The sequence below is a fragment of the Sebastes fasciatus genome, chromosome 4, assembly GCF_043250625.1.
Source record: "Sebastes fasciatus isolate fSebFas1 chromosome 4, fSebFas1.pri, whole genome shotgun sequence".
Classification (NCBI taxonomy): Eukaryota; Metazoa; Chordata; class Actinopteri; order Perciformes; family Sebastidae; genus Sebastes; species Sebastes fasciatus.
The window spans coordinates 12,407,987-12,668,526 of NC_133798.1; the positions used below are offsets into that span (position 1 = coordinate 12,407,987).

Below are 260,540 nucleotides of genomic sequence, written 5' to 3' on the forward strand. Positions count from 1 at the left end.
CATATATATAACCTTTAAACAATAGCCAACGCATGTACACTGAAAGAGCTACTGGTCGCTGTAATCGTTTCTCCTGGCTGTGAAGAGATCCCTACTTAAAGTGATTTCAATGTAGCCTAAGTGATAAGGTCCCTATCAGTCCCTGCTCTGCGCCTAAATTAATTCTAAAGTTTATCTGAAGCTCATGAGGCGTCAGCAGTCTGAGTTAGAAAAAATCAAGGGGACATCTTATTGTTTTTAGTACAAAATTCCATCTTTGTATTGCCCTTTGTCAACCACAGCCAAGATAAGAAACACTATCTGGGTAAATACAGAAAGGGAATATTGCATTTAACAGACTAACTTTGGAAGAACTCCACTTGATTTGACTAAATCAGACTGTGGAAGTCTGAAGACAGACTTTAAAAAAATGTGAGCCTATCCTTTAAATGTAAACGCTTGTTAAAACTGCAGTGTGTAGGATCTGGCAGCATCTAGCAACAACCAAATGAAACCTCTTCTGTGTGTCAAGCGTGTAGGAGAACTACGGTGGCCGACGCAACAACGTAAAAATGCGAATGGCCCTCTCTAGAGCCATTGTTTGGTTTGTCCATTCTGGGCTACTGTAGAACATGGCGTCCGGCTCCGTGAAGAGGACACCATGGACGTATAAAGAGAACTGGATACAGAGTCGGAGGCAGGGCCCCGTTCATTCCTATGAAAGTTGCTAAGTGGTGCATGAAGCAAAAAAAGCTTGACTTCCGAGTATAGGATTACCCAGTGCGAAATTCTGCATCCATTGTGCCCATAGATCAGGCACACTTCTTTTAACCCCGCCTCCCAGCTCTCGGTCCAGCTTTGGTCTCAGCTCATTCACATGAACAGAGGAAGGGAAATAACTCTGGATTCAGCTATTAGTTAATTTTACAACTTTTAGGACCTAATGATTTAAATAAGGGCTATTTAAGTGTTCATACTGGGAAAAATTCTTTTTGGGCCCAATGGCATCATGTGACCACTATGAAAATTTGCTTCAAAGCCCAGTGCTTTTCCTGGAGGACCCGCTCCGTATATAAATGGCTCATTCTCAGGTAACAAAAACAAAATAAATCTTATTTTCAGGTGATTATACACAAAAGAAAACATTCTTATTAATATCATATTCAATTTCTGTCAATAGATCTCTAAACACTATTCTTTTAAATCTAAGTATCCAAAAAAGTATTGTATAATAATAAGAATATGAAGAAGGGAATCATCTTTACTTGTATAATCTAGCACATTCCTTTAAATGTAGTCAGGCCTATAAAATGGTTGACAGTGTTGTAAGTGTTGCTTAGTTTTTGACTGATTTAAAGCCGTAGAGCTCACTGTCCTGGGGCAAACTATTCTGGAGAGCTGTTAGAAACAGGCAATTAAACATCTCACTACTTGTATTTTCCCACAAGGCTTGATTGCGTTTATTCATTTAGTTATTTCTTTAGAAGTAAAAAAAAAAAAAAAAGACTAAACACATTAGCCTAATTAACTTGCTCATCAGTTTGAAATCTACCTCTAATTTAAGATAAGATAAGATAATATATTCCTTTATTAGTCCCGCAGTGGGGAAATTTGCAGTGTACAGCAGCAAAGAGGATAGTGCAAAAAACAAGATGCATCAGCTAACACAGTAAAAAAAAGAGCTAAACAAAGTGTAACAAAATATGAACCATTTAAATAGAAAGAAGTATAACACAAAGGAGCAGTATATACAGTATTGACAATAAACAGACTATTAACAAAATTGTACAAGTGGAAAATGATATTGCACAGTGTGAATTACACCTGAGTAGTACTAATAGACAGTTGGTGTACAGTAAAGTGCAGTTCTTGTCAGTTTTTGGTGTAATTTGGTGTAATTTGGTAACTAACATGATATAATGCACATCTTTTCCAAATATTCACAAACACATTTGTGAAGGATTTTAGGATTACTGTAGGATTTATTTGATCAGTGAAACACAAACTATCCTCTTCACGCCCCCCCCCCCCCCCCCCCCTTTTTTTTATACTTTATTTTTTCAAGGCTGTTTTCATATATGCAATCCACTGTTCCACGGTCTATAAACCAACTTTTAAGTATATGAATTTACAGACAAACCCATCAAGTACACTAGAGAAAACTCCCTCAACATTCAAAACCGAAACAAAACCAAGAAAAGAAATAACAATAATAATAACGACAAAAAGAAAGAATTGAGTTAAAAAAAACAAACCCAGAAAAAACACACATAACAAAAAAACAAAAAACCCAATAACAATACAAAAATACGAGTTATAATACATCCTTTCTCCCCCCTTTTTTCACTTCTCACATAAGGATCCTATAAAGTTCCTGCGGTCCGGACCAGACGCATGCGCAGTGGCCGCCCCGAGTAGCGTGTGTAGTAGTAGTATTATTGTGAATGGGTGGAGGGAGGAGGCGGTATTTCGGGTGTACAGTCACAAGAGCGACTCCACGGAGCCAGGAAGTAGACTGTTGATGCTTTCAAGTACTTTCGGAATTGCCGTTATTTTGAAAGTTGGCAGCTGCAGCCAAAGAGTTACGAAGAAACAAGAAAACGTATTAAAGAGCTTTGTGGCTATATTATCAACACCAGCTGGACACATGCACTACTACAGACAGGCTATTTGTGATGTTACATTGTATTATTGATACATGTTTACAATTATAGTTTGTGCCATTTTTTTTTTATTTCTAGGCTATTTGTTAAAGTTTTAGTGTATAGGCTACAAAACTGTATGTATGTGTTTTTTCTGAATCATGCTGTTACAGCTGAAACTTTTGACTAATAGGTGGATAAAAATGTAAATTACACTACATGCCAGATATTTCCTCCTCTGCCACCAGAGCACAAAACAGCTCATATGATTCATGACTTTAATTAACACTGTCCTATTATATACTTACATAGGTCTTGTGTTTTTTATGCATTTATTGTGTGTTGAATAGTGTGAATAGTCTGCAGGCCTATACCGGAGGAGGAGCACTTGAAAGTTGCAGGTAGACCAGAGCGCGCTCCACTTGATCACACGCTCGTCAAGAGAGAGAGAGAGAGAGAGAGAGAGAGAGAGAGAGAGAGAGAGACAGTGAGGAAAAGAGAAAGAGGGAGGGAGAGAGGGAGCCACACGGTCAAATTGAGCTTTATCGCGGTGGGTCACTCAATAAGAGCCATTTGGAGCCAGAGGCGACCCGGAGCGCGCAGGAGCCGCCAGACCATCAGACCATCAGTCCAGATCAGAAAGCAGCAGAGAGCACATTGCTCCACACAGAGAGGAACAACAACACACACTAAAGAAACACTCAGACACGGAAGAGAAGTGAGTGAAAGAGAGGCAGACAGAGTGAGGGACGGACGGCAAGACGAGCAGTTGAAGTTTTACTGTGCGGGGATAAAATAAAAAAAGAAAAGGTTCAAAAAAGTGAAACCTGAAGAGGCCGGAAAGTGTTGGAGAAGATGCCGCGGGTAGTCCCGGACCAGAGGAGCAAGTTTGAGAATGAGGAGTTTTTCCGCAAGTTGAGCAGGGAGTGTGAGGTGAGTCTGTCTGCTGTGTTTCTCTACTCACACTGGGTCCATTCTGTTAGACGGCGGAAATAAGGATAGAGAAGAAGAAGAAGAGGCTCGTTATAGGGGAGAAAAGCATGCTGGCTGGCGGCTCGAAATATTTTAAGCTTCATATACTTGATTTCATTTAATTACTTCAGTGGTAGCCCAGTAGAATAAAATCCCCCAAAATCAAAAGAATGATTGTCTACAAAAGTGCAATAAGTTGATTCACTTATTATCTCCTGAAATTGTGATTTTTGACAATTTTCTTTCTTATTTGCTCTTTCATTTTTTGTTTATCTAATGCTTAAATGAATATAAAAAAATATATTTTTTTTTACTTAATCATTTCCTGTTTGAATTGATTTTTTGTTAGTATTTTTTTTATGAACAGTACAGAGACAACGTGATGCATTTCTGTCATAAATCTAAATTGAATAATATAATGAATATAAAAAAAAAATATATAATATATATTTAAATTTATATATTTATATTATATATATATATATATATATAACTTATTAATTTCCTGTTTGAATTGATTTCTTTTTTGTATTTTTTATGAACAGTACAGAGACAAAGTGATGCATTTTTGCCATAAATCTAAATTGAATAATATAATGAATATAAAATATATATATATAAAAATATATATATATTTTTTAATTATTATTAATTTCCTGTTTGAATTGATTTTTTGGTATTTTTTTATGAACAGCACAGAGACAAAGTGATTCCTTAAATCTAAATTCCTGTGGCTTATCTGCAAATTACAGCCTACTGCTGGCAACGAGCATCACCATTCAATGTCAAACAGCCCTATTTGGAGTGTTTTCTATATCCAAAATCAACACAGAGTATATCACTATATACAGTACATGATGTGATTATATGTGTGTGGTGTTTATAATAAGGTTTGTGCTTCTTTTCATTGCAGATTAAATATACTGGCTTCAGGGACCGGCCCCATGAGGAGAGACAAGCTCGCTTCCAGAACGCTTGCAGGGACGGACGGTCAGAAATAGTGAGTACCAAACTAAATCTATAAAAACAAGTGGGGAATGTAGTGCTAATTGCTGATAAATCTATCTATCTATCTATCTATCTATCTATCTATCTATCTATCTATCTATCTATCTATCTATCTATCTATCTATCTATCTATCTCAACAACAAACTGGCCTTTAAACTCAGTTTTGGCTCATGAATGAAACTTAAAAGCCATCTTCAGTAGCGAGCATTAATCTCAAGGCTGTCTCCATTTTAAGAGATAAATGAACTGTTATTATGAGAACACTGAGATCAGTTCACTTTGTGGAGCAGTACAGTGTAGATACACTACATACACCGTGTGTGTGTGTGTGCTGATGTTTTGATGAGTCCCTGCACAAGGAAGTAGACGTGTTTTCAGACATGCAGACCCAGCAGGCTTAACTTCACTTACAGGCTTCTTCCCTCTATGTTCTGCAGCTGCAGACATCACCGTCTCAGCTTTGTTTTGGTGGAAGCACACATTAGCGCATGTTATCAAGCAGGGACTTTATGGTTACAACACTCTCAGGACTGTAATTTGGGGCCTAGAATTGCTCACCTAAAGTAAACATCACCTGTCATGTCTAATTTTGGTATATACGGTAAACATGTAGTGAATGAAGTCAACATACAGCGATTGAACAGGAAGATAGAACACCTGTGTGATGTCCAATAATGCAATTCAGCACTGCTGTAAATACCGCTCCAAATGTTGAGTAATTGTTGTTCAGAGCTGAAACAGTTAATCAATAGTCGGGCAACAGAAAATGAATCAGCAACTATTTTGATAATCGATTGATCACTTTGTCACTTTTTTTCCTGGCAAAAATGTCAAACATTCTCTGAATATCTTGTACTGTTATTCTAATGAAACAAACACCTTGAATGTGTCACTTTTCACTATTGGACCAAACAATCGAGAAATGAATCAGCAGATGAATCTAGAACTGCAACAATTAATCAATTAGTTGTCAACTATTAAATTAATCGCCAACTATTTTGATAATCGATTAATCAGTTTGATCCATTTTTTAAGAAAAAAAAGAAGTAAAAATTCTCTGATTCCAGCCTCTTAAATGTGAATATTTTCTGGTTTCTTTACTCCTCTATGACAGTAAACTGAACATCTCTGAGTTGTGGACAAAATCAGACATTTGAGAACGTCATCTTGGGCTTTGGGAAACACTGATAGACATTTTTTAACCATATTCTGACATTTTTTAGACCAAACAACTACTCGATTAATCGAGAAAATAATCGTCAGTGAAAATAATCATTAGTTGCAGCCTTATATGAATCAATATTGAAAATAATAACTAGTCGTAGCCCTATTTATGTTTAGACTCAAGCTGCTTTTGTGTTGATTTATATCTACGGTCTGTCGCTAGTTGTTTCTCCTCATTTTCATTTATGGAGGAGCAGCCAGCGGATCGTTGTTGCAGGGAGAGATAGTTTGTGGCAACAGCGTGTCTCCCTCCATTTTTTCCAAACCACACTGCTCTTTAGCCGCGTCTTCAAATGCATCTGATCACATGTCCAATTTTTAGACGAATGCATCTCAAAAGCAGATGGGCTGATGGGAGCTCTTTTGTGTAATCAAAAGACAACCGTGTTCCAACTGTGTAAAATATTGTCCATTACAAGTAAAAGTGCTGTATTCAAAATTGACTTAAAATATAAAAGTAAATACCCACTATGCAGGCACAATGGTCTCTGTCAGAATTATTATTATTATTTAACTGGATTATTAATACTCTTGCACATGTTAGCAGCATTAGATGATTTACTTAAAAATGCATAATTTTTTATTTGCTCAAAGTTATAATCTGCAAAGAAACTAGTTAGTACAGCCAGGAGATAATATCCTTTACAAGAAAAACATATCTGCATGTGTTACTGCCTTCACTTCTCTGCAGTGGTGAACCACTGAACCCATGTGACCCGAAAATACTGCGTTTAGCATTTGTTTATAACTTTAAAGCGAGTCAGGACGCGTTCATATTCTCATTATGTAATTACTGCATGCTTACAGTGTGAAGTCTGTTTAAAACGTCCTATTTAATCGTGTCCTCAACAAAAGGTGAAGTTAAGTGGAGAGCCCTTAGGCTGCCGACACAAAGACACACAGATGCAGCAGGGCAACTTCTGCTGTCTTAGTCATCCTTGAGGTATTTTTCACAAACATAATGTCATCATTGCAGGAGGAGGGGAGGGGCGGGGGGACATCTAGTTTTACCATCTTTTAGTGGGACATGATGCGTCCGTCTGTCTGTCTGTCTGTCTGTCCTCACTGTATTTATAAGCCTCTTCTGTGAGAATTGATGGCCACGGTTTTAATGGTTTGACGGCAGCTGTGACATCATGTCGCTGATTTATCCGTCGGCCAGACGCCGCTAAAGACCTCCTGCTATTTTCATGGTCAGCGTGAGCGACTATCCGACACAATGAGACTCAAACGTGCTGTCAAGGACCACTTTATATAGATGAGACAGAGCAGAAAACAAGCAAACTGTGCAATTTATTAGGATAATACTGAATTAATATAATGTTTAAAGTCCACCTCCAGTCAATAAAGTGTTCTTTTTATACTTGAATATTTGACCTTCACTGTGCAGAATGATGTATGTGCAGAGTTTGACACTAGAAAGAAAGAAAGAAGAAAGAAAGTTTCTCTGTGCTCAACTTGGTTCAATATGTTTTTTCTTCAATGAAGGAGAAGGAGGGAGTAGATATAATTTAATTTATTTGCGGAAAAAACATATCGGACACAAATTATCATTCCAAGCAGAGTCATTTTATCATGTCTTTAAGAATCTTTATCCCCTTAAACGGTACTTTCTCTCAGCCTAGTTCCAGACGGACTCTTATAAAATGTAAAAAATTTAACTTTCACATCAAAAAGTTCTCATTTCACTTACCAGTTAGTGGTTTTCATTTTACATTTCTGTTGAAAACAAATAGTTATTTACAGAGGAAGCTAGATAAGTAAATAAATAAAAGGCCTGTTAAAAGTAGACAGAAAATAATAGACAAACACTTCATACTACACACTGCAGTATTAAGTTACTGTTTTCCAACTGATATTGTACTTTCATGATTCTGTGTTCAGAGTGTTCTTCTTTTTTCTAAGGGTAGTAGATTTATTAACAAAAATGAAAGATAGGGCCAGGGGAACAGTTAGGACAGGGCCTTTTTAGCAAGTTAGGAAGCAACAATGCCATTCACCATGCTCATACTCATCCACACCCTCTTCACTTTCAACCTCAAAGTTGAGACCTTCTGACTATTCCTCACATTTTATTCAGTTTTGAAATATACAGCATCTAAGTACATTTTTGGCTCTTTTGTTGTTTTTCTTCTACCATACTGTTTTTAGTTATGCCACACACACAAGCTTAACGCTTATTTGCTGGCCTATCAGTTGATGCTAGTGTTAGCTGTCTGAATATTTGTTGGTAGTTAGCACGGGAGTCCAAAGCGTGCTGCTCTCCCTTGGACAGTTGGGATAGTTACCCGGGGGTTGTTGGGACATTATTGTTTATAGTTCCTACCTTGTTACAAATCGACAAAAACAAGACAAACTCTTTTCCTTATTGAATAAAATGCACTGTGAAGTCACTGAGAGAATGTTTACTCAAGTGGCAGCCAGTCAGAAACTCTTTTCTACCAAATTCCGTATCTTAATAATTTATGAAAATATAATAATTTTACAAATGTGTGAACAGTTGACATTGTAAATATAAGGTGTTCAAATTTAGACGACATTCTTTCATATTAAATTATATTTTTTTAGCCCAGAACAAGGTGTCCCAACCGACCCTACCCACTGTCCCAACCGTCTCGGGAAGGCCGAATTTCGGGAAAATGCACTCTTCGTACATTTAACAAAGCCTTTCACGTTTGGGTTGGGCTCTAAAAAATGTAATAAATTGTTAGCAGACACCTGTAGCTGTCCATGGATCAAATTATTTTCATTACTGTTCAAGTAGTCTGTGAGTAATGGAAGGTAATTTGGTGTCGATATAAAAGAGTCCCAACCGACCCCGCTCTCCCCTATTCTGGATGTTATAACAGATACGGTAATGGTATAATGTCCAATATTTAAACAATGAGAAAAAACGACGTGACACATGCCAAGATACAATGCATGCCAACCTTTTACATTATATTAAAGATGAAAGGCTTATTTTCTACATTATCCTTACAATATACATGTCTTGTAAAAATGCACACTCAGATGTGTAGCTGGAATCACAGGGCGCCTCTAAACTGTTCAGGATTGATCTGATAAATGGGACAATAATTCAAAGTAAATTATCTTCAGCTCAGCTCATTAGACATGAGTCACTTTCTCAACTACTATTGATTTTCATGCTGCTCCGCTCTCTCCTCCCCTCTCCTCTCCTCTCCCATCTCTCTCTTTCTCTCTGTCGCACCACTTCCTTTTATTTCATTTCCCTTGATCTGTTCTTCTTTGTCTTTATTGTATATCTCACTTCCATCTTCCCTCTCTCTCTCTCTCTCTCTCTGACTTTCTCATCACACTGCCTTTACCACCGTTGCCCTGTTTCCCTTCATTTCTCTTCCTTCTTCTCATTTCCTCCAGTCTCTTCTGTCTCCCTCTCTTTTTCCCTTTCCTCCTTTGTCTCTCAGTTTTCCCTCCATCTCTCTCCTCTCTGTGCCTCTCCTTCCCTCTTTTTTTCTTTCTTCCCACAGTAGTAGGCAGCAAATGAGTATCAGATGGTTGTAATCCAATACTTCAAATACGGCAGAAATGATGACTCGGGTGTTCTTTGAGCTCTCGTTTCTGTGAGTGAGTGTGTGTGTGTGTGTGTGTGTGTGTATCCATGTGTGTATGAGAGACTTTTTTCTCTGTGTGTGTCCATGTACACACTTTAAGCTTTCTCCTCCCTCTATTTCCCCCTCTCCCACTCTCTGATGTTCTCTCCTTCTTCTCTTTCATTCAGTTTTCTCTCAGATTTGACAGGGTGCATAATTCATATGCTGCCAGCTCAGTCGCAGCCCTAATGCCATTAGTATTGATCTGTCTCAGCAAACACAACACACACACACACACACACACACACACACACACACACACACACACACACACACACACACACACACACACACACACACACACACACACACACACACACACATGCACGCACGGATACGCATAAAAAAACAGACATTTTCTAACTTGATTTTCTGCCTCGCCGTAATTCATTGCTTTCTGACTGCAACAGAGAAATGCATTCTATTGATTTTATTTGTGTTTTTCTTTGCGTGTGTGCATGAGTGTGTGTGTGTTTTATCTTGATAGGAATGTCTCCCATTAGAGCAAGAAGCCATTTTACAGAAATCAAAAAATGAGGAAAGCTACGGTATGATGTGATTATGTGTGTTGGGAGAGCAGGCCAGTGGTTCACTTTGTGCTTTTGTTCTGAGGGGAGAGCGGCCGTTAGACTAAGAAGGGACAGAGAGGGACAGAGAGGGACAGAGAGGGACAGAGAGGGACAGAGAGGGACAGAGAGGGACAGAGAGGGACGGAGGACAGACGGGTTAAAGAAAGATGCAGTCTATCAAACTTCAACTCTTCCAGGCTTAGTCCTCAATAAGACATTTAAGCTTACTCAAACATTGAAATGTCTACAAGAACCCACGATGACTGTACTTAAAATCTAAAATTCAAAATCAGAATCTTGGATAGAAATGTGTTTGAATCTGCATCACTGTAAGTTATATTTTTTATATTAAATGGGCACAAAAATGGGCAAAAATATGAGGATTTACTGCTTCTATCTGTTTTATATCACTATTAACTGAAAGGTTTTGCATTTTAGACTGTTGGTCCATTGTAAAGTGTCACCCCTGGCACTGGGAAACTGTGATGGATATTTTCACTATTTTTCATTATTTTCTGAAGTTTTAGCAAACAAATACAAAAAAAATAAAGATTAATAAAATAATTGGTAGATTCCTCGATATTGAAAACGAGCCCTCCAAGGAAAGCTCAAATTAAAGCTCATTGATACACATTGCAGTAATGCAACTCAAAAGCATCCTTGTTTAGATCCTCCCAGCCTGGTCAGCACCCAGGTCTGTACTCTCTGTTATACATTTGAAGTCCCCGATAAATGTGTAGCCTACTCCCTTGCCATAAGTGGAATGAAGTGGGTGATTTCTCTCGAGGGATTCTCTAAGTTTTCAAAGCTCCTCCAGAACCACCGAAGACATTATACATTACATTACATTACATTACATTATACAGCTGTTTCTGCAGAATGTTTAATATTCCTTGTGATATAAACTGCGTGTGTCATTTTACCATTCAGAAAATGTAATGCAATAAGTGTCATTCATAGTGCTGAACCCAATAAATCACACCACACTCTGCAGCTTTAGACGGTGCTTTTAGCCTCTTCCAGCTCATTGTTTTGGTTCTCCAACCGTACATCGACTATTTGAATCTCACAGTTCTCATCAACAACCATACTACCATATGAAATTATGACCAGCTGGTTTCCACGCTCAGACAATGAAACGGCAAGAGACAAAATAAACAAGTGGCAGGTGAAGCAGCTCAAGAGACTGAACGTATATTTTTCTCAGGAGTTGGTGGAGACCAAAACAGAACAAAAATTCTAGTGACCTGTGTGCTCTGTGTCTGCTGCATGTGCAGTTGTTTGCAAACACATTCACCATAACACTTTCTATAACCGATGGTATATCAGGGCTGTGTTTGGGAATTTATTTTGGAATCTTTCTGTCAAAAATCACTTCATGGAGCTTTCTTCAAGCTTGACCTTACTGATGTTATGCTCTCTCCCTCTCCCTCTCTCTCTCTCCAGGCCTTTGTAGCTACAGGTACCAACCTCTCTCTCCAGTTCTTTCCAGCCAACCTGCACGGAGATCAGAGGCAGGTTCCTGCAAGGGAGTATGTCGACTTTGAGAGAGAGACAGGAAAGGTAGGACAAGTGCAAGATATCCACATGCACACGCACATTTCTCTCTGTTGCTCTTCACCTGATGCAAAGGTCATGTATTTTTGGTGTCCAACGTGCATCTTATAGCCTACCCACCAAACATCAATCTCACATAGCCTCTGATTTCAACACCAGTTGGATTTGAAAACATCTTTGCAATCTATCTCATGCTTTAGTCATGTGCGCTTGATTCATCCGACTTTGTTCACACGCATGACAATGTGAAACTTTTACAGAAAAAATAGCTTTTGGAGAAACACATACATCTCTTGTCTGCTCTTTGACTTTCAGTTCCTCTTTTATTTTATGAAATGAAAATGACAGTCCAGACACCCACACAAGGACAAAAAACCTAATGTAAATTTTGATTTATAAATGCCAAAAGCAGCATTTCCATTCACGTATTTTTATGTGCATATTGAAGTATTGCATTAGAGAAGCTGTATGGAAACGTCAAAATTCGTTAAAACTTCCTCCTCCTGTGAAAAAAAGCTTTTACGCTTGCTTGAGGTGGTTTTTGCCTTTGACGAACCTTTGCCGAATGAATTCTGACATAGTGAACATTTAACTCACATGATCAGCTGTTTCTGCTGGATATTCGCATAATGTGCGAAGTGTTTGTCTTTATCTCTGGACAGCATGGAAGAACAATTAATTTTTAGCAATTAAAACCCAATTGAAACAATTCGTGAACACCTCTCTCCATTTTTCTATTGTTGGTTAGGTGCGGGTTAGACCAGAACCTCTTTTTCTTCTACTGTTTACTGGCGGATGAAAGCCATACAAGCCTATAGCGCCAACTTGTGATGAAATTACGCTGTAGCCGCTACAAACCAGTTGATGGACCAGTTTTTTTTGTGCAATAATTCACACGTCAATATATTTTTTTCAAACTGTTGTTTTTGTCAGTACTTTTTGTGAGTACTTTCACACACATTTTCTGAGCTTTCGCATCGTGAAGAAAGGCATCAACCAATCATGGTGTGCGGAACGACTTCAGTCACCTATAATTATGAAACAACAACACGGAGGCTCCGTAGTCCGAACCGGTCCACAAAGACAAATTAAAGGGATCAGTTTGTCATCAGCTCCCTGTTGATCAAAGTTTAGCCTCCAAACCAGTGAGTGCTGAGTATTTACTGGTCTGTAGCTCCCGCTGTCTCGTAGCATTCACCAAACATATTGTGAAATGTGGCGAGTGATCTCGGTCACATGGCGAAATCACTGCTGAGCTTCTTGTAACTTAACAGTAAGTTGCTCAGTAGTGCTTGAGCAGGATCAAAGTTAAACAACTTAAAGAGCAAAGAAGATGTTAGCCTGCTGCTGTTGTCAAGGTGATATCCACTGTACAGTGCAGTGGTGCTGCTGCTGTTGTGTTTATGTGTATGTTAATTGTCTCCCCTGGCGCTAAGCCTGGATTGTGTGTGTGTGTGTATGTGTGTGTCAGAAGGCCCTCCACGGACACTGGCCAGCTGAAATGAATGCCGTCTGGCGGCTCATTAAAAATGCATTCTGGGGAATCGATGGACCTCCATGCCCCATGGCTGACGGACTAATCTCACACTGTTAATTATTTAACACAAGTGCCCTGATGCTTGAGAACAGTGTGTGTGTGTGGGTATGTGTGTGTATATGTGTGTGTGTGTGTGTGTGTGTGTGTGTGTGTGCATGCGCGCTTGTGTTGATGGGCGTTTTGCAGAAGAGTTTTCTGATGTGGTGTGTGTGGCAGACGAAGGTAGAAACAGACTGTATGCATGTGTGTGGAGAGTGTGTGTGGTGGCGTGTGTGTGTGTAAGACGATACCTTCTTCTTTGTCACCTCAACGGTGCTCACAGATCTATGAAGTTTTAATGAGGCTAGGAGTCGTCAATGTAAAGCAGTTTCACAGTGGTTCTGTACAGCTCTTTCTCTCACACGTACACACACACACACACGCACACACACACACACACACACACACACACACACACACGCACACACACACACACACACACACACACACACACACACACACACACACACACACACATCTGAGGATCCAGATAAACGTGCTGACAATCTGCTCTTTTCACTCACAAGTAACTCCAGATCTGAAATGCTCTTTTCATGCAGCTCCAACAACAGACACATAAGTATAAGGTTTCAACCTTTCCTTTTATGTACTACTCATTCATATTCCACTTGTATGAAAACGGACAGGCGAGTGCTAATTCTGTACTGAGTGTACATTTTCTGTTTCTCTACCAGGATTCCAGCTTTCATTTCGCACACACAAACATAAAGACACACACATACACACCCCACCTCCGCCGATCCTGCTGGACCTCCCTGTAGAATACAACTGTCAGGCCATGGCAGAGATCTTGTGTACGTTGCAACTTCTTCTCTTAATTACTGTCACAGCTGAGCTACACACACTCCCACGTCTCATGCTTGCTGATGGTTATGTCTCTTGCGATTGTTTTTTTATTGCTTGAAACAGTTGGGAAAATAGATCTTTTTTTATTTTAATCTTCTACTTTTTCAATTATTTATTTCATATCAGACATATAGAACATCAACACAGTCTCACGGCAGTTCGTGAAACAGTCATGAAATTTAATCTATTTGATTCATGTACATAGACATGAATTTCCTTTTTTTTTGTGACACTCAGCACGACTTTCAACAACGTATTTTTCATGCGTTTTTCTACGAATGTCCAGCAACATGTGACACATTTCTGTTCCAGTATTTTCATTATAAAACTACTTAGTTTAGGAAAAGATAGACTTGATTTGGTTTAGGGAAAGACCCTGGTTTGGGTTAAAATAACTCCGGAAGTGCCGTAAATAACAAATAAATCCACTTTGACTTGTGGTTTCACAGGGAACACGAACACCGGTGTCCTTATACTTCCCGGTTCACAATTACATGGATTACATATGAATTGATTTTGTGCTAACCATCACGAAAAAAAAGTGAAATTCATGTCTATGTACAGGAATCAATACATTCAATTTTGTGACTATTTCACAGACTGCTGTGCGACTGGGCAGAGAACACACAAAGAAAGAGATTAATGGCCAATAACAATACAGAGTAACATTGAGCATACATGTGAATAACGGGGTAAAATAATAATCAAGATTTCTGTTTTCTGTTATGGTGAAGGGGATGAAAGGAGTTGAAAAAGATGAGGCAGTAACTCATGAATTCAGACTGAGGTACCAGGGTACTGTTTTTGCCCCTCTTGCTTTATTTTTATTACTTTTCCGTACATATTTTCTTTCATTCAGCTTCCCTTCTTTTTCCTGTGTTTGTTATTCTTGTGGCATTTTATAAGAACGTCCACGCTACTGTCTCCTCCCTCCCTCTCCTTTTTCTGTTCCTTATGTTTTTTTGCTTACATCCTCGTTCTCACCGTACATTCCCCACACCCTCCGCCTTCATTTCCAAACAAAGGCGGTGCCAAACCAAAAGGATAGCACAGCCAGGTTAAACTTGGCGACCAAATATCGTGTGTGTGTGTGTGAGTTTGAAAGACAGAGAGAGAAAGAGTAGAAGTACAGGCTCTCAGTGTCGTTGCAGGCTAATGGGAGCCAGCTGTGGACGAGGTTAATTTTAGCCTTAGCTGCTAACTTGCTAGCAAGCATTAACCCAGTCCTAGACATGAACTGTATCTGCAGCTGAATTTAAACACTGGATATAACTGTTCAAATTTACAGATATATGAATTATGATAAGTTTAAAGGATAGAAGATTTCACAAATTTGTCTTAGAAAATGGGGTTATTTATTTTCTAGGAATATTGATGAACTTTGATGTCTTTTTTTCCCCCTGAAATTCCTACCGTAGCTCTACATACTGTACCATACTGTGATGCTAATTTCTTAAGCACATCACTTTCATCATCACTGAGATACTTTTTCCTTTAAAATATATAGCTCTTTTGTAGAGCTGCAACAATTAACAATGAATCGATTAGTTGTCAACTATTAAATTAATTGCCAACTATTTGGATAATCAATTAGTTGTTTTTTTAAGAAAAAAAAGTCACAATTCTCTGATTCCAGCTTCTTAAATGTGAATATTTTCTGGTTTCTTTACTCCTCTATGACAGTAAACTGAATATCTTTGAGTTGTGGACAAAACAAGACATTTGAGGACGTCATCTTGGGCTTTGCAAACAACTAATCGATTAATCGAGAAAATAATCGACGGATTATTCGACAATGAAAATAAACGTTAGTTGCAGCCCTCGCCTTTTGTGACTTTAACTCTATTCCGTGCCCCTCCCGTGGTTCTTCACATACATGTTCCCCTTGTAGGTTAAAGGTTTTGAATTTGCTTGTTCATTAATTCTTTGATCACTGACCAATTTGAATGTTTCCACATTGTCAAACATGCCTTCCCTTAATTCATTCATCTGTTTTGTGTGAAGAAACTGCTTCTTGTGTCCTTTAGGTAAATCAGATCTTTCTTGTCTTTCTGTCCACTCCTGCAGTCCGTCCAGTTTGCCTAACCACCTCCACTGTGTGTTTGTGTGTATGAAAATGTAATGCATTGACCTGGGACGCTGCACCGAATGTGTCATCCTTTTTTAAAAATATAGGCAGCAGCAGTCGTCTCTGGTTGGCTGTCGGAAAGCTTAAGTTTTCCAGCCAACTATGAACAAGTTAAGGTTGGAGTGTGGAGCGCTGCTGGTGAAACATGTTACATTGATGAACATGACAGCAGCTCATTAGGAGTTTTTGCTCATTTTCATTACACTCCCATTATATTTTCACTAAAGTGTCAGGGTGAAGAGGCCTCAACAGAGCCGTTCTTCTGGCCCCGAACTATTTTTCGGTCATGAACACTTGGAACAGGTTAAGATTTGGTTCGGAAACTGGAAACTGGTGACCGTTTGCTAGTGGAAAAGTCATATCTGAGGATGTGCCTTTAGACGAGGTTGAAACCACAAGAATTACTCAAGTTTCCCTGTTGAAGGTTGTTTCTCTATGTGTGAGTGTGTGTGTGTGTGTGTTTGTGTGTTTGTGTGTGTTCAGTGAGTGCACTACCCCTGCATGCTGATGAGATGGTGGCGCCAGACTGATTGCTAAGCCTTACACACATATCAACACACAACATAACACACAAACATATCAACAGTAAACAAAACCTAAAACAGGGAGAAAAGAGTGAAAAGAGGCAGAAAGAGAGGGGGGGGGGGACTAAATGAGAAGCAGACGAGTGTCTGTCAGCTACATGATAGAGGAGGGTGGAGTGTCAGGGAGGAGCTCAGACACAAAACCCAGGACAGAAACACACATGCATTCTCAAACCATTCCCTGCATATGCATGAACACAGCATCTTTTTTTTACTTTTACAATCAAGAAATTTTATACACACACACACGTTCATCTCTGCATGAATTGTAATATATTTGATGATTCGTCCAACTATTATCAAATGTTAGCATGCTAACACGCTAAACTAATGTGGTGAACATTATGAACTTTATACCTGCTAAACATCACTATAGACCCTTTCACAGCCGTTGTCATGATTACGTCACGGTGTTAGCTGAAGGCAAAACAAAGGAAAGACTGGAGGCAAACACAAGCAGAGTTATTCATTACTTATTCCCATGCTCTATTATGTCTCATGAATTGTTGCAGCAATTTTTGGGTTGACACCATTTGTTACATAGTGCTAAATGTAACCATTTTTTACAACTCGAGAATTGATAAAAATGGTCAATAATCCCTCCAAAATACCACATTAAGACACCAAGAACACCATAGAAAAATCTATGCTGTGATTTGGTATCAAAAACTTTTGACTTTTGGAGATTTCTGCAAGAATTTAAATTTTTTGCCAATTGGATGGGATTGTTGCCATCCATCCTCTGAATGCTCCAGGTCTCCAGTTTGTGGCTGAAATGTTTCATGAGGCTGTGATTATCTTATAGGTCACAACAGGTCATTTTATACAGTGAGGTCAAGTTTAAAAAATGGTCTCACTACAATAAAATGGCTACTATGGGGACTAACATCATCAAACCTGTGGATCCACAGGAGTCTCAGCCTTACAGTGATACCCAATTTATGTAATTCCAAGACTGTTTAGGGACCTCAGTATGCAGAAATATTCAAATACACCATTTTAGTATAGGCGAAAATAACACATTTATACTGCATTCAAAAAACAGCATGGTTTGTAAAGGGGAGACTCGTGGGTACCCATAGAACCCATTTACATTTACATAAATGTACATGCGCAACTGCTTAGCGTTATTTAGCATCTTCCCTACAAGCTAGCATCACATGTTTGGTACCAATGGATTCCTTAGGTTTTTGTAGTTCTAGTTTCAACTAGTAATGTGATTCCAGTATCTTCACTCTAGCTTGAAAACTCAGCCCTCAATAACCTCTGACAGACAGAATAGTTTAGTCGGGCCGTCGAGCAGTCTTTGTTTTAAGGGTTTAATGCTACAAGAGGTCACTCACCAACTTCTATTTCCTACTTCCTCGCTGATCTTGAAACCTCCGTCCCACATTAGATACCATTATTGTCCTAGTGGATAAAAGTTGTTCCAGATTAATAGGGGTCTATATAAAATCTGGCAAATATGTACACAGGTGTTGGTGAACTGTGTAAATATTTTATTGTACCTGTGCAGTGCTTCAGCTCCACACCTGAACAAATCTACAACTTTAGTTGTTCTATGTGCAGGACAGTGAACGCTGGACAGTCAGTAACAAAACAAAATTATTATACTTGAAAAGTTGAAATTCATAAAAGTTTAATAAAAAAAAAAAGATATGGCACATCCATTTGGCCATCTGAAGAAGTCCCATAATAAAAATCTTTTAACCCTTATCTGATAAATAAAACAGTTTGTACAGTATGAGTGTTTGTAGAAGGCAATCAATGCTAGAGCCACATTGTAGTATAATAGGTGCAAGATGTTCTGGTTTACAGACTATAGCAGATTATGAAGTGGTGACTGTTCACATCCTCCCAAAGCCGTAGCACCAGTCTAGTCTTTGGAAAGCACCGCGCTCGATCAGTGTTTAAAGACAAGCCAACTATCTACATAACTGTTACCTCCTTCAAATAGTTCAGTGTGATCGAGTCTGTGTATTTGTCCTTTTCTGATTGAGGTTCTCAGATTTTGGGGTAAATAAAAAGAGAAATTTAGAGATTTCCCTATTCTTAGTCCAGTCGCATCATGATGCTGATATTTTGCAACTTCAGATTTTGTCCCCCAGGCATGTTTTCCATTTATTCTGTCGACAGATCTGGTTACATGTACTCACAGCCTGAAGCCCCCCAAAAGTTAAAAAGTTCTTGCAGATGACAGTGACTCTCTCTCTCTCTCTCTCTCTCTCTTTCTCTCTCTCTCTCTTTCTCTCTCTCTCTCTCTCTCACACTCACACACACACACACACTCACACACACGCACACACACACACACACAAACCCTCTAAGTTAATTTATTTTCTGACACCTCTGTTGCCCTCTAATTTAGTCATCAGCTTTAAGCCTCCAGGATTCTCCTTTGTTACATGCATATCAACATCAAGTGTGTGTGGTGTATGTGTGTGTGTGTGTGTGTGTGTGTGTGTGTGTGTGTGTGTGTGTGTGTGTGGTGTATGTGCGCAGTGTGTGGTGTTATGTTTCCCTCTGAACGGAAGCTGTGCCACCGGTGCGTGACTTGTCAGTGACATCATCAAAGCCAGACCACTAATTGGTTCCCTCTGCTACTGCTGCTCTTCATCCGAGAGTCTGTATGTTCTGTGTGTGTGTGTGTGTGTGTGTGTGTGTGTGTTTGCGCACGCAGCTGTGTTTTACATCTTGTACATCCTGAGTGATTGTTCGATATACTTTAATGAAGCTTGTTTATTTTAAATTGGTATAAGTGAACTTTCTACGGAGCCTCACAGACAGTCGGAGTCTCCCTGTTAAGAGACATTAATGCACCACAAAACCTCTTTCATGTACACACACACACACGCACACACACACACACACACACACACACACACACACACACACACACACGCACACAGTACCGTCGCTGTCTCCTCCCACAAGGTTTCATATTTCCTGCTCCAGGCCTTAGATCAATGACCACACCCACTCCCATGATGCACCGCAGCACAGGCACAGACAGGGTCCTCTGTTTATATGCTCTTTGTGTGTCCCAGTGTTTTATGTTGGCATCATGTCTTTGTGCTTGAGTGAATCTCTGTCTGAGTGCAGTTACGCATACAAGGCGGAGGCAGAGAGAACATGTGTGTGAGTGTTTGTGTTTATGTGAAGTAAAAAAAAACTCGTAGAGACACAAGGTTCGGATAGAAAACCGTGTAGAGAGAGAAGTCAGACTGGTGTGAAATCCAGCATGTGTGTGTCAGCTCCATGTCTCTATTCTTAGTCCTTCTCTTCCAGTAAACGTCTCCTGAGCTATGCAACACTACACACCTGGACTATTACGTGTGTGTGAACTTGTTTCTGCACGTAGTGTCCGAATGTCCTCTCAAGCATTAAAACATGAGTGGACAGCCTTCTCTTCTTCTCTTTAAAGGTGCTCTATACGATATCCAGAGCATTAATATAGAATCAAACAACTATTTGCTATGTAAAGATATAGAGGAGTAATGTCTACCTGAGCAGAGAATGAAGTCGCTCTCACTGTGTGTGTGTTGTAATCCGAGCTTCTCCTTGCTTTGTTGACATAGCCGGACTGTCTGCGCGTGCCTTTTAGTGCATTTTCGTGCATGTGAGGTGTCCTCACTGGCTAGCTCACGGCCGCCGCTCTGCACTGCGCTCGTATGGGGGTTACAGCTGATAACACCTTCTCAACCCACCCTCAGGTTCCCCCTCAGGTTCACACTATGAGCTCTGTCAGCACTATTGCCATAGTTTATCTGCAGAACCTTCACTGTCAAAAATGTCTTATTACTTTTCCATACAGTATCCGCTCCAGGCAACTAAAGTATGATTATCATGATGGTAGTTTTGGTTAAATACTGAAAAAGTCAATGTTGACTTGGAGCACAAGACGGGACGCACGAGTGATTAAATAATACATCTGATTAATTCTGCCTTAATCAAAAGGAACAGAAGACATAATTGTTATTTTTTTGTAATATGAATTTTATTTAATTTATGCCTATTTAAAGTTACATTATATGATCTTTGCACAATACTCTCTCTCTTGCTCTCTCTCTCTCTCTCTCTCTCTCTCTCTCTCTCTCTCTCTCTCTCTCTCTGGTTTTGTAACTCTATCTGCAGCCTGTGTGTGGATTTGCATGATATTTCCATGCCTATGAAAGCCATAGGAACAAACGGTGGTTTTTGGCCCTCCGGTGCACACAGAGAGGACTTTGCATAGCAATGATGTGCATTATGTGTCTACAGGCAGTTAGAGACTCAGAGGGGACGGGGGGCCATGGAAATACAAACTGCCAGTGAACTAGTGAACAATTACTTTGCAATGGAAAACATATGACATGACAAAGGTCTTTAGTATTTTAATTCTGAACATGAAACAACTGATGGAAGTCAAAAATGAAATGCCTTGTTGCAACTAGTTTGCTTTTAGCTCAGTTGAATGAATACTGAATGAAAACAACACAGGCTTCTTGATTTTTAGAGGATGACACACTATGTAAAGTTCTTCTCACATCTGGCTTCTACTCTTTGGAAGTAAACAACATATTTGACATCAGCCTTGACAAGTGTCATGTGATGTGTTATGCTGGCCCCACATTACAGGATCGGGCAGATTTGGGGTCCGATTTGCCCCCTAACTCAACTCAACTCAACTCCAGCTCAACTCCAGCTCACGTTGCAAAATGTGTAAGCCATCTTCTCAGCCACAATTTCATCCATTTTTTCTGTTTTTTGGTGCAAAACATAACACACAAGTGTAACCATGTGTCAACAACAGTCACATGGTTACAGTCTGAAGTCATGTTTGATCACGCAAGTTTCTGGGAGATCCAAAGTCCCTAGAATAACCACTCTGAAATTGATTAATATAAACACCCAGTGTGTCCAGAGTCTTGAATTGTCTGGTGTGTGCGTTATTATGAATAAAATATTTTAAAATGGTTAAAGCTGTCGTTATGTCTGTGGACTCACACATTTTTAAAATCAGTTAAGATTTGAAAACGCTCAAGTGCACCAAGCATTAGAGCTACTCAAGATATTGTTTTTTTTATCGTCATCACCATGTCAACATGTGATCGCAAAAGATTGCGGTATTGCACTTTGAATATATCATAACAAGTTCAACGTGTTAAATTACATTCTGTCTGTAGGCGCTATTTTGTCCAATATACGTGCCATACTATTAACTCTACGGCCAATCAGACAACGTTTATGGTGAACACCCAGATGCTCAGGGATTCTTTGAGTTAGTTGAAAGAGAGTAAAAAACTGCAATTTAAAATGTGACTATCATTATTTTTTTGTTTAGTTCAATGTTTAATTTGTTCAACAAAAGAATGTTGTAAATAATTTCCTTTCATTTCTTTTCAAATTCAACAAGCAATTTGTTGTATTTTACCAGTATACTGAAAGCAGCAGAACTGAGTACACTTTAATATCTGTTTTATTTGTCTCAAGTAATATCGTTATCACATACTTTCCTCATATCGTGCAACCCTAGGGTGTGCTCCGTGTTGTTTTGCAGCCTTTATAATAACGGTGGGAGAACAGAAGAAGAGAGAGTGATCGTGCAGTGGAGAGTACCATACTATTATACTTCTCTTCCTTTAGCAGGTGCTGTTTGACAATAGGTCAGTAGACGTTAGGCTGTATTCAGTGTGGGATTAGGAACAGAAGGCCAGTAACGTGCTTTATCTCCACCGGCTGCTGTCACACCTGACAAACACACACACACACACACGCACACACACACACACGATTAGCTAGCCAGTGGGACACACACAGCTTCCATTCACATGATAGGTATCGAATGAAATACTCCATTGGTATCGATATCACTTTAAGGGCATGCTGGCATCGTCATTTTTTAAACGATACCCAGCCCTAATGTATTCATTTCATATGAGGCTCTATATGAGAGATAACACTACTCCCAGTACAAGCATTGTAAAAAACATTTATCTCATTTTATTTGCTTGAAAAATGTTCTCTGTGTGATGTTTTGCAATGTATATTATAATATTATATTGATTATTTGTGTACATTGTGTAATATTGTGCAGCCCTACCAGAAAGAGTTGATTATATTATACATGAGCTATATTTTGAGTAATACAATAGCCTACATAAGACATGTTTTGTTTGCAATAAATGGTAAATAGTAAATCTACAAACATAATTTTCATTAACTTCTTCGGCTGTTGAAATAGTCGTATTTTAGAACGCCGATAGCACAAAAAGCTCTCTAGAAATGCAGCTATCTTGACTCTCTCTTCCGTCTCCTTCATGATATCTACTTTTGTTTTAACTTATCTTGTATTCCAACTGCCAGAAATGACAGCATGGCGTCCTTGCTGGAGTCATGTTCAGTAGTTATTATGTCTTTGTTGTTGGCTGTGAAAGAGGCGCTGTGTGTCAGTGTGTGTGTCAATGTGCTGTGGAGCAGGAGCATGAATCAGGAATGATTCAGCTGATATGAACTTGAGTGCCATGTTGTCCTGGCAGCAATCCTAATGCTGTTTTTTTTTCTCTTTTTTATTTATTAAGTTATAACTTTTCTTTTAAAATGCTCTGTTTTCTTATCTGGGACAAAAAAAGAGAAATACATGAGGTGATGGTATTTGATCTGATTAGATAAAGAAAGAAAGAAAGAAAGAAAGAAAGAAAGAAAGAAAGAAAGACAGAGAGTAAGAGAGTATGAGTTGTCTGTGACTGGCTGCTGACTCAGACACACACACAAGTTTATTGTGTGAATAACACACATACACAGATTTCCAGACAGTCATAGAGCTCATCTTTAATCTATATGATCCACATACACACACTGATGTTGACTGTTTGAATGTAACACGCAGCCTCCCAGACGCTCTGACAGTCATTGATGTAAAATTCTTCTGGATAATAACTAGATAATTACTGCACTAAATCAGCCGTACACACACACACACACACACACACACACACACACACACACACACACACACACACACACACACAGACACACACACAGAGGCGAAGTGAAGTACAAAGGTGTATGATGTACTCTCAGTTTCTGTATGTTTAAGAAAAAAGAAAGAGAGGCAGCAATAGTGGTGGGGACAGAGGATTTAAAAGAGGCATGATTAAATCTTTGTGTTGTTTATTTGAATGTGTTTATATGAGTGCACACGTGTGTGTGTGTGGGAGACACAGTCTGCCACAACTCACGAGGCTGAAAACACAGATGCCCATTGTGTTCACACACCTCGTGGGCACTGGTCTATGTGTGTGTGTGTGTGTGTGTGTGTGTGTGTGCAGCAGTGGGCAGTTGTGCTGACTAGATGGTTGGCACCATGCTGAATGAGAGGCACTATGCCAACACATCCCTCTACATCTGCGTCACACACTGTCTGCCAACACACACTCTCTCTTGCTCACACATACACACAGTGTAGGAAGCACTTACAGTAGCTTGTAGAGGTCTAGATCAAAAGAGAGGGATTTGACTCGCCCACTGAAGACTGGCTGTCTCAGCGTGTGTTCAGGTCTTTTCTCAGCAGTGGTGTTGGGTTAGGGAAATAAGAAATGCAGACATGCAACTAAAGGAATGACTTCAAACATGATGCACAGTGAATCACAAGGCTGCAGCTGGTTCCCGTTGTCCAGTAAAATCTTTGTAACTGCCAAAACTTTTCAGACACAAGAAATACTTTTCTGCATTTGGAACTTCATCCACAAGCTTTGAAAAGGACTTTGATCCCAAAGGGTGAATTATCTTAAACAATGAAATCCTTCAGATGAGGTTAAAACACTAAAATCAGCTAAATGGAAGTTCTATTTTGCAATATGCTCATCACGTCTCAGAAACATGTGATGCAGAGGACTGTCCACAAAAAATGTGATATAAATGTTCAGGGTCAGAATCACAGGACTGGACTGCTGCATACATGACCAGTGCGTGAAGTGGAAAGAATAAGTGCCAGTACTCTCTGATTCACACGTTGGCATGTGTGTATCTGCCGTTATCAGCAATCTCTTAGGACTTATTCCTGTTTATTCATTATTTCTTTACGCATGTTATATTGTGTCGGTCATAATCAATTGGGATTTTATATCTTAATTATTATACTTGGGATATGCATCTTCTATATAGGCCTATAATACACCAATAATATTCCAACTGGAACATTATGGGGTTAAGGTGGCGTGTTTGTATATTTACCCACAGCATCAATAAAGTGCCTTGCTGTGTTATTTGTAGCCTATAGTAGGGTATCAATCAGGTTTTAGGAGCAGTGTCCCAGTCAGGAGGCTTGTACGTTAAACAGGTATAAAACTGAAGTATGATTGTTATCGTGTATGAAAGCTTGGAAGCTCTGTTATTTGTATTGTTTCTGTTTTTGTATTGTCTTGTTTTTGTATAGCCTAAACTAAGTAGTGAATGAGTTGCCTAATTATAAAGGGTATGTATAATAAGCGTAAGCTTCAGCCTCCACCTTTTCGGTCAAAACTTTTTTTGTTTTGTTTTTTCTCGTATTTTATTTAATGCCATATTGTGACCTATTTTTTTATTATGTTCATTCCTTACGGATAATTGTTAATAAGGACTGAAATAAATGACTACTACTACTACATACAGTATTGTACAGCAAGGTAAAGAGATACATTCTGAATTTATACAGTCAATAAAAGATACTAGGAGATATTGGGTTTGGGGGTCCTCCCTCAAGAAAATTTTAAGGTTTTTGACTTAAAATTATGCAATTTTATGTCGTTTTGGACCCTTATTATTATGATTATTTTATTATTTACACATAATTATCACAGCCTTCTGAACATTAAATTTGTCTTGAAATGTTTGCCCTGTAAAATCATATCCTATAAATCAAAACTTTCAGTAACCCCTTGTTTACCTCGTGCACAAGGATGCACATGCACACACACAGGTAACGCCTCACTCCTTCCTGCCAATGGTTTCACACTATTCCACTGATCAACAGGTGGTGGTATAGAGCGCTGCGCCAGCAAAGGCAGGGAAGAAGAAGATTGCAAGCACGTAAATATGGATGTAGACAATGCTGTATTTGAAATACTCAAAAATCTGTTTTGCAAATGTTTATTGAGGAAGGAAATGCATTCAGCCCATTTGTCAAAGCTCAAGGAAACACAACACTGAATCTAAACATGACTTTTGATCGTGAGCTGCTGAGTGGTAAACGTAGTTCGCCTAGCTCAGAGGCCATCCTTACCATAATAACAATACTTTAGGAGCAGCGGAAGTCAGACGGCGGCTGGCAGTACCACAGTTTTGCACTCTGCGGCTCACATTACCGCAGCTTCACAAGCTCTCTCTAAAGCGAGTGTTTGGTTTGTCCGTTCTGGGCTACTGTAGAAACATGGCGGAGAAACATAGCGGACTCCGTGAAGAGGACCCGCTCCCTATGTAGATATGAAGGGCTCATTCTAAGCTAACAAAAACACAATGATTCTTAGTTTCAGGTGATTATACACTAATGACAACATAGTTAGGAATATTATATTCATTTATATTATTATATTTCTAATAGAGCCCCCAAAATGCTACACACTGGCCCTTTGTCACGTGAAAATATGAATTTCACATGTGTTATTTCCATAGGGTAGTTTGACAATGCAGCATAAGATTACCATTCGTTTTCATGTACACCTACAGTACAGTATGTCTGCAAAATATTTAAAATCTTAGTCTGCAAAGTAACCTTTAGCTCTAGCTGTCATAATAAATGGAGTAGTTTATATTTGTGTCCAGATGTTTAACTACTTTAGAAATCATCTCATCATTTGTGTAGTGAAGGTAGGTAAATGCAGATCAGTACGACAACACAAGTTTTCCCACGCGGCCCCTGTGACCTAAAGTAAAGCAGCGTTTTACTAAACTTGCACTCGGTTTTAGAGTGAGTCTGAATTTCCACTGCATTTCATGCTGCTTCCTTTCCTTATTCACAGTGTGCTGTAGTGTGTGAGAGTTCTCCTGTGTTCATGTGTGTGTTAGAAAATGGATGTGGGGGTTGACATGGTTCTCTCTCAGAGGAAGTCTGTGGTTGGGCCGTTTCTACATATTTTCCCCTCACACACACACACACACACCCACACGCACACACACACACACACACACACACACACACACACACACACACACACACACACACACATACACACACGTTTTCCCTGTCAAGCCAAATGAAGCTTTCTTTTAAAAGCACCATGCAGCCCCACAGATGTGGAAGCCATCTCTCTCTCTGACTCTTTCTCTAACAGACACACACACACACGCACACGCACACACAGAAAAACATTCACTCGAATAAACACAAAAACCCACAGTCTCTTGGAGAGTGGTCTCCCCTGCTACCCCAGTGCAGTGTGGGTAGATGTGGTAAAAGAGGTCCCTGTGAGAGGCTGTCCAAAAATAGCCTGAGTAAAAATGCAGGAACGTGGAGCTCGCCCAGTATCATACAGAAAAACCCAGTCATCTGTGCGTATGTGTGCGTTTTGGGGGGAGTGTTTGATTTTGTTAATTTATTCCTCAAATACTTGTTTACTCGGATAAAAATACCACCTAAAAGCGTTATCCTGGGAAAAAAACAGCCTGACTGTCTGCGTTCCACTGCCTCTCACTGTCTGTTGTCTCTTCCTCATCGACATTAGTATCGTGGGAAAGAGGAAGACGATGAGACAAAGAGAAGAAATTGAAAGAAAGCAAATTCCATATTAATGTATCATGCTTTATCACATTTTTTATCACTTTTTTTGGCTAAAAGACAAGTTCATACAGCTCTGTTTGAAAGCCTATCCAAAGCGTTGTTTAGATAAGACTGCGTGTGTGTGTGCGCATATTTTCTCAGTCAGCAGTTACAGAACAACATTAGCATTAATTTGTAATAAGGTTGCTGTCCACCTGACAAATGTAAGTCCAATATCCACTCTTCTTTTAGCTCTGTTTTGGTCTCCACCAACTCTTGAGGGGAATATCTGGCTCTTTAGCTGCTGAATGCTTAAAATCCTTGTAGGGTATTTTGGGTACAAAATAAAAGTGATATGCTGCCACAAGCTCTTTTGAGGTCATTTGATGGATATTTTGTTTATTTTTAAACTTTAAAATGTTACTTAAAGGGGAACACCACGTAAATTAAGAATTCCAATATGTTATTCCCAAGGCCTACGAAAGTTCAATCAATGTTTGGGAACATGAGCTACTCTCTCTCTCAAAGCCAGAAACCAGAGAAGTAAGTCTCAATCTTGTGATGTCATAGGGTATGAAGTTTGGAGCTGCTCCGTAGACGATGAATGTGAGACTGATTTGTGGACCCACAGAATGTGTTTTCTTTTTTACACCCAAATGAGTTTTATTCTATTGTAGCGTTCTAAGTTGTGAAACAGAAAACGTTCCCATATACTCAGAACATTTCTCTGGGTGCTCTCAGTGTCATCTAGAACATCTCTCCCAATTCATTGTCTATGGAGCAGTTCCACACTTTATACCCTATGGCATCACAAGTTTGAGTTTTAACACTCTGTCTTAGACCATAGGAATAACATATATGAGTTTGAGATGAAAATTAGGGAAGCACCGATCGGACTTTTTCAGTCCAGATACCGATAGCGATACCTTGGCTTTGGGTATCAGCCGATACCGAGTACTGATCTGATACCAGTGTTTAATTAATAAGCTGTATGCCTCACTATGTGGACGTGACTGGGATCATTCTTTTATGTGTAAGGCAACATCAGGCTTAACTTAAACATTGTTTTCCTAACTTTGTAAAACAGAATGCGACCAATAAATACATAGATATTCATTTATTTAATTGTTCTTTATTATTAAAATAAAAAATCGTACACCGGCAACTTGGTAAAAATAGTCTTCAAAATGAACAGGTATTACTATTGATGTGTAAACCTTTTTAATGCAGCAACAAATTGGCCAAAACTTAAACAGCAATTAAAATTCTAGTACATAATGTTTATAGAATATAAACATAGAATTGCATTGAATAGATCGGCTCCATTGTCACCCGATATCCGATCCAACTATTTGAGTCAGTATCGGCCCAATATCCGATCCAGTATCGGTATCGGTGCATCTCCAATGAAGATGTTGAGAAACAGTTGAGTTTAATCCACACTGCGGCAGCTTGGATTTACAGAGAGAAATGGTTCTGTGATCCTACACATGTACACATTCCCTCAGTGGTGGTTACATTTCTGCCCTCCTGACATAGCGCCATAGCCATGTAATATAACCAGGAGTTGAGACAGATACAAAGTCTGATCCTCCTCTGTCAATCTGTCTGTCTGACAGTCTGACGCTGTAGACTGGGCCTACTGTGCTGCTTAGTGTGCACAAGGAAGTGAAAGGGGTTAATAGTATTAGTAGTAACACTTGTAGTACCCTTAATATCACTGCTCATCCCCCACTATGCTGCTCTCCCTCGCACCGATAGACGAAATACACACCACAAGGTCAAACAAAACAGACGTGATGATTTCTGTCTACTGATATGTTGTTTTGTTAGGGTTCACTGAAGACACATGGGAACTGAATCAACATGGCATTTACTTCCAATAAACAGTGCCTGAAATAGGCCAGTACTCACCATTACTGAGTATCAGCACTTCCGCGAGTACCCCAAGTTCTTATTGCATACCGCCACCTCCTGGTGAGTCAAGGTGCACACCCCTAAGCACCCGCGTAATGCTGAGAAAACAGCGCTGAAAAAGCCTTTGGTATTTTTTCTCATTATCCAATTGAATCTGTAGGCCAACAGATATCATATTTTAAGTTGGTTTTATTGTCGCATATAATGCAATATTATATGTGTGTACAATTTGTTTTGTATCAATAGTTACATAAAAGGTTTTAAATTACCAAATATATGTTTATGTACAAACTGGAAATGTATGTCGTATATATATATGCCTGATATATGTAATGAAATGCATACAAAAATACTTTTTGAAGTGTGTTGAATTACCAAGATAAATATAAATATATCCAAGACACATTATCATGAGAATATATATATATATATATTTATATAGTATGTAAGTATGTAATAATAATGTATAAATCCCCAAATAGCCCATGAAATAAGGAATAATCCCACATTATTCATTATTCATATTCAACATCCATTATTATTATTTATTCACAGACAGATATTGCTGTCTGTTATGTGTAGACTAGAGGTATGTGTGTGTACAGTAGTGCGGCAGCGGCACTGTGCTGAAGATTCGAATACCTTTGAATACTCCTCACCGAAGCTTCGAAGCCCAAAATCTGGTATTGGGGACAGCCCTATCATTATCCCAGAATAAAATGCCACAAAGTCCTATTTTAGCTGCTAGTGTGTGAATAGATCCATTGAAAAAGTTACAGACCCTGGGCAGTGGCCATACAAATAAACACACACACGCAAAAGACAAAAAGCAGAAAATGTTTTTAGGCATATGATATTTATTTTGGATCACTTTTGTCCACTTCAGTCCCATACAAACACTTACTTTTCCACTAAATCAGGACTGCCATCTTGCAGCAGCAAACACACACACACATAAACATACACAGATTGGTACGCGTGTACGATTACACACACTCATGGAAACACACTGACCTCAACTGATTGCGCACATGCACACATAATGTAAATGCACGTCAGTGTGTGTGTGTGTGTGTTTGTGTGTGTGATTTACTAGTCCAACACCCAATTGTACTGCAGAGGTTTTGACGTAGTTGGTGGTTTTTCCTCTTTTCACAGCAGTAATAGCGAGGGAAGGAGAGGCCTCCATCTCCCGAACACAGAGCTTTTTATTATTCTGGGGAAAAACAGCTGACGGTTTCTGATTTAAGAATTGCAATTTTGTATGTAACTCCAGGTCATATTAAGCTGTTATGTTTTTGGAAAAAAATATTTTTTTTTCCAAAGTCATGAGTAACAGAGAATCAATCTTGTATAGTTCTGGAAAAGCATCGAATCTCAGTCTTCCTGTCCTTTTGTTGATCATTCTTATTTACCATGTAGCTTTTTGCCATATTATAGCAACACCTTAGATTTACTAAAGAAGCAGAGCTTTTTCCAACATGAGAGGGTTTTAAACATTACCAGCAGGGGAACTTAACAGGACAATTTCAAAACTGTTGCAGTACTGAAAATACAGTGTCTTTCTCTCTTTCTCTCTTCCCTCCAGGTCTATTTAAAGGCACCCATGATCTTGAACGGGGTGTGTGTGATGTGGAGAGGCTGGATCGACCTACAGAGGCTGGATGGGATGGGATACCTGGAGTATGATGAAGAGAGGGCGCAGGTAACATAACGCATGTGTACAGACAGAGTGATGTATTCTTATGTGTACACACACAGAAAAACACTCCTTCTTGTCTTATCATCAACTTTTCCTCTTGAAGTCATACATCCCTGTCTCTGTCTTGCTTAAACTAAACTAACTCACTCTCACTCTCTATCTGTCTCTGTGTGTGTGCGTGCGTGTGTGTGTGTGTGTGTGTGTGTGTGTGTGTGTGTGTGTGTGTGTGTGTGTGTGTGTGTGTGTGTGTGTGTGCAGCAGGAGGACGCTTTGGCCCAGGCAGCGTTTGAAGAGGCTCGACGCAGAACCAGAGACTTTGAAGACAGAGACCGATCACACAGAGAGGATCTAGAGGTGAGAGGGTGTTTATAGAGGACTGATGCTGGTCTGCCATCTCAAAGAAAAGTGGGCTGGTACTGGACAGTGTAGTTCCATCTGTAACAGGCCAAATCTGCTTCCACTTTAGACCTATCATAGCAATGCAAAGTCAGCCTAAATGTCAGGTACCTATCCATAATCAGTGTATTACCTACAGTAGATGACGGTCGGCACGCCCCGGAACCAAAGCACTATACTGCTGTGGACGGGGCCGGCATCAAAATGTAATTTAGGCACCTAAAAAAATCAATATCAGTGTGTATATTACAGTGTACGCTATATTTAGAATATTTTCACTGGTTTCTCTTGCCATGAGACAGCTATACAGTCTATGTTTACGATGGGGAACTGAAGCTGATATCTATGCTCTTGACAAAGCAACCAGAATCCATTGAGAAGAACAGTAATTTTTCATTGCAGAACACGGGGGGTTTCTTGTCTACCACTGCCTCGATCAGTAAGTTTGTTTTTGTTATTGTGAGACTTTGGTTAGTTCGGATTCACCAAAGTCACACAATAGCACAAACAAACTAACCGAGTGAGGCAGCGGTAGACCAGCAACCCCGTCTTCCGCAGGGTAAAATTACAGTTTTTTTCAATGGAGTCTGGTGGCTTGATGGATACAATGGCTTCAGTTCCCCGTCGTAAAAAAGCTGTCTGATGGCAAGGTAAACCGGTGAAAATATTCTAAATATAGCGCACATTTAAACAGATTGTTTTAGTTGAGCCTTTCGTTTAGGTGTCTAAAATATGCTTTGCTGCTGGCCCCGTCCACAGTAGTACATCGCTTTGGTTCCGTGCGGTAACTCCTGTCTGCTCCTCCAACCAGGGGCGTGCCAACCGTCATCTACTTGACGTAATACACCCACTATGTACCTCATACAACCCCACTTCAAAACACCCTAACTATCCCTTTAACACCAAACTGAAATGCATTTTTTGACTTCAAGTCCGTTACACCTCTGACCACAACCATCATCACTGTTGGGTGTGCTCCATTGCAACTGTAAGCACACCCAACAGTGATGATTGACTGGCCACACCCTGAGTGCACTTCTGCTTCACCGGAGCTCATCAAATACACAAATTAAAGCATTATTCAGAAACTGCATGACTTCTTTGGATCTCAAATTTATTCAGAAAGTGATTTCATAATCAAATAATTTGTGAGACGTTTCCACAGCAGACGCCTTGATTTTTTTTTCAGTTTGAGAATGGGAAACAAAGACATCAGACATTCAAGCCTACAGCTCATTCATCCGGCCACATGTAGAAAGGGAACATGTTGACGTCTGAGTGAAGCAGTTAGTTATCTAATTGTTTAGCTGATTAGAAACAAGTCCTCTCTTGGCAGACCACAGCGAGCAAAGTGAAATTTCAAGTTTGCGGGCTGGCTTTGCTATGCGAGACTTACCCAACTGGAAATTTGCAAACAGTATTTTCAGATTTACAAATTCATGGATCTAAAGCAAGCATCATCACAACAGCTTACTAGTAATACAAATTTGTAGAGCAACAGCAAAATTGTAGATACTTTGTTTCAGATATGAATGATTAATCTTTTAGCAAAAGTGCCGTAAATTTGTTCTACAAATAAGTCTATATTGATTTGTGTGTGAAGACTAAACACCATTGTGTCAAAGCCACAGAGTCAAATTTCCAGTCGGGTTTTCTTTGCTTAGCGCTTGGGTTGGCTTAGGGTTGTGTGACGTGTGGTTGTGTGCTTTTACATTATTTGTATTTAAATAGTATTGTAACAGTTTGAATCATAGGTTTAGTGCATGATCAGTTTGACGATAAATCTAATCTGAATTGATTTGATATTATTGAACTATTGAATGACTGACTCAGTTTTGTCAGGTGTCCCAAAAGCCTCCGAAGGGAAAGTAGTTGATCTACTTTGTGCTACAGATCACAGAAAAATAACTTAAATTTGATTAACCATAATAACGTCAGCGATTATAAAATACAAATTTAAAACATTTAAATTGATCTTAAATTTAGTTTTGCTCATTGAATTATCATCATGTACAAGTTTGTGCTGTTTGCAGTGTCTTACGTGTGCACAAATTCAGATTCACAAATTGATACGCCGTCAGTTTGAATGTTGCAACCGTCCCAAACTTGAGACAAACTCACTTTCCCAGCAAGGCTTTGGGGAGATCAATGGCATCCTTCTTAAGTTGACGAAGTTACGAATGAACTCCAAATTGTTTATTTTTTAGGACCCTGTGGTTTCTAAAATCTGGGACTGATGACACACAGACAGACAGCCAGCAGAAAAGAACAGGGTCTGTGTCCTTCATTTCTCACCATCTATCACACTGTCATGCACTAAACCACCCTGTGTGTGTGTGTGTGTATGTGTGCATATGTGTGTGGTTGTGTGTGTGTGCATGTGTGTGTCCATATGTTTAATTTATGTATGTGCATTCTTGTGTTTGTCCAGTATTTTCTGTGTGCAACCACAGGCAGCTGTCTGTGTTTTTACGTCCACGTATGTGTGTTTGTTAGTGTCTGTTGTTCATATGCATGCACTTCTCATGAATTTGATGATTATAATATTTGCTCCTGCTTGTTTAATGCTTATGTGGCGTGGGAGATAGAAACAGCAAGATTTAACCATGTCATAACTAGTTTGCACAATGACACACACACACACACACACACACACACACACACACACACACACACCAATATCATCATCATCATCGAGACCTACCACAGCTTTGCAGCACAAGATCCTGCACAAATAGGAGAGAGAGGAAAGGCAGGAACTCAGCACATGAAGAGAAGAGAGGGTTGAGAATCACAGATGAGGGGAACAGAGAGACAGGAAAGAAAGAAAGAAAAGAAAGAGAGGCATTTATTGAAGGTCAACTTTCATCTGACTGATCTCATGTTTCCTCCCCGAGGCTCTCGGAGTAAAAGAAAACCTTGTGTCTCCTGCTGAATCAATATAAGTACCATCACTATCCCCTAAAAAAAAAACACACTCTGTAAAAAGGCATTCAATTTGGCACTGAGAATGATTAAATAGAAAAATAGAGACTTTGTCCCACTTAAGGTTATATTCTGGTTCCATACATTGCAGCTGTTTCATTACAAAATCATACCTCACAATCTTTCACTGGTGGAGGCTTCATCAGTTTTTAAATGTCCGTAAAATGAGTGAACAGTAAAGTAATTGTGCTGTAAAGGAGTTTACATGAAGGTCAAGTTACTGGAATAGTTCAACATTTCAAGATGCACATATTTGTTTTCTTGACAGGAATTAGTTGATACCATTCTGTATGTGTGTTTAAAGTATGAAACTAGAGCGTCTATGCTATCTTATCTTAGCATAAAGAATGGATACATTGTGAAACAGATATAGCTCCAAAGTAAAAAGAAAAATCTGCCTATCAGCTCCTCTAAAGCACACTAATTAGTACGTTATATCTCAATTGATTAATCTGTGCACAAGTAGAAATTTAAAATCCCACAAGTTGTAGTTTTCTAACTGTAACTATTGGCAACCAGCGGCCAGGTGCAGGGATTTCTCTGCTTTGATGCCTGGCAATCTTCATGGAAATGACTTTAGGAAGCCCAGAGATACAACATTTTAACAAGCGGCAACTCCAGTGCTGAGCAGTGAAGCCAATGCCGAAGTGCTAAAAACTGCAGTTCAGCAAATGGCCACTTGAGGCTGGCTCCAAAAGGGAGTCAATACCCATAGACCCCCATGTTAAAATGCCCAACTTTACAGCAGAAATAAACTTGTTTACAGTCTGGTAGCTAATTTCCCCGTTCATGGCCACTGTACGGGGGGGGTGCATTTTTACATTACTCTCTCATTTAAGTTATATTAAGACTTAAAGCCAAATAATATGCCTTGCTGTGTGGTTAATTATACGACCAGTTTCCAACGGGATATTGGGTACTTTATTGTCCGTGAAATTTGACTTAATCCTGGAATGCCTGACAGCGCCATTCAACCGTGACTCTTTTTCTATATACCGATCTGACAGAGCAGGGGACTGTATGAAAATAGTAGGAGGTGAGTGCTATATGGTGAATAATGTTAACGTTAATGCACAAATTGAAGGAGCTGACGGGATTGCATTTCACTGAAGGTGTGATGTTACCTTGAACGATTTCATGTGACAAATAAAACTACACTGATTGATTGATTTGAAGAAGTCTGTGCTCCAGGTTTTTCGGTGAGTGAAATTCTAACGTTAGTGTTATTTTATATATATGTTAGCACCAGTACCAACCGGCAACCGGAAGCAACAGTTACGGCACCTGGTCTTCTTCCGCATGGAGCTCCCCTGCTAACCACTCAGAACATACCGGCAATGTCCGCGAACCTTTGCTGGTGTGTTGGCCTCAACATAAGCTTAGCTCTGACTTTGCTGGTGTGTTCTCAGTGGGAGACGAGGGCGAGCTCCATGCGCTGCAGCATGGAGTGAGACCCGGGTTCCATTCCTCTTCATGTAGGCTACTGTAGGTGCTGAAGTGCAGGGTTAATATATGACCGCTACACAGAGTAGCATGTATTTGTTGTGCTTGTTAGCCTTAGCTAACTAGCTTGGTTGCTTCATGCTAGGTGGCCGTGTTTAAGGAATCAGGTTTCAGGCCGCCTCAGGTCCATACACGCCCCACCTCTTTCCCATGTTTGGATTAGCTGGAGACGTTACTGCCAAGATGGCGATGGCTGGAGTTGCCGGGAGCCGCCCACTTTCAGCTTAATTTTTGTGTGTGACTACATCCATATCTTATACAGTCTATGCATTTTAATTAGTGAACTTTAGAGGGGCTCTCTTGGCGTCTTCAACCTGGACAGAGCCAGACGAGCTGTTTCCCCCCGCTTCCATTTTTTTATGCTAAACTAAGCTAACAGACAAATATGAGAGTGGTATCGATCCAACTTTAGGCAAGAAAGCGAATGAGTACATTTCTGAAAACGTCTAACTAATCCTTTAAAGGAACAAATCTATGTTGTGGCCAAGAGGTAATAGGAACAAGCAAAAAAACAGACCCTGTTTTAGTGTGTAGCCTAATGTTTTTCTTGCTAATACAAATGCCTCTTTATGTTGCTGGAGCTGCCAGTTAAAACAATTTCTAAGTGGCTCTATGTGGTTTTTCTCTCTGCCACCATGTGCTCTTTTTATCAAACACATTCCTTTGCATCCAGTTCACCCCCTGACCTTTCTGATGAATGCACGGAATCAAACCACCAAAGAAACCACAGGTCTTTTTCTACAGAGTGAACACATTAATGAATAGAGCAATTATACACCAAACAAAATAAGTTTTAGTCCAAGCAATAGCTCTGAAGAAGCTCTTCTTATGTCACATCAGATTGTATAGAGTGCTGCAGGGATGATGTATTTTTGTAGGCCAACCAGGAAGTTAGCATCGCCTGGTTCCCTCGACAAAGAGCCAATGGGATTTTCCTTTGGGTTTTGGATTATGACTTTTTAAGCGTAAATGCAATCACCAGAAGTAAAAAGCTAACGTTAGGCTGTAAACAAACTACACCACAGTCGCATGACTTCACGTCGCTGAAGCTAAAGGCGGAGTAGTGTTCGGCGTGATGATGATTAATGCCCCCGACAACCTCTGTAGTCTCATTTAGCCATTTCTTAGCTTTTTTTAATACACATAAAAGCTTTAAAATTGGGATATTTATTGACATTTTATATCGTAGAACAAACTGTTAAAATCTCTTAAGCTTGTGTTAACCACATTCCTTATTTCAGGCATCTAACTAAAAACCCATTCAAAATACTCATTGACTTCAAGACGAGGGAACCAGAAGTGCTAAAATGCGAACTCATTTCTGTGTTTTAGGACTCATTCCTGCACCACTCTATTTGCCCATTTCTACCAGAATATGTGTGCTGCTCTGCAGCTCTCCCAAGACATAGAAAGTTATTAAACATTAGGACCGAACATGGGTCACTTTATGAATGTGGATGACTTGGTTTTCTCCCTGAAAAGAAAATTGAAAAATATTCCCCAGTTATAATTCCTCTCTGAAGACATCATAAGTTAAAACAGTTTAAAATCTGGCTATACAAATGCCATGCATCCTAAAATATAATAATCAATGGATTGGATGGACACAATCTTTAACCATTCTTGTCCTCTTTAGGCTGTTTATTTGGCTGATATTCATAAACCAACATACTGTGTATTTAAAGGAACAGTGTGTCACATTTCAGGGGATCGATTAGCAGATATGGAATATACTATTCATAACTATGTTTTCATTAGTGTATAATCACCTGAAATTAAGAATTTTGTTTTCATTAGCTAAGAATGAGCCCTTCATATCTATATAGGGAGTGGGTGCTCTTCACGCAATCCGCCATGTTGCACCGCCATGTTTCTACAGTAGCCCAGAACGGACAAACCAAACACTGGCTCTAACGAGAGCCGTTTACATTTTTCTGTTACCTAAAGGCCACCGTAGTTCTCCAACACGCTTGTGAAACTGCGGTAACTTGAAACGCAGGGTGCAAAACTTTGGTACCGCCAGCCGCCATTTGACTTCCGTTGCTCGTAAAGTAGTGTTATTATGGTAAGGATGGCCTCTGAGCGAGGTGGACAGCGTTACCACGGTTTTACACTCGGCAGCTCCCGTTATCACAGTTTTGGAAAGAGAGGAGTGAGCTGATGGGTACTCAATTGGTTGCAATCTGCAACCATACCACTAGATGTGGCCAAATCCTACACACTGTCCCTTTAAGAGTGTAGAGAACATGGATATAAACGCTTTACTGTGACTTTGCACATATTTTTCTATAGAGATGCTTTGAAGACTTGAGTTTGCTTTAGTCCTTGTTTGTTATTTTGTTACCTATAGTGCTGTAATGACTTCTATGGAGTGTGTGTAGGGAACAGAGAGAGAATATAGCCTAATGTTGGAGTGTGGGAGAATTTAGATGGAGTTAATATTTTAAATTTAAAAATGCCTTATTATAATTATCAACAAAAATACTCCTATTGTCTTGCAGAGGATTAGACGCGTTGTTTCATAACACACTGTGCATATGAATCAAATTTTAGAGTTAAGATTTTGCGAAACAGCCATCTCAGTGGGATCTTGCAGATGTGCTCCAAGCTGTTTCTCTGGGTGTGACTGACGAGCGTTGCCGAGAAGCTGCACAGATTCAGCCTCTGCATTTCTGTGGTCAGAACACCATCTCTCCTCTGTCTCTCTTTGTCTCTAGTTAGCTGCTGATCTAGTTCTGTCTGTACTGTTAACGTCTTCTGTCGGTCTGTCTGTCAGATAGAAAAAGAAAGACAAAAGTCACTAAACGTGTGTTATTTTTGTATTTGATTCATAGTATAAAGTTAAATGAAATGAAATGATCCTTTGTGAAAAAAACATTTTGATTTCTTCTGTTGTAAATCAATAATTTATGATCAGGCAGAGAAACTGAAATGCAGAAGCGCAGCACAACGAACAGTGTGAGAGAGAGGAGAGAGAGAGAGAGAGAGGAGAGAGAGAGAGAGAGAGAGAGGAGGAGAGAGAGAGAGAGAGAGAGAGAGGAGAGAGAGAGAGAGAGAGAGAGAGAGAGAGAGAGAGAGAGAGAGAAAGAGAGAGAGAGAGAGAGGAGGAGAAATATGTGAAATATGAAGGAGTTAAGTAAGGCAAGGCATATAGTTATGCTGTGGTGTAGGCATGCATATTTCATGCTTGCATTGTGCATAAATGATGCCATTTAAAAAAAATACAATTTGAACAACATTTCAGTATAATTTACATATCTGGAGTTTACACAAGGCCTTGACTGACATACAGTGTATGATATTTAGAGTTGTGGTATTCACCATCTTAAAATCGAACATTTTCGAGCCAAAATCTCAATCTGAGAAAACATGTATAAAACATTATTTAAAGTTACTGTGAGGGAACTTTTAACTGGATATGAAACCGTCTCAATTTAATACTGATGCCTCTATTTGACCTATATAAGTAAACAAGACCATCAGTGAGAAGATTGGCTATTTCTATATAGTTATTCTTAATGTTTGTCATCTGTGTCACCGGGTCGGATTCTGCGCAAAATCAGATGAAATCATGCAGGTTCACCAGAAACTCCTTTAGCTCAGACTGGGACAGACCCAGATCTGGCCTAGCTGCCTCCGTCGACCTGCGGTTGGAGCTCCGGCGGGAGGCAAAGCGCGGGAGCCTCCTGCCTCACTGCTCCGCCTGTCCCTGCCGGGAGCCAACACTGACATCACGCTGCTGGAGGCCCAGGCTGTATTTCTGGGCTTGCTAGAGGGGAGGGAGGCACGGGAGAACCAGAATCAGGACTGAGTGGGGAAGATTGTCCGACCCTGCTGCATTAAAATGAGAGGTTTTCTATAGGGAATTTGGTGCTCGGAAACACTTCCGCTTTTGTCCACAGGGACCGCCAAATTCGACACAAAATGAAAATTCCTTAGTAACTTTAAACCATCAACATCTCACTGAAACCCAGAATAACAAAGATTTTAAAGTTTATCAGTAGCTGTAGATGAAACCATTACATTTACTTATGTAATGTAATGCTGTTCAGATTCTCTCATTGGCTTGAGTAGGTTTCATTGCAGTAAAGCTCAGCAGTGACTGGGTGTTCACAGATTATAAAGCTGTTTCCCCTTCAATTCCTGAAGCCTTGTCATTTTGGCAGATACAACATTTTTCATGCAAAAGAAGTGAAATTCCAGTCATTCAAGGTCAGAAGGTACCTGTCATGATGATGGATGAAGAAGCGATAGATCGAAAAGAAATCTGCCTTTTAACCACACACACACACTCCAAGTGCTCAGCAGAAAGAGATTTGGTGGTGAATGATGAGCTGGCACTGAAAGCATTAATATATCATTAGTATTGATCGCCATCAGACCCCCTGCTTTGACTTACATACACACACACACACATACATTCAGATACGGTTCAGGCACATGTGCACAATCTCGCAGATACAGCAAATCTGCTCTAAGTTCGTCGCCACACACACACTTCTCTAGTATTGAGTTGTGGTTAAGCAGCCTATAGTGGCCCAGCAGGCTTCCATCTGTGTATAGATCAATACAGAAAGCTCTCCTGCCCCTATGATTAACAAAGACCACTCCCTTCTGCAAAGCCAGACACTACACAACCGCCATGATGCAGCAGCAACAGTGCTAAGTGAAAACAGTGGATATTTAGTTTGTTTTTTACCTCATAAACTCAAAGCCCTCTGCGTTCACATGGCTGGCTTTTATAGCATTTGTTTTAGATTCCATTTAAATCTTGTCCATGCCCATCATCTGAATATATTTTAAATATATCCAACTTCAAAATAGCATGTAACTGATATTGTAATTTCTAAACAGATAAAGTGTTTACTAAAAGGAAAAAGTAGGTGGTCGGTTGCCATGGCAGCTCACATGATGAACAAAGGACAGCTAGTGTTTAAGATGGGTAACAGCAGTCCAAATTCAAAACATTGGAACCGTCACCTGTCCGCTCCACTGGTGAAATTGCTAGCAGTTTGTGCACATTTTTCACAATTCGAGGGTTACCTTTTAGGCATGAGAGCGTTAGCCTCTGGCCAGCAGTAGTCAGAATCACTTCACCGGCTGTGTGTCTCAAATACTCTCTGCCTTGATAACCCAGCTGCACACGGACCACTGAGAGATGTGCCGAGGCTTTACAGGTTGAGTAGAATCTAATGTTACGTTATCTCTGTTGATCCAGTTTGTTTGCTGGCTTCCATGGCTGTAGAAGGCCGTATTTGCCTGCCAATTTATTTCATATGTGGCAACGGGGTGTTGAAATGGGCAGTGGACGGGATCACACCGGCCAAAACAAAAACAGACGTTCCGGACCGGAATGAAAATTTCAAAGGGGAACATACTGGCTGTAGCGTTGTTGTTGGAGAATGTTTCCTTAATCTCTGATGACATATCATGTTCACTTTATGATTTATTACAGTAAATATATATATATATTGGTCCTTTTAAATGTTCTCTATTCGACATTCAGAGCATTAATAATGCAGTGAAGTAATGTCTACCTGAGCAGAGAATGAAGTCCCTCTCCCTCTGTGTGTGTTGTAATTCAAGCTTCTCCTTGCTTTGTTGACATAGCCGAGCCGGCCGCGCACGGTTTAGTGCTCCTTAGTGCTTGTTAGTGCATGTGAGTATGGTCATCTGGCTAGGTCACGGCCGCCGCTCTGCACTGCTCTCATACGGGGTCGTGTCTAGTAGGTAACCCACATTGCGAAATCTCATCAGAGATCTGCAAAAACTCTCACAAGACTCGCTGCCCGACGACCTATCCTACCTTTATCGTACCTTAACTCTTTGAGATCAATGCTTTAACCTTAACCATCTCACGAGAGTTTCCCCAACTTGCGGGATCCCTTCTAAACACTACCCTCATACGGCTGTTACCGCTGATAACGCTGACCCATGTCGTCGTCGCGCATGCGTTACGCCCACCGTTCAGTTCCCCCTCAGATAAACACTGTTAGCTCTGTCAGCACTGTCACCGTTGTTTGCATTGTTAGCGCTGTTAACACCGTTAGCCGCGAGCCGCCGGCTCACCCGTCGGCATGTTGAGAGCCGCGTGGAGGCAATAGAATTGCTCTCAATTTCGCGTCCAGCACCTTTAAGTTGAACGGGCCTCTCTCATTGACATTTTGACTTGTCAAACACAGGCATAACTAATTACATGACTAACTGTTGCATGCCATTGCAATAATTGCTGGAACAAACTGTTAATGTTATTAGTTCCACCTGTACCTTTCCTGCTATGACAAGTCAAAATATCTGTCGTTTGTGAATCAGATTCATTTGGGAACAATAAAGGAAAAAAGAGTGCTCCGCTGCTAGCAACAACATGTAGCCTAAAGGACAAAACGGACAGATTTGTTGACAGGAAGAAAAAGACAAACTGGAGATGCTCATTAGGCAAACCTGTTAGTCACATCCAAAATATAACTACCATTTATTTTTCAACTTCCACATTGGGGCAAGGCAGAACAGGTTTGGGAACAACTGCATCATACCAGAAGTAAATCATTTTGTAAAAAAAAGAAACAAAAACTCAGATAGCCACACATAGAGCTCACATTGCTATGAATTCAATGGCAATTGAACAATTAAGAGTGAAGTTTGTTGTGACACCACATCAGGTCCCAATTTAGCTGCACATACTGTATCTGACAGCAGCAATTTTGATAAAGCAACAGCACGCTTCCCAGAGGAGACAGACAGAAACTGGAGTCAGTCTGGCTGCTTGGAGTCAAAATGGTAGTATGACATACTGCATGTGCGTGTGCATGTGACTGTGTATGTTGCTATTATGGTGAGTCATTGAGATGACACAAACTACATTCCAGTTGAACTAAGCAACCCCTTTACTATCTCTGTCTGCATTTCTGTCTGCCCTGCTCTCTGCTTCACCTCTCCCCACACTTTATCACCTTCCTCCCCCTCTTCCTCCCCCCCCCTCCCAATCCCCCTCAGCTATCACTGAAGTGTAAACATATAACCACAAGTATTTTTATTTTTTTTTAACAGCAGGAGCAGGTCATGCCACGGGCTCACAAACACACCCAGTCATGAAATATATTTAAAAGTCTTGTCATACTGATGGCTTCTAATGATGACCTAATGATCCACTTGGTTTGTGTGTGTGTGTGTTTATCTGTGTCAGACAGCCTGCATGTCTGCCTGTCTGTCTGTCTGCCTGTCTGTCTGTCTGTCTGCCAGCTACCTTGACTAAAATATCAATATCAGTAAAGTGTATAAACAGCAGCACCGAGCCTTGTCGTCAGAGAGTTCTCTGGCCTCCTCTAGTGCCAGTTTGTGGAACTGCAACTTCTCTTTTGTTGGCCCCTCATCAGCCTGTAGTTGCAGAATAACTGAGAACAGTTGTTCTCACATTTGTTGGTTACCTTCAATATCCTAAGGAGGTAGCATTTTTACTCACCTATAGCATTCATGAGCAGTTAATTAATAACATGTAGATGGTTTATAACACACTAGAGTTGTGGTAAGCAGATATAAGGCCGTTTTAAGGTTTTTAAGGTCCGAAATTCCATACTAATTATTTAGTACTCTAAAACAGAAGGCTATGTCAGATAAGTGAAAACATAAATAACTGCTCAGTGCGTCCGAAAAGATACATACTACTGTTTATTAACACAAAAGTATGTTGAACGATAGTACACATATTGGGTATGTAGTGCATAGTATGTGATTTCAGACTAGGCCTAAATGTTTAACAATTTGAACTTCTCCTTTAAAGGATCCATACCTGGTTTAAAAACAATAAATACTTCATAACGCAGTATAATGTAGTTGTAATCATATATAATTATGTGTCTATAGTAGGGCTGTCAATGTTACCGCGATAATAACGCGTTAACGCAAATTCGTTTCTTTAACGCAAATTCATTTCTTTAACGCAACTTGCAATTTTTAGGTTGTAGCGGGTTCAGTTTTAAAGCTACTGTGAAGATACTGGCATCATATGAAACTAGAAAAATCTAAGGTAACCATATGTATGCAACTGTTAACTGTACTTAATTTGTGTCTCTTTCTCTTTGATCCCTTTCTTGCTATCTTTCACACATCCTTCTTCCTGTCTTCTCTTCTCTCCATCACTCTTTTCTCCCCCTCTTTCATCCTTCCATCCCTCTCTCTCCCCAGTCCAGACGACAACAGGACCCCAGCCCTGGCTCAAACATGGCCAACGCTGACATGGAACACAAGATGCGCTGAGGAGGAAGAGGATGAGGAAGTAGTGGAAGGAGGAAGAGAAGAAAACCAGGGGCTGGCTGTCCATTCACTTTCAATACAATCAACTGAAGAAAACAAAAGTCAACTGAAACTGCAGTTGTTGACCAATTGTTCACTATTATTTCATGACAGGTTTGATATCATCGTTTCCACATGCCAAACATTTGTTACATATTTTAACGTAGAAGAAAATAAACTTCCTTAATTGATTTAATTGAAAGTGAACCAAGCCCTAAAATAGAAGGATTTACAGAAATAAGGACACAACAGACCTGGGCAAAAAGTAGTTGAACATATTTAAATACAGAGTAAGGAACATGAGCAGTGGAATTAGCATTATATTGCAAATGTGACACATCCAGAGTTGAAGTTGTCAAAGACTTCTATATTTTTTGTCCAGGTCTTAAATTATTTGATGGATAGGGGTATAGATTCAAGTACCGAAAGTATATTTTCTAATAATACAAGATGTTGAAAATAGAGGAAGAGGATTGTAAGGGGGTGTAGATGCCATTGATGAGAGGAGGAGGAGGAAAGACAGAAGCTAGAAGGAGAAGCGAGAAGAGAGATTTGTCTGGCTCAGGGTCACAGTCGGGGCTTATTGGTGTCAGGATTACCAGAAGAGCATGCATCAAAGGTGAGGTGTTGACAGTTCGGTGGGGGAAAAACGAAAACCATCGTGTCTGCATTGTTCAGTGTTGTTCAACACTTCCCATTTGTGAACATGCCCCTGTTAACCCCAACTATACCTAGCTCACTTCCTGAAACCTGCTGTTTTCTTAGACCAAAGTTCACTTTGCTGGAAAGGGAGGGAGGGGGGTGGAGGGAGGGAATGGGAGACGGGGAAACTAGACTCATTCAAAAAGTGGGTAGATGGGAGGAGAGAATTATGCCAGGTTGTAGGGTTAAGAAGTGTTTACTGTACTATAATATTCATGATCTCTGCCCATGACTATTGAATCACAGGTTATGTAGCAACAACATCAAGGCAGGACGGTTAACAAAGAAAACTGCTACAAACTCTGCTATTTTTGGCTCTGGAAGCAATCAGAAAATGATAGGGTTTTTTTGTGGGTGGGAGGGGGTGCGTTGGGTGGGGGTAGGGGGAGTGGGGATTCAAATGTCCTTTGTCTTCTGAGGGGTTTTGCACTATGTGATACAATCAGACTTGTTCTCCACATGGATTTTCTTTATATGCATGAAACCAAACAGGCTTACCTATGTTCTCTTTTGTTTTCCTATATGCCGCCTATTTAACGTGAGAGCACTCTCTTTACAGTGCTATGATGAGGAATAACTGGGTGATTCAAGGCTATGTTATTGCAAAGCCAAATTGAGGTGTGCTCTTGCTGCGGACCCAGACAGTAGCATGCTCGACAAAGCACAAAAACATCTTTTTAACCAGGATGTGTCACCCAAGTATGACTGTCAGGCAAAACTGAACCTCAACCTCGTGCATGAAGGTGGTGACCCTCATTTTGGCCCCTTTTCTTTTTGGTACATGTCCACAGTCTCCGTCCTTTCCACAGCTGTGCAATGCATTCTGGTAGCGTGGCGGCCCTTTGGCCGCTCCTCATTTGCATATAGTTAAGATATAGGCTACTTTATGCAAATCAGGGGCGTCCGACGCGACTCGCTGCATCTGAAAATTCCCTGGAAACTTTTAAATTAAACGTTGATCCAAAATAAAGCCAAATTTAGCAACTGCATGGCTTATTTCTAAAATGTTTTCAGAAACACATTTCTCAAACACATTTTCCGTGATATACGAGAAGAAAATTTCCAAACGAGCCGGCATGTTGGTTCGATACGATAAAATACGCCCCTGTGGACTTATACCATTAGAATTAAGTGCATTGCTGTTTCAGTGAAAACTATGTTTTGTGATTTTGGATTTTCTAAAATTCAAATGGATGTTCTCAGAAAAGCTCACAACCTCTTCAAACACACCATACACATCAGTTGCATGTGTCTATTCTACTACAGAAATATTGACTCAGATCATAGACTGTACAGTCTACGGTACCAAACTAATGTAGTTGGAATGCATCTATTGATCGATCAATCGCCCAGATATCCCTCATCATTGAAGGACTGTAAAAGCTTAAATGCAGTCTAAATACTATTCCCTGTCCTTTTACAGCACTTGTGTAATGAAATGGTATGTTTTGTTATCTTATCGTTTTGTTTGTGTGAAAGTCATGATGTTTACTTTTTATATTACTTCTCACCTCCGTATATGTATTAATTTTTGTTCATCTTTCAACATTGTTATGAACTAGTAGTAGCAGCGGTAGGCTATTTTATGTAGTTGAAAACTACAAAAAACGAAAAATTACAAAAGATCTCCAGACATTTTGGGAGTTTTGAGGACTTTTGTTGCTTTACATTTTCATTGTTTCACGTGTTCCTTTTATGAATGTTATTTTTATTGTTTTGTTTTTTTAAGGAAATCCACTTCCTGGGTTAAATACATTGAATGTGGATTGACTCAAGCCCTTTTATTTTTATACTGTACAACTAGAAGCTCATTTCATTTTCCAGTGTAGTGCACTCAACGGTTTTATTATAATTATTATAACCAAGACAAATCTTTTTGTTTATTCGTGCTTTTCTTTTTCCTCAGTCTGACTTATTAAGAATTTTGGTGAGCTTTACATGAGCTAAAAAAAAATAGGTGATTTTTCTATCCATCGAAAAGTGTGTTTATAACATTTTACAAGAAGTTTTACAGTGAAGAAACATTGTTGCTCAAAACAATAGTTGAAATTAAAATAAAAAGCTAATTGAAAGCTCAAACAGCATGATAAACTTGATGATACGACCCCAGCCAGACCAGCTACAGAGAGGTTTTATCATTTTAAAAGACCTCAAGATACAAAAGAACTAAAAGGAACGGTTAAAGCTGAAATGGTAACAAATGTGTCAAGTTTCTAAAAAACACACCAGGCCAAATCATCAAGCTCAGGATACAACAAAAAACAATGCAGGATTTTCATCCTGACATTTGAATACTGCATGGGAGGACTTCATTCAGATAACCTGAGGTCGGGGAATTAACTTTCTCCTTGGCAGCCTTAGTTAATGTTTTTCCCACTGAGTTTTGTGAGACTGGGGAGAAAAGCCTAAATGTTCTAACTTTTATTAGAACGCACCGATCCTGCAAAGTCAGCTAGCCTTGTGACTCGGTGCTAAATTAGTTGAAGAATGTGGAAAACGTACTTTCTGTCTGAGGGCACGTTCAGTGTGATAAGTGGTGGATTTGTGTGTCTCGGCTGAGTTTGATATCATTATGTTGAAGAGTTATGGTGAAGTGGCATTAAAGACTTTGAATGAGGAGGTGAGGCGGTTGGAGGGACAGAGGAAAGCATTAGAACATGTGGAACATGTGGTGAAAGCTGTCCTAGATTTACATGAACAGTGGCTGTTATGTTTCCATCAAGCAGGGTCTCAGCAATTCTTCACTTGAAGTGTAAAAGAAGTCAGCAGTACATACCAGGAAGTCACATGATTCCGACAATGTAGACGGTGGTGCAATCAGTGGGAACTGACAGAGCGTATGAACCAGTACAATGAGAGGTGAGATGTATAGGTGGACAGTCAGAGACACCCAGGCTCACTGTATGTTTTTGGAAATCTGTAAGTTATGAATTAATCGGTTATTTCTGTACAGCTAGATCAATCTATGGCCAATCAACCTGATACATCTTAGACATAACGCCTCTCCTGCCATCTCTGTAGTTCAACTATATCTTTTTGGATTTAAACAGTGTGCTCAGGTTAAGAAACATTAGCGAGGGATTGATTGTAAAAGACAGAATTGCTAGGTTGTAGTTAAGAAGTGACCACAGTTTACCACCCTGTCCCCACTACACCCACCCAATGTATCATTATACCATTATTTAGGTGGTTACCCACGTAAACACCTTAGTTGATACTTCATCCCGCAATTTTCTTAATGCAGGCATTAAGGCAAAAACATCAACAACAAACATTTTCTTTCTCTTTTTTTAATCTAAACTGTTTATCTCTTTATTTGTTTAAGTTATTTATACTTTGATTTAATTTCAAGATCCAAAGAAGAACTCTGTGATATTTAGTGGCTTGTACACACTCCCCAAGTTTCTCCTTCCTGTTTGTGTGGTCTGTCTTTCCCTCTGTTTAGGGTTGAGCTTGTCCTCTCGGAGGAGTCTGAAATATGACATATTCAATTCAAAATGTTGGATGTTTTTCATAATAAACATGTATGAATTCTTGCATTTGGTTCTGTTCTTTGCACTGAAACAGGTACATCACTGTCATTAAAGACCCTACACAGCTCCGACTACACGGGTGGTCAGGACTGTGTGGTGTGGTGACTGCAGTGCTTGATTGACATCTATGTCTCTTTCCAATTTGTTTTGTTTCTCCTGTTAGAGTGGAACAACTTACACTCTTATAATTCTTGTTGAGTTTAGTGATATCACAATATTCCCAGCACAGTGGTGGAAAGTAAGGTACTTGTACTTTACTTGAGTATTTTTATTTTCTGCTACTTTATACTTCTACATCTCAGATGCAAATAGTGTATTCACTGCACTATATTTAGTTACTCTGCAGATTCAGATGAACAATACAAGATATAATCAATTCATAATGGTATTATTACATCAACAACACATTATTGGTCCCCAGGGGAAATTCAACTTTTCATATACTATATATATAATGGAAGCCAACACAAAGCCCTCCTCAGTGAGAAGGGGGAAGGTAGCTTCTGACGAGACAAGCTAAAAGCTAAAAAGTTACTTTACAAAGGAGAGAGGTCATTTGTGGTCAAAAGTTGCTTAGCTCTAGGGATCTCCAAATTTGCTAATTCAGAAATACACAATATAGAAGTACTGTAAAATAGTCAGTTTTAATTGACTTATCTCCTTTAATGTGGCTATAGTCTTACTGACAAAATAATAGACTTAGCAATACTTAAGGTTGAAGATGCTATTAAATATAATTTTAAACACAGAACACTAACATAGTGTACATTAATGTATTTGAAAAAACAACAACAACAAAAACAGTAGCTGATAAGCCTTGACCTCAAAGAAGCTAGATAGATACCTGTCAAAGGATCTGTTTGTTTATATGTTTGTTTGTTTGTTTGTTTGTTTGTTTTTTGTTTGTGATGTTGATTTTTGTTTTTGGTTGGTTTCCCACCTAAACTTTATTTAAATTTCATATAGAAAACAATGACAGCATTTCAGAAAAGGATAAAATCATTAATCATCTATTCAAATATATTGTATAGGAGCATTGTAAAATACAAAACATAGTTGAATAGATATAATTTAGGCTTAATATAGCCTATATGACAATTTTACATAAAAATAAAAATTAAATTAAATTAAATTAAATTAAATTAAATTAAATTAAATTAAATTAAATAATTGGGGGTTCTTTTAATACAAGCCTTATTACAACAATAAAGTTGAAAGAGTTTTGTTCTTTCTTGCTTTACATTAATTTCAGATTATCTCATTGACAACATGAGCACGTTTAAAAATGCCGAATTTCTCGGTCGACTGTGTCAGCTGACCACAGACGTCATCACGTCAACAGGAGAACGTTGCGTCGAACGCAGGAAGTAGAATTATCAGCTGATCCTGCTGGCTGTTGTTGATGCCTGAAGTTGCTGTTGTTTGGACACTGTGTTGCTCTCATCTGCTGCTGACATTGAAGACACGTTAAATCTGAACAAGGGGACACGGTGGGCACTTACCGGCTGACAGAGTTTATGAGTTACCAGGGAGAGGACTTTAAATGATCGCCCTAGCAACAGAAGAGAAGAGAAGAAGAGCTAGTTAGCAGCCTGAGAGGAACCAGAGAGGCAGCGACGGGCTTTCTTTGTTTATGTCGTGACACTCTGAACCACGATATTCATTTCCTTTGTCTTCAATTTAGATTTTTTTGTTCGTTATTTATATTTGTACTTTATTAGCATCACGCAGAGGGCAGCTAGCTGGTGAGCTAACGTTAGCCTCAGCGCATAGAAACAGTGTTGTTGTCAAGCTTTGATGCTTTCATAACCAGAGGCAGACACACAGATAACAGTGGGGACAGTCGGGTTTGGAGACATTGTTTTTCGTGCCTCTATTTGTTAGGTGTTTGTCACTGAATCAAGTCGGTTGGAGACACTTGGACAGCCCTGTATTACAGAACAAGCTGATGTTACATTGAAGCCTGTTGGAGACGTGTTGTGGCTGTTATCTGTTTGTCTGCTCCTGACGTCCAGTCCAGTGAATTCAGTCTTTTCTTTATCTGTATCGATTTTAAACCACACAAACACAAAGTGATATGTTAACGAACAGCTGGCCTTGTACGTTTTTAGGTTGGCTGGCAGGTTGCGTAATTTGTTTGTGCCAGCTGTCGGGCTTTGCTGGATAATTTGTTAAACTGTTATTTAAAACTTATGTATCTCTGTGAGCCTTAGCTCGTGGCTCTGTGGATGTCATTTTGAATATTTGATTATTTTCTCATCACATATGACGTGAGAAAGTGGCCAGCTTTTACTGTGACCCATACATAGATTGAGTAGGTGTTTGATGCTCACACTCAGAAACAATAAGCAGATAGAGTTATGAATTAAAGTAGTCAGCTGAAACTATTGTGAGACTGTGCTGTGATCGGGGAAAAGAAAGGGTCCCTCGGAGGGTCCCATTGTGTGTTGAGGTGAGGTGAGCTGACCCCCACTACTTGCCAATGCTGGATCTGGAGGTGGTGCCTGAGAGATCACTAGGAAATGAGCAATGGGAATTCGCCTTAGGTGAGTTTTACAACTTTTTCAAGTTATAAGAACAAAACACAGACACGCTATCCATTCATATTTGAAGCCAAGTTTAAAATTATTTTTCTTGCATGTTCATGTTATTGTTAACTATTGATGGCTCCATAAGAAAAACTGTTGCTTCTCTTTATTTGTGTGTGTGTGTGTTTGCATGTCTGTGTTTTCAGGGATGCCATTGGCCCAGGCCATCTCTATTCTGCAGAAACACTGCCGCATCATCAAAAATGTCCAGGTGCTATACAGTGAACAGGTGAGATGGCCAAACGTCTGTCGTTATTGCTCTTTCTCTCACTCCCACACTCAAAAATATTAATCAGCTTGTTTAAGAATCCTCTTTTAGGCAACAGTACACTTTCTTTCAGACTTGTTGCAGCAGTAATTTCAGTAGTTTTACAACCCCACATAGTTGTATTTTTACAACATTGTTTACAACCAAATTTCTGAATTTGGTCAAATATCTGTAGATATATTGGTATTGCCGTGCATCTAGGCTGATAAGTTACAAGAAATGCCAAACATCTGTTTGAGGTAATTCAGAAATATAGTGTTGCTATTACATAGTGTGTCCACCAGAGAGAACTGAAAGGTTTTTGTTACATGTTAATGGAAAAAATTAATATAGGCAGATATATCATTTTCATTTAAAAACAAAAACAAAAAACCATCAGCCTCAAAGATCCAATACCAGTCAGGCTATATTTCAATATTTTCCCCAGGTTCAATAGCTATATCTAAAGCCAGCGAGGGAGGTTGTTTTTACAACACCATGAATCTTAGATTCAAGATTCATTCAAGAGGAAATGGAGGCAGTTCATGTTAACATGAATGACCCCAAATATGAAACCCATACATTCATTCATATGAAACAGTACATTTTTTGTCTCGTTTAAAATCTTAGTGCGTGCCTTGTTTCCCTTAAATTAAGTTGAAAAACAGCTGAATTGTTTGCCTGTCATATCTGTTCATGAGGGCCTCTCTGTTAATTAGTTTGTTTATCTCTCCTCCAGACGCCACTCAGCCATGACCTCATACTGAACTTGACTCAGGATGGGATTAAACTGCTGTTTGATGCCACAAATCAGAGACTCAAGGTAAACATTTTGATTTTAGGGGATTTAAAGGTGCTAAACTCCAAATTCAGAGCATATCTATGAGTGAGGGATTGCCTCGATACAGCTCTCAGCGGCTGAGCCGACGGCTAGCAGCTAACAATCAAATCAAATCAAATCAAATCAAATCAATTTATTTTTGTATAGCGTCAAATCACAACAGAAGTTATCTCAAGACGCTTTATATATAGAGCAGGTCTATGACCGTACACCATAGTTTAGAGACCCAACAGGATCCACCAAGCGCACTGTGGCCAGGAAAAACTCCCCGATTACTGGGAAGAAACCTGGAGCAGAACCGGGCGCAGGGCGGGCGGCCATCTGCCGAGACCGGCTGGGGGGATAGATAGATAGAGAGAGATAGAGAAGCAGCCACAATAGCAGTCTAGCAGCTGTAATAGCTAATACAAGTAGGACTGATAACACAAAACCAATAGTGGTGGATGGAAAGAGTGATAATACAACTATCGGAAAGCCAGCACTGTCCAGCATCTCTCCTCAGTACGTCCATGTGTATTGGTGTGGGACGTCCCTGCGATCGATGCCCGTGCGTTGGTTCCTGCAGCATCAGCATGCTTGCTGGGAGCTCTTGATGTCTTTGGCAGTGATTGAGAAGTGTTATTCTCCAGGCTGCCACATTGTCATTAGGTGTTGGAAATCCCTCGTTAGCATTGGTAGTCCCTCGTACAGACGTAGTTAATTAGGGATGGTAGCAGTTGGTGTCAAGCAGGCACCGACGCGGCAGCAGATGCAGCCACAATACCGGAGACCACCAAGATCCAGGTGAAACCCTGCTCCAAGTGTACCCATGCTCCAGGTATAACCTCGCTCCAGGTGTGACCCCGCTCCACGGTTAGCTGCGAGACAAGGAGGCACAAGGACTCCCGGGAAGGAATGAAGTTAGTAACAACATGGACATGGGACATGAGTATGTACAGAAGGAGAGGGGAGCTCAGTGTGTCATAGGAAGTTCCTTATGACAGTGTGTCATAGGAAGTCCCCCGGCAGTCTATGCCTATAGCAGCTTAAGTATAAGCGTTATCAAAGAGGAAAGTCTTTAGCCTACTCTTAAATGTAGAGACGGTGTCTGCCTCCCGGACTGAAACTGGGAGCTGGTTCCAGAGAAGAGGAGCTTGATAGCTGAAGGCTCTGGCTCCCATTCTACTTTTGGAGACTCTAGGAACCTCAAGTAACCCTGCATTCTGTGAGCGCAGCGCTCTAGTGGGGTAGTAGGGTACTATGAGCTCTTTAAGATATGATGCAATACAATGCACACAATGTGCTGACAGCGCTAACAGTGATAACCTCGGGGGAACCGGAGGGTCGGCGCTATGCTGTGGGTCAGGGCAGCGTTATCAGCGGTAACTGCCATATGAGAGCAGTGGGGCACACACACTGGGAATTACATGCATACGTGGCCGGCCCGGCTATGTAAATAAAGCACTGAGAAGCTCCGATTACAGCACACACAGAGGGAGAGCAACTTCTTTCTCTGCTCAGGTAGACATTACTCCACTATATCTTTACATAGCAAATAATTGTTTGCTGCTATATGAATGCTCTGAATTTCGAATATAGCACCTTTAAAGAGACTGCCTCTCAATAAGCTCAGGATGTGGATACAACATGTATTTATTAGTTAATATTAGACAAGAATTTTAACAGTAATTGAATTAAACTTAAAGTTGTGCTCCAGATATTAAGGATAGAGGGCTGTGGTATTTCTCCACAGTTATTTAGCAGCAGCAGTTGCAAACTTTCCCCCATTTCTAGATAGCTGGCAAATATATTAGACTCCTCTGACCTTGTCATTGACATTAAACTAACCATTTTGTTTTGTAGCCAATGAACCCTAATCTTTATCTTCTTTTTGGGTGACAGGTGATTGAAGTGTATGACCTGAGCAAAGTCAAGTTGAAATACTGGTGAGTAAATAAGCATTTAGAAACTTGTTGAATAACAACAGCAAGAATAAAAACATCTTAGACTCTCAGCTGTTATTGTTATATGGCCTTTATCTACCGGCATGGATCTATATAATGGTCATTGCCTGTATACACTGTCCATTTTATGTTGCCACAGAGATCGTTTTCAACTACAAGTCATAGCTCCTCTTAGATGTACAGCTACGTAGTGAAAAACGCCACAGTAATGGAGCCTGCCTGCATTAATGTGTGTTTTGATTGTCTTTCAGTGGACTCTGTTTCACTGTTCTGGCAATAGCTCCTCCTCAACTAATGCAGCACATCCTATATGAATGTTAATAGATGCCGGCTGTGTGTGTGTTTGTGTTTCAGTGGAGTCCATTTCAACTCTCAGGCCATTGCCCCCACAATAGAGCAAATAGACCAGTCATTTGGAGCTACGCACCCTGGAGGTACTTTACAAAGCATAAACACATTAAGGATGTCTCACGAATGAACCTACATTGTGATCTCATGTATCTCTTTTATGAAATCGTTTCATCTTCATTCCTCTTTGTCCAGTTTACAATGCTGCAGAGCAGTTGTTCCATCTCAACTTTCGTGGCCTGTCCTTCTCCTTCCAACTGGATTCATGGAATGAAGCTCCAAAATACGAGGTGAGAATCAATTTGCGTGTCAGCCAGTTAAAGAGGTTGTTTCTTCACAGCCGTGTGATTGAAGTGATTGATTTTCATATGGAAAAGTCTGAGTTCTCGCCCTATGTTTGCCTTGAGCATGTCCCCGAATCCCTGCCAGCTTGATGTTGTTATAATAAATGATGTGGGACTGAATGAAGACACAAAATGCATGTTAAGAATGTGATTGTCTTGCTTCTTGTTTAAGCTTTTTTTCTTGGATGCCAGTGATCTAAAATGCTTAGAGATGTGATCCTCATCACACCCAAGGATGCAAAACCTTGCTATGACAGATCTTGAAATGTACGAATTCCAGTGTTACACTGTTGAGATGTGAAAGAGTCATTGCAGTGTTATGTAAGCAGTACAAATTTGACTGCAGTAGGGAGTTTAGGGACTTGGGTTAGCTCAGGCAACATGAGTTCATAATTAAATTCTCCAAGACAATGCTGACACCCAGCAGTTTACAATTCAGATTATCTAGACAATATGACATAGTCCAGTTTTTACACACAATCTGCAAACCCGCATGCTTATACATGCACAAAGTGTTAGGTTTTGGCCTTTGTGTTATTGTTTTTGGATTAAAGTTTGAATTAGTCAGATTACTGTCTGTACTGTACAGCTGTGGAAGTCTGGGATGACGCATGTCATGAACCAGCTGTTCTGCCGTCTGCTCCATTCTGCAGCTTGCTACTGTGAAAGCACACATCGCATATTGATGTTTTTACTGCTTCCTCAGCTGACCTCTCATTCCATCTACAAGTTTTTTTGCAGTTTATCGCATCTTTTTTGGTTTAGCCATTCTGCTGCTCCAACGTATCTTGTGATATCATAGTAACTGCATTGATTATTTCTTAAACCGTCCAATCCGCCCAAAGCTGCATGCTGAGTTGGTTTAATGGTTTTGTTTGATTTCAACACCTTGTGCTTGCTTGTCAACTGTAGTTGTGTGCAGGTACAAACATCGTAGACTCAGCTTCTAGTTTGAGTTAGAATATTTGCATTTCTTTGTCTAAAGCTCAACACTCAGCTGTAGTTTGTTTCCAGTTTGTGTTATGAAGGTCTAAGATGTCAGTTGAATGCATCTGAGATCCCATGTGATTGTCTTTTAGATAAAACTGATACAGTGTACTGAGAATATAATAAAAACACAGAAGGCTTTATATTGCATTATGCTCGAAACATATCCCAACCTCTTTGTCTTTCCCACATTTGTTTGGACGATACCCCATAACGACAATGGGAAAATTCACGCAAGCTTCTTAAATTGTTCATTTAATTCAATTAATTTAATCTCTTGAATAGTGGTTACTGTATGCTGCTTTTTTTAAAGAATACTTTTAACTTTCCATTGACCTCAGGGCAAATAAGCATCGTAATACTAAAGATAACTTTTTTTTTTTTTTAAATCTTTAAAACCTGCAAGCGTTTGCTTTAATTCAATATCAGAATGACTCATCTGCAGCCATTTTGCATCTCTGTTGCTTGTAGGTGATGAATGTAACTTGGAAATACACAAAGAAGCATAGAAATGAAGTAACCTTCTGCTGAGTCACATTGCATTTTGCTAGGATACAGGACCTCGCTCAGATTAAAAGTTGCTACCTGACAGAGATCCAAATTGAATTAAAATGTAGTGTCACCAATCATGGAAACATTGTGTTTGAGTTTTTACCTCTGAGTATTTAGGTCAGTCAGTGTGTTATGAGACATCATCATAAAAATGATTATATTCTTTTGTACTTGGCTACTACAACTTTGTAAAATGTATTTCTGTAAAACATCTATTTGTTGTTAATATGCACACACAAACACAGTATATACCAGTCCCGTACTACTCCCAGTTGTTTTGCTTTGGCAGCCTAACTTTGCCATGGGTTTGGCCTCCCTGCAGATTCCACATGGGGCCATGGTCAAGAGGATGCACATCTACACTGGCAACAACCTGCAAGAAACGAGGTAACGTACAAACAGATGCAAATACACAAACTAGACCTCACTTGGAGAGGATATATCTTTACCAAAGGGTGCACAATGCTCAAAGTTTATTACTCTAATGATAGACACTCTTTGGAGGAGTGTACATTTGATTGGATTGTTAGCCACACAACCAAGGCCAGTGGAATTTGTTTTCGATACAGTAGCCTACATAAATCCAAGTGCATAAATGGACAGCAGCAGTTAATCATGTAATAATGCTTGTCAGTGGTGAGTGAGGAGGGATGAGTTCAGTTTCCCGATGGCTAATGGAAAAAAAGCTGTTTGTGAAGTGTGTAGTTCTAGTCTAGTTTAACTTCCATCTGAATCTGCATCAAACTACTCAGTGAAAATAAAGCAAACATTTCCAAAACTAACCAAAAACTAACTGAGATCTGTTAGCCAAAAACTGAACTTAGTTGGCCGCATTGGAGCAAACTAGGCCTACAAAACAGGTATTTTGTGAAAGAAGCAGATGATCATTGATTAATGACTATTAGTGTGATAGGCCTGGAACAATGTGAAAGTCTAAGCTTTCATGATTATTGTGAATATTGGTCAGTAAGCAGAATTTGAATCATAATTCTCCCATGTGGCAAAAGGAAACCACACCACATGAGATTCTTGTTTCACATATTAACATGACGTGGAGTTTCCACAGTTTAACATGTGACAAACTGAACAAATGTGTGGAGAACAACAACAACAAAAAACACATAAGAATACACGCACACTGTACTCTCTGTCCTCAGAGCTCCAGCGATGCCGTTGGCTTGTTTCCTTGGTAACATCTTTGCAGAGTGCGTGGATGTCCTGAGAGATCTGGCAGGGCCTCTGGGGCTCAAACTACGCCTTCTTACTGCAGGTAACATATGTCTCTGTGTACTGCTCGAGGACTGCGAACTAAGATTTATGATTATAATCAACGTGTGTCCAAAGTGTTTCCTTCGCATATCCTCATATCTACATTTTTGATTCACAAGATGTTTTCTTTTTCTCTTGCCTCCAGACTTTACTTGATAATCTGTCACACTGCTACAAAGTTGGAGCTAAATAAAAAATCCATCCCAAATGTTTTTTTGAACATTTTGTTTGTTAAAATATTGTCCGTATTGATCACGCTAAATATGTCTGTCTCCACTGCAGCAGAAGCTCAAGCTATTTAACTGTTTTTAAAATGAAGTAACCCTAACATGGACAAACAGATTTAGCTGCAGGTACCTGGCTGGATAAATCTAGCTGTGCAGTAAACATAAAACATGTTTTTGTCCAACAGTCCACACCAAGGGAGACAATCATTGTCACTGAAATGCTTCTATCCATTTATCTAGCGATTTAATTGAATTCCTTTCCTGTTCTATCGCAATGTGTGAGTGCAGGCTGTGGTCCAGGTGTGATGGCTGATTCTAAAGTGAGGTCCCTAGAACGGTGCATCTACTTTGGAGATTCATGTCAGGATGTACTGGGTGCTCTGGGCTCGCCACATAAAGTCTTCTATAAGTCTGAGGACAAGGTAGGAAAACTCTGTTCCTTTCAGTGTTTATGTGTTGTTGTTGAACTTTTGATGACACCGACAGTTTTACAAATGACTTAACCCTTGTGCGTCCCTTTCAAAAACAGGCTCCTTTCACATCAGCCATTTTGACATGTCATAGCATGGTCCCACTTTATTTAGTGTGTCACAGCCATTCCAATCACCCAGCATGCACAATACCAGCGGTCTGTACTATGAAGCGGGATTTGGGGTCAGCAAGGTCACTTCAGGTTTAACTCTGGGTTTTCAGTTCTGTGACGGTGGTTCACTTCTTACCGGGGTAGATCACCATGGTACAACTGAACACCTCCGGAGCAGGTTATGTTCCAGATAAGAGATCCAATTCGTACAAAAGCCTACTGACCAATCAAAGCTCTGTGCGCAGATCGTAAGATAATATTACACAGAGACGAAGACGTTACAGTCATGATCCAGGCTGAAAGCAACTCACTTTAAACTGCCAAGTGCAGAAGGGACAGCTGACTGTGTGCTGTGGGTGCTTACTGCTTTGAATTGTGTTTTTATATTAATTTTTTTATTTGCTCCGGCAGTGTGAAAAGGAACTTTTCACACTGCCGGAGTTGGGGACGCAACTGAAAGAAGGCTGAAATAGTCATAGACGTCACAATTATACCATATGCATAATGAAGTGTTATTTATTAATCCATTCTATTCTGAGAGCTTTTTATAATATCACTGCCCCATCTAGAAGACTATATCTGACTTTTGAGTATTCCGTTAAATTATGTCTGTTCATTTACGCATTTGGCAGCTTCAACTGTGTTGCTTTTATTCTGGATTGTGTGTTTAACTTCTTCGTATTTGTCTAATATCATAGTTTACTCTTCGTTTTTAAAAATGTGCCGCTCTGCTGACAGTAGACTTGTCCATGTTTGTGATTGGTCACATGCTGCAAACACCGGCCTTTCATGTGAACGCGCTAATAGCCAGATTGAGAAACCCTGGGTTGATTTACCGAGTTGATAACCACCTTCGTAGCACCGCTTAGCGGGATGGCGTTTGTTAGGGTCAGTTAAGCCAGATAACGAGAAGATACCCTGGTTATGTTGAACTTGCTTCGTAGTACAGGCCTCTGGGTCCTGGCCCACCTAAATGGAACATGGCCATAATTCATGTTATTAATTACACCTGTATTTATTCTGCAATGACATGTCAAAATGGCTGTTGTGTAAAGGGCCTATTATATATTACTATTATTTTCCACTTTCACTGAAACTTCAGTTCTGATCATCACTACCAAATATTCGTTCAGAATTTTGAATTTTTACCCTTTAAGTGGCAGTTTGTATGAAAAAAAATATCTCGATGATTAGCACCAACAATGATTTTGATGCGTTGCATCAAACACTACAGTGCTCCGTAATACAGCAACAATAACCAGAGTGGAAACCAGGAAAATAGTGCATTCGCCCCGTAAAACGAACATGAAAAAAATGGCGCAATCTGGTGGTAAAATAGAAAAAACTACAATTTTGAAGCTAGGGCTCCAGATTAACAGCCTGATGTATTAGAATGCATGATTTTATGCTGTAATGTCTGTGGGATCAATAATTATGATTTTAATGAGTTTCAATGGGGACATTTTTGTCCTTAAGGGTCTGAAACACGACTTCAAATAAATGAAAATGTTTCTCTGTATCTGCTGAACTTGAAAGTAGTCAGCCGTAGCATTAACAGTGAAGATATATTTCGGCATTTATCTTCTGTATCACTTTCGTTCTCGTTTATTTTAGATGAAGATCCACTCTCCGTCACCTCACAAGCAGGTTCCTTCGAAATGTAACGACTACTTCTTCAACTACTTCACCCTCGGAGTGGTACGTAAACTTGGCCTAGGCTAATTTGTATACTTTAGTGATTGTGTTTTTTATGTTATTGTACTCATGCAGTTATTATTGAGAGACTTCATTCACTTTAAGTTAAGTTGAGTCATAGTTTGTTTTGAAGCCACAGACCATAGATGTTTGATGTACTTTAGAATTACAGTTACAATGTCGGGCACTCGGCTTGTTCATGGTAATGTACTTTTTGGAACGAAATGATGACAAGGTTTCAGTGAAGCATAGTATGTTACTGCTGATGATGGTGACCAGCCCAAGTTCCGGCTATTGGAGGTGGCAAGTACATGCCAGTTACATGACATCAAAAGAGGTAGTTTGGGTGTTTTGAACTGGGGTTGTATGAGGTACCTACAGTATCAATAGTCAGAGTATTACCTACAGTAGATGACCGTCGGCACACCCTCCTGTCCGTTTGACTCCTGTCAGTCAAACAGACAGGAGTACTCAGCATGGGAGCAAAGCAATGTACTGCTGTGGATGGGGTTGGCAGCAAAACTTATGTTAGCCACCTAAAAGAAAGCCCCCCTAAAAAAATGTATATCAGTTTGAGTGTACGCTATATTTAGAATATTTTCACCGCTTTACCTTGCCATCTGAAGCCATTATATCCATCTATGTTCTCCTCAAAGCCACCAGCCTACATTGACCAAAAAATGTATTGGCCTCGATCAGTTAGTTTGTTTTATTGTGTGACTTTGGTGAATCCGAACTAACCCTTTTAAACACCAAAGTCACACACTAACACACACAAACTGTTCGAGGCAGCGGCAGACCATCAACTCCCGTGTTCTGCGAGGTAAAATTAATGTTTTTGTCAATGAAGGCTGGTGGCTTTGAAGAGAGCATAGATAACAGCTTCAGTTCCCCATCAGAAAGGGCTGTCAGCAAGGTGAAGCAGTGAAAATATTCTTAATATAGTGTACACTTAAACAGCAAATCATTTTTTAGGTGGGCTTTTCTTTTAGGTGGCTAAAATATGTTTTGCTGATGGCAAATGGATGTTCCGTTTGAACTGGGAAGTCAGAAGTTCCGAGTTCCTAATCAGAAATTTGAACTGGAACGCCCCCAGAAGTCGGATTTCATACTTGGAAAGTGCGACGGACCTCACCAACCCTAACCTCAAAATCCAAGATGGCTGCTCTGTGCATCAACAGTAAAATGGCTATAGTAATATACTGTTTATGAACACTTATGTCTTATTTGTGTCTCATTAATTCAGTCAAACACACAGTACTCTCCAACTATCTGTGGACATATTGCTATGGTGTTTGTACGTGCAAAATACCGGCGTAATATGTTGTTAGCAACTGATATTGCTATCAATGTTCTAACCTGGCTGCAGCAATCCCCATTAAGTTTTCCGACTTGTTGTACTGGAACGCGGTCAACTTGTGTATGACGTCATTTCCCAGCGCAATACACTGACTGACTATAGATAAGTACCTCATACATCTCCACTTCAGAATTCTATCCATCCCTTTAATGTCACATTTTTTGTTGATGGATAATACACTACTGCGGTAATGGGAAATGTATATCAGCCAAAATGTGGACAGAATTGTGAATTCACAACTATGATAGTCCTTGCAGTGCATGGAAGTGAAGTTTGTGAATGTTACAGCAGTACGTGTACTTCAGCCAAAGTAGGGTTCATGGAAGTGTTTATTGCAGGACTGTTGGACTGCATTACAGCGTCCAGGAGTTTCTATTTTTCTGTTTAGTGTGAAATCTGTTTTCAGTCATATTGCACTAAAATATTCTGGCAGTTGGTATTCAGATCCTCTGAACAGAAAGCTTGAGCATCTGCTCAGTGGCCAGCTGGCAATACTGGCTGGTAATAATGAATGGGTGGCGCAAAAGCAATCTTAAAGATGTTGTTTTCTTATTTTTCAGGATATCCTGTTTGACTCTACAACTCACCTGGTTAAGAAGTTCGTCCTCCATACCAACTTCCCCGGACATTACAACTTCAATATGTAAATATCTTGCTGTCTAATTACTTAATTGTTCCTGCTGTATTTACCAAGTTAAATGCAGATAGAAACAAACCTTTTACCATATCATAAGCAGACATAATCCATTCATTTGCCAAATACATACAATGTGAAATGTGCCACGTGGTGAGTGGGGAAAGATACTTTGAAATGTTGAGCCGACAACACGGGCTGTGTGCAAACTGAGGGTTTGAAGTGAACAACCAACTTATTAAAGACCTGTTTTACAAAGATTGAATGGAAATAGATGAATTAAAACTCCTCAATTAGCATGCTCAATCAAGCTACATCCCACATGGTAACAGCTAGCTAGCAGAGACTAACAGAAGGTGTTAAGAAGTTATAAACTGTGTGCCTTAGGCTACTGGTTATCTGAAATAAAAATACATATTCACTCCAGTAATATTATCAAAGCCTATATGAAAGCATGTAATCCTTTGGCTCAGACAGTGCAGTAGTGTTGCCAGTAGTGTGGGCTGCACATGGGACGGAAAAATGTACTGTACATGCAGAGGGTTGTAATTTTACTGAATTCCTATTTAATGGGATGCTGCCATAATATCTGCACATGTGATGGAAATTTACCGACCCCTTTGAAACCCTAATACTGCATAATTTATATGTTATTATCTACAGTATATCCAGAGATGGTATTATGTTATTAAGTTAAGCCATATTTCTCTATTTGTACGTCTGACACTGTAGCATTTCTGCCCTTAGTTTGATTGTTCCATGCTTTTGATTATGTCTTTTTTCTCTCATCACAGATATCATCGGTGTGACTTTAAGATTCCACTAGTCATTAAGAAGGGTGAGACACTTATCAGTCATGAATCTCTCAAAGAATGAACAATGCGTGTGTCTCAGTCAGCATGAATTGTACGATGTTGATTTTTAATCGGCCTCTCATCTAATGCCGGTTTCTCTGTTTCTGTGTCCCTGAACTCTAGAAGGAGCTGATTCTCAGACGGAGGACTGCATCTTAACCACCTACAGCAAGGTTAGTTATAGAGCAAATTTATAGAGCTGTTATATTTTGGCAGACATCAGTGCTTTGTTGTAAATTCACAAGGTGGCGCTATGATAGGGCTGTAATGATCGGACTTGGTCTCTTGGCCTGGTGTCTTTTTAAGTGAGTTCAGCTTTCTAATTTAGACTCCGTATCACCAGTTATTTTTTCTCTGGCATCTCTAAAACCTGCTCTCTGTATCACGAGTGAACTCTTTGTTTCATATCCATAAAAGTTGGATATTACGACATCTGTTTTATGCTACTGATGTCACTTTAGACGAAGTCATGCAATCAAAGTCTTGTAATAACACTTTTATTTGCTTGAAAAAAATTCTTATGGAAATGTTCGCTGGTGTTCGAAAACAGGAAACAACATTTGATCTTTACTTCAGCGATAATGTGATGATCTATAATCTCTGTCTCCTTTTCTACACACAGTGTTCTATCTGAATATATTATGCCATTGGAAACAGCTGTGCTATCACCTAGAAGCTAATAAATCCGCAGAATAATTGTTGTTCCCCTATTAAACCTTTTTATACAGGCCTTTGTGATACAAGGCAGTGGATAAACAAGTCTTTGTCTCTTGAATCGTCTGCTAACATTTGGTTCCTCTGTCAGTGGGATCAGATGCAGGAACTGCTCGGTCACCCGATGGAAAAACCTGTAGTGCTCCACAGGTACATACACATGCTCTTGAATCTACACAGACAGAATGGATCACATTGTTCTGTTAAATGTGTCCCACATACATTTTGAGATAATTTCTTAGCATATTTTAATGACGTTGTTGGTTTACAATTACAACATTCAAACTGCAAAATTTGTATAACTAACATTTTTTGGACATTATCCAAAATGAGTGTCTTCTTGGAGATCATCAGATGTTTGTGTTTGACAGGTCCTCATCAGCCAATAACACCAACCCCTTCGGCTCTACCTTCTGCTTTGGACTGCAGAGGATGATCTTTGAGGTCAGAACACACATCTCTGTAGCTTTAGCTACCATTTGAGTGTGTACAGTATGTGTGAATCTATAGTTAAAGTGGCAATCCTTAAGATTTCAGTCCTGGTTGATTTGGCGACACCCTATTTACTGGTGGTAACAGCAAGTGTTGTTGCGGATGTTAGGAAGAAGACTTTAAACTAGTGATTGAGACCATAAACTCATGTTTACAATGTTTAATGTGAAGAAGCAGCAGTAGGAAATGTTCGGTTTGCATTAGCAGTAACTTAATACAGCATTTTTTTACGGGAATGTTGCCACAGACACCCAGATCATAATACTGCAAATATATAAATATTGAAATACTTTCATCAGCGGGCCATAGGTTCAATCACCATTGTGTTACCTCATTCGGCGATAGATAGCGACTGACTGACAGACATTTATTTAAAGGAACAGTGTGAAGGATCTGGCGGTATCTAGCGGTCAGGTTAAGATTACAACCAACTGAAGCCTCTCCCGTGTGCCAAGCGTTTAGGAGAACTGCGGTAATGCGAAAACGCAAATGGCCCTCTCTAGAGCCAGTTTTTGTAAGAGTAGCATAGGTAATTTGGGGCAGAGCCAGTGCTTGGATTGTGTGTGTACAAGGGAAGTGAGTGGTGAAGCAAGAGAGAGAGAGAGCGTCGGCGACGGAAGCGAGTAACGTTATCGACTGCGGCCCAAGCCATTCTTTGTTACTGTAGAAACATGGCGGTGCAACATGACGGACTCTGTGAACAGGACCCGCTCCCTATGTAGATATAGACGGCTCATTACTTTCAGGTCATTATACACAAATGAAAACATACTTATAAATATTATATTCCATTTCTGCCAATAGTTCCCCCTAATTGTTACACACTGTTCTTTTTAAATTACAGTCTCCAAGATTGCCACTTTAACGTATACATACATTGGTTGTCTGAGCGGCTCATTAAAGAGACCTCTATAACCACTGTCTAAAGTTACAGCAATGCTGGTGTTTACTTTATTTTTTCATTTCCAGATTGTCAAAAATGTACCTTACATTAAATAGAAATTCTGCAATGGTATTACAACAGTAGTCAAACTCATAGGTCACAAGTGGACCAGAATTTGACCTTAGAGTTTTGTCCACAATCTTAATTTACATGTACAGTTTTACCTGAGGTGATTTTCATTAACATTGTGCAGAAGGTAAAATAGACTGCATATTTTACTCCATAAATATTACTAACATACCAGATTCAGACAGGAGTACACTTATGGATGTGATCCAAACCGAAGTCTGTCCAAGGTTTTGGCTGCTTGGCCTCAGTTTGCTTGAAACAGTCTTTTTGAAACAAACCCATGAGAATGGACTTTGTGTTCGAACACAGTATTTCTGAATATTTCAACTCTTTACCGTTGTATGTGATCCAGTCCATTCTAACTAGGGCTGTCAGTCGATTAAAATATCTATTCAGGATTAATCACATGATTGTCCATAGTTAAATGTGATTAATCACACATGTATCTGTTCATAATGTACCTTGAAGGGAGATTTGTCTTATCAACATCGGAGGGGGCAAATATGCTTGCTTTATGTATGTATATATTTATTATTGGAAATCAATTAACAACACAAAACAATGATAAATATTGTTCAGAAACCCTCACAGGTACTGCATTTAGCATTAAAAAAATATGCTCAAATCATAACATGACAAACTGCAGCCCAACAGGCAACAACAGCTGTCAGTGTGTCAGTGTGCTGCCTTGACTGTGACTTGCCCCAAAACTGCATGTGATTATCATAAAGTTGGCATGTCTGTAAAGGGGAGACTCGTGGGTATCCATAGAACCCATTTACATTCACATATCTTGAAGTCAGAGGTCAAGGGACCCCTCTGAAAATGGCCATGTCAGTTTTCCTCGCCAAAATTTAGCGTAAGTTTGGAGTGTTATTTTGCCTCTTTCATACACTAGTATGACATGGTTGGCACCAATGACTTCCTTCGGTTTTTCTAGTTTCATATGATGCTAGTTTCTTCACTATAGCTTTACTTAGCCCGGTACAACCCTCTGAAAGATCGACTAGCGACTGGGCCCGACAGCTTTTAAAGAGGTTAATTTAAAAATTGCAAATTTAGTTAATGCGTTAAAGAAATTAGTGGCGTTGAAACAAATTTGCGTAAACAGGTTATCACGTTAACTTTGACAGCCCTAGTTCTAACACATACCTTCTGTATATCTCTTCCTCAGGTGATGCAGAATAACCACATAGCGTCAGTGACCCTGTACGGTGCTCCACGGACCGCTAGTCAAGCCCGACCTGAGTCCAGTAGTGGTTCCCACTGAACATCACTGAACAAATAACCGGAACCACATCCCATTCTGGCCTGTCCTGAATCTAGTTCCTCTGCTGACTGAACCTCTAACCCAGAACCAGATTCTTAACCAAGCAGACCTAACCCAGAACAGCAAAGTAATTCATACCCAGCTACTCATTGAAGAGAAATGCAACCAGAACCCAGAATAACCAAGTCACACCTGGCATGTATCAACTTTTTCCTGGTGGGTCCTAAGACTTAACTCTTCCAATCAGACACACCCGGTCGGCGCAGTCAACACAACCCAGACTATCCCAGGACCCAGGATCTAGTGACATGGTCGCAGTGCTGGACCACTGATACTTTGAAATGAAACTAATGAAATGGTTGTGTGGGAATATCACGGTGGTGCTGCAAACCGACATGGTGAAGAAATCTGTGCTCAAGGAGAGCTCAACTGTTTCATGTTCCCATCCAGTGACTGGATTTGCCCAGAACCACAGAAGAAGAGTTTGTCCAGACTATAGTTTGGATGGCATGGTTCCACCAGTCAGATGTAATGGCAGCCTGTATATGACAATAACCTCCATAACATTGTGGTGAGATGATCAGCATTTAATTATCATCTGCAACAAATCTCTATGAAAACTGCTGTGGCCAAAGAGTTGACACAAACTCTTGCTTGACCCGCTGAATAAACATCAACCTACCACACTGCCAGCCCAACCAGTACCGCCTGTCTTCCTGCCACAACTTCAGAACCAGGCCCAACTGGCTCAATCAAAACCCGGACACATTTAAAGAACCAAACCCACCCAGCCCAACCAAGAGCCATCAGAGCCATCAGAGCCATCAGAGCCAAACGCATCGGAAGCTAATGAGGACTGTAACCAGAAAAACATGAGAAGCCAGATTCTGTCGTATAAGAGAAGAACCAAGAGACCAGAACACACCCACAACGGCCCGGGTGACCAGATGTGAAGCCTCTCAAAGCAAAACGATCCAAACATGGTCAACATTATCGCCTCCCTCTTCAACCTTCCCACTCACAAGTCCTCCAGATTTCAGTGGTGCCCACAAACACACACAGACACACACTCGAGCACACAGCAGTAAACACTCTATTAAACCCACCACAGCTGTTGTTATTTGCAACTCTGGACATTGACTCGTCTGTCTCCTCACTTACACACACACACACCAACACACACTCACATGAATGAGCATCTGCATGTGTTAGGCTGCTGTTTTTCTAAATTGACCTTTCAACAGACTTTAATTCAAACACACGCACAGCATTTCGGTCCCTTCACTGCTACACTTGCGTGTCTTTCTAATACAGGAAGGCTGGTTTATCTTTTTAAAAGCAAACAACACAAACACGGAGACATGCAGGCATGACACGAGGATTTGCATGAACTTGGCAAATGCTTTTGAATGAGAGGAAACTTATTATAAGCACAAACTGGCAACCTGTTTTGTTTATTTGGTCCTGCATGTTGTAAGGGGCATAGATTTTTTCTCTCTCTCTCTGACCTGCTTCACTCACTCACACCACGACCATTTTCATTGTGTTCCCTTTTTTACATTTGCACTAATACACACCTTTTTACTTGATTGGTTGATTGTGCCCTATCCTCAGAGATGGATTGAGGAGACATTTGGAGAGATAGTGGTGTATGTTTGTGTGTGTGTGTGTGTGTGTGTGTGTGTGTGTGTGTGTGTGTGTGTGTGTTTTTATCCATAAATCCAGTCAGAAGAGAGGTCCACCCACGGTGCATGGTGTATGCAGTCATATCCTCTGTATTACACTCTTCTCCTTCTTTCTTCATCTCTATATCTGATTGATGCATCGCAATTCATCCCTCAGCAATGTCTTTTCTTTCGTCATTGAATTGCCAAATGCTACAGCCAAAGATGTTTCAGGATGCTTTCATTTGAACTGCTGACATTATCACTGTAGTCTCTTTTGTCTACATCTGCCCTATGGAGAGAGTCATGTGTTGGCCGTCTCCCTTCTCTTGCGTGTTTTGTGTCAAACCTGCGCATCAAAGTCATTGCCCCCGGTAACGCCTCTAAATTCAGCTCCTGGTTTCTGTAACTGCTGACAATAATTACACAAGACGTGAATAGCTGACGTGTGTATTTTGAAACCAATCAGCCTGTTTTTCATTAGGCTTTGGTTACAGCCAGAGACACGTTAACAATAGTAGCAGTCTCTTGTACAGTTATTATTGTTGTCAGAGAGCTGTAATTTAAAGAGTTCCCATCATTTCTCTGTTAATTCAGTACATTTGAACCCATTTAGGAAATGGGCAAGTCATTCCTTCATCATAACATTTGTTTCCCTCCCAATGTCTGAATTTAGGATCTTTCATCATAAGCATTTGAATAAAATGTGTATTAATTTTAATACACACATTCTCTTTTATTGTCCCTTGATACAAATGCCATTTGCTTTTTTATTTTTCACTATTGCTGAATTTATGATTGCTCGAATGTGTAAAGGCATCAGGGTTGAAGTCGGGGCCCGTATACATGACGAAATGTCGAAAGTGCTGACCGGAGAATTGAGAGCATAAAAGTTGGCTGCTTGTAGGTGATTTGCAGAAATACAGTATTTTTTTCAGAGCGGGTAAGATATTATTATTTGTTCCGCCAAGTTTGTCGTGAGATGTATCGAGCAACTTGAAGTGAGTTTGGACGTTCGAACTGGCTTCTTTGTGTTATTTTATTTTGTATTCATTACTAAGATCTTCTACATGTTCTGTAACAACGCCGACTGACTAAATTAATTGGTTGATTGTTTGATTTCATCCCTCATTGAAACCAAATTGCATCACAGTGCGAGTTAGCTTGTGACCGGCAGCATCCAGAAGGAATAGCCAACCAACTGTACTTTGCCTACATTTCTCATTCATTGTAATGGAAACTACGAATTAAGGGTAAACTTTTACAATTCACCAATAGTAGCCTTTATTTACAGTACCTTCCCTCTGAACAGATTTCCAATGGTTTCTTACCGTACATATGACCATGAGAAGACATTAATTTCTGTGCTGTAGAAATCCAGTTAGTCAGGCTGTTCTGAGAATTACTTTCATGTATTTGGGCCCTGATTCTTGGGAGTTGATGTTGGTGTACAAATGCTGTAAATACTTGTGTGCTCTTCTTCTGGCATCCTCTTATTTACATGATCTTAATGGCTTGCCTGGCACTGACACAACTGACTCAGGCTGAGTATCCTAATATTTCTTCCTTGAGATTAGGCTAAAAACTCAGGAGGGAGGCATCCGCTCACAACTGACTCATTAACAAGCACTGGAATTTTTTTTTGTTTTATTTAATTTCTTTTTATTCCAGACCACTCAGTATTGAAACTTTTTTCTTGTGCAATGTTAAGGCTGCAAGTACACAGAAGTGTCGGGTGCTAGTAGACAGCCCTGCTTCAGCTCTGCTTGAACTGCTATTGTTCACATTTGATCCACAGAAACATGATAAAATAAAAAAAGCTCTATTTACACAGGCAGGGAAAATGATAATCCTTCACATCTGGACTGGAGGACAGCTCTGGTTGAGATGTTTTGTTTAGTTTTTTTTGCAGAGTGAACCGAATCTTGATTTAGAGTCTAGCATTGGCATGTTGCTAGATTTTACGTGTACTTGTTTACACTAGAAAAAACTATCTTGTAGCTTTCTCATAGCCAGACTCTCTTAAATGAGGTGATGTGGTTTCTGATGAATGTTTCACAATCTGGTTTCTTAAACTGGGATCCCAAAAGCAAGAGTAATGTTTCAAGATGAATTCCACCAAACAAATTTTCTCATTGAGCTCCCAGGTTTTAAGATGTTTCAGAGCTGGCTGTCCAGCAATAGCTCATGAACCTGGAAACGAATAAAGTTCCCTACTCCTGTTCTGGTTTATCCACAAAAATGTTGAATAGGGAAACCAATGTCATATAATTGCCATGACAGCTATATTCCAACATTTTACTACAACTTGCTTTTCTGCGAGTAAATGTGAGAAAATCAAGAAAACACAAAACATTGTGCCTCATCTCCCACCGAGCCTGTCTTTGACTTACGTCTCTATCTCTCCTCTGTACAAAGGAATCTCGTTGTACATACAGTTTGAGAATGCATTTGAACTGCATCATTGTACAGTACGTGTGTGTGTGCGTGTCACTGAGCATTAGCAACAAGCTAACATGGTACTATGGCCGTCTGTCCTTTTAGTTTTCCTGCAAACTGCAGAGAGGTTGGGTTGGGTTTCCCAAAACAAGGATGGCTTTTTCAGGTGTTGTTTTCTCTTTAACCAACCGCAATGTTTTTGTACTTTGTTCCGTTTTATGTGGTGTGTTTATAACACCAAACACCCAGAACAATGTGCAAATGTTCACAACCCTTAAAAGCTCATCACAGTTAGTTACTGTGGAATACATGATTTTTGCAATGCAATTCTGCCATTGCAAGGATTTCATTAAAACCTGAAGGAAAACCATTCCTCGTCTTCCTCCATACTATAAATTTGTCATTGCCCAAAAGATCTCAGTGTTTATTTGAGCTTCGCACCATTGGAAGCAGTTGGGTCAAAGACGATATGAAAAAAGAAACAGTAGAGGCAGCAGTGAATGAATCAAGATTCTTCTGAGGGAAAACAAACATACAATGCTCAATGATTTTGTGGAAACTGAGTCCAACACAATGTACACTATACAATACACGTAATACAAGAAACAATTCTACTCATTTACCCAGTTTTGGTAAGCCCAGCGCCATAGGCGGTCCGTGCTGTGAGGTGCATTGTTACTAACAGATACTGAGAGAGGAGCTATAGGTTGCTGGGTAGTTAATCTCACCCAAACTCAGGTGGACATATCACATCCTTGTTTTTCTAAAATATTTAAGCTCGATAAACAAGTGAAAGATCTCGAGGTCTGTGTGGCTTTTAAATTTCACCTTTTTCTTTTTTTATTATTTCATTGAATGCAGGAATGAATGATTGTCATAACCAGATTGTTGTAATTTGTAACGGACAGATTCAGTTCAGTGTAATGTTAATCTCATATTAACGCTTTGTATTGTCTGTTCTTGGTATCATACGTTCTGTTGCCCATCTCGCTTATTCTCCTTAGAATATTTTTTGTGGACTCAGTGCATTTTAAGCCCATTTCTGGAAATGGGGCAGTTATACTTAATTAAAACTTGTGAAATTCATTGGAATGTGGCGTTTTATATTTTGAATACTATAACTTTGTGTATGAAGAAATAAGTTGATTCATTCAGCATGTCCACTGAAAACAGGCAATAACAATACCATGTAGTGCAAAGAGAAGGATTGGGTTGACTGAAAGCTTTGCTCCAGCAAATTACTTTTGACTGTGTTTGATGACGGTTGTTGAGAACAACTCCAATGCGACATTTGGACTTTTATGAAATCAAATGCTCACAATTCATTAACGTCAAAGTTCATTTTCTGTGTGCAACCAGGATATGAAAAAAACAATAAAAATGTGGATGTGAAAAAGATTGGGAGGTTTTTCTTTCTTAGTTTACACAACCACAAAACTCACTTATATTGTAAAATTTTGCAAAAATATTTACAGCTGCTGACCTTTGGCTCCTTGTAGCATTCACCATTAGGACACAGGTGTTATACCTAATTAGGAGTAAAAGGAGGAGTAAACACATTTTTTCATGTTAATTACAGCTGTCAATCGATTCAAATATTTAATTGGGATAAATCACATGACTGCCCATAGCTAATCACGATTAATCGCAAATAAATCACACATTTCTTATCTGTTCAAATTTGTACCTTAAAGGGAAATTTGTCAAGTATTTAATACTCTTATCAACATGGGAGTTGGCAAATATGCTTGCTTTATGCAAATGTATGTATACTGTATATTTATTATTGGAAATCTATTATCAACACAAAACAATGACAAATATTGTCCAGAAACCCTCACAGGTACTGCATTTAGCATAAAGAATATGCTCAAATCATAACATTGCAAACCCAAGCCCAACAGGCAACAACAGCTGTCAGTGTGTCAGTGTGCTGACTTGACTATGATTGCCCCAAAACTGCATGTGATTATCATAAAGTGGGCATGTCTGTAAAGGGGAGACTCGTGGGTACCCATATAACCCATTTACATTCAGAGGTCAGAGGTCAAGGGACCCCGTTGGGTCCCTGGCACTTTCGTGCTCGGGCCCTAATAAAAAGGCTGATAATGATGGTAGCAGTGGGTGTCAAGCAGGCAACAGACAGTAGCAGATGCAACCATGATCCAGGTGTAACCCCGATCCATGGATACCTGCGAGACGAGAAAGCACAAAGACTCTAGGGAAGAAATCAAGTTAGTAACTTGCATGAATGGGACATGAATATATACAGAAGGAGAGAGGAGCTCAGTGTGTCATAGGAAGTCCCCCGGCAGTCTAGGCCTATGGCAGCATAACTAGGGGCTGGTCCAAGGCAGCCTGAACCAGACCTGGGCCAGCCCTAACTATAAGCATTAACAAAGAAGAAAGTCTTAAGCCTACTCTTAAATGTGGAGAGGGTGTCTGCCTCCCGAACTGAAACTGGGAGCTGGTTCCACAGAAGAGGAGCTTGATAGCTGAAGGCTCTGGCTCACATTCTACTTTTGGAGACTCTAGGAACATGGCATACTATACTATGACATTTTTCTATGACAATTTATGCCAAACTATAAACATTTTCAGGACTTTTTAATGACATACTATACTATTACATTTTTCTATGACATATTTCTGACATACTATACTATGACCTTTTTATGGCATTTTATGGCATACTATACTATGACATTTTATACTATGCCTTTTTTATATGACTACTACTACTAATGTTACTACAACAGCTACTAAAACAACTACTACTACTACTACTTGATTTGATAGTTAACAAATGTTTGTTCCATGCACTCCAGTTCTCGTCTCCTCCAGGCCCTTCAAGTCCCTTTTTTCATTCAGCAGTCTGGACAGAAAACAGTCACATTTATACAAACATTTACAAAACATATACAGTCTCTCTTCTGCTCCAATAACAGAACCTGTTCACCACTTTTTAAACAGACTTTTTGCATCAGTTTTCATGGACAATAAATTCAAATCTTGTACAACACCTCGGGTCTTTTCTCTTTCCCTCCGTATACATCTTTATGAAGCAGGTTCATGGGGCAGCTGTCCCTGTGACACAATAAAACAATACATGATCAAATTGGATGTTTGAGCCAGATGTAATACAATTCCCTTCAGGCGATCCTGAGATATCGATTTCACAAGAATGGGACGGACATATGGTCACAGTGACCTTTGACCACCAAAATCAAATCAGTTCGCCTTTAAGTCCAAGTGAACGTTTATGACAAATTTGAAGAAATTCCCTCAAGGCGTTCCTGAGATATCACATTCACAAGGATGGGACGGACGTGAGGTCACAGTGACCTTGACCTTTGACCACCACAATCTAATCAGTTCATCCTTGAGTCCAAGTAGACATTTGTGCCTAATTTGAAAAAAATCCCTCCAGGCGTTCCTGAGATATCGTGTTCACAAGAATGGAAGGGACGTATGTATGTACAGCCCGATAGACGGAAAAACCCCAAAACACACATTGGACATTGCTAACAAACATTTCTGCTGAGCAGCTGGCTGGCTGTAATGACAGCACCAAAGGAGAGGGGAGAGGGGGTTGGAGTGGGTGCTGTTTCCACATGGTCCTCTTGACTGCAGTTTCTCTTGCTTTTTTTTAATATATATAACATTAGTTTTCAGACTGTAAAAAAATGGAGGTGTATTGGTATAATGCCTTCTGAAAATGTGAGGACACATGTATTTTTAATATAAAATCCAGTGGCCCAGAAATGAAAACGCTCTCTGAGCAACTCTACTGTGCTTTTACACCTTACACTGTAGTGTGCGTGCATTCAGGGTTACACTAAGACGTCGCATCTCACTTTCATTACTGAAGCAAGTCGGATACCATGTTGTTTCGCTTAACAACAGACATAACAATGAAGACCTTTGGATGATGTGTGAAGCTAATCTTGTAGCTGCATTTCTTGTTAAATTCTGTCTCAGCTATAACAGGTTTGCTCTTCCCCAACCAGGACGACATTGTTTTGGCACTTCTTTTCGGCAAACTTCTTGCTAACCGGGCCTCTGTTAGAGGTTTTGGCAGGAATTAATTAATGAAGGAAGGAAACATTCAGTTCCTTGTAGCCCTAGACATCTACTAACCTTTATTCAAAAAGCACATTCAGTACACAGGGTTGTGTGGTACATGCAAAGTATTGATGGAGATTTTCCCTTCAAAACATTTTAACTTTAACATTTAAAATCAAACTAGCTGTTGGTGTTAATACACTTTTTGATGAGTTAAACGGAGTGCAAAATCTAAATAATGAATTAAATTAAATTAAATTGGGGATCAGTTATTACAATTCATTCTGAGGGGAACATGAATGTGTGTACCAAATTTTATGGCAATCCATCCAATATATGTCGAGGCATTTCACTCAAAACCACAAATGGCAACCTCATTGTGGGATCATCAAAGTTATTAGCACACATCCTCTCAGCACCAATGAAATAGTGGAGACATTTCAGTCTAAACGTAGAGCCACACAGCTAGCATGGCAAAATGGGCACCAGCTGCAGTCCAGAGCACATGAGCTTGTTGAACAATCACACTAATAGACAATCTGTTTCGATCTGTCTAGGTCTGTGAACATGTTTTGCTGTTGAAATGCAGTTACATTGAACATTTTGAAAACATATGAGGGTAAAGATATGAAGAGTTTTTTAACGAAAAACAGAATTATACATACAAAAAATCAAATCATTATAATTATAGTAATAATAGTGTTCACATGAAAGTACATATCTGACTCCTCAAATAGCAGGCTTTTCCACAAACATTCAGCAGAGGTTTTGTGTGTGTGTGTGTGTGTGTGTGTGTGTGTGTGTGTGTGCGCGCGCTATGGTCCCAGCTGGTTCCCATTTAGGCTTCATTGTTTGTCCTCCAGGGAACAGATAGTATAACTGTCCATTTGTGCCTCTATCCAGCATAAGGGAGTGAGGAGCATCTCTGCTAGTGATTCACGGTGAGAACACAAAAAATCCCTACTGTCCTTCCACGCACCCAGTACACACATCCATCTCCAGTCCTGGCTGTCCTCACAGTCCAATGTGAGTCAGTATATTAACAATGTTGAGGTCTCAGACACATGGGTGCTTTTACGCTTGGATGAGGTTAAACCAGCTAACCACATGTCGTTATGTTGTCCTTATAGATCTTACTATGTCTCTGTGTAAACAATTATAACACAATACATTCTGAAGAATAAACATTCAAAAGTCACAATCTTCTTTGCAAATCAAGGTCTTGCTGCATGGTTGTTCACTGTATGAATGCACAGATGGGCTTGGATGGCAAAAGCCCAAATTCTCTTTGGGCTTCCTCGCTGAAAAAATCTGAAGTCTTTGCCAATTCATTTCCCCAAAGATGATCTACCAGCTTGGATAAAGTCTCATATAACTCAACTGTGCTTTTGAACACATCACAAACCTTTGAAGTTGGCCACAGATCCTGCTTTATAACCGTTTTGTCCTTGCTAGGGCTTTTGCAGATCCCACTCGGCCCTGCAGGGAGTCACTAATGTGTGACAAACACCTGCTTCTCACCGTAGTCCTTCTCTACTCCTGTCGTTACTCCCATCTTATCCTTCCACTTAAAGGGCCAGGATGTCGGGCTAGTCCTGTTGTGGCAGCTCAGCTTGGGGTCGTGCAGGAGGTTCCACATGAGCCAGATCTGAGGAACACTGAGGCTGTGAACAACCATTAGTTCCCTGTAGAAACAGGGGTCAAAGGTCTGAAGGTGGGGTGCTGCAGATGGTCGGGGAATTCCGAAGGTCCGAAAGCCCTGGTGGCGTGATGGTTTGACTCCAATCAGCTGGAGGCACATTCCCAGAAAGACATCATCAATGGGGAACAACTCCACCTGGAAGTGAAAAAAACATTATAGATCAAAGAATTCTAAAAACTGACAGACTAAAATATTAAAACTGTCGAACTGTGAAGTACCTGTTGACAGGCAGAGCTAAGTCTCCGAGCCGTATGTCCCGACATGACAAACCCTCCTCCCCCTGCGTAATTCGGGTACAAACCCCCTCCATAAACAAACTCTGGCACATAGTATTTGGAACTGCGCCGGCGAATGGGTTTAGCATGGATAATAATATCACCAACAAACAGATCCTTGTCTGGCTTTTGACCTTGTAGCATCTCTAGTATATTCTCCACATTAACATACACATCAGCATCACCCTTGAAGATGAATCTGTATGAGAAGAGATAATAGGAAGAGCATCAGATATGAATCACATTAAGCTAAGAATCAGTTCAACTCCTGATTTAAGCTTATAAACACTGACTTGACGTGAGGACAGCTGCTGTTAACCCATTCCAGAAAATGTGTTTCCTTTAGTGTCAGGTTGAAGAAGGTGTCTTCAAAGTCCCAAAGCAGGATATCCCTAAAGGTTTGACTCTCGTAGGTCAAGAGCCGATCCCACAGAGGCAGAGCAGTCCGATTCCTGGGAACCCCTAGCAGGAAAACGGTACGGATGGTCACACCATTTTGGATAAGTCCCTCTTTACCCCATGTCCGACGTACCACCTAGAAATAATTAAGTGCAGAGAGAAAGAGATTATTTTGCTGACCAAGAAATTGACTGAGTGAATAAAATGTTTTTGATTTTGGTATCAGAAGTGTTCTGTCCGAGTAGTATTGACCAATCAACTTTGAGCAGGCTTTAGCTGCATGCAGGTTAACACTCTGTGTGGAGAACAAAAGAGGCGCAATGCATTGGCCATCGGCTATCATCTGACAGTGATTTATCTTTCTATTAATCTCTATAAACAGATCTGTATATGAATGCAGATATAAAATCCAGTCATGGCTGTCTCTCAAATCCAACTGCATTCTCGTGACAAATGTAAGTCCAATATTCACTCTCCTTTTAGCTCTAGTTTTGGTCACCACCAATTCCTGAAGGAAATATCTGGCTCTATAGCTGCTAAATGCTCCACTGTGTTCACAAGCTAGTTGCTAACTTTGTCCGTCTGCTGTTTAGTGCTGGGCAGGTAGTGTACAGTGGGTCTATCAGAACTTTTTTCACTGAAAACAGCCTCTGGCTGCTACAATGAACTACACTGAGAGCAGTGAGAGTAAAACAAAACAGCAAAGATGCGTGCTGTAAAACAAAAACAACGAGCTTTAAGACACTAAATAGCTTGGGTGAAAATTTAGCCTAATTTCTGTACTAATTCACAACAAATTTTTCAAAAGCGTAAATTTTTTGCCAATGTCCTACATACAACATGGCGTATTTTACCTGACGTTTATCAAAATCTGCAGGGATGGATTTCACCGCAATGAGCATGTAGGGAGTAGTAGTAGACCCTTTACTTCCTCCTCCTTCTTCCACCACTGCTCCTCCGATGTGACATTTGTCTGGCTGGTCTATGAGCAGCTTAAAGTTTCTGTTGTCCTTTTCTCTCAGATAACCCTCAAAGTCAAAAGGTGGCATTGTGGGCAGGGGCTTGCCAGCGGCCTTAGTCGGCACAGCATTCTTCCGTCGCGACTTGGATTTCCCCTTAGATTTAACCTGAGGTTTGGACTTAGACTGAGGAGGTTTGGACTTGGGCTGAAGTGATTTGGTCTTGGACTGAGGAGGTTTGGCCTTGGGCTGAGGAGGTTTGGACTTGGGCTGGGGGTTGCAGGGAGGCAGCTGTGGCTCTGAAGGGCTGGATGGGATCTGCTAATTAGGAAAAATTATGTGAGACAGAGGACGGAGGACATTTATTATAACAAGTACATGTTATCTTAATGAACATATAATAAAGTTTTATGTGAAAAAGAAAGGTCAAAACTAAAACAACTAACATTGAAAACTAGCATCATAATTTCTGTTTATACTGCTCCATGTTTATCTCTACCAAGTTCATTATAAAATGTGTTGGACCCTCTGTGGATCAGTACAGATGGACATTCACGCAAACATAAATACAAACATACTGTGTGTACATACACTGATGCACTCTACATATGCAGTATGAATATTCAAACAGCACATATTGTACCGTGCTCGAACACTGGTTGTGGATTTCAGCTCAGCAGTAAACACTGTGAAAACAAGGCAAAAGTGAGCATGGCTCACATACCCCCGTGCACTGCTTGACCCCTACTAAAGTAGGGCCAAAGGTTTTGCCCTTTTGGAAAAATGTCAAAAATTTTGGTCACCCTGGACTTCTATTCACCAAAAGGCACAACTAGACCGCACTGTCAACCATCAGACCAAATTCGAAGTTCCTAAGTTAAATAAGTTTCAGAGTTCTACTCCGGAAAAAACAAAATTGAAGTCGAAAAAAATCACAGTTTTTGGCCAAAATTTCAAAAGTTTTGGGCACCCTGGACTTCTAACACCCAAAAGGCACAACTAAACCACACTGTCAACCATCATACAAAATTTGAAGTTCCTCAGTTAAATAGTTTCCGAGTTCTGCTCCAGAAACGAAAGTGTGACACGCGAACGGACAGAAGGACGGACAGACATGCGGAGTGCAATATACCCCCGACTACGTTGTCGCGGGGGTATAATATACAATTAATATGCTCTCCTCAAAGCCACCAGACACCAGTCAGGCAACAGTTATTTTACCTTGCTGATTGTCGTAAAACACTTGCTCCAAAAACTCCACAGAAACCAAATAAAACTCTTCAAAACCATCTTTGTTAGTCTTTCCGCTGTTGTAACAAACACCAACAGTGGTTTGAAAGTTTGAAAGAGAGACTAAGTAACAGATGCAAAAAAAATAGGTAACCAGCATAACATTTTTAATGTTTACTAACCCTGCTTCTGGTGTGGCCGTACTTGTAATGGACAAGGAGTCTACAGCCTATTTTCAGCAGACTTTCCCGTGTTTAAAAATTTAAATATACATGCTAATTTTGGTGGAAAAACGGTATAACAGCAAGCACCTTTCCCACTGGACAAAAAACCCACAGACACCCGCTAACATCTGGCTTTAGTCTTCAGTGGGAAAGGTTAGCATCGGCATTCATTACCGGGACAAATTACTCTACAGTAGTCACGGATATTTATCGGCTCCAGCTCCGATCGGTAGTGATGGAAACATGACACCGGGGTGGAAACGCTCATTTTTAGTGCACCCATTATCATTATACCCATTATACAATATGAAGACACTTTGATTCTGAAACCTACATGCAAACAAGCACATACATTCACAACTTGAATCATATCAGCTCATACCCCTGGAGACTCCTGGCCTACTTTAGCCCTACTGGCACCCAGTAAGGTCCTGCTGGAGCTGGTAGAGCCATGGAAATCCAGCCTCCACACAGGCCTGTCCCACCCAGAGGAAAGCACGGCCTGGAAAAATTGGTGGGATTTCATGGGACATGGGAAGTGGACAGGTGATTTTAAAGAATTTATGAGAAGGAGAAGGCTGTATTGTCTAGTTCCTATGCTGTGAGTGGGTCCATCCTTACCTGGCGGGCATAGAGCAGCACACAGAAGAGCACCAGTAGCATCATCGTGCACAACACATCTCCCTTCACATGCAGGATCCTCCTCATTGCTGCGATCTTCCTCAGCATCTTCTGAAGACACTGACTTCAGTTAAGTATCGAACAGGAATGCAGTGGCCAGGGACGGCTGCAGTTCATGCTGCTTTGCAGACAGCAGTGGAGGCTGATATGGACCAGATTTGAGTTTGCAGGCTACTCTGCAGAATTTGATGAAGCGATGTGGCGATTCTCCTTCCTACGCCCTGCTGCATTACTAAACATCACCTCAAACAGTCTTCAAACTTCACAGTTTGTCTGTAAAAAAACTCATATCACGGGATGTACGTCCATCGTGTCGGGCTTCATCCTCCCCTTCTCCTCAGGCACCAATGGGTGGGGGCATCCTGGAAAACAACACATTTTCATTAACTTTGATGCTCCCTGTTGCAAAGAGGATATTGATACTTCTTGTCCCTTCCCCTCTTCTCCTAAGGAGGATGAACCTTTCCTGGAAGTGATTGTGAAACCCTCTCACATCTTCTTTTGAGGAATAAAGGCAAAAAAAAGCAAATACGATGCACTAGACCAAAAGACACAGCCAAACATCTACTTTCCCTTCCAATTTTAATACAGTGCTTACTTACGTCTCAGTAGCATGGTTTTTGTCATTTGGAGTTCAAAAGGTGTCCTGGCATCTTTGCTGAAACTGACTAAATGTGATGCTGAGCTTTGAACATAGTTACCTGCTGCACATCACCTTGAAGCAGTTACCGTTCGAGGATAAACAATATAAATTATTAATATTCAAAGTTATTGCTTGGTGATGAAATTGCAATCACCAACATGTCTTTTCCTCGATCTCCATCTATTCCGTTCAGAAGGGGGAGTGTCTGTCTTATGTAAGTGAGTATGAGGGTACCAACTCTTTCAAAGAACACTGTGTCCCAACAGTCTTTTTAATATGCGGACATCCCTAAATAATGCCCTGTTATATATGTGACAGTCTAATCACAGCTATCTGTCTCTGTCAAACAGCAACACATTCCTCAAAAGCATGACCAACAAGCCTCGCAAACTTCTCGCGCAGTCTAAAACAGAAAGTGACCAATCCTTTCTCGCTCTATATTCCGCATGTTTCACAGGATCAACAACAAGTCTGCTCTGGTTTTTATAACCACAATAGTTAGGAAATGTTCCCTGGTTAATGCAAGTCATTCAAACTTACCAGACCCAGCGGAGGGGGAGGTCAAACTGGAAACATCTGGGCTGAGGATGTGAGGAGCTGCAACACAGCCTCCTGCTCTGCAGACACAGAGACTGATGTCCAAAAGTTTCCAAAGACAAAGACCCAATGAGAGAAGAGGAGAGACTGTATTTATGAGCGTGTGTGTGTGTGTGTGTTGGTGAGGAAGGTTACAAAGAGTTACCTGGCGCTGAGCCTGTCTTCACGAGCTGCGGTTGCCTTCAAGTGCTGTAGGAAATATCCAAAGATGCACTGTCAACGAAATAAACTCGAGTGTAGGAAATTATAAATTCATTTTTAGAAAGATTTTTTCTTCATGTAGGGTCAGCTATTCAGGAAATATAACTAACACGGCTTGTTGTCAGTTTTAGGTTCAACGTCTCTGTACAAAAGTAACTGATTGTTACAAACACTGTAATTATGAGCGTGTCTCTGTAAGGGAGTTATACCCATATAATCTGAATACAGCATAGGATATTATATTTAATAATCCTTTTTTTTAATATAAATTATTAAAAAAAAAGGTGTGTAGTATATAAGTAGTTTTACCAACAACTCATCTGTCAATTCGGAAGTACTTACTAGAATGTATCGGGATTTATGAGCCAGTTGTCAGAGGGACGAGCTAACAAGGAGCCCTTGAACGCAGCATCTTAGCCTGACCACGTGACTAAAGCTGGAGCGGAGCGACTTGAAGCCAGATGCCAACACAGCAAACTGAGGAGGATGAAGGAAGAAAGAGATGAGAGGAATATAAATCAAAGTGCAGAGTTAAAGTCATGATAATGAGTCATGTCCTTTACTAGCTGGTCTCTACAAGGTAGTAAAAGATCAAGGCCAGCTAAATAGTTCACTAGTTTAAGCAACACAGCCACACACACACACACACAGCATGAGCAGCAGTGATAGTTATTTATGACTATAGACTGGCTCTTTACTGAACCATATGTAGCGCCTATAGAATGCAGCTCGTAAGTGAACATGTGTGCATCCAATCAGAACTATTCAGAAAGTTGGCAAGATGAGGTTGGAAAAGCTGAAAGTACAAAGTGAAAAATGTTCTGTGGGGTTTCGGTCTTTACAACTTGCTGGATACAGGGTATAGTACAGCTAAACTGACACAAATATATAAATAAAACACCTTTGAAATATGCAGCATACATGGCAGATGTATGTCCAAAAACTGGAAAGTCACATTTTTCAATTCATCATAATTTCTCCTCTCACTTCTTCCCCCGTTATTATACATGCAATGGCCCATTGGTGGGTTCGGTCATTTCAAGCCCATGCTGTGCAGCCAAACTTTGTTCCAACCTGTAGCACATTACTTTAAACTCTAGCAGAGATCCCAAAGTTTAAAAAAAAATAAAAAAATACCAAATACAAAGAAACTTTTAAAACATAAGTTAATTTAATAATAGTTTTCTGCAACAAACACAAAATTACATTTACAATCTCTGTGTACAATCTACAAAAGGTAAACACACATCGTTGGTCCTCTGTGACATCCATTCATTTAGAATAGTTTTCTTTGGCTACAAACAGCACACAAACACAAACAGCTGGGAGCAGAGACCTGAGTCTGAGAGGGCGGGCCGTCACAGAACTATCGGGGCCACCAGTGATTTCAATGGCACGACTCTCTATCTGAGAGGAAGCTGCTCTCTGTCTCGCTCCAGCTGTGCTCTCTCTAAACATCACTGTGTCAACTGGATTAAACAATCACGGCGCTGATCCAGCAGATGGTCATTTTCTAGTCTTTGTGGAAACGGACAGTTTCTTTTCTGAAGTTTAAACATTTCTTAGACAAATGTGCAACGCCACCTGGAGCACCTCTAGTACATTCAGTGAACATTTGGCTAACTACTGATGTTATCAGACAGATTTACGTGAGCATAAAACTGAAGAAAAGGTCTAACTTTTTGTTTTTCCATTAGGTTTAGACAGCAGCAATATGTTGAACCTTGATTAGATTAGATTAATGGATTAAAATGAATTCCTCTGAAGCACCACTGATTCAGAATATCTTTGTTCCATTGCTTCCGAGAAACAGTTTGGTGGAAGCACTCCACTCCCCCTTTTGGTCCAGCTGAACTCTCTAACAGTTGCGTCACTCCTGCCTGCATCCCACTAATTTTGACAATTACCTAGCTAAGCTGTAACTGCACTAAATCGAGCTCTTCCAAGTGCAATAAACCAAACCCATGGTCGGCATTTTATTTCTGTGAGCTAGCAGAATTTCAAGTTTTCACATAGAGTAAAAGTATTATGGTGCTGGTGCCAAATGTTGCTGCCAGGCTGTTGCTTATTCCTAAATCCTGGAAAAAAGATTGATTAAGGCTACAACAGCGTCCCTTTTCATGTCCACGTGTAGTTCTCGTCCCATCACTCTGGGGAAACTTCCTTGCTGGTGCCACGCTTAAAATAGATAGATTACAGTAATGATCAGTTGTGCTTATACTTTAAATATATTTGTCCATTCCTGCATCCCACCACTTCCACCCTCAGGAGGATGCAGTGCCGGCTCTCATGATCCTGAAGAGTGCGTTGACATTATTGCTCTTGATGGCGTCTCGGCAGGCAGAGATCACTTGGTTCTTGGGCTTACCCACTGAGGAGATGGAGGAACAGCGACAGACAGATTAATATGAGGCGACAAGACAGGTATGCAAGATGTAACAACACATAAAAGGATGACACAATTGCTTTTAAGCTTTTAAGCTTCTAAACTCTGTTCATTTCCATTTGATAGTGAAATCAGTATTAATATGCCTGTTTTGTTTTCTTCTTAAGGATCCCCCAATACACTTTGTTATTATCGTTGAATACACATATACATATATGTACAAATGAGGGCTGTCAAAGTTAACGCGGTATTAACGCGTTAATGCAAAGTCGTTTTAACGCCACTAATTTCTTTAACACAGTAACGCAACTTGAGATTTTTAGGTTTTAGTGGGCTCAGTTTTAAAGGTAAAGAAGATACTGGCATCATATGAAACTAAAAAAACTAAGGAATCCATTGTTACCAACCATGTCATACTAGCTTGTCAGGAAGAACGCTAAATAACGCTCCAAACGTGCGCTAAAGTTTGTCAAGGAAAAACTGGCATGGTCATTTTCAAAGGGGTCCTTTGAGCTCTGACCTCAAGATATGTGAATGAAAATGGGTTCTATGGGTACCCACAAATCTCCCCTTTACAGACGTGCCCACTTTATGATAATCACATGCAGTTTGGGACAAGTCATAGTCAAGTCAGCACACACTCCGTCTCTGTCATTCTTGTCTCACACCTCAGTCCTGACAATTGTGCTACTATAATTCATAAAGTTGGCAGGTCGGGTCGGGTCGGGTTTGGTTGGTTGAGTAACGCATATTTTGACATGTTGGGTGGTGCGAATTGTCTCTCACAACGGACCAGATTTTGACAAGATTGACTAAAATCACATAAATGTTCAATATAATCTGATGACTAAAGAGGACTAAGATTAAAAAAAAATAGCTGACAAAATTAAGAGAGAAAAACATTCTGACTAAAGTTGAATGACTTTTTGGTGACTAAAAGTGGACTCCAAGCCTGTCAGCCCACATACAGTACTGTTGTTAAGGAATTGTGTATGTTACAGTACATCTTACACATGCACTCACACACACAAACACACAGTGGCCTACCTCGGAGTCTACCAGCCCGCTGTATGGCCTGGTTGACAGACTTGAGGCAGGCCAGTAGTGCATTGTGGTTGTTAGAGCGGATTTTATACTCGTTGATCAGATCCCTGTTTAGATCGTACAGCTCTCTGTAACGCTTCTTCATAGTTGTCCTACAGAGGGCAAGACAGAAAATCAGAGAGAAAGTATGGGAGAAAGAGGGAGAGAAACAGTTAGTTGGTTTGGTCCTGTGGTAAAAAAAATAAAATAATCTTATATCAGTTTAATCAACACATATATGATGAAATACATATTTGGTTGCAAGTGTTTTTGTTGAAACTGTTTTAGAGAGGTGTTGATTAAATGTTGTGGTCATTTTGGAGGCTTGTGCTGTAGTTGAATTGTAAATTATACTAAGAGGGATTTATAATATTTTGCCCATCCCGTTTATATCAGTGAGGGTACATTAAAAATGAGAAACACCTTTCATTATAACACAATACAATTCAACAGGACCACAAACTACAGCCTCCAGAAAACAATTTCAAGAAAAACTGAACATTGTAACATACATGAAGGTAGGATTTATTGTAGAACTGTTGTATTAGACTGATTAGTTTTAGCTAGGTGTACCTAATAAACTGGCAACTGAGCGTATTTGTTTTTGATACAATTGCTCTGTTTCAGAAGATGATAGTTTTTTACATTTCAGTAATATTGTAAGGGGAAACTTTGCCAATTGCAAATTTGCAATGTGGGCGGTATGTGCAAATGAACAATGTTCGGCTTCCCTTCGTTTTGCCAGCGCGTGGAGCTCCCCGCTCATTTGCTGGTGAGGATCCGCCAGATTACGCGAAAGGCAATCGACTTTAATGATGGCTTTTTCTATTTGATGCCTTTAAACAAGCATGCACAATACCACGGCTCCGACTCTGGGCGTGGCTGACCTAAATGGCACGCATCCTTCAAAAATTTTTATTGATGCAGGGCCATCGGGAAGCTCTGGAATTTTTGTGGTGGGCTGGTCTTTCTTTCTTTTTCAACCCAACACACACATTTAGCAGGAAAAAAAGTCATCAGAAGTCGTTGTGTGTGGCCAGTGTTATGTCGAGTACTGTTTCCCATTGGTATGTGTTTCCCCCTACCTAAACCTGAACCAACCCTTATAAAGAGCCGGTGTCCGGCCCCTTCCGGTGGACCACCACGGAACCTTATTTAAGAAAAAATATGAACGGTAGTCAATGGCGAGAGACAAATAATTTTTTGATCCCTTTTGAATTGCGCCATGAATTACACATATGATGTTTGTCAATTTGAAAGATAATCTTACGATTCAAGAAAGTTGCAGTTTGTTGTAAAACTGTTCAAGTAGGAGACTGAAAATACGTAAATAGAAAGACTACACACCCAAAAGTCGTGTCTCTCTCGCTGAGGCTGTCATAGCTAAGTTAGCTTGTTAGCTAGCTAGTGTTGGTGAAGTATATTGTGCAAGACGAAAGATGTAGTTCACTGAGTGGTGCAATTCAAACGGGGTCAAAAAATATTATATATATTCTTCTATCATAAAAACTGTATTAGTGTTAAAATTACTGCCAACTTGTGCGCTCTGGCTGCTCGCATTAAAGGGTCTCTCCATCTGAAAGTCCCGGGTTGAATTTTGGTCCCAGTCTGCCCCTGTATCAGTGTCAATATGCCTGCTGAAAAAGGTCTATAACAGAGAGTTTAAAATATTGCCCATGTGTTGCCTGTATTTCACATATTATAGTATTTCACAAGGATTATAAATGAGACCAGTTTAATATAGTCTGTGCATATCGTCGTGGTAACTCACATTTCTCCCATAAGGCGAGCGTCCTCTGCTTGCACCAGCATGTTTCTGATGTAGTTGGAGTGGTCGGCCATGGCTGCAGTTAGCTTCTGATGGACAGAGTGGAACTCATCCACCTAGCGTACAGATATTTAAGACTCACTATTAAACCACAGCATCACCACCAACAACAACTACATTCTCTCTCCTGACAAATAAATAATTTATCACATTCAAGGCTGACTTCTCTCAGCCTTGACAAACCTTTTACACAGGGTGCTGTTGAAGTCAAAACTGTAGTCATAATGTACATGTACAGGTCAATGTACATGTGACGATGGACGGAAGGTATTGTGTCTTGGAGTATTAAATGTTTATGACACCAGAAGTTTCAATCTCATTAAAGCCAAACCTCAGTGAGTGTAGTGCGTAGCTCCTCAAAGTATCCGGGGAAGTCTGCTTCTGCTGACAAGTCCTCTATTGCCAGGAAGGAGGCGAGTGATTGGACCAGATCTCCTGCCAGGTCGATGTCATCGGTTCTCAGAGTGATCTAATTGGGCAAATTAGAGATTAATCAACTGTCTGATTTTAGCTGATTTAAAGGAAATGCCAAGAGCTATTGTAACTTTGTGCCAATTAACATCAATATTTTGCTTGCTCTTGATAAGGTAAAGTATTAATTATTTACACAGTCACAATTGATGTTTTAAAGGGTTAGCTCGGATTCATTAAAGTCAAACAATAACACAAACTAACCAATCGAGGTAGCGGAAAAAAACTAACTCCTGTGTTCTGCGCGGTAAAATTTCTCTATTTGTCAATGGAGTGTGGTGGCTTTGAAGAGCGCATAGCTGGATATAACGACTTCAGTTCCTCGTCAGAAAGGCTGTCTGACTGCAAGGTAAACTGGCAAAAATATTCGAAATATAGCATACTCTTAAACTGACCATTTTTTAGGTGGGCTGTTTTACTAGGTGGCTAAACTATGTTTTGCTGCTGCCCCTGTCCACAGCAGTACATTGCTTTGCTTCCATGCTGGTACTCCTGTCTGCTTCTCCAAGCTGGGGGCGTGCTGACCGCTATGAAGTCAGATCAGCCTCAATATTAATGAATGCACACAGAAGGATTTACATGTATTTTGTGATTTATATATAAATGACTCTCTCCACAAAAATATTTTTCAATGCACACAAAAATAGTTATCATTGTATATAAATGTAAAAAAAAAAATCCACACATAAAAAATAAGGTTAACAAATATATTTCTGGTGCACACACAAATATTTCTTGTTTTAAATAAATGTAATAGAAATTCACATATATATGGGTTTAAAAGTATTTACAAGTTTCATCAAAAACATATTTGGATGTTCTTACATTTATATACAAACTGTTGAACCTGCATTTACAAACTGCTTGTCATTTGTGAACTTCATCGCATTTGTGTGTGGGTTGTTTGAGACTCCCCTGACATGCACCGATTTTCTGTAGCCAATCAGATGTCTCCCCACGGGGGTACGATTTAGGTCATGCACAGGGTGAACATCAACACGAAAAGTAGTTAGATAGCTAACTTTGGAGAAGTGGTCAAAACATTTGACTTGTGCACCCAGCTAAGTTTTGAAACAATCATGGGCAGATAAGTCTGTAAAGATCCCCAAAAGAATCCAATCAAAGAGATACAGCAACTGGATTGAAGGTTACATCCACGATGTCGAAGGTGAGACCACCAGCACCCGGCGTGTTGCTATTGACAGCTGGCTAACGCTAACGCTAGCTGGCTGATGTAAGCTTAGCTATTTGTTTGCCAAATGATATATGTTTGTCAGCTGAATGAGGTCTGGCAGACTGTATAACATTTTCATTTTGGTTTCAGTCAAAGTTGAGGGTAGCAGCACTATAGCAGTCAGGGGTGCACAAATCAAATGTTTGAACCACTTCGCCAAAGCTAGCTGTCCTCTCTATACATACATACATATATACGACAATATATATTTTTGTGTGAAGTGAAAAATACTTTTGAGGAGAGAGTCATTTATATATAAATCACAAAATACATTTGTGAATACCTCTGTGTGAATTCATTAATATTGACAATGATCTGACCCTATAGACCGCCATCGACTGTAGGTAATACACTGACTATGATAAGTACCTCATACATCCCCACTTCAAAGACTCAGAACTATCCCTTTAATGTAATTAATTAAATTGACTTTGCACTTGTACTTACTATGCAATTTCACTTGCAGCTACTTGCTACTAGACAAGATAATGCAAGACAAGTAAAATGTGAGAGTTAAACTGATGGTGATTATGATGGATGACGATGATTTTTCAAATAGATTATTATTATTATTATTATTGCTAAATAGAAAGTCCCATTGATTTCATTGGTAATAGCAAATCACAGTGACTTCAATGTTTATGTTTTGAGCTGCAAAGCTCAAGCACTTGTAATTTGATTCTCTTGTTAATGTAAAGTTAAAGCTGGGTGAAAAAAAAAGTACAAAAGTGTAACATCAAACAACCACTGATTCTGACTGAAGCTTATAGCTAAACACATAACTGATGTGTGTGTTTGTACCTGTCCATTGCTGGCCATACTGATGGACAACAGTCCCCCTCCTCTTAGTGAATTAAAAGTGATGTCAGGACTGTCTACTCCTTCTGGAAGCAAGAAGTTCTGATTCAGCCACATCACCACCTACACGCAAACACACACACACACACACACACACACACACACATAGATTTGAATTAGCAAACATATATCAGCATGTTATTGCCTTGAACATCACAAATCATTCTTCCTATTGTCCTCTGTCTTCCTGTGAGAAACTCTGACAGCCTACCCGCTGCGGTCGGTCGTTGATGCTGAAGGTGACCCTCCCACTGGGCGGAGCAGCTGAGGAGTCAACAGTGATGTCATACATGGAGAAACGAGGCAGCTGACGAGTGATTTCAAACACGTGGAATTGGGTGCTGCAGAAAACAAAATAGAGATTTTAATTACATGGGAAGAAATATACAATACATCCTTTACTTACTCACACATCCTACCTAGTTTTCCCTCCAACAAAGGCTTTGATGTGCAGATCTACTGGTATGTCTTTTGGGGGGACAATGGGGACTCGGACACAGCCTGACAGGTTCTGGACGCTTGGGTGGACAACGTGACTCTCCCCCTCAAATATCCCCTCTGCAAAGATGAGCACTGCACGGATAATGGTTTCTGGAGAGGATAAAACAGAGATTCAGGGATTTGGGACTTAATGTTTCCTCAGTCCTCGACATGCTTGAAATTCTCAGCTTAAGTGCTAAAACACTCTACCATTTGGTGTTGAAATGCTGAGCTCTACATGAGCCTTCTGATCCTCTGTAGCAGGTCTCACTGACAACGCTGTCTGGAGCTGAGTGTTGGCTGGTATGACACCCACCCCGCTGTTTGTCTCTGACACACCCTGAAACATTGTACAGTTTGTGTGGATGTTAGCATATACAATAATATACACCCTAATGTCGATTAAGAATCATGTGATGGTCTATATGAAGTCTGCTATCTCTGAAACAAACGGGTATGAGGCCAAAATATGATGAGAATAAAATTGTTTGTTCTCGTCAACTGTGTGATTTTGCTCAGCAAAAATGGTTGCGACGGATTCTGTGTATTTTGAAACATCTTGAGTTCAAAGTTGAGAATCTGACCTGATGATAGCACTCAAGAAAAGAGCCAGGAGGTCATCAAAATCAGTAAAATGAACCAAAAGGTAAAATGAACATCTACATATCGCCATATTCAAGGAACAAAATCTTTTTTAATTTATTTATCTTTGAATATATTTCATATATTTCAATCATATTTGTAATATCTTTACTTTTGTATAATTTCGAACTGTTAAAACAAATACAAACTTAAATGAAAAATAAATAAATGATGGAATAAATATATGTACCTTGGCATTCTCATCATAGTTGCGTAGCTCCAGCAACAGATTCTGTCTGCGTTGGCTGAGATCTCTAATGAGGTCCTGTTCAGCACTGGAGTCCATGAGATTCCCTTTGAGGTCTTTACTGGCTGGCAGGTAACCACGGACTATAAGATACACACATTTACAACACTGATGACATCCTCATTCAAGCTTAAATGGTCAGTTCTCCCAAATGTCTGAATTAACTTTTTAAGCTTTACACCTTTTTATGTGGATGTCCAATCAGTTTTGATGGTAAATGTAGTCAATTGAAGCAATACATTTCTCAGTGCGTGCTATATTGACCGAAAAAGCTGAGTTCTCCTGTTGCAAAATCTGCATCCAGCGCCGTCATTTGTCACGCCAAATGACGGCGCTGGATGCAAGATGGATGCAAGGAGGAACTACAGGCTATTTCAGCTTGGATTTCTAGTTTCCGCGTCTGGGTAGATGGGGAGTGTGCTAGAGTTGCCGCTCAAACACAGAACTTCCCAAACCTGTTGTAAGTTCCATTGTTTAAATAAAGCATATATATCACAAATGCACAAGATTTAGTCTTTTGGAGGATGCATTCTTTTCGAATTTTTGGGTTAAATTAATTTAATTAGAGCTGATATGAAAGGACAGTAAGTATCACAAAACAATAAATCAACTCGTCTATATTTAACCAGTTTCAACATGTCTTCTTAAGCATATGTAGGCAAAAAAGATACAGGCAGACACAGCCAAACAACATACCCTCTCCCTCTATGGAGGTGCATATTAGTTGTTTCTGGCCATCCAACCTGTAGTCTCCCTCCACCACTCCGGCCACAGAAGAGGAGAAGTTGTCTTTGAAAATGACCTCGCCTGTGCGGTCGCTACGAGCATCAATCTGATATAAGAGGAGAATGTGATCAAAGACTGAAGACTAGCTAGAGATACTGTGAATGAATGAAACAATGAATGACTTGTTGTGTCCACAAATGTAATTACAAATCAGATTTCTGAAGTGTGAGAATTGTTTGTTGTTGTTTCTAAATGCCAGGCCTGCCAGGTTGTGAGCTGACCTTTCCATTGGACCAGCCAGTGATAAGCTCCACCACCCCATCAGCATTCAGGTCAAAGGCATGGATGCTCATTGCATGATTCTTAGACTGATTGGGGAGAGAAAAAAACACATTATTAGAAAGTAAATGGAGACATATTACATTTAAGGTATGGGTGAAAATGGTACTTAATTGTCAACTTCGGTATATTTCAACCTGGATGCATGTTTTTGTGTGTAAGTGACTAACGGGAACAATATTTTTTTTAATTGGCCCTGTATTAAGGGAGAGCGCTGTATCCAGCAGCCTGGAAACGAGCTGCAAGGGTAAGTGATGTAATGTTTTGTTTACTAAAAGTGTTTTTTTTTTTCCACTGACAGGCTCAGATTGTTATTATAAGTGTCTGACAACATTATGAAAAGGACAATACAGAGAAATAAAATGTTTTCTTTACCTTTCGCTTGATCCGGTCTGTTTGTTATTGTGTCCAAGTCCCGCTCAAGGAGAAGTCTCATTGTGAAATCTGAATATCTGTATACTCTGGCTCAAATAAAAATGGGCGGCCATTGAATTCAAAGACCTTGTCCACATGTTTGAAATCATCGAAATATTCAGGCATGACATTGAAAATCTTTTAGATAACACTAAGCTACGCTTTCTGTTCAAAACAAAAAACTCTGCCCGGCTGGCACTCGCATTTCCCCCATGGATGTATTCCACTATTCAACCAGATTTCAGAACGAAACTTCTCCTTGAGCGAGACTCTTTCCATAATGTCAGACACTTATAATAACAACCAGAGCCTGTCATGGCGAAAACAAGCACTTTTAGTGGACGTAAATGTTGATGCCAACTTGCCCCCATAGAACCTTATTGCAGCACGTGAGCAGCTAAAAGGCTCTCCCTCAATACTGGACCAATTTCAGAAATTGTTGATTGTTAAACCTATTAGTCAGTTAGACACAAAAACATGGGAAAATAGGATCCAGGTTGAAAAATACTGAAGTTACCCTTTAAAGAGTGTGGAGTAAATCAATTAAAATATCATGCAGGCTCAAATGGTTAAGAACATGTAACAAGATATTCGGACAGTTAGCATGATAATAGACATAAAAGTGACGGACACAGACATAGAACAAATAAAACTAACGCCTGTTCACACTGGATGCGGAAGCACCGCAAAAGCAGTAGCTTTTCTCTGTGCATTTCTCTGCTTCGGTCAACAAGCGATTCTGCTCCCCATGAGAGAGAAAATAGACCAGATGCTGAAACTATCACTGAAGATCACGAGCTGGGCGCATCAAGTGTGAACAGCCCGATTGGTTAACATGGGTGCCCAAAGGAAGCAGGCAGCGCTTCTCTATGAATCACAGCGCTTCTGCGTCCAGTATGAATCTGGCGTAAGGTTTTCAGAGGGAAAGGCTGATGGAAACAAATATTCCAAATATTTGAATTGTAACTACTAATGTTTATTCTTTCTGTCTTATAAGGTCAGCCCCTCTTGTCCAAGACGACACTATCATTAATGACTGTGGTACCTTAATTCTCCAATAGCGAGCGGTGCGGTCATAAACTCCCACAGTGCCATTGGCCAGAGCATAGCCAAATCTGCTGCCATGCATATGGCACAGTGATGTTACTGTCTGTATGGGGAAGGACAGAGGAACATTTATAACAGTGCAATGATGATTTCAAGTATTATGGTGCGACTGTCCCCTGTACAAAACACAATTTAGTGTTTAAAAAACACACTGTTAATACAATACTGTCAGTATTGATGGATTTTCTCTGGAGTCAATAAGCTTAAAAAGAGCGAGACACATTTCATCCATTTACCTCATTTTCAGTCATCTCAGATACAAGCTCATCCTCTTTGAACACCCTGATGTCAAAGTCTTCCGATCCTACCAGGAGCTGTGAACAAAATACACAATTGCGGGCTACATTTTTTTGGAATCAACAAATTATCATATCAGTATGAATGAATCTTTAATTTAACTCATATCTATAGTTCAGAAACAACTTTAAACATTTTTCGAAGTAGAGAGCTATAGAAAATGGGATAGAGATAGGAGGAAGACAGGCAAACAAAGCTCTGGAATCGGACGCAGCGACTACACAGCATGTGTCTCAGACTGCCAGCCTTTCAGGACTTACCTCATTTTTCCCATCCCCAGTGAAGTCACAGAGCACCACAGACCTGACATTATCGCCAGTTACCTAAAAACAAGACTCTTCATGAATACGTTCATTTAGTTGATTCAGCCAAGGAATGATTAATCTTGACAGGGAATGAAAATAATTATAATGACAAAAATTGCATTCACTTGTCTACTCGTGTAAAATGAATACGCTTAATCAAATACATTTGGCAAATTATTTTGTCCAATACGTGGCTAGAAAATTGCTGGATATGCAGAAATATAACAAATGACAATATACTGTTGACAATCAAACCAGTTACAGTTTGATGAAGTGTTACTCTCTCATGAGTTGTGCGTTATATTGCTATTCAATGAAACCAACTCCTTGAAAGTATTCTGATTCTGATATTAAAATGTTGCCTTGCTATTACTTACTGTCCAGAAGTGGTCATTGCCCTCATAGTCAAAGCCTTGTAAGGCGCAGTTCCCTCCAATGATGGCAAGAGGAGTTGAGATATCCCCGAGTTTCCCCAACACAATAGCATTGGCCCCATCTGTGACCTACACCCACACACACACATAGAAGAAATAGAAACAAAGTCCTTTAAGATGAAATACTGTACAACATGCTGACAGCGAGGCTCCTCTCCAGTTGGTGAAGCATTGCTGCTTGAACCATTCTGACATTTTTTTTCTATTTTTAAAGAATTCAGTTCTACACAGACACAGCATAGCTGCATAGATGTGCTCACTCCAGTTGTCTATTTGTCAGCAAAATCACTCAAAAAGTAACAGAGATTAGCCCTTAAATGCACGGGTGTTTTTAAAAAAATTCCTACATACCACAGGTATGGAGGAATCAGTCTTCAGCAACGTACTCAGATTAAAACTGGGGTAGGCAGTATATTTGTGGCATCATTGGGCAAAAAATCCATAATAACCTTTCATCATATTGTAATTCAAATGTTCTGAGAGAAAACGAGACTTCCTCTCTTGTTTTCAGGCTTTAGAAAATCTAGCCCGTGACAGGAGACTTTGGCAAGTCACAGGTCATTTCAGAGAGAGAGCGTTCCTATTGGCTGTTCTACAAATGCAGATGCATATATATCCTGCAAGATACAAAGTAACCCTAAAAAAGGAAGAAGGACTTATCAAGAAGAGAGTCTGACTGATTATCAGCGAAGTGTTTCAGAGATGGAGAGAAAATGTTGTTTTTAGTTAGCTAATAGTCTTCTGCTCGCCACTGCAGCACAACGTCTACGGTTAGCAGAGAGTTAAATTATTAGCAGCATTTTCTCTCTACATCTAGAGAGATGAAAACAGGATGGTAATTAGCATAGAATTGCTGCTATATAACGGCATCAGGATCACAATGATGATAGGGATGTTTGAAATGAATGACTAGTACTTGTACAGGTTACTCTATGGAGCACATGCATATGCCTGTGCTTGTCTGGTGGGAGGGGTTTAGGACAGAGAGGGGAGAGAGGAGAGCTGCAAGAGCAAGGCTTTATTTCCAAATTCAGGCGGGGGGGATTTGTTGTGCCTTTACCAGAAAACTGCCTACCCTGGGGTATCACTTGAATTACAATATGCTGAAAGATTATGGAGTTGCCCAATAATGCCAAAAATTGGGCAAAGAAAATGCTGCTTCCCCCAGCTTCAAGCCATATATTCAAATCATATTGCTTGTAAACTTTTGGGAAGGAATTACTTATAAAAGCAAACACAAAAAAAATATTTTTGCCATTTATGATTTATTTTTACCATGATTTTTATTTTGGCAAGAACTCAATAATATATGTTGGCATAATATGTTCTATTTCATGTTTATACTGTACTATTTTACACATAGCCTACTGTAACTTCCCATAGACCAACACCTACCAAAGCCAAATTAATCAGCACTCACAAGTCACAGTCGCTTGCTTGCAATTATCATTGCAACATGGTTGTGCATGTTGCAACACTTGTGAGATCTTGTGGCTTCCCAAGTTGGCAATTTGGCCAGGAAAACTACTTGCTTGTATATAGCAGCAAGATCAAGGCAGTTGAGATAATCATATGAGGTTCCCTCATCAGTCCCAACTTCTCTTGGGACCACTACTTGGACAGTATCTTGACTGTTTCTCATGCTCCAGTTCTGCCTTTAAATGATCTGATTCATAAATGGCACAAAAACTAATTCCTCACCATCAGTAGTCTCAGATAGATCTTCATTTCCAGAGCAGCTGTCACATTAAAACCCTCCAATATCAAAGAAAATACTGCTATGCATCTATACCTGATACCCAGGTGCTGCACCATTTTGTTTCTGTGACAGAGAGCTAAAAACAAACTTTTTCATCATTGTGTCTGTATTTATTCATAGTAACAGTGAGACAACAGTGCCATCATCAGGTCAAAGAGGACAACACAATAAAACAATGTAACACTCTTCCATACCTTGGGGTTTACCATTATAAACTTTTTAGAACATTAAAATAACAATGCTTTTTATCGTTTTTGGCACCAGGACACTGTTAAAAACAAATAGTTTGTGGACTACCATGGTGTTGAGTGTTTTATTGTGTCATCTAGTGGTGTAATGTAGTCCCGGTTTGCTTAAGACCCGAGGCATGCATTTAAGGGTTAAGCAGAACTTTTTTTTACAAAAAACACCTGTGTTAAGTGATAACAAGCAATATACAGTGTTCATTGTTTCATCGTCTTAGACTCCACTCCCGGTAAGACCTACCACTACATCCAAATGTATCCCTCCACTTATTCTCCTCAGTTCCACTCACCTCTCTGTAGAATATATCAGCATTGTCATGGACATCGTAGGCCAGCAGGTTGGTCTGGGATCCCACCAAAAGTGTGTCCCCAGTGGTGTTTGGTCCAAGCGTTCCTGCCGTCAGACAAGTGACTGCCTGGTTGATGTTGAGGAGGGAGATGTCAGAGTCTTGTGTGCTCTGGCTCAGTCGGTGGGCCACAGGTCGCTGACCACGAGCATGGGGGTTATGGATAAAAACCTTTTCGAGAGAAACAGAGATAATTCAGGGCATGAGGTGGAAACATATAAAGTATGACGTATAGTAAGCATTAAAAGTAAGAGAGGTATTCTATAATCCAAAGTGAACGTGTGTTGTAATGAGTGAAATCTAGAAGAGATGTGGGGAAGTATTGTAAAGTGGTTGCCTGGGTCCAGACCTTTGAATCTGCCCACTCAATTCTGTTTGATATCAGGCAGGTAACGTGGGGGAATACAGAAACTATGTGTAAGTAAAAGTTCCGAATATGGTTACTCTCTTTCCACAATGTTATAACAAGGCCACAAAAACATGGGATTTGTAAATAAATACCAGAGAAAATTATTTAGCATGCACTCACTACTCAGAGAGCAACCATGCTATACAATCTAGTTTTTGCTCATTACGAATTCACCAAATGTATGTTGGAACAGTGAAAATGTTCATTCATTATAGTTAGACAAATTTAGGAAAATGTAATTAAGAGTATAAGTATGGCTCAATAAGGAAGCTGGTTACTAATGAATAATTGACTTATGGAGAAGGGGTGGGATTAAATAAGTTTATACTTCTTCTCACTCCTTTTCGAATATGTAAATCAAGGCATCAAGTGTTGACAATTTATTTTTCTTAAGCTTTTCATTGTATGTAAATACTACTTGTTTCTGACTGTCCACTTGTTGGTATGATCATTCTTTTTCTTTATTTGTGTACCTTCCCAGCCTGTGTGGCTGCAGTAAGGCATGGGTGGACTCCATCAAATTTCCCAACAGTCACCATGCGAGGGTTGATCTTGTGGTTCAGCTTCAGTGTGAATATGGGGACCAACATGGTGCCTACTGTAGATCCCTAATCAGAGCCAAGAGAAGACAAGCAGACAGACAGCAGGAGGCACTTTAATATTTCAGTTCTTTTTAGAGAGTAATTTGTGAAAATAAGCACATAACAGGCTGTCAGGTGACAAAGCGTGGTTTTGCCTCACTAATGTAATTACAGGCTTTACCAGACACCCAGTGGAGAGTCCTGTTGCCTAGCAACACAAAGTGGCAAGCTAGCTAAAGCTGTTCATCTGGCTAATCTCTCTCTGGTTTAATGGTTTACTGCAAAATAATGACAATTATACAACAAAACGACACCACGTCACTGGCTGCAATGTTGCCGGAAACAACTCAAACTAAAACACACGAGATCACACCGTAACACGTAGTGCAAACACTCTCACCTGACCCCCTCCTCGGCTGCAAACGTTGGGTTTTGGTTCAGATGAGCTAACCAGCTAATGAGCTAGCTGGATAGCAGCGATAGTCTGCCAACAACTACTTCCGGTCTGCTGTTTTCAAAATAAAAGATTCTGGTTAAGTTCCTGCATAGGACTATGATCAGTGGTGGCATGCAACTAAGTAGGCCTACATTAACTCAATTAGGCTACTGTAATTACTGAGGCACTTGTACTTTTCCTGAGTATTTTCCTTTAATCTTACTTTATACTCTTTATATCCCAGTAGACCACTTACACACCAAAAAACTGACAATAACCTGATATTTTCAGTTGGAATTTCATTCATTCATTCATTCTCACTGTGCAATATCATTTTCCACTTGTGCAATGTTGTTAATGGTCTGTTTATTGTCAATACTGTATATACTGCTCCTATTTTTATACTTCCTTCTATTTAAATGGTTCATATTTTGTTACACTTTGTTTAGCTCTTTTTTACTGTGTTAGCTGATGCATCTTGTTTTTTTGCACTATCCCATTTTCTGCTGTACACTGCAAATGTCCCAACTGCGGGACTAATAAAGGAAAATCTTATCTTATCTTATCTTACTTCCATTCCATTTAAATTAAGATAGGTATTTGATATTTTTAAAATCTGTCTGAGTATCCCAAATATATGGAAATGCAACAGTAAATCAGTGGAGGACCCTGTTAATGTTGTCAAGATGGAGCTAATTTTAAGTACTCTATATTATGTTCGGCAGTTAACAATACATCATATTTTATAAAATGCATGATTGGATTTACATGTTAAATCTAGATTTGAAAAGTAACGAGTTGTAAAATAAATGCAGTGGAGTAAAAAGTACAGTGCTTTACTCTAAAAGAGGAACTACATTTTCAAAATGCATATGTTATTCCTATGGTCTAAGACACTCCAAAAAATATTAGTAAACATGAAAAACTCTCTCCCAAATCCAAAAACTAGAGTGTTAAAACTCAAACTTGTGATGTCATTGGGTATAAAGTCTGGAACTTCTCTATAGATAATGAATGGGAGACTGATTTTGTGTACCCACATAATGACCGTTTTATTTTTTATACCCAAATGAGCTTTATTCTACTGTAGTCAGTCCTGAAACAGAAAATGTTCCCATATACTCAGATCATTCCCTTGGGTGCTCCCAGTGTCATCTAGAGCATCTCTCCCAATGCATTATTTATGGAGCACTTCCACAATTTAAACCCTTTGACATCACAAACTTGAATTTTAGCACTCTAGTTTTTTGGATTTGGGAGAGAGTTGTTCATGTTTACTAGTATTTGTTTTTGGACTGTCTTAGACCACAAGAATAACATATGCAATTTGAAAATGTAGTTCCTCTTTTAGAGTAAAGCACTGTACTTTTTACTCCACTTTACAGTAAAAACTCGTTACTTTTCAAATCTAGATTTAACATGTAAATCCAATCATGCATTTTATAAAATATGATGTATCGTTAACTACCGAACATAATATAGAGTACTTAAAAATAGCTACATCTTGACAACATTAACAGGGTCCTCCACTGATTTACTGTTGCATTTCCATATATTTGGGATACTCAGACAGATTTTAAAAATATCAAATACCTGAGAGCATCTTTATTTTACATCCGTGGTTCCCCTTAGATGGTATCTTCTTTTAAATCCAACACCTCCAATCTGTGCAGAACAAGATTAGGACCAAATGTGAAAAATGTATATGAGTTCTGAGTTTAAAGTCAGAATGCTGAGATTAAACTCTGAACTTAAATAAATGTGGCCCTATTCTTCTTCCTTAAGACATAGCTCAGTGATGTGTGTACCGAATTTGCCATAGACTATTACTTGATTAATAAAAATCAAATGTGTTTATTTTTAGACCACTATTTTTATGAGGGCCCAAGCAGCTGCACCTGTTATTAAACTCTTCAAACAGGTGATGTGGCATGTGTCCTACATCTCATCTAGCAAAACAGCACCCTCTGAGTGTGATTCACTGTGATGTAGTTGGAGTGGCAAGATCAGTCACAAACCTAGTGCTTTCCTCTTCCATGCCACGAGTGGATACATTTGTTTGAAAAAGTTGTAGCTAATGATTTGGTTGCAAGTCAAAGGCTGCAGTCATGTAAAACACATTTTGTTTAAGAAATGACCCCAAGAGGTTAAAAGAGGGTTCATCTACAATTTGAACCCAGAACCTCTTACACCTAAAGTGAAAATCCTACTCCAACAAGGCTACCTGTACAGTTGTCCATAGCTGTAGTATTATGCAGCTAATTAACTTGTATAAACTGTGTGCTACAACAGACAGTTGATTGTTTCATGTATGCCCTGACTATTGTCTCGATGAAGCCCAGTGCTTAAAAGCAGGGCTTGTCCGGGATTTGAACCCGGGACCTCTCGCACCCTAAGCGAGAATCATACCCCTAGACCAACAAGCCTGTCCAAAGTATGAAACTAGAGGTTTTACATCGCCTCCCCTGTTCTTTCCAGACCTACAGCTCTGCTCTGCACTGGTGATGTGGCAGCTTCAGGACCTATATCTTATCTGGCCAAAGAGCACCCTCTGCTGTACAACATTCTCTTGTAGAGTTGTGCTTCATCTGTGATGTTGTTTTGGGTATCTGACATCAACATCTGCCGTATGTCTCATTGTGATTTGCGTAATCCATAAGTCTAGAATAACTGTATAGTTTTCACATAAATGCCTGTCTTTTTGTATCTAAATTTAATGTTAATTTATTATTATTGCAGAAGATATGTGTCACGAAGCTCACAGTAAATCTTGCACCCTGGGTCGGATGGTCGGACGAGGGAGTGTGGCTCCTGTGCATGCGAAAGTGTTGGCAGTTGAGCAGTTGAGCAGTTGAGCAGTTGAGCAGTTTTCGCGGCATGCAACTAAAAAGGAGCTCATGAGATTTCTTGGGATGGTGGGATATTACCGTTGTTTCTGTAAGAATTTGTCTTCTATTGTGGCACCGATTACTGACTTGCTGAAGGCCGGGGCTCAGTTTGTGTGGTCAACAGAGTGCTAGGAAGCTTTTGGTAATGTCAAGTCTCTCTGGTGTTCAGCACCAGTGCTGGCTGCCCCCAGTTTTGACCAGCCTTTAGTGTTGCAGGTGGATACGAGCCATGAAGGAGCAGGAGCCGTGTTGATGCAAGAAGTTCAACAGGCATCAGTTGAGCTAGTCGGTGGTTGAGTAGGAGGACCTTTCCTTGATCTGGGCCCTACAGCATTTTGCAGTCTATGTGAAGTCCGGGGTGACACCAGTGTTGGTCTATACAGACCACAACCCACTGACCTTTCTGCACATCTGCCATGTCCTAACCAGAGGCTGGTTAGGTGGTCACTGTTCCTGCAGTCTCATGATCTGGACATCCGACACATTAAAGGCCGTGAAAATGTGGTTGCAGATGCACTTTCGCGAGCTTTGGTCTTAGAGTAATGACTAGAAAGATTACCCGTTTGTCTCCTGTTATTGCCTCTCCCACTGCTTTCCTTTGCTCCCTAGGTTGAGTGGTTGCCATGGGAATGGCTTGTGGACTGGCAAATTTTGAGGGGGGGAAGTTATGATATTAAGTTTATTGAGTAGGTTTTTTTTGTTGTTAATCATCTTTTTTATTGTAGTGACGGACATCCTGTGGACCCACGTTTTACGGGGGGGGGATGTGTGACGACTCCCTCTGCCCCGTCTGCCTGTTATTTGGCTTAAGTGACTGCTGTCTTGGAGATGGGGGTCGCAGAAGGTTGACAGTGAAATGGCAAAATCTGGGATCATTAGCAACTCTGGCAACACATGGGCCCTGTGTGCCTAGTGCTTTCCTCTTCCATGCCACGAGTGGATACATTTGTTTGAAAAAGTTGTAGCTAATGATTTGGTTGCAAGTCAAAGACTGAACACATTTTGTTTCAGAACTGACCCCAAGAGGTTAAAAGAGGGTTCATCCAGGATTTGAACCCAAAACCTCTTACACCTAAAGTGAAAATCCTACTCCTACACCAACAACTCCACCTGTACAGTTGTCCATAGCTGTAGTAATATGCAGCTAATTAGCTTGTGTAAACTATGTGCTACAACATACTTTTGATTGTTTCATGTATGTCCTGGCTATTGTCTCGATGAAGCCCAGTGCTTAAAAGCAGGGCTTGTCCGGGATTTGAACCCGGGACCTCTCGCACCCTAAGCGAGAATCATACCCCTAGACCAACAAGCCTGTCCAAAGTATGAAACTAGAGGTTTTACATCGCCTCCCCTGTTCTTTCCAGACCTACAGCTCTGCTCTGCACTGGTGATGTGGCAGCTTCAGGACCTATATCTTATCTGGCCAAAGAGCACCCTCTGCTGTACAACATTCTCTTGTAGAGTTGTGCTTCATCTGTGATGTTGTTTTGGGTATCTGACATCAACATCTGCCGTATGTCTCATTGTGATTTGCGTAATCCATAAGTCTAGAATAACTGTATAGTTTTCACATAAATGCCTGTCTTTTTGTATCTAAATTTAATGTTAATTTATTATTATTGCAGAAGATATGTGTCACGAAGCTCACAGTAAATCTTGCACCCTGGGTCGGATGGTCGGACGAGGGAGTGTGGCTCCTGTGCATGCCAAAGTGTTGGCAGTTGAGCAATTGAGCAGTTTTCGCGGCATGCAACTAAAAAGGAGCTCATGAGATTTCTTGGGATGGTGGGATATTACCGTTGTTTCTGTAAGAATTTTTCTTCTGTTGTGGCACCGATTTCTGACTTGCTGAAGGCCGGGGCTCAGTTTGTGTGGTCAACAGAGTGCTAGGAAGCTTTTGGTAATGTCAAGTCTCTCTGGTGTTCAGCACCAGTGCTGGCTGCCCCCAGTTTTGACCAGCCTTTAGTGTTGCAGGTGGATACGAGCCATGAAGGAGCAGGAGCCGTGTTGATGCAAGAAGTTCAACAGGCATCAGTTGAGCTAGTCGGTGGTTGAGTAGGAGGACCTTTCCTTGATCTGGGCCCTACAGCATTTTGCAGTCTATGTGGAGTCTGGGGTGACACCAGTGTTGGTCTATACAGACCACAACCCACTGACCTTTCTGCACATCTGCCATGTCCTAACCAGAGGCTGGTTAGGTGGTCACTGTTCCTGCAGTCTCATGATCTGGACATCCGACACATTAAAGGCCGTGAAAATGTGGTTGCGAATGCACTTTCACGAGCTTTGGTCTTCGAGTAATGACTAGAAAGTTTACCCGTTTGTCTCCTGTTATTGCCTCTCCCACTGCATTCCTTTGCTCCCTAGGTTGAGTGGTTGCCGTGGGAATGGCTTGTGGACTGGCAGGTAGTGAGGGGTGAAAGTTATGATATTAAGTTTATTGAGTAGTTTTAAGTTATGTTTAAAGTCAGAATCCTGAGATTAAACTCTGAATTTAAATAAATGTGGCACTAATCTTCTTCCTTAAGACATAGCTCAGTGATGTGTGTACCGAATTTGCCGTAGATTATTACTTGATTATTAAAAATCTAATGTGTTCATTTTGAGACCACTATTTTTATCAGGGCCCAAGCAGCTGCATCTGTTATTAAACTCTTCAAACAGGTGATGTGGCATGTGTCCTACATCTCATCTAGTCAAAGAGCACCCTCTGAGCGTGATTCACTGTGATGTAGTTGGAGTGGCAAGATCAGTCACAAACCTAGTGCTTTCCTCTTCCATACCACGAGTGGATACATTTGTTTGAAAAGGTTGTCGCTAATGATTTGGTTGCAAGTCAAAGGTTGCAGTCATGTTAAACACATTTTGTTTCAGAAATGACCCCAAGAGGTTAAAAGAGGGTTCATCCAGGATTCGAACCCAGAACCTCTTACACCGAAAGTGAAAATCCTACTCCTACACCAACAAGTCTTCCTGTACAGTTGTCCATAGCTGTAGTAATATGCAGCTAATTAACTTGTGTAAACTGTGTGCTACAACAGACAGTTGATTGTTTCATGTATGTCCTGGCTATTGTCTCGATGAACCCCAGTTTTGAGTGCTTAAAAGCAGGGCTTGTCCGGGATTTGAACCCGGGACCTCTCGCACCCTAAGCGAGAATCATACCCCTAGACCAACAAGCCTGTCTAAAACATGAAAAAGAGGTTTTACATCTCCTCCCATATCTTTTCCAGACCTGCAGTTCTGCTCTGCACTGGTGATGTGGCAGCTTCAAAATCTATATCTGATCTGGCCAAAGAGCACCCTCTGCTGTACAACATTATATAACCATTTTATAACATTCTCTTGTAGAGTTGTGCTTCATCTGTGAAGCCTTTATTTATTTATGGTTTATTTGATAGGGACAGATACAGTGTATATAGACAAACTGCAAACAGCTATCCGATGCAAGTATTAGAGCGCACTGGAGACACCGCGGTGCGCCACACACACTCAGCCTTCTCGGCACATCTTCACCACTTGCGTATATAGATTGTGTAAATTAGCAAAGTGTGGAAATAAAGCCAGTGGCAGCTCTTGCACAATTGTTACACTCCATATCTATATTATGAATCCTAATCATGATGCAGACCATGTTCACCATAACAAAACTTAAATATAAACTAGAATTGCACTCGGAGAGCGCAGACCTCCGCCAAGCTGCCCGAGTACAATTGCCCCCCCTCTACGTTCAGCTTGTGCCATCATCCATGTGTATTTTTGTTTATGTTGAGATCAGCTGTACGTAGCGGAGCAGCGTAAAAAACTTAATTCAAACTGGACAGAAACAAAGTGAAACTCACCTAAACAGTCGTCATTATTCTTTCCAACAATCACCAAGTGTGCCTTGGTTGAACTCAACTATAATTTCACAGAGTTTAATGTGAAAAAACACTGAATCTACAGGTGTACCCCGCTCTCTCTCTGTCCCTCTCTCTGCAACCAGAATGAAAGAGGCAGGGTGACGCGGCATGAACGCGTCATCAGTTACACTGCGCTTGTCTTAAAGCCTGTGGTGTTGATGCACAGGCTGAGCGGAGTTATTAAAAAAAATTCCTGAAGCCGGATCATGATCCGGATCCCCACCAAAATCTAATGGATTGTTCATTGTGCCACACCCCACCCCTCCAACAAATTTAATTCAAATCCGTTGCGGACTTTTGGAGTTATCCTCCAAACGTACAAACCAACAAACAAACAAACCAACGCCGGTGAAAACATAACCTCCTTCCTAGGCCTTTGGCCTCGGCAGAGGTAATAAATCGTGATCACTTATCAAACTTCCATTTTTAAATGATATCCCAGGGTAGGGGCACCACTGATTGTCACGATCATTTTGGCAAGTTGTGAGGCGATCAGTCTGTAAACATATCAATATTGCGGTGACACTTGTAATGCTGCATGATGGATGCACCAGCACTGTGAGGACTACATGAATGGAAAAATTATGAGGGAACAAGTGTTCAGGAACCACCTCACACACAAGCACCTTGATTTCTGTCAGACAAATTCCTTTTGTTGGTCTTCCTTTTGGTTTTTGCTGTAATTCAAAGTAAAGAACCACTGATCAGCCGGCTCATTAGAACCATTCATGAGGTGCTTTGCATTGACCATAATGGTTAAATGTTGGAGTGTAGAGGCCGGGATATGAGGCGGATCCACGTGCGAACAATTCCAAATTGATCTTGGACTTTAAAAAGGAAATTGCACACTGGCAGGCTTACGCATGGTTTTATGAATCAGAATATGTCTTAGTGTAAGTACATTTCCTCATTTGTACATACACAAATATTTAGTGTGGATCCTACTTTTTTTTTATAAATGAGACTTCAAAGTCATGAAATAAACCAGACTTGACTTAGTCTGCTCAAACCAGCTTTATAAAACAGACTGATCCTGGTTTATACAGTTTGGTTAATTCAAGACAGGTTTTTCACAATAAGACCTGCTTTTTTGAGTCACCTTTATGACCCACTCCTCTGCTGTTATTGTTGTGTACACACACACACACACACACACACACACACACACACACACACACACACACACACCAGTCGAGTAGGCTAGGTGGTCCCTTAATGTGGCCCTGGACACATTTGTGTACACACTGCTAAAAGAATGTAATGTGGCCATATGCAGCCCAGAGCACTTCCGAATGTGGTCAGACAGACAGACAGACAGACAGATAGATAGATAGATAGATATATAGATGTAGTTATGATGCATGGATAATGCTGCTGTGAGAAAATGAGCTGTATATGTGGGACTGTAGTGCTGCCACCGCATATGGAAGGCAGATGAGGTTAGAAGGCAGAGCCCAGTCCCTCCCTGCTAAAAATACATAATTAGGCAAACCTGTATGCACTTTCCTTGATTGAGCTGCTGAGTGGCTGATCCACCCCAACATCCCAGACAGGACAACAACAAGAATCCTATGAACCCATAAAACAAACAAACTAAACTAGCTTGTGTCATTAATACACCTTAATTCATAATGTATCAAATAAACGGAAGCATTGGACTGAAGTTAACAATTAAGCAGACAAAAAAACACCGTTCATTTTGGGGAACAGGGCCTAGTGAAAAGGGAGAAAGGCAACCTTTTCACAGGGAAATTCCACACCATGTAGTCTGAACCACAGATCAGATAAAGCACTCAACACCAAAGTGTAGCACGGTCACTGTCCAAGGCACGGATATATAAAGAGAACTGGATACAGCGTCAGAGGCGCATGAAGCAAAATAAGCTTGACTTCCGCGTATATAACTACCTGGATTTTCCGCGGTCTTCCTTATCGATTGGGCCCATAGAGGAAACACAGTTTCCTTTAACCCTGCCTCCCTCGGTCTAGGGCTTATTTTAACCCCGCCTCCCTCGGTCTGGGGCTCATTTAAACCCCGCCTCCCTCGTTCTGGGGCTCATTCACATGAACGGAGGAAGGGAAATAAGTCTGGATTCGGCTATTAGTGCATTTGACAGCTTTTAGGACCTAATGATTTAAATAAGGGATACTTAAGTGTTCGTACTGGGAAGTTGATTTGCCTAAAAAAAAAATTAAAAATGATCCACTGAATTTGCACACATCTCTTTCCCAATGTAAGTTTATGGGAAAAAAAATGTTTTGGGACCAATCGCATCACATTCATCAAGCTTGACTTCCACGTATATAACTACCTGTATTTTCCGCGGTCTTCCGTATCCATTGCGCCCGTAGAGGAAACACAGTTTCCTTTAACGCTGCCTCCCTCGGTCTGGGGCTCATTCACATGAACAGAGGAAGGGAAATAACTCTGGATTCGGCTATTAGTGCATTTGACAACTTTTAGGACCTAATGATTTAAATAAGGGATATTTAAGTGTTCGTACTGGGAAGTTGATTTGCCTAAAAAAAAAAAAAAAATGATCCACTGAATTTGCAGACATCTCTTTCCCAATGTAAGTTTATGGGGAAAAAAATGTTTTGGGCACTATGGCATCACGTTCATCAAGCTTGACTTCCACTTATATAACTACCTGGATTTTCCGCGGTCTTCCGTATCCATTGCGCCCATAGAAGAAACACAGTTTCCTTTAACCCTGCCTCCCTCGGTCTGGGGCTCATTTTAACCCCGCCTCCCTCGGTCTGGGGCTCATTTTAACCCCGCCTCCCTCGGTCTGGGGCTCATTTTAACCCCACCTCCCTCAGTCTGGGGCTCCTTTTAACCCCGCCTCCCTCAGTCTGGGGCTCCTTTTAACCCCGCCTCCCTCGGTCTGGGGCTCATTTTAACCCCGCCTCCCTCGGTCTAGGGCTCATTTTTACCCCGCCTCCCTCGGTCTGGGTCTCATTCACATGAACGGAGGAAGGGAAATAACTCTGGATTCGGCTATTAGTGCATTTGACAACTTTTAGGACCTAATGATTTAAATAAGGGATATTCAAGTGTTCGTACTGGGAAATTGATTTGCCTAAAAAAAAAAAAAAAAAAAAATGGTCCAGTGAATTTGCAGACTTCTCTTTCCCCACGGAAGTTTATGGGGAAAAAATATTTTTGGGCCCAATAGCATCACGTGACGGACACGGAAGTTGTAATTCCACGTTTTTGTTACTAAATTTGCTTCAAACACTTCCTGGGTGCTTGGTCCAAGGTCCTGGTCCTGTGCTGTTTCTTTTTTTTCTGCTTTTGATTAAGACTCAACATAAACTTATTTGTTTTAGAAACTCTGAGTGAACTTCTGGCCACTTTCATCATCATCTGATCATTTTTTTTTGTATTTTCTGTGGATAAAACACAATACTTTTTATTCAAACATATGTAGCAATAAGAAATATGAAATTGATTAAAGTAATCAATTTAGCAATAAAACTTAACACCAAGAAAACAAAACAAAAAAGAGAAATATAATATTAGCCTCACACATTTTAGCATATAGGCCTATACTCACGCTTGCTGTGATGCCAAAGACTGGAGCCTCCATCACACTCCATCACCAACTCATACAAATAGTTGTGGGGGTATAGTGGCCATTACAGCAGTGATGAATACAGAACAATACACACTAATAAAAACAACGAAGAAAATTCATTGATGGCAAAAATACCTATATGTCATACTGATTTGAAAAAAATCGACAGTATGCATCGGACCAGTCTACCTTGCCTACTGTATCCCACAATGCAAAGCGCTGGACAGGCACAGTCTATGATCACAACAACAGTGGCCAAAAACAAGACAAGACCCTTTTAAACATTTTTACACTGACTAAAATTAAAAGTACCCCCTAATATTTGTAGGGATATCATTCTACTGTTTTGTTGCTGTAACTGAAACAGCAGTTTGAGTAAGTTTAGCAATGTTTTATATTTCCTTTAATGTTACGTGCCGTGTTTTTTGTTGTATTTCTGCTCTCTCTCCTGTGTCTCTTCAGGTGCCACCCTCCCCCGCCGTGCAGCTGCAGTGAGTGGTTGTAAGCGGCTGCGCCCAATCATCCATCAGGGCCAGGTGGTTAAAAGACCGTTAGAGAGGCACAGATGAGGCCAGTGGGTCTGTGGTATGGCATGTAACAAAGGGGGGGAAAAAAAGATACTTCTTCAGTGTGATTAATTAATGCACACAATGTGTGCACTGGATTTAATCTTGCTCACGCTTGTGTGACAATAGAGATGACACAGTGTTACATCCCGTGATGAACGTCTCCATGCTGTTCATCTCAGTAAATAGACCAGGGGTTGCCTCCTTCCCTGCCCAAAGATTTAAAGAAATGTTTTTTTTTTTGGGCGTCTTTCTGGGGCAGTTTAAACCTTGATAAAACAGTATTTTTCACCTCTATAAAAGCAGCATCAACAGTCTGCCAGGTATAATGTCTCTTCTTCTAATTACAATAACCTCCTGAGTTTAAAAAAATATATATATACCAACACCATCAGCTCTGTTTTATCCGATTGACATCAGGAAGCAGGGCAGCTGAAGAAAGCATGGCCTTTTTCGCCACACAGACTCACAGCAGTACACTTTTTAGCCTTGTGGCCCAGACTGCCACATCTCCAACACTTCACAGATAGACACTGCTTTACCTGGTGGTCAGCAGAGTGACAGATGAAGCAGCTGATGTACTGACCAGGATAGAGGATTTGCCCATTGTAGGGACCAAGAGAGATAGAGTTGGGAATTGAACAGTATCTCCGTTGGCGTCATTACGCATCTTAACTTTATATCTGCGGACTCCGTTCCAGATATCAAACCTGTTGTTATGCCCAGCTCGTTCGAGAGCATGACAAATAAGGGAAGACAACACAGTAACAGTTTAAATATGCAAATAAGTTTATTAAAGATAATATAACTGAAGCAAAATTAAGTCAATAAGGGTGCAGAGTCAGTAATGAGGTGTGGGTGATGGGTGCTGTGAAACTATAGTGCTAACCTATAATACCTTTTAACATAAGGGATAACTTAATATAAGCAAAACCAAACAAACAAAGCTGGGAGCCTGCAAGGCACCAGCCTTCCATGAGGTAGAGAGAGAGAGGCCATCTAGAAATGTCCCTGCTAATTTGCTCCCAGCAGGTGAGGCCAATCTCCTAATGGAGGGGCCAGGCAATCAGGGGAACTGAAACAGGCAAACAGGCAGGCCAAGACAGAGAATCATACTGACAAGGCCGTCACACTGTCAACAGGTTTGTTTGTCTGTATGTATGCAGGATGTCACAGTACCTGCGCAGATACAGTTCAATGTCGTAGTCATAGAAATGCAGAACGGCTGCAGATGGATAGTGGCGGGTTGTATATCACACAAAGACTTGCTTGGCTGCTTTGGACTGCAGTGTTTTTCACCAAGACCATCATTCACTGATGACCCCGGTGCCGGCAGTTGCTCTGCTGTGGAGTTAGCTGGGCTCGCTATTCCACTGCTCGTGGTTGGTTGTGTATCTGTGATTTCACATTCTGTTGGCTGGTAGGCTCAGGCGGCTCTGTTGTTAAAGCTTTACATGAAATTGGGCGTTTTAGAAATCGCCGAATGTCCATAACTGCTCATTGTAAAAAAAAATAATAGCTAGCTAACTGCTACTGAATCACTGTATGAGAGGGAACTCATATCTAACATTGCACAACACAACGCTATGTCACATGACTGCTCAAAAATTTATTTATTACAAAACCAAACATAATCTGAAACTTTATAGTTGGTATTCATAATAGTTTTATGCCTGTAATTATCCAAATCCGAGTCATCTCCTTTTTTATATAACGAACATGCAACTCCTTGATAAAAGGAATCCCCCATACATGCACCGTTCAGACCTTCATTAAACATGGAGGTGAGGAGGTTTACCACATCATCAATGTACAGCTGGTAAAACTCTGTGGGCAGCCCATCTGGGCCAGGACTTTTATCGATGTTCAGTTGTTGGATGGCCTCCATCACCTCCTCTCTCCTGATCTCTCCAGTAAGTTCAGTGAAGTTTGTTGAGCTTCCAGAAGCCTCTTTTTTTCTGAGGCTCTGGAAGTTTTTACTAAAAGGTGATCAGAGAGGTCATTGAGCACCGTGGCATACATATTAACATTAAAATTGGAGGATACATAAATTCTGTCGATCCGTGTTTTTTTTTTTTTTTATCGAACCGTGTATACTCGTTCCCGAATGGATTAAAAGCTCTACATACATCAATTAATTTAGCTTCGTCGCAGATTTCTTTTAAAAGTCTCCCTTCGGAGCTTAATTTAAAATCATTGGGACCCCACCTGTCGTTTGCATCCGTTATTGTGTTGAAGTCCCCACACAGAATAATTTTAAAACCAATGGTGAGCAACTCTCGGAGTCTTTTGAATAAGCTGATTTTTTTTGCCTTACCAGGAGCAGTGTAAACATTTATAATTCTATACTTTTCACCTCTATATATACAGTCCAGCATTAATAATCTCCCTGGGATGAGGTCTCTTCTTTTTAACACAGTCACATCAAAAGTTTAAAAAAATACACCTACTCCATCAGCTCTGCTTTCACCAATAGATATAAAGGACTTACCTTTGTTCCACCTTTTGTAGACATTCTCAGAGTCTTCATTGTTGTTCAGTCTGAGCTGTTGTGTACAGACAATATCAAAGTCTGTGTTTAATAAATAATATATATATATTTTTTTTGTCTAAAAGCTTTTGACTGCACACCACGAGCATTCCAGGTTGCGACTTTAAGGAAGCCCATAGCGGAGTGATGGTGTACTAGGGTGTAGGTTTGTCATTGAGCCGTTTGTCTTTATTCTGGGTGGTGAATTTAGATGGCCTTTTTTTTTTGCTAATTGGAAAGGTGACTTGGGTGCAGGGAACTCGGGTGTGGGAGAAAATGAGTTGGAGGTGTCTGGGTCAGAGGGAGGGGGGAGGGGGAGCTGCTGGCTCGCTGGCCAGCTGTTAGACCCGGTGAGCTAAATTCAGAGTGCGGGCTCTCACTCGCACTCTCATACTCTCGATCATCACTGTCGACATCACTCTCAATCAACAATCTCCCCTCCCCTGACAGGGAAGAGAGATCATCTGAAGAAGCTAAAGGGGGGTGCTCAGCTGCAGGTGGAGGGTCGCGTTGCCGTGGACCTCGCTGGGGAGCAGGAGGCTCAGCACCGGGCTGCCGTATGGGGATCTCCTGTCCTTCTGTTGACGGCTCTTTTTGCTCCCTCATCAGCCTCCTCATTCCCCTGTACTCCTACATGTGCTGGGACCCATAAAAACACCACAGTGTTCCCCAATTTAGAGACTTAATTTAACATCGTCAACATTTCCACAACTAAATCCGGCCTGGCCTCACTTTTCCCTTCCTTCAATGCCATTAGTGCTATATGATGATCTTCCCTGGTCTGACTTCCTCCACAAGTGCCCACAGCCTCACTCCTCACTCACAGCTCCCATTCCCCCACTCTCACCCGGAATGGGTTGGCCTCTGGTTTAAGCTCTTTCAAACTAGTCAGAGTTTGCAACGAACAAATGTGAAAGTATCGTTCCGGACCTATACAGGCCGTCGGAGATATCACCACAAAGTGTTCCCCGCAATACCCAGTCCTATAGCTACCAAGTCCCGATGTCCGCAAATCCCAGGTGTATGTCGTTAATCATAAATGAGTCAAAACCAAAGTCAAAACCAGCGTATACAACAAATTAAAATCTTCCGCCTCGTGCAACTCTCCTCAAACCAACCTCCCGAATAGCTATACTCGTATCGTATCGTAAATTCGTGAGCCTGGTTTGATAGCTCAGGGCTTCTGCCCTTTTCTATCCAGAGAGGAGATGGAGGAGGAGCCCAGTTGGTGTTGAGGCATCATGACCCATCCCCGGCCAGTTGAGGAGTTGTTTTTTCTTTCTTTTCTTCCTTTTCCTTATAACAAAATAAAATAAAATGAAATATGGATAAAACAAATAGCTATACACGTACTCGTAAATTCGTGAGCCTGGTTTGATAGCTCAGGGCTTTTGCCCTTTTCTATCAATAGGAGATTGTTTGAAGGGAGGAGAGAGGAGATGGAGGAGGAGCCCAGCTGGTTTTGAGGCATCACGGACCGGCCAGTTGAGGTTTTTTTTTTCTTCCCTTTTTTCCCTTTCCCCCTCTTCCCCTTCCCCTAACAAAATAAAATAAAATATATGGATAAAACAAAATGGAGAGAAAAATAAATTAAAGGAAAAAATAATAATAATAAATTAATAAATAAATAAAGAAAACTTTAAAAACAAAAACTTTAAAAAAGCTAACATAACTGGGCAAGATCAATATCATGTGACTGTGTGTGTGCGCTTGAGAGGGGTGGGGTGGCTGGCTGTCAGTCAGTGTGCAAATCAAATTAAGGCAAGATTAACAAGAATAAGATCAAATAAAGTAAAATAAATATAAATAGGTAGATAGATAGAAGAAAAGAATGGTGGCTAAAAGGATGGTATTTAATAGCGTGGAGGATAAAAAAGATGATGTTTTAAAAGAGAAGGGTGGATAAAAAGATGTTGTGGTGTGTGGACTGTAACTAGAGTTAAATGTGATCATGGGTTAATATTTGTGGTGGTGGTGGGGGGGGTTTGATAGTTATGGTGGTTTGTTTTGGAGGATTATGGAGAGGGGTGTTCTGGTGGCCCATTGTCCTTCATGGATTAATTGTGTCATGGCAGGGTTATGGATGGCTCTCTGTAGATATCTCTGGGTGAGGATGATGTTTCTTTCTTGGATGGGTTTGAGTCCGGACATACTGTGGATGTAGTGGGTGCTGATGTATTGAGGGAGTCGGTATGCCAGTTTTATTGCCTTGCTCTGGATGATTTGTAGTCTGTTGAATTGGTGTTGTGAGGCTGTGATCCAGGCTGTTGCTGCATATTCAAAGATTGATCTGATGTATGTCTGGTAAACCTTGAGGATGATTTCTGGTGATGCTCCGTGTTTGTGTCCGGTGAGTGCTTTGAGGTGGTTGAGTCGTTGGTTGCCTTCTTTTTCCAGGTTATTGATGTGGGTGGTCCATGCCATGTTCCTTTGAAAAGTGACTCCTAAAAACGTTGCCTCTTTGGCCAGGGTGAGGGGGGTGTTGTGGAGGGTGAGGTGGATCGTTGGTTTGAGTTTGGTGTTTCTGGTGAACAGGATGAGCTGGGTTTTGTTGGGGTTGAGTTTGATTCTCCATTTGTTGGACCAGGTTTCTGTTGTTGTGATGCATGTTTGGAGTTTTTTGGCAGCCAGTGAAATTGATTTGGAGTGAGTCCAGTGACAGAGGTTGTCGGCAAATTGTCAGATGTGTCCTATGGTGGGTGGGGGGTAGTAGACGTCGGAGATGTAGATGAGAAAGAGGAGGGGACTGAGGACTGCACAGAGCTATACGGTACGTGTCCACAGGGGCGTTTTTTATCGCGAGGGGACGCGACGCTTTTCAAGTTTGGACGCTTGGTGGGCGTTCCAGTAGGCGGTGACGATAGATGATTGACTAATACTGGGCGTTGACGTTTTCCCGGCTTTATTTCAAGTTTTGGAGGGATAGCGGATCATAGCCCACTGTCATTTGCCATGGACAGAAGAAGGATCTTCATCATTGCCCTGCTGTATTTGCGGTACAAGAGGTACCAACGCCGCCGCCGGAGATTCTGGGTCCACAAACAGCACAGCGAATACCACCGTTTGGTCGCGGAACTTCGCCTGGATGTGGTGATGTTCCAGCAGTATTTCCGACTGACCTGAGGCCAGTTTGATGAGGTGCTCGGGAACATTGGAGACCGAATCTCTCGGATGGACACCAGCTATGGGAGGCTATCGGTCCACCTGAGCGCCTCGCCATTTGCCTACATTAAACTGCATTGATTTTTGTCCATGCATCAATTGTTGTTTAAATAACATGTTGGCACAAAGTTCCATGGTCCTACTGCCATAATAGCGGTGAAATTACATTATCAAGATGTATCGAGTTAATTATAGGCATAGTGTTGTACCCAGCTTTATTTTGTGCAGTATTACTTTTGTTATTAAATCCTCATACTTTGGAATAACGTAGTTGGGCCCATTAAGTGTCCTGTAGGCACTACATAACTATAATATTTCAACTCAACATTAGTTAGGACAAATAATGTCAACAGAAAGTTGTTGTACTAGACCCCATGAGCCTTCCTGTAGTTGTAAGCCATTATGTTTGTTTGAATTACTGTAATACTGTGTATGCCACACAGCTACATATTGCAGTTAATACAAGGCTAATGTCTTCATATACTGTATGCATTTACAGATATCTTGCTACAGGCGACTCATTCCACACGATAGCCTTGAATTATCGTGTGGGGGTCTGCACAGTGAGCAGGATCGTGTGGGATGTGGCAGCAGCTCTGTGGGATTCCTTGGTGAGTGAGGTCATGCCTACTCCAACCATGGAGGACTGGAGGACCATAGCAGAGGAGTTCCATCATCGATGGAACTTCCCCAACTGTGTTGGCTCCATAGATGGCAAGCACATTGTCATCAAGGCCCCCTCCAACACCGGCTCGCTCTACTACAACTACAAGGGGACATTTTCCATTGTCCTCTTGGCAGTTGTAGACGTGCAGTACCGTTTCCCGGTGGTTGATGTCGGCGGGTACGGGAGAACCAGCGATGGTGGGTCTCTCCACAACTCCGCTTTTGGAGAGGGCCTCCGAGATGGCACCCTGGACCTCCCACAAGATGATGTGGTTCCAGGAGCAGAGCACAGAGGCTCACTGCCACATGTCTTTGTGGGAGATGAGGCCTTTCCCCTCCGCAGGAACCTGATGCGGCCATTCCCAGGCTCCAACATCAGCAGGGAGCAGAGAGTATTCAATTACCGCCTCAGTCGTGCCAGCTTGGTGGTTGAGGATGCTTTTGGCATCCTCTCATCTCAGTGGCGTATTTACAGGCGTGTAATTGGAGTCGTCTCAGTGACTGCAGAGCTGTGTGTGTGAAGGCCACCTGTGTCCTTCACAACTTCCTGAGGGTCGCCGACATGAGGGAGGCCGAACCACATCTCCACGTGCCTGAAATCTCTGCTGCTGTTCTCCAGGATGTTGCCAGGATGGGGTCGACCAACGCCACAAGGGAAGCCATTCGAGTGAGACAGAGCTTCACCTCACACTTTTGCCAAGAGGGTGCTGTTTCATGGCAAGAAAACATGTAGAGCACTACACAACCAAAAGGCTCTTTTAAGAGCCACATATATAATGCATAAAGAGCAATGTTTCATAAGCACAACTATACTGTCACAACTATAGACAGTATAGTTGTGTTTGTGCAGACAGTGTAGTTGTGAGTCATAACTACAAAAACACAACTACACTGTCACAACTATAATTATGTACTGTTGTACCTGTGGAGTACAAATCATTTCACACACATATGTATACCCCATTTCATTTGCACCTCCAGCACTTCCTATGACAACTCAATTGTATTTTATACTATTGTGAAACTTTTATAATGAAGAACCGTAGCATTGTGTTATAAGCAGTGGATTATGTAATAACCAATATACAGTTATATTAATTAGAGATTTATTAATAAGAAAATTTAAAACATTTAACATTTAACAACAGATTTATTAATAAGAACATTTAAGACACCAACATTTAACATAATAAAAAATGGAACATAACTGGAACTGAACTGAACATATAACAAAATCTTAAGTGAACATAACTACTCGGCTCCTGCCTCAAACAGGAGCTGTTGGATCTTGAATTTCACCTCCTCCTTTTTCCTGTCCTCTAACTTCTTCAGTAGTGGCAGGATACACTGAAAAAAAGGGCTTCTAAATCTATGGGGGCTGGAGGTGGAGGTGTGGATGGGGGGCTGGTGTCATCCAGTGCAATGAGGAGTCTCCTCTCAAACGCACTCACAGGACCACTATCTGTGTCTGCTCGCCTCCTTTTAGCAGGTGGGCGTGGAGTGTATGCAGCTGGCTGAGGTGGCACTTGGGGGGAGACTGACTGTGCTGTAGGGAGGGGGGTGGTGGTTGGACGTTGCAGGGACCGGGAACTGAAGGAGGAGACGGACTGTGCTGCAGGGAGGGGGGTGGTGGTTGGAAGTTGCAGGGACGGGGGACGGAAGGAGGAGACGGACTGTGCTGCAGCGAGGGGGGTGGTGGTTGGAAGTTGCAGGGACGGGGGACAGATGGAGGATGGAAGGATGGAGGAGACGGACTGTGGTGCAGGGAGGGCGGTGGTGGTTGGAAGTTGCAGGGATGGGGGAAGGATGGAGGATGGAAGGATGGAGGAGACGGACTGTGCTGCAGGGAGGGCGGTGGTGGTTGGAAGTTGCAGGGACGGGGGACGGATGGAGGAGACGGACTGTGCCGCAGGGAGGGGGGTGGTGGTTTGAAGTTGCAGGGATGGGGGAAGGATGGAGGATGGAAGGATGGAGGAGACGGACTGTGCTGCAGGGAGGGCGGTGGTGGTTGGAAGTTGCAGGGAGGGGGGAAGGATGGAGGAGACGGACTGGGCTGCAGTGGATGGGACCCTCCTGGCAAGGTTGGATGAAGTCTGCCTGCTTTCTATGAAAGGTGTGAGGAACTCCATCACTGGCATAAAACGCCATGGCCGTTGTGAGGAGGCCCCAGCCCCACTCCTGTTTCTCTCCTGAATCTTTTTTTTTTCCTTTTTAAATTGGTCCCTCAAACTCTTCCACCTTGTGCGGCAGATGTCCTCTAATGAGAACATAGGATCATAGGAGCACATCAATTTACTGTGTCTTACATTAGTGTTTATTAATACAATTTGATTATCTAACTTTGTCCTTTTTGTGTGATGGTCAGTGTTGGGGAGTAGCTGTAGTTACATAGATTAATTACAAAGTGCATTATAATTGTGATTTTAAATGTTTTGAACCCACCAGAAACACCAACCATCTCTGCAACCTTCTTCCAGGCTGCATTCCTCTCGCTGTTGTTCCTATAATTGGGAAGGGAAGCATCGTAGAGCACTGCAAACCCTGACACCACCGTTATTAACTTTTCCTCCATGGCTGACCTGCTGCTGACCCACAACAAAGAAAACTACACTTCCCTCCTACAACAGCGAAAATACCTGCTGCACCTGATTGGACAACGCTTTCCCTTGTGGGCGGTCCTCTCCCGGATTTCAAACCGGAACCAGTATGGAGGCTCGTTTGGAAACTTTCTCTTATTTCACGTAAATAGTTCACCGAAATGTGTTTCTGAAAACATTTGAGGTGAGAAATAAGCCATGCAGTTGCTGAATGTCTTTATTTTGGATCGACAACGTTTATTTTAAAAGATCTTCGGGAGTTTCGAGAGGCGGCGAGTCGCGTCGGACGCCCGTGATTTGCATAAAGTAGCGGAGCCCTCAACTTCATGCAAATAAGGAGCGGGCGTCGTGACGCCTAGCACGGAGCCTGTGGACAAGTACCAATACTGGAGACACGCTGCTGTGGGACCGGCTGTGAAATGGTGACGCTGCTTCAGACCTCCGGCTCCTGATTGGTGAGGGGCTCTTCCTGGAGCTCAGCACCGCCCAGAGGAGCGACCCACCTCCAGGGTGCTGAACCTGAGCTGCTGCTGCATCCTGACTGGGAGGTCCTTTGTCCACAAGTCACACTGACAACAACAATAAATGACATGTTGGCACATTTATTTCTGTTCTGGGTGTCCAGTGTTCAGGGAAGCTCTACTGTGGCTTCATGAGTCGCCCCACCTCAGATATATGATAAAGTCTGGTTAAGTAAAAAAAAAAAACTGGTTCACATTTAATGGATCACAGGAGGTGCTTTCAAAATGACCGTTAACAGAGTGGCTTTTGTTATTACAGACTACAAATTAATTTCCAAACCAGGTTACATTGGGATGGAGAGTAATGAACTAGCAGACAAAAGAAGAAGAAAAAGCTGGGGAAAATACAATAAATTATAAAAAAGAACAGAAAAACATGAAAGAAAGCCTCAGGCTTCTCTAGGCTGTAAATAAGAATACTCGCATTTTAAGATATTATTGATGTGTTATCATTGCTGGTAAAATGTGTGTTGCCAGTAGAGGAATGAGCCCTTCAGTGAAGAGTGAGGTGGCTCTTAAAAGAGCCGTTGTGGTTTGTGGAGCAGCAGACAGTTTAAGCTCGCTCTCCGCGGATGCGACGGGCCAGCTGGATGTCTTTGGGCATGATGGTGACCCTCTTGGCGTGGATGGCGCACAGGTTGGTGTCCTCGAACAGGCCGACCAGGTAAGCCTCACTGGACTCCTGCAGAGCCATGACAGCGGAGCTCTGGAAGCGCAGGTCGGTCTTGAAGTCCTGAGCGATTTCTCTCACCAGGCGCTGGAAGGGCAGCTTGCGGATCAGCAGCTCCGTGGATTTCTGGTAGCGACGGATCTCTCTCAGAGCCACGGTACCGGGCCTGTAACGGTGAGGCTTCTTCACGCCGCCGGTGGCCGGGGCGCTCTTACGGGCAGCCTTGGTGGCCAGCTGCTTCCTGGGGGCTTTGCCTCCGGTAGACTTACGAGCGGTCTGCTTGGTTCTTGCCATGACTTCTTCTTTCTCTGTTCAGGAGATGTAGTAGCTCCAATGAAGAGACACGCTGCTCTTAAACTGTGAAATGGTGACGCTGCTTCAGACCTCCGGCTCCTGATTGGTGAGGGGATCCTCCTGGAGCTCAGCACCGCCCAGAGGAGCGACCCACCGCCCGAAGCTACGCTGCTGATTGGTGGGAAATCCTTTCAAAGTTACCGCCAACATTCAGAGCGGGCCGCCCTCTGCTGCTCTGCTGGAAGCCTCTTCTCTGGTTGGTCTGTCAGCAAGTCTCGCTCCAAGGACATATAAAGGAGCTTTCTGCTGGTGGAGCAACACTTTTTATTAGTCTCCACTACTGAAAACATCTCACGATGAGCGGAAGAGGCAAAACCGGCGGAAAGACCAGAGCTAAGGCAAAGACCCGCTCTTCCCGTGCTGGGCTCCAGTTCCCAGTCGGTCGCGTTCACAGGCATCTGCGTAAAGGAAACTATGCGCAGCGTGTGGGTGCCGGCGCCCCCGTCTACCTGGCGGCTGTGCTGGAGTACCTGACCGCTGAGATCCTGGAGTTGGCTGGAAACGCTGCCCGCGACAACAAGAAGACCCGTATCATCCCCCGTCACCTGCAGCTGGCTGTCCGCAACGACGAGGAGCTCAACAAGCTGCTGGGCGGAGTGACCATCGCTCAGGGCGGCGTGCTGCCCAACATCCAGGCTGTTCTGCTGCCCAAGAAGACCGAGAAGGCCGCCAAGTCCAAGTAAAGCTGGAGACTCGCTGAGTGCTGGAAACCAGCCCCCAAAAGGCTCTTTTAAGAGCCAAACACTCCAAAGATAAAGAGTTCTGGTCCTCATGTCTAACGCACCAACTGAAAAAATACCTAGGCTATATATGTGGCATGTGTTTATAAAATCTCACTGGATCAGTTATAGACTGTATTTTTTTAATAAACACTAGCCTGCAAACTCGTTTATTAATAACTTTAAAAAGACACCTTACGAATGAGGATACGATTAGTGAAGGGAAAAGCTGTTATTTTCAGTATGCCTCCAGAAGACTTTATTAAATTTTTACAATTTTACAGGAATTTGGTGAATATACATAGGATGTGACATGGATTACAATAGAATAATACAAAAAGAAAAGACAGTTATGCAAATAAAGTGCTATGTGGAGAAGTCATTGATTGTTCGTTAAAAATGCCTCCTTGAGCGCACAAGGTTAGAGGTCAATTGATAAAGGCCGGAGCCGGAAGGACCGGGCTCTGGGGCATGGGTAACACCACAATGTTCAGGGTAACATCACAATGTTCAGGGTAAACATCACAATGTTCAGGGTAAACTTCGCAAAGTACAGGGTATCAGAAGTCCAGTTGGCTCCATGGGAGGATCTGGTTCTTGTCCAAAGTTCTCCTCCTTCTGAGGTCAGTCAGTATTTGCTTCACAACGGTATCGCTGTCAATCACAGTCTGTTCCAAGACCATGACGCACCTTGTTTTCCATAGCTTGAAGCAAGTGATGCTAATAATTAGTTGTGAAAGTTCTTTTTGTTTTACAGACATCTTTTCATCCAACAAACCATACATCACAGATTTATAACCGACTTCATGAGCCAGGCCGAGGCCTTGGAGCATGGACCAGACCTCCTGAGCTCTGTAACAGTCCATGAGCAGGTGTTGCTGCGGAGGTTTACCACATCATCAATGTACAGCTGGTAAAACTCTGTGGGCAGCCCATCTGGGCCAGGACTTTTACCAGTGTTCATCTGTTGGACGGCCTCCATCACCTCCTCTCTCCTGATCTCTCCAGTCAGATCAGTGAAGTCTGACGAGCTGTATGTCGGGACTGATTCTAATGAAGTTTTCATACAACCTGCATCAACACCTATATTCTTATATGCATCAATACATAGTTCTCTGATCACCTCTCTTTTCTGTTTTTCAAAGTGGACAGAATCACTGTTTTAATTTTTTATACATTTAATGAATTCACTTTGAGTAAGTCTTTGTCCTGATTTAATAGCATGGATTTCCTCTGTTATCTACATCTGATTGTTTATGAATACAATATAATAATTCATGATTAAAGTTATCTATTTGTGTTTTTATACTTGACATAATGTCTTCGTCGGTTTTAGATTTTTGTTGCATATGTTTTAATAATATATATTGATTCATTAGTGCATCATATTTTACATTTTTTGCTTCAATTCATTATTTTATTTAAAGTACTTTCCACCACCTTTAACTAAATTCTAAACTATTAACTTGTGATGTGCTGTTGTTGTATGTTGCGCATGCGCAGTCCAGGTCAGAAAACAACCAATCAGATGCGAGCAACAGCACAGGTAGATATGCATCGAGTGGATATAAATTGAGACTTTCTGCTCGGGAATACATCAGTGGACTCAATAGAAAACTGAACTACGAATCATGCCGGAAGCCGCCTCCGTCAAAGCGGCCAAGAAGGGCTCAAAGAAAGCCGTCACCAAGACCGCCAGCAAGACCGGCAAGAAGAGGAGAAAGTCCAGGAAGGAGAGCTACGCCATCTACGTGTACAAAGTGATGAAGCAGGTCCACCCAGACACCGGCATCTCCTCCAAAGCCATGGGCATCATGAACTCCTTTGTGGGCGACATCTTTGAGCGCATCGCCGGTGAGGCCTCCCGTCTGGCTCACTACAACAAGCGCTCCACCATCACTTCCAGGGAGATCCAGACCGCTGTCCGCCTGCTGCTGCCCGGTGAGCTGGCAAAGCACGCCGTGTCTGAGGGAACCAAGGCTGTGACCAAGTACACCAGCTCCAAGTAAAGCTGCTGCTAAACCAACAACACAAAGGCTCTTTTAAGAGCCACCCACTACAACTAAAGACATGTTTCTGTTTTTACTTTGCCATTTATTGTTGATCATTGCTTATCAATGGATGTGTGAATTTTTAAAAAATTATTACATTCAATGACATCTCCCAAACCTCATACTGGCCATGCAACACATTTATTGCAAAGGAGTAAAATGGCATAAAAATGTTTTGTAACTTACTGTGAAAACAGTCCAAAATTTACTGAAATATTATAAATAAAGTCCCCTTTTTAACTTCCAACCTGTGTTTTTAAATATGTGCAGATGTTACCCTTGTTGCTGTGTTTGACACTTTATTCTCACAAATAAAGTATCTTGCTGTATTTTATCTGCAGATGAAAATTAGCACCACGCTTCGTATCCTGTCTGTCATTTACATGTGGAAGTGACTGTGCATTTGGTTCTGATCTCACATTGGTTTCCAGTCATGTGACAAGGGCCAGCTAAATATGTCAGGGTGGTTTGGCACAAACATTATACAGACAGTCGAAGTGATGCAGTAACAATATTATTTTATAGGTAGTATTATAAAAGAAATTAGCAATCTGAGGAGGGGGGTGGTTATTAACCACAGTAGAGCTTCTTTGAACACTGGACACCCAGAACGAGACAGAGTGAGTTTTAAAGATAATGTCACTGTTGGACGTGTTAAAGTGGCAGTAGACAGTATGTTTTTGGCATCATTGGGCAAAAACTCCATAATAACCTTTCAGCATATTGTAATTCAAGTGTTCTGAGAGAAAACTGCACCTCATCATGGCTAAAACTTTCCTTCACCAGATTTCACAATGGCTGCCATGTCACAAACTTTCTCATTTTACAGCTTAACAGTGCACTACAAGATGATTCTGAAAACATTTGAGGAGAGAAACAGGCTTTAACGTAACATAATATTGATTCATATTTGATCAGCGCTGCCTAGTTTGACCGTTTGGTCGGAGTTCGCGAATGATTGATAGCCGGCTCTCATAGACGGCAGCTGGACAGCAGACCTCAGATCAGCTCTGACTGCTTGTTTTCCGGTCTGTGAAATCTTGCAGATGCTGTTAGGAACACCGGAGGACATGATTTTTTGTTCTACTGTCAGGATATAGCGACTTAATCATATTTGCTCCAATCTCGCCTACTTCAGCTTTAAAATGCAGCTGTTTATATATATATATATATATATATATATATATAAAATATGTCATAACAATAATAACACAAAATACTAAACCACATACAAAACCACACTATGTAAATGTTTTCCCCACTTCATGATTAATTACAAGATAAATAAAGATAATAAATAAATAAAAACAATGAAAGAGATGAGAAAACAAAGATCAAATGAACTAGTACAACATACAGAATAGCTTATTACAATATCTGCTGATTTTTCTACATATAGTCACATCATGATTGGTACTGTACTTAACTACAAAGAAGTTTATTGAGTACAAAATGTTTTACTTTCGCTTGTATATAAGCAACAAGTCTTACAGGAGACATGCTGTCCCTGATTCATGCTGTTGTTCAGTAGTTGGCGCTGATGCACCAAAGAGTTTAATCATCAACCTTCATGAAAATCCAAAAAAGAAGAAGAAGAGCTCCGCCTCTGTCTTCTATCACGTCCTCAGACATGATTTAAATAGCTGTGAAGCAGCAGACCAGAGTTTACTGTTGAGTAGAAAGACATTGATCAGCAACGATGAGTGGAAGAGGCAAAGGAGGAAAAGGACTCGGTAAAGGAGGCGCAAAGCGTCACCGTAAAGTCCTCCGTGATAACATCCAGGGAATCACCAAGCCCGCTATCCGCCGTCTGGCTCGCCGTGGTGGAGTGAAGCGTATCTCCGGTCTGATCTACGAGGAGACCCGCGGTGTGTTGAAGGTGTTCCTGGAGAATGTGATCCGTGATGCCGTCACCTACACCGAGCACGCCAAGAGGAAGACCGTGACCGCCATGGATGTGGTGTATGCTCTGAAGAGACAGGGACGCACTCTGTACGGCTTCGGTGGATAAACACACTCTGTTGCTTTATGAACACTAAAGGCCCTTTTAAGGGCCACCCACTTACTCAACATAAAGAGCTGAACTCCTGTTAAAAGTCTTGCAGATAAAACATCTGTAATATTGCAACAGTGTTTTATGGTGATTATATTATCATTACCTGGCGTCTAATAAATTATCACATTTGAGAAATGGCAAAAAAAAACATGAAAATGTTGATCGAAAAAAAGAGGGAGACTACCTGAATAAAATAATATAAATAAATGAAAGTACCAAAAAAAAAATTATATTTCTACAGGTGCAGCTCAAAAAATTTGAATATTGCGAAAAAGTTCAATGTTCTTTGTCAGTTATTTAAGAAAGTGAAAATATAATATATTATAGACTCATTACACATAAACTAAATTGTTTCAAGCATTTTTTTCATTTTAATTTTGATAATTACAGCCTACAGCTCAAAAAAAGAAAGCAAAAGGTATCTCAAAATATTAGAATATTTCATAAGATCAATCAAAAAAAGGATTTATAATACAGAAATGTCCAACTTCTGAAAAGTATGTGCGTTTATTCACTCAATACTTGGTATTGAGTGAATAAATGCACAAATTACTGCATCAATGCGGCGTGGCATGGAGGCAATCAGCCTGTGGCACTTCTGACGCGTTATTGAAGCCCAGGTTGCTTTGATAGCGGTCTTCAGCTCATCTGTATTGTTGGGTTAGATGTTTCTCATCTTCCTCTTGACAATACCCCGTAGATCAGGGGTGCACACACTTTTTCAGCATGCGAGCTACTTATAAAATGACCAAGTCAAAATTATCTACCTACTATAAAAATGCAAAACATATATTTATTTATAAATATATTGAGTATTCTTTATATGTACAATATATGTGGGTGTACTTTGCATAACTGCATGAACCCATATTGTACAATATAACTGATATATAACTGGGATTTTAGTTCCTTCACCTTTCTCTTTCTCAGCTCGCTTTTCGGAGGGAAGTCAGTGTTGTAGTTTTTGTGAACAGTCCGAAAATGCCGCTCCACATTTCCCTTCTTCGGAATAGCAATGGTAGACTGGCAGATGAGGCAAACGCACTTCGAATATGACATTGTGAAAAAAAAGTCCTCCTCCCATTCCGTATGGAAGTGGTAGGTTTTTGGCTTCTTACTTGGTCCAGCTCCCCCACTCATTTTTATACCCTTTCTTAAGTTTAGAAGAAATAAATTGGAGGCTAACTAGGCAACTCGGTAGCTTGCTAGAGTTTTGCCGCACTTGGCGCGCTTGTATGCGCATGCGTGGTGACCCATGTGTCAGAAAAGATCAGATGTCAGACTGGCTGCCCTGTATGTCAATCAAGTGACAAATTTCATAGTGAGGATGGATGATAGGCTGACGTCTATTTTTTTAATGCCATGCGATCTACCCACACTACCTTTGCGATCGACCGGTACATCGCGATCAACATATTGGGCACCCCTGCCGTAGATTCTCTATGGGGTTCAGGTCAGGCGAGTTGGCTGGCCAATCAAGCACGGTAATGTCATGGTCAGCAAACCAGTTATCAGTAGTTTTGGAACTGTGGGCAGGTGCTGAATCCTGTTGGAATAGGAAATCGGCATCTCCATAAAGCTCGTCAGCAGACGGAACCATGAAGTGCTCTAAAATGTCATGGTAGACGGCTGCGTTGACTTTGGACTTGATAAAACACAGTGGACCAACACCAGCAGATGACATGGAACTCCAAATCATCACCAACTGTGGAAACTACACACTGGACTTCAAGCAACTTGGATTCTGTGCATCTCCCCTCTTCCTCCAGACTCTGGAACCTTGATTTCCAAATGAAATGCAACATTTACTTTCATCTGAAAAGAGGACTTTGGACCACTGAGTAATGGTCCAGTTCTCCTTCTCCTTAGCCCAGGTAAGATGGTTCTGACATTGTCTCTGGTTCAGGAGTGGCTTGATACTAGGAATGCAATAGCTGTGTCCATCTGTTGAAGACGTCTGTGAGTGGTGGCTCTTGATGCACTGACTCCAGCCTCAGTCCACTCTTTGTGAAGCTCTCCCAAGTTTTTGAATCGGCTTTGCTTGACAATCTTCTCAAGGCTGCGGTCATCCCTGTTGCTTTTGCACCTTTTCCTTCCAGTCAACTTTCCGTGAACATGCTTCGATACAGCACTCTGCGAACAGCCAGCCCTTTCAGCGATGACCTTATGTGGCTGACCCTCGTGATCGTCTTCTGGACAACTGTCAAGTCAGCAGCCTTCCCCATGATTGTGGTTGCATGTACTGAACTAGACCGAGAGATACACGGTATTTATTCTGTATGAATAGCAATTTACTGAAACTCTAAATTAAATATTCTAATATTTTGAGATACCTTTTTTTTTCTTTTTTGAGCTGTAGGCTGTAATTATTGAAATTAAAATGAAAAAATGCTTGAAACATTTTAGTTTATGTGCAATGTGTTTATAATATATTATTTTTTCACTTTCTCAAATTACTGACAAAGAATATTGAACTTTTTCGTGATATTCTAATTTTTTGAGCTGCACCTGTATATGTGATAAGATTTGACCATTGTTTGGATTTCCCGTTGGGCTTTAGCAAAGGACACTAGTATGAATATTGGTGGCAGCTTTATTGAGCACAATAAGGGAGAGAGATGGAGGAATGCTTCAACACAGACTGAGATGTTTTCCCTGCTGCCAAAAGTTCTCTTACTTTGTTTAATGCACTGATTTTATTAATATTTACTGTAGTATTTTAGTCATGTTAATTTATGTGTTGCTTTGTATGTATGAGCTGTATATGTGGAACATTTCACATGATGTAGACTGAGTGTGAACCACAGACCTGTTTTAAAGCACTCAGCACCAAAGTGTAGCAGTCACTGTCCAAGGCCCTGTTCGGTTTCTGCAGCACCACACAGTGTTTACTCTTCATCTCGGTTGTCTCAGCTCACATAAAGCTGTCCGGTCAATTCTATTGATCACTATTCACTGTTTGCCCCTCAAGGGGGCTTTAGATCTTCAGCTGTGATGCTGCCACCAGGTTGTAGTCTTTTGTATTGGACCAGAGACGCTGCAGGTAGCAGATGAGGGAGCTGTCCAGGGTGCTTGTGTACACTGACAGGTGGCATTACTGCTACCACAAATATATTTAATTATGTTATTATAAAGATGTCTTTTATGTGACATAGCATATGAAACAACGGGGAAAAATGTAAACTATACCTTTTCAGATCAGTGCCTCTTAAAATCCACTCAACATGTGTGTCGTCACATTTTGAATTCATTTATTGTATTTTTTTGCACCAAAAAAACATTATATGACACATGAACACTAATACATCAGGTATTACTGAATCTTTTTGAATCATTTTAGTCTTTGTATAGTAATAATTAGTATACTACTACTACTAATAATAAAAATAATAATGATAATGATAATGACAATGACAATGATAATAACAGTAATCATCTATCGTCATTTTGGATCAAACTGTTTTTATTAAGCTGTCAGAAAAATACAAAATAGTTTGTTACCTCTGTAGAATCAGAACTGCTGTGTTACTCTGACATATTTGAAGGGAATTCAAATCTAAATTTCAGTCAGTCTTCACTTTCAACCTCAGCAGAATACCTGTTGTTTAACACTTAATGAAGTTTTCTAATGTTCAGCACTTATATGTATCAATACAACAGTGTTACTGTAACATATAAGGTCACTAACTATGGTGCCCCAAACAGGCAACATTAATTTGTCAGTGTGTTTGATCATTAATAGTAGAAGTATTAACTATTTATATTAAATCAGTCCTCAGCAGAGGACATGTTCACAGTCACAGCGAGCAGCTCTGATAGGAAGTCTGGCTAAACTGCACCATAAGCCTCGGCCATCATCAGTGTGTTTGCTGCTACCACAATAACTTCACTTTATTAAACACTCATCAACAGCAGATGGTTGTTTTTACATTGAGTGCCTGAACAAACATGTGGGCCAGTTGGAAAACGTCTTTTGATGGAGCTCTGAAGCATTTTAAATCATTTTAGGAGAGAAATGAGTGAGAAAAGCCGCTGAGCAGTGCTGGCCACGGCGGTGATAGGTGAGGTTTGGGGGCTCCAAAAACAAGATGCAGAGAGCATCAGAGCTCAACATGACTTGAATATGAAGAGACACAAGTCCGCTATCGGCTCCATTCACTGTCAGCCTTCAGCACTTCTCCCACATGATGTTTTGAGTGTTTTATCAGTGAAGAGAAAACACAAGTGGCACGGCTTTCAGATGCTCAGAGGAGCCACGGGCTGGGTTGAGTCTCCACGGTTCTCATGGTGTGTTTAAGTGCAGCCCCCTGCGCCGAGCTCTTCAACAGTCCAGTCTCACTCTCGTGTTGTCGTGAAGAGGAACTAAACTTCAGGAGGAAATGGCAGAAGAAGTAGCTCCAGTTCAAGCCGCCCCGGCGGCCAAAGCAGCCAAGAAGAAGGTCTCCAAACCGAAGAAGACTGGCCCCAGCGTCAGAGACCTCATCGTTAAAGCTGTGGCCGCATCCAAGGAGCGGAGCGGCGTGTCTCTGGCCGCCGTCAAGAAGGCTCTGGCTGCCGGAGGCTACGATGTGGACAAGAACAAGGCCCGCGTCAAGACCAATATCAAGACCCTGGTGGCTAATGGGACTCTGGTCCAGCTCAAGGGGACCGGGGCCTCCGGCTCCTTCAAGGTCAGCAAGCAGGCTGCAGAGAAGCCGGCAAAGAAAGCCGCTCCTAAAGCCAAGAAGCCCGCAGCCAAGAAACCCGCAGCGGCTAAAAAGCCCAAGACTGTGAAGAAGCCGGTAGCCGCGAAGAAATCCCCGAAGAAGGCGAAGAAACCCGCAGCGGCCAAGAAAGCTGTCAAGAGCCCCAAGAAACCAGCCAAGAGCCCCAAGAAGGCGACTAAGGCTCCCAAGGTGACAAAGAGTCCCAAGAAGGTGGTCAAAAAAGCCGCTGCAGTCAAGAAAGCTCCCGCTAAGAAGGTTGCCAAACCCAAAGCCAAGAAAGCAGCACCCAAGAAGAAGTGAGCTGTTCTCAGTCTGAACAAACACTCTGATAGAAAGGCTCTTTTAAGAGCCACCCATATCATTCTTAAAGAGCGATTACCTGTTAATTGTTGCTGTTGTCATTAACAGAAGACATTATCATAATAGTTATATTGCGAGCTAAGAGGAGAAATAAATAAAGGCTATTCATTGATGCTATTGATGCAGCTGCATCAACTGGATGTTCAGGATGAGTGTGAGCAGCACAACATGACCAGTCAGCTGGGTTGTGTAAAATACTAATAAGAGCAATCATAATAATAGGCACTTAAATGAATATGGAAATAATAGCAACGATAAAGATTAGAATGATCTTTATGTACTGAAATAAGTGGTAATATAGTAACTAGAAAATAATTAAAAAAATAAATAAAACAATCATGTAATGGTCAATGTTACACATTTCATTATAAACACAGCACCAGTTGGGTGCCGACTGTCACATCTGTTCACAAACTAACTGGCTTTCGTGATGTTTGGATGTGTAATTGTGCAGCTAAATTTCATCTCCATATCCTAACATCAACTACATTATCTTTTTAGATTATTCATTATTCTGCCATAATCATTTTCAGTTACTATAACCTTCCATAACTGAGGTTATAGTGAATATATGTTAAATGTAAGTTAGTCATCCGCAATCCAGCAACAGGTTTTTGATCTACAGATGTAAACTTTGACTTTAAATTGAGCCTTTCTGGCATTAGTGCTTGAAATGCTCCAACAATGCAGATTGTGCTGTAAAGATGTGTAAATGTCTATATAAAGCATTCAAGACTTTACTGGCAGTGAAAGGTGACACATGGGCCAACATGTGTGCATTTTGAACTGTAAAAATACAGTATATGGCAGGGGTCTGCCACCTGCTGCTCTTTAGTCCCTCTCCAGTGGCTCCTTCTGGATTTTCAAAAATGGAAATGTATAACTGTTACATTTTCATTTTTATTTATCATTGTTGTAGGTCTATGGTACAACGGTACGACGGAGTATTAGGACCACATTGAGGAAAATAAATACATTTGAGATTTCGAGAATAAAGTCAGAAATTTACGAGAAAAAAAGTTGTAATATGAGAATAAAGTCACAATACTATAAAGTAGTAATTTTACGTGCTATTTTCAATTGTTTTTCATAAACATGACTTTATTCTCGCAATATTACGCCTTTTTCTTGTAAAGTTATGACTTTATTCTCGCAATATTACGCCTTTGTTTCTCATATTACAACTTTATTCTGGAAATCTCTGATTCCCCCCCCCCTTAATGTGACCCTAATACTCCGTCGTACATTTGCACTTTGGCCCTCACTGCATTAGACTTATATACTATATACTTAGACTATAAACTGTGTTACCTTCATCACAATGATCAAATGTTTTGTGGCTCAAGACTAATATTTATTATTTTTTTTTGCCTAAAATGGCTCTTTTTCATAGTAAAGGTTGCTGACCCCGGGTATATGGGAACAAGTGGGTGTTTAACAGATGCCAACCAACAGGATATTTTGTAGTATTACCATATGAACTGCAGCAACAGAAACTGAGTAAACACTAGGTATGTGAGGAGCAATTCATATCACATTTGTAAAATACTTGTGAATTATACCATATTTGTAAAAAGCTTTTATTTTAAAAAGAAAAAGGAAGTTGTTTATAAAGCTTTAAGGACAGGAACATGTCTTCAGTTGTAGTGGGTGGCTCTTAAAAGATGGATCTCCCTGGAAGTGATGGTGGAGCGCTTGTTGTAGTGAGCCAGACGGGAGGCCTCACCGGCGATGCGCTTTAAGATGTCGCCCACAAAGGAGTTCATGATGCCCATGGCTTTGGAGGAGATGCCGGTGTCTGGGTGGACCTTTTTCATCACCTTGTACACGTAGATGGCGTAGCTCTCCTTCCTGGACTTTCTCCCCTTCTTGGGCGCTTTGACTGAGGGGGCGTCCGGCATGAAGTATGGATAAAACAAAATGGAGAGAAAAATAAATTAAAGAAAGAAAAATAAACAAAGAAAACAAAGAACAAATAAAATAGCAAAACTTTAAAAACTTTAAAAAAAACAACATAACTGGCAAGATCAATATAATGCGACTGTGTGTGTGCGCTTGAGAGGGGTGGGGTGGCTGGCTGTCAGTCAGGCTGCAAATCAAATTAGGCCAAGATTAAAAAGAATAAGATAAAAATAAAGTAAAATAAATATAAACAGGTAGATAGATAGAAGTAAAAGAATGATGGCTAAAAGGATGGTGTTTAAAAGGGTGATGGATAAAAAAATTATGTTTTAGAAGAGAATGATGGCTAAAAAAAAGGATGTATTGGTGTGTGGACTGTAAATAGAGTTAAATAGAGCTTTGAGGTGGTTGAGTCGTTGTTTGCCTTGTTTTTCCAGGTTATTGATGTGGGTGGTCCATGTCATGTTTCTTTGAAAAGTGACTCCTAAAAACGTTGCCTCTTTGGCCAGGGTGAGGGGGGTGTTGTGGAGGGTGAGGTGGATCGTTGGTTTGAGTTTGGTGTTTCTGGTGAACAGGATGAGCTGGGTTTTGTTTGGGTTGAGTTTGATTCTCCATTTGTTGGACCAGGTTTCTATTGTTGTGATGCATGTTTGGAGTTTTTTGGCAGCCAGTGGAATTGATTTAGAGTGAGTCCAGTAACAGAGGTCGTCGGCAAATTGTGAGATGTGTCCTATGGTGGGTGGGGGGTAGTAGACGTCGGAGATGTAGATGAGAAAGAGAAGGGGACTGAGGACTGCACCTTGTGGGACACCGGCTTCGGGAGTGAAAGGGGTGGAGAGGGAAGTGGAGACCTTGACCTTTATTTGTCGGTTGTGGAGGAAGCTTGAAATTATGTTGTATGTTGGAAGTGGTATTTGGAGTTTTGGGTCTTGTAATCTGTAGAGTAATCCGTTGTGCCACATTTTGTCGAATGCCTTTTAAATGTCAATAAATATTGCCAGGGTGAATTCTTTTTTGGTGAAACTGTGGGCGATTGATTCTGTTAGTCTGAGGATGTTGTCGGTGGTGGATCTGTTTTTACGGAAGCCAGCTTGGTGAGTGCCCAGGAATCCCATGTTGTCTGTGTGTTGTGTGAGGCGCGCAGTGATGATTCGTTCAAACAGTTTACCGATGTGACTGAGGCTGACGGGTCTGTAGCTGCTGGGATCTTTTGGATCTTTGCCGGGTTTATGGATCATTGTGACTATGGCTGTTTTCCAGGGTAAGGGGAAGTGACCGGTGGTGAGGCAGGTGGTGAAGAGGAGGGAGAGCAGGTTGAGGTAGGTGTCTGGTGCTTGTTTGATCAGGATGGTGTCTATGTTGTCTTCTCCAGGTGCTTTATTTTTAATTTTTTTCAGGTGAGTTCTGATGATTTCTGGGGGGGTGATTGGTTGTGTCAGTGGTTGGTCATCTGCTGAGGTGAGTGATGGGGGAGGGGGGATTGGTTGTAGCCATGTCGACAGTTTCTTTCCAGTTGTGATCAAAGTGTGGATCTGAGGGACAGGAGTGAGTGTTCTGGAGGTGGTTTCTGAATAGGGTTGCTTTTTCTTGGTTATTTTCAATGTATTTTCCTTGATGTATGAGAGTTGGTATGTTGTTTTTGTTTTGTGCACCGTTCATGTTTTTTTGTTTTCTGCCAAAAGCTGCGTGGGTTGGATCTGTAGTCGCTGTCCAGTTTATTGTAGAATGATTTCCATTTTTGCTGTGAATGCAGAGTGAGTTGTTGTCTGATCTGGTTCTGGAGCCGGTTTATTTCTGTTTTGGTATCCGGTGATCTGTATTCGATGTAGTGCCTCCGTAGTTTTCTTTTCCTTTTGATCAGGTGCAGGATGTGGGGTGGGAGCTGTTGCTGTGGTTTGGTGGCAGAGGGAAGTGGGATGCATGTGTTACGAGCCTGGGTGAGTAGTGATCCGATGTGTGTAGCCAGGTGGTCTAGTGAATGGTGGTCGAGGGGGATTTGAGTGATGTCCGGGTGTCTTTGATGATGTGTTTCCTGTAGTTTTCCCAGTTTGCTTTTTTGTAGTTGTACCGTGGTTGTGGCAGGTGCTGGAGTGTGAGGGAGAAGGTGGCGAGGATGGGGAGGTTGTCGCTGCCGATGTCGTGGCTCACTTGGAAGTTGTGGAATGTGGCTGAGAGGTCTGGTGAAGAGAGGGCAAGGTACAGTATGTCCATGGTGGGGTTGGCAGAGTGGATGTGTGTTGGTTCATCATTATTGAGGATAGAAGGGTTGCTGGTGTCCAGTATTTCTTTGAGTGTTATTCCTGATTTGTTTGTAGTGTTGCAGTTAAAATCTGTGTGTTTGGCATTAAATCTCCCATTATGAGCACGTTTCTGTTATTGTTGGTGATGGTCTTGATGAGTTTTCCTGAGGGCTGTTTTCCAGGGGGACAATATATCCTCAGCAGGTACATTTTGCCAAGCCCTGGTCTCGTCTGACCTCCAGCTCTGTTCCTCAATGAATACCTCCACTATTTTAAATTATTGTAATTCTACCTGTGTAAAGATTTTAGACAACATTGCTCCTGTTAGGCTGAAAAAAAGCCCAAAATGCCAACAATAGCAGCTCTGGCTTAATAATAACACCCGCTTAATAAAAACGAAGTGCCGTAAAGCTGAACGCAAATGGAGGGCTACAAAACTTCCCATACTTCAAATACATCCCTTTATCTCGCCATCGCTACCTGCTTGTATTCAAGTCAGTCTCTTATTATCTTTTAGTTATTCCTAGGTCAAGGCTAAAAACCAGAGGAGACCGAGCCTTTGGAGTCAGGGCCCCACGACTCTGGAACGACCTGCCGGAGGAGATCAGGTATGCTAGCTCTGTTTTGTCTTTTAAATCTCTTTTTAAAACACACTTTTTCAGAATTGAGTCCCGACATACAGCTCGTCAGACTTCACTGATCTGACTGGAGAGATCAGGAGAGAGGAGGTGATGGAGGCCATCCGATGAACACTGGTAAAAGTCCTGGCCCAGATGGGCTGCCCACAGAGTTTTACCAGCTGTACATTGATGATGTGGTAAACCTCCTCACCTCCATGTTTAATGAAGGTCTGAATGGTGGATGTATGGGGGATTCCTTTTATCAAGGAGTTTTATGTTTGTTATATAAAAAAGGAGATGACTCGGATTTGGATAATTACAGGCATATAACTATTATGAATACCGACTATAAAACATTAGCTAAAATGATTATGAATAGATTAAATTATATATTAGATAAAATAATAGATAAAGAAGAAACCTGTGCTATCAAAGGTTGATTATTGTGGGATAATTTAAGTATGCTTAGAGAAATTATAAACAAACTAGACAAAAAAGGTTTCTACATAGTCAGTCTTGATCAAAAGAAGGCTTTCATCCTAAAGATAACTATTATTCTTTCTAGATGTTTAATTTCGGTACATTGTACCAGTTAACATAAAAAGGAGGTAATAGACCTAGTAAATATATGTTAAATGTAAGTCTATCACGTGGTGTTGAGTGTGTAGTTCAGCCTCTGGAATAACTTCAGTTGGACTCAGCTTGATATTAACAACCCTATTAATAAGTCCTCTGCATGATTTTTGCCTTTTATCAATACAACAACAATTTTTAAAAGTATTTCATGTGTCATCGGTGCATTAGAGACATGAGGACCAGATCTCTTTATCTTGGGAGTGTTTGGCTCTTAAAAGAGCCTTTTGGGGGCTGGTTTCCAGCACTCAGCGAGTCTCCAGCTTTACTTGGACTTGGCGGCCTTCTCGGTCTTCTTGGGCAGCAGAACAGCCTGGATGTTGGGCAGCACGCCGCCCTGAGCGATGGTCACTCCGCCCAGCAGCTTGTTGAGCTCCTCGTCGTTGCGGACAGCCAGCTGCAGGTGACGGGGGATGATACGGGTCTTCTTGTTGTCGCGGGCAGCGTTTCCAGCCAACTCCAGGATCTCAGCGGTCAGGTACTCCAGCACAGCCGCCAGGTAGACGGGGGCGCCGGCACCCACACGCTGCGCATAGTTTCCTTTACGCAGATGCCTGTGAACGCGACCGACTGGGAACTGGAGCCCAGCACGAGAAGAGCGGGTCTTTGCCTTAGCTCTGGTCTTTCCGCCGGTTTTGCTTTTTTTTTTTTTTTTTTTAAAAAGACTTTATTAAATTTTTACAGTTTTACAGGAATTTGGTGAATATACATAGGATGTGACATGGATTACAATAGAATAATACAAAAAGAAAAGACAGTTATACAAATAAAGTGCTATGTGGAGAAGTCATTGATTGTTCGTTAAAAAGTGCCTCCTTGAGCGCACAAGGTTAGAGGTCAATTGATAAAGGCCGGAGCCGGAAGGACCGGGCTCTGGGGCATGGGTAACCCCACAATGTTCAGGGTAACATCACAATGTTCAGGGTAAACATCACAATGTTCAGGATACACTTCGCAAAGTACAGGGTATCAGAAGTCCAGTTGGCTCCATGGGAGGATCTGGGTCCTGTCCAAAGTTCTCCTCCTTCTGAGGTCAGTCAGTATTTGCTTCACAACGGTATCGCTGTCAATCACAGTCTGTTCCAAGACCATGACGCACCTTGTTTTCCACAGCTTGAAACAAGTGATGCTAATAATTAGTTGTGAAAGTTCTTTTTGTTTTACAGACATCTTTTCATCCAACAAACCATACATCACAGATTTATAACCGACTTCATGAGCCAGGCCGAGGCCTTGGAGCATGGACCAGACCTCCTGAGCTCTGTAACAGTCCATGAGCAGGTGTTGCTGCGTCTCGTCTTCGTTACAATAAATCATGGGACATGTTTTTGTAGTAACGTAACAACTCCATGAGACAACAGCTCTTACAGCAAGTCTGTTAACAGATATCAGCCACCGCACATCTCGAATGCTCTCTGAGAGGTTTTTAGTTTTCAATGTTTTAATTACTTCAGTACTTTCAGTGTCAGTTAAGTATTTATGTTTTATTAGGCCACCATATTTAGAATCATTTATTTTTTTGAATATCATTTTACTTGGTAAGCCATTCCAGTCAATCTGCAAATCTTGGTATTGTGAGATGAAGTCTCCATATATCAATTTATAATCAGGGCCTTGTCTGGCTCTACCTCTCCTCTTTCTCCACATGGAGACATCTCCAACCCAGAGAGCCTTCCTGCAGATGGCAGCAGAGACATTTTTAATAAAAGCTATATGCAGTCTACTCCCCAGCTCAACAGCTCCTAACCCCCCGTATTCTTTGCTTTTAAACATTAGTTCTCTTTTAGTTACTTCCCTGGTTGTACCCCAGATTAAATTAACACACTGTTTATTTAATTTAATTATCATTTTGTTGGATGGAGGAAAGATGTTGGCTAGGAAGAGGAGTTTGGATAGGATGGAGGTTTTGACGATGTTAACTCTTGTTTTATAATTAGTGCTCTTGTTTTCCCATTTTTTCACCTCTTCTTTGATGTCACATAGTTTGTTTTCCCAGTTTCTTTCACTACATTCTCTATTACAAAAGGATACGCCCAGTATTTTAATTTCTTGATTAACTTTGATGTTAATATTTTGTCTGTCCCTCTCAGCTCCGATCCAAACTCCCTCAGTTTTATTTTGATTTAATTTAGCGCCAGATGCAAGTTCATATAGAGACAGATTATTTGTTAAAGCATCCATCTCTAACTGGTTTTTAATAATAACAGTTATGTCATCTGCGTACGTAGTTTTGGGCATGTGCCCTACCCTTGTACCGGAGATTAAACTGTCTGAGTTGATTTTCTTGATTAAGGGGCTTATGGCTAGGATGTACAAAGCAGGGATCAGAGGGCAGCCCTGCTTTACACCTCTCTCCACTTCAAAGGGGTCAGTTAAAACACCGTTTACATTTATACAAATATTTGATTTGGTGTACAGGCATTTAACCATTTCAATGAATGTCTCGGGAAAGCCATATGATTCCATCACGGCCCAGAGGTAGTCTCTGGAGACGTAATCGAAGGCCTTCTTTTGATCCAGGCTGACTATGTAGAAACCTTTTTTGTCTGGTTTGTGTATGATTTCTCTAAGTATACTTAGATTATCCCACATAAAACGGCCTTTGATAGCACAGGTTTGTTCTTTATCTATTATTTTATCTAATATATCATTTAATCTATTCATAATTATTTTAGCTAATATTTTATAGTCGGTATTCATTATAGTTATATGCCTGTAATTATCGAGATCCGAGTCGTCACCCTTTTTATATATTAAACATAAAACTCCTTGATAGAAGGAGTCCCCCATACATGCACTTTTCAGACCTTCGTTAAACATGGAGGTGAGGAGGTTTACCACATCATCCATGTACAACTGGTAGAACTCTGTGGGCAGCCCATCTGGGCCAGGACTTTTACCAGTGTTCATCTGTTGGATGGCCTCCATCACCTCCTCTCTCCTGATCTCTCCAGTCAGACCAGTGTAGTCTGACGAGCTATATTTCGGGACTGATTCTAATAACATTTTAATACAACCTACATCAACATCAATATTTTTATATGCGTCAATACATTGTTCTCTGATCACCTCTCTTTTCTGTTTTTCACAGTGTACGGATTCACCGTTTTTATTTTTTATATATTTTATAAATTTACTTTGAGTTCGTTTTTGTCCTGATTTGATAGCATGGATCAAGTTTCCTCTGTTATCCACTTCTGATTGTTTATAAATACTATATAATAATTCATGATTAAAACTATCTATTTGTGTTTTTATACTTGATATAAGGTCTTCATCGGTTTTAGATTTTTGTTTCTTTGGTTTTAATAATATATATTGATTCATTAGTGTGTCATATTTTATATTTTTTGCCTTATTTAACTCTCTACATTTAAATTTAAAGAAGTCTTTTATTCTATATTTTAATATTTCCCATAATTTAATATCAGATTTTGTAATAATATTTAGTTGTATAATTTTGTGTATTTCCTGTTTCATTTCTGTCAATACATTGGTGTCTTTGAGGCACTGTGAGTTGAGCTTCCAGAAGCCTCTTTTTTCGGAGGCTCTGGAAGTCACGGAAGTTTTAACTAAGAGGTGATCAGAGAGGTCGTTAAGCGCAGTGGCATACCCATTTACATTAAAATCTGATGAAACATATATTCGGTCGATTCTTGTTTTTGTTTTTTTATCAAACCGTGTGAACTCGTTCCCGAATGGATTAAAGGCTCTACATACATCAGTCAATTTGGCCTCCCCACAGATTTCTTTTAAAAGTCTCCCTTCGGAGCTTAATTTAAAATCATTTGGACCACACCTGTCGTTTTCCTCCGTTATTGTATTAAAATCTCCACACAGAATAATTTTAAAACCGATGGTGAGCAGCTCTCTGAGTCTTTTAAATAGGCAGATTTTTTTTGCTTTACCAGGGGCAGTGTAAACATTAATGATTCTGTATTTCTCCCCTCTATACATACAGTCCAACATTAAAAGTCTCCCTGGGATGAGGTCTCTTCTTTTTAGAACAGTCACATCAAATGTTTTAAAAAATACCCCTACTCCGTCTGCTCTGTTTTCACCAATAGATATAAATGCCTTACCTTTGTTCCAAAGTTTACACACGTTCTCAGAGTCCTCGATGCTGTTGAGTCTGAGCTCTTGTGTGCACAAAATGTCGAAATCAGTTGTCAATAAGAAATTAATAAATTTTTTTTCTCTAAAAGCTTGGGACTGCACCCCACGAGCATTCCAGGTAGCGATTTTAAGAAAGCACATGGTGGAGTGGTGGGGAGCTAGGGTGTGGGCTTATCGTCTAGCGTTTTTCTTTATTTTGGTTTGTGAATTTAGATGGTCTTTTTTTTGTTTTTGTTAATTGGAGTGGTGCTTCGTGCTGTGGCTTGGGTGCAGGGAACTCGGGTGTGGGGGAAAAGGAGTCGGAGGTGTCTGGGTTAGAGGGGGACTGGAGGGGGGTGCTGCTGGTTCGCTGGCCAGCCGTTGGACCCGGTGAGCTAGAATCAGAGCTCGGGCTCTCACTCGCACTCTCGTACTCTCGATCGTCGCTACTTTCGACATCGCTCTCGATCTGCAATCTCTCCTCCCCTGACAGGGAAGAGAGATCTTCCGAAAGAGCTAAGGGGGGGTGCTCGGCTGTAGGTGGAGGGTCGTGTATCCGCGGACCTCGCTGGGGAGCAGGAGGCTCAGCACCGGGCTGCCGTAGGGGGAGAGGAGCCTCTACCGGCTGAGAGGCAGAGGGCTGACCGTCTCTGAGGGCTGGCTGGTTGTAGGCCTGTTGTAGAGTGGGAGGATGATGGGCAGACCGCCGTCCAACATCTGGTGGAGGGCCAGGCTGACCCCGGGAGCCGGGGGCCGGAGGGCCCGGGTGCTGCTGGATGGCTGGCGGAGGGCCAGGCTGCTTCTGGAGGGCTGGCGGAGGGCCAGGCTGCTTCTGCTGCTGCTGGAGGGCTGGCGGAGGGCCAGGCTGCTTCTGCTGCTGCTGGAGGGATGGCGGAGGGTCGTGAATCTGCGAGGCTGAGGAAGGACCGGGAGCCTGTTGTAATCTCGCCTTGTTTGAGTATGAGGCTGGGCGGCTGAAGAATGTGTGGCCTTTTTTGCCACACAGGCTGCACTGACTCTCCTCGGTGCAGTCCCTGGCCTTGTGTCCCAGACCACCACATCTCCAACACTTCACCGAAGGACACTGCTTCACCTGGTGGTCTGCAGAGTGGCAGATGAAGCAGCTGATTGTCTGTCCAGGGTATATGATGCGACCGTTGTACGGACCCAGGGAGATGGAGTTTGGGATGGAGATAAACTCTCCTTTAGCGTCTTTTTTTATTTTAACTTTGTACCTGCGGACCCCGTACCAGATACCGAATCTGTCCACCGGTTTGTTGGTGTGCAAGATATCGCAGTATCTGCGCAGGTACAACTCAATGTCATGATCTGGCACCCTACCGGTCCAGAATTTAACGACTAATGTTGTAGAGTCCATTTGAATGGACGATTCAAGAGACCAGTCTTTCCATTTGGGGTCCGTTTTTTTGGAGGTTTGTATATCCAGGAACCGTCTGAGGGGGGCTTCCTGGAGGAAACATAGTTCAAAATCTCTTTTGTTTGGCAGAGCGATGAATGAGTACACGTCTGAGGTGTTAATCCAGCAGGAATCGAAAAGAAGTGTTTCACCAACATAGTCACGGCTCGGAGGATCACCGTCTCCGGTGAATCTCAGCCGAACCCAAAATTGACCGAACTTTGTCGCATATTGTAGAGGGCGACTGGCGACGGGGGGCATGATGGCCAGCTGCCCAGTCGGGCGCTGAGGAGAGCACAGCGATGCTGTTCTCCTTTTCCGATACCTCAATATATGTCAATATTATATAAAAACCAATATTAACATATATTAAAAATCTCAAACGCCGGTTTTGCCTCTTCCGCTCATCGTGAGATGTTTTCAGTAGTCGAGACTAATAAAAAGTGTTGCTCCACCAGCAGAAAGCTCCTTTATATGTCCTTGGAGCGAGACTTGCTGACAGACCAACCAGAGAAGAGGCTTCCAGCAGAGCAGCAGAGGGCGGCCCGCTCTGAATGTTGGCGGTAACTTTGAAAGGATTTCCCACCAATCAGCAGCGTAGCTTCGGGCGGTGGGTCGCTCCTCTGGGCGGTGCTGAGCTCCAGGAGGAGCCCCTCACCAATCAGGAGCCGGAGGTCTGAAGCAGCGTCACCATTTCACAGTTTAAGAGCAGCGTGTCTCTTCATTGGAGCTACTACATCTCCTGAACAGAGAAAGAAGAAGTCATGGCAAGAACCAAGCAGACCGCTCGTAAGTCTACCGGAGGCAAAGCCCCCAGGAAGCAGCTGGCCACCAAGGCTGCCCGTAAGAGCGCCCCGGCCACCGGCGGCGTGAAGAAGCCTCACCGTTACAGGCCCGGTACCGTGGCTCTGAGAGAGATCCGTCGCTACCAGAAATCCACGGAGCTGCTGATCCGCAAGCTGCCCTTCCAGCGCCTGGTGAGAGAAATCGCTCAGGACTTCAAGACCGACCTGCGCTTCCAGAGCTCCGCTGTCATGGCTCTGCAGGAGTCCAGTGAGGCTTACCTGGTCGGCCTGTTCGAGGACACCAACCTGTGCGCCATCCACGCCAAGAGGGTCACCATCATGCCCAAAGACATCCAGCTGGCCCGTCGCATCCGCGGAGAGCGAGCTTAAACTGTCTGCTGCAAACTACAAACCACAACGGCTCTTTTAAGAGCCACCTCACTCTTCACTGAAGGGCTCATTCCTCTACTGGCAACACACGTTTTACCAGCAATGACAACACATCAATAATATCGTTATATACTGGTATTGTTTTCTACAGTTTAGAGAAAATGTAGGCTACATCTCAAAACGTCAATATTGCCTAAGAAGCAAATGAAAACAAAACACATATTATTGATTGAGTCATCCTAAAGTTAATAAATAACAAAAATAAATAATAAATGTAATTAATTGATAAATGAATTAAGTATTCTTTTAAAACTCCAGCCTCAAGAAAGATAGTGAAGGGTTGCTGTTTTTTTTTTTTAGAAATGTATCTTCAATACTAACTAAACCTTTTATATTTTATATTATAGTTGTTAAAGACATTAATAAGCCTTTAAATGTCCTCATAGCTTCTTACAACTACATTAAAATGCATTCTAATATTATATTAAGTGTCTATATACTTGTTAATGCTAGGGCTTGACTTGCTTGGAACTGTTCTTTTTTGGTTTTCATCGGCAAAAGTTATAGATAGTGACTTAGTAAAAGCTTAAAAAATAAGACTCATATCTCAGGACCAAAATATTCTATTTTTACCTGCATTTTTGCTTGTTCCTTCCTTTGAACAATGAAAAACAACACCGTTAATGTTCATGTAAAAATTTAAATGTTAATGTAAAAACATTGATTTCTCATCCTAAACTCGTGAGAAATGATACATTTCAACTCTTGTGTATTTTTTAAATTATAAATTTATTGTATCTTCCCCAGCTTTTTCTTCTTCTTTTGTCTGCTAGTTCATTACTCTCCATCCCAATGTAACCTGGTTTGGAAATTAATTTGTAGTCTGTAATAACAAAAGCCACTCTGTTAACGGTCCTTTTAAAAGCACGTGTTTGACTCTCTTGTGATCCATTAAATGTGAACCAGTTTTCTTTACTTAACCAGACTTCATCAGATATCTGAGGTGGGGCGACTCATGAAGCCACAGTAGAGCTTCCCTGAACACTGGACACCCAGAACAGAAATAAATGTGCCAACATGTCATTTATTGTTGTTGTCAGTGTGACTTGTGGACAAAGGACCTCCCAGTCAGGATGCAGCAGCAGCTCAGGTTCAGCACCCTGGACAGAGACATCTCTCTGTCTGCTTCACTTCATCAACAATAGTCTGATGTCAATAATCTGGAATATATGACTCATTGAAGTCGGCTGACCGGTTTTGTTTTCATATATTTTGTTTAATTTGAACTCACACAGACATGATAAATAAAGATAAAGAAATACAGTGAAAGAGCTGAAAAAATAAAGGCCCAGAAAAACTAGTACAACAGACAAAATACTATATTAATATCTGATGATTTGTCTACTTAAGGAATCACATCATGATTGTCCTTCATACGGTACAGAGACATGAAAGACAGGAGACATGCTGTCCCTGATTCATGCTGTTGTTCAGTAGGTGGCGCTGATGCACCAAAGAGTTTAATCATCAACCTTCATGAAAATCCAAAGAAGAAGAAGAAGAAGAAGTGCTCCGCCTCTGTCTTCTATCACGTCCTCAGACAGGATTTAAATAGCTGTGAAGCAGCAGACCAGAGTTTACTGTTGAGTAGAAAGACATTGATCAGTGACGATGAGTGGAAGAGGCAAAGGAGGAAAAGGATTTATAAGGGAGGCACTTTTTCTATTGATCTATCATTGATTGTTGTGATTTCCAGTTTGTATGAGTTTGTTTTGGTTATAGCTAGAGACACTGGATTGTTTTGGCAGTTTTATTGAGCACAATGAGCGAGAGAGATGGAGGAATGTTGCAATACAAGATTGAGCCAGATTTGTTCAGAGCAATCAATAGAGAAATGCATAGATATATACAGTTAAAGGGTATAGATTTATGTTCCAGATATGTGCAGGATTTAAGATATGTAATAGAAGCTAGAATGCAAGTAAGAATAATATAAACATGCAGCTCATGATGGTACTTCTGAGTTTTACACTACTACAATTGTTATACTCAGTGATCTGAATCAGATGCTTCAACATTCTATAATATAGGCCTAAAACACCAATTACCAACAACAAGAATAAGACGTTAGTATAGGCCTGTGAGTTCAGTGTTTTTGTAAGTTGTAAATACTATAGAGCAGAAAAAAACACCAAATGGATACAACTGGGTGAGTATGTACTTGTATTGTATACACCATACAGGTTAATCATGCATGCATTTGACCATCACTGATGACATGTACAAAAATAAAAATTACTATGGGACCAAGTGGATGTTTAGAGAACGAATGACGGGGAACACATTGTAACTTTAATTATACACTGCAATAACAGTAATGTAAGCACCATAGGGCAATTCATATAATTGCTTACTTTGCGCACATTGAATTGTTTCTGCATGGTTTAAAATGTATTTATATGGCTTTAAGAACAGGAACATGTCTTTAGTTGTAGTGGGTGGCTCTTAAAAGAGCCTTTGTGTTGTTGGTTTAGCAGCAGCTTTACTTGGAGCTAGTGTACTTGGTCACAGCCTTGGTTCCCTCAGTCACGGCGTGCTTTGCCAGCTCACTGGGCAGCAGCAGGCAGATACTTCTACCACAAATTTATTTATTTATATTTAATGTTATTATAAACATGTACCTTCTGTTACATAGCATGTGTAACAAATGGGAAATAATGTAAACTACACCTTTTCAGATCAGTGCCCCTTAAAATCCACAAAACATGTATGCCATTGTTGAATTTAGATGTAATGAATTGTTTCATTTTTTTTGCACCACAAAACACTATATGACCGAGAGTAGAACTAGTGTGCTTTAAAGTTTGAGCAGTGACACAAAAGGTCCAAAGTTTGGAACTGAATCTTTTTGAATTATGAGTTAATAATGTTGAGTTAATAATAAAACAACAACGATATTAATAATTGTCATTTTGGATTAAACTGGTTTCCTCAAGCAGATGTAAAATTGGTAAAAGTTTGATCTTAGCTCTGTAGAACCTGAACTACTGTGCTGATATTTTTGAAGGAGGTCCAAATCTAAATTTCAGTCAGTCTTCACTTTCAACCTCAGTAGAATACACAGAATAACTAACTATTTATATTAAAATCAGTCCTCAGCAAGAGGACATGTTCACAGTCACAGCGAGCAGCTCTGATAGGAAGTCTGGCTGAACTGCACCATAAGCCTCGGCCATCATCAGTGTGTTTGCTGCTCCCACAATAACTTCACTTTATTAAACACTCATCAACAGCAGATGGTTGTTTTTACATTGAGTTCCTGAACAAACATGTGGGCCAGTTGGAAAACATCAAGACCCTGGTGGCTAATGGGACTCTGGTCCAGCTCAAGGGGACCGGGGCCTCCGGCTCCTTCAAGATCAGCAAGCAGGCTGCAGAGAAGCCGGCAAAGAAAGCCGCTCCTAAAGCCAAGAAGCCCGCAGCGGCCAAAAAGCCCAAGACGGTAAAGAAGCCGGTAGCCGCGAAGAAATCCCCGAAGAAACCCGCAGCGGCCAAGAAAGCAGTCAAGAGCCCCAAGAAACCAGCCAAGAGCCCCAAGAAGGCGACTAAGGCTCCCAAGGTGACCAAGAGTCCCAAGAAGGTGGTCAAAAAGGCCCCTGCAGTCAAAAAGGCCGCTGCTGTCAAGAAAGCTCCCGCTAAGAAGGTTGCCAAACCCAAAGCCAAGAAAGCAGCACCCAAGAAGAAGTGAGCTGTTCTCAGTCTGAACAAACACTCCGACAAAAAGGCTCTTTTAAGAGCCACCCACATCATCCTTAAAGAGTGATTACCTGTTAATTCTTACTGTTGACATTAACTGCAGACATAAACATAATATTATATTTGGAGCTAGGAGGAGAAATAAACAAGGGCTTTTCACTTATTTATTACAATGATTAAAAAATACTTGGCCCAGATGAAACCTACAAATAGTATGAAAAATAAATAGACCTCACAGGACAGCCATCTGATCTTAAATGTGTTTCCTGTATTAAATATTAGTGAGCTTTGTAGTTGTGTGAGGGGATAATATAATATGCAATTCTTTGCTTCCTCACATTTCCTTTTTTTACAACATAAATATTACAATGTTTCAAACTCAGTTGAATGTGAGAAGCACAACATGATCAATGCACTACAAATCTCCACATCAGAAGGCTGACACTAAAGCTAAGGAGCCAGTAAAGAATAGCACTAAATGTATAAAACCATATATCAAGCAGCACTGAGTCATACATAAAATGGAGGAGCAAGTGCAAAATATGAGAAATAACTTAATAAAATAACATGACGTCGTGGGTTGGTTTTCCTCCTGTTCTCCCCAAATTCACCAGCCACCACTGATATATATATATACATACATTTGCATGAAGCAAGCATATTGGTCCACTCCTATGTTGATAAGAGTATTAAATACTTGACAAATCTCTCTTGAAAGTACATTTGGAACAGATAAAAAATGTGCAATTAATTTGCGATTAATCGCGATTAACTGCGGACAATCATGTGATTAATCATGATTTAATATTTTAAGCGACTGACAGCCCTCATTTTTAAAAAAAGCAGTGACAATCTTTGATAATCATATTCCTCTCCCTTGAAAATGGCGACACTCCACTACACTGCACGTCTGTTTCTCTACATCTCCAACAGACCCTTTACATGTCACAGCAGGGTGGACGCAGCTGCTAATAAAATGAATAATGGGTAAGTTTGAGTCAGGGTACCAATTACCCGATCCTGACGGTAACACTCGCCAATGCTTGCTCATTAACTTGTGTAAACCAATCTGATCCATAATGAATTATATTAGCTTCAGTTGTGTTTTGGTGCTATGACACCTCTGGAGAAGCAAATGTAAGCATTGTCACAGTTATGGCAGTTTTGTATGGTTATTATGAACATAACTGGGGTGTCTACCCGGGGAAATAAACTGTTGGAGTGAAGGTATCAGCGTGAACTGCTTTGTAATTGTGGCACAGGTTAGCAATTTCCATAATTCCTTGAATTGGTAAACCCAATGGTGCCGAAAATTAATTTCGCTCTATGCCAAGTTAAAGCATTACTTACTCACTAATTATCTCTTTATATGTCTCGCCACGTTACGGGTGGTCATGTGCCAGACTTTGTGTTAAAGGGACTATTTGTAACTTTCAGAAATGCTTCTTAACAGCGACACCTGTGTGTCAGCGTCGGGCTCGCGCTTGCTCGCTCTATATCAGGGGTGTCCAAACTACGGCCCGCGGGCCAACTGCGGCCCGTGGTCCACTTTTAATTGGCCCGCAGCAAATTCTAAAACTATAATGGAATGTGGCCCACACATGAAACTTGCACTTGAGTGTATTGTAGTTCTTAGTTTTACCACGAGATGGAGCTACTGCCTTCAACAAGGCAGATTCCCTGCAAAACACAATTAATCAAAGAAAAGGTTTGCCACTGATGACCAAAAATGGCAGAACCAAAGAAACGCAAGATAGCAAGTGAGTGCAGAAAATTTCAGACACGGTGGGAAAATGAATATTTTTTCATAGAGGTCAAGGGGAAGTGTGTCTGTTTGATTTGCAATGAAACTGTTGCAGTGACGAAAGAGTATAATGTACGAAGACACTACGAAACCAAACATCAGACCTACACGTCCTACACTGGTGTTGAGCGAGAAGAGAAAGTAAAGCTAATGGCAGCTAGCCTGCTAGCTCAACAACAGTATTTTTTCCGTGCTAACAAAACACAAGAAAATGCTACAATAGCTAGCTACGAAGTAGCTCAACTCATAGCGCGACACGGGAAACCTTTCTCAGATGGGGACTTCATAAAACAGTGCCTCACTAAAGTCGCAGGAATAATGTGCCCGGAAAAGATGCATGAATTCAACAGCGTGAGCATGTCCAGAAACACAGTTGTGCGGCGAATCGAAGACTTGTCAGCTAACTTAAAGCATCAAGTGTCACATAAAGCTTGTGCTTTTGATTTTTACTCGATTGCATGTGATGAGAGCACAGATGCCACAGACACCGCACAGCTGTTAATTTTTTTGCGTGGAGTTGACGATAACTTTTGCATTACGGAGGAGCTGCTTGATCTCAAGGGTCTCAAGGGCACAACAACGGTCAACCTTTCTGCTAAAAAGGGAAAATATGTGTCTGTCATCACATCTCTCATGACAGAATTCAGTCAGCGCTTCCAAGATTTTTCTGCCATTGAGAAAGAAATCAAGCTGTTCTCGACTCCCTTCCTGATGGATGCAGAAGAAGTCGAAGAGAGTCTGCAATTAGAGCTCATCGAAATGCAGTGTGATGATTCTCTGAAGAATCAGCATCAGCTTCTCCCCCTACCCGACTTCTACCGGAGCTTGGAAGAGGCCAAGTTTCCTCTGATGCGACGCCACGCAAAACGAATGATGAGTCTGTTCGGCTCAACATACATATGTGAGCAAACATTTTCTCTGTTAACTCTGAACAAAAGCAGACTGAGAACCAAAATGACCGACAGCCATCTCTGTGATGTCCTCCGCATCTCAACCACCAAACTTACTCTCGACCTGCCAGCCATCCTTCAGTCCAAAGCGCAGCATCACTGCTCCCACTAAGTGCAGTGCTGTTCCCATTATAGGTGAGTTAAAATATATTACACAGTATTCATGTGTTCACAAGCCTAATTACTTAATAAATTCAGTCAATTAAAGTTGATAACATTTCATCAAAAACGTTAGTTGTTTTGTTAACAACCCCAATAACTTATTATTAATATACCCATCCCCTTTTCCCCTTATCGTCTCCCTGTATACAGAGCTGTGAAAGGGGATCACCATCCTGACTAAGAAGCAATCTCAGGCTGCTGTTTTGAGAATGAGCTGCCAACCCTTTTTGTAACAAAATAAATGAAAACACATTAATGGAAAGTTCTGATGTAGGATTTTTTTTTCTTTAAGCATATTCAAATATCAAGCATAATTTACCTCATTTGATTAATTTTGTTAATTTTAAAACCCTAGAGGTGAGGGGATATACCTCACCTCTAGTGAGTGGCCCAGCCTTTCGTATATTTTTCTGTATGTGGCCCTCAGTGAAAAAAGTTTGGACATCCCTGCTCTATATAGACATGAACGAGCATCGCTCAAAAGAGTGAGGAGACACACGTCAGCTGAAACCACAATATCACTCTATATTTCAGCTGCTTGGCAGTAATGTTAGCTGACCAGACGAAGGTCTCTCCATGAATCAGTGCTGATCCTAGTGTTGGCTTTTCCTGCCTCAGCGTCGGTGCCGGGGCTCTGAAGCAGCGAGGCTCCGCAGCGAGTAACGTTGCCGTCTCTCGACCACAGCCGGAGTGAGCAGGAAGACACCGGCACCCGGTCGGAGACGATAACGTTTCTCGCTGCGGAGCCCCGTCACTTCACAAGACACGGGAAACCTCTGTTGGTCTGGAGGAGCTGCAGCAGTTATTTCTGCACAAACATCCACGAGGTGCAGGCGACTGATCGCGAAGAGAACAAGCAGATTGCTCTCGGCACTTCCAAGCTCAACTATCTGGACCCTCGCATCTCTGTGGCTTGGGTTAAGAAGTGGACCGTTCCCATTGAGAAGATCTACAACAAAACCCAGCGTGAGAAGTTCGCCTGGGCCATCGACATGGCAGAAGAAGACTATGAATTTTAAATCCCAGTTTGTGGTTTTACCTATGATACACTTTCTGTTGACTGCAGAATATCACTAGATATTCTCAGAGCTACTAACTCTCCTGCAGTGTGGAGTGAGCGCGCGTTCACGTCTAGAGGTGGAGCGAGACAGCGAGAATGCGCGCTGTCTGAGTGAAGGCAAGCAGGCAGAGGAGCAGTGACTTCAGCCACATTCGAGCGTGCATATGTGTCCCGTCCCGGTACATTTACATGCTTAAAAAGTTACAAACAGTCCCTTTAATTACTGAGCTTTACAGGTGCTAGTAAGCAGATTTCCTTACTATTAATTACAGGCTAGCTGTTTTGTAGTCTTTGTGCTACGCTAAGCTAACGGGCTGCTGACTGTAGCCTGTTATTTAAAGGTGGGGCCATTACTTTTACTGATACTGGCATCATATGAAACTAGAAGTGCACTCGGAGAGCGCAGGCCTTCGCCAAGGCAGGTTTCATGTACGTCGCTGCCTGCTGCTGCTGGAAAATAAAGTTGATGAGCGTGTTGAGATTGAACCAGAACACTACAGTTTCAAGTTTTTATAACTTTTATATTATTTTTCTGCTGTTACTTTGTGTTGTGCAGCATTATGTGTCCACTCCCATGTTGATAAGAAATACTTGACAAATCTCCTTAGTGTAAAGTACTTTTCTTTGCTATATTTTAGGAATAATCAGAAATCATTACATTCATATTTTCAAACGTAATCAAACTGGTATCCATAGCAACGATAGAATCCATAGCAACGATAGAATTGAAGGATCAAAGGAATGAAGGAGTAGAATGGAACACGGTCCGTCATCGCCCTTGACGCATCATCAGTTCTAGAATGTTGAGAGTCTACATATACCCCCAACACAAGAAGTTCGGATCAGATCGTAACTTGACTGTTTGTGGCAGAGTTGTTATCAAGACGAGAACAAAACACTGAGACAATGACGGCATACATTGACTTCGAGTGCAAGGAGTTTGAAATTAGGGATTTCTTTCTCACTACCCTGGAACAAACATGCAGGGTTCAACTGAACGACAGTGAGGCGAAGATCACCCCCAGTACATCTAAGGGGAGAATCCTCCTGGAGGTCCAACAGGACGAACTGGGCAATTTCTTTGATTGTCTTCCTGAACAGCAGGACAACAACTGGGGTCAAGAGAAGAACCTGTTGCAGAGGGAGATATCTGGCCTGAAAGCCCAGCTCGCTAAGGCTCAGGCTAAACGTGATCCCTCTCCGGCCAGGGATAAGTCCCTGAAATCCGAGTTGGATAAGCTCAGCTGGACGCTGAACAATGCTCAAAAAGACCTGAGCAGGAAGGCTGGCATCATCAAGAACCAGGACTTCCAGTTGAAGAAGATCGGCTTGATGCTGAACAACGCTCAACAAGACCTGAGCAAGAAGGACACAATCATTAAGAGCCAGGACTTCCAGCTGAAGAAGGTCGGCTTGATGATGAACAATGCTCCAAAAGACCTGAGCGAGAAAGACGGCATCATCAAGAGCCAAAACTTCCTGTTGGTGAAGTTGAAGGGGGAGATTGAGGCACTTCGAAAGGAATTGGAGGAAAAGGAGTCTGTGATCCTCGCTGAAAGGAAGATGCTCGCTGTGGCTAGAACAAACATGGAGTGGGAGATGGAGGGCTTGCTCCAGACTGAGAGGGAAGACCGACAAGGACACCTGAACAAGACAAAGGCGGACCTCCAAAAGACAAAGGAGGACCTCCAAAAGACGAAGGATGAGGCGAAGCCCCATCAAGCCCAGCTGAACGAGCAGAGAGCAGAGATAGAGAAGCTCACAGCAGATCTGAAAAAGTCAGAAGATCTGCTGAAGACTGAGAAACAATTCTTTCAGACGAGGATTGTCACCATCCGGGAGGAGACAGACAAATTCATGTCCGACTGTCTGCCTGCAATGGAAGAACTCAGAGCCGATAAGAGTCAGATCATGGCTGCTCTAAAGTATTCTGAGGAGGAGCTGAAGTCTGTACATGACATGTGGCGGGAGGACAAGTCTTCCCACTTGGCAGAGCTGGAAAAATCCCAGCGCTCCCATCTTGTCCAGCTGAATAAGCAGGACGAGGTGCACAAGAACACTATGGCTGATCTGAAGAAAAACTTTGAAGATCAGCTAGCTAGTGACCGTCTCCTCTGGCAGCAGGAAAAAACCTCTCTGCTGGAGGAGACTGAGAAAACCAGCTCCTCCTTTGCTGCTCAGCTACACGAGGACAAGTCTTCCCACTTGGCAGAGCTGGAAACATCCCAGCGCTCCCATCTTGCCCAGCTGAAGATGCAAGACGAGGAGCACAAGACCATCGTGGCTGATCTGAAGACAAAGTTTGAAGATCAGCTAGCGAGTGACCGTCTCCTCTGGCAGCAGGAAAAAACCTCCCTGCTGGAGGAGACTGTGAAAACCAGCTCCTCCTTTGCTGCTCAGCTGCACGAGCAAAAACAGAGCAACGACACCCTCGTGGCTGCTCTGGAGAAAGCTGAGCAGCAGATAGAGAGCCATCGCATCGAGTGCCAGGAGTCATCCCTCCTTCAGGCCAAGGTAGGGATGCTAATTTTGAAAAATGTTCTTAACCGATGCCTCGACGGTGCGCCAGCTTTTAAAGTCGGGCGTTGGGCTGTTACGGTTGACCAGCTTTTCTCCTTAAACGGTTAACAATTAAACTGTTAATTATTATCATCCCTAGGCCACCGAAAGCGTCCAGCAGACTCTGCAGGAGAAAGAACAGGAGTGGACGACCACTGAGAGCTCCCTGAGGTCCCAGCTGGCGGATCTTGAGAACCAGATCGCCAAAAAAAAGAACAGGACCAAGTGGTATAAGATCTTCTGATGCCACGCTCAGGAGAAAGAAAATGCACATACACGCCTTTGTTCTTGTATCTTTGTGAGGATCAATCAGTCTTGACCCTTAAACAGCACTTGTGAAAAGGGTTGTTTGAGGGTTGACACATTATTTTATTATGGGAAAGTGATGTGAATCCACTTTTCTGGTGTAAATCTGGTCCTTACAAAGATATGATTACTAATCCACACACATACACAGGAGTTTGTTCTTGTGTACTTGTGAGGATTACTCCGTCTTGACCCCTAAACAGCACTTGTGAAAAGGGTTGTTTGAGGGTTGACACTTTATTTTACTCATGGAAAGTGAAGTGAATTCACTTTTCTGGAAATAAAACCTAAAAAATGTTAATTCTATACTGCACTCCTCTCATGTTTAATATGAAATGCTTTGTTTGATGTATAAATCAGTGGACAAGCACTGATGAGTTCTCATTTGCTCCCTACAGCCTGAAAATATACAGTACGTTGGCTCAACAGATTATATTATATGTTGGTCCAAATATAGTTTTTTTGTCTGTGTTGGTCATCCAAAGAGAATGAACAAATAAAAAACACCTGAACTTTACACTCACGAACTTCACTTTTTTTACGAGTCTAAAGTGGCTTGAGAACTTAAGGCAAAAAGGTTTATTTAGTGCCGCAGCACCTTTCAAATACATCCACAATTCAAGGTTTTATGGTGATGAAATGCATTAGAAAACACAATGAAGAGAAGAATATTAATTAGAATAAAATATAATAGTCAAAATGATGACTTGACCCCTCGGGGCCTGCAGGCCTCTTTGGCCCTGTTCAGACCTGGCATTAACATGCGTCCTCAGTGATCGGATCACAAGTGGACAGCTTTAAGTACGTCTGTCCACACCTGGCATTAGAATGCGTCTCCAGTGACCACTTGTGATCCGATCTCACTTCCCCGTTCTATATGCAAATAAACACGTAGTAAACACACGGCTAATACAGCAGCCGTCAGTAGTAATATCTTACATATTCAAGAATTCTGGTACATTGTATTAACATCAAAATAAAAAGGTTATTGTACCGGTGGTCCCCGGGGACCTCCGCGCTGCCGGCACCGCTGCCTTTGCAAGACAACAGCGAGGTACAGCGCTCCAGAGAGCCGGGGAGGAGAGAGAACAGGCGGGCGTGCGGTCGGGTGTCAGCTCCGCGCAAAGCATCGGAACAAAAACACCCACAGTATGATAATAATGCACTTTGCGTGCCTAGTCTGATAGTCTGTAGATATGTAGCCTATAAGCAAGATATATTTTAATAAAATACAGTCGTACCGACAGGCTTCAGTAGAGCACAGAGACCGTTTCCATGCTGACAATCGCCCGTGTCTGCCTGTCTATTTACCTGAAGGGCACGGTGATCCCGCGGATCAGCTGGCCACCTGACTGGACATCAGTAGAGTAGGCGGTGCTTAATGTGGCCCAGGACACATTCGCATACACACTGCTAAAAGAATTTCAATCCAATTAAATTTATTTTTATATAGCGTCAAATCATAACAGAAGTTATCTCAAGACGCTTTTTATATAAGAGGGACATCCAAGACTGGACAAGCTGATCAGGCGGCGGACCAGCTCCGTGGTCGGCATGGAGCTTGACTCTCTGGTGACGGTGTCAGAGGAAAGAATATTCAACAGACTGCTGCCAGCCATCCTCTACACGCCGTCATCACCAAATAGAGAAGCTTGTTCAGCGGCAGGCTGCTGCTCCCAAAGTGCTCCACTAGACAGACTCAGGAAATCCTTTGTCCCTCGAGCCATCAAACTGTACAACACGTCTCTGGGGAGGAAGACGGTCTGCAGGACAGTTAATGCACACAGTGCACTTTAATAGACGTTTTAATTCTGCACACTACAAACAGCTCTACTCTGCACCTTTATAGACTGGTTTTACTGTGATCTACAACAATGTACAGCTTTATTCTGCACTTTAGTCTATTTAAAAAAACTCTACTTCAGTTCTTATCCCACATTATATTCCATATTTGACATTTCTTAATATCTATATCTCCTATATTTTATTATCCAGCACTATATCACTTTGTGCACTATATTCACATTTTTAATAGTCCTGTATCTCAGTTGTTACCCTGCACTATATTAATTTCTAACAGTTTCTTCATCTCTTGTTATTTTTTTATATCTGATATATTTTTTTATACTTTGTATTACTTACTTGTGCCGTTTTTACTAATTTGTTTTGCACTATGGAACTGTGATGCTGGAAACTTGAATTTCCCTCTGGATCAATAAAGTTACTATCCATCTATCTATCTATCTATCTATCTATCTATCTATCTATCTATCTATCTATCTATCTATCTAAATTGAGGCTTAGGTATATATCAACCTGTAAGTTCTTTTCACAGGAACGGAGTGAAAGTTCAGCAAAAGACTTTCAAATATGCACAAATAAAATGTTCTAATATTCTAGTTTTAATACATTACGTTGTTTGTTTAGCATTAGCAAAAGGCACCAGTTAAACACAAGGTTATGAGATTTACAGAGAGGCTCCAGACTGGAGCTAGTTGTTAGATGTTGCTCTCATTCATAAAAGGTGGTAATGACAGTGGTGATCGACAGAGGTGATCAGAGAACAATGTATTGACGCATATAAAAATATTGATGTTGATGTAGGTTGTATTAAAATGTTATTAGAATCAGTCCCGAAATACAGCTCGTCAGACTTCACTGGTCTGACTGGAGAGATCAGGAGAGAGGAGGTGATGGAGGCCATCCAACAGATGAACACTGGTAAAAGTCCTGGCCCAGATGGGCTGCCTACAGAGTTCTACCAGTTGTACATGGATGATGTGGTAAACCTCCTCACCTCCATGTTTAACGAAGGTCTGAAAAGTGCATGTATGGGGGACTCCTTCTATCAAGGAGTTTTATGTTTAATATATAAAAAGGGTGACGACTCGGATCTCGATAATTACAGGCATATAACTATAATGAATACCGACTATAAAATATTAGCTAAAATAATTATGAATAGATTAAATGATATATTAGATAAAATAATAGATAAAGAACAAACCTGTGCTATCAAAGGTCGTTTAATGTGGGATAATCTAAGTATACTTAGAGAAATCATACACAAACCAGACAAAAAAGGTTTCTACATAGTCAGCCTTGATCAAAAGAAGGCCTTCGATTACGTCTCCAGAGACTACCTCTGGGCCGTGATGAAATCATACGGCTTTCCTGAGACATTCATTGAAATGGTTAAATGCCTGTACACCAAATCAAATATTTGTATAAATGTAAACGGTGTTTTAACTGACCCCTTTGAAGTGGAGAGAGGTGTAAAGCAGGGCTGCCCTCTGAGCACTGCTTTGTACATCCTAGCCATAAGCCCCTTAATCAAGAAAATCAACTCAGACAGTTTAATCTCCGGTACAAGGGCGGGGCACATGCCCAGAACTACATCCATCGCGTACGCAGATGACATAACTGTTATTATTAAAAACCAGTTAGAGATGGATGCTTTAACAAATAATCTGTCTCTATATGAACTTGCATCTGGCGCCAAATTAAATCAAAATAAAACTGAGGGAGTTTGGATCGGAGCTGAGAGGGACAGACAAAATATTAACATCAAAGTTAATCAAGAAATTAAAATACTGGGCGTATCCTTTTGTAATAGAGAATGTAGTGAAAGAAACTGGGAAAACAAACTATGTGACATCAAAGAAGAGGTGAAAAAATGGGAAAACAAGAGCACTAATTATAAAACAAGAGTTAACATCGTCAAAACCGTCATCCTATCCAAACTCCTCTTCCTAGCCAACATCTTCCCTCCATCCAACAAAATGATAATTAAATTAAATAAACAGTCTGTTAATTTAATCTGGGGTACAACCAGGGAAGTAACTAAAAGAGAACTAATGTTTAAAAGCAAAGAATACGGGGGGTTAGGAGCTGTTGAGCTGGGGAGTAGACTGCATATAGCTTTTATTAAAAATGTCTCTGCTGCCATCTGCAGGAAGGCTCTCTGGGTTGGAGATGTCTCCACGTGGAGAAAGAGGAGAGGTAGAGCCAGACAAGGCCCTGATTACAAATTGATATATGGAGACTTCATCTCACAATACCAAGATTTGCAGATTGACTGGAATGGCTTACCAAGTAAAATGATATTCAAAAAAATAAATGATTCTAAATATGGTGGCCTAATAAAACATAAATATTTAACTGACACTGAAAGTACTGAAGTAATTAAAACATTGAAAACTAAAAACCTCTCAGAGAGCATTCGAGATGTGCGGTGGCTGATATCTGTTAACAGACTTGCTGTAAGAGCTGTTGTCTCATGGAGTTGTTACGTTACTACAAAAACATGTCCCATGATTTATTGTAACGAAGACGAGACGCAGCAACACCTGCTCATGGACTGTTACAGAGCTCAGGAGGTCTAGTCCATGCTCCAAGGCCTCGGCCTGGCTCATGAAGTCGGTTATAAATCTGTGATGTATGGTTTGTTGGATGAAAAGATGTCTGTAAAACAAAAAGAACTTTCACAACTAATTATTAGCATCACTTGCTTCAAGCTATGGAAAACAAGGTGCGTCATGGTCTTGGAACAGACTGTGATTGACAGCGATACCGTTGTGAAGCAAATACTGACTGACCTCAGAAGGAGGAGAACTTTGGACAAGAACCAGATCCTCCCATGGAGCCAACTGGACTTCTGATACCCTGTACTTTGCGAAGTTTACCCTGAACATTGTGATGTTTACCCTGAACATTGTGATGTTTACCCTGAACATTGTGATGTTTACCCTGAACACTGTGATCTTACCCTGAACATTGTGAGGTTACCCATGCCCCAGAGCCCGGTCCTTCCGGTTCCGGCCTTTATCAATTGACCTCTAACCTTGTGCGCTCAAGGAGGCACTTTTAACGAACAATCAATGACTTCTCCACATAGCACTTTATTTGCATAACTGTCTTTTCTTTTTGTATTATTCTATTGTAATCCATGTCACATCCTATGTATATTCACCAAATTCCTGTAAAATTGTAAAAAAAATTAATAAAGTCTTTAAAAAAAAAAGAAAAAAGAAAGACATTCTAATCTAAGCCCTAACAATTTTTCTTTATATTGAAAAAGAGCTAACTCTGCTGAATGCAGGTCTTCTAAGTAACGCATGGCTTTCTTATCAGCTGTCTGAACTTCATGGAGGAGAGCAGCACTTTGCGTTCTTAGGCTATCTACCTCTTTTTCCAGGGCTGCTTTACTCTGAATGGCAAGACTGGTTTGCCTGTGAAAAATCAGAAGTAAGCATTTTAACAATGAGTCTTTGGATGCAGTCTGCGCATCAAACCTGTCTGTGAGGAGCGATTCCATTTCTTTCCTGCACTCACTGAAACTCAACCTGCTGATGAGTTCAGGGCATCCAGGGTTTAGGCTCTGTGCTAGGGAAGAAATAAAAAGCTCAACACAGGGGTTCTCCATTGTTAAACCTGGAATGGAGGGTGAAACTAAACAGGATGTCTAGTAGAAAACAAAACAATGTTGTTGGCTATGGTGTTGCGCTGGCAGACACCTTGTGGTGTAGTTTGGGAGGTACACTAGCAAAACAACAATACACTGGCCTACACTATGGGGGGTAGCTCCCTGTGGAGTAGCTCCTGTGGAGGAGGGGACCAACTAGTGATTCTAGTGGGCATCAACAAAAGGCCAGTAAAGTAAACAAAGGTTTATAAAATAAGTTTGCTTACACACAACATGCACTAACTGAGATGCAGGGCAGTAACAGTTGTGATGATGTTTCTTAAAGGTGACTCAAGCTGGAACATGTGGAAGTAACAGCTAGGTTGCAAACTTATATCACAGGGTTGGTAGCACACTGTGGCTCTTATCTTAACTCAGGCTGTGGAATGCTTGCCAGTTACACAGCAGGGTACAAGCTCTCTATGTTACACAGGGCCGGTGGCACGCTGTGTCATTAAAGGAACACTTAGATTAACAGCAAAATATGACGACTAGACTAGATTGCATTAAATACGTGGTATTCAAATGCTGAACCAAAATTCTTTCAAGGTCTACAGCGTAGGTCAACTTGAATTAGCAGCAAAAGCAAATTATTAAAATTAACACCTTAAAGGCTTAACGTGTTAATACTCAAAATCTCTCAAATAACAATTCTAACCACAATATACTTGTTTAAAAGTACAGCTGGACTTCTACTCCTGTGGAAGACTAGTGGTGTAGAATGTAAACACTTTTGGTTTGTTTAGAAGTGGAATATGAATTTTTGTTTTTGACCAAAAATTATGCTGAAAATTAATATTGCACAATTATGAACATTTGCCAACAAGAAGACTATGCCTCACACGGGGCGTCATTATGTAGGGGTTCTACTTTGGTAGGTTTTGGTTATTAGCAAATTAATTAATAAATAATAATATAATTATTAATATTAATAAAGATTATCAATAAACATCAATAATAAACGGGGCACCACCCTGGAATCAGAGACCAATGACCAAAACGTTAATATAGTCTCATTATATATGCTAAACTATCCATTTGGAACGTTGATTAATAATTAAATTAATAACTATAACCAAAATAGATAGTAAAGGTTGAAGGATATCGGAGTTCTTGACATAGCAGAGGTTGGCATTATTCACTCTTGTACAACATTAAAGAGACCAGCATGTATATTCCACAAACATTTATTTACAAGATAATAAAGGTTCAAAACACAATATTAATCTAACTAAATAACTAAACTAAACAAACCAAACAAAGTGTGTGTGTGTGTGTGTGTGGGTGTGTGTGGGTGTGTGTGTGTGTGAGAGAGAGAGAGAGAGGGGGGGGGAAACAAGATGTTTTCTTGTCTCAAAATGTCTGTATGGCCTACAAACAAAATGGCGGGCACTGTAAAACTACAAAGATGGCTGAATCAAAGATGGCTGAATCAAAGATGGCCATCAGCATGTCATCACATGACCTCTTTGTTCTTCTGAGAAGAAGGACAGAGAGGGGGGTGATGTGGGGTTAAGATTATCTGAAGCTGTATGTTTATATTTAACTAATTCACAGTTTCTGTATGTGATCTTTATGTGTGTTAGAGATGCAGTGGGTTAGAAAAGATGGTTAGTTGCATGCAAGACCTTGTCTATGTGAAGCATAAACTAAACACATCAGATGTGGCGAAGCCAGTTACCCAAAAATCAAATACAGATAAATCAACACAGTCAAACTCAATGAATAACATTAAACCAAATCAATACAAGTACTTTCTAGAAATCAAAGTTGAACAGTCTTGCTCAGCCCTGTGCGATTGCTAATGCTAAGGCCCAGTACGTTACCAATCCATGGAAGAAAAGGGTTTGTGATTCCATGTGTTGAAGTTGTGGTTCCAAGTCAAAGAGGTCGTCTTTGCTGTTAGTTTGGTGCTAACTTCTTTGCTTGATAGCTTGAAGTTAGCTGGTGGAAAGGGCAGAGCACTCGCGTCATCTGCCGTTTGGTTCCTTGGTTGCAATGGCTGTTTCCTAACAGGCCATTGATCAGAACCAGAACTGTTTTGCAAGTTCTGGACTTGAGAGCCGTTCACCTCAACCAGGTCAGCCTGGGTTGAGTAGATGAAGAGCAGAGAGAGTGCAGCAGCTCACCAAAGGACATTCCTCTGGTTTTGTTCTGTGTGATTTTCACACCTCTGTGTGAAATGTTACTGTAGCCAATGAGAGCATACCTCCATGATTCTGGGAGACAGTTCACTGTGTCTGCCACCAGAAATGGCAGGTCCCTACAACAGGAAAGTCTCATCAGCGGCTCACAAGCTACACATTTGTTATTTATGCAACCACTCTATTTAGGGCATTCTTCAGAAGGATCCGATCATCAATAATGAATGGCTTGCCCCTGTTTCACAGTGGGCTGGTTTAATCTTGATCACACGTTCGCAGTAAGGAGTGCAGCAGTAGCCTGAGAGCTCATTTACCAAACTCTGACTGTACCGTATTATATACTGTATTGTAGTGGCGCCCAGAGCGTACACAAACCTCTCTCCTCTGTGGAGCTCTACTTAACCAATGTGTGAAGTTGTGATGTAACTGTCAGTTGTCCCATTTTTCTTTATAATGAGTTTCTTCATTTTACACTGCTCTCCTACATGATCACAGAAATAAACAGTTGAGGCAGGAACTGCAGCTGGCAGAAAATATGCCATGCTGTACCAGGCAAACACATCCTCATACAACGCTTCGTAGGATGTCTTGCAAAAAAGTTATTCCTAATTTTCTGTGCATTATCCTACGAATGTTCAGCAACAGGCGTCAATTTCCACTCAATACATGCATGCAGTCTTTTCAAAATAAATTTCAGTCTTCACAGGAAACTACTTGGTTAGGTTTAAGAAAAGATCATGGTTTGGGTTAAAAAAATGGAAGTACAAGTAAGACAAATAAATCAATGTTGACTTCTGGTTTCACGCGGGACATGAACACCGGCTTATACTAAATCACAATTATGTGGATTACACAAAAATGCATTTTGTGGGATATATACGAATTACAGTGCATTAGGGATGCACCGATACCACTTTTTTTCAGACCGAGTACAAGTACAAGTACTTACATTTGGGTACTCGCCGATACCGAGTACCGATACGAGTACTTCTCTGTGCCAAAAGACCCTCGTTAACAGCCAGCTGGAGGGTGTGAGCGACACACGGCAGGCTGGGGAGTCCCGCATACGAGGCGGTGCACCGCGACCGGCTCTAGGTCGGCTTGGAAAGGCTCGGGGCAAAAGTTACAGTGCTCCCCGCCCGGACCTTGCCGCTTCCTAAGGCTGCGAACAAAGTGCTCGCTGCACCCCTCGCTCCCCGCCGGGGAGGGACCTGGCCCCCTGCTCCCGGTGCGACTGTCGACCGGGGCGAACTGTCCTCAGTGCGCCCCAACCGCGTCGTGCCCCCAGGGCAGGGCTCAACCCACGTAAAAGGCTCCAAGGGTCTACGGCGATGTTGGCAACCCACCAGCATAGATATATACAGTAAAAGGGTATAGATTTATATTCCAGATATGTGCAGGATTTAAGATATGTAATAAAAGCTAAAATGCAAGTAAGAATAATATAAACATGCAGATCATGCTAGTACTTCCGAGTTTTCCAGTACTACAATTTTGTTATACCCAGTGATCCAAATCAGATGCTACAGCATTCTATGATATAGGCCTAAAACATCAATTACCAACAACAAGAATAAGACATTAGTATAGGCCTCTGAGTCCAGTGTTTCTTTAAGTTGTAAATACTATAGATCAGAAAAAAACACTAAATGGATACAACTGGGTGAGTATGTTCTTGTATTGCATGCAGGATGATCATCAATGATGACATGTAAAAAAGAAATTAAACTAGTTGGCCATTTTGTCTAACTAGTTGAACAAAAACTCTTACTAGTCACTTTTTTTCAGCAACTAGTGGCACTTTTATCAAACTAGTTCCAACGGAAGCCTTACTAGTGAGACTGTGCACCACACTAGTAGGAACAAAGATAAACCAGTCAGCTTTGTGATGTACTAGTGGACCTCTGGACCAAATTAGTAAAGCTGACAGTCTTGCTAGTTAACTACTAAGCTGCAAGAGCTTTGACATGTTAACTAGTAAAGCACCTCACTAGTTAACTAGTGAGCTACAATTATCTGCACTAGTTAACTAGTTAAAGCATTTTGATCTGACTTGTTAACTAGTGTGGCTCAAAATGTTTACTAGTTAACTAGTTAGGGAACAAATGTTCACTAGTGGCACTAGTGAAGGTCTTTTTTACCTCCTAGTTATTTAGTGCAGGCCAAGAAGGGCCACTAGTTAACTAGTAAGGGCCAACATGTGCACTAGTCACACTAGTTGCACTAAATGTTAATGAGGAGATGGGGAAGGAGCATACTCTGAGGCTTTCTATTGGCATTCCAGTTCAAAATAAAAAATACAAACCAATCAGGACTCAGGATTTTGTCATTACCCCTCCTGCCTCATTTGCATGTTGTGCACTAGTTAACATGTTGGCCTGAGGAATTGTAACTAGTTAACTAGTGGCTGCATGTTGCACCTTACATGTTAACTAGTGAGGGTCAAAATGCTCACTAATCAACTAGTTGAAGCCTTTTTGACCTTACTAGTGAACTAGTGAGGCTCAAAATGTTTACTAGTTTTTTTTTACCTTACTAGTTTACTAGTGTACTGATATATTCTTCACTAGTTAACTAGTGATGTGGTAAAATTCCACTAGTTAACGTGTATGACAGTTGCAGTACTTCACTAGTTAACTAATCACGCACACATGTCGACTAGTGAGCAGTTTTGTCGAACTAGTAAGACAAAAACGTCAACTAGTGTACCGAAAATGTCACAGATTAATTTAAATGTTATTCAGACTATACACAGAGTGGTAGAGTTTTTTCTAAGCATTCTTTACTGCTCCTGTTGGAATAAAATCATTGTTGATTATTTAACTGCAAAGTACTAATGTGTTTTTGATACCTTCGCCTCTTTGCATTAAATCATACTGGGATGTTTGCTGAATTGATTGGATGTGCCACAGCCCTACCCAGAAATATGTCCACCTGCCGCCACTGCTAATCTGTCAACTTTGAAGTTCAGTGGACGCTCCTGAAGGCAAAAACCCACTAACTGTTTATTGAGATCAGATAAGATTAGATGGTCATTGGTGTCCCCAAAGAGAAATTCATTTTGCTCAGGCTAGTAAACTAACAGACAATACAATCAATAGAGAATGTGTTTATGTGAATCATCAAATGTTTTTATACCTCCAAATGAAATAAATTCTATAATGAATAAGCAGAGGGGACAGGATTTATTTCAAATACATTGACAATGTACCAGTTTTAACAGTTGAAGGCAGGCTGGGCAATCTTGGGAAACTAGCAATACCAAAAATGTTTCTAAAATCTTTAGCAACCCCGCCTTTAATGTGGTGTATGATCGGAAGAGACAGGACATGGGCTCTGTGCAGCTTTAGTGGATAAACACATACTGTTGGTTATGGAAACTAAAGGTCCTTTTAAGGGCCACCCATTTCCTCAACATCAAGAGCTGTCTTCCTTTTATAATACTACACATTACATACACACACACCACTGTTTACATATAAATCAGAATTAGAATCATATCTTTTTGTGTATGTTAGTGTTCATTAGGAGCATGTTTATATGTAACGCGACAAGAATAGAACAAAAAGATGGAAACGTTGATCATGGGAGGAAAATGTTCTATTGCTCTAAGTTCTGCTAGCGGATTTGATTGTTGGGATTTCCAGTTGGTATGGATTTTGGGTTTCGGTTATAGCAAGTAGGGACACTGGGTTGTGGTGGCAGTTTTATTGAGCACAATGAGAGAGAGATGTTGAATGTTGATGCTGCAACCCAACACTGATTAAAAAAAGGAAATCAGACTGCTCTGTGTGATTTGAAGGAAGTGGAAAATGACTCCTTCTCTTTTGTACTGTACAAATCATGATTATTTAAGGAGTTAATTATCCATGAAATTATCTGGGGAAAAAAAGAAAATCTTAAATGATTGTTAAATTTTTAATTGTCTAATTTAGCAAAATTTGACTCAAAGCCTGGAAAAGAAGGTAAAACAGATTATTTTATTATATTAGATCCAACTTCATCATTGCATATAGTACAGGTAATGATACAATGCAGTTAACCAGAAATGCTGAAAGCCGTAAAGTTCAAAGTGATTAAAAGAGAAACATACAGAATACTCCATATAAATATAGAATAAATACTAAGGGGTAGATATTAATATACCAGATATGTACAGTATGAGCAGTATTTACAATGTGTAATAAATATGTTAAAATGTACATTAAGAAACATGTAAACATATTCAGCTCATACTAGTCAACTGTCAATAACATAAAAATTAAAATCTATGGGACCAAGTTGATAGTGGACGACTGACAGGGACCATATATTGTAGCACAAATACACTGTATACTGCAATAACAGTAAAGTCAGCACCAGAGAACAATTCATATATTGCTTAATTGTGGATATTGCACTGTGGTTCGACATGTTTTAAAAATGTATTTATAAAGCTTTAAGAACAGGAACATGTCTTTAGTTGTAGTGGGTGGCTCTTAAAAGAGCCTTTGTGTTGTTGGTTTAGCAGCAGCTTTACTTGGAGCTGGTGTACTTGGTCACAGCCTTGGTTCCCTCGGACACGGCGTGCTTTGCCAGCTCACCGGGCAGCAGCAGGCGGACAGCGGTCTGGATCTCCCTGGAAGTGATGGTGGAGCGCTTGTTGTAGTTAGCCAGACGGGAGGCCTCACCGGCGATGCGCTCAAAGATGTCGCCCACAAAGGAGTTCATGATGCCCATGGCTTTGGAGGAGATGCCGGTGTCTGGGTGGACCTGCTTCATCACCTTGTACACGTAGATGGCGTAGCTCTCCTTCCTGGACTTTCTCCTCTTCTTGCCGGTCTTGCTTGCAGTCTTGGTGACGGCTTTCTTTGAGCCCTTCTTGGGCGCTTTGACTGAGGGGGCGTCCGGCATGATTCGTAGTTCAGTTTTCTCTCGAGTCCACTGACATAATCCTGAGCAGAGATTCTGTATTTATATCCACTCGATGCAGAGCTGACTGTGCTGTTGCTCGCACCTGATTGGTTGTTTCCTGACCGGGACTGCGCATGCGCAACATTCAACAACATCACTTCACAAGATGATAGTTTAGAGTTTAGTTGATGGAAGTTTTTGGTGCTGACCAGTAGTGAGAAGAGTACTTTAGATCTTGTAGCCTTCTCTAATAAAAGTAGAAAAACAACAGTATAGAAGTTCTCTCTTACAAGTAAAAGTCCTGCAGTAAACATGTTACTTAAGTAAAAGTACAAAAGTATTGGCATCAAAATAAAGACCTACAAAAGTACAAAAGTAGAAGTAGCTACTGATTATGCAGAATGGACCATTTCAGGATGCGATGGCACTGGTTTGAAATGGTGGAGTTAACATTATTTTTTCATTTGTTACACATAATAAATGTTTATAATAATATTAAATATAAGTAATACATTTGTAGTGTGCCTGTTATTATGATTGCTCTTATTAGTATAATATAGATAAGTTGCCTGAAATAAATGGTTTTATACATTATTTAGTGCTATTCTTTACTGGCTCCTTAGCTTTAGTGTCAGCCTTCTGATGTGGAGATTTGTAGTGCATTGGTCATGTTGTGCTGCCCACATTCAACTGGGTTTGAAACATTGTGATATTTATGTTATTAAAAAAAGGGAAATGTGAAGACAGCAAATAATTGCATATTATATTATTCCCTCACACAGCTACAAAGCTCAATAATATGTAACACAGGAAACACTTTTAAGATCAGATGGCTGGCTGTCCTGTGAGGTCTATTTATTTTTCATACTATTTGTAGGTTTCATCTGGGCCAAGTATTTTTAATCATTGTAATAAATAAGTGAAAAGCCCTTGTTTATTTCTCCTCCTAGCTCCAAATATAATATTATGTTTATTTCTGCAGTTAATGTCAACTGTAAGAATTAACAGGTAATCGCTCTTTAAGGATGATATGGGTGGCTCTTAAAAGAGCCTTTTTTTGTCGGAGTGTTTGTTCAGACAGAGAACAGCTCACTTCTTCTTGGGTGCTGCTTTCTTGGCTTTGGGTTTGGCAACCTTCTTAGCGGGAGCTTTCTTGACTGCAGGGGCCTTTTTGACCACCTTCTTGGGACTCTTGGTCACCTTGAGAGCCTTAGTCGCCTTCTTGGGGCTCTTGGCTGGTTTCTTGGGGCTCTTGACTGCTTTCTTGGCCGCTGCGGGTTTCTTCGCCTTCTTCGGGGATTTCTTCGCGGCTACCGGCTTCTTCACCGTCTTGGGCTTTTTAGCCGCTGCGGGTTTCTTGGCTGCGGGCTTCTTGGCTTTAGGAGCGGCTTTCTTGGCTGGCTTCGGCTTCTCTGCAGCCTGCTTGCTGATCTTGAAGGAGCCGGAGGCCCCGGTCCCCTTGAGCTGGACCAGAGTCCCATTAGCCACCAGGGTCTTGATGTTGGTCTTGACGCGTGCCTTGTTCTTGTCCACATCGTAGCCTCCGGCAGCCAGAGCCTTCTTGACGGCGGCCAGAGACACGCCGCTCCGCTCCTTGGATGCGGCCACAGCTTTAACGATGAGGTCTCTGACGCTGGGGCCAGTCTTCTTCGGTTTGGAGACCTTCTTCTTGGCTGCTTTGGCCGCCGGGGCGGCTTGAACTGGAGCTACTTCTTCTGCCATTTCCTCCTGAAGTTTAGTTCCTCTTCACGACAACACGAGAGTGAGACTGGACTGTTGAAGAGCTCGGAGCAGGAGGCTGCAGTTAAACACACCATGAGAACCGTGGAGACTCAACCCAGCCCGTGGCTCCTCTGAGCATCTGAAAGCCGTGCCACTTGTGTTTTCTCTTCACTGATTAAACACTCAAAACATCATGTGGGAGAAGTGCTGAAGGCTGACAGTGAATGGAGCCGATAGCGGACTTGTGTCTCTTCATATTCAAGTCATGTAGAGCTCTGATGCTCTCTGCATTTTGTTTTTGGAGCCGCCAAACCTCACCTATCACCGCCGTGGCCAGCACTGCTCAGCGGCTTTTCTCACTCATTTCTCTCCTAAAATGATTTAAAATGCATCAGAGCTCCATCAAAAGACGTTTTCCAACTGGCCCACATGTTTGTTCAGGTACTCAATGTAAAAACAACCATCTGCTGTTGATGAGTGTTTAATAAAGTGAAGTTATTGAGGGAGCAGCAAACACACTGATGATGGCCGAGGCTTTAGCCAGACTTCCTATCAGAGCTGCTCGCTGTGACTGTGAACATGTCCTCTGCTGAGGACTGATTTTAATATAAATAGTTAATAGTTTATATTAATGAAAACTAATCTACAAAATAAATATCGCCTGTCTGGGATAGTAGTAAGTGGATTTAAATATTACAGTAACACGGTTTCACTGATACATACTGTATATGGGCCATTCTACCGAATTGGTGCAAAGTCAGAGTTGTAAACATTTTGAAATTTGGATATTTACTTCCCAAAACTTTATATATATATATATATATATATATATATATATATATAGAGAGACTATATCTAGGGTACCAATATCTAATGAAAGTACAGTCAATTTTGGTATTGTATTTTCAGACTGGATTGGAATGTTTTTCTTCTCCCTAAATTTCTCTCTACCTAAACATAGTAATACACTATCATAATTTTTTTTTTATATTAACCTAACTTTAAGATTGTGTTTCCATCCCTCCTCTAAAGAACATTTTTACATATTTTTCTAGAAAATTACAATTTAAAATTTTTTTTATGTTCAATTCATAAGATTCATCAAAATCTAAATGCAATCTTTCTTTGTAAAATGCACAACGCTGATTATATTGATTTCAGAGTTAAGGTTTGATTAAATTGAACATGAATTTAACCAATCAGTATCATAACATTTAAGTTGATAACTCAATATACCTTATTTTTTTACAAAATACTCACTGTTTCGGTAGTGACTGCACTGTTTCGGTAGACCACAGTGTTTTGTTTGCAAGGTTATATCATATTCCCTCAACCTTATTGCCTAATAATAACTTATAACATGCCTTATGCCTTGGAAATATTACAAACACAAATGTTTTATGAGCAATAGAATGCAATTTATTATTGAAGACAGAACAACTGTGGTCCAATTGTATCCAATGGTGCATAAGTTTATTTTTTAAAAAGAAGGGTTGTAGCAACTCGTAATGTAATAACTGCGCATAATGTATTAATTTAAATGTAATAAAAGCTCATAATGTAATTATCAGCACATAATGTAATACAACCTTGAGCGCACAATGTAATAACAGTTTTGTTAATAATGTAATAAGTTATTACATTATTTATTAAGTTATTACATTGTAAACTTAGCAAAAAAAAAAGTGAAAAATGTAATAAACTCAGCGCATTAAGCAATCATTTTTAAAAAAGAGTACTCTCCTTGTCTTCTTAAAGCACAGGAACCCTCTAGTTTTACATGACACCAGTGGAGGAGTTAATTTAAAGCAACTGGACTTTGTCTGTTTAGTCAAGAGGACATTTTCATCAATCTGTTCCATATTGATGAAGCCTCTTGGATGTGAGACTACAAGATATCCAGTGATCTCGACCAATGAGAACCTTTACAGATATGATGCTGAGTTTAACATACTTGTGATTCTCAGCATGCGAAATAACTGTTCCCCACATAATTATTCCAGTTACTGTAATTGTTAGCTTATCCAAGCAGCAAATCATTTTAGGTAACAATCCTCAATGCAGTCCCTCAGACTGGACTCGATGCAGTCCCTCAGACTGCTCAGTGCAGTCCCTCAGACTAGCCTCAGTGCAGTCCCTCAGACTGCTCAGTGCAGTCCCTCAGACTAGCCTCAGTGCAGTCCCTCAGACTGCTCAGTGCAGTCCCTCAGACTGGCCTCAGTGCAGTCCCTCAGACTGCTCAGTGTAGTCCCTCAGACTGGCCTGAGTGCAGTCCCTCAGACTGGCCTCAGTCCCTCAGACTGGCCTCAATGTAGTCCCTCAGACTGGCCTCAATGCTGTATCTCATGCTAGCTTCACTGCAGTCTTTTAGACTGCCTCAATGCAGCCCCAGATCCTGATACTGTCCTTTATGTTGGCCCTTGTACAGGCCCTAGTATCAATACCTCTCAGTTGCTAGCCCTAACTCACCTTTAAATATACTTTCAACCATTATTGAGTTATGTCTGTCTGATGACATGTCAATGCTGGGCACTTTCAATAGAGTTTAAGATTGTTCAGAGAGCTTTCCGTGTCATTTTCGCCACAAATATATATTCGGGATTCTTTAGCTGATAATTTGCAGCTTGAAAAAGACCAAAACTGCTGCATTAGCATTATGAGGCAGTACAAAGTAGCTGGACGCAGTAGTGGCCTTTCCTTGCACATCAAGCAGCTTTTTGGCAAAGATACCCGATGGATGAGGGCATGGACTGTGGTTCGACACATATCCTTTGGATGGTTCAAAATAAACATTAAGCTTTTTTCCCCCCTTAAAAACTCTATTTTTTTTCAGTTTTATTTTCATTGTGTTTCTCTATACCGTAAAGGTTTTGAAACAGGGTTTTGAACCTAGAATTCCTGGTTGCAACATTTTTTGTGTTGTTCTTGCACAGATGTAATGATATTTTTTCACTTTATTTAAAGGAGCAGTGTGTAGCATTTAGGGGGATCTTTTGACAGAAATGATATATAATATTAATAAGTATGTTTTTTCTTTAATGCTATTTGATATAATCTTGAATTTCTACAACCGATGATTATTTCAACAGCTGCTCCACAGCTGACTGCCAGTATTACCCCTCCTGCCATTATTATATTATATTACAATACACTACAATACAATTATTGACCAAAGGATTTGTTTACACACATAAGATGCATTAGTCACAAAACAATTATTGTTTATTATACATGTATGTTATATACTCATAATATACTTACTAGAAAATAGTCATTATATTATATATTATATAGATATGAATGGATTACATGGTAATATATTTTGTTCATTGTTTCCAGTCATTCCGCACAGCCTTTACTGGTGCAAAATATAGTATATCACAGATCACATGGTTAAGATCATATCTGCCTGTTTTACACTCTTTGACCACCAGGGGGTTTCATGCACATAAAGCCTCGAGAAATGAACCCTTTTCCAAACCAATTTCCTGGAAAGCTTCAGTGCTTCATGAAGCTTCAGCTCGCCATCACTAGTTGTTTGTCTTTACTTCCTGTTCTTGTCAGTGAATTAAACTCTTTTCATACCTCTGTTCCATACAGTAAATAACTCTGCACTTTCTGTAGGCCTTTATTTTGATGTCAATACCTTTGTACTTTTACTTAAGTAACATTTTTACTGCAGGACTTTTACTTGTAAGAGAGAACTTCTATACTCTGTTGTTGCTCCTTTTACTTGAGAAGGCTACAAGATCTAAAGTAATTCTTCCACCACTGGTCAGTACCAAAAACTTCCATTTCGCAACTAAACTCTAAACTATCAACTTGTGAAGTGTTGTTTGTCTTTACTTTCTGTTCTCGTCAGTGAATAAAACACTTTTCACACCTCTGTTATCTACAGTAAATAACTCAGGGAGGGTTAACTGTTTAGCGCATACTGTCCTACTCAGAAGACAACCAATCATGTGCGAGCAACAGCACAGTCATATTTGCATCGAGTGTATATAAATAAATTGGTGTGTGATCCAGAAGGCATCGTCTGATTCAGGAAAAACCTCAGTCAGCAATCATGCCAGACCCCCCCAAAGCGGCCAAGAAGGGCTCAAAGAAAGCCGTCACCAAGACTGCAAGCAAGACCGGCAAGAAGAGGAGAAAGTCCAGGAAGGAGAGCTACGCCATCTACGTGTACAAGGTGATGAAGCAGGTCCACCCAGACACCGGCATCTCCTCCAAAGCCATGGGCATCATGAACTCCTTTGTGGGCGACATCTTTGAGCGCATCGCCGGTGAGGCCTCCCGTCTGGCTAACTACAACAAGCGCTCCACCATCACTTCCAGGGAGATCCAGACCGCTGTCCGCCTGCTGCTGCCCGGTGAGCTGGCAAAGCACGCTGTGTCTGAGGGAACCAAGGCTGTGACCAAGTACACCAGCTCCAAGTAAAGCTGCTGCTAAACCAACAACACAAAGGCTCTTTTAAGAGCCACCCACCACAACTAAAGACATGTTCCTGTTTTTAAAGCTTTATAAATACATTTTGAACCTTGCAAAAACAATACAGTTCAATGTGTGCAAAGGAAGCAACTATATGAATTGCCCTATGGTGCTTACATTACTGTTATTGCAGTGTAGAACTAAAGCTACAATGTGTTCCCCATCAGTCGTTCACTAAACATCCACTTAGTCCCATAGTTGTTTTTTTAATACATGTCATTGATGTTCAAACTGTATCCTACATGCTGTTTCTTGTATAAGATACAAGTATACTCTCCCAGTTGTCTCTCTCACATTTGGTGTTTTTTTTCTGCTTCATAGTATTTACAACTTAGACACTGGACTCAGACCTATACTTGTCTTATTGTTGTTTTAGGCCTATATTATAGAATGTTGAAGCATCTGCTTCAGATCACAACAAAATTGTATTACTGGAAGTACTAGCATGGGCTACATGTTTATATTATTCTTACATATCTTGAATATAAATTACCTTTCTGTATATATATCTATGCATTTCTTTATCGATTACTCTGAACAGTTCTGGCTCAATGATGTATTGCAACATTCCTCCATCTCTCTTGGTCATTGTGCGCAATAAAACTGCCAACATGATCCACACTAGTGTCCCTATAGCTATAATCAAAACTCCATACAAACTGGAAATAACAATTAATGATCACATTTTCTAGTTCAACATATAGCAATAGAAAATGTGCCTCAATAACTGTTCTTTCCCCCCAGGTGGGCTACCTCATCATTGCCATCTTTTTAGCTTATTCCTCATGTTTCATATGAGCTTGCACCTGTTGAACAGAAACCATAACACTATAATTAATTTTATAATGATTTGAATGGTAACGGTTTGTTATAACATTATAACAGGAGGTCAGCTCTTCATGTTGAGTAAGTGAGTGGCCCTTAAAAGGGCCTTTAGTATTGATAAAGCAACAGTGTGTTTATCCACCGAAGCCGTACAGAGTGCGTCCCTGTCTCTTCAGAGCATACACCACATCCATGGCGGTCACGGTCTTCCTCTTGGCGTGCTCGGTGTAGGTGACGGCATCACGGATCACATTCTCCAGGAACACCTTCAACACACCGCGGGTCTCCTCGTAGATCAGACCGGAGATACGCTTCACTCCACCACGGCGAGCCAGACGGCGGATAGCGGGCTTGGTGATTCCCTGGATGTTATCACGGAGGACTTTACGGTGACGCTTTGCGCCTCCTTTACCGAGTCCTTTTCCTCCTTTGCCTCTTCCACTCATCGTTGCTGATCAATGTCTTTCTACTCAACTGTAAACTCTGGTCTGCTGCTTCACAGCTATTTAAATCCTGTCTGAGGACGTGATAGAAGACAGAGGCGGAGCTTCTCTTCTTCTTCTTCTTCTTCTTCTTAATGAAGGTTGATGATTAAACTCTTTGGTGCATCAGCGCCACCTACTGAACAACAGCATGAATTAGGGACAGCATTTCTCCTGTAAGACTAGTTGCTTTTAGGCAAGCAAAAGTGAAACAATTGGGTAGATTACTTATTATTCAGACTTTATTCTGTTCTGACATCTTGTTAAATAATATTGAACTGCCTAGGGAAGCTCTAACCTGTCATAATATGAACTGTAAAAGCCCTCAACATGGGATAGAACTGTGTGCCATGTATGACAATATTGCGACGGCTCTAAACGCCTCTAGTAAGCCCTTTTGTAAACATGAGAACAAGGTGGATAACATTAAACCTGGATGGAATGATTTTGTGGCTGTCAAACATGCTGTAGCGAGAGAAGCTTTTAAACTGGTCAGAATCAGAAAGGCCTAGGCAGGGGTCATTGTTTGAACAGAAAAAAACTTGCAAGATTTAAAGATGCACTTTGTCTTATTAAAAAGATACGAGAACACAATGAGAGCATATTCACTTGCTAGGAAGCTGCAGATTAATAACCATTATGATTTCTGGAAAGAGGTCAGAGTTATGATCATTCAACATTGAAGGTGCATGTGGTCCAGACAAAATAGCCGAGATGTGGCATGAGCATTATTGTAATTTATTCAACTGTGTTAAAAGTAATGAAGTTGTAGTTGAAAATATTGATCTCTCTGAAAACATGGCAGTCAGGTCAGATGATGTCCATGATCCCATTATGATGCTCGATGATAACAAGGCTTGTGGTGTGGATCATATCACTGCAGAACTTCTAAAACATGCCAGTCCTAAGCTTTGTTGTCAATGTGCTTTACTGGTGTTTAATGGTGTCCTTCCAGATTCTAACACCTCTGTATTGTTAGTGACTCTTATTAAGGACAAGGCTGGTAAATTAAATAGCATGGATAATTATAGACCTATTGCCCTCGCTGGTATTCTCTCTAAAGTGCTGGAAAGAATCCTGCTAGAATGGTTGGAAATGTTTTTTTCTCACCACTGATCACCAGTTTGGCTTTAAAAGGAAACATGGCACTGATATGTGTATTTATGCCCTAAAGGAAATAGTTGCTAAATATGGAAGCCAAAACTCTACCGTATTTATATGCTTTGACAGGGTTAATCATGAAAAATTATTCCTGAAACTGTTGCCAGAGGTGTTTCAAAGTGTATACTTAGAATACCAGTCTTCTGGTATTCACATCAGACAATGCAGGTTAAATGGAGCAATGTTGTATCTGCCCTGTTTCATGTAAATAATGGTGTTCACCAAGGTGGTATTTTGTCTCCTATTTTGTTCAATGTGTATATGGATGACCTATCACCTTATTCACCTTGTGTATGCTGATGACCTGGTAATTCTCAGTCCATATAGTGCTGGGCTGGGAAGATGTGCTCAAAGTACGGCAAAGACTATGACATTAAATTTAATGCCAAAAAGAGTAATGCCATGATAGTCAGAAGTAGAGAAGATAAGAAATTAGTTCTTCCTGTATTTCACTTGAGTGATATTCCTCTCATGACATGCAGAGAAAATAAAATACCACTCAACATTTCCATCTTTTTAGCTTGCCCCTGTTGAACAATAACAGAAAACATGACACTATAATGATTTGAATGGTAACGGTTGGTTATAACATTTTAACAGGAAGTCAGCTCTTTATGTTGATGATTGAAATGATGACAGAGATATCTATCGACAGTGCTGAAAACAATATGCTCAGGCAAATATGTTGCTCGTAAATTCAGTATGCTTTCTGTAAATGTAAAATGTTCATTATTTAGAGCTTTCTGCACACCTTTGTATACAGCTCATCTTTGGTGTAGCTACAAGAAAAGTAGTATGGGAAGGCTCATAGTGGCTAACAATGATGCAATGCGGTTGTTGCTTCGGGTTCCCAGATGGCATAGTGTCAGTCAACTGTTTGTGTCCTTTCTTATTTTTTCTCTTATCGCTATGGACCCTCTTGTGTGTCTGTAATAAAGTTTTTATTGAATATCTCCATTCAACTATTTGAGTTTAGGCCTGAGAGTCTCTAGAGACTGAAGCTCTCATATAAAAGTTCCTGTAGGTGTAATTATTTGTCACAATCATCAGAGCAGTGTGGATCCACTCTGTATCTGCATTTAGACACCTCCATAAAGTGTTCATCAGCTGCCTTTTAACACGTCCAACAGTGACGATTATCCTTAAGACTCACTCTGTTCTGTTCTGGCTTTGAGTTGATAAGAATGATTACAATGAGTAAATGCATGTGCAACGCTGTTTATGTCATGCATCTCCCTCCCTTCCTTTGTGTATTTAATGCAGAAGAAAACAGCAAAAATAAATATTGAGGTGAAATGAGTTGAAATGCATTATTACTTATGAAATTAGGATTAGAGGGCAATGTCACAAAACAAAATGTTCAAAAGAAGGAACAAGCAAAAACCAGCCATGCAGTACCATGATGGACCTGCAACATAATGTGGGTTAAACACCCCTAGCATTAAGAAGCGGTATGTACACACTTTAATTTTTAGTACATATTTTAAAGCTAAGAGGACATTTTAAGTGTTTATTAATGTCTTTAACAACTATGATTCAGTGCTGCTGCAGCAACAGGAGTGGTTGACCTGCCCAAATATGTTCAGCCATAACAAACCAGAAGCTGTTGACAGGAAATGGAATAAAAGTAACATAACATGTTAAATGTAAGGTAAAGTACAGTTAATTGATATTGATGAAAAAATCTCTATTTACAACACAAGTCCTTCTACAGCTTTCTTGAGGCTAGATTTGATCCCTACTTGTATTTTAATATACATGACCTACATTCAAAAGTGATTTATCTCTTTTTTAATTTAAGAGTCAAAACGACATAATCAGTTATATTTCCCTTTTGTTCTCATATTCAGGCACAGAGAGTAGCCTGCAGAGTATTTTAAAGATATTATTGATGTGTTATCATTGCTGGTAAAATGTGTGTTGCCAGTAGAGGAATGAGCCCTTCAGTGAAGAGTGAGGTGGCTCTTAAAAGAGCCGTTGTGGTTTGTGGAGCAGCAGACAGTTTAAGCTCGCTCTCCGCGGATGCGACGGGCCAGCTGGATGTCTTTGGGCATGATGGTGACCCTCTTGGCGTGGATGGCGCACAGGTTGGTGTCCTCGAACAGGCCGACCAGGTAAGCCTCACTGGACTCCTGCAGAGCCATGACAGCGGAGCTCTGGAAGCGCAGGTCGGTCTTGAAGTCCTGAGCGATTTCTCTCACCAGGCGCTGGAAGGGCAGCTTGCGGATCAGCAGCTCCGTGGATTTCTGGTAGCGACGGATCTCTCTCAGAGCCACGGTACCGGGCCTGTAACGGTGAGGCTTCTTCACGCCGCCGGTGGCCGGGGCGCTCTTACGGGCAGCCTTGGTGGCCAGCTGCTTCCTGGGGGCTTTGCCTCCGGTAGACTTACGAGCGGTCTGCTTGGTTCTTGCCATGACTTCTTCTTTCTCTGTTCAGGAGATGTAGTAGCTCCAATGAAGAGACACGCTGCTCTTAAACTGTGAAATGGTGACGCTGCTTCAGACCTCCGGCTCCTGATTGGTGAGGGGCTCCTCCTGGAGCTCAGCACCGCCCAGAGGAGCGACCCACCGCCCGAAGCTACGCTGCTGATTGGTGGGAAATCCTTTCAAAGTGTCCGCCAACATTCAGAGCGGGCCGCCCTCTGCTGCTCTGCTGGAAGCCTCTTCTCTGGTTGGTCTGTCAGCAAGTCTCGCTCCAAGGACATATAAAGGAGCTTTCTGCTGGTGGAGCAACACTTTTTATTAGTCTCCACTACTGAAAACATCTCACGATGAGCGGAAGAGGCAAAACCGGCGGAAAGACCAGAGCTAAGGCAAAGACCCGCTCTTCCCGTGCTGGGCTCCAGTTCCCAGTCGGTCGTGTTCACAGGCATCTGCGTAAAGGAAACTATGCGCAGCGTGTGGGCGCCGGCGCCCCCGTCTACCTGGCGGCTGTGCTGGAGTACCTGACCGCTGAGATCCTGGAGTTGGCTGGAAACGCTGCCCGCGACAACAAGAAGACCCGTATCATCCCCCGTCACCTGCAGCTGGCTGTCCGCAACGACGAGGAGCTCAACAAGCTGCTGGGCGGAGTGACCATCGCTCAGGGCGGCGTGCTGCCCAACATCCAGGCTGTTCTGCTGCCCAAGAAGACCGAGAAGGCCGCCAAGTCCAAGTAAAGCTGGAGACTCGCTGAGTGCTGGAAACCAGCCCCCAAAAGGCTCTTTTAAGAGCCAAACACTCCCAAGATAAAGAGCTCTGGTCCTCATGTCTCTAATGCACCAACAACAACAAAAACTGCAATAAGAGAAATGGCTGGTACTTCTGTTATAAATAAACAAAAGGATTAGTAGGCTTTGACTGTAAAAATAATAAATAAATAAAAAGTGCTACAAACTGGCTTTACTATTTCACTAGACCATAATAGTGATTGGGATGATATTAAGTTAATAAAGACAATACATGAAGAGGGGAAAGTTAAGATGTAGGCTAACCATCCAGAACATTCTGTAGATCAGTGATTCCCAAACCTTTTCATTTCACATCAAGGACCCCTAAACTGACATGAATTAGACCATGGATCCCCATTTGATAGGATGTTTTTAGAATTTTTGTTTTTGTTTTTAACACATGGTGTATGAAACCCATGACCAAAAATATCATAGGCCTACATTCTGGCATTATGTTGCTTATGAATGGAATCATAGTGTCAGAAAGTTATAAATATCAAAGTGGGGCGGAATAGGGACAAACTTCATAAAAAAATATTTATGTAGCCTTGCCTCACTCTGATGGAAAAGTGAAGTGACTGTTGTGGAGCAGTGAAGTCAACCCCCATCCCTGTCCTGCTGGGAGAGATGTTACTAGATATAAGGAAGCAGTTAAAGGTGTAATGTCTAGCCACATTGTGCCAAATTAATAACAGCGGGGCAAGAATACAGTTACGCAAACTTCAACTAAACTGCTGAAACTCTTAGAGCCGATCACTGCTATCTTGTAACCTTCACATGTGGCGTCGGCCTATAGTTTCGGTTAGCCAATCTTTGTGTTTTTGTGCCACTAACCGGGGGCTGTACACTCAGTGTACGTTTTGATAGATGTTTTATTGGATTAACCTTTTCCATCGACCCATTTTTGTCCTTTTTAGGGGGAGATAGCAGGTCGGCAGTATATGTCACATAGAAGTGGTGTACATCATGTGAAAGCTGGGAACCTAAAGAATATTTGACATGCAGCTCAGCGCTGTGTGTCCTGTTGTTCTAGTCATCATGAATTAAAATAAATTGTGAAGCTGTATAAGGGCTCAGAACATTATGACCTAACTGGCGAGGGCTAGAGTCTTGGCACACTCAAGTATCACACATGAGGTATCCAGAATAAGGGACAGAGACAGATATTTACACCAAAAAAAAAGGACTTTATTTTTGATGATCTTCCCCTTTAATATCATCAAATGGTGGATCTTCAGTAGAGACACAAAAAGAGGGAGATGCAGGTCAGAAAACAGCATTGCACATGCATCTACTCAATAATCCTGATTATCAAATCAAAGACATAACATGTAAACACAGACACTAATTAGTGATAAGGTGAACAAAGGAACACATGGATACTCACTCTAGACGACAGACTTGATGGGAACAGGTCTGACTGGTAGCAGGCAAACAGAGTAATGTTCTTCCTCCTCACCTCCTAGTTATAGGAGCACTGGTTGTGAGCAGAGTGAGCTCAGCCTGTGGCTCATGAGGGTGATGGCAGACATGAAACAATCTCTAACAATAGAAGTATATGATGGCCATTCCAATGCGCTATTGTCTCATAAGTTGTTGCAGCAATTTGGTGCAAAATTCAATCATTTTTTAACCACTCGAGAATCAATAATCGCTCCAAAATACCACATTAAGGCACCGAGACCTTGAGGAACACCATAGAAAAAACTTTTGACATTTGGAGATTTCTGCAAGAATTGCATTTTTCGCCAATTGGATGACGAGCACTTCGGTTGACCATGCCAGTTTTTCCTCACCAAAATTTAGCCTTACATATTAGCATTATTTACTGTTCTTCTTGACAAGCTAGCATGACATGGTTGGTAACAATGTATTCCTTAGGTTTTTTTAGTTTCATAATACCAGTATACTCTAGCTACCGTCTTCTCTCTGAGCCCGGAACAACCTCCGACAGACAGAATAGCAGCCAGGTCCGCCGGCGGGCTGTCGGGTTGTTAATGGCTTAATCTAATCACTAGATATCCCTTTCCAATGTCATGTAAATTTCAAGTTCCAAGCCCCAAATTCAGAATAAACCACATACATGCATTATTAAATCATTTAATAAGAAAACACGGTTAAATCAGTCTTAACTATTTCCATTTAAAGAACTTAATAGCAAACATAGGAGAAAATGGGTTATGTTTTCAAAGTAATCATTGGACATTGTAAAGTAGAAAAACTATGAGCTGAGCAGTTATTGGTTAAGGAGTCTCTCAGCTCTCTGACGGTGGGGGCGCGGCCCTGCGCACAGCCTTGGCCAGGGCTTTTTGGATGACCGGGTACAGTTTATAGCATCCCTCGATGCAGGTCCGAACCCCGGCTGTCAGAGTCTCTTCACTCATTTCTCCATCTGACTACAGCCCAGAGATCTGGTTCAGGCTGGGGAGGAACGCGACAGTCAGACCGCCCTGGTTCTCACCGCTGACTGAGCTGCAGCTGCTTTCCTCTGTGTAAGAAGGGTCAACCACATAAGAGGCGCCGTCCTGGCGTATGGAACAACCGAGCACCAGGTCGTACATCTCGATCCCGGCGTCCGCGAGAGCGAGAGAAGCGCACGTGACTGCGTGAGCCAGAACCGAGCCGCTGTTCTCGAGGACCATCACGTTGACCTCGATCTGAGAGCGGGGGTATTTGTGGAGGCACACGGCTGGCTGCAGGCTCTCGTGTAGCATCAAGGAGAGGTCCTTTTCCTGGCTCCCCTGAATCCAGGCGCCCCTCTCCAGGCAGGAAAACGGAGCGAAACGCATGTCAGTAGTCAACCTGGAGACACAGAGAAATACAGTTTTGTTGTCTTCATAATCACTTCCTGTAGTAACTTACGCAGACACACAAACAACAGTGTCCACATAATGTGTAAGTAGTGATGCAGATGCTTGAGGGTGAACACAGCTAAACATGATTCAAAATGGTATTAAAGAAGATGTTACAGGTTATGTCCACTTTTAAAAGAGAAAAATATGTTTTTCTCAACTTCATTTTTGTTTATAGTGGTGATTCTGGTGGTGTTTCATTCATTTACAGCACTCCGTGATACTCCTCATAGCATATTAATACAACAATACCTCTAAAGCTCATCACAGGGATATTAGCTTTGGTGAGTTTATAATCAATGGACCTGCTAATAAATATTTTTGTTGCCAGACAGCAATGGCTATAACAGCAGGGCCAGTGTGCATTCATGCAATATGTGCTCAGGAAATAATATAGCCAGAAGCTCTTTTTGGCCTTGTAATAAACTGGGGAAAAAAAGTTCAGAAACTTGTGTTTGGTGGATTATTTCTCTGTTGTTACAATGCTAATTGACATTGTATTTTACATGGTTGGAAAGCCTGTTTATTTACCTTCACAATGATGTCCAACTTGTAAGGATCATGCATTTGTGGGATGAGCAGCACAGCTGATTATGTGGGTAGCACCCAAGAAAAAATTGCCAAAATGCTCTGTCAATGGTAAACAGTGTATTCTCCTGTTGGTTTTCACTCTTGTTGTGAGTTGTTTGGTGGATTGAATGATTGAACTCTCTATCAGTAACAAGGAACAAACGAGACATATTGGCAATTTTACACTTTATTCATTTAATACACCGTCAGGAGCCTCAGTAGCGGGTGGAAGATCCATACGCAGCCACAACAGCCTGGCACCTCCTCCTCATGCTGGTCACCAACCTGGTCACACGTTGCTGTGGGATGGCGTTCCATTCCTCAACCAGGATTCGTTGTAGGTCAGCCAGCGTGGTTGTGTTGGTCACTCTAACACGTACAGCACGCCCAAGCAAGTGTTCAGTTGGGTTGAGGTCTGACATTCCCCCACATGTTTAGGTTCCATTGTCTATGTTGTCAACACCAGCGCAAACGGGCCTGACGGTGAAGGGCAGTCATTGCAGGCTTCCTGGTAGCCTTATGACAATACACTGTTTACCATTGGCAGAGCATTTTGGCAAATTTTTCTTGGGCGTTACCCACATAATCAGCTGTGCTGCTCATCCCACAAATGCATGATCCTTACAAGTTGGACATCATTGTGAAGGTAAATAAATAGGCTTTCCAACGATGTAAAATACAATGCCAATTAGCATTGAAACAACAGAGAAATAATCCACCAAACACAAGTTTCCAAACTTTTTTTTCCCAGTTTATTTATCTTTAGCTAGGTGTATTGATGTCGCTAATTGAGTCTACTAGTTGGCACTTATTTTTGTTTATTTGTTGTGTTAAATGTTTCACTCTGTCTTTTCACATCTTTGTACAATGTTGTAAATAAGTGTTCTCACTTAAAGCACAGACACTGTTGAACACTTTAACTGTCTTATCTAACGTTATCTGAAGTTTGCTAATATCAGCTGACATTGAGCCAACATAAGCTGCTTGCTGCTAGCCATACAAAACCAAGTAAGACTGCGTTATTTACTGCTTATGAATTCAGGCAGACTGAATATAACACACGTGTGTGTGTGTGTGTGTGTGTGTGTGTGTGTGTGTGTGTGTGTGTGTGTGTGTATCAATAAAAGTCAAATAAAATAAATTAATACATTCATGAAATCACCACATTACCTTCCACATTTCATATCGGTCTCATCTTTCCGCTCCATTTCTCTGGGGCCATAAACGCAGCACATCAGCTTGGTGTTTCCAGCCTCGATGTACGCGGAGCCTTTAGCCTGGCTCACCAGCCCGCACCGGACAAACACCGGCCGGACGTCCACCTAGTAGAGCTAGTATCACTACTAGTGGAGGTGAAACTGACATCAGTAGATCCCGCAATGTAACCATGAGCACTTTTACATGTATCACACTAGGTGAACTTTCTAAAACTGTCAGTGAATGTAACTCTACAACATCAGATATCGATCCTATGCCCACAACATTCTTTAAGCGAGTGTTTGATAGTGTCTCAGGTCCGGTCCTACACATTATAAACACATCCCTTAAAACTGGCGTTTTTCCAGATGCTTTTAAAACAGCTGTTGTAAAGCCCTTATTAAAGAAACCCAAATTGGATACCAGTATACTAGCAAACTACAGACCGATATCAAATCTACCTTTTATTAGTAAAGTATTGGAAAAGATAGTATTAGTCCAATTAAATTCCTTTCTTGAAGAAAATAACATCTTGGAAGTCTCTCAGTCAGGTTTCAGAAAATATCACAGTACTGAAACTGCTCTCACCAAAATAATTAGCGACCTCAGACTTAACTCTGATGCAAATAAAGTATCTATCCTTATCCTGTTAGATCTTAGTGCGGCATTTGATACCATTGATCACGACATCCTAATCAATAGACTTGAAAAGCTTATTGGGCTCACTGATAGTGTACTGAACTGGATCAAAACATATATCAGAGGAAGGAAGTTTTATGTTAGCCTAGGAGACCATATGTCTAAGAAACATGAAAACTGCTACGGGGTTGCACAAGGAAGCTGCTTAGGTCCATCACTCTTTTCTCTTTATATGTTACCACTTGGTGACATCATCAGAGAACATAATATTGATTTCCATAGCTACGCGGATGACACACAATTGTATATATCAGCTGAACCTAATGATGCGACAGCCATAAATTCCATTACAAACTGCTTGTTGGCAATAAACAAATGGATGAACAATAACTTTCTCAAATTAAATGAGGACAAAACAGAAGTTCTACTTATCGGCCCCAAATCTAAAAGAGAGATGCTAACCACGAATCTCGGAGGTTTAACCGCCTGGCTTAAACCTGAGGTGACAAGTCTCGGTGTCATCCTGGACGCAGATTTGAATTTCAACTCCCACATTAACAAAGTGACCAAAACAGCTTTCTTTCACCTCAGGAACATAGCGAAGGTACGATCATTCATAAAACAAAATGATGCTGAGAAGCTAATTCATGCTTTCATATCCAGCCGGTTGGACTACTGTAATGCACTTTTCGCTGGTCTTCCCAAGAAAACCACTGGAAGACTCCAGCTCATCCAAAACTCTGCAGCTAGATTATTAACAAAAACTAAAAGGAGAGAACACATCAGTCCTGTCCTAGCTACTTTACACTGTCTGCCTGTTACTTTCAGAATTGACTTCAAGGTCCTCCTCCTCACATACAAAGCACTAAATGGACAAGGACCTAGCTACATTGCTAACTCCCTTACAAACTACACACCAGCGAGAACACTGCGATCATCAGATGCAGGTCTATTAGAGGTCACCAGAAGCAGTCGAAAGAAGATTGGTGATGCGGCCTTTGTCAACTATGCCCCAAAATTATGGAACGCACTACCCATAAATATTAGGGAAGCAAACACGCTAGACATTTTCAAAAGACATCTTAAAACCTATCTTTTTACCAGCGCATTTTCTCTGTAACTTGCACTACGAATTTTATCCTGCACTATTTATATTTTACTATTTCTACTGTTCTAAAATGTTTTATTATTTTTATCATGATTTTGTTGACTCCATGCACTGCTCTTGCTGCTTGTTTTTAATTTATTTTATGTAAAGCACTTTGAACTGCAACTCCTGTATGAAATGTGCTATATAAATAAAGTCTTACTTACTTACTTACCTGATCCCGCTGCCGACCGTCCAACCGGGCTCCGCTGGCTCCGTGCGAGGGGAGACTCACGGCCGCCGGTTTACCCACAAACAGATACGGACTCTGGGACACCTCTGGGCCGCGTATACGCTTGGTGTCGGTCGGCATGGTGCTGGATGAACAGTCAACTCTGTTTGGTCTGGTGGTGCAGGATGAGCAGCGTGTGAAACAAGTGTAGCACAAAACATGTCCCCCCGGAAACACAGCAAGCAGAGAAATGGTTCCGCTATTGTGTGGCAGGCATGGTGGCAATGAATAAAACTATAGGCCTATCAGTGATATAAAACAAAACACAAGTGCTGTTGCAATAATAAGCTATTTAATTATCAATATTATGACACAAAATCACAAATTATCACACAATTGGTGATATATATATATATATATTCATACGACACCTTCTCACACAAAATATATATTGTACTTTATATACTATATGTTCTTAGTGTATATGTTCTTAATATGCCTGTATATATTCTTAATATGCATGTATATATTCTTAATATGCCTGTATATGTTCTTAATATGCCTGTATATATTCTTGATATGCCTGTATATATTCTTAATATGCCTGTATATATTCTTAATATGCCTGTATATATTCTTAATATGCCTGTATATGTTCTTAATATGCATGTATATATTCTTAATATGCATGTATATATTCTTAATATGCCTGTATATGTTCTTAATATGCCTGTATATGTTCTTAATATGCCTGTATATATTCTTGATATGCCTGTATATATTCTTAATATGCATGTATATATTCTTAATATGCCTGTATATGTTCTTAATATGCCTGTATATGTTCTTAATATGCCTGTATATATTCTTGATATGCCTGTATATGTTCTTAATATGCATGTATATATTCTTAATATGCCTGTATATGTTCTTAATATGCCTGTATATATTCTTAATATGCATGTATATATTCTTAATATGCCTGTATATGTTCTTAATATGCCTGTATATGTTCTTAATATGCCTGTATATATTCTTAATATGCATGTATATATTCTTAATATGCATGTATATACTCTTAATATGCCTGTTTCTCTTTTAATCGCTCGGAAATTTATGGCTTTCAGCATTTCTGGTTAACTGCATCGTATCATTACCTGTACTATATGCAATGATGAAGTTGGATCTAATATAATAAAATAATATATTTTACCTTCTTTTCCAGGCTTTTGAGTCAAATTTTGCTAAATTAAACAATTAAAAATTGAACAATCGTTCAAGATTTTCTTTTTTTCCCCAGATAATTTCATGGATAATAACTCCTTAAATAATCATGATTTGTACAGTACAAAAGAGAAGGGGAGTCAATCAACATCTCTCTCTCATTGTGCTGAATAAAACTGCCACCACAACCCAGTGTCCCTACTTGCTATAACCGAAACCCAAAATCCATACCAACTGGAAATCCCAACAATCAAATCCGCTAACAGAACTTAGAGCAATAGAAAATTTGCCTCCCATGACCAACGTTTCCATCTTTTTGTTCTATTCTTGTTGCGTGACATATAAACATGCTCCTAATGAACACTAACATACACAAAAAGATATGATTCTAATTCTGATTTATATGTAAACAGTGGTGTGTGTGTATGTAATGTGTAGTATTATAAAAGGAAGACAGCTCTTGATGTTGAGGAAATGGGTGGCCCTTAAAAGGACCTTTAGTTTCCATAACCAACAGTATGTGTTTATCCACTAAAGCTGCACAGAGCCCATGTCCTGTCTCTTCAGAGCATACACCACATTAAAGACGGGGTTAGTAAAGATTTTAGAAACAGTTTTGTTATTGCTATTTTCCCAAGATTGCACAGCCTGCCTTCAACTCTTAAAACTGGTACATTGTCAATGTATTTGAAATAAATCCTGTCCCCTCTGCTTATTCATTATAGAATATATTTCATTTGGAGGTATAAAAACATTTGATGATTCACATAAACACATTCTCTATTGATTGTATTGTCTGTTAGTTTACTAGCCAAAGCAAAATGAATTTCTCTTTGGGGACACAAATGACCATCTAATCTTATCTGATCTAAATAAACAGTTAGTGGGTTTTTGCCTTCAGGAGCGTCCACTGAACTTCAAAGTTGACTGATAAGCAGTGGCGGCAGGTGGACATATTTCTGGGTAGGGCTGTTCCACATCCAATCAATTCAGCAAACATCCCAGTATGATTTAATACAAAAAAGCGAAGCTATCAAAAACACATTAGTAATTTGCAGTTAAATAATCAACAATGATTTTATTCCAACAGGAGCAGTAAAGAATGCTTAGAAAAACCTCTACCACTCTGTGTATAGTCTGAATAACATTTAAATTAATCGTTGACATTTTTGGCACACTAGTTGACGTTTTTGTCTTACTAGTTCGACAAAACTGCTCACTAGTCGACATGTGCGCGTGATTAGTTAACTAGTGAAGTACTGCAACTGTCATACAGGTTAACTAGTGAAATTTATTCACATCACTAGTTACCTAGTCAAGCGCACATGTCAAACTAGTAAGACGAAAACGTCAACTAGTGCAACAAAAAGTTTAACATGTTAAACAAATGTATCACTAGTCACGCACAGTCGCACACTAGTGCTGAGCAAGGCTCAACTAGGTAAAGAAAATGTCCGACGTGTAAGAAAAATGTGCAACATGTTCGGTCAAACTCTTTACATGTTTGGCACAAAATCCAACTAGTGAGACAACATGCCTTCCAATAGTTAACTAGGAATATATCAGTGCACTAGTAAACTAGTAAGGTAAAAAAAAAGACCCTCACTAGTGCAACTAGTGGACCTTTTTTCCCTTACTAGTTAACTAGTAAACATTTTTAGCCACACTAGTTAACAAGTAAGATCAAAATGCTTTAACTAGTTAACTAGTGAGCATTTAGGCCCTACGTCACTAAGCTGACTAGTTTGGCTTTGTTCCTACTAGTGTGGTGCACAGTCTCACTGGTAAGGCTTCTGTTGGAACTAGTTTGATAAAAGTGCTGTGGAGTTGAGTGTTTAGCTTAGCCTCTGGAATAACTCTTGGGGTCAGCCTGATAACCATACTTAACTCCTCTGCATAACTTTTGTGTTTTATGAATACACGAGCAACGACCAATTAAATGTTGATTTTAAAAGCATTTCATGAGTCATCGGTGCATTAGAGACATGAGGACCAGAGCTCTTTATCTTTGGATTGTTTGGCTCTTAAAAGAGCCTTTTGGGGGCTGGTTTCCAGCAGTCAGCGAGTCTCCAGCTTTACTTGGACTTGGCGGCCTTCTCGGTCTTCTTGGGCAGCAGAACAGCCTGGATGTTGGGCAGCACGCCGCCCTGAGCGATGGTCACTCCGCCCAGCAGCTTGTTGAGCTCCTCGTCGTTGCGGACAGCCAGCTGCAGGTGACGGGGGATGATACGGGTCTTCTTGTTGTCGCGGGCAGCGTTTCCAGCCAACTCCAGGATCTCAGCGGTCAGGTACTCCAGCACAGCCGCCAGGTAGACGGGGGCGCCGGCACCCACACGCTGCGCATAGTTTCCTTTACGCAGATGCCTGTGAACACGACCGACTGGGAACTGGAGCCCAGCACGGGAAGAGCGGGTCTTTGCCTTAGCTCTGGTCTTTCCGCCGGTTTTGCTTTCTTTTTTTTTTTAAAGACTTTATTAAATTTTTACAATTTTACAGGAATTTGGTGAATATACATAGGATGTGACATGGATTACAATAGAATAATACAAAAAGAAAAGACAGTTATGCAAATAAAGTGTTATGTGGAGAAGTCATTGATTGTTCGTTAAAAATGCCTCCTTGAGCGCACAAGGTTAGAGGTCAATTGATAAAGGCCGGAGCCGGAAGGACCGGGCTCTGGGGCATGGGTAACATCACAATGTTCAGGGTAAGATCACAATGTTCAGGGTAAACATCACAATGTTCAGGGTAAACTTCGCAAAGTACAGGGTATCAGAAGTCCAGTTGGCTCCATGGGAGGATCTGGTTCTTGTCCAAAGTTCTCCTCCTTCTGAGGTCAGTCAGTATTTGCTTCACAACGGTATTGCTGTCAATCACAGTCTGTTCCAAGACCATGACGCACCTTGTTTTCCATAGCTTGAAGCAAGTGATGCTAATAATTAGTTGTGAAAGTTCTTTTTGTTTTACAGACATCTTTTCATCCAACAAACCATACATCACAGATTTATAACCGACTTCATGAGCCAGGCCGAGGCCTTGGAGCATGGACCAGACCTCCTGAGCTCTGTAACAGTCCATGAGCAGGTGTTGCTGCGTCTCGTCTTCGTTACAATAAATCATGGGACATGTTTTTGTAGTAACGTAACAACTCCATGAGACAACAGCTCTTACAGCAAGTCTGTTAACAGATATCAGCCACAGTTTAAGAGCAGCGTGTCTCTTCATTGGAGCTACTACATCTCCTGAACAGAGAAAGAAGAAGTCATGGCAAGAACCAAGCAGACCGCTCGTAAGTCTACCGGAGGCAAAGCCCCCAGGAAGCAGCTGGCGTGAAGAAGCCTCACCGTTACAGGCCCGGTACCGTGGCTCTGAGAGAGATCCGTCGCTACCAGAAATCCACGGAGCTGCTGATCCGCAAGCTGCCCTTCCAGCGCCTGGTGAGAGAAATCGCTCAGGATTTCAAGACCGACCTGCGCTTCCAGAGCTCCGCTGTCATGGCTCTGCAGGAGTCCAGTGAGGCTTACCTGGTCGGCCTGTTCGAGGACACCAACCTGTGCGCCATCCACGCCAAGAGGGTCACCATCATGCCCAAAGACATCCAGCTGGCCCGTCGCATCCGCGGAGAGCGAGCTTAAACTGTCTGCTGCAAACCACAAACCACAACGGCTCTTTTAAGAGCCACCTCACTCTTCACTGAAGGGCTCATTCCTCTACTGGCAACACACGTTTTACCAGCAATGATAACACATCAATAATATCTTTAAAATACTCTGCAGGCTACTCTCTGTGCCTGAATATGAGAACAAAAGGGAAAAATAACTGATTATTCTACTTATATACTTCAATTAAAAATGAGAGCTAAATCACTTGTGAATGTAGGTCTATTTATATTAAAATACAAGTAAGGATCAAATCTAGCCTCAAGAAAGCTGTAGAAGGACTTGTGTTGTAAATAGAGATTTTTTCATCAATATCAATTAACTGTACTTTACCTTACATTTAACATGTTATGTTACTTTTATTCCATTTCCTGTCAACAGCTTCTGGTTTGTTATGGCTGAACATATTTGGGCAGGTCAACCACTCCTGTTGCTGCAGCAGCACTGAATCATAGTTGTTAAAGACATTAATAAACACTTAAAATGTCCTCTTAGCTTCTAAAGTGTGTACTAAAAATTAAAGTATGTACATACCGCTTCTTAATGCTATGGGTGTCTAACCCACATTATGTTGCAGGTCCATCATGGTAATGCATGGCTGGTTTTTGCTTGTTCCTTCTTTTGAAGATTTTTTTTTTGTGACATTGCCCTCTCATCCTAATTTCATAAGTAATAATGCATTTCAACTCATTTCACCTCAATATTTATTTCTGCTGTTTTCTTCTGCATTAAATACACAAAGGAAGGGAGGGAGATGCATGACTTAAACAGCGTTGCACACACATTTACTCATTGTAATCATTCTTATCAACTCAAAGCCAGAACAGAGCAGAGTGAGTTTTAAAGATAATCCTTACCATTGGACGTGTTAAAAGGCAGCATATGAACACTTTATGGAGGTGTCTAAATGCAGATACAGAGTGGATCCACACTGCTCTGATGATTGTGAAAACTAATTATACCTACAGGGACTTTATATGAGAGCTTCGGTCTCTAGAAACTCTCAGGCCTAAACTCAAATAGTTGAATGGAGATATTCAATTAAAACTTTATTACAGATACACAGGAGGGTCCATAGCAATAAAAGAAAAAAAAAGAAAGGACACAAACAGTTGACTGACACTATGCCATCTGGGAACCCAAAGCAACAACCTCATTGCATCATTGTAATCAACTATGAGCCTTTGCATACTACTTTTCTTGTAGCTACACCAAAGATGAGCTGTATACAAAGGTGTGCAGAAAGCTATAAATAATGAACATTTTACATTTACAGAAAGCATACTGAATTTACGAGCAACATATTTGCCTGAGCATATTGTTTTCAGCACTGTCGATAGATATCTCTGTCATCATTTCAATCATCAACATAAAGAGTTGACTTCCTGTTAAAATGTTATAACCAACCGTTACCATTCAAATCATTATAAAGGTAATTATAGTGTCATGTTTTCTGTTATTGTTCAACAGGGGCAAGCTAAAAAGATGGCAATGTTGAGTGGTATTTTATTTTCTCTGCATGTCATGAGAGGAATATCGCTCAAGTGAAATTCAGGAAGAACTTATTTCTTATCTTCTCTACTTCTGACTATCATGACATTACTCTTTTTGGCATCAAATTTAATGTCATAGTCTTTGCCGTACTGTGAGCACATCTTCCCAGCCCAGCACTATTTGGACTGAGAATTACCAGGTCATCAGCATACACAAGGTGATTAAGGTGATAGGTCATCCATATACACATTGAACAAAATAGGAGACAAATTACCACCTTGGCTAACACCATTATTTACATGAAACAGGGCAGATACAATATTGCTCCATTTAACCTGCATTATTTGATGTGGTTACCAGAAGACTGGTATTATAAGACTGGTAAGTATACACTTTGAAACACCTCTGGCAACAGTTTCAGGAATAAGTTTTCATGATTAACCCAAGATAAAGAGTTCTGGTCCTCATGTCTCTAACGCACCAACTGAAAAAATACCTAGGCTATATATGTGGCATGTGTTTATAAAATCTCACTGGATCAGTTATAGACCGTATTTTTTTAATAAACACTAGCCTGCAACCTCGTTTATTAATAACTTTAAAAAGACACCTTACGAATGAGGATACGATTAATGAAGGGAAAAGCTGTTATTTTCAGTATGCCTCCAAAAGGTGCATGCAACTAAATGTTGGGTTGTAAAATATTTTTCTTATAGCGTACTGAGATGAAAATAAATAGGCTAATTGTTTCAGTATTTAAAAAATAATCTTTATAATAACTGTCCATATTCATTTCTGTGTGAAAATATTATTTTCACATTTGTAGTACAAGGCCTCAGGTGAAAAACAAAATGTAACATTTCCTCATTAAGTCTCCATTACACATAGTAAACAACTTATTATCAAAACTGTCATATGTACATCTTTTCTCAGTGTGTTAGCAACCCTAACCGACATATTCATATTCATTCAGTGAGTCTGAACGAAGACTCATCCACAGCGTCAATTGCACCCATTCTCGGCACACACAAATGTAATGTCTGACCAAGTAATACTACTACTAATAATAGTACCTTTATTTATGTATCACTTTACACCACAAGTTACAAAGTGCTTTACAAATACATAAAAAACAACACAAATTAACAGTTAGTAATAAACAATAATATAGTTGATACAGTAAAAATGACAAGCAAGTTATGAAGTACTAAAACACAGTAAAAACAAGTAGAATAATAGCAAGAATAACCGATTAAAAGAAAGCAATTCTGAAAAAGTGTTTTTTAAAAAGAGATTTAAAAGACAAAACAGCTTTTGCTTAAATACCAATAAAAAATGTATCACAAAAAAAGACAAAACAGAGCTAGCCTACCTGATCTCCTCCGGCAGGTCGTTCCAAAGTCGTGGGGCCCTGACTCCAAAGGCTCGGTCTCCTCTGGTTTTTAGCCTTGACCTAGGAATAACTAAAGGATAATAAGAGACTGACTTGAATGCAAGCAGGTAGTGATGGCGAGATAAAGGGGAAGTATTTGAAGTATGGGAAGTTTTGTAGCCCTCCATTTGCGTCCAGCTTTACAGCACTTTGTCTTTATTAAGTGGGTGTTATTATTAAGCCAGAGCTGGTATTGTTGTCATTTTGGGCTTTTTTTTTTTTTAGCCTGACAGGAGCAATGTTGTCTAAAATCTTTACACTTTAGAATGAAAATAATTTAAAATAGTGGAGGTTTTCATTGAGGAACAGAGCTGGAGGTCAGACGAGACCAGGGCTTGGCAAAATGTACCTGCTGAGGATGATTTTAAAAAACGGGAGGGAGTGACAGCATACATGCCCGCTACATTGAAATCACCTAGAATCATAATATTATCACATTCAGGTATAACAATGACCAGAAGTTCTGAAAATGTTTCTATAAAACCTACAGTGGACTTGGGAGGCCTACATAAGTAAGGTGGAGGAAACTACAGAATAACATGAACACCCTCAGTTTGCTAATGCAACAAGTTGGGATAACTAACTAACTAACTAACTAACTAACTAACTAGAAAAACAACCTGGCAGACAGTTGGCTTGCAGCTACTGTAGTTATATTCCCATGTGAGCAACAACCCTCCCGCTCAGAAAACAACCAATCCTGGGCGAGCAACAGCACAGTCAGATTAGCATGAGTGGATATAAATAGATCGGTCTGTGATACAGGAGTCATCGCCTGTTTTAGAAAATACCTCAGTCAGTAATCATGCCAGAGCCTGCCAAAGCGGCGCCCAAGAAGGGCTCAAAGAAAGCCGTCACCAAGACCGCAAGCAAGACCGGCAAGAAGAGGAGAAAGTCCAGGAAGGAGAGCTACGCCATCTACGTGTACAAGGTGATGAAGCAGGTCCACCCAGACACCGGCATCTCCTCCAAAGCCATGGGCATCATGAACTCCTTTGTGGGCGACATCTTTGAGCGCATCGCCGGTGAGGCCTCCCGTCTGGCTCACTACAACAAGCGCTCCACCATCACTTCCAGGGAGATCCAGACCGCTGTCCGCCTGCTGCTGCCCGGTGAGCTGGCAAAGCACGCCGTGTCTGAGGGAACCAAGGCTGTGACCAAATACACCAGCTCCAAGTAAAGCTGCTGCTAAACCAACAACACAAAGGCTCTTTTAAGAGCCACCCACTACAACTATAGATATGTTCCTGTTGTATCTTTAAAAGTTATTGTTGATCATGACTCATAAATGGATGTGAGTTTTTACAAAATGCGTTACATTCAAAATCAACTCTCAAGACCTCTCCTGGCCATACAATACATTTATTACAAAGAAGTAAAATTGCATACAAATTGTCATGATGTGAACATATTTACTGAAATATTGTAAATATAGTCTCCTTTATAACTTCCAATCTAAATATGTCAGGGCGGTTTGGCCCAAACATTATACAAACATAGTGGAAATTGAGTAAATGATGCAGTAGTAATATATTTTATGGGTATTATTAAAGAAATCGGCAATCTGAGGAGGGGAGGCGACTCATGAAACCACAGTAGAGCTTCTTTGAACTCTGGACACCCAGAACGAGACAGAGTGAGTTTTAAAGATAATCGTCACTGTTGGACGTGTTAAAGTGGCAGTAGGCAGTATGTTTTTGGCATAATTGGGCAAAAATTAGACTAGACTTCTGCACCTCATCATGGATCTGTTTTCAGACTTTAGAAAATCTAAAACTTGGTGTTCCTTCACCAGATATCACGATGGCTCCCGTGTCACAAACTTTCTCATTTTAAAGCAAAACTGTGCCCTACAAGATGATTGAGAACATCTGAGGAGAGAAATAGTCATTAACGTAACATAATATTAATTCATATTTGATCAGCGCTGCCTAGTTTGACCGTTCGGTCGGAGTTCGCGAGTGATTGACAGCCGGCTCTCATAGACAGCAGATGGACAGCGTACCTCAGATCAGCTCTGACTGCTTGTTTTTCTCCGGTCTGTGAAATCCTGCTGATGCTGTTAGGAGCACCGGAGAGCACCGGAGGACACCGGAGGACACCGGAGGACACCGGAGGACACCGGAGGACACCGGAGGACACCGAGGCACCTGCTTCATGTACTACTGTCAGGACATAACGACCGTTTTATAAGAATAACTTTTATTTATCATATTTGCTCCAATCTCGCATACTTCATCTTTAAAAGGCAGCTGATGAACAATTTATGGAGACTCTATAGGCCCATTCTCGTAGCTTCTCTTAGATTAATTGTAAAATCTATAATATAATTGTATATATATATAAATAATAAGTCATAATAATAATAACACAAAATACCACACTATATACATGTTTTCCCCACTTCATGATTAATTACAAGATAAATAAAGATAATAAATAAATAAAAACAATGAAAGAGATGAGAAAACAAAGATCAAATGAACTAGTACAACATACAGAATAGCTTATGACAATATCTGCTGATTTTTCTACATATAGTCACATCATGATTGGTACTGTACTTAACTACAAAGAAGTTTATTGAGTACAAAATGTTTTACTTTCGCTTGTATATAAGCAACAAGTCTTACAGGAGACATGCTGTCCCTGATTCATGCTGTTGATCAGTAGGTGGCGCTGATGCACCAAAGAGTTTAATCATCAACCTTCATGAAAAAAAAAAGAAGAAGAAGAAGAAGAAGAAGAGCTCCGCCTCTGTCTTCTATCACGTCCTCAGACAGGATTTAAACAGCTGTGAAGCAGCAGACCAGAGTTTACTGTTGAGTAGAAAGACATTGATCAGCAACGATGAGTGGAAGAGGCAAAGGAGGAAAAGGACTCGGTAAAGGAGGCGCAAAGCGTCACCGTAAAGTCCTCCGTGATAACATCCAGGGAATCACCAAGCCCGCTATCCGCCGTCTGGCTCGCCGTGGTGGAGTGAAGCGTATCTCCGGTCTGATCTACGAGGAGACCCGCGGTGTGTTGAAGGTGTTCCTGGAGAATGTGATCCGTGATGCCGTCACCTACACCGAGCACGCCAAGAGGAAGACCGTGACCGCCATGGATGTGGTGTATGCTCTGAAGAGACAGGGACGCACTCTGTACGGCTTCGGTGGATAAACACACTCTGTTGCTTTATGAACACTAAAGGCCCTTTTAAGGGCCACCCACTTACTCAACATAAAGAGCTGAATTCCTGTTATAATGTTAGAACCAACCGTTACATTCAAATTATTATAATGGTAATTTATAGTGTCATGTTTTTTGTGTAGCTAAATCTGCTAGTGTAGGTTATCTGAGGCCACTTCTTCAGGTTGTCCTCCAATCCGTCCATAGTAGAAGGCAGAGCTGTGATCACATTATCCTGTTTGAGCTGTAATATACATGTTTTACTAGATTTATCAATACAATCATTCTAGAAGACACAATTAGCGTAGCGTTACCATGAAAAACGAGTCAGGGAACATATTTTGTAGCTTTAATTATACCCTGCAATAACAGTAATATAAGCACCATAGGGAAATTCATGTTTGCACACATTGAATTGTTTCTGCATGGTTTAAAATATCTTTATAAAGGTTTGAGAACAGGAACATGTCTATAGTTGTAGTGGGTGGCTCTTAAAAGAGCCTTTGTGTTGGTTTAGCAGCAGGTTTACTTGGAGCTGGTGTATTTGGTCACAGCCTTGGTTCCCTCAGACATGGCGTGCTTTGCCAGCTCACCGGGCAGCAGCAGGCGGACAGCGGTCTGGATCTCCCTGGAAGTGATGGTGGAGCGCTTGTTGTAGTTAGCCAGACGGGAGGCCTCACCGGCGAGGCGTTGTTGTAAAGTTATTTACTGTAGAGAACAGAGGTGTGAAAAGTGTTTTATTCACCGACAAGAACAGGAAGTAAAGAAAAACAACATCACTTCACAAGTTGATAGTTTAGAGTTTAGTTGCGAAATAGAGGTTTTTGGTACTTAGTGGTGGAAGAAGTACTTTAAATCTTGTAGCCTTCTCGAGTAAAAGTAGCAAAACCAGAGTATAGAAGCTCTCTCTTACAAGTAAAAGTCCTGCATTAAATATGGCATCAAAATAAAGGCCTACAGAAAGTGCCAAAAGTAGAAGTAGCTACTGAATATGCAGAATGGCCCGTTTCAGGATGCGATGGCACTGGTCTGAAATGGTGGAGTTTATATTATTTCTCATTTGTTACACAAAATACATGTTTATAATAATATTAAATATAAATAATACATTTGTAGTATCAGGAATGTCAACAGTCAGTGTAAACAAGCAGCCGGAACAGCAATGTAACATTTAAGTGCCTCCCTATGTATTATTTCAACAAATCACTTTTTTTTATTTCAGCGATCACTTTCACAAAACATTATAGTTATTATTTCTATATTATGTGCCTGTTATTATGATTGCTCTTATTAGTATAATATAGATAAGGTGCCTAAAATAAATGGTTTTATACATTATTTAGTGCTATTCTTTACTGGCTCCTTAGCTTTAGTGTCAGCCTTCTGATGTGGAGATTTATAGTGCATTGGTCATGTTGTGCTGCTCACATTCACTTTCAACTGAGTTTGAAACATTGTGATACTTACAATTAAAAAGAAATAGAAAAAAAGGGGAAATGTGAAGAAGCAAAGAATTGCATATTATATTATTCCCTCACACAGCTACAAAGCTCAATAATATGTAACACAGGAAACACTTTTAAGATCAGATGGCTGTCCAGTGAGGTCTATTTATTTGTCTTACTATTTGGAGGTTTCATCTGGGCCCAAGTATTTTTAAATAATTGTAATTAATAAGTGAAAAGCCCTTGTTTATTTCTCCTCCTAGCTCCAAATATAATATTATGTTTATTTCTGCTAGTCTGTTAATGTCAACTGTAAGAATTAACAGGTAATCGCTCTTTAAGGATGATGTGGGTGGCTCTTAAAAGAGCCTTTTTGTCGGAGTGTTTGTTCAGACTGAGAACAGCTCACTTCTTCTTGGGTGCTGCTTTCTTGGCTTTGGGTTTGGCAACCTTCTTAGCGGGAGCTTTCTTGACAGCAGGGGCCTTTTTGACCACCTTCTTGGGACTCTTGGTCACCTTGGGAGCCTTAGTCGCCTTAATGGGGCTCTTGGCTGGTTTCTTGGGGCTCTTGGCTGCTTTCTTAGGACTCTTGACTGCTTTCTTGGCCGCTGCGGGTTTCTTCGCCTTCTTCGGGGATTTCTTCGCGGCTATCGACTTCTTTGCCGGCTTTTTAGCCGCTGCGGGTTTCTTGGCTGCGGGCTTCTTGGCTTTAGGAGCGGCTTTCTTGGCTGGCTTCGGCTTCTCTGCAGCCTGCTTGCTGATCTTGAAGGAGCCGGAGGCCCCGGTCCCCTTGAGCTGGACCAGAGTCCCATTAGCCACCAGGGTCTTGATGTTGGTCTTGACGCGGGCCTTGTTCTTGTCCACATCGTAGCCTCCGGCAGCCAGAGCCTTCTTGACGGCGGCCAGAGACACGCCGCTCCGCTCCTTGGATGCGGCCACAGCTTTAACGATGAGGTCTCTGACGCTGGGGCCAGTCTTCTTCGGTTTGGAGACCTTCTTCTTGGCTGCTTTGGCCGCCGGGGCGGCTTGAACTGGAGCTGCTTCTTCTGCCATTTCCTCCTGAAGTTTAGTTCCTCTTCACGACAACACGAGAGTGAGACTGGACTGTTGAAGAGCTCGGAGCAGGAGGCTGCACTTAAATACACCATGAGAACCGTGGAGACTCAACCCAGCCCGTGGCTCCTCTGAGCATCTGAAAGCCGTGCCACTTGTGTTTTCTCTTCACTGATAAAACACTCAAAACATCATGTGGGAGAAGTGCTGAAGGCTGACAGTGAAAGTAGCCGATAGCGGACTTGTGTCTCTTCATATTCAAGTCATGTAGAGCTCTGATGCTCTCTGCATCTTGTTTGGGGAGCCTCCAAACCTCACCTATCACCGCCGTGGCCAGCACTGCTCAGCGGCTTTTCTCTCTCATTTCTCTCCTAAAATGATTTAAAATGCATCAGAGCTCCATCAAAAGACGTTTTCCAACTGGCCCACATGTTTGTTCAGGAACTCAATGTAAAAACAACCATCTGCTGTTGATGAGTGTTTAATAAAGTGCAGTTATTGTGGGAGCAGCAAACACACTGGCTTATGGTGCAGTTTAGCCAGACTTCCTATCACCGCTGCTCGCTGCAGTCACAGCGAGCAGCGGTGATGTATCAATTAATCCAGGTCACACACACTCTCTTTGAGATACCACTCATTTATTGTAGAGATGGTTTGTAAATCCTTGTGTGAAGATATGTGTATAGTGGTAACTGAAATACAGAAAATAATAGAAAACGTGTGCAGGCATTAGTAATATGTAGTACTAATAAACAAACAGTATTGTATGAAATACACATGCAAGCATACTTTAATGCAAGCTAAACAGTTTAAACATGAATAAAATAAGGAGAACACAGCCTTAATAACTGTAAGGGAGTGTCAACAAATAGCAAACCCAGGCTCTAATTCAGTACAATGAGCATAGTGCACACAGAGGGTGATCTGAGGAGTTGTACGACGGTCCCTTAATGGCGGCCGCGTATGCCCTTTCACTGCGCTGCTCTAACTCAAATGATTGCTGACACAGAAATACACAACTTATTAACATAAACAACATGGTCGGGTATCATATACAGTACGATAACTATATGCATAAATCAACGCTGTGTAAATTGGCGTGATATGTCCGTCAAACTATTATAGAAACACGAGCATTATACATGTGACTTTCTAATTATTATAGCCATGCAGATACTGAATAATAGGCAACTATAAATACTCACATTCTCATGGACGCACAGTAAAGACCATATCAATGAGCAAAGGGGAAAAGAGTCCAAAAAGTTGCAACACTGATGTCGAGCTGAGTTGGAGGACAGATATGAGGCTTGTGGTCGGAGCAGAAGGTGATTGGAATCACAGCACTCTCTGGTCATGTGAAGTCCATGCGCCGAGACAGAGACTATAGGACTGTGCATGTGAACAATGCATGGGCTGATGAGGGGATGCTTGTGGGTTAAACTGCTGCAGAATAAGTGACCTTCTGAACAAAGGTGATTTCGAATAGCCTGTGTTGAATTAACCTAACAAACTAAACCAGGATCAGTCTGTTACATATAGTTTGGTTAATTAGAGCTAATGTGAGCTGGGGCCTGTTTCACAAAAGCAGAATACAGATATCCAGGATAAGAGACAAAAGCGAGGGTTGACCTGGTCTAGTCAGTTCATCCTGGCTTAATATGTTTCACGAAGGCCAAACCAGGCTGAGGAGGAGCGACTAGGTTGAGCCAGGTGTAAGTAATTCAGATAGATGCGCTTTCAAAGTATACTTTCATCAACAGACCACGAGGTCGATCACAGATTTACTGATGCTGAAATGGAGTAAACCCGTTCCGCGTACTTTAAACCCAGAGAGAAACAGCTTTTAATGGAAGATTAGTGCTTGGACAGAGATCTGGAGATAAAAAGGAAGACATTGAGGAAATTACAAAGAGCAGTAAGTGATCATTCCAGTGCACACTGTAAGCATGTACAGTATGTAACAATGTATTGATCATTGTTATACAGTAATTGTTATCGTTGTATTCTAGCATTGTGGATTAGTGGTTGTCATTACTCTTCATAGTAAATTTCCTAAATAATATATTAACTTCCACCGCTCACTGTTAAGGTGAAGTGACAGTAATTCCTTGAATGGTTTAATGATGACGGTTTCAGTTAACAGCAGGGGTGAGTGAATGTAACGTTATGTCCTAGTTTCAGGCTACTTACGCATTGAGGCGGTCCGCTTTTGTCTGCCACGTTTTTATCTCGCTGTTTTATTACAGAAGCTGACAGACGTTTCTCCTTTTCTATATGCTTAACTCCCTCGTAATCTTCCATTAAAAGCTGTTTCTCACTGGGTTTAAAGTACGCAGAACACGTTTACTCCATTTCAGCATCAGTAAATCTGTGATCGACCTCGTGTTCTGTTGATGAAAGTAGTGAACGTGCATCTATCTGAATTACTTACACTTGGCTCAACCTAGTCTCTCCTCCTCAACCTGGCTTGGCGTTCGTGAAACCAATTAAGCCAGGATGAACTGACTAGACTAGGTCAACCCTCGCTTTCTCTCTTATCCTGGATATCTTTATTCTGCTTTTGTGAAACAGGCCCCGGGACCATCAAGCACCAACCACATCAATTCAGTGAGGAAGACAAAACTGCTGTTTGCAGCCACAAAGCAACAAATATGACTAAAATACTACAGTAAACATTAATAAAATCAGTGCATTGAACAAAGCAAGAGAAACATCTCAGTCTGTGTTGAAGCATTCCTCCATCTCTCTCCCTTATTGTGCTCAATAAAGCTGCCACCAATATTCATACTAGCTAAAGCCCAACGGGAAATCATAACTGGTCAAATCTTATATAGAAATGAAACATTTGTGTAGTACTTTCAAATAATTATATTATTCAGGTTTACTTTGTTTTTAGATCAACATTTCACTTTTATTTTTCTTTCTTGAGATTCTACAAATGTGGTAATTTATTACAAACACTGACAATATAACTTTTAAAACTGATATAAATGTTTATCTGCAAGACTTTAAACAGGAGTTCAGCTCTTTATGTTGAGGAAGTGGGTGGCCCTTAAAAGGGCCTTTAGTGTTCATAAAGCAACAGTGTGTTTATCCACCGAAGCCGTACAGAGTGCGTCCCTGTCTCTTCAGAGCATACACCACATCCATGGCGGTCACGGTCTTCCTCTTGGCGTGCTCAGTGTAGGTGACGGCATCACGGATCACATTCTCCAGGAACACCTTCAACACACCGCGGGTCTCCTCGTAGATCAGACCGGAGATACGCTTCACTCCACCACGGCGAGCCAGACGGCGGATAGCGGGCTTGGTGATTCCCTGGATGTTATCACGGAGGACTTTACGGTGACGCTTTGCGCCTCCTTTACCGAGTCCTTTTCCTCCTTTGCCTCTTCCACTCATCGTTGCTGATCAATGTCTTTCTACTCAACAGTAAACTCTGGTCTGCTGCTTCACAGCTATTTAAATCCTGTCTGAGGACGTGATAGAAGACAGAGGCGGAGCTCTTCTTCTTCTTCTTCATGAAGGTTGATGATTAAACTCTTTGGTGCATCATCGCCACCTACTGAACAACAGCATGAATTAGGGACAGCATTTCTCCTGTAAGACTAGTTGCTTTTAGGCAAGCAAAAGTGAAACAATTGGGTAGATTACTTATTATTCAGACTTTATTCTGTTCTGACATCTTGTTAAATAATATTGAACTGCCTAGGGAAGCTCTAACCTGTCATAATATGAACTGTAAAAGCCCTCAACATGGGATAGAACTGTGTGCCATGTATGACAATATTGCGACGGCTCTTAACGCCTCTAGTAAGCCCTTTTGTAAACATGAGAGCAAGGTGGATAACATTAAACCTGGATGGAATGATTTTGTGGCTGTCAAACATGCTGTAGCTAGAGAAGCTTTTAAACTGGTCAGAATCAGAAAGGCCTAGGCAGGGGTCATTGCTTGAACAGAAAAAAACTTGCAAGATTTAAAGATGCACTTTGTCTTATTAAAAGATACGAGAACACAATGAGAGCAGATTCACTTGCTAGGAAGCTGCAGATTAATAACCATTATGATTTCTGGAAAGAGGTCAGAGTTATGATCATTCAACATTGAAGGTGCATGTGGTCCAGACAAAATAGCCGAGGTGTGGCGTGAGCATTATTGTAATTTATTCAACTGTGTTAAAAGTAATGAAGTTGTAGTTGAAAATGTTGATCTCTCTGAAAACATGGCAGTCAGGTCAGATGATGTCTATGATGCCATTATGATGCCCGATGATAACAAGGCTTGTGGTATGGATCATATCACTGCAGAACTTCTAAAATATGTCAGTCCTATAAACTTTGTCGTCAATGTGCTTTACTGTACTCATAGTCCATGGTGTCCTTCCAGATTCTATCACCTCTGTATTGTTAGTGACTCTTATTAAGGACAAGGCTGGTAAATTAAATAGCATGGATAATTATAGACCTATTGCCCTCTCTGGTATTCTCTCTAAAGTGCTGGAAAGAATCCTGCTAGCAAGGTTGGAAATGTTTTTTTCACCACTGATCACCAGTTTGGCTTTAAAAGGAAACATGGCACTGATATGTGTATTTATGCCCTAAAGGAAATAGTTGTTAAATATGGAAGCCAAAACTCCACCGTATTTATATGCTTTGACAGAGTTAATCATGAAAAATTATTCCTGAAACTGTTGCCAGAGGTGTTTCAAAGTGTATACTTAGAATACTAGTCTTCTGGTATTCACATCAGATAATGCAGGTTAAATGGAGCAATGTTGTATCTGCCCTGTTTCATGTAAATAATGGTGTTCACCAAGGTGGTATTTTGTCTCCTATTTTGTTCAGTGTGTATATGGATGACCTATCACCTTAATCACCTTGTGTATGCTGATGACCTGGTAATTCTCAGTCCATATAGTGCTGGGCTGCAGTAATTACTGAAGATGTGCTCACAGTACGGCAAAGACAATGACATTAAATTTGATGCCAAAAAGAGTAATGTCATGATAGTCAGAAGTAGAGAAGATAAGAAATTAGTTCTTCCTGTATTTCACTTGAGCGATATTCCTCTCATGACATGCAGAGAAAATAAAATACCACTCAACATTGCCATCTTTTTAGCTCGCCCCTGTTGAACAATAACAGAAAACATGACACTATAATTACCTTTATAATGATTTAAATGGTAACGGTTGGTTATAACATTTTAACAGGAAGTCAGCTCTTTATGTTGATGATTGAAATGATGACAGAGATATCTATCGACAGTGCTGAAAACAATATGCTCAGGCAAATATGTTGCTCGTAAATTCAGTATGCTTTCTGTAAATGTAAAATGTTCATTATTTATGGCTTTCTGCACGCCTTTGTATACAGCTCATCTTTGGTGTAGCTACAAGAAAAGTAGTATGCAAAGGCTCATAGTGGCTAACAATGATGCAATGAGGTTGTTGCTTCGGGTTCCCAGATGGCATAGTGTCAGTCAACTGTTTGTGTCCTTTCTTTTTTTTTTCTTTTATTGCTATGGACCCTCCTGTGTGTCTGAAATAAAGTTTTAATTGAATATCTCCATTCAACTATTTGAGTTTAGGCCTGAGAGTTTCTACAGACTGAAGCTCTCATATAAAGTTTGTGTAGGTATAATTATTTTTCACAATCATCAGAGCAGTGTGGATCCACTCTGTATCTGCATTTAGACACCTCCATAAAGTGTTCATCAGCTGCCTTTTAACACGTCCAACAGTGACGATTATCCTTAAGACTCACTCTGTTCTGTTCTGGCTTTGAGTTGATAAGAATGATTACAATGAGTAAATGCATGTGCAACGCTGTTTATGTCATACATCTCCCTCTTTTGTGTATATAATGCAGAAGAAACCAGCAGGAATAAATATTGAGGTGAAATGAGTTGAAATGCATCATTACTTATGAAATTAGGATTAGAGGGCAATGTCACAAAAAAAATTTCAAAAGAAGGAACAAGCAAAAACCAGCCATGCAGTACCATGATGGACCTGCAACATAATGTGGGTTAAACACCCCTAGCATTAAGAAGTGGTATGTAAACACTTTATACAATTTTTAGAACACACTTTAATGGGATTGCAAGAAGCTATGAGGACATTTTAAGTGTTTACTAGTGTCTTTAACAACTATGATTCAGTGCTGCTGCAGCAGGGTGCCCAAATATGGTCAGCCATAACATGTGCCTGCAAACCAAAAGCTGTTGACAGGAAATAAAATAAAACTAACATAACATCCTGTTCAATGCAAGGTAAGGTAAAGTAACTGTTATTGATGGAAGAAATGTCTTATTTTACAACACAAGCCCTTCTACAGCTTTCTTGAGGCTAGATATTATTACTTATATTTTAACATACATACACCTACATTCAGTTATTTGTTTTCTCATTTTTAATTTAAGACCAGTATTTTAAAAGATATTATTGATGTGTTATCATTGCTGGTAAAATGTGTGTTGCCAGTAGAGGAATGAGCCCTTCAGTGAAGAGTGAGGTGGCTCTTAAAAGAGCCGTTGTGGTTTGTGGAGCAGCAGACAGTTTAAGCTCGCTCTCCGCGGATGCGACGGGCCAGCTGGATGTCTTTGGGCATGATGGTGACCCTCTTGGCGTGGATGGCGCACAGGTTGGTGTCCTCGAACAGGCCGACCAGGTAAGCCTCACTGGACTCCTGCAGAGCCATGACAGCGGAGCTCTGGAAGCGCAGGTCGGTCTTGAAGTCCTGAGCGATTTCTCTCACCAGGCGCTGGAAGGGCAGCTTGCGGATCAGCAGCTCCGTGGATTTCTGGTAGCGACGGATCTCTCTCAGAGCCACGGTACCGGGCCTGTAACGGTGAGGCTTCTTCACGCCGCCGGTGGCCGGGGCGCTCTTACGGGCAGCCTTGGTGGCCAGCTGCTTCCTGGGGGCTTTGCCTCCGGTAGACTTACGAGCGGTCTGCTTGGTTCTTGCCATGACTTCTTCTTTCTCTGTTCAGGAGATGTAGTAGCTCCAATGAAGAGACACGCTGCTCTTAAACTGTGAAATGGTGACGCTGCTTCAGACCTCCGGCTCCTGATTGGTGAGGGGCTCCTCCTGGAGCTCAGCACCGCCCAGAGGAGCGACCCACCGCCCGAAGCTACGCTGCTGATTGGTGGGAAATCCTTTCAAAGTTACCGCCAACATTCAGAGCGGGCCGCCCTCTGCTGCTCTGCTGGAAGCCTCTTCTCTGGTTGGTCTGTCAGCAAGTCTCGCTCCAAGGACATATAAAGGAGCTTTCTGCTGGTGGAGCAACACTTTTTATTAGTCTCCACTACTGAAAACATCTCACGATGAGCGGAAGAGGCAAAACCGGCGGAAAGACCAGAGCTAAGGCAAAGACCCGCTCTTCCCGTGCTGGGCTCCAGTTCCCAGTCGGTCGTGTTCACAGGCATCTGCGTAAAGGAAACTATGCGCAGCGTGTGGGTGCCGGCGCCCCCGTCTACCTGGCGGCTGTGCTGGAGTACCTGACCGCTGAGATCCTGGAGTTGGCTGGAAACGCTGCCCGCGACAACAAGAAGACCCGTATCATCCCCCGTCACCTGCAGCTGGCTGTCCGCAACGACGAGGAGCTCAACAAGCTGCTGGGCGGAGTGACCATCGCTCAGGGCGGCGTGCTGCCCAACATCCAGGCTGTTCTGCTGCCCAAGAAGACCGAGAAGGCCGCCAAGTCCAAGTAAAGCTGGAGACTCGCTGACTGCTGGAAACCAGCCCCCAAAAGGCTCTTTTAAGAGCCAAACACTCCAAAGATAAAGAGATCTGGTCCTCATGTCTTTATCAAGTAAGGTTACACCACGTCAGATGAAAAGGTTACATTAAACATATGTTTACTAGGCCTATTACCTCATTTTATATGGTAAGTACAATAGACAAAGATCTGATATCGAGAAAGAAATATAGTTTAGTTTAGGATGAAAATTGGCTGTATAATAACACATCCTACCATGACTAATGGAAATATGATAAAAGTGCAAGTTATGAATTTTTTTTCTGTAATTTAAACAGTTATCATTTTATCACGTTTTTTACTCTATAAGACACATAACCTTTTTTTTATCCCAACAAATGTCAGTAAACTTTGATGTTTAGTGGACGCTCCTGAAGACAAAAACCCACTACCTGTTTATTGAGATTAGATTAGATGTTCATTATTGTGCCGAAAGAGGAATTAATTTTGCTCAGGTCAGTAGCAGACAATACCATAAGTAGAGAATGTGTGTTTATGTGAATCAATTTTTTTTCTTTTTTTTCTATATACCTCCAAATGAAATACAATTTTTGAATTGAGTTGAAATAAAGGCCGGCTTGGCAATCTTCAGTAAGACTAGCAATAACAAAAATGTTAATAAAATCTTTACCAACCCTTCCTTCCTTTAATGTTTCATTTTCATTTTTTTTCATGCTTTGTGTGTTCTGCTTTGTGTCCACCCCGTCATGCGCTGGTCCACTCTGTCATCATATTTTTAAATAATTTAATCATACTGTGAAATGTCAGTATATATAATCTAGTTTGTGCATTAACTGGCTGCCTAAGAAGACTGATAAGGAGCTCTTGTTCCTCATGTCTCTAATGCACGAAGAACCCTTGGATAATTTAAAATGAACATGAATTATGAGGGTAGTTGCTTGAGACAAAAGCTACGCAGAAGACTTAGTTATAATGGGTATTGATATCAAGCTGAGCACGACAGTACTTGGACGGGAGGATGACCTATGGACACACTCGACACCACTGAGGTAAAGAATGATTAAGTTACATCTAACATAAATTTACATTATATTTTTGTCATATTTTCTATAGCACTATATGAAAAATGGGGAAAAATAGACATGAAAAATGATGACCTCCACAGATGCCACCATTCCCCATGATGGCTTTTTTTGGATTTCTATGCTCTGTTGCATCCAGGATCCTGTACCTTGTGCACAACCTCACAATCAGTATAGCAGGAAGTAGGATATTCATCTCCCACCGCACGTCCTACTTTTATCATGTAACCAAAATTGCACAATTCCTCAAATTTAATTTGAGTATACATTATTCCCTTTCAACTCCATACTATATCTTCCTTTTGAGGATTGTTTTAATGAAAGAAGAGAAAAGGAGCTGGTGTGGACAAAGTAGAGAAGAGAAAGACATCAAATAATGATAAACTTTAATCGGAGGGGCCCGACAGGAGAAAATTGTATTATATTATCATATTTTATTTTTAAATTCCATTGTTGATCCTCTCTTATATTGTCTGGTCTCTTAGAAAAGAAACAAAAATAAAATATCACTGAAACCAGAAAGTGATACTTTCATTACATTTCAGATTCACATGTTGTAGTTTTTACTCAACTTAATTTACTTGATAACATCAGTTACTTTGCAAATTCAAATTAATAAAAGAAAAACATAATCAACAAATGAATGAGGATGTATTATTGATTTGGACAGAACGTTATTGATTCCAGGGGGAAATTCACAAGCTACTTAAAAGATATAATATATAAACATTGAACATTTAAGTGATTACACATAAATACATCAATTCATTATTCTGAAATTGGCCATTCTGCATGAGTAGGCCTAAATCCATTTGCTTTTGGCACAAATCTATTTTGATGCTTTTGTACTTTTACTTGTAACAGAGTATTTATACACTGTGGTATAGCTACTTTTACTTGTAGCAGGCTACAAGATCGAAAATACTTTTCTCACTACTGGTCAGCACCAACAACTTCAAACTTTAAACTCTGAACTATCAACTTGTGAAGTGCTGTTGTTGTTTTATGAAGCGCATGCACAGTCCTGGTCAGGAAACAACCAATCAAGAGCGAGCAACAGCACAGTCGGATTTGCATTGAGTGGATATAAATATATAGGTCTGTAATCTTAGAGTCATTGTCTGTTATTGGAAGAATTTCAGTCAGTGATCATGCCGGACCCCGTCAAAGCGGCGCCCAAGAAGGGCTCAAAGAAAGCCGTCACCAAGACCGCCAGCAAGACCGGCAAGAAGAGGAGAAAGTCCAGGAAGGAGAGCTACGCCATCTACGTGTACAAGGTGATGAAGCAGGTCCACCCAGACACCGGCATCTCCTCCAAAGCCATGGGCATCATGAACTCCTTTGTGGGCGACATCTTTGAGCGCATCGCCGGTGAGGCCTCCCGTCTGGCTAACTACAACAAGCGCTCCACCATCACTTCCAGGGAGATCCAGACCGCTGTCCGCCTGCTGCTGCCCGGTGAGCTGGCAAAGCACGCTGTGTCTGAGGGAACCAAGGCTGTGACCAAATACACCAGCTCCAAGTAAAGCTGCTGCTAAACCAACAACACAAAGGCTCTTTTAAGAGCTACCCACTACAACTAAAGACATGTTCCTGTTCTTAAAGTTTTATAAATAAGTATTTTCAGACCATTCATAACGTATTGGGTGAAACAATATGCTTAATTAAGCAAATGTATGAATTGACAAACTCACAAAATGATCTGTCAGTTAGCATCTGTTCAACATCCCCTTGCAGTTATAAACTATTTTTTTACAGTTCAAAATGCACAGTTTATATGTAGGTCTGTGTCATCATTAACCATCAATATAAATCCTGTATGCTGTATATAGACCTGTATACATCCAAATTACAGGTCTGTGTCTTTACAACACAATCTCTACATTTCTGGAGAACCTCTAGCACTGATACCAGAAATGCTCAACTTCAGAATTGGTTAATAACCCTGAAGTTTAAATCTGTAAATTAAACACCTGTTGGTGGTCGTTGGATGTGTGATATACAGATGACTAAGTTACATTTAACATAAATTCACTATAACCTCCTCTATCAAGGTTATGATGTTATGATTTAATTTGGCTCCACATGCAAGTTCATATAGAGACAAATAATTAGTTAAGTTATCCACTTCTAACTATTTTTTTTAAATAACAGTTATGTCATCTGCGTACGCGATGGATGTAGTTTTGGGCATGTGCCCTACCCTTGTACCGGAGATTAAACTGTCTGAGTCGATTTTCTTGATTAAGGGGCTTAAGATGTACAAAGCGGGGCTCAGAGGGCAGCCCTGCTTTACACCTCTCTCCACTTCAAAGGGGTCAGTTAAAACACCATTTACATTTATACAAATATTTCACTTGGTGTACAGGCATTTAACCATTTCAATGAATGTCTCAGGAAAGCCGTATGATTTCATCACGGCCCAGAGGTAGTCTCTGGAGACGTAACCGAAAGCCTTCTTTTGATCAAGGCTGACAATGTAGAAACCTTTTTTGTCTGGTTTGTGTATAATTTCTCTAAGTATACTTAGATTATCTCACACTAATCAACCTTTCATAGCACAGGTTTCTTCTTTATCTATTATTTTATCTAATATATCATTTAATCTATTCCTAATAATTTTAGCTAATGTTTTGTAGTCGGTATTCATAATAGTTATATGCCTGTAATTATCCAAATCCGAGTCATCTCCTTTTTTATATAACAAACATAAAAATCATTGATAAAAGGAATCCCCCATACATCCACCGTTCAGGCCTTCATTAAACATGGAGGTGAGGAGGTTTACCACATCATCAATGTACAACTGGTAAAACTCTGTGGGCAGCCCATCTGGGCCAGGACTTTTACCAGTGTTCATCTGTTGGATGGCCTCCATCACCTCCTCTCTCCTGATCTCTCCAGTCAGATCAGTGAAGTCTGACGAGCTGTATGTCGGGACTGATTCTAATAAAGTTTTAATACAACCTGCATCAACATCCATATTCTTATATGCGTCAATCCATTGTTCTATGATCACCTCTCTTTTCTGTTTTTCACAGTGGACAGAATCACTGTTTTTACTTTTAATAAGTTTTTGTCCTGATTTAATAGCATGGATTAGATTTCCTCTGTTATCTACATCGGATTGTTTATAAATACAATATAATAATTCATGATTAAAGTTCTCTATTTGTGTTTTTATACATGACATAATGTCTTTCGTCGGTTTTAGATTTTTGTTTCATGTTTTAATAATATATATTCATTAGTGCATCATATTTTATATTTTTTGATTCAATCAATTATTTTATCTAGTATTTTACAAGTATTTTCCACCACCTTTAACTAAACTAAACTATCAACTTTAGAAGTGCTGTTGTTGTATGTGGCGCATGCGCAGTCCAGGTCAGGAAAACAACCAATCGGATGCAAGTAACAGCACAGTAAGATTTGCATCGAGTGTATATAAATTGAGACTCTCTGCTTAATATTATATCAGTAGACTCAAAAGAAATCTGAACTACGAATCATGCCAGAGAAAAGCGCCCAAGACGGGGTGAAGGCGGCCAAGAAGGGCTCAAAGAAAGCCGTCATCAAGACCGCCAGCAAGACCGGCAAGAAGAGGAGAAAGTCCAGGAAGGAGAGCTACGCCATCTACGTGTACAAGGTGATGAAGCAGGTCCACCCAGACACCGGCATCTCCTCCAAAGCCATGGGCATCATGAACTCCTTTGTGGGCGACATCTTTGAGCGCATCGCCGGTGAGGCCTCCCGTCTGGCTCATTACAACAAGCGCTCCACCATCACTTCCAGGGAGATCCAGACCGCTGTCCGCCTGCTGCTGCCCGGTGAGCTGGCAAAGCACGCCGTGTCCGAGGGAACCAAGGCTGTGACCAAGTACACCAGCTCCAAGTAAAGCTGCTGCTAAACCAACAACACAAAGGCTCTTTTAAGAGCCACCCACTACAACTAAAGACATGTTCCTGTTTTTACTTCGCCATTTATTGTTGGTCATTGCTCATCAATGCATGTGTGATTTTTTTTTTTTTTTTTTTTTTTTTTTTAAAAAGCATTACATTCAAAGTCATCTCCCAAACCTCATACTGGCCATGCAACACATTTATTGCAAAGGAGTAAAATTGCATAAAAATGATTTGTCACTTTCTGTGTAAACGGTCAAAAATGTACTGATATATTATAAATAAATAAATAAATTCTCCTTTTTAACTTCCAACCTGTGTTTTTAAATATGTGCAGATGTTACCTTTGTTGCTGTGTTTGACACTTTATTCTCACAAATAAAGTATTTTATCTGCAGATGAAAATTAGCACCACGCTTTGTATCCTGTCTGTCATTTACATGTGGAAGTGACTGTGCATTTGGTTCTGATCTCACATTGGTTTCCAGTCATGTGACATTGGCCAGCTAGATATGTCAGGGTGGTTTGGCCCAAACATTATATACACAGTGGACATAGTGGAAGTGATGCAGTAATAATATTATTTTATCATTATTTTATGGGTATTATTAAAGAAATTAGAAATCTGTGGGGGGGGGGGGGGGTGACTCATGAAACCACAGTAGAGCTTTGAACACTGGACACCCAGAACGAGACAGAGTGAGTCTTAAAGATAATTGATATGTTAAAGTGGCAGTACAGTACATTTTTGGCATCATTGGGCAAAAGCATATTTTAATTCAAGTGTTCTGAGAGAAAACTAGACTTCTGCTCCTCCTCATGGCTCTGTTTTCAGGCTTTAGAAAATCTAAAACTTCCTTTCACAGATTTCACATTGGCTGCCATGTCACAAACTCTCATTTTACAGCTTAACAGTGCACTACAAGATGATTCTGAAAGCATTTGAGGAGAGAAATAGGCTTTAACGTAACATAATATTGATTCATATTTGATCAGCGCTGCCTAGTTTGACCGTTTGGTCGGAGTTCACGAAAGATTGACAGCCGGCTCTCATAGACGGCAGCTGGACAGCAGACCTCAGATCAGCTCTGACAGCTTGTTTTTTTCAGGTTACCTGCTTCGTGTTCTACTGTCAGTATATAGCGACCGTTTTATAAAAATTACTTTTTTGAATCATATTTGCTCCAATCTCGCCTTCTTCAGCTTTAAAAGGAAGCTGATGAACACTTTATGGAGACTCTATAGGCCTGTTCTCGTAGCTTCTCTTAGATTAATTGCAAAATGTATAATATAACTATAATATATATATATGATCTATAATATGTCTTAATAATAATAACACAAAATACTAAACCACATACAAAACCACACTATGTAAATGTTTTCCCCACTTCATGATTAATTACAAGATAAATAAAGATAATAAATAAATAAAAACAATGAAAGAGATGAGAAAACAAATATCAAATGAACTAGTACAACATACAGAATAGCTTATGACAATATCTGCTGATTTCTCTACATGGAGTCACATCATGATTGTTCTTGAAACTGTACTTTGGTACAATTTTAAAGTACTTTCTTGAGTACAAAACGTTTCACTTTCGCTTTTCTATAAGCAACAAGTCTTACAGGAGACATGCTGTCCCGGATTCATGGTGTTGATCAGTAGGTGGCGCTGATGCACCAAAGAGTTTAATCATCAACCTTCATGAAAATCCAAAGAAGAAGAGAAGCTCCGCCTCTGTCTTCTATCACGTCCTCAGACAGGATTTAAATAGCTGTGAAGCAGCAGACCAGAGTTTACTGTTGAGTAGAAAGACATTGATCAGCAACGATGAGTGGAAGAGGCAAAGGAGGAAAAGGACTCGGTAAAGGAGGCGCAAAGCGTCACCGTAAAGTCCTCCGTGATAACATCCAGGGAATCACCAAGCCCGCTATCCGCCGTCTGGCTCGCCGTGGTGGAGTGAAGCGTATCTCCGGTCTGATCTACGAGGAGACCCGCGGTGTGTTGAAGGTGTTCCTGGAGAATGTGATCCGTGATGCCGTCACCTACACCGAGCACGCCAAGAGGAAGACCGTGACCGCCATGGATGTGGTGTATGCTCTGAAGAGACAGGGACGCACTCTGTACGGCTTCGGTGGATAAACACACTCTGTTGCTTTATGAACACTAAAGGCCCTTTTAAGGGCCACCCACTTACTCAACATAAAGAGCTGAATTTCTGTTATAATACTACAGACAACCTACCGTTTGCATATAAATCAGTGTTAAAATTATCATAATACATATTTTGTGTGTGTATGTACAAGAGGAGAATGTCTATATGTAATGGAACAAGAACAAAAAGGCTGGCAGTGTTGATCCTGGGAGGCAAATTATGTATTGCTAAAAGTCTGCTAGATTTGATTGTTGGGATTTCAAGTCAGTTATAGCTAGTAGGGACACTGGGTTGTGGTGGCAGTTTTATTGAGCACAATGAGAGAGATAGACAGATGGATGCTGCAACTCAACACTGATTCAAAAGTCTTAAAAGGTTAGTTGATGAACTAATGAGGACGACTGACTGTTCTCTGTGATTTAGATTAAGTGGAAAATGACTTCCCTTCTCTTTTGTACTGTACACATTATGTTTATTTAAAGAGTTAATTTTCCACAAAATTATCTAAAAAACCCAACCTTGAAATATTTTGATCAGGTGATGAAAACTTACAGAATACTCCATATAAATATAGAATAAATACTAAGGGGTAGATATTAATATACCAGATAAACTGGGGGAAAAGTGTGTTTGGTGGATTATGTCTCTGTTGTTGCAATGCTAATTGGCATTGTATTTTACATCGCTGGAAAGCCTGTTTATTTACCTTCACAACGATGTCCAATTTGTAAGGACCATGTGTTTGTGGGATGAGCAGGACAGCTGATTATGTGGGTAGCGGCTGTTGGAGAAATTATTTAATAAACAGTCTCTGGTCATTCAGTTGAGAAGCAATTACTATTTATTAAGCAAATGCATTTGGGTCCATACAGCAGACAAGTCAGTGTACAAAGACAGAGAGCTCCCTCACTACATCATTCTTTATAATCTTGGTTCAGCCGTGCCTCCCCTTTGTGACCCAAACCGTATCTTGTTTTAGCCTCCACTCCCCTTTGTGACCCCACACCTTCCGCCCTGCCTCTAAGTGGAAGATTCATTAAAAGAGTTACTGTTGATTATGTTTTGAAAGAGTGCGGATGTGAATATGATAACAAATATATCTAAACTAGGACAGTCTCTACTTTCCCAAAACATTCGGATAAATCGGAGTACACAAATGCTTATACAAAGGGAAATGGTATTTTCTCTCACACGGCCAAGAAATATTTGCCAAAATGCTCTTTTTTCCCCCAGTTTATGTACAGTATGAGCAGTATTTACAATGTGTAATAATGCTAAATGCTAAAATGCACAGTAAGAAAAATATAAATATATGCAGCTCATACTACTACTTCTGAGTTTTCCAGTAGTGCAATTTCATGTATTCAATGATTTGAAGATTAACAAGAATGAAATAAAAGAATAGGCCCATACGTCCAGTGTTTCTTTAAGTTGAAAATACTATATAAATAGTGCAAAGAAATAAATACCAAATGGATGATCATGCACAGTATGTACATGTATTGTAAAAAAAAAAAATTGATGGGACCAAGTTGATAGTGGACAACTGACAGGGACCATATTTTGTAGCACAAACATAAACTGTATACTGCAATAACAGTAAAGTAAGTGTTACCCACAAACTGAATGAAATCACATTTTTTTCCATCAAGGTGCCAGATACATTTATTACACTGTAAGCACAGTCATGGATGAACATCGGCTTTGTTGTATACTGCTATCCTGACTGTCTTATGCTCGTACTGGGCTGACTTCCGGTTACAGAAGAACAACTATTAAAGTAACTAAATATAACTAACTAAATATAAAGTAATTCAGTGCACAATATAACACTGGCTAAGTATGTCATGAAACTAACATTACCAAAACACAATGGCAACTGTGCAGCCTCTAATACACACTCTGTTAAAGACTTATTATATCAACATGTGATCATAGATGACTGATTATATCAACCACTGATAGCGAGCTAGACAGGTAGGTTTGCAGAGCTGAGGTGTATGTCTCCTACACATCCTGAATTTATACATTAAATACAAGGTACTAGGAGATATTGGGTTTGGGGGTCCTTTACATCATTTTCGACCATTATTATTACCAGTTAAATTATTATTTTTATTATTTATCACAGCCTTCATCAGAACATTTAATTCTTCTAGAAATGTTGTCCTGTAAAATAATATTCTACCAATCAGAAATAAAAAGTTATCACAGAATAAATGGATGTGAACACTGTATTGATAAATGACAGCACCCTCATTCAGTTAGTCCTCATTTTCAACCTCAGCAGAATACATAGAATACCTCTAGTTTGACACTTAATGACGTTGTCTAATATTCAGCACTGATATAAGTGTTACTGTAACATTTAAAGCCACTTATTTTATTTATCAGTGTGTTTGATCATTAATAGTAGAACTATTAACTATTTATATTAAAATCAGTCCTCAGCAGAGGACATGTTCACAGTCACAGCGAGCAGCTCTGATAGGAAGTCTGGCTAAACTGCACCATAAGCCTCGGCCATCATCAGTGTGTTTGCTGCTCCCTCAATAACTGCACTTTATTAATCACTCATCAACAGCAGATGGTTGTTTTTACATTGAGTACCTGAACAAACATGTGGACCAGTTGGAAAACGTCTTTTGATGGAGCTCTGATGCATTTTAAATCATTTTAGGAGAGAAATGAGAGAGAAAAGCCGCTGAGCAGTGCTGGCCACGGCGGTGATAGGTGAGGTTTGGAGGCTCCCCAAACAAGATGCAGAGAGTATCAGAGCTCTACATGACTTGAATATGAAGAGACACAAGTCCGCTATCGGCTACTTTCACTGTCAGCCTTCAGCACTTCTCCCACATGATGTTTTGAGTGTTTTATCAGTGAAGAGAAAACACAAGTGGCACGGCTTTCAGATGCTCAGAGGAGCCACGGGCTGGGTTGAGTCTCCACGGTTCTCATGGTGTGTTTAAGTGCAGCCTCCTGCTCCGAGCTCTTCAACAGTCCAGTCTCACTCTCGTGTTGTCGTGAAGAGGAACTAAACTTCAGGAGGAAATGGCAGAAGTAGCTCCAGTTCAAGCCGCCCCGGCGGCCAAAGCAGCCAAGAAGAAGGTCTCCAAACCGAAGAAGACTGGCCCCAGCGTCAGAGACCTCATCGTTAAAGCTGTGGCCGCATCCAAGGAGCGGAGCGGCGTGTCTCTGGCCGCCGTCAAGAAGGCTCTGGTTGCCGGAGGCTACGATGTGGACAAGAACAAGGCCCGCGTCAAGACCGCCATCAAGACCCTGGTGGCTAATGGGACTCTGGACCAGCTCAAGGGGACCGGGGCCTCCGGCTCCTTCAAGATCAGCAAGCAGGCTGCAGAGAAGCCGGCAAAGAAAGCCGCTCCTAAAGCCAAGAAGCCCGCAGCCAAGAAACCCGCAGCGGCCAAAAAGCCCAAGACGGTGAAGAAGCCGGTAGCCGCGAAGAAATCCCCGAAGAAGGCCAAGAAACCCGCAGCGGCCAAGAAAGCAGTCAAGAGCCCCAAGAAACCAGCCAAGAGCCCCAAGAAGGCGACTAAGGCTCTCAAGGTGACAAAGAGTCCCAAGAAGGTGGTCAAAAAGGCCGCTGCTGTCAAGAAAGCTCCCGCTAAGAAGGTTGCCAAACCCAAAGCCAAGAAAGCAGCACCCAAGAAGAAGTGAGCTGTTCTCTGAACAAACACTCCGACAAAAAAGGCTCTTTTAAGAGCCACCCACATCATCCTTAAAGAGTGATTACCTGTTAATTCTTACTGTTGACAATAACCGCAGACATCATAATATTTATATTGAGCGCTAAGAGGAGTATTAAATAAACACGAACTAATCCTTTATTCATTACAATTACTGCAAAAAAGCCTATATGCCAATGAAATATACATTAAATTATCTTAGCAATATACTAATAAGAACCACCCTAATAACAGACACAGGATATTAGAACAATTAATTAGTGATCTGAATTTATTGGGAAAAAAATTTGATATTCCAGTGACCGTAAAATAATAGTAAAACAATCATATGTAGTGTTTTAATTGTGCACTGGTTTTACACATTCATTGTAAACATGGTACTATTTTGGGGCCACCTGTCAAATTACAATGAAATTATTTATTTAAAAAAATTAAATTTATAACTTTGTCCCTCAATAAACAGTTAATGACATTTGGCCTTCATGAATGTCCACTGAATTTTAATTTACTGCACAACTAAATTTTGCTTGGCTAAAAGATACCATTTTAATTTAAAAGGAATAAAAATCTGGATAATTATGTATAATTATTAAAAAATGTGGTTCCAGTGACTATGTAACAATTGGTAGTTGTATAATTCTTCACTGGTTCCGTACATGTTATTGTAAATACAACACTATGGGGGATTGCAATATTACCCAAATTAAGTCATTGGTTGTCCCTCAAAACCCAATCTCAATAAACTGACCTTTCTGCCTTCAGGAGTGTCTAATAAACTTCAGTTTAATTAAAGATACCACTTCAATTTCAAAAGGAATAAAACTCTGTATGAAAAAACTGTATTTCTTTAAAAAAAAAGTCTGTCATGTCTGGATTTATAGTTGTACTGCTAATCATCTTTATATTGTAAACTAGTTATTTCCAGATATTTTTGATTTTAGCCATTACATAAGTTATCAATTAACAACCTTCGATAGAGGTTATAGTAAATCTGTGTTAAATGTAATTTATTAATCTGTATCACATCCCTCAACCACTAAATAATTCTTCATAAAGCTTTAAGAACAGGAACATGTCTTTAGTTGTAGTGGGTGGCTCTTAAAAGAGCCTTTGTGTTGGTTTAGCAGCAGCTTTACTTGGAGCTGGTGTATTTGGTCACAGCCTTGGTTCCCTCAGACACGGCGTGCTTTGCCAGCTCACCGGGCAGCAGCAGGCGGACAGCGGTCTGGATCTCCCTGGAAGTGATGGTGGAGCGCTTGTTGTAGTTAGCCAGACGGGAGGCCTCACCGGCGATGCGCTCAAAGATGTCGCCCACAAAGGAGTTCATGATGCCCATGGCTTTGGAGGAGATGCCGGTGTCTGGGTGGACCTGCTTCATCACCTTGTACACGTAGATGGCGTAGCTCTCCTTCCTGGACTTTCTCCTCTTCTTGCCGGTCTTGCTGGCGGTCTTGGTGACGGCTTTCTTTGAGCCCTTCTTGGGCGCTTTCACTGTGGTTTCCGGCATGATTCGCAAATGGTTCTGGTTCGGATGATGCTACAAGGAGCACAGAATGGTCTATTTGTATCCACTCGATACAAATTTGACTGTGCTTTTGCTTGCTGCCCATTGGTTGCCTCCTGACTGGGACTGAACATGCACTAAACAGAAAACCCTCAGATGTATTCACAGGTGTAGAACTTCACAAGTCGATAGTTTAGAATTTTGATGTGATATGGAAGTTGTTGGTACTGACCAGCGGTGGAACAAGTACTTTAGTTCTTGTAGCCTTCTCAAGTAAAAGGAGCAACAACACAGTGTAACAATACTCTGTTACAAGTAAAAGTCCTGCAAAGTCCTTGAAATATTGACCCAAGTAAAACTAAAAAAAGTATTCAAATCAAAATATACTTAATGTGCCAAAAGTAAAAGTAGCTCGACCTACTCATGAAGAATGGCCCATTTCAGAATAATTAATTGATGTATTTTCATGTAATCACTTCAATGTTGCTTTATATATTTTATCTGCTGGGTAGAAACATATGGAATAAAAGAAGTATTTCAATAACAATATGAAAAAATATTATAAAATATGTACAATAAATCTGAATTGAATTTGTAGAGCTGTGCGCTTTTTAGAAGTGGTAGTTTTGTGATAAAATGTTAAAACTTGTCCAAGAAATGTGCAAAAGTTCACACTACAAACTATAAAAAGAATATGCAATGTACAAAGATTGAAATAGTCCATAAAATGTGCGTTGATCTAGCTCATATAGCATCATTTTCTCACTCTCAACTTGTCAAATACCACCGCTTGGTCAGTTATAAAGGGCTTTTTTGTTTGTGTGGAGTGAAAATCTCATATTATATGTGGATCATTTTTATACAGCCGGTAATGGTACCGTCCAAGATGGCAGCAGCATGCCTCTACCTGTCTCTTTGTCTGCATGACTGTTCTACTGTTATCTGAGTGACATCCGTTGTTTTTCTGTCAATACCGATACATTTCGTGAGTTGTTCGGATAATACCACCACATAGCACCGGTTTTAACTTGTGTGAAGTCAAGAGTTGTTTACATTCCAGGCGATTCTAGAGGATCGCTCCGCCCATTTGGACCACGGAACCTTTTCACTTCTCGGAGCTGGATGCCGAAACATCGCTTGATTTGATGGGCTCATACTTCTCAGGACAAAGGAAAGTGCTTCTTTTTTGGCACTGATGGTCCTGATTTTAATTAATTTATCCACAGTGCTGCTTTGCCAGGTTTGAGTTCCTGTTTACTTGAGACCTCACGTAACGTCATCATCTGACTCAGGGGGACGGAAAACCCGGATCGTATTCTTACTGCACTGACTTGGTTTTCTTTAGTATCCCTGCTCTCAGCTACATGCCGATCAGCATGTTTCTTTGAGCACCTCTTTTGCTTTTATTGACTGTGCTGTATCCACGTGAGGTAGGTGAAAGGTGTGGAGACAAAAATGTGCCTCATCTTGTCCCCCGGATAGACACAAACTGGGATTTTATTTCTTTTAGGACATCTCCAAATTGGATCAAACAGATTACTGAGGATCTCATGACTCTACCTTATCTTATTCACCTATTTAGTACATATGACTGGTAGTTCTCATTCCACTTTACCCCCCAAATAGTCCGAGGGTTATCAATAACCATTCTGTGCCAACACAAAACTCGGTGAAAAGGAAATGTTTTATTGTTCTCTTACTTGTGATATCAGGGAATATTCAACCTAACCCTGGCCCAGATTTTAATTGTTCGGCTACCCCTGGTGATTTCAAAGCTAGATCTGGGCTTGGCATTATTCACATAAATGTCAGAAGTCTCCTTCCTAAATTGGATCTAGTGAAAATTTTGGCCAAATCCTCTGATACTGATGTTCTGGTTTTGTCTGAAACATGGCTAAACAAATCCATAACAGACAAAGACATTGAAATTAATAGTTACAAGGTTTTTCATTGTGACCTTCCCAGAAAAGTTGGTGGTGTGGCCATTTATGTGATAAACTAATTTCATGCCACCATTCTATCAACAGTGTCTCTCAGCAGACAGTTTGAATTTCTTGCTATGAAACTTTGGTCATTTTATCACTGTTTTAGGTTGTTATAGACCCCCCTCAGCAATCACTGAGGCTTTATCATCATTGAATACACAGCTATCAACTTTAGATTTTAATGAGATACTCCTTGCTGGAGATTTTAACTGGGACTGGTTGTCCTCTTTCTCTGACAGTTTTAAATCTACATGTGACTCATTTAATCTCACTCAACTAATCAATAGCTCAACTCGTCCAAATCTTAAATGCCCAGAGAAATCCTCTCTTTTTGATTTTTTTTTAACTAATGCCCCTCATACATTTTTGCGTATTGGAATTTTTGCCAATGATATTAGCAATCACTGTGCTATTGCTATAGTCAGTCAAGCTAAGCTCCAAAAGTCTAGACCACAAATTGTTTTTAAGCATTTCTGTGAGCAAACTTTTATTCGTGATTCATGGAACTTTGACTGGAACAGAATCTCTCTCATTAATGATGTAGAACTGGCATGGAAATTCTTTTATGATGCTTTTATGGAAATTATAAATAAACATGCTCCTTTCCGCAAATTTAGGGTGAAAGGCCAAAACAATCCTCGGTTTTCACCTCAGCTGTCCAGTCTTTTAAAAGAAAGGGATGTTGCCTGGGATAAGGCCAGAAGATTTAGATCCCAGGCTGACTGGCTAATTTTTAGACAGCTCCGAAATCGTTTTACCTCTCTTGTTAGAAAGGCTAAATCTGACTACTACCTTTCTAAAACTACAAGTAATTTAAATGTTCCTAAAAAATTATGGAAAGTAATAAAATCTTCTTTTGGAAATGCAGCTACTTCTGAGTTGCCAGTCTGCATTGTGAAAGACACAGGTACTATACCTGATAAATCTGCCATTCTAAACCGTTTTAATGAACATTTTGTTTCTTCGGGCTCCCTATTTGAGTCAGTACATCCGAGTCAAAACCATCCGAAGGAGCAGAGGGCTCACTCTTCACCACCTCCAATTAACTGTGGGGCTCAACTGTTCACTTTTACTCTTTTTAATGTGACAGAAGTCCATGGAGCATTAATGACTCTGGACACAAACAATTCTGCGGGTCCTGACAAGCTTGATCCCCTCTTTCTCAAGCTAGCTGTAAACTTTATAGCAGAACCGCTGACTCATATTTTCAATCTTATTCTTTCCAGAAATGAGATTCCTAACATATGGAAATCTGCCCACGTTCTCCCTTTGCTGAAAGGAGGGGACTATAGGCCGATCTCTAAACTATGTGTTTTAGCCAAGGTCCTGGAAAAGTTAGTAAGTGAACAGCTTAAAGAATTATTGGACACAAACGGTATTTTATCACAATATCAGTCAAGTTTTAGAGAACAACACAGCACAACAACGGCGGCTATAAAAGTGGTGAACGACATAATTAAGGCACTGGACTGCAAAAAATATTGTGCAGCCCTTTATTTTTCAAAAGTTTTTGACACAGTTGACCATGTCAATCTGGCAGATAGACTATACAATATTGGCTTATCTGGGCATGCTGTAGGTTGGTTTTCCAATTACCTGTCAGCCAGAACACAATGTGTCCAGTCTGCTGTGTCTTCTTCTTCTTTCTCCCTGTATCTAAAGGCGTCCCCCAGGGTTCCATACTAGGACCACTGCTGTTTTCCATATATGTAAATATTTGTTGTGATAACTTATCAAATGCTGCTTTCCATCTTTATGCAGACGATACAGTTATCTATTTCTCATCTTCTTCAGTAGTACAGATCCTTGAATTTCTGCAGACTGCCTTTGATGTGGTTCAGTCGCATTTGACTCAACTTAAATTGGTGTTAAATTCCAAATTCATGCTATTCTCTAATGGCAAAAATTACCATCTAATCTTGGTAAGGTCTCAACTGATCAAGGCTTGGATATTGAAATGCTCCCAACATATAAGTATTTAGGTATCATTATCGATCAGAAATTGTCTTTCAAATCACACATTGAAAACATGGTTTCCAAACGGAAAATTAAATTGGGGTTCTTTTTTAGAAACAAATCCTGCTTCTCCCTCCAGGCTAGGAAACATTTGATTTAAGCCACTTTTTTGCCTTTATGGAAAACATTTGATTTAAGCCACTTTTTTACCTTCATGGGATTACGGTGATCTGCTCTATATGAATGTACCTGACCAGTGCCTAAAGAAGCTGGATACTGTATACCATTGTGCTTTACGTTTTATTACTGGCTGTGGAAATCCGGTTCACCACTGTACACTGTATACGTCTGCTGGATGGCCATCTCTGTATGTCCGCAGACTTTCACATTGGGTTCTCTTATATATAAATCGCTCCTTGGACTGGTTCCTTCGTATCTGTGTATATGCATGTGGACAAACCGAAATCAATATGGTCTGCTCTATAACAATGTTCTACAGATGTTGGTCCCATAGGTTAGAACAGAGCTAGCCAAAAAAACTTTTAAATACGCTGCTCCTTCTTCCTGGAATAATGTACAGAAGGACCTGAAATTGTCAGAGCTGATTATTATGGGGACATTTAAGTCCATTTTAAAGGATCGAGAAAGTGGCACTATAGGTCGATGTGATTGCATTTGATTTTCTCACTGAAATGTTTTGAAGTTGACCTGTTTGTGTATTATAGCACATTTTTTTGTGTTGCATACAAACTGGATGTCATGCTCATTCACTCGTGGTCTGTGACTGTTGTATTTGTCTGCTTGTATTGTTTGTTTTATTGTTGTAACAATGTCTGTGCTGCCCTCTTGGCCAGGTCACTCTTGGAAAAGAGAATTTAATCTCAATGAGTGTTTTACCTGGTTAAATATAGGAGATATGTGTGGTTTTGGATTTGAAACTGGTTGTTTGCAATGCAACCTGTCAGATTTAAATTGTTTTTTTGAGACTATCCAGTTTGCGGCAGTAACCGCTCTTAAAGCTACAGTTATACAGCTTTTATGACCGACTTTATATAATACTAGATCTCTTCATGTATATTTCAGACTTTGGAAAAACTGTGCAAATAGAGTTGAAATGATGAGTTCATCAGTTGATTAATACAATATGAATCATCAACTATGTAAATAAAAGATCGATGGTTTAAGTCATTTTCTGGTTCCAGCATCTCCAATTTAAAGATTTTCTGCTTTTCTCTATTATAATTTGTTTATATTATTTCTCTCTTATATAATTGTGAGAGGAATATGTTTAGGTTTCTGAATGCTGGTTGGACAAAACAAGTCATTTGAAGAGGTTACCTGGATGCACTCTAGACATTTTTTCACTATTTCCTGACATTTTTTAGATCCAAAAACTAATCATCATAGTAATTGATGAGGAAAATAATGGTTAGTCGCAGTCATAACTGCAAAAATGACAAAGACACTGGTCAAGAAATTAGCGCATTAGTTCTGAATGTTGTTTGCATAACAAAAGAAAGATAAACACATTTACAGTAGCATGACAAATGCCCCACATATATGAAATGAACCATGACAACATCTCAGGCAAGGTTTTAATAACTTAATAACTTTAATAATAAATTCACAATATGTATTTTGTTTGTTTTGCATCCAAATCAATTATGAGCATGGAACCTACAATCAATGTCTAGATATCATAATACACTCTGGAAAGAAGGTACTCGTTCTGAGCAGGACCATAGTGTCACACACATGGACAACTTCTGACAGTTCGGCAGCATTACAGAGAGAAAGTGAGTTATTGTAACACTTTGAATAAAATATTTCGACGGCTGGAATTAAGAACTGAAACAGAATCTGAGCAAATCCTACGAAGGATTGAACCTATCGAAATAATAAATAAATAAATCTATGAATAGAGAAATACGTCATTAAATGTAGATAAAATAATATTCCAAATAAATGTAGCAATTAATTGATTGGTAAAATGTGACAAAAATTCATATTTCAGTTTAAATTAAGGTCTTTATCTTTGTAGTCATTCCTTTATCTATTTACTCTTATTTGTTCAATTTTCCCTTTTAATTCTGTATTTATTTGTATCAACTATTAAATCTATTAATGCATTTCTGCACAGTATGACAGACGACTATCGTTGATCCACTGAAATTTTAATCAACACAAGAATGAGCCTCTTTATCAAGTTATTTATAGCCTACATTGAACATCATTACTTTTCGTTGGTGCATTAGAGACATGAGGACCAGAGCTCTTTATCTTGGGAGTGTTTGGCTCTTAAAAGAGCCTTTTGGGGGCTGGTTTCCAGCAGTCAGCGAGTCTCCAGCTTTACTTGGACTTGGCGGCCTTCTCGGTCTTCTTGGGCAGCAGAACAGCCTGGATGTTGGGCAGCACGCCGCCCTGAGCGATGGTCACTCCGCCCAGCAGCTTGTTGAGCTCCTCGTCGTTGCGGACAGCCAGCTGCAGGTGACGGGGGATGATACGGGTCTTCTTGTTGTCGCGGGCAGCGTTTCCAGCCAACTCCAGGATCTCAGCGGTCAGGTACTCCAGCACAGCCGCCAGGTAGACGGGGGCGCCGGCACCCACACGCTGCGCATAGTTTCCTTTACGCAGATGCCTGTGAACACGACCGACTGGGAACTGGAGCCCAGCACGGGAAGAGCGGGTCTTTGCCTTAGCTCTGGTCTTTCCGCTGGTTTTGCTTTTTTTTTTTAAAGACTTTATTACATTTTTTACAATTTTACAGGAATTTGGTGAATATACATAGGATGTGACATGGATTACAATAGAATAATACAAAAAGAAAAGACAGTTATGCAAATAAAGTGCTATGTGGAGAAGTCATTGATTGTTCGTTAAAAGTGCCTCCTTGAGCGCACAAGGTTAGAGGTCAATTGATAAAGGCCGGAACCGGAAGGACCGGGCTCTGGGGCATGGGTAACATCACAATGTTCAGGGTAAGATCACAATGTTCAGGGTAAACATCACAATGTTCAGGGTAAACTTCGCAAAGTACAGGGTATCAGAAGTCCAGTTGGCTCCATGGGAGGATCTGGTTCTTGTCCAAAGTTCTCCTCCTTCTGAGGTCAGTCAGTATTTGCTTCACAACGGTATCGCTGTCAATCACAGTCTGTTCCAAGACCATGACGCACCTTGTTTTCCATAGCTTGAAGCAAGTGATGCTAATAATTAGTTGTGAAAGTTCTTTTTGTTTTACAGACATCTTTTCATCCAACAAACCATACATCACAGATTTATAACCGACTTCATGAGCCAGGCCGAGGCCTTGGAGCATGGACCAGACCTCCTGAGCTCTGTAACAGTCCATGAGCAGGTGTTGCTGCGTCTCGTCTTCGTTACAATAAATCATGGGACATGTTTTTGTAGTAACGTAACAACTCCATGAGACAACAGCTCTTACAGCAAGTCTGTTAACAGATATCAGCCACCGCACATCTCGAATGCTCTCTGAGAGGTTTTTAGTTTTCAATGTTTTAATTACTTCAGTACTTTCAGTGTCAGTTAAATATTTATGTTTTATTAGGCCACCATATTTAGAATCATTTATTTTTTTGAATATCATTTTACTTGGTAAGCCATTCCAGTCAATCTGCAAATCTTGGTATTGTGAGATGAAGTCTCCATATATCAATTTATAATCAGGGCCTTTTCTGGCTCTACCTCTCCTCTTTCTCCACATGGAGACATCTCCAACCCAGAGAGCCTTCCTGCAGATGGCAGCAGAGACATTTTTAATAAAAGCTATATGCAGTCTACTCCCCAGCTCAACAGCTCCTAACCCCCCGTATTCTTTGCTTTTAAACTGTCATGATAGCACTGCCTGTAGGCTAGTGTTTCCTTTTGTTTCCTCTGTTTCCCTGCCCTTTTGTATCTTGTGTGTTTTCCCTGGTTTGTCTAGTTTGTCAGTGTGTCGGGAGGTGTGGCCTTCCTCCTCCCCCTCCTCCTGGGCAGGCAAGGCAGGAGCAGCTGCAATCATTCATCCCAATCACCAGCAGTATATCTACCCCGGTCTTCCTGCAACTCATCGCCAGATCGTACCGTCACCCACAGTGGTATAGTATTCTAAATCAGGCTCCCTTAGATTTTGGCTCTCGTCTTTGCTGTTGCTCTCGTGTTTTGATTCTTGGACTTATCTCGTGTTTTGTTGTTTGCTCTGTGCTCAGGTCTGTTACCTGCCAGCTGTGGCTGCTACCTACCTGCCTGCTCACGCCTGCACTCTGCTCCTGGATCAACCTGGAACCTTTGCTTGTTGCAAAATAAATATTATTTTGTTCACTTTAAAGACTCTCGTTTTGTGTGCTGCACTTGAGTCCACGTTTTGGGAACTAGAACACAACAGAACGATCTGGCCCTACAAGATGGACTCAGCAGACACAAGTTCGATGCAGAGTGCTGTTTCCAGCCATGATGATTTGTTGTCACACCATCACCAGTTGCTTCAGGGTTTATTGGAGACCCAACAAGCCTTGGGTAACCAGATGTCTCAAATGGGAAAATGTTTGGAGACAATTTCAGGCCAATTAGCACCATTCCCCGCTCTGCCTTCTCTTCCTCCGCCTCAGCCACTCAGAGAATCACCTGTTCCCCCACCTGAACCATATGCCGGTGATTTAGGGAGATGCAAGGGATTCCAGCTCCAATGTTCTCTGGTTTTTTCCCGACAACCAGTCACCTTCACCACAGACCAAGCCAAGGTAGCGTATGTTACGGGACTATTAAGAGGGAGAGCACTGGACTGGGCTGAAGCAATGTTGGGAGGAGGAGGGATAAATTCTGTGTCCTATGATCGTTTCATCAGTGAGATGAAGAAAGTGTTTGATCACCCTGTGTGTATTGGAGATGCTGCTAAACGTTTGCTGAACCTACGACAGAGTCCAAGAAGTGTGGCGGATTATTCTGTGGAGTTCCGGATTCTAGCTGCGGAGGCTGGATGGAATGACAAGGCATTAAAAGGAGTTTTTCTACACGGTTTGTGTGAACAGTTAAAGGATGAACTTGCTGTCCGTGATGATACTAACTCCCTTGATGCTCTTATTGATCTGTCTATAAGACTGGACAACCGTATGCGGGAGAGACGCCGGGAGAAGAACTACAAATCCCACACTCCCGTGAACCCCTTTGCTGCGACTCCTACTCTCACGAGAGTTGCCTCCGGCCCGTCAGAGACTCACGGCTCCGGTCCCAGCCCCTCTGCTCACTCTGATGAACCCATGCAGGTGGGTCGGGCTAATCTCACTCCCGCTGAACGTCAGAGACGGATCCGAGCGGGTGAGTGTATCTACTGTGGTCAAGTCGGACATTTCCTTGCTGCATGTCCTCTCCGCCCAAAAGAGCGGGCTCACCAGTAGCTGTGGGGATACTGGTGAGTAAGTCTGATGTCCCCATCAACACTAGACCTCGTACTCAAATACCTGCTAAACTGTGTATGAGTAACATGTCCTTGCCCTTGTTAGCGTTGATTGATTCCGGTGCCGAGCAGAGTTTTTTAGATGCTGAGTTAGTCTCTCAGGCTGGCATCAGCATTGAACCCCTTGAGTCTCCTGTCAGAGTCTGTGCTTTAGACGGAAAGTCCTTAGCAGTAGTAACTCACCGCACTGAGCCTCTTTCTCTCATTCTGTCTGGAAACCACCGTGAGCTAATACAATTTTTTGTTTTTTCTGCCCCTATGACTCCTCTTGTTCTCGGACACCCGTGGTTAAAGCTACACAACCCCCAGATCGACTGGTCGACCAGTAGGATTATGGGATGGAGTAGTTTTTGTCATTCCTCGTGCCTGCAGTCTGCATTACCACCTGTAGATATCAGTGTTGCCCCTCCGCCCTGTGTTCCTCCTGACTTGTCTGCTGTGCCCCCTGAATATCATGAGGTCGGTGAGGTGTTCAGTAAGGAGAGAGCATTATCCTTACCACCTCATCGTCCGTATGATTGTGCTATTGAGCTGCTACCTGGTACCACTATGCCTTCGAGTCGCCTGTACAACTTGTCACGTCCTGAGAGAGGTGCTATGGAGACCTACATAAATGACTCTCTGGCTGCAGGCCTCATCAGACCTTACTCTTCGCCTCTAGGGGCAGGATTCTTTTTTGTGAGCAAGAAAGACAAGACTCTCCGCCCGTGTATTGATTTTCGAGGGTTAAACAATATCACGGTGAAGAACAAATACCCGCTGCCATTAATCAGCTCTGCTTTTGTACCTCTACAGGGAGCTACTGTCTTCAGCAAGCTAGATTTGCGGAACGCGTACCACTTGGTACGGATTCGAGAGGGAGATGAATGGAAGACTGCATTCAACACACCACTGGGTCACTTTGAGTATTTAGTGATGCCTTTTGGACTGACTAATGCTCCTGCAGTGTTTCAAGCACTGGTTAATGATGTTTTGAGAGATTTTTTGGACCGGTTTGTGTTTGTCTACCTGGATGACATTTTGATTTTTTCCTCTGATCTCGCAGAACACCAGCTTCATGTACGCCAAGTGCTCCAGAGACTACTGGAGAACAAACTGTTTGTGAAAGCGGAGAAGTGCGAGTTTCACGTCAGCTCTGTTGGATTCCTCGGTTACATCATTGAGAGTGGGCAGGTGAGGCCGGATCCGGACAAGATCAAGGCGGTGGCAGAGTGGCCTGAACCTTCCTCCAGGAAGCTCTTGCAGCGCTTTCTTGGATTCGCCAACTTCTACCGTCGATTCATCCGAGATTACAGCAGAATTGCTGCTCCACTGACCAAGCTCACATCTCTTGCTGTTCCTTTTCGCTGGACTCCTGAGGCGGATCAGGCGTTTGCCGTATTAAAGGACCGCTTTACGTCCGCACCCATCCTGGTGCAACCTGAATCTTCTCTTCAGTATGTCGTGGAGGTTGATGCCTCGGACATTGGTGTGGGAGCTGTCCTCTCCCAACGCTCCAAGACCGATAAGAAGCTACATCCCTGTGCGTTCTTCTCTCGACGCCTGTCTCCAGCTGAAAGCAACTACGACGTGGGAAATCGTGAGTTGTTGGCAGTGAAGTTGGCTCTGGAGGAATGGAGACACTGGTTGGAGGGTTCGGAGATTCCGTTTATTGTATGGACTGATCACAAGAATCTTGCCTACATCCAGTCAGCCAAACGACTGAATTCCCGCCAGGCTCGGTGGGCGTTATTTTTTGGTCGATTCGACTTCACCCTTACTTACCGTCCTGGTTCCAAGAACATCAAGCCTGACGCGTTATCCCGGCAGTTTTCATCAGAGGAGTCACCAAGTGTTTCAGACACCATTCTGCCGGCAGCCTTGGTGGTGGGGACGTTAACCTGGGAGGTTGAGTCAGCGGTTCGGGAGGCTCAACGTGAAGAACCGGATCCAGGTACTGGCCCCGCTAATCGACTGTTTGTTCCTGTGTCAGTTCGCTCCCAGGTCCTGCAATGGGGACACGTTTCCCGGTTCGCTTGCCATCCTGGGATGAGTAGGACTTTGTCACTCCTCAGACGACACTTCTGGTGGGCCACAATGGAGAGGGACGTCAAGGAATACGTCCTCGCCTGCACAGACTGTGCCCGGGGAAAGACATCTCATCGGCCGCCTGTGGGGTTGCTCCGCCCATTACCCATACCTGGTCGCCCGTGGTCCCACATCGCCTTGGACTTTGTCACCGGTCTCCCACCTTCTAATGGTAAAACAGTGATACTCACCATTGTTGATCGGTTCTCCAAGGCTGTTCATTTCATTGGTCTTCCTAAACTTCCTTCTGCACATGAGACAGCTGAACTCCTGACTAATCATGTTTTTCGTCTGCATGGTATCCCTGTGGACATCGTCTCGGACCGTGGCCCTCAGTTCATCTCTCAGGTTTGGAAGTCTTTTTGTCAAGCCCTTGGAGCCACTGTCAGCCTGTCCTCTGGTTTCCATCCTCAGACGAATGGACAGTCTGAGAGGGCTAATCAGGATTTGGAATCCGCCATACGTTGTGTTGCTGCTACTAATCCCTCTTCTTGGAGTACACAGTTAGTTTGGATTGAATATGCACATAATTCTCTCTCTTCTGCTGCCACTGGGGTATCTCCGTTTGAGGCCTCATTAGGTTACCAGCCCCCACTGTTTCCAGCACAAGAAGAGGAGTTGGCTGTGCCATCTGTGCAACACCACCTTCAACGCTGCCGCAAGGTTTGGAAGGAGACTATGGCTGCTTTGGTTCGGACAGCTGAGAGGAACAAAAGGATCGCGGATCGTCACAGGACCCCGGCTCCCGTCTACATCCCAGGTCAGAGAGTGTGGTTATCTTCCAAGGATATACCTTTGAAGACTGACTCCAGGAAACTGTCTCCCCGTTTCATTGGACCTTTTGAAATTGAGAAGATTATTAATCCTACCACTGTCAGACTCATCCTGCCTAAGTCTCTTAGGATCCATCCTTCGTTTCATGTTTCTAAGCTAAAACCGGTCCTCACCAGTCCTCTGGTCCCTCCGACCAATCCCCCTCCTCCCGCCCGGATCATTGACCACCACCCAGCGTATACGGTCAGACGATTACGGGATGTTAGACGGCGAGGCCGCGGCTTTCAGTATCTGGTGGACTGGGAGGGATACGGCCCAGAGGAGCGCTCCTGGGTTCCTCGTTCCCGCATCCTTGATGCGGGGATGGTTAGGGAGTTTCACCAGGCTAATCCTGGGAAACCTTGTAGATCGCCTAGAGGCTCTCATTAAGGGGGGGGTACTGTCATGATAGCACTGCCTGTAGGCTAGTGTTTCCTTTTGTTTCCTCTGTTTCCCTGCCCTTTTGTATCTTGTGTGTTTTCCCTGGTTTGTCTAGTTTGTCAGTGTGTCGGGAGGTGTGGCCTTCCTCCTCCCCCTCCTCCTGGGCAGGCAAGGCAGGAGCAGCTGCAATCATTCATCCCAATCACCAGCAGTATATCTACCCCGGTCTTCCTGCAACTCATCGCCAGATCGTACCGTCACCCACAGTGGTATAGTATTCTAAATCAGGCTCCCTTAGATTTTGGCTCTCGTCTTTGCTGTTGCTCTCGTGTTTTGATTCTTGGACTTATCTCGTGTTTTGTTGTTTGCTCTGTGCTCAGGTCTGTTACCTGCCAGCTGTGGCTGCTACCTACCTGCCTGCTCACGCCTGCACTCTGCTCCTGGATCAACCTGGAACCTTTGCTTGTTGCAAAATAAATATTATTTTGTTCACTTTAAAGACTCTCGTTTTGTGTGCTGCACTTGAGTCCACGTTTTGGGAACTAGAACACAACATAAACATTAGTTCTCTTTTAGTTACTTCCCTGGTTGTACCCCAGATTAAATTAACACACTGTTTATTTTATTTAATTATCATTTTGTTGGATGGAGGGAAGATGTTGGCTAGGAAGAGGAGTTTGGATAGGATGAAGGTTTTGACGATGTTAACTCTTGTTTTATAATTAGTGCTCTTGTTTTCCCATTTTTTCACCTCTTCTTTGATGTCACATAGTTTGTTTTCCCAGTTTCTTTCACTACATTCTCTATTACAAAAGGATACGCCCAGTATTTTAATTTCTTGATTAACTTTGATGTTAATATTTTGTCTGTCCCTCTCAGCTCCGATCCAAACTCCCTCAGTTTTATTTTGATTTAATTTGGCGCCAGATGCAAGTTCATATAGAGACAGATTATTTGTTAAAGCATCCATCTCTAACTGGTTTTTAATAATAACAGTTATGTCATCTGCGTACGCGATGGATGTAGTTTTGGGCATGTGCCCCGCCCTTGTACCGGAGATTAAACTGTCTGAGTTGATTTTCTTGATTAAGGGGCTTATGGCTAGGATGTACAAAGCAGGGCTCAGAGGGCAGCCCTGCTTTACACCTCTCTCCACTTCAAAGGGGTCAGTTAAAACACCGTTTACATTTATACAAATATTTGATTTGGTGTACAGGCATTTAACCATTTCAATGAATGTCTCAGGAAAGCCGTATGATTTCATCACGGCCCAGAGGTAGTCTCTGGAGACGTAATCGAAGGCCTTCTTTTGATCAAGGCTGACTATGTAGAAACCTTTTTTGTCTGGTTTGTGTATGATTTCTCTAAGTATACTTAGATTATCCCACATTAAACGACCTTTGATAGCACAGGTTTGTTCTTTATCTATTATTTTATCTAATATATCATTTAATCTATTCATAATTATTTTAGCTAATATTTTATAGTCGGTATTCATTATAGTTATATGCCTGTAATTATCGAGATCCGAGTCGTCACCCTTTTTATATATTAAACATAAAACTCCTTGATAGAAGGAGTCCCCCATACATGCACTTTTCAGACCTTCGTTAAACATGGAGGTGAGGAGGTTTACCACATCATCCATGTACAACTGGTAGAACTCTGTGGGCAGCCCATCTGGGCCAGGACTTTTACCAGTGTTCATCTGTTGGATGGCCTCCATCACCTCCTCTCTCCTGATCTCTCCAGTCAGACCAGTGTAGTCTGACGAGCTGTATTTCGGGACTGATTCTAATAACATTTTAATACAACCTACATCAACATCAATATTTTTATATGCGTCAATACATTGTTCTCTGATCACTTCTCTTTTCTGTTTTTCACAGTGTACGGATTCACCGTTTTTATTTTTTATATATTTTAGAAATTTACTTTGAGTTCGTTTTTGTCCTGATTTGATAGCATGGATCAAGTTTCCTCTGTTATCCACTTCTGATTGTTTATAGATACTATATAATAATTCATGATTAAAACTATCTATTTGTGTTTTTATACTTGATATAAGGTCTTCATCGGTTTTAGATTTTTGTTTCTTATGTTTTAATAATATATATTGATTCATTAATGTGTCATATTTTATATTTTTTTGCCTTATTTAACTCTCTACATTTAAATTTAAAGAAGTCTTTTATTCTATATTTTAATATTTCCCATAATTTAATATCAGATTTTGTAATAATATTTAGTTGTATAATTTTGTGTATTTCCTGTTTCATTTCTGTCAATACATTGGTGTCTTTGAGGCACTGTGAGTTGAGCTTCCAGAAGCCTCTTTTTTCGGAGGCTCTGGAAGTCACGGAAGTTTTAACTAAGAGGTGATCAGAGAGGTCGTTAAGCGCCGTGGCATACTCATTTACATTAAAATCTGATGAAACATATATTCGGTCGATTCTTGTTTTTGTTTTTTTATCAAACCGTGTGAACTCGTTCCCGAATGGATTAAAAGCTCTACATACATCAGTCAATTTGGCCTCCCCACAGATTTCTTTTAAAAGTCTCCCTTCGGAGCTCAATTTAAAATCATTTGGACCACACCTGTCGTTTTCCTCCGTTATTGTATTAAAATCTCCACACAGAATAATTTTAAAACCGATGGTGAGCAGCTCTCTGAGTCTTTTAAATAGGCAGATTTTTTTTGCTTTACCAGGGGCAGTGTAAACATTTATGATTCTGTATTTCTCCCCTCTATACATACAGTCCAACATTAAAAGTCTCCCTGGGATGAGGTCTCTTCTTTTTAGAACAGTCACATCAAATGTTTTTAAAAATACCCCTACTCCGTCTGCTCTGTTTTCACCAATAGATATAAAAGCCTTACCTTTGTTCCAAAGTTTACACACGTTCTCTGAGTCCTCGATGCTGTTGAGTCTGAGCTCTTGTGTGCACAAAATGTCGAAATCGGTTTTCAATAAAAAAATATTATTTTTTTCTCTAAAAGCTTGGGACTGCACCCCACGAGCATTCCAGGTAGCGATTTTAAGAAAGCCCATAGTGGAGTGGTGGGGAGCTAGGGTGTGGGCTTATCGTCTAGCCGTTTTTCTTTATTTTGGTTTGTGAAATTAGATGGTCTTTTTTTTTTTTTTGTTAATTGGAGTGGTGCTTCGTGCTGTGGCTTGGGTGCAGGGAACTCGGGTGTGGGGGAGAAGGAGTCGGAGGTGTCTGGGTTAGAGGGGGACTGGAGGGGGGTGCTGCTGGTTCGCTGGCCAGCCGTTGTACCCGGTGAGCTAAAATCAGAGCTCGGGCTCTCACTCGCACTCTCGTACTCTCGATCGTCGCTACTTTCGACATCGCTCTCGATCTGCAATCTCTCCTCCCCTGACAGGGAAGAGAGATCGTCCGAAAGAGCTAAGGGGGGGTGCTCGGCTGTAGGTGGCGGGTCGCGTATCCGCGGACCTCGCTGGGGAGCAGGAGGCTCAGCACCGGGCTGCCGTAGGGGGAGAGGAGCCTCTCCCGGCTGAGAGGAGCCTCTCCCGGCTGAGAGGCAGAGGGCTGACGGTCTCTGAGGGCCGGCTGGTTGTAGGCCTGTTGTAGAGTGGGAGGATGATGGCCAGACCGCCGTCCAGCATCTGGTGGAGGGCCAGGCTGTCCCCGGGAGCCGGAGGCCGGAGGGCCAGAGTGCTGCTGGAGGGCTGGCGGTGGGCCAGGCTGCAGCTGGAGGACTGGCGGAGGGCCAGGCTGCTGCTGCTGCTGGAAGTCTGGCGGGGGACCAGGCTGCTTCTGCTGGAGGGCTGACGGAGGGCCAGGCTGCTTCTGCTGCTGGAGGGCTGGCGGAGGGCCAGGTTTTGCTTCTTTTTTTTTTAAAGACTTTATTAAATTTTTACAATTTTACAGGAATTTGGTGAATATACATAGGATGTGACATGGATTACAATAGAATAATACAAAAAGAAAAGACAGTTATGCAAATAAAGTGCTATGTGGAGAAGTCATTGATTGTTCGTTAAAAATGCCTCCTTGAGCGCACAAGGTTAGAGGTCAATTGATAAAGGCCGGAGCCGGAAGGACCGGGCTCTGGGGCATGGGTAACATCACAATGTTCAGGGTAAGATCACAATGTTCAGGGTAAACATCACAATGTTCAGGGTAAACTTCGCAAAGTACAGGGTATCAGAAGTCCAGTTGGCTCCATGGGAGGATCTGGTTCTTGTCCAAAGTTCTCCTCCTTCTGAGGTCAGTCAGTATTTGCTTCACAACGGTATCGCTGTCAATCACAGTCTGTTCCAAGACCATGACGCACCTTGTTTTCCATAGCTTGAAGCAAGTGATGCTAATAATTAGTTGTGAAAGTTCTTTTTGTTTTACAGACATCTTTTCATCCAACAAGCCATACATCACAGATTTATAACCGACTTCATGAGCCAGGCCGAGGCCTTGGAGCATGGACCAGACCTCCTGAGCTCTGTAACAGTCCATGAGCAGGTGTTGCTGCGTCTCGTCTTCGTTACAATAAATCATGGGACATGTTTTTGTAGTAACGTAACAACTCCATGAGACAACAGCTCTTACAGCAAGTCTGTTAACAGATATCAGCCACAGTTTAAGAGCAGCGTGTCTCTTCATTGGAGCTACTACATCTCCTGAACAGAGAAAGAAGAAGTCATGGCAAGAACCAAGCAGACCGCTCGTAAGTCTACCGGAGGCAAAGCCCCCAGGAAGCAGCTGGCCACCAAGGCTGCCCGTAAGAGCGCCCCCGCCACCGGCGGCGTGAAGAAGCCTCACCGTTACAGGCCCGGTACCGTGGCTCTGAGAGAGATCCGTCGCTACCAGAAATCCACGGAGCTGCTGATCTGCAAGCTGCCCTTCCAGCGCCTGGTGAGAGAAATCGCTCAGGACTTCAAGACCGACCTGCGCTTCCAGAGCTCCGCTGTCATGGCCCTGCAGGAGTCCAGTGAGGCTTACCTGGTCGGCCTGTTCGAGGACACCAACCCGTGCGCCATCCATGCCAAGAGGGTCACCATTATGCCCAAAGACATCCAGCTGGCCCGTCGCATCCGCGGAGAGCGAGCTTAAACTGTCTGCTGCTCCACAAACCACAACGGCTCTTTTAAGAGCCACCTCATTCTTCACTGAAGGGCTCATTCCTCTACTGGCAACACACGTTTTACCAGCAATGACAACACATCAATAATATCGTTATATACTGGTATTGTTTTCTACAGTTTAGAGATATGTAGGCTACATTCCAAAGCCTCCTTCATAGGTTATTTAATATAATTTGCCTTGAAAGCATGATGTGAAAATTGTTTGCTTTTCAGACGTTATTTTACGTTATAAATAATCCCAGAAGAATATACTGGATATAAAACTGTGTTCTGTGTGATAAATGGACATGTAGGTCTGAAGGGAAAGGAGAAACTGGACCTGTTAGCACAACAAGCTCTACAGAGAGATATAATAGTTTGTAAAGTAAAAAATGACTTCTAAAAAAACAAATTACAAATAAATTCGACATTACAACCATAGGTAGGTCAAGAGAGAAAGGTCCCTTTCAACAGCATTTACATGAATAACACGGGTCACATAACTTGTTTATGTGACCATCGTTAGGTTGAGGAGCCTGTAACGCATGCAATCATAGATCATAATGATTTTAATTTCATATACTTTATGTTGTATGAGTGCGTTGAGTGAGGGGCTTACAACTTATATTTTATTTTGCAACCCTTTATGGTTAAATAACAAATTAATAAAATGTGTAACAGACACCCGTCCTTGTGATGGAATATCTGATACTCAGGTTAACTCAGTAGGAAGGAAGAGGCCCTGGAGCTGTTTTGTCTTACACAGAAGGTTTATTGAAGCTTGATATTTATTGAACCTGATCATTGCTTGAGCAATTGTCAGGTCTCCACCATTGAGATGCTCTCTGCATGAAGGCCTCACAACTCTGCCCTTCCTCCCTGGTGCTCAATGTTTTAACCTTATCATGTTTTGACTTACTTGGTTCCTCTGGCATCTCTGACCCTGGTTTCTCCAGCGACTGGCTCTGTGGTCCCCACTACAGACTCAGCTGTACAGATAACGGCTGCTCCCCTAGACAGGACCCAATCCAATAATGTCAACAGAGGGACACTCTGAGAAACACTCTGACCTCCCGACCAAGGAGAGAGGAATTACTAGAAAATTCCGTCACAGTCCTCACTTCAGCTGAACCGGGCAGAGCAAAGCAAAATCTGTCACAAAACCATATGACATAAATAAATCAGACCTTTACCTTCAGCTGACATTAGGACTGTTGTCTCATGTGGTGTGTCAGGAGATCTGTGCTGACAGGAGATATGAGCTGAAGCTTTCTCAGGGACTCTGTCAAAAATACAGAAGTTAACATATTACAGGATAATTTATTTAGTTAGCAACACCAAAAACACAAAGCTAATGGTACACCTAGTATTTTTACTTACCTTTGTGTCTAAAGTTAACCCAAGGTTATTGTAACATCAATACAATTTGATTGCGTTTAACTTGCGTAACGTTAGCTGCTAGTTAATCTCCATATTACGTTAGCGCACCTAAAGTAACTTAAGAGAGCGTTGAATAAATAAAATTAAGCTAAATATTGTTCATGGTCAACGTTTCTGTTCCAAAACCCAAGACAGCCATCAGTTTTATTGTTTTCAATATTAGACACAGCATCTTTAATACATACAATTCGTACATATCATGTTTTAAACACAATATTATGTTAGATATGAACATCAACAAGCTAACATTAGCTTATATTGATTAGCTAACAAAAACGAACGTTAGCTAGGTTTTATATGATGTTACAGAAGCTAACGTTTTGTAAAGATGTAACGTTGGACAGTTGATAATGTGAAACATGCTTAAAGTAAAACATGATGTGAAAGTACTAGTTTTTAATAGTACTTTCACATTTAATAGTAATAATTACCTAATAATTGATGGAATCCCAACATATCGGAGGACAGGCCGGTGATCCAGGAACCGGAAGCAGTAACGTTAACGTATTTAACAGTTTTTCACCAAAGAAAAGGAGAAAAAAGGTAACGTTAACTTAATGTTACTCCTCGTAGATCATAAACGTTTGAATATAAAACGACTCGTTCAAATGTAGACGTTATATTGCTTTTTATCCAGAAAAACGGCAGCTCCCTCGTTCTATTGTATTTGTTTGCAGCTCAGTCTTGCCCTGTCCAAGATGGCGCCCACGTTGATGTATGTTTCAGGAGTCAATGTGGTGTCTATGTATGTCTATGGTTTAGACCCACAACTTCCATATAACTAAAATGTATCAATTTGTGAAGTGCTGTTGCTTTTCTTGTCGGTCAATGAATCACTTTTCACACCTCTGTTCCCTTCTGGATTCCTTTAAACCTGCATGTAACTACAGTAATTAAGTCACTCAGACAGTAAATAAATCAGCTCACAGGGACGGTTTGGACTACTTGTTTAGTGCAGTGATTCTCAACCTGATAATTTCAGGCGGTCATTATGGATGTGAAGGGAAAAAAATACAATAACATGTCGCGAGAGCCACTAGCTCAGTTCTGGTCAGGAGACAACCAATCCTGGAGGAGCAACAGCACAGTATGATTTGCATGAGTGGATATAAATTGAAGGGTGTGCGATCTGTGAACCATCATCCGACTTCTGTGAAATCCATATTTCTAATCATGCCGGAAACCACAGTCAAAGCGCCCAAGAAGGGCTCAAAGAAAGCCGTCACCAAGACCGCCAGCAAGACCGGCAAGAAGAGGCGAAAGTCCAGGAAGGAGAGCTACGCCATCTACGTGTACAAGGTGATGAAGCAGGTCCACCCAGACACCGGCATCTCCTCCAAAGCCATGGGCATCATGAACTCCTTTGTGGGCGACATCTTTGAGCGCATCGCCGGTGAGGCCTCCCGTCTGGCTAACTACAACAAGCGCTCCACCATCACTTCCAGGGAGATCCAGACCGCTGTCCGCCTGCTGCTGCCCGGTGAGCTGGCAAAGCACGCCGTGTCTGAGGGAACCAAGGCTGTGACCAAGTACACCAGCTCCAAGTAAAGCTGCTGCTAAACCAACAACACAAAGGCTCTTTTAAGAGCCACCCACTACAACTATAGACATGTTCCTGTTTTTAAAGCTTTATAACTAAGTATCTTCTGACCAGTCATAACCAATTGGGTGAAAAATGCTTAATTGAGCAAATGTATGAATTGCCCTTAATTGTTATTGCAATTTATGTGGTAAAACTACAAAATGATCCATGTCAGTTAGCATCTGTTCAACATCCACTTGCTCTCATAAACTATTTTTACAGTTTAATGTAGGTCTGTGTGTCATCATTAACCGTCAATATAAATCCTGTATGCTGTATACATCTATCTATAGGTTTACATCTTTACAACAGAATCTCTGGATTTCAGGAGAAACTCGAGCACTGATGCATGAAATGCTCAACCTTAGAATTGGTTAATAACCCTGAAGTTTAAATCTGTAGATCAAAAACCTGTTGGTGTTGTTGGATGTGTGATATACAGATGACTAAATTACATTTAACATAAATTCACTATAACCTCCTCTATTGAAGGTTATGTTAACTGATAAAAACTAATATAACGGCCAAAGATTAAATATCTAGAGACTAGTGTTTATTTAGGTATAAACTAATGTGTGTGTTTATGATGACGTGTGTAACCAGTGAATAATTACACCACCCCCACCCTCATCCACCTCCACTGGCTCCCGGTCAAGTCCCGCATCACCTACAAAATCCTCCTCCTCACCTACAAATCCCTCAACGCCCTGGCTCCTCAGTACCTATCTGACCTCCTCCACCCTTGCACACAGCCCCGGAACCTTAGATCCTCAGGCACGGGTCAGCTCTCCGTCCCTCACACAAGAATGAGAACTTTTGGGGACAGAGCCTTCAGTGTGACAGCCCCCACCCTCTGGAACTCTCTCCCCATAGAGCTCCGCAACGCACCATCTCTGGACACCTTCAAAAGACTCCTCAAAACCCACCTCTTCACCAAGGCCTATGGCCTCTAGCTACTGTTACATTTGTTGTGTTTATTTATGTCTTTGTTAAGCGTCCTTGGGTTTCATGAAAGGCGCTATATAAATCCAAGATATTATTATTATTATTATGATTGTTTTATCATTATATAGTCACTGGAATAACATTTTTCAATAAATAACCATGATTTCTATTTTATATCCCTAATATTACAATTGATCTTAAAAGTATGATTAAGTGTTTGAAAAATATTTTCAAACACTCATAAGTTGTAATGAATAAAGGACTAGTCCTTTATTTATTTCTCTTATCTCCCAATATAAATACTATAATTATGTCTTCTGTTAATAACAGTAAGAATTAACAGGTAATCGCTCTTTAAGGATGATGTGGGTGGCTCTTAAAAGAGCCTTTTTTGTCGGAGTGTTTGTTCAGACAGAGAACAGCTCACTTCTTCTTGGGTGCTGCTTTCTTGGCTTTGGGTTTGGCAACCTTCTTAGCGGGAGCTTTCTTGACTGCAGGGGCCTTTTTGACCACCTTCTTGGGACTCTTGGTCACCTTGAGAGCCTTAGTCGCCTTCTTGGGGCTCTTGGCTGGTTTCTTGGGGCTCTTGACTGCTTTCTTGGCCGCTGCGGGTTTCTTTGCCTTCTTCGGGGATTTCTTCGCGGCTACCGGCTTCTTCACCGTTTTGGGCTTTTTAGCCGCTGCGGGTTTCTTGGCTTTAGGAGCGGCTTTCTTGGCCGGCTTCACTGCAGCCTGCTTGCTGATCTTGAAGGAGCCGGAGGCCCCGGTCCCCTTGTGCTGGACCAGAGTCCCCTTAGCCACCAGGGTCTTGATGGCGGTCTTGACGCGGGCCTTGTTCTTGTCCACATCGTAGCCTCCGGCAGCCAGAGCCTTCTTGACGGCGGCCAGAGACACGCCGCTCCGCTCCTTGGATGCGGCCACAGCTTTAACGATGAGGTCTCTGACGCTGGGGCCAGTCTTCTTCGGTTTGGAGACCTTCTTCTTGGCTGCTTTGGCCGCCGGGGCGGCTTGAACTGGAGCTACTTCTGCCATTTCCTCCTGAAGTTTAGTTCCTCTTCACGACAACACGAGAGTGAGACTGGACTGTTGAAGAGCTCGGAGCAGGAGGCTGCACTTAAACACACCATGAGAACCGTGGAGACTCAACCCAGCCCGTGGCTCCTCTGAGCATCTGAAAGCCGTGCCACTTGTGTTTTCTCTTCACTGATAAAACACTCAAAACATCATGTGGGAGAAGTGCTGAAGGCTGACAGTGAAGGTAGCCGATAGCGGACTTGTGTCTCTTCAAATTCAAGTCATGCAGAGCTCTGATGCTCTCTGCATCTTGTTTTTGGAGCCTCCAAACCTCACCTATCACCGCCGTGGCCAGCACTGCTCAGCGGCTTTTCTCACTCATTTCTCTCCTAAAATGATTTAAAATGCATCAGAGCTCCATCAAAAGAAGTTTTCCAACTGGCCCACATGTTTGTTCAGGGACTCAATGTAAAAACAACCATCTGCTGTTGATGAGTGTTTAATAAAGTGCAGTTATTGTGGGAGCAGCAAACACACTGATGATGGCCGAGGCTTATGGTGCAGTTTAGCCAAACCAGATCAGAGCTGCTCGCTGTGACTGTGAACATGTCCTCTGCTGAGGACTGATTTCAATATAAATAGTTAATAGTTCTACTATTAATGATCAAACACACTGATAAATAAATGTCATCTGTCTGGGACAGCATAAATATTACAGTAACACTGATACAGTATATCATTCCTGAATATTAGAAAACTTAATTAAGTGTTAAACAACAGTTATTCTGTGTATTCTGCTGAGGTGGAAAATGAAGACTGACTGAAATGTATCACTCCCTTCAAATATCTCAGAGTAACACAGCAGTTCAGATTCTACGGATTAAAGATATACTATTTGACATTTTTCTAACAGCTTAATACTTAATACAACTGAACAACTATGTACTATACAACTAACAAATTATTCAAAAGGATTCGGTTGTTTCAGTGTGCAAACTTGAATGCACACTACCTGTACCCTGTGTCATATAGTGGTTTGTATCACTGGGGGCAGCAGTGCAAAATAATACAATAATTTAAAATAAAATTTAAAAACTACAAACACAAGTGGATTTTAAGGGACAGTGATTTAAAAGGGGATAGTGTTTTTTATTTATCTCTTATTTCCCCTTTTATACACATGCTATGTAACCAAATATACATGTTTTTTAAGAACATATAGTATAAATAAATATACAAGCACATTGGACAGCTCCCTCATCTGCTTTAAAACACATCTTTGGTTCACACTCTACATCATGTGAAATGTCCCACATATACAGCTCATTTTCTCACAGCAGTAGAGATGGCAAACGCTTTGAAGCTTGTTTCTCTCCTGTGAAACACTGTTTCAATACATTGTATTATTGTATGATGTATGATTTTGGATAATGCATTAATTATTTTACATGTTGACAACAGGCCTAACATACATTTTAATGCTGCGCTTCTGATCAAAACTATTAGATTTAATAATTTCTGAACTTTTATTGCACCCAAATAAAATGATTTATTGAATACTGACTTTGATATTCTGTGCACTCAGAAACAGAGACTGATAAAAGACAAGTGAGTGGCAAAAAGGGAAATGTGCACTATCAACAGGTAAAAACAGTGCTCATGTTGGTATTTAAAATCATGTTGCTATAATTAGAAGAGACATTATTCCAGATAGACTGCTCATATTAGACTGTTTTTATAGAGGTGAAATGTAACGTATTATTATTGTTTGCACTGCTCCAGAGGTACACAAGAAAAAGCAAGTTATTTAAAAGACTTGGAGAGTTACTGTTTGCATATTTTATGTGATAATTTTAATACAGTATCTGAAAAGAATAGCACGACTAAACAAAATATATGAAAACAAATCCGGTCAGCCGACTTTAATGAGTCATATATTCCAGATTATTGACATCAGACTATTGTTGATGAAGTGACGCAGACAGAGAGATGTCTCTGTCCAGGGTGCTGAACCTGAGCTGCTGCTGCATCCTGACTGGGAGGTCCTTTGTCCACAAGTCACACTGACAACAACAATAAATGACATGTTGGCACATTTATTTCTGTTCTGGGTGTCCAGTGTTCAGGGAAGCTCTACTGTGGCTTCATGAGTTGCCCCACCTCAGGTATCTGATGAAGTCTGGTTTAGTAAAGAAAACTGGTTCACATTTAATGGATCACAAGAGAGTCAAACAGGTGCTTTCAAAAGGACCGTTAACAGAGTGGCTTTTGTTATTACAGACTACAAATTAATTTCCAAACCAGGTTACATTAGGATGGGGAGTAATGAACTAGCAGACGAAAGAAGAAGAAAAAGCTGGGGAAAATACAATAAATTAATAATTTAAAAAAACAAAAACATGAAAGAAAGCTTCAGGCGGAGCACAAATAAATAGGTGGAATAAAGTACATAAGAGTTGAAATGTATTACTTATGAGATTAGGATGAGAAATCAATGTTTTACATTAAAATTTACATTTTTACATTCATTTCAGTGTTCAAAGGAAGGAACAAGCAAAAATGCAGGTAAAAACAGAATATTTTGTAACCAGACACATATGTTGGATGATTTTGGTCCTGAGATATGAGTCATATTTTTTAAGCTTCTACTAAGTCACCATTTACAACTTTTTCCAATTAAAACCAAAAAAGAACAGTTCCAATCAAGTCAAGCCCTAGCATTAACAAGCAGTATGTAGACACTTAATATCACTTTAGATTTCAGTTTAATGTAGTTGCAAGAAGCTACGAGGACATTTAAAGGCTTATTAATGTCTTTAACAACTATAGTTCAGTGCTGCTGCTTCAGGGTGGTTAGGAGTGGTTGACCTGCCCACAGAGGTCCAGCCATCACAGGTGCCTGTAAAAACAGTTGATGACAGGAAATACCTGAATAAAACAGGATGATGTTACAAACTTCTTAAGGATTGCATTTTTAAGCATACTTAATTACTCATTAAATTGCCGTTTATTAACTTTAGGATGACTCAACGTAATCAATAATATATCCCTTTTGTATTCATTTGCTTCTGAGGTGATATTGAGTTTTTGAAATGTAGCCTACATTTTCTCAACACTGTAGAAAGGCTTAATGAGAGAAGACCAGTATTTTAAGATATTATTGATGTGTTATCATTGCTGGTAAAACGTGTGTTGCCAGTAGAGGAATGAGCCCTTCAGTGAAGAGTGAGGTGGCTCTTAAAAGAGCCGTTGTGGTTTGTGGAGCAGCAGACAGTTTAAGCTCGCTCTCCGCGGATGCGACGGGCCAGCTGGATGTCTTTGGGCATGATGGTGACCCTCTTGGCGTGGATGGCGCACAGGTTGGTGTCCTCGAACAGGCCGACCAGGTAAGCCTCACTGGACTCCTGCAGAGCCATGACAGCGGAGCTCTGGAAGCGCAGGTCGGTCTTGAAGTCCTGAGCGATTTCTCTCACCAGGCGCTGGAAGGGCAGCTTGCGGATCAGCAGCTCCGTGGATTTCTGGTAGCGACGGATCTCTCTCAGAGCCACGGTACCGGGCCTGTAACGGTGAGGCTTCTTCACGCCGCCGGTGGCCGGGGCGCTCTTACGGGCAGCCTTGGTGGCCAGCTGCTTCCTGGGGGCTTTGCCTCCGGTAGACTTACGAGCGGTCTGCTTGGTTCTTGCCATGACTTCTTCTTTCTCTGTTCAGGAGCTGTAGTAGCTCCAATGAAGAGACACGCTGCTCTTAAACTGTGAAATGGTGACGCTGCTTCAGACCTCCGGCTCCTGATTGGTGAGGGGCTCCTCCTGGAGCTCAGCACCGCCCAGAGGAGCGACCCACCGCCCGAAGCTACGCTGCTGATTGGTGGGAAATCCTTTCAAAGTGTCCGCCAACATTCAGAGCGGGCCGCCCTCTGCTGCTCTGCTGGAAGCCTCTTCTCTGGTTGGTCTGTCAGCAAGTCTCGCTCCAAGGACATATAAAGGAGCTTTCTGCTGGTGGAGCAACACTTTTTATTAGTCTCGACTACTGAAAACATCTCACGATGAGCGGAAGAGGCAAAACCGGCGGAAAGACCAGAGCTAAGGCAAAGACCCGCTCTTCCCGTGCTGGGCTCCAGTTCCCAGTCGGTCGTGTTCACAGGCATCTGCGTAAAGGAAACTATGCGCAGCGTGTGGGTGCCGGCGCCCCCGTCTACCTGGCGGCTGTGCTGGAGTACCTGACCGCTGAGATCCTGGAGTTGGCTGGAAACGCTGCCCGCGACAACAAGAAGACCCGTATCATCCCCCGTCACCTGCAGCTGGCTGTCCGCAACGACGAGGAGCTCAACAAGCTGCTGGGCGGAGTGACCATCGCTCAGGGCGGCGTGCTGCCCAACATCCAGGCTGTTCTGCTGCCCAAGAAGACCGAGAAGGCCGCCAAGTCCAAGTAAAGCTGGAGACTCGCTGACTGCTGGAAACCAGCCCCCAAAAGGCTCTTTTAAGAGCCAAACACTCCCAAGATAAAGAGCTCTGGTCCTCATGTCTCTAATGCACCAACGAAAAGTAATGGTGTTCAATGTAGGCTATAAATAACTTGATAAAGAGGCTCATTCTTGTGTTGATTAAAATTTCAGTGGATCAACGATAGTCGTCTGTCATACTGTGCAGAAATGCATTAATAGATTTAATAGTTGATACAAATAAATACAGAATTAAAAGGGAAAATTGAACAAATAAAAGAGTAAATAGATAAAGGAATGAATACAAAGATAAAGACCTTAATTTAAACTGAAATATGAATTATTGTCACATTTTACCAATCAATTAATTGCTACATTTATTTGGAATATTATTTTATCTACATTTAATGACGTATTTCTCTATTCATCGATTTATTTATTTTTTATTTCGAAAGGTTCAATCCTTCGTAGGATTTGCTCATTCTGTTTCAGTTCTTAATTCCAGCCGTCGAAATATTTTATTTAAAGTGTTACAATAACTCACTTTCTCTCTGTAATGCTGCCGAACTGTCAGAAGTTGTCCATGTGTGTGACACTATGGTCCTGCTCAGAACGAGCACCTTCTTTCCAGAGTGTATTATGATATCTAGACATTGATAGTAGGTTCCATGCTCATAATTGATTTGGATGCAAAACAAACAAAATACATATTGTGAATTTGTTATTAAAGTTATTAAGTTATTAAAACCTTGCCTGAGATGTTGTCATGGTTCATTTCATATATGTGGGGCATTTGTCATGCTACTGTAAATGTGTTTATCTTTCTTTTGTTATGCAAACAACATTCAGAACTAATGCGCTAATTTCTTGACCAGCGTCTTTATCATTTTTGCAGTTATGACTGCGACTAACCATTATTTTCCTCATCAATTACTATGATGATTAGTTTTTGGATCTAAAAAATGTCAGGAAATAGTGAAAAAATGTCTAGTGTGTCCAGGTGATGTCTTCAAATGACTTGTTTTGTCCAACCAGCATTCAGAAACCTAAACATATTCCTCTCACAATTATATAAAAGAGGAATAATATAAACAAATTATAATAGAGAAAAGCAGAAACTCTTTACATTGGAGATGCTGGAACCAGAAAATGACTTAAACCATCGATCTTTTATTTACATAGTTGATGATTCATTTTGTATTAATCAACTGATCAACTCATCATTTCAACTCTATTTGCACATTTTTTCCAGGTCATAAAAAGCTGTATAACTGTAGCTTTAAGAGCAGTTACTGCTGCAAACTGAATAGTCTCAAAAAAACAATTGAAATCTGACAGGTTGCATTGCAAACAACCAGTTTCAAATCCAAAACCACACATATATCCTATATTTAACCAGGTAAAACACTCATTGAGATTAAAATCTCTTTTCCAAGAGTGACCCGGTCAAGAGGGCAGCACAGACATTGTTACAACAATAAAACAAACAATACAAGCAGACCAATACAACAGTCACAGACCACGAGTGAATGAGCATGACATCCAGTTTGTATGCAACACAAAAAAATTTGCTATAACACACAAACAGGTCAACTTCAAAACATTTCAGTGAGAAAATCAAGTGCAATCACATCGACATATAGTGCCATTTTCTCGATCCTTTAAAATGGACTTAAATTTCCCCATAATAATCAGCTCTGACAATTTCAGGTCCTTCTGTACATTATTCCAGGAAGAAGGAGCAGCGTATTTAAAAGTTTTTTTGGCTAGCTCTGTTCTAACCTATGGGACCAACATCTGTAGAACATTGTTATAGAGCAGGCCATATTGAATTCGGTTTGTGAACATGCATGTACACAGATACGAAGGAACCAGTCCAAGGAGCGATTTATATATAAGAGTACCCAATGTGAAAGTCTGCGGACATACAGAGATGGCCATCCAGCAGACGTATACAGTGTACAGTGGTGAACCGGATTTCCACAGCCAGTAATAAAACGTAAAGCACAATGGTATACAGTATCCAGCTTCTTTAGGCACTGGTCAGGTACATTCATATAGAGCAGATCACCGTAATCCCATGAAGGTAAAAAAGTGGCTTAAATCAAATGTTTCCCATAAAGGCAAAAAAGTGGCTTAACTCAAATGTTTCCTCGCTTGGAGGGAGAAACAGGATTTGTTTCTAAAAAAAAACCCAATTTAATTTTCCGTTCAGAAACCATGTTTTCAATGTGTGATTTGAAAGACAATTTCTGATCGATAATGATACCTAAATACTTATTTGTTGGGACAATTTCAATATCCAAGCCTTGATCAGTTGAGACCTTACCAAGATTAGATGGTAATTTTTGCCATTAGAGAATAGCATGAATTTGGAATTTAACACCAATTTAAGTTGAGTCAAATGCGACTGAACCACATCAAAGGCAGTCTGCAGAAATTCAAGGGTCTGTACTACTGAAGGAGATGAGCAATAGATAACTGTATCATCTGCATAAAGATGGAAAGCAGCATTTGATAAGTTATCACAACAAATATTTACATATATGGAAAACAGCAGTGGTCCTAGTATGGAACCCTGGGGGACGCCTTTAGATACAGGGAGAAAGAAGAAGAAGACACAGCAGACTGGACACATTGTGTTCTGGCTGACAGGTAATTGGAAAACCAACCTACAGCATGCCCAGATAAGCCAATATTGTATAGTCTATCTGCCAGATTGACATGGTCAACTGTGTCAAAAACTTTTGAAAAATAAAGGGCTGCACAATATTTTTTGCAGTCCAGTGCCTTACTTATGTCGTTCACCACTTTAATAGCCACCGTTGTTTTGCTGTGTTGTTCTCTAAAACTTGACTGATGTTGTGATAAAATACAGTTTGTGTCCAAGAATTCTTTAAGCTGTTCAATTACTAACTTTTCAAGGACCTTGGCTAAAACACATAGTTTAGAGATCAGCCTATAGTTATTAACTACGGACAGATCCCCTCCTTTCAGCAAAGGGAGGACATGGGCAGATTTCCATATGTTAGGAATCTCATTTCTGGAAAGAATAAGATTGAAAATATGAGTCAGCGGTTCTGCTATAAAGTTTACAGCAGATTTAGAATTTAGAATGGCAGATTTATCAGGTATAGTACCTGAGTATTTCACAATGCAGACTGGTCACTCAGAAGTAGCTGCATTTCCAAAAGAAGATTTTATTACTTTCCATACTTTTTTAGGAACATTTAAATTACTTGTAGTTTTAGAAAGGTAGTAGTCACATTTAGCCTTTTTAACAAGAGAGGTAAAACGATTTCGGAGCTGTCTAAAAATCAGCCAGTCAGCCTGGGATTTAGATCTTCTGGCCTTATCCCAGGCAACATCCCTTTCTTTTAAAAGACTGGACAGCTGAGGTAAAAACCGAGGATTGTTTCGGCCTTTCACCCTAAATTTGTGGAAAGGAGCATGTTTATTTATAATTTCCATAAAAGCATCATAAAAGAATTTCCATGCCAGTTCTACATCATTAATGAGAGAGATTCTGTTCCAGTCAAAGTTCCATGAATCACGAATAAAAGTTTGCTCAAAGAAATGCTTAAAAACAATTTGTGGTCTTGACTTTTGGAGCTTAGCTTGACTGACTATAGCAATAGCACAGTGATTGCTAATATAATTGGCAAAAATTCCAATACGCAAAAATGTATGAGGGGCATTAGTTAAAACAAAATCAAGAAGAGAGGATTTCTCTGGGCATTTAAGATTTGGACGAGTTGAGCTATTGATTAGTTGAGTGAGATTAAATGAGTCACATGTAGATTTAAAACTGTCAGAGACAGAGGACAACCAGTCCCAGTTAAAATCTCCAGCAAGGAGTATCTCATTAAAATCTAAAGTTGATAGCTGTGTATTCAATGATGATAAAGCCTCAGTGATTGCTGAGGGGGGTCTATAACAACCTAAAACAGTGATAAAATGACCAAAGTTTCAAAGCAAGAAGTTCAAACTGTCTGCTGAGAGACACTGATGATAGAATGGTGGCATGAAATTTGTTTTTCACATAAATGGCCACACCACCAACTTTTCTGGGAAGGTCACAATGAAAAACCTTGTAACTATTAATTTCAATGTCTTTGTCTGTTATGGATTTGTTTAGCCATGTTTCAGACAAAACCAGAACATCAGTATCAGAGGATTTGGCCAAAATGTTCACTAGATCCAATTTAGGAAGGAGACTTCTGACATTTATGTGAATAATGCCAAGCCCAGATCTAGCTTTGAAATCACCAGGGGTAGCCGAACAATTAAAATCTGGGCCAGGGTTAGGTTGAATATTCCCTGATATCACAAGCAAGAGAACAATAAAGCATTTCCTTTTCACCGAGTTTTGTGTTGGCACAGAATGGTTATTCATAACCCTCGGACTATTTGGGGGATAAAAGTGGAATGAGAACAACCAGTCATATGTACTAAATAGGTGAATAAGATAAGGTAGAGTCATGAGATCCTCAGTAATCTGTTTGATCCAATTTGGAGATGTCCTAAAAGAAATAAAATCCCAGTTTGTGTCTATCCGGGGGACAAGATGAGGCACATTTCTGTCTCCACACCTTTCACCTACCTCACGTGAATACAGCACAGTCAATAAAAGCAAAAGAGGTGCTGAAAGAAACATGCTGATCGGCATGTAGCTGAGAGCCGGGATACTAAAGAAAACCAAGTCAGTGCAGTAAGAAACCGATCCGGGTTTTCCGTCCCCCTGAGTCAGATGATGACGTTACGTGACGTCTCACGTAAACAGGAACTCAAACCCGGCAAAGCAGCACTGTGGATAAAATAATTAAAATCAGGACCAAGCGGCGTCTAAAACAACTGGAATATTATTTCAAGCACCACCATCAGAGCCAAAAAAAGAAGCACTTTCCTTTATCCTGAGAAGTATGAGCCCATCAAATCAAGCGATGTTTCGGCATCCAGCTCCGAGAAGTGAAAAGGTTCCGTGGTCCAAATGGACGGAGCGATCCTCTAGAATCGCCTGGAATGTAAACAACTCTTGACTTCACACACGTTAAAACTGGTGCTATGTGGTGGTATTATCCGAACAACTCACGAAATGTATCGGTATTGACAGAAAAACAACGGATGTCACTCAGATAACAGTACAACAGTCATGCAGACAAAGAGACAGGTAGAGGCATGCTGCTGCCATCTTGGACGGTACCATTACCGGCTGTATAAAAATGATCCACATATAATATGAGATTTTCACTCCACACAAACAAAAAAGCCCTTTATAACTGACCAAGCGGTGGTATTTGACAAGTTGAGAGTGAGAAAATGATGCTATATGCGCTAGATCAACGCACATTTTATGGACTATTTCAATCTTTGTAAATTGCATATTCTTTTTATAGTTTGTAGTGTGAACTTTTGCACATTTCTTGGACAATTTTTAACATTTTATCACAAAACTACCACTTCTAAAAAGTGCACAGCTCTACAAATTCAATTCAGATATATTGTACATATTTTATAATATTTTTTTCATATTGTTATTGAAATACTTCTTTTATTCCATATGTTTCTACCCAGCAGATAAAATATATAAAGCAACATTGAAGTGATTACACGAAAATACATCAATTAATTATTCTGAAATGGTCCATTCTGCATGAGTAGCTACTTTTACTTTTGGCATATTAAGTATATTTTGATTTGAATACCTTTCTACTTTTACTTGGGTAAAAATTTCAATGCAGGACTTTTACTTGTAACAGAGTATTTTTACATTGTGGTGTTGCTCCTTTTACTTGAGAAGGTAACAAGATCTAAAGTACTTCTTCCACCGCGGGTCAGTACCAACAACTTCCATATCACATCAAAACTATCAACTATCAACTTGTGAAATTCTGTCTTTAATCCTGTTTTGTCAGTGAATAAATCTCTTTTGATACCTCTGTTCCCTACAGTGAATACATCTGAGGGGTTTCTGTTTAGTGCATGTTCAGTCCCAGTCAGGAGAGAACCAATGAGCAGCAAGCAACAGCATAGTAATATTTGCATCGAGTGGATACAAATAGACCATTCTGTGCTCATTGTAGCATCATCCGAACCAGAACCATTTGTGAATCATGCCGGAAACCACAGTCAAAGCGCCCAAGAAGGGCTCAAAGAAAGCCGTCACCAAGACCGCCAGCAAGACCGGCAAGAAGAGGCGAAAGTCCAGGAAGGAGAGCTACGCCATCTACGTGTACAAGGTGATGAAGCAGGTCCACCCAGACACCGGCATCTCCTCCAAAGCCATGGGCATCATGAACTCCTTTGTGGGCGACATCTTTGAGCGCATCGCCGGTGAGGCCTCCCGTCTGGCTCACTACAACAAACGCTCCACCATCACTTCCAGGGAGATCCAGACCGCTGTCCGCCTGCTGCTGCCCGGTGAGCTGGCAAAGCACGCCGTGTCTGAGGGAACCAAGGCAGTGACCAAGTACACCAGCTCCAAGTAAAGCTGCTGCTAAACCAACAACACAAAGGCTCTTTTAAGAGCCACCCACTACAACTAAAGACATGTTCCTGTTTTTAAAGCTTTATGAATAATTAGTTGGTGGTTGTGGGATGTGATACAGATGATTAAGTTACATTTAACACAGATTCATTATATCCTCCTCTATCGAAGGTTGTTAATTGATGAAAACTGATGTAACGGCTAAAATTAAAAATGATCTGGGAAGAACTAGTTTACAATATAAAGATGATTAGCTGTACAACTATAAATCCAGACGTGACAGACTTTTTTTTAAAGAACTACAGTTTACACTTTTTTTTTTTTTTTTCTAATAGAGTTTTATTCCTTTGAAGTGGTATCTTTAAGTAAACTGAAGTTTATTAGACACTCCTGAAAGCAGAAAAGTCAGTTTATTGAGATCGGGTTTTGAGGGACAATCAATGACTTAATTTGGGTATTATTGCAATCCCCCATAGTGTTGTATTTACAATAACATGTGTGGAACCAGTGAAGAATTATACAACTACCAATTGTTACATAGTCACTGGAACCACATTTTTTTTTTAATAATTATACATAATTATTATTCCTTTTAAATTAAAATGGTATCTTTTAGCCAAGCAAAATTTAGTTGTGCAGTAAATTAAAATTCAGTGGACATTCATGAAGGCCAAATGTCATTAACTGTTTATTGAGGGACAAAGTTATAAATTTAATTTTTTTTAATAAATAATTTCATTGTAATTTGACAGGTGGCCCCAAAATAGTACCATGTTTACAATGAATGTGTAAAACCATTGAGCAATTACATATGATTGTTTTACTATTATTTTAGTTACTGAAATATCATTTTTTTTCCCAATAAATTCAGATCACTCAATGTCGAAAATTTGTTTTCTAATATCCTGTGTGTTATTAGGGTGGTCTTAGTATATTGCTAAGATAATTTAATTTATATTTCATAGGCATATAGGCTTTTTTTGCAGTAATTGTAATGAATATAGGATTAATCTGTTTATTTAATACTCCTCTTAGCGCTCAATATAAATATTATGATAATGTCTGCGGTTAATGTCAACAGTAAGAATTAACAGGTAAATCGCTCTTTAAGGATGATGTGAGTGGCTCTTAAAAGAGCCTTTTTTTGTCGGTGTGTTTGTTCAGACTGAGAACAGCTCACTTCTTCTTGGGTGCTGCTTTCTTGGCTTTGGGTTTGGCAACCTTCTTAGCGGGAGCTTTCTTGACTGCAGGGGCCTTTTTGACCACCTTCTTGGGACTCTTGGTCACCTTGAGAGCCTTAGTCGCCTTCTTGGGGCTCTTGGCTGGTTTCTTGGGGCTCTTGACTGCTTTCTTGGCCGCTGCGGGTTTCTTTGCCTTCTTCGGGGATTTCTTCGCGGCTACCGGCTTCTTTACAGTCTTGGGCTTTTTGGCCGCTGCGGGTTTCTTGGCTGCGGGCTTCTTGGCTTTAGGAGCGGCTTTCTTGGCCGGCTTCACTACAGCCTGCTTGCTGATCTTGAAGGAGCCGGAGGCCCCGGTCCCCTTGACCTGGTCCAGAGTCCCCTTAGCCACCAGGGTCTTGATGGCGGTCTTGACGCGGGCCTTGTTCTTGTCCACATCGTAGCCTCCGGCAGCCAGAGCCTTCTTGACGGCGGCCAGAGACACGCCGCTCCGCTCCTTGGATGCGGCCACAGCTTTAACGATGAGGTCTCTGACGCTGGGGCCAGTCTTCTTCGGTTTGGAGACCTTCTTCTTGGCTGCTTTGGCCGCCGGGGCGGCTTGAACTGGAGCTACTTCTGCCATTTCCTCCTGAAGTTTAGTTCCTCTTCACGACAACACGAGAGTGAGACTGGACTGTTGAAGAGCTCGGAGCAGGAGGCTGCACTTAAACACATCATGAGAACCGTGGAGACTCAACCCAGCCCGTGGCTCCTCTGAGCATCTGAAAGCCGTGCCACTTGTGTTTTCTCTTCACTGATAAAACACTCAAAACATCATGTGGGAGAAGTGCTGAAGGCTGACAGTGAATGGAGCCGATAGCGGACTTGTGTCTCTTCATATTCAAGTCATGTTGAGCTCTGATGCTCTCTGCATTTTGTTTTTGGAGCCTCCAAACCTCACCTATCACCGCCGTGGCCAGCACTGCTCAGCGGCTTTTCTCACTCATTTCTCTCCTAAAATGATTTAAAATGCATCAGAGCTCCATCAAAAGACGTTTTCCAACTGGCCCACATGTTTGTTCAGGAACTCAATGTAAAAACAACCATCTGCTGTTGATGAGTGTTTAATAAAGTGAAGTTATTGTGGGAGCAGCAAACACACTGATGATGGCCGAGGCTTATGGTGCAGTTTAGCCAGACTTCCTATCAGAGCTGCTCGCTGTGACTGTGAACATGTCCTCTGCTGAGGACTGTTTTAATATAAATAGTTAATAGTTTATATTAATGATCAAACACACTGATAAATAAATCTCGCCTGTTTGGGGCACCATAGTAAGTGGCCTTATATGTTACAGTAACACTGTTGTATTGATACATATAAGTGCTGAACATTAGAAAACTTCATTAAGTGTTAAACAAGATGTATTCTGTGTATTCTGCTGAGGTTGAAAGTGAAGACTGACTGAAATTTAGATTTGAATTCCCTTCAAATATGTCAGAGTAACACAGCAGTTCTGATTCTACAGAGGTAACAAACTATTTGGTATTTTTCTGACAGCTTAATAAAAACAGTTTGATCCAAAATGACCATAGACGATTACTGTTAATATTAGTAGTAGTAGTAGTAGTATAATAAATTATTATACAAAGACTAAAGTGATTCAAAAAGATTCAGAAATACCTTTTGTATTAGTGTACAAACTTGAATGTACACTACTTCTACCATTTGTCATATGTTTTGTGGTGCAAAAAAATACAATAAATTAATTCAAAATTTGCCAACACACACACGTTGGGTCATATCACAGCTGGAAGATCTAAAGCCCCTTCAGGGGCAAACAGTGATTTGTTATTAATAGAATTGACTTGACAGCTTTATGTGAGCTGAGACAACCGAGATGAAGAGTAAACACTGTGTGGTGCTGCAGAAACAGAACAGGGCCTTGGACAGTGACTGCTACACTTTGGTGCTGAGTGCTTTAAAACAGGTCTGTGGTTCACACTCAGTCTACATCATGTAAAATGTTCCACATATACAGCTCATTTTCTTAGATCATCATTATTATTATTCATCATCATCGCAGAATTCAAATGTATATGAAAAAATTACCCAAAATGACCAGAATGGGTTACACTACTTCACTCCTGAATTATTGCTCTCAGACACAATAACAGCAGATAGGTGCTTCATAAAGGTGACTCCGAATAACCTGTGTTGAATTAACCTAACAAACTGAAACAGGATTAGTCTGTTACATAAAGCTGGGTTAATTGGAGCAAACAGTCAAATCTGGTTTATTTCATGACTTAGAAACAGACCTGGACCATCAAGCACCAATCACATCAATTCAGTGAAGAAAAAGACAAAACTGCTTTTTAAAGCCACAAAGAAACAAATATTAAACATGAGTCAAATACTACAGTAAACATTAATAAAATCAGTGCATTAAACAAAGCAAGAACATTTGGCAGCAGGGAAAACATCTCAGTCTGTGTTGGAGCATTCCTCCTTCTCTTTCCCTTATTGTGCTCAATAAAGCTGCCACCAATATTCATACTAGTGTCCTTCGCTAAAGCCCAACGAGAAATCCAAACAATGGTCAAATGTAGAGATTGAATTTTTAGTACCTCTGTTTGTTTATATCATTTTATTAACGTAGTTTTTAGATCAACATTTCACTTTTTTATTTTTTCTTGACATTCCTCAATGTGGTCATTTATTAAAAACACTGAAGTATTGACAATATGGTAACTTTAAAAGCTGATTTAAAATGGTAGTAATGGTTTATCTGGAGGACTTTTAACAGGAGTTCAGCTCTTTATGTTGAGTAAGTGGGTGGCCCTTAAAAGGGCCTTTAGTGTTCATAAAGCAACAGAGTGTGTTTATCCACCGAAGCCGTACAGAGTGCGTCCCTGTCTCTTCAGAGCATACACCACATCCATGGCGGTCACGGTCTTCCTCTTGGCGTGCTCGGTGTAGGTGACGGCATCACGGATCACATTCTCCAGGAACACCTTCAACACACCGCGGGTCTCCTCGTAGATCAGACCGGAGATACGCTTCACTCCACCACGGCGAGCCAGACGGCGGATAGCGGGCTTGGTGATTCCCTGGATGTTATCACGGAGGACTTTACGGTGACGCTTTGCGCCTCCTTTACCGAGTCCTTTTCCTCCTTTGCCTCTTCCACTCATCGTTGCTGATCAATGTCTTTCTACTCAACAGTAAACTCTGGTCTGCTGCTTCACAGCTGTTTAAATCTTGTCTGAGGACGTGATAGAAGACAGAGCCGGAGCACTTCTTCTTCTTCTTCAAGAAGGTTGATGATTAAACTCTTTGGTGCATCAGCGCCACCTACTGAACAACAGCATGAATCAGGGACAGCACGGCTGTATTCGATACTACATACTACTGAGGAACTCAGTATGCAGTATACAGTACATACTACATGTTATTCAGTACATACTACATACTGCGTTCCTCAGTAGTATGCAGTATGTGACGGTTAAAGTGATGTATTTAGCAGTATGCTAGACGAGGCTTTAGCCTTTAAACCAGTTCTTAAAGCATTGGACAAAAAAACGAACTCGTACCACGATTACAATATTATCGAAAAATACAACTTTGATTTTGTTGTTTATGTTATGCTTGTTTACTTTATCAGATACTGCATGTTTAAACTATTTATTCTTACAGCTCATAGTGAAGTCAGACAAACAGGATCATCGAGGAGTGGAGACGGGAAATATAAAATATTGATCCACAAAATGTACGTTTCTTTTTCAGTTACAGCCACTAAACAGTGGACTGATCTCCCTACAGATATTAGAGGAATGTTAAAAAGGGTCATGTTGTCTCAGCAGGAATCTCTCTTCCCTCGCCACTCTGTTGCTCTGTGGCCGCTCTGTGAGCGTCACTGGCCGGCTCTCCAGCGAGTTACGCCTGCGGGCGATTGTGGAGCTTTTCAACTCCAAAAAGGCATATAACCACAGGTTCCTGTTAATTTATAATGGACATCCGTGTTGTGATATTTAAACAAACTATCCGTCAACAAGGAAATCAAAGCCTCTCGTCTACAGACCAGTCTCTAGAGAGCTCCAGACAGCTCATAGCGGTCTCTGAGCGTGACTACCCGGCTGATTGGCAGCGTCTCCGGCAGGCGCTAGCTAGCTGTCACAGCATTTTGTGGAGCTTCTGAACTCCGACAACGGTGGAACAAATGTTCGATTTGACATCTAACTTCGTAAAACTGCCTATATTTATAATCTACACAGTTGATTTCTTCGCTTCTCGCGTTTTTGGCTTCTGTTGTTGTAACCGTAGCCTGTAGCGGTCCAGCGCTTTGCATTGTGGGATACAGTAGGCGAGGTAGAGTGGTCCGATGCATACTGGAGATTTTTTCCAAATCAGTACGACATCTGGGTATTTTTGGCATAATGTATATTTAGCTTGTGTTCGCATACTGCATACTACTTACTACATACTACATTTTGGCCAAATCAGTACGTACTACTAGTGTAGTATGCGGTTTCGAATACAGCCCATGGCTGTTTTCGAAACCGCATACTGCATACTACTGAGGAGCGCAGTATGCAGTATACAGTACATACTGTATACTGCGTTCCTCAGTAGTATGCAGTATGTGACAGTTAAAGTGATGTATTTAGCAGTATGCTAGACGAGGCTTAAGCCTTCAAACCAGCTCTTAAAGCACAGGACAAAAAAAATAACTTGTACCACTATTACAATATTATCAAAAAATACAACTTTGATTTTGTTGTTTATGTTGTGCTTGTTTACTTTATAAGATACTGCAGGTTTAAACTATTTATTCTGACAGCTCATAAAGAAGTCCGACAAACAGGTTCATCAACGAGGAGAGACGGGAAATATAAAACATTCATCCACAACGTTTACTTTACTCAAACTGCTTTTTCAGTTACAGCAAAAGGACTGATCTCCCTCCAGATATTAGAGAAATGTTAAAAAAGTGTCATGTTGTCTCATCAGGAACCTCTCTGCCCCGTCAGAAGCTGCTCTTTCCCTCTCCTCTTCTCTCTCCTCTCCTCTTCTCTCTCCTCTTCCTCTCCTCTCATCTTCCCTCGCCACTCTGCTGCTCTGCAGCCGCTCTGTGAGCGTCACTGGCCGGCTCTCCAGCGAGCTACACCCGCGGGTGATTGTGGAGCTTTTTAACTCGAAAAAAGGCAAATAAACACAGGTTCCTGTTAATTTATAATGGACATCTGTGTTGGGATATTTAAACAAACTATCCGTCAACAAGGAAATCAAAGCCTCTCGTCTACAGACCGGTCTCTAGAGAGCTCCAGCAGCTCATAGCGGTCTCTGAGCGTGACTACCCGGCTTGCTGGCAGCGACCCGGGCAGGCGCTCGCTGGCTGTCACGGTATTCTGTGGAGCTTCTAAACTCCGACAACGGTGGAACAAATGTTCGATTCGCCATCTAACTTCGTAAAACTGCCGATATTAATAATCTACACAGTTGATTTCTCGCCTCAAAAACATTCAGAAGTGAATTTAGTGTTGAAATGGCTACAGAAAACGTAAAAAAAGAGCAGCTTTTGGCTGCTGTTTTTTACCCGTAGCCTGTGCTGTTCCGGCGCTTTGCATTGTGGGATACAGTAGGCGAGATAGACTGGTCCGATGCATACTGGAGAATTTTTCCAAATCAGTACGTCATCCGGGTATTTCTGGCATACTGGAGATTTTGCTTTTGTTCGCATACTGCATACTACATACTACATTTTGGCCAAATCAGTACGTACTACTAGTATAGTATGCGGTTTCGAAAACAGCCCATGTCTCCTGTAAGACTTGTTGCTTTTTGGCAAGCGAAAGTGAAAAGTTTTATACTCTATCCACCTTATTCCTAGCCCCCATGATGCCTTGCGTGAATTGTGTCCATAACTTCCGGCGCGTGTTGTCACTGAATCGTTTTCCATGGTAACGCTACGCTAATCGTCTCTTCTAGAGCGATTGTATTAATAAATCTAGTAAAACATGTGTGAACACAACCTATTACAGCTCAAACTGGATAATGTGATCATAGCTCTGCCTTCTACTATGGAGGGATGGAGGACGACCTGAAGAAGTGACCTCAGATAACCTACACTAGCAGATTTAGCTACGTTGTTGACTCTGTTGCTACAGACGGTGAAGAGATGAACAATCTGAATAGCTCTGAGGCAGATCAGTACTTCCACAGTAACACGGTTTAGATTTTTACACACAGATAACCTTACTTAAACTATCTTTTGTTTAATGCTGCCCTGCACACCGTGCCATAAACTGCCTTACATTATAAACTGTACAGAAACTAGTCAAAGTAACTAGCTGTCATTAAACAGATCTTACAATACTGTGTCCACTCTACACATGAAATCATACCTGATGTTCTACTGGCTCTGCTGTCCGTCCTTTAAGGACCCGACGTCTCTCCTCCGCTACTCTTTATAGCCCAACTAACCTACACTAACTTTATTCTGTACACTAACCATGTTCCGTACAGATGACATTTTTCCACCAATCGCTGAATAAATACTTCCAGAACGTGCATAACATTTATATGCAAATGATGCTAATAATTAGTTGTGAAAGTTCTTTTTGTTTTACAGACATCTTTTCATCCAACAAACCATACATCACAGATTTATAACCGACTTCATGAGCCAGGCCGAGGCCTTGGAGCATGGACCAGACCTCCTGAGCTCTGTAAGTCCATGAGCAGGTGTTGCTGCGTCTCGTCTTCGTTACAATAAATCATGGGACATGTTTTTGTAGTAACGTAACAACTCCATGAGACAACAGCTCTTACAGCAAGTCTGTTAACAGATATCAGCCACCGCACATCTCGAATGCTCTCTGAGAGGTTTTTAGTTTTCAATGTTTTAATTACTTCAGTACTTTCAGTATCAGTTAAATATTTATGTTTTATTAGGCCACCATATTTAGAATCATTTATTTTTTTGAATATCATTTTACTTGGTAAGCCATTCCAGTCAATCTGCAAATCTTTGTATTGTGAGATGAAGTCTCCATATATCAATTTATAATCAGGGCCTTGTCTGGCTCTACCTCTCCTCTTTCTCCACATGGAGACATCTCCAACCCAGAGAGCCTTCCTGCAGATGGCAGCAGAGACATTTTTAATAAAAGCTATATGCAGTCTACTCCCCAGCTCAACAGCTCCTAACCCCCCGTATTCTTTGCTTTTAAACATTAGTTCTCTTTTAGTTACTTCCCTGGTTGTACCCCAGATTAAATTAACACACTGTTTATTTTATTTAATTATCATTTTGTTGGATGGAGGGAAGATGTTGGCTAGGAAGAGGAGTTTGGATAGGATGAAGGTTTTGACGATGTTGACTCGTTTTATAATTAGTACTCTTGTTTTCCCATTTTTTCACCTCTTCTTTGATGTCACATAGTTTGTTTTCCCAGTTTCTTTCACTGCATTCTCTATTACAAAAGGATACGCCCAGTATTTTAATTTCTTGATTAACTTTGATGTTAATATTTTGTCTGTCCCTCTCAGCTCCGATCCAAACTCCCTCAGTTTTATTATGATTTAATTTGGCTCCAGATGCAAGTTCATATAGAGACAGATTATTAGTTAAAGCATCCATCTCTAACTGGTTTTTAATAATAACAGTTATGTCACCAGTTTTATTTTTTATACATTTAATAAATTTACTTTGGGTTTGATTTGGTCCTGATTTGATAGCATGGATCAAGTTTCCTCTGTTATCTACTTCTGATTGTTTATAAATACAATATAATAATTCATGATTAAAACTATCTATTTGTGTTTTTATACTTGATATAAGGTCTTCATCGGTTTTAGATTTTTGTTTCATATGTTTTAGTAATATATATTGATTCATTAGTGCATCATATTTTATATTTCTTGCCTTGTTTATCTCTCTACATTTAAATTTAAAGAAATCTTTTATTCTACACTTTAATATTTCCCATAATTTAATATCAGATTTGGTAATAATATTTAGTTGTATAATTTTGTGTATTTCCTGCTTCATTTCAATTAATAAATCCATGTCTTTGAGGCACTGGGAGTTGAGCTTCCAGAAGCCTCTTTTTTCTGAGGCTCCAGAAGTCAAAGAAGTTTTCACTAAGAGGTGATCAGAGAGGTCATTGAGCACAGTGGCATACATATTAACATAAAAAATGGGATGATACATATATTCGGTCGATTCGCGTTTTCTTTTTTTTTTATCGAACCGTGTATATCCTTTCCCAAAGTGATTAAAAGCTCTGCATACATCAATTAATTTAGCTTCGTCACAGATTTCTTTTAAAAGTCTCTCTTCGGAGCTCAATTTAAAATCATTTGGACAACACCTGTCGTTTTCCTCCGTTATTGTGTTAAAATCTCCACACAGAATAATTTTAAAACCAATGGTGAGCAACTCTCGGAGTCTTTTGAATAAACTGATTTTTTTTGCTTTACCAGGAGCAGTGTAAACATTTATAATTCTGTATTTCTCCCCTCTATATGTGTCAATCCAGCATTAAAAGTCTTCCTGGAATGAAGTCTCTTCTTCTTATCACCGTCACATCAACATTTTAAAAAAATACACCTACTCCATCAGCTCTGCTTTCACCAATAGATATAAAGGACTTAGCTTTGTTCAACCTTTTGTAGACATTCTCAGAGTCTTCATTGCTGTTCAGTCTGAGCTCTTGTGTGCAGACAATATCGAAGTCTGTGTTCAATAAATTAATATTTTTTTTTTCTCTAAAAACTTTAGACTGCACACCACGAGCATTCCAGGTAGCAATTTTCAGGAAGCCCATAGTGGAGTGGTGGGGAGCTAGGGTGTGGGCTTGTCATCGAACCGTTTCTCTTTATTCTGGGTGGTGAATTTAGATGGTCTTTTTTTTTTTTTTTTGTTAATTGGAGTAGTGCTTCGTGCTGTGGCTTGGGTGCAGGGAACTCGGGTGTGGGGGAAAAGGAGTCGGAGGTGTCTGGATTAGAGGGGGACTGGAGGGGGGTGCTGCTGGTTCGCTGGCCAGCCGTTGGACCCGGTGAGCTAAAATCAGAGCT

General features: G+C 41.0%; 39 protein-coding genes, 3 non-coding genes and 1 pseudogene across 58 annotated transcripts; 22 read left to right on the forward strand and 21 right to left on the reverse strand.

Annotated features, from left to right (window-relative positions):
* Nucleotides 1-3,076: 3,076 nt before the first annotated feature.
* Nucleotides 3,077-48,572, forward strand: cbfb (core-binding factor subunit beta). Of its 7 annotated transcripts, none has more exons than XM_074632026.1 (7): nt 3,079-3,554; nt 4,507-4,593; nt 11,456-11,572; nt 30,941-31,057; nt 31,316-31,408; nt 33,658-33,723; nt 44,120-48,572. In XM_074632026.1, the coding sequence occupies exons 1-6, from the start codon at nt 3,477-3,479 to the stop codon at nt 33,685-33,687; spliced, it is 522 nt and encodes a 173-aa protein (XP_074488127.1). In that variant the 5' UTR covers nt 3,079-3,476; the 3' UTR covers nt 33,688-33,723; nt 44,120-48,572. The 7 variants fall into 7 exon arrangements, with proteins under 7 accessions (XP_074488121.1, XP_074488123.1, XP_074488127.1 ...); XM_074632023.1 differs by having other exon boundaries at nt 3,085-3,554; nt 31,313-31,408; XM_074632024.1 differs by having other exon boundaries at nt 3,085-3,554; nt 31,313-31,408; nt 44,125-48,572.
* A 1,279-nt stretch (nt 48,573-49,851) lies between these two features.
* On the forward strand, nt 49,852-67,523 carry phaf1 (phagosome assembly factor 1). Of its 5 annotated transcripts, none has more exons than XM_074632027.1 (16): nt 49,852-51,008; nt 51,197-51,279; nt 52,037-52,120; nt 54,020-54,063; nt 54,436-54,515; nt 54,625-54,719; nt 56,602-56,699; nt 57,470-57,582; nt 58,097-58,230; nt 60,006-60,089; nt 62,007-62,089; nt 62,875-62,918; nt 63,058-63,107; nt 63,740-63,798; nt 64,020-64,092; nt 66,327-66,565. In XM_074632027.1, exons 1-16 carry the CDS (start codon nt 50,945-50,947, stop codon nt 66,420-66,422), a joined length of 1,284 nt encoding a protein of 427 aa, XP_074488128.1. In that variant the 5' UTR covers nt 49,852-50,944; the 3' UTR covers nt 66,423-66,565. The 5 variants fall into 5 exon arrangements, with proteins under 5 accessions (XP_074488128.1, XP_074488130.1, XP_074488129.1 ...); XM_074632029.1 differs by having other exon boundaries at nt 49,861-51,008; nt 56,635-56,699; nt 66,327-67,523; XM_074632028.1 differs by having other exon boundaries at nt 50,812-51,008; nt 63,061-63,107.
* A 7,114-nt stretch (nt 67,524-74,637) lies between these two features.
* On the reverse strand, nt 74,638-81,491 carry b3gnt9 (UDP-GlcNAc:betaGal beta-1,3-N-acetylglucosaminyltransferase 9). Of its 6 annotated transcripts, none has more exons than XM_074632032.1 (8): nt 81,446-81,491; nt 81,244-81,335; nt 80,001-80,422; nt 79,762-79,881; nt 77,821-78,246; nt 76,861-77,102; nt 76,511-76,766; nt 74,638-76,427 (listed from the first exon to the last, which is right to left on the reverse strand). In XM_074632032.1, the coding sequence occupies exons 3-8, from the start codon at nt 80,106-80,108 to the stop codon at nt 76,083-76,085; spliced, it is 1,497 nt and encodes a 498-aa protein (XP_074488133.1). In that variant the 5' UTR covers nt 80,109-80,422; nt 81,244-81,335; nt 81,446-81,491; the 3' UTR covers nt 74,638-76,082. The 6 variants fall into 6 exon arrangements, with proteins under 6 accessions (XP_074488133.1, XP_074488134.1, XP_074488137.1 ...); XM_074632033.1 differs by having other exon boundaries at nt 81,244-81,320; nt 81,446-81,469; XM_074632036.1 differs by lacking the exon at nt 81,446-81,491 and having other exon boundaries at nt 77,821-78,243; nt 81,244-81,430.
* A 1,159-nt stretch (nt 81,492-82,650) lies between these two features.
* bbs2 (Bardet-Biedl syndrome 2) lies at nt 82,651-98,222 on the reverse strand. 2 transcript variants are annotated; one of them, XM_074632083.1, is made up of 18 exons: nt 98,094-98,222; nt 97,586-97,720; nt 96,647-96,874; nt 94,296-94,421; nt 93,874-93,936; nt 93,553-93,630; nt 93,255-93,359; nt 91,738-91,824; nt 91,427-91,562; nt 90,674-90,813; nt 90,052-90,181; nt 89,781-89,952; nt 89,573-89,702; nt 89,305-89,424; nt 87,130-87,267; nt 86,742-86,854; nt 84,935-85,083; nt 82,651-83,872 (listed from the first exon to the last, which is right to left on the reverse strand). In XM_074632083.1, the coding sequence occupies exons 2-18, from the start codon at nt 97,700-97,702 to the stop codon at nt 83,766-83,768; spliced, it is 2,139 nt and encodes a 712-aa protein (XP_074488184.1). In that variant the 5' UTR covers nt 97,703-97,720; nt 98,094-98,222; the 3' UTR covers nt 82,651-83,765. The 2 variants fall into 2 exon arrangements, with proteins under 2 accessions (XP_074488184.1, XP_074488185.1); XM_074632084.1 differs by lacking the exon at nt 98,094-98,222 and adding an exon at nt 97,875-97,985.
* A 2,261-nt stretch (nt 98,223-100,483) lies between these two features.
* Nucleotides 100,484-100,555, reverse strand: trnap-agg (transfer RNA proline (anticodon AGG)). Its single transcript has one exon. It is a non-coding gene; the product is annotated as a tRNA-Pro (tRNA).
* Nucleotides 100,556-102,257: 1,702 nt separating this feature from the next.
* trnap-agg (transfer RNA proline (anticodon AGG)) lies at nt 102,258-102,329 on the reverse strand. The gene has a single exon. It is a non-coding gene; the product is annotated as a tRNA-Pro (tRNA).
* A 1,798-nt stretch (nt 102,330-104,127) lies between these two features.
* On the reverse strand, nt 104,128-104,199 carry trnap-agg (transfer RNA proline (anticodon AGG)). The gene has a single exon. It is a non-coding gene; the product is annotated as a tRNA-Pro (tRNA).
* A 14,818-nt stretch (nt 104,200-119,017) lies between these two features.
* LOC141765802 (histone H3) lies at nt 119,018-119,547 on the reverse strand. The gene has a single exon (XM_074632048.1). The coding sequence runs from the start codon at nt 119,504-119,506 to the stop codon at nt 119,096-119,098; it is 411 nt and encodes a 136-aa protein (XP_074488149.1). The 5' UTR covers nt 119,507-119,547; the 3' UTR covers nt 119,018-119,095.
* Nucleotides 119,548-119,728: 181 nt separating this feature from the next.
* Nucleotides 119,729-120,289, forward strand: LOC141765804 (histone H2A-like). The gene has a single exon (XM_074632050.1). The coding sequence runs from the start codon at nt 119,863-119,865 to the stop codon at nt 120,247-120,249; it is 387 nt and encodes a 128-aa protein (XP_074488151.1). The 5' UTR covers nt 119,729-119,862; the 3' UTR covers nt 120,250-120,289.
* Nucleotides 120,290-121,875: 1,586 nt separating this feature from the next.
* On the forward strand, nt 121,876-122,583 carry LOC141765806 (histone H2B 1/2-like). The gene has a single exon (XM_074632052.1). The coding sequence runs from the start codon at nt 121,917-121,919 to the stop codon at nt 122,292-122,294; it is 378 nt and encodes a 125-aa protein (XP_074488153.1). The 5' UTR covers nt 121,876-121,916; the 3' UTR covers nt 122,295-122,583.
* A 1,405-nt stretch (nt 122,584-123,988) lies between these two features.
* Nucleotides 123,989-124,395, forward strand: LOC141765807 (histone H4). The gene has a single exon (XM_074632053.1). It carries the CDS (start codon nt 124,036-124,038, stop codon nt 124,345-124,347), a length of 312 nt encoding a protein of 103 aa, XP_074488154.1. The 5' UTR covers nt 123,989-124,035; the 3' UTR covers nt 124,348-124,395.
* A 3,917-nt stretch (nt 124,396-128,312) lies between these two features.
* Nucleotides 128,313-129,798, forward strand: LOC141765800 (histone H1-like). Its single transcript, XM_074632045.1, has one exon. The coding sequence runs from the start codon at nt 128,772-128,774 to the stop codon at nt 129,396-129,398; it is 627 nt and encodes a 208-aa protein (XP_074488146.1). The 5' UTR covers nt 128,313-128,771; the 3' UTR covers nt 129,399-129,798.
* An 11,161-nt stretch (nt 129,799-140,959) lies between these two features.
* Nucleotides 140,960-141,566, forward strand: LOC141765803 (histone H3). Its single transcript, XM_074632049.1, has one exon. It carries the CDS (start codon nt 141,130-141,132, stop codon nt 141,538-141,540), a length of 411 nt encoding a protein of 136 aa, XP_074488150.1. The 5' UTR covers nt 140,960-141,129; the 3' UTR covers nt 141,541-141,566.
* An 8,597-nt stretch (nt 141,567-150,163) lies between these two features.
* On the forward strand, nt 150,164-152,443 carry LOC141765793 (uncharacterized). Its single transcript, XM_074632039.1, has 2 exons — nt 150,164-151,786; nt 151,932-152,443. The coding sequence occupies exons 1-2, from the start codon at nt 150,179-150,181 to the stop codon at nt 152,073-152,075; spliced, it is 1,752 nt and encodes a 583-aa protein (XP_074488140.1). The 5' UTR covers nt 150,164-150,178; the 3' UTR covers nt 152,076-152,443.
* Nucleotides 152,444-163,704: 11,261 nt separating this feature from the next.
* Nucleotides 163,705-164,670, reverse strand: LOC141765795 (histone H2B 1.2-like). The gene has a single exon (XM_074632041.1). The coding sequence runs from the start codon at nt 164,636-164,638 to the stop codon at nt 164,261-164,263; it is 378 nt and encodes a 125-aa protein (XP_074488142.1). The 5' UTR covers nt 164,639-164,670; the 3' UTR covers nt 163,705-164,260.
* A 494-nt stretch (nt 164,671-165,164) lies between these two features.
* LOC141765794 (histone H1-like) lies at nt 165,165-166,423 on the reverse strand. Its single transcript, XM_074632040.1, has one exon. It carries the CDS (start codon nt 166,358-166,360, stop codon nt 165,728-165,730), a length of 633 nt encoding a protein of 210 aa, XP_074488141.1. The 5' UTR covers nt 166,361-166,423; the 3' UTR covers nt 165,165-165,727.
* Nucleotides 166,424-170,426: 4,003 nt separating this feature from the next.
* LOC141765796 (histone H2B 1/2-like) lies at nt 170,427-171,464 on the forward strand. The gene has a single exon (XM_074632042.1). It carries the CDS (start codon nt 170,427-170,429, stop codon nt 170,796-170,798), a length of 372 nt encoding a protein of 123 aa, XP_074488143.1. The 3' UTR covers nt 170,799-171,464.
* Nucleotides 171,465-171,756: 292 nt separating this feature from the next.
* LOC141765797 (histone H4) lies at nt 171,757-172,120 on the reverse strand. The gene has a single exon (XM_074632043.1). The coding sequence runs from the start codon at nt 172,118-172,120 to the stop codon at nt 171,809-171,811; it is 312 nt and encodes a 103-aa protein (XP_074488144.1). The 3' UTR covers nt 171,757-171,808.
* A 3,122-nt stretch (nt 172,121-175,242) lies between these two features.
* Nucleotides 175,243-175,877, reverse strand: LOC141765801 (histone H3). Its single transcript, XM_074632046.1, has one exon. It carries the CDS (start codon nt 175,729-175,731, stop codon nt 175,321-175,323), a length of 411 nt encoding a protein of 136 aa, XP_074488147.1. The 5' UTR covers nt 175,732-175,877; the 3' UTR covers nt 175,243-175,320.
* Nucleotides 175,878-175,927: 50 nt separating this feature from the next.
* Nucleotides 175,928-176,533, forward strand: LOC141765805 (histone H2A-like). The gene has a single exon (XM_074632051.1). It carries the CDS (start codon nt 176,088-176,090, stop codon nt 176,472-176,474), a length of 387 nt encoding a protein of 128 aa, XP_074488152.1. The 5' UTR covers nt 175,928-176,087; the 3' UTR covers nt 176,475-176,533.
* Nucleotides 176,534-178,611: 2,078 nt separating this feature from the next.
* LOC141765799 (exosome complex component MTR3-like) lies at nt 178,612-183,365 on the reverse strand. Its single transcript, XM_074632044.1, has 3 exons — nt 183,106-183,365; nt 181,118-181,269; nt 178,612-179,327 (listed from the first exon to the last, which is right to left on the reverse strand). The coding sequence occupies exons 1-3, from the start codon at nt 183,241-183,243 to the stop codon at nt 178,922-178,924; spliced, it is 696 nt and encodes a 231-aa protein (XP_074488145.1). The 5' UTR covers nt 183,244-183,365; the 3' UTR covers nt 178,612-178,921.
* A 2,977-nt stretch (nt 183,366-186,342) lies between these two features.
* On the reverse strand, nt 186,343-187,446 carry LOC141766879 (histone H2A-like). The gene is made up of 2 exons (XM_074634054.1): nt 187,317-187,446; nt 186,343-186,778 (listed from the first exon to the last, which is right to left on the reverse strand). Exons 1-2 carry the CDS (start codon nt 187,444-187,446, stop codon nt 186,402-186,404), a joined length of 507 nt encoding a protein of 168 aa, XP_074490155.1. The 3' UTR covers nt 186,343-186,401.
* A 133-nt stretch (nt 187,447-187,579) lies between these two features.
* Nucleotides 187,580-187,971, forward strand: LOC141767057 (histone H3-like; annotated as a pseudogene).
* A 3,709-nt stretch (nt 187,972-191,680) lies between these two features.
* LOC141765808 (histone H2B 1/2) lies at nt 191,681-192,509 on the forward strand. Its single transcript, XM_074632054.1, has one exon. The coding sequence runs from the start codon at nt 191,717-191,719 to the stop codon at nt 192,089-192,091; it is 375 nt and encodes a 124-aa protein (XP_074488155.1). The 5' UTR covers nt 191,681-191,716; the 3' UTR covers nt 192,092-192,509.
* A 1,206-nt stretch (nt 192,510-193,715) lies between these two features.
* LOC141767058 (histone H4) lies at nt 193,716-194,121 on the forward strand. Its single transcript, XM_074634306.1, has one exon. It carries the CDS (start codon nt 193,762-193,764, stop codon nt 194,071-194,073), a length of 312 nt encoding a protein of 103 aa, XP_074490407.1. The 5' UTR covers nt 193,716-193,761; the 3' UTR covers nt 194,074-194,121.
* A 683-nt stretch (nt 194,122-194,804) lies between these two features.
* On the reverse strand, nt 194,805-196,621 carry LOC141765821 (histone H1-like). The gene has a single exon (XM_074632066.1). It carries the CDS (start codon nt 196,578-196,580, stop codon nt 195,933-195,935), a length of 648 nt encoding a protein of 215 aa, XP_074488167.1. The 5' UTR covers nt 196,581-196,621; the 3' UTR covers nt 194,805-195,932.
* A 3,028-nt stretch (nt 196,622-199,649) lies between these two features.
* LOC141767059 (histone H4) lies at nt 199,650-200,093 on the reverse strand. Its single transcript, XM_074634307.1, has one exon. It carries the CDS (start codon nt 199,983-199,985, stop codon nt 199,674-199,676), a length of 312 nt encoding a protein of 103 aa, XP_074490408.1. The 5' UTR covers nt 199,986-200,093; the 3' UTR covers nt 199,650-199,673.
* A 2,973-nt stretch (nt 200,094-203,066) lies between these two features.
* Nucleotides 203,067-203,690, reverse strand: LOC141767060 (histone H3). Its single transcript, XM_074634308.1, has one exon. It carries the CDS (start codon nt 203,553-203,555, stop codon nt 203,145-203,147), a length of 411 nt encoding a protein of 136 aa, XP_074490409.1. The 5' UTR covers nt 203,556-203,690; the 3' UTR covers nt 203,067-203,144.
* Nucleotides 203,691-203,860: 170 nt separating this feature from the next.
* Nucleotides 203,861-204,357, forward strand: LOC141765828 (histone H2A-like). Its single transcript, XM_074632074.1, has one exon. The coding sequence runs from the start codon at nt 203,912-203,914 to the stop codon at nt 204,296-204,298; it is 387 nt and encodes a 128-aa protein (XP_074488175.1). The 5' UTR covers nt 203,861-203,911; the 3' UTR covers nt 204,299-204,357.
* A 2,166-nt stretch (nt 204,358-206,523) lies between these two features.
* Nucleotides 206,524-206,938, forward strand: LOC141767061 (histone H2B 1/2-like). The gene has a single exon (XM_074634309.1). It carries the CDS (start codon nt 206,540-206,542, stop codon nt 206,912-206,914), a length of 375 nt encoding a protein of 124 aa, XP_074490410.1. The 5' UTR covers nt 206,524-206,539; the 3' UTR covers nt 206,915-206,938.
* Nucleotides 206,939-208,878: 1,940 nt separating this feature from the next.
* Nucleotides 208,879-209,689, forward strand: LOC141765829 (histone H2B-like). The gene has a single exon (XM_074632075.1). The coding sequence runs from the start codon at nt 208,900-208,902 to the stop codon at nt 209,284-209,286; it is 387 nt and encodes a 128-aa protein (XP_074488176.1). The 5' UTR covers nt 208,879-208,899; the 3' UTR covers nt 209,287-209,689.
* Nucleotides 209,690-211,063: 1,374 nt separating this feature from the next.
* Nucleotides 211,064-211,487, forward strand: LOC141765834 (histone H4). Its single transcript, XM_074632080.1, has one exon. It carries the CDS (start codon nt 211,128-211,130, stop codon nt 211,437-211,439), a length of 312 nt encoding a protein of 103 aa, XP_074488181.1. The 5' UTR covers nt 211,064-211,127; the 3' UTR covers nt 211,440-211,487.
* A 2,801-nt stretch (nt 211,488-214,288) lies between these two features.
* Nucleotides 214,289-215,984, forward strand: LOC141765822 (histone H1-like). The gene has a single exon (XM_074632067.1). The coding sequence runs from the start codon at nt 214,504-214,506 to the stop codon at nt 215,125-215,127; it is 624 nt and encodes a 207-aa protein (XP_074488168.1). The 5' UTR covers nt 214,289-214,503; the 3' UTR covers nt 215,128-215,984.
* Nucleotides 215,985-216,255: 271 nt separating this feature from the next.
* LOC141765830 (histone H2B-like) lies at nt 216,256-216,677 on the reverse strand. The gene has a single exon (XM_074632077.1). It carries the CDS (start codon nt 216,661-216,663, stop codon nt 216,289-216,291), a length of 375 nt encoding a protein of 124 aa, XP_074488178.1. The 5' UTR covers nt 216,664-216,677; the 3' UTR covers nt 216,256-216,288.
* A 5,999-nt stretch (nt 216,678-222,676) lies between these two features.
* Nucleotides 222,677-225,943, reverse strand: LOC141766880 (histone H2A-like). The gene is made up of 3 exons (XM_074634055.1): nt 225,842-225,943; nt 225,510-225,569; nt 222,677-223,340 (listed from the first exon to the last, which is right to left on the reverse strand). Exons 1-3 carry the CDS (start codon nt 225,941-225,943, stop codon nt 222,951-222,953), a joined length of 552 nt encoding a protein of 183 aa, XP_074490156.1. The 3' UTR covers nt 222,677-222,950.
* Nucleotides 225,944-233,957: 8,014 nt separating this feature from the next.
* LOC141767064 (histone H3-like) lies at nt 233,958-234,402 on the forward strand. Its single transcript, XM_074634310.1, has one exon. The coding sequence runs from the start codon at nt 233,974-233,976 to the stop codon at nt 234,382-234,384; it is 411 nt and encodes a 136-aa protein (XP_074490411.1). The 5' UTR covers nt 233,958-233,973; the 3' UTR covers nt 234,385-234,402.
* Nucleotides 234,403-236,975: 2,573 nt separating this feature from the next.
* On the forward strand, nt 236,976-237,422 carry LOC141765832 (histone H2B-like). The gene has a single exon (XM_074632078.1). The coding sequence runs from the start codon at nt 237,009-237,011 to the stop codon at nt 237,381-237,383; it is 375 nt and encodes a 124-aa protein (XP_074488179.1). The 5' UTR covers nt 236,976-237,008; the 3' UTR covers nt 237,384-237,422.
* Nucleotides 237,423-238,470: 1,048 nt separating this feature from the next.
* Nucleotides 238,471-241,754, reverse strand: LOC141765823 (histone H1-like). The gene has a single exon (XM_074632068.1). The coding sequence runs from the start codon at nt 239,392-239,394 to the stop codon at nt 238,786-238,788; it is 609 nt and encodes a 202-aa protein (XP_074488169.1). The 5' UTR covers nt 239,395-241,754; the 3' UTR covers nt 238,471-238,785.
* Nucleotides 241,755-242,605: 851 nt separating this feature from the next.
* LOC141765824 (histone H3) lies at nt 242,606-243,079 on the reverse strand. Its single transcript, XM_074632070.1, has one exon. It carries the CDS (start codon nt 243,060-243,062, stop codon nt 242,652-242,654), a length of 411 nt encoding a protein of 136 aa, XP_074488171.1. The 5' UTR covers nt 243,063-243,079; the 3' UTR covers nt 242,606-242,651.
* A 47-nt stretch (nt 243,080-243,126) lies between these two features.
* LOC141765827 (histone H2A-like) lies at nt 243,127-243,864 on the forward strand. Its single transcript, XM_074632073.1, has one exon. The coding sequence runs from the start codon at nt 243,419-243,421 to the stop codon at nt 243,803-243,805; it is 387 nt and encodes a 128-aa protein (XP_074488174.1). The 5' UTR covers nt 243,127-243,418; the 3' UTR covers nt 243,806-243,864.
* Nucleotides 243,865-249,811: 5,947 nt separating this feature from the next.
* On the forward strand, nt 249,812-250,840 carry LOC141765810 (histone H2B-like). Its single transcript, XM_074632055.1, has one exon. It carries the CDS (start codon nt 249,928-249,930, stop codon nt 250,300-250,302), a length of 375 nt encoding a protein of 124 aa, XP_074488156.1. The 5' UTR covers nt 249,812-249,927; the 3' UTR covers nt 250,303-250,840.
* A 580-nt stretch (nt 250,841-251,420) lies between these two features.
* On the reverse strand, nt 251,421-252,531 carry LOC141765814 (histone H1-like). The gene has a single exon (XM_074632060.1). The coding sequence runs from the start codon at nt 252,099-252,101 to the stop codon at nt 251,478-251,480; it is 624 nt and encodes a 207-aa protein (XP_074488161.1). The 5' UTR covers nt 252,102-252,531; the 3' UTR covers nt 251,421-251,477.
* Nucleotides 252,532-254,293: 1,762 nt separating this feature from the next.
* Nucleotides 254,294-254,694, reverse strand: LOC141767065 (histone H4). Its single transcript, XM_074634311.1, has one exon. It carries the CDS (start codon nt 254,651-254,653, stop codon nt 254,342-254,344), a length of 312 nt encoding a protein of 103 aa, XP_074490412.1. The 5' UTR covers nt 254,654-254,694; the 3' UTR covers nt 254,294-254,341.
* Nucleotides 254,695-260,540: the final 5,846 nt, after the last annotated feature.

What these genes read in the sequence shown, in the direction of transcription:
- cbfb (XM_074632019.1), top strand. Translation starts at nt 3,477, where the DNA reads ATGCCGCGGGTAGTCCCGGACCAGAGGAGCAAGTTTGAGAATGAGGAG. An exon ending in GGGACGGACGGTCAGAAATA is followed by an intron (nt 4,594 to 11,455) that starts GTGAGTACCAAA and finishes CTCTCTCTCCAG; the next exon opens with GCCTTTGTAGCTACAGGTAC. An exon ending in ATGATGAAGAGAGGGCGCAG is followed by an intron (nt 31,058 to 31,312) that starts GTAACATAACGC and finishes GTGTGTGTGCAG; the next exon opens with CAGGAGGACGCTTTGGCCCA.
- phaf1 (XM_074632027.1), top strand. Translation starts at nt 50,945, where the DNA reads ATGCTGGATCTGGAGGTGGTGCCTGAGAGATCACTAGGAAATGAGCAA. An exon ending in ATGAAGCTCCAAAATACGAG is followed by an intron (nt 54,720 to 56,601) that starts GTGAGAATCAAT and finishes TTGCTTTGGCAG; the next exon opens with CCTAACTTTGCCATGGGTTT. An exon ending in AAACCTGTAGTGCTCCACAG is followed by an intron (nt 63,799 to 64,019) that starts GTACATACACAT and finishes TGTGTTTGACAG; the next exon opens with GTCCTCATCAGCCAATAACA.
- b3gnt9 (XM_074632032.1), bottom strand. Translation starts at nt 80,108, where the DNA reads ATGCTGAGGAAGATCGCAGCAATGAGGAGGATCCTGCATGTGAAGGGA. An exon ending in TGCTGCTCTATGCCCGCCAG is followed by an intron (nt 79,882 to 80,000) that starts GTAAGGATGGAC and finishes CAATTTTTCCAG; the next exon opens with GCCGTGCTTTCCTCTGGGTG. An exon ending in CAGATTTTGATAAACGTCAG is followed by an intron (nt 77,103 to 77,820) that starts GTAAAATACGCC and finishes AATTATTTCTAG; the next exon opens with GTGGTACGTCGGACATGGGG.
- bbs2 (XM_074632083.1), bottom strand. Translation starts at nt 97,702, where the DNA reads ATGTTGGTCCCCATATTCACACTGAAGCTGAACCACAAGATCAACCCT. An exon ending in TCAACGACCGACCGCAGCGG is followed by an intron (nt 89,425 to 89,572) that starts GTAGGCTGTCAG and finishes GTTTGCGTGTAG; the next exon opens with GTGGTGATGTGGCTGAATCA. An exon ending in GCGGGCTGGTAGACTCCGAG is followed by an intron (nt 83,873 to 84,934) that starts GTAGGCCACTGT and finishes CCATCTCCTCAG; the next exon opens with TGGGTAAGCCCAAGAACCAA.
- LOC141765802 (XM_074632048.1), bottom strand. Translation starts at nt 119,506, where the DNA reads ATGGCAAGAACCAAGCAGACCGCTCGTAAGTCTACCGGAGGCAAAGCC.
- LOC141765804 (XM_074632050.1), top strand. Translation starts at nt 119,863, where the DNA reads ATGAGCGGAAGAGGCAAAACCGGCGGAAAGACCAGAGCTAAGGCAAAG.
- LOC141765806 (XM_074632052.1), top strand. Translation starts at nt 121,917, where the DNA reads ATGCCGGAAGCCGCCTCCGTCAAAGCGGCCAAGAAGGGCTCAAAGAAA.
- LOC141765807 (XM_074632053.1), top strand. Translation starts at nt 124,036, where the DNA reads ATGAGTGGAAGAGGCAAAGGAGGAAAAGGACTCGGTAAAGGAGGCGCA.
- LOC141765800 (XM_074632045.1), top strand. Translation starts at nt 128,772, where the DNA reads ATGGCAGAAGAAGTAGCTCCAGTTCAAGCCGCCCCGGCGGCCAAAGCA.
- LOC141765803 (XM_074632049.1), top strand. Translation starts at nt 141,130, where the DNA reads ATGGCAAGAACCAAGCAGACCGCTCGTAAGTCTACCGGAGGCAAAGCC.
- LOC141765793 (XM_074632039.1), top strand. Translation starts at nt 150,179, where the DNA reads ATGACGGCATACATTGACTTCGAGTGCAAGGAGTTTGAAATTAGGGAT. An exon ending in CATCCCTCCTTCAGGCCAAG is followed by an intron (nt 151,787 to 151,931) that starts GTAGGGATGCTA and finishes TATCATCCCTAG; the next exon opens with GCCACCGAAAGCGTCCAGCA.
- LOC141765795 (XM_074632041.1), bottom strand. Translation starts at nt 164,638, where the DNA reads ATGCCGGACGCCCCCTCAGTCAAAGCGCCCAAGAAGGGCTCAAAGAAA.
- LOC141765794 (XM_074632040.1), bottom strand. Translation starts at nt 166,360, where the DNA reads ATGGCAGAAGAAGTAGCTCCAGTTCAAGCCGCCCCGGCGGCCAAAGCA.
- LOC141765796 (XM_074632042.1), top strand. Translation starts at nt 170,427, where the DNA reads ATGCCAGACCCCCCCAAAGCGGCCAAGAAGGGCTCAAAGAAAGCCGTC.
- LOC141765797 (XM_074632043.1), bottom strand. Translation starts at nt 172,120, where the DNA reads ATGAGTGGAAGAGGCAAAGGAGGAAAAGGACTCGGTAAAGGAGGCGCA.
- LOC141765801 (XM_074632046.1), bottom strand. Translation starts at nt 175,731, where the DNA reads ATGGCAAGAACCAAGCAGACCGCTCGTAAGTCTACCGGAGGCAAAGCC.
- LOC141765805 (XM_074632051.1), top strand. Translation starts at nt 176,088, where the DNA reads ATGAGCGGAAGAGGCAAAACCGGCGGAAAGACCAGAGCTAAGGCAAAG.
- LOC141765799 (XM_074632044.1), bottom strand. Translation starts at nt 183,243, where the DNA reads ATGCCGACCGACACCAAGCGTATACGCGGCCCAGAGGTGTCCCAGAGT. An exon ending in ACGGTCGGCAGCGGGATCAG is followed by an intron (nt 181,270 to 183,105) that starts GTAAGTAAGTAA and finishes TAGCTCTACTAG; the next exon opens with GTGGACGTCCGGCCGGTGTT. An exon ending in ACCGATATGAAATGTGGAAG is followed by an intron (nt 179,328 to 181,117) that starts GTAATGTGGTGA and finishes CTGTGTCTCCAG; the next exon opens with GTTGACTACTGACATGCGTT.
- LOC141766879 (XM_074634054.1), bottom strand. Translation starts at nt 187,446, where the DNA reads ATGATTTATTGTAACGAAGACGAGACGCAGCAACACCTGCTCATGGAC. An exon ending in TTATAAATCTGTGATGTATG is followed by an intron (nt 186,779 to 187,316) that starts GTTTGTTGGATG and finishes AAAAAAAAAAAG; the next exon opens with AAAGCAAAACCGGCGGAAAG.
- LOC141765808 (XM_074632054.1), top strand. Translation starts at nt 191,717, where the DNA reads ATGCCAGAGCCTGCCAAAGCGGCGCCCAAGAAGGGCTCAAAGAAAGCC.
- LOC141767058 (XM_074634306.1), top strand. Translation starts at nt 193,762, where the DNA reads ATGAGTGGAAGAGGCAAAGGAGGAAAAGGACTCGGTAAAGGAGGCGCA.
- LOC141765821 (XM_074632066.1), bottom strand. Translation starts at nt 196,580, where the DNA reads ATGGCAGAAGAAGCAGCTCCAGTTCAAGCCGCCCCGGCGGCCAAAGCA.
- LOC141767059 (XM_074634307.1), bottom strand. Translation starts at nt 199,985, where the DNA reads ATGAGTGGAAGAGGCAAAGGAGGAAAAGGACTCGGTAAAGGAGGCGCA.
- LOC141767060 (XM_074634308.1), bottom strand. Translation starts at nt 203,555, where the DNA reads ATGGCAAGAACCAAGCAGACCGCTCGTAAGTCTACCGGAGGCAAAGCC.
- LOC141765828 (XM_074632074.1), top strand. Translation starts at nt 203,912, where the DNA reads ATGAGCGGAAGAGGCAAAACCGGCGGAAAGACCAGAGCTAAGGCAAAG.
- LOC141767061 (XM_074634309.1), top strand. Translation starts at nt 206,540, where the DNA reads ATGCCGGACCCCGTCAAAGCGGCGCCCAAGAAGGGCTCAAAGAAAGCC.
- LOC141765829 (XM_074632075.1), top strand. Translation starts at nt 208,900, where the DNA reads ATGCCAGAGAAAAGCGCCCAAGACGGGGTGAAGGCGGCCAAGAAGGGC.
- LOC141765834 (XM_074632080.1), top strand. Translation starts at nt 211,128, where the DNA reads ATGAGTGGAAGAGGCAAAGGAGGAAAAGGACTCGGTAAAGGAGGCGCA.
- LOC141765822 (XM_074632067.1), top strand. Translation starts at nt 214,504, where the DNA reads ATGGCAGAAGTAGCTCCAGTTCAAGCCGCCCCGGCGGCCAAAGCAGCC.
- LOC141765830 (XM_074632077.1), bottom strand. Translation starts at nt 216,663, where the DNA reads ATGCCGGAAACCACAGTGAAAGCGCCCAAGAAGGGCTCAAAGAAAGCC.
- LOC141766880 (XM_074634055.1), bottom strand. Translation starts at nt 225,943, where the DNA reads ATGTCCGACTTGACCACAGTAGATACACTCACCCGCTCGGATCCGTCT. An exon ending in ACCTGCATGGGTTCATCAGA is followed by an intron (nt 225,570 to 225,841) that starts GTGAGCAGAGGG and finishes CATTCCATCCAG; the next exon opens with CCTCCGCAGCTAGAATCCGG. An exon ending in CACACTTCTTGGACTCTGTC is followed by an intron (nt 223,341 to 225,509) that starts GTAGGTTCAGCA and finishes AATGTAATAAAG; the next exon opens with TCTTTAAAAAAAAAAAGCAA.
- LOC141767064 (XM_074634310.1), top strand. Translation starts at nt 233,974, where the DNA reads ATGGCAAGAACCAAGCAGACCGCTCGTAAGTCTACCGGAGGCAAAGCC.
- LOC141765832 (XM_074632078.1), top strand. Translation starts at nt 237,009, where the DNA reads ATGCCGGAAACCACAGTCAAAGCGCCCAAGAAGGGCTCAAAGAAAGCC.
- LOC141765823 (XM_074632068.1), bottom strand. Translation starts at nt 239,394, where the DNA reads ATGGCAGAAGTAGCTCCAGTTCAAGCCGCCCCGGCGGCCAAAGCAGCC.
- LOC141765824 (XM_074632070.1), bottom strand. Translation starts at nt 243,062, where the DNA reads ATGGCAAGAACCAAGCAGACCGCTCGTAAGTCTACCGGAGGCAAAGCC.
- LOC141765827 (XM_074632073.1), top strand. Translation starts at nt 243,419, where the DNA reads ATGAGCGGAAGAGGCAAAACCGGCGGAAAGACCAGAGCTAAGGCAAAG.
- LOC141765810 (XM_074632055.1), top strand. Translation starts at nt 249,928, where the DNA reads ATGCCGGAAACCACAGTCAAAGCGCCCAAGAAGGGCTCAAAGAAAGCC.
- LOC141765814 (XM_074632060.1), bottom strand. Translation starts at nt 252,101, where the DNA reads ATGGCAGAAGTAGCTCCAGTTCAAGCCGCCCCGGCGGCCAAAGCAGCC.
- LOC141767065 (XM_074634311.1), bottom strand. Translation starts at nt 254,653, where the DNA reads ATGAGTGGAAGAGGCAAAGGAGGAAAAGGACTCGGTAAAGGAGGCGCA.